This window comes from Argiope bruennichi, chromosome 9 (assembly GCF_947563725.1).
Source record: "Argiope bruennichi chromosome 9, qqArgBrue1.1, whole genome shotgun sequence".
NCBI classification, from domain to species: domain Eukaryota; kingdom Metazoa; phylum Arthropoda; class Arachnida; order Araneae; family Araneidae; genus Argiope; species Argiope bruennichi.
This window is the reverse complement of record NC_079159.1, coordinates 14,118,398-14,391,839: the sequence shown is the minus strand read 5'-3', so window position 1 is coordinate 14,391,839 and position 273,442 is coordinate 14,118,398. Positions and strand designations below refer to the sequence as shown.

The 273,442-nt window shown below is 29.5% G+C and overlaps 4 protein-coding genes across 8 annotated transcripts; 2 read left to right on the top strand and 2 right to left on the bottom strand.

The window, feature by feature from the left end:
• Positions 1-8,991: 8,991 nt before the first annotated feature.
• Positions 8,992-14,748, top strand: LOC129984747 (beta-2-syntrophin-like). The gene is made up of 4 exons (XM_056094696.1): positions 8,992-9,005; positions 11,812-12,023; positions 12,476-12,654; positions 13,666-14,748. The coding sequence occupies exons 2-4, from the start codon at positions 11,828-11,830 to the stop codon at positions 13,756-13,758; spliced, it is 468 nt and encodes a 155-aa protein (XP_055950671.1). The 5' UTR covers positions 8,992-9,005; positions 11,812-11,827; the 3' UTR covers positions 13,759-14,748.
• Positions 14,749-37,623: 22,875 nt separating this feature from the next.
• Positions 37,624-46,443, bottom strand: LOC129984183 (probable malonyl-CoA-acyl carrier protein transacylase, mitochondrial). Its single transcript, XM_056093995.1, has 5 exons — positions 45,880-46,443; positions 45,049-45,261; positions 41,853-41,940; positions 40,306-40,523; positions 37,624-38,085 (listed from the first exon to the last, which is right to left on the bottom strand). The coding sequence occupies exons 1-5, from the start codon at positions 46,156-46,158 to the stop codon at positions 37,690-37,692; spliced, it is 1,194 nt and encodes a 397-aa protein (XP_055949970.1). The 5' UTR covers positions 46,159-46,443; the 3' UTR covers positions 37,624-37,689.
• Positions 46,444-46,685: 242 nt separating this feature from the next.
• Positions 46,686-74,022, top strand: LOC129983867 (serine/threonine-protein kinase PRP4 homolog). 2 transcript variants are annotated; one of them, XR_008785460.1, is made up of 18 exons: positions 46,686-46,752; positions 50,183-50,752; positions 51,580-52,200; positions 55,929-56,042; positions 56,834-56,924; positions 57,397-57,498; positions 57,616-57,733; positions 59,658-59,719; positions 59,802-59,889; positions 60,073-60,220; positions 61,933-62,070; positions 62,158-62,311; positions 64,333-64,447; positions 65,137-65,375; positions 66,793-66,997; positions 69,154-69,284; positions 70,875-70,946; positions 72,078-74,022. XR_008785460.1 is itself a non-coding variant. In XM_056093535.1 (16 exons), the coding sequence occupies exons 1-15, from the start codon at positions 46,715-46,717 to the stop codon at positions 66,994-66,996; spliced, it is 2,802 nt and encodes a 933-aa protein (XP_055949510.1). In that variant the 5' UTR covers positions 46,686-46,714; the 3' UTR covers position 66,997; positions 69,154-69,481. The 2 variants fall into 2 exon arrangements, 1 of the variants encoding a protein (XP_055949510.1); XM_056093535.1 differs by lacking the exons at positions 70,875-70,946; positions 72,078-74,022 and having other exon boundaries at positions 69,154-69,481.
• Positions 74,023-87,815: 13,793 nt separating this feature from the next.
• LOC129984275 (rho GTPase-activating protein 39-like) lies at positions 87,816-259,339 on the bottom strand. Of its 4 annotated transcripts, XM_056094119.1 has the most exons (19): positions 259,233-259,339; positions 233,160-233,244; positions 210,011-210,075; positions 140,858-140,968; positions 109,964-110,102; positions 104,485-104,577; positions 104,224-104,316; positions 101,591-101,790; positions 99,190-100,109; positions 98,103-98,342; positions 96,938-97,014; positions 96,358-96,465; positions 95,230-95,379; positions 94,182-94,408; positions 93,133-93,262; positions 90,584-90,697; positions 90,281-90,438; positions 89,466-89,724; positions 87,816-88,497 (listed from the first exon to the last, which is right to left on the bottom strand). In XM_056094119.1, exons 3-19 carry the CDS (start codon positions 210,025-210,027, stop codon positions 88,303-88,305), a joined length of 3,231 nt encoding a protein of 1,076 aa, XP_055950094.1. In that variant the 5' UTR covers positions 210,028-210,075; positions 233,160-233,244; positions 259,233-259,339; the 3' UTR covers positions 87,816-88,302. The 4 variants fall into 4 exon arrangements, with proteins under 4 accessions (XP_055950094.1, XP_055950093.1, XP_055950095.1 ...); XM_056094118.1 differs by lacking the exons at positions 233,160-233,244; positions 259,233-259,339 and having other exon boundaries at positions 210,011-210,531; XM_056094120.1 differs by lacking the exons at positions 233,160-233,244; positions 259,233-259,339 and having other exon boundaries at positions 96,358-96,456; positions 210,011-210,531.
• Positions 259,340-273,442: the final 14,103 nt, after the last annotated feature.

Here is a 273,442-nt window from a genome sequence, read left to right as displayed (position 1 = left end):
ACTATTTCAATCTTAATTGTCAGCTTTTTTCATTGTTTTTATCTTGGAGTGTCAATTGCTTTTGGCAGGAGCAATATAAATATTGCTGTTTCTTTCACACTTTTTTTTTTCCATCTCTTTTACTCCCTATTCTTTTTTACTTTTTATGACTTAATATTGAGTTGCAATTGCTTTATTAAAGTTTTTCATTCCACTCTATCAGTTTGATCTCGCCATTAGGCTTAATAAATGTTATATGTATTTATATGCAAGAAATTTTGATGTATATTTTCAAGTAATGTAATGCTTAAAAGCATCATTCTGCATTTAATGCATACTCATTTACCAAACAAAAAATTCTCTTGTAATAGTGCATTATGGAAACAACATTAGCAGTATTTTAGTTTATTATTCTGGTTATTATGTTTGAAATTGCCTAAAATGACACTTAAAAATTTTTTTTCATTGATTGTAAAGACTTGTATTGTTGCAAATGGTTATGAAAAGTAGATGGGAGAATCCCTCTCTCTAACGTATATTTTTCAAAAAAAAGTTAATCTGCATATTCATGCATCTATGTATACATTAATAAATTTTTGAGTTGGAATTGTTACCATGTGTGAAGTTTAGTAGTAAACTGTAAAAAGTATTTGAAGATTACATGTGTTGCAAATATGAGCTTAAGTAGTTAAATTAAATGTTACATATAATTTGTTTAAATGCACAAACTAATTTTTTAAATTAGAAATAAAACCGATAACTGTGTTGTTTTCATGGATCTCAAATGGTAATCATAGATGTCTGACGCCAAAAGTGGTGAAAATTTGTGTCTTCGTTAAAGCTTTCATTGACAAGAAGTTCAGATACAGTATCTCACTTGCCAAAGTTCGAGTCTGTAAACTACTCAAAAAAGACTGCAAAGGAAACTACAAAAGGATATTGTTATTAAGAATGATAATCTTTATAAATTGTTATAAATGTAGATATTGTTCATGTTATCTTGTATAGACATGTTGTACCTGTTTCCATGAGTATTGCACTCTTAGGGACTTCAAGACTCACAACTCAAACTTTGTAGAGCGATAGGTGTGTAAAATTGATTATATCTGAAATTTGAAGTAGAAAATGAACAGATGTTTTATTTCATGGTTAAATGTGAAGAAATATTTTAAATTGATTATTTTGTGTAGTGAATGTGAAATATACCAAACAGGCTCATAATACAATTTTCTTTCTATAAAGAAATTTAATCATTTTAAATGTGTGAAAATTTTTCTGTATAAATTAAGTGCAAAACTGTTATAAAGCTTTTTGTATGGATTGAACAACCAAATTTTCCTGTTAAGAATGGTTGTTAATGTATTTGTTCATAAACTTGGAAAATTAGGATAAACTTTTCTAAATTTTATTTGTAAATATTTTTTGATGATTTTGTATCAAAATATATGCTGTTTTACTTTATAATCACTTATGCTAGTCCTTGAAATGTTCTGAGTTTTAATGAGTACATTTATATCAAAATACATAATAGATTTTTATATTATGGTCTGTTGTTTGTTGTTTTCTTTTCCAGTAACATGTGGTCACTTTTGTCTGAAATATCTCTACATTAACCAGTAAACTGCAGAATTTATTATTTTTAGATCCCTCAAGTCCTCTTTTTTAAAGTTAAGTAATGACACATATACAAATCAAACACAATACAAATGATTGCATAGTAACTTTTGCAAAAAATTATAATGAAATGGATAAGATTTCATTTTTTTATTAGGATTACACATCAAACGAACTTAACTAGTTAACTAAGACGACTAAGACTAATCAATTAAAAGGTTTCCTATCACTGCTGTCAGTATGATGCAATGTCTTGATCTAGACTGATCAAATAACGAAGCAGAATTTCCAGACAATACTTTATTTTACAGCCCTATATATACAAAAGAACAACTTGTTCTAATCTTGGTTAAATAAATAGTTATTTACACCTGTAGTAGGAGACACAACAGTCGAAGTCGAGTGTTTATCTTGAAACTCAGTTCTCCATCAATACGGAGAAACAACACCACAGGAAACTAACAGGTTGTTAGTCAACATGACCACTCCAGGGAAATGCTCTCGGACTCTGAACTCGTGGGCGTAGTCCAACAGTCTGCCTGCAATTCGTTTCTTCTCCTCTCCCTAAAAAAAAAAAATTCCGCACTTTATTTTGTCGGCAATCTCCGCCTCTTGATTTAAATTGGTCGTTTGAGCTCTCTTTTGGCTAATCGGGGTTCAGCAATATGCTCTCTCAGCGGCGCCAGTCTGTCGTGGGAAGGTCCTTTTAGTGAGGCACCTTTCATAACTGACTATTCTGGAACACGGGGTTATAGTCCTTTCACAATGAGAAACATTTAGCATCCAGATGTTTGGACACCCCTTTCTGTTTGAAGGTACTTTCCCTATCTCTTGGACGAGGGATTCCTACATGTGGTCTTTCACTGTAGTCGCTAATGAACAGATGAGAAACCACCCAGGTGAACAGATCCACCATTTGGCTATCTCGAGGAGTTTAGTAATTAACAGCGACGACACAGCTGGTTGTAAATGTCTCATCAGTACTGAGAAACGGGGAATGGTACAACTCCCCCACCCTTGCAGAAAGGATTTTTTCTTGGTTTTAACGAAAAATGATTATCTCCAATAAACTTGTTCATACTACTGTCAGAGGTTTAGTTACAACATTTAAAATTTAATTTTTCTGAATACAATATATAACCTAAAATAATAACATAGTTATACACTTTTTACGGTTATGGCAGCTCTCTGCCTTACCTGATAAATCAAATATCATTTCTTAAGATTTTTTTTTTCCTTTTTTTTTTTTTTACAAAAACAAATCAAAAAAATTCTTATTAATTTGAAATTTCTGTTCGAATTTGGTTGTAATTCCAAAGACCATTGCATTAACCGCGCATTCGATCGGGAATTTGAATTCAACCAGACTAAAGAATTATGGTCCGTTTCAATTACAAATTTCTGTCCATCTAAATAGTATTTTAGTTTTTTTATCGCGTAAATAATGGCTGCACACTCTCTTTCCGTTCTACTGTATTTGCTCTCAGCATTCGAAAATTTTTTACTTAAATACAGAATGGGATGTTTTTCTCCCTTTGAGTCACGTTCCCTATTCCGATCACTATCCCTATTCCGATATCCGATGCATCCGTCTGGAGGATAAATTCCTGTTTATAGTCAGGAGCGTACAATATTGGTTTTTTTGGTCAGTCTGCGCTTTAACTCTTCAGCTTCTCTGGTCCTATCTTCCGCAGTCTCGCGTTCCTGAACTATAACTTCCAACTGATTTTTAACAAACTCTTCTTCAAAATCTGGGGTACTCTTAATGTTTCCGCATATGTTTACTACTCTATCAGCAGGGTAATTTTGATCCCTAATTCCTAACTAACGTGAGCTAACGTGGTCAAACCTACCTTCCTAAATTTCGCTAAGAAAACCATTTCCTTGATTTTTTTTATTTATTTTTGTTTGTTTGTTTTTGAAATAAGGAATTTAACAATTGTCTATGAAACTAGATATGCACTCACAATTTCAAGACAAAACAAAACAAAATTTTTACATTAACTGCATACTTAAATTTACTTTCTATTCAACTAGATAAAAATACACAGCACAATTCAAAACTACAAATCAGTGTCAATTTTTCTAATTTGCATGATAACATTCTACTATTAATTTCGATTCAGTTAAATACAATACTAATTTCTGAATAAAGTTTTACTTAACTTGACAATACTATCACTGACAAAATTACTCTTAGCTTCGTGAAGTTTGAACTTAGTACTTAAATACACAGTACAATCTACCAATTTTTCAAAGCACAGCAATGAGAAAACAATTCAAAATTAATCTAAAAATTTAAATTTAGCTGTTAAATTTAATAACAATAGACTGCAAAACAAAAGTAATAAAAGGAATCTATATATATATATTTAGAAATAAATTTTCACTATATTTTTCAAAACTATTCACCTCTGACAGTAGAAAATAAACAAGCTTACCGTTTGGTCGACTGCTCGTTGTTTTACTGTTTTCCAGGCTGGTTCCTTAGAAAGAGCTGTACGATCTATTCTGGTCGTTTCCACACAGTCCACTGCTCGGCGTCTCACTGGTCTCTGGAGTCGATTCTTTAGAAGAGCGGTAGGGTCTGGTCTTCCACGGAGGCACTTTATAGATTTTTAGGATTAGAAAAGTTCGGGTAAAACTTAGACGTTGCAGCAAATTTTCTCAGGCTAGAAATAAATCTTCTGAGCCCAAAACGCAAGTCCAGTTATCTAATGATAGATTACTGCGCAAAATTCATTCTTTACCGCTGCCACTAATTTTATATAAAGCTATAATGTCTTGATCTAGACTGATCAAATAACGAAGCAGAATTTCCAGACAATACTTTATTTTACAGCCCTATATATACAAAAGAACAACTTGTTCTAATCTTGGTTAAATAAATAGTTATTTACACCTGTAGTAGGAGACACAACAGTCGAAGTCGAGGGTTTATCTTGAAACTCAGCTCTCCATAAATACGGAGAAACAACACCACAGGTAACTAATCGGTTGTTACTCAACACGTTCACTCCAGGGATAGTTCTCGGACTCCGAACTCGTAGGCGTAGTCCAACAGTCTGCCTGTAATTCATTTCTTCTCCTCTCCCTAAAAAAATCCCCGCACTTTAATCCGATCTTAATTTACATTGACATTAAGACAATCTCCGACTCTTAATTTACATTGGTCATTTGAGCTCTCTTTCGGCCAATCGGGGTTCAGAAATATGTTCTCTCAGCGGCGCCAGTCGGTCGTGGGAAAGTCCTTTTAGTGAGGCACCTTTCATAACTGCCTATTCTGGAACACGGAATTATCATAGTCCTTTCACAATGAGAAATATTTAGCATCCAGATGTTTGGACACCTGTAGTCTCTTTGAAGGTACTCTCAATATCTCTTGGAGGAGGAATTACCACATGTGGTCTTTCACTGTAGTCGCTAATGAACAGATGCGTGACCACCCAGGTGAAAAGATCCACCATCTGGCTATCTCGAGGAGTTTAGTCATTAATAGCGACGACACAGCTGGCTGTAAATGTCTTATCAGTACTGGGAAACGAGGAATGTTACAATGGAATTAAGTATCATGGATGTAATAATTTGCTTCAGATGTTGGGCTAATTTATTTGGAATTATTTTCATAAGATGACAAAAAAAATAGCTGCTGTGTTAGATACAGTTTGTGATATAATAGATTCTTCAGTGAGTCACTATCTTAATAATGTTTATTGATCTCAATTTTTCCAAATATTTCTCAATTTTGAATAAATATTAAATTTTTCAAATTTAAATGGCCTAAAATACATGTTTTAAGAAAAAAGTAACGAAATTTAGAGTTCTGCATATTATGCAAAAAAATTTTTCTTGATATAGTTCTAAATGCAAAAATGATTTTTATTTCATCTTCATTTATTGAAATAATGCAAATAACAGTGCACTTTTTCGAAATTTAAAGAAATATTTGTGAATTTTTATTAATTTAGAACTTTGCTTTAGAGGCAGGAACAAAAATTCTGAAGTTTATCTATTCAGAATCAACTGATAATGTAATGTAAAAAATTTTAATCTCCATCAATCGGATAATTGAAAAATACATGGCATTATTTTAAAAACTTTCCCCGTTTTCTATTCCTTTAGATTTTCTCCCCAGTTTGAGAGAATTTTTCCGAAAAAAAATTGATTAAAATGAAACAAATGTTTGGGGGTTGAATAGTTGAGTTAATGAGAATTAATGGTACGAATTTGATTTCAGATTTGATATATATTTGGATTTCTTTAAATTAATAAAAAAGTATTTAAACATTTTTTTCCCAGAATTACTTCTATGGAAAATGAAATAAAGTAAACAATTGATGCAGGTAATATTTAGATTGAAGTTAATTCATTTTTGTTAAAAGTATATTAAGAAAAATGAAGACCCTTTGCAGTTAATTTATCAAATTAAAAATCAAAATGGCTGCTTTTAATTTATGGATGAGTCTAAAATAAATTTTTAAAAATCAAATAATTGATTGTATACAAAACGAAAGTAAAAATAAATAAAACCAAGTAATTGTCTATCACAAAAATGTCTCCTAAATTTTGAACAATAACATGAAATTTGTATCTGTCATTTTAAGGACCATTTCTACGTTAAATGGATTTTCAATTTCCAAAATTATTTCTGAAGATATCCACTTAAATAAAAATTAAAGCAAGCTTCGTCATTTTTGGTCAGTTATCTGCCAATAATTTGTCACAATTACTCTCTGTACTAAAATGATTTATAGTACCATTTTTTTAAGCAATTGTCTGTATAATGGTATCAAGTTTAGAGATGCCTAATCCACAATTTTTTGAATAACAAATAATATTGCTATTTTTATTTTTAAATATGCGTTCCAAATATCTGTTATTTCAATCATATTATTAATTAAAAATTATTACTTAATATAAAATTTAAAATTTATTAATTGTAATTAATACTTAATTTACTAATTTAATTAACGTGTGATTGAATTAATTTATCTGTTTCAGCTTACTTCTTAAATTTTATTTTTTTTCTCAAAACTATTTATTTAATTTATTTATTAGAGTGAACCATTTTCTGGAAAAGATGAGTTAAAAATATATGTCATTTCTTTAAAATGTTTACTTTAGTCCTATATTCTACCAATAGATGGCGCCAGCAGTAAATAGAGTACAGGTAATCAAAGTCAATCATGTCACGAGCAATTAAAAATGATCTGTATGGAATAGTGCATCATCAAATACGAATATCGGTCACTCCCGTAAAGTGGAGCGGTGACATTGCACTTTCCAGTGAAGCCTCGCACTTTCCGGTGAAATCACCGCTCCGATAAATTTCAGCGATATGCAATTCAATGATACGATACGATAATTCCAATTACCGGTCCGTTCACTTTTCAATCCAATCACAGATTTCTTTCGAGATCTTCCATTGGACAGATCGTATCGTCACCTCTCCGGCAAATTTCAGTGATATCGTATCGATTGTTAGTTTCTATCGTGATCCAAAACCTGTAATCGAAATATCATCAGTAAGATCGTATGAAGGATTTGAATCACACCCCTCTTTGAAAAGTATTGCTCACTTGTATTTGTGACTTTTTGATATTGGTTACGTAATAACCGCTCTGAAAATATTCGTCATCCCTAATCAAGTTAATTGTCGAACAACTTTTAATTTTATGAATGTCTCAAATTTTTAAACAATTCGTAAAAAGGCTTTATATTCTATAATTAAATCCAAACCATCCGATTCTTTATTCTCGTATTTTTGTTCTTGTTAAAGTTTTGATGAAATAGTATACTTGTTCTACATTAAAACATTTTTTTTTTCTTTTTAAAATTAGAATTAAAGAAAAACTTTAATTTTGCAGGAAAAGCTCTAGATTCGTCATTTTAATATAACTGATGTGACAAATGCGGACATTCAAATGGAACATTTATTCAACGTATTTCAGTAATAAGGAAACTTCTATAATCAGAGCAATGTATATTGTTTCAATCGAGTCATATGCTATGATATTTGTAAATAATGTTTCTATTCTAGATAAAATGTTTTTATATAGTCCACCTCAGTATTGTTGGCGCTCGACGGTTGAGTCGAAAACATCGAATTAGCAGGAAATGGGGAGGGCCATAAAAGCAAGCCGCAAATCAAGGTTTCCATAGTTGGCGCATTAGCGGGGGGGATTTGTCTTAAGCATTCAGTTAATTTTTTTTTTCAGCTTCTATGATACGATATTTGTGAAAATAAAAAGTCGTGGCGAATGAAATAATACTACAGTTATATGGCTGAATCAATCATTTATCTTATGATTTAATTAATTAATTATCATATGATTTAGTTAATTCAGCATTACTATAATCAATCAAGATAGCTGGTATTTGCATATGCAGTTTCAGACTTTATATAGATTCCAGGAACTTAGTGAGAGGAGGGGATGAAGGGTGACACCGCTCCCCCTAGATTTGGCTTCAAATCGGTAATATTTGAAAGGAACTCTAACGTGATATTTTATTCTGCAGTATCGATGACATCTAGATAAATACGATTACATTGTTAAAGAGAAAACAGTAAAATACTCGAGTATTCCGTGAAATACTCAACTACTTCCTCCCGAAAAGTAATTCAAGGTTTAAAAAAAATGTGTTGCAACTTTATTGAAATAATTTAATCGAAAGAAAAAGCTGTTGCTTCTCTGATTTTTAGAAAAATCTTTATTGCCTTATATAATAAAATTCAATATTATTTAATCAAGTTTTACATTAGCCAGATGAAATTTCATGTTATTACGCATTAGCTTTCAAACCAAATCATTTTTTCAGAGATATTTTTGTCTTACTTCTATCAAAAACAAAGAATTTCTAATTTGAATATTAACAATCTATAATATTTAAGCATCAAAAATATTTAAGCATCATAAGAACCGTCAATAGAGAAAGTTATATATACTAAAAAACCAGGATGCAAATCATGCAAAAAAAAAAAAAAAAGAGAAAAAAAAAAGAAGAAGAAGCCACAAAGCTGATGAATGTTCAATTTTACGGTGTTCTAGTCGAAACACCGGTCGCTTCTGCAGCTCTTTTGATCCGTTGACAAAGTGGGATACTTAATTCATTTTAAGAACATTCATTTTCAAAATACCTCAAAACATTCATAATTATTTTTCTTTCTTTGGAAACAATGCGATTCCCAGGCATTATGGCACTGATATATAGATGGATTTAGATTAGAAATATAAGAAGTCGGAAAAGCACCAATAAACGCAAGGCACTCGCAAAGCCAATCATAAACAAATAATGACGCTTCACGAAGGAAACTTCTTTCGCCAACGAATGATTATAGCAACCTTGGCTCGTCTTGTTTCCAACCCGTTTTGAAGTGGACTCGTCTGAAGTCGAACGCCAACAATCGTGAGGTGGACTATAACTTTTCCACTGTTTATCTCGAAATTTTTGTTTGCCTTTTCTTGTGAAGTTCTCTGAATTTTATAACGCAACTCACGCGAAAGAAAAGCTCAGATATTTTTCTTTCTTATCTACCAATAATGAAGGAGAATGTGTGTTTGTGCATGCTTGCCCTCGATGTGACAAGAGTTTTGTCCTGGAACTACTAAATTTGGCACAGATATACTTTAGAGCTGAAAATGTGCAATTTGAGCTGTTTTTCAATTAGTTAAAAATTAAGAATGATTTTAATTTTCTTCCCCGTAGCAACTCCTGGAAATATCAGTGTATAAAAAATAATTTTGCATCATTTTTAAGCTTAAAAAATAGGTTTTTTTAATGACATTATTTTAATTGCTATACAATTTTTTCTTCAATTTTGAATCTTTTTTATAGTATTTCTTTTATAATTTTTTAATAATAGATTTCATTGTTGCATCAAATATTTAATCACTTGCTTTTCTCCCATTGCTAAAAGCTATTTTGCCATTGTGTTTTAAAGCATTACTTAAATATCGAAATCTTAATCTTTTGCGGTAATTATTTATATCCTGCATGCCTAAATATTTAATCTCAGTATTTGATAAATCAAACAAAAATATTGCTGGTGTAATTAGAGTAAGTTCAATGTCATAAATTCAAAGAGATATGTTAACGATCTTTCCGCATTTACATAAGATTGTCACCAGTTTCTCACGTAAATATGGTTTTGCCTAATGTTTTTCTCAGGAGCACTTTCACAGTTCTCACAAGCCTCTCCTACCCGACAGAAATGGGAGGTATAAATTACATCACTAAATGTTGTATCTCTGCATAGTGTGAAACTTCATTCCAGTCGTTTGAGGACAGTTCATTATAGCCCCTTTGAAATTAATACAGTTGCCAGAATAGATTAATCGAGATCTTCCTCACCTAGTCACAAAACGACGAAAAGATAACAAAATGGCATTTGTAAAGAGCGAAGAAAATAATTCCAGATGTAATGCTCTGTAAAAGGCACAAGAGTAAAGAGCAGATCAAGTCTTGTCATCCTATTTAATGTAAGGGAGGACAGCTAAATCTATACCTACCACTTCAAACACGGCAACGTTTTCAACTGGATCGGCCGGGGGAAATTTAGTCTTACATCTACGACACTTAGCACAGGCAATCCATATTTTTCGGATAGTTGTAGTACGACCTAACATCCAGTACTTTTCACTTATTATGCTGAGAAGCAATTGTGTTCCAGCATGATAATTCTCAGTATGGAAATGCTCTATGAGCATCACTGAAATGACAAGGCAATAAGAATGGAGACAGAAAATGAGGAATATCTACACTTTCAGTAATTCGAGTTTCCACACGAATGGCATTATTTTCATTTCTAAATATACACAAGTTAGGTGTAGATTTCTCATCTGGAAGCTCTTGAGCTTGTACAGATTGAACTGGAAATTGAGTTAAGTATGGAAAATTTCCTAGTACACCACGATACTTTTTCTTCTGGCAAATTTAAATTACGTAGTCTGACCTTTTTTATTTTCTGAAGAATTTTCAGAACTTTCGCATTCATTTAGTTTTGTCGTATGTATCTGGAGACTAATAACCATAAAGGGCCTTTCCATTAATGTAACTCAACCAAATAACTAGTTGGGCATTCTTGTGAGATTGCCGAAGTGTGTAGGTCTGCCGAATCAATTTTTCATGGTACATGTTGCCATTCACTATTAGGAAAAAGGGTCTTTAATTTTATTCGATATGAAAACTACCCCCCCACCCCCCTTTTTACCTTCAACCAATACAATGCAAGAATGGAATATATATATATATATATATATATATATATATATATATATATATATATATATATATATATATATATATATATATATATATATATATATATATATATATATATATATAATGAAACTATTTTTAAATTTAAATATCATTTTTCAATCATAAGAAAACATTTTAGTTAAAAATATTTGATATTTAGTACTAAAAAAAGTATGTTTACTGTAATTGAACAATCATCTACAATCAATATCTACAGATTATTGCAAACTCTTGCTAGAATATATCCCCATAGTATTCTGCCCCAAGTAAAAAGTGAAATTACGAAAAATCACATCAAAATGAGCAAGAATTTCTTTTTATGCCAACTAACATATGTTTCTATTTACACTCATGAAAATACAGTGATCAGCCCTGATCTGACCTTGGAGAGAAAAGTATTAATATATGAGGCCGATCTTTTGTAAGAAACATGAGCTACTAATACCATTTGGTTGTAAACACTTTTTTTTTTCCAAAAACCATGTTGCATCCATGCCTTTATTATCCAATTGAGAAAGATCTGCCATAACTTTGGATGTAGCATTTGGGATTCAGGGGAATCTAAAACAAATGCATTATTTGCTTTTAAATGATTGATAAATGTATTTAAATTCCAAAAGACAAGAATTTTGTTTAAAAGTTTTTATTTTTTCCAAAATTTTTTAAAAACTATTTTCGAATATCTTTATTGTCTTTTATTCTTTTTTTCTCAGGTCAAATTCAATCAATTCTGCTTGATATTTTCCTCTTAATATTGTTTGGGAAATTATTTACCTTATGAAGTAAAATATTATGAATTAAAACCATGTTCTTTATATTTGTTTTTTCATTTAATATTCATTCATATAATGCTCTCAATTGATATTTTATGCCTCTTAAAACTGTAGTAAAATCTTTATTGCTGTCAGTGTTTTTTATTGCATTAATATTTATTTCTTTATTTTTTTAAAAATTTAGATTAGTTCATTCAAATATGCCAAGAAGATCAAGTGGCGTTAATGTACCTGGAATTACAGATGTTACAACATTTACTTTGCGTTTAGGCACTAGGCAGGGAGTGGAGTCTCGTGTTATGAGAGTTGAAACACATCGTGACTTAGCATTTTGGGCACGGCATTTAGTTCAAGGGGCCCATAATGCAGCTTATGCAATGAAAGAAGCACATTTTTGTGAGTTCTAACATATTTTTTTTTTTTATGGTGCTTAAAGTAATTTTGTATAAAATTGTAGCTTGTATTCCTCCCCCCCCCCCATTCAGCTAATAATATTAAAAAATGAGTAAAAGTATCATATAGCTGTCTTGTGGATTTGAGATTTTTCTTTGTTTAAAAATTGAAATAAAATTTATTTCCTCTCCTTAAACTGATGTTCTAGGCTGATAAATAAACTATTTATATATATATATATATATATATATATATATATATATGAATATTGCATACAATTTCTATTCAGATTTTGCACCTGTCATTATGATAAATGCTTAATTTGGAATAAGAAAAATTTTGCTTATTTTCTCATTGATAATTTTTTTTATATTGTCATAGAAAAATATTCACTCTTGTGTATGAAGAAGGAAAAAAGAATAATTCTTAATTACTTTTCCCCCTCTCTTTTTCAGCTTGCCTTTATCAAGGTCAGGAATGTGTTATTACTATCCATTTTGAAAATGGATTTATGCTACAAGATGGCCGACATCATACCATTTTATGGCAGTACCCATTTGAAAAACTCCGAATGTCGGCAGATGATGGGATGCGGTTGGTTTGGCTTGATTTTGGGGGAGAAGATGGAGAAAAGGTAATTTAAGGATTAAGTGATTCAGTGATGCATTAATGCAGCTATTAAAATTCAAGAATTAATTAATCTACTATCCTTTTCTATGTTTCTTCCATTTGGGGAGCTTTGCCTTATAATTTAACAAAACTAATGAGTTCAGTTCATGTATGAATAAATCAAGCACATGCTCTGTTTTAAATTAAGGGGGCAATCAAGCACATGCTCTCTTTTAATTTAAATTATTTATTATTATTATTAAACAAATTAATAATAATAATAAAAATTCTTAGTTACCCTGTAATCAATACATCAAGCTGGACAGATGATAAAGATGAAAAATAGTTGACTGAAGGTACCAATACAGTTTAAATGATTCATTCAAGTAGCTACAATTAACTAATTACTATGCTTTTATTATTTCTCCTGTATATGGTGTAAGTTTATCTAAAAAAATTTAGCCTATAGGGGACAAAATATTTAGGTCCATCATCTCCATAGATCTAATTCTTCTCCCTATATTTACAATGATACTTGCAATTTCTGTTCCAGGGATTGGAGAGTAGAAAAAGAATTTTCTTTAAAATAGTTTGTCTATAGAATATATGAAATAGACAAGGGCTTGCTTTCTTCTATTTTTTGACAAAAAAAAACATAGATTTGCTCTGGTTTGAAATCGAAAGATTTCAAAAAGTTGTAAACCATTGTTATAAGTCAGATAACTATTTATATTATTTCCATTTTGCTATATATAACTTTTTTTTTTTAGAATATATTGAATTAAAAGTAAATATTCAGTATCTTAACTTGCAGTGAAACCTTTAAGAAGTTTATAATTTGCAACTCATGGTCTTCATTCAAAAATTTGCATATAGTTTATTTATAAAATTTATTCTATTGATAAGCAATATGTTTATGTGTGTGGAAATAATTTGTTGTAATATCTGTATTGATAAATGATATGAAAACATATCAATATATCTACAGGTCATTAATTTCTATTTGCTAATTATTTAATTTTTTTCCATCCTCTAGGAGCTAGACTTATTACAATCACCAAAGCCTTTCATTTTCACCCTGCATACTTTCTTGTCTGCGAAGGTCATACGATTAGGACTGGTTGCATGACAATTACAGCAATGGGAATGCGCAGATGACCCTTCTGATGACATCTTCGGTCCCTAAGTTAAAGTTGATTGTAAAACTTGCTTCCTAAGAAAAGGCTTCCCATCACTTGTTGTCCAAAAACAACTATTTGCAGTTTTAATGCAAGAAAACAGTTTGTTGCACAACATATTCTTAGCTTGCAAGCTCTTTATACATAAAGAACAAAACAAATGTTATGTTTTCCTTTTGTATTAACGTAAAGTGCCCTGTTGCTACTGCAGATTGTGAAAAGCATAAGCAGTTCTGATTTGGTGTTGGATGTGTTCTATAATTTGTATTAGCATTTCAGACTGATGGAAAGCATTTTCATGACTGTGTTTCACATTGTACAAAGTTGACTATATTTTTAAAGGACTAAACAAATTGACTGTATTAGATGACAGTGAGCATTTTCAAAGGAATAGAGAGATCTCATTAAAATAAAAAAAAAAGATATAGTTATTTTCTGGTAATTGCTAAAAATATAGCTTTAATATCATTCCTAATTTTGTAATTTCCAATCAGTTATTCAAATATTTTTGGGGAAAGTTATAAATTCTTGTGTTTTCAAATTAGGCTGCCTAAAGGAGCCTATTGTGCTTAATATGTATGCTTTATAGATCGTAGAGAATTGTTTTGTTTCTTGAGTATGAAAGAAACATTAATTAATCATTTTTCTTATCAACTTATATCTATTATTCTTTAAGCTTTTTTATGAATATTGTAAACCATTGTATCATTAAAGTAAGTTACTATATATATACTAACAAAAATTAAGTAAAAAGAAAAAGCCTATGAGCATTCAGTAACCAATTTTTGTTGTCAGAAATTTAATTTGCAATAATCAAACACAGTTTTTACTTATATTCTAATTCGATCCCATCTTCCTTGATTGATGTAACATTTTCACAATATTTTTCATTCCACTTTCATTTGTTTGATGTTTTATTTCAGGATTGTCTCATTTGACTAATATTTCTTTTGATGTTATATTTGTTATAACAAGTTATATATATTTATGTATTTTGTTATTCTTAAGTTGATAATTATACAAATTTATATTTTTGTTTTGATTTATTGATATAGAAGTTTTATTTAAGCATTATGAAGTATTCATTATTTCACTTCTTATAATTAACCAAAATTAATATTTAAATGTTGATTAGAATGAAAAATAATTTTGTATTTTTATTTAATAGTATTGATGTAAGTACAAATTTTATTCTTATGATTGGTTATATATAGAAATAATTCCCCAATGATATTTTAATATTTCAAACAGTTTTTAGTTCCTTCAAAAAAATGCTTTAACTTAGTATTATCCCTTTATACCATGTGTTCATCAGGAAAGTTATATTAATTCTGATGTTTTATCATTTATTTTTAATGTTTAGCATAAAGTATTATTCAGGAAATTGAACTTGATTTTATTCTGTAAAACAGTAAATCTTAGAATTTCCAGGAGAAATTCTTTTCTGTTGGGTGACTTCTGGTGTCCTGAAGTTGGAAAATTAACAATAAAGGAATATCTGTTGTCACAATCAGTTTGTTATATTTATCAAATTGTAATGGAATGTTTTTTTTTTCAATATGATTTTTTTTAACTATTTACTTAAAAATGTAATAGTTAATAGAATATGAAAAAAAAAAGGAGAAATAACCTTAGAATTTCGACAAATCTAGTATTCATCTGTTTCACCCACTGGTGACTGGGTTAGAGTTTAAGAAACACTATTGTGGAATAATTTCATTAGATTAGATTTCTCACGAAAGAGATATGTTTTAATTACAATAATTCTAATTGTAGTTTAGTATTCCTCTACTCTAAAACATGCAAACATTTTATTCTGCATTTTTTTAAAGCCATAGACAAATGCAGAAACTTAAGCTGAATGTAATTTTTATTATAATTGTTTTTTTTTTAAAACTCCTATTTTAAAGGTGGGCATTCAGTCAACCCACACCATGCCAATGGAGTGGTGACACTCTGAAATTGATCTTCTTTGTAAATAATAATAATAATAATAATTTGTGTGGAGTAGGATTTTGGATATCTAATTTGTTCTATTTTTGTTTAAATTGTATGCTCACTGACTATATCTGGGAAAAGAAAGACTTGGGAATGTGAGAGTAAGTATTGCAATGTACTATAGAAAGTTAAAACTATTGAGATTAAATTTCTTTTTTCAGAATGACTCTAATTAATTCCCTTTTACCTAAATGGATAGGCAAAAAAAGTCGAATTGTATAGGGGTGTCATCTATCCATTGGAGATGGTGAATTGTCAATGAACGGGCTTAAAAGAATATTAAATTACCCTGGTATTTAGAATTCTACTATTTACTTTGTATTATTGTAGGTTTGTTCTAATGCTTATTGTAATTACAATTTAAATGATAACAAATCTCTTTGCAAGTGTTTTTGTGGCAAAAATTAGTTTCTAAATTAATAATTTATTGAAGAAATAAACGAATCAGTGCCTTATAAGTGTATTTATCTTAAGATACTGTAATAATAATAATAAAATAATAATAACAGTCCCATGAATGCAGTAATTCTTCCATTGCAGTAAATTTAATATTCTGATTGAAAACATTTTTCTTTTGTCATCTTTCTCAATATTTTATTTTCTGTTCTAAAAAGTTCCTTCCTCTTCATCTCTTGATATATTCTCAAAAAGCTGTTGATTCTATTTCTACAAATTTTGACATCATAAAATTGTAGTAAGTACTTAAATCTCTATTCTAGATATGTATGCAAGAATATGATAGGTATTTATATATATATATAGATAAAGTGTCCTTAGCTAGGTTTGTGTATTTGTGGAAATCAAAGTCAAGTATAGTTCATGTCCATTTTTTTTATTTGGATTTTTTTTTTTTTTTTTTTGTAATCTTCAAGAAGAAATGTTTCATTGTAGAAGAAACATATACCTCAAAATAATGGAAATTTTTTCATTTATAAAAAGTTATAACGTTATTTACAGAACAAAATAGTTATTTGCTTAACTCGTATATAATGCTAATGAATTTTTGTGTCATAACAATTTTTAAAATTATTATAATTGTCTATATATTTTTGGTGTGCATGACATAAATAAGCAGAGTTAACTATTTCAATCTTAATTGTCAGCTTTTTTCATTGTTTTTATCTTGGAGTGTCAATTGCTTTTGGCAGGAGCAATATAAATATTGCTGTTTCTTTCACACTTTTTTTTTTCCATCTCTTTTACTCCCTATTCTTTTTTACTTTTTATGACTTAATATTGAGTTGCAATTGCTTTATTAAAGTTTTTCATTCCACTCTATCAGTTTGATCTCGCCATTAGGCTTAATAAATGTTATATGTATTTATATGCAAGAAATTTTGATGTATATTTTCAAGTAATGTAATGCTTAAAAGCATCATTCTGCATTTAATGCATACTCATTTACCAAACAAAAAATTCTCTTGTAATAGTGCATTATGGAAACAACATTAGCAGTATTTTAGTTTATTATTCTGGTTATTATGTTTGAAATTGCCTAAAATGACACTTAAAAATTTTTTTTCATTGATTGTAAAGACTTGTATTGTTGCAAATGGTTATGAAAAGTAGATGGGAGAATCCCTCTCTCTAACGTATATTTTTCAAAAAAAAGTTAATCTGCATATTCATGCATCTATGTATACATTAATAAATTTTTGAGTTGGAATTGTTACCATGTGTGAAGTTTAGTAGTAAACTGTAAAAAGTATTTGAAGATTACATGTGTTGCAAATATGAGCTTAAGTAGTTAAATTAAATGTTACATATAATTTGTTTAAATGCACAAACTAATTTTTTAAATTAGAAATAAAACCGATAACTGTGTTGTTTTCATGGATCTCAAATGGTAATCATAGATGTCTGACGCCAAAAGTGGTGAAAATTTGTGTCTTCGTTAAAGCTTTCATTGACAAGAAGTTCAGATACAGTATCTCACTTGCCAAAGTTCGAGTCTGTAAACTACTCAAAAAAGACTGCAAAGGAAACTACAAAAGGATATTGTTATTAAGAATGATAATCTTTATAAATTGTTATAAATGTAGATATTGTTCATGTTATCTTGTATAGACATGTTGTACCTGTTTCCATGAGTATTGCACTCTTAGGGACTTCAAGACTCACAACTCAAACTTTGTAGAGCGATAGGTGTGTAAAATTGATTATATCTGAAATTTGAAGTAGAAAATGAACAGATGTTTTATTTCATGGTTAAATGTGAAGAAATATTTTAAATTGATTATTTTGTGTAGTGAATGTGAAATATACCAAACAGGCTCATAATACAATTTTCTTTCTATAAAGAAATTTAATCATTTTAAATGTGTGAAAATTTTTCTGTATAAATTAAGTGCAAAACTGTTATAAAGCTTTTTGTATGGATTGAACAACCAAATTTTCCTGTTAAGAATGGTTGTTAATGTATTTGTTCATAAACTTGGAAAATTAGGATAAACTTTTCTAAATTTTATTTGTAAATATTTTTTGATGATTTTGTATCAAAATATATGCTGTTTTACTTTATAATCACTTATGCTAGTCCTTGAAATGTTCTGAGTTTTAATGAGTACATTTATATCAAAATACATAATAGATTTTTATATTATGGTCTGTTGTTTGTTGTTTTCTTTTCCAGTAACATGTGGTCACTTTTGTCTGAAATATCTCTACATTAACCAGTAAACTGCAGAATTTATTATTTTTAGATCCCTCAAGTCCTCTTTTTTAAAGTTAAGTAATGACACATATACAAATCAAACACAATACAAATGATTGCATAGTAACTTTTGCAAAAAATTATAATGAAATGGATAAGATTTCATTTTTTTATTAGGATTACACATCAAACGAACTTAACTAGTTAACTAAGACGACTAAGACTAATCAATTAAAAGGTTTCCTATCACTGCTGTCAGTATGATGCAATGTCTTGATCTAGACTGATCAAATAACGAAGCAGAATTTCCAGACAATACTTTATTTTACAGCCCTATATATACAAAAGAACAACTTGTTCTAATCTTGGTTAAATAAATAGTTATTTACACCTGTAGTAGGAGACACAACAGTCGAAGTCGAGTGTTTATCTTGAAACTCAGTTCTCCATCAATACGGAGAAACAACACCACAGGAAACTAACAGGTTGTTAGTCAACATGACCACTCCAGGGAAATGCTCTCGGACTCTGAACTCGTGGGCGTAGTCCAACAGTCTGCCTGCAATTCGTTTCTTCTCCTCTCCCTAAAAAAAAAAAATTCCGCACTTTATTTTGTCGGCAATCTCCGCCTCTTGATTTAAATTGGTCGTTTGAGCTCTCTTTTGGCTAATCGGGGTTCAGCAATATGCTCTCTCAGCGGCGCCAGTCTGTCGTGGGAAGGTCCTTTTAGTGAGGCACCTTTCATAACTGACTATTCTGGAACACGGGGTTATAGTCCTTTCACAATGAGAAACATTTAGCATCCAGATGTTTGGACACCCCTTTCTGTTTGAAGGTACTTTCCCTATCTCTTGGACGAGGGATTCCTACATGTGGTCTTTCACTGTAGTCGCTAATGAACAGATGAGAAACCACCCAGGTGAACAGATCCACCATTTGGCTATCTCGAGGAGTTTAGTAATTAACAGCGACGACACAGCTGGTTGTAAATGTCTCATCAGTACTGAGAAACGGGGAATGGTACAACTCCCCCACCCTTGCAGAAAGGATTTTTTCTTGGTTTTAACGAAAAATGATTATCTCCAATAAACTTGTTCATACTACTGTCAGAGGTTTAGTTACAACATTTAAAATTTAATTTTTCTGAATACAATATATAACCTAAAATAATAACATAGTTATACACTTTTTACGGTTATGGCAGCTCTCTGCCTTACCTGATAAATCAAATATCATTTCTTAAGATTTTTTTTTTCCTTTTTTTTTTTTTTACAAAAACAAATCAAAAAAATTCTTATTAATTTGAAATTTCTGTTCGAATTTGGTTGTAATTCCAAAGACCATTGCATTAACCGCGCATTCGATCGGGAATTTGAATTCAACCAGACTAAAGAATTATGGTCCGTTTCAATTACAAATTTCTGTCCATCTAAATAGTATTTTAGTTTTTTTATCGCGTAAATAATGGCTGCACACTCTCTTTCCGTTCTACTGTATTTGCTCTCAGCATTCGAAAATTTTTTACTTAAATACAGAATGGGATGTTTTTCTCCCTTTGAGTCACGTTCCCTATTCCGATCACTATCCCTATTCCGATATCCGATGCATCCGTCTGGAGGATAAATTCCTGTTTATAGTCAGGAGCGTACAATATTGGTTTTTTTGGTCAGTCTGCGCTTTAACTCTTCAGCTTCTCTGGTCCTATCTTCCGCAGTCTCGCGTTCCTGAACTATAACTTCCAACTGATTTTTAACAAACTCTTCTTCAAAATCTGGGGTACTCTTAATGTTTCCGCATATGTTTACTACTCTATCAGCAGGGTAATTTTGATCCCTAATTCCTAACTAACGTGAGCTAACGTGGTCAAACCTACCTTCCTAAATTTCGCTAAGAAAACCATTTCCTTGATTTTTTTTATTTATTTTTGTTTGTTTGTTTTTGAAATAAGGAATTTAACAATTGTCTATGAAACTAGATATGCACTCACAATTTCAAGACAAAACAAAACAAAATTTTTACATTAACTGCATACTTAAATTTACTTTCTATTCAACTAGATAAAAATACACAGCACAATTCAAAACTACAAATCAGTGTCAATTTTTCTAATTTGCATGATAACATTCTACTATTAATTTCGATTCAGTTAAATACAATACTAATTTCTGAATAAAGTTTTACTTAACTTGACAATACTATCACTGACAAAATTACTCTTAGCTTCGTGAAGTTTGAACTTAGTACTTAAATACACAGTACAATCTACCAATTTTTCAAAGCACAGCAATGAGAAAACAATTCAAAATTAATCTAAAAATTTAAATTTAGCTGTTAAATTTAATAACAATAGACTGCAAAACAAAAGTAATAAAAGGAATCTATATATATATATTTAGAAATAAATTTTCACTATATTTTTCAAAACTATTCACCTCTGACAGTAGAAAATAAACAAGCTTACCGTTTGGTCGACTGCTCGTTGTTTTACTGTTTTCCAGGCTGGTTCCTTAGAAAGAGCTGTACGATCTATTCTGGTCGTTTCCACACAGTCCACTGCTCGGCGTCTCACTGGTCTCTGGAGTCGATTCTTTAGAAGAGCGGTAGGGTCTGGTCTTCCACGGAGGCACTTTATAGATTTTTAGGATTAGAAAAGTTCGGGTAAAACTTAGACGTTGCAGCAAATTTTCTCAGGCTAGAAATAAATCTTCTGAGCCCAAAACGCAAGTCCAGTTATCTAATGATAGATTACTGCGCAAAATTCATTCTTTACCGCTGCCACTAATTTTATATAAAGCTATAATGTCTTGATCTAGACTGATCAAATAACGAAGCAGAATTTCCAGACAATACTTTATTTTACAGCCCTATATATACAAAAGAACAACTTGTTCTAATCTTGGTTAAATAAATAGTTATTTACACCTGTAGTAGGAGACACAACAGTCGAAGTCGAGGGTTTATCTTGAAACTCAGCTCTCCATAAATACGGAGAAACAACACCACAGGTAACTAATCGGTTGTTACTCAACACGTTCACTCCAGGGATAGTTCTCGGACTCCGAACTCGTAGGCGTAGTCCAACAGTCTGCCTGTAATTCATTTCTTCTCCTCTCCCTAAAAAAATCCCCGCACTTTAATCCGATCTTAATTTACATTGACATTAAGACAATCTCCGACTCTTAATTTACATTGGTCATTTGAGCTCTCTTTCGGCCAATCGGGGTTCAGAAATATGTTCTCTCAGCGGCGCCAGTCGGTCGTGGGAAAGTCCTTTTAGTGAGGCACCTTTCATAACTGCCTATTCTGGAACACGGAATTATCATAGTCCTTTCACAATGAGAAATATTTAGCATCCAGATGTTTGGACACCTGTAGTCTCTTTGAAGGTACTCTCAATATCTCTTGGAGGAGGAATTACCACATGTGGTCTTTCACTGTAGTCGCTAATGAACAGATGCGTGACCACCCAGGTGAAAAGATCCACCATCTGGCTATCTCGAGGAGTTTAGTCATTAATAGCGACGACACAGCTGGCTGTAAATGTCTTATCAGTACTGGGAAACGAGGAATGTTACAATGGAATTAAGTATCATGGATGTAATAATTTGCTTCAGATGTTGGGCTAATTTATTTGGAATTATTTTCATAAGATGACAAAAAAAATAGCTGCTGTGTTAGATACAGTTTGTGATATAATAGATTCTTCAGTGAGTCACTATCTTAATAATGTTTATTGATCTCAATTTTTCCAAATATTTCTCAATTTTGAATAAATATTAAATTTTTCAAATTTAAATGGCCTAAAATACATGTTTTAAGAAAAAAGTAACGAAATTTAGAGTTCTGCATATTATGCAAAAAAATTTTTCTTGATATAGTTCTAAATGCAAAAATGATTTTTATTTCATCTTCATTTATTGAAATAATGCAAATAACAGTGCACTTTTTCGAAATTTAAAGAAATATTTGTGAATTTTTATTAATTTAGAACTTTGCTTTAGAGGCAGGAACAAAAATTCTGAAGTTTATCTATTCAGAATCAACTGATAATGTAATGTAAAAAATTTTAATCTCCATCAATCGGATAATTGAAAAATACATGGCATTATTTTAAAAACTTTCCCCGTTTTCTATTCCTTTAGATTTTCTCCCCAGTTTGAGAGAATTTTTCCGAAAAAAAATTGATTAAAATGAAACAAATGTTTGGGGGTTGAATAGTTGAGTTAATGAGAATTAATGGTACGAATTTGATTTCAGATTTGATATATATTTGGATTTCTTTAAATTAATAAAAAAGTATTTAAACATTTTTTTCCCAGAATTACTTCTATGGAAAATGAAATAAAGTAAACAATTGATGCAGGTAATATTTAGATTGAAGTTAATTCATTTTTGTTAAAAGTATATTAAGAAAAATGAAGACCCTTTGCAGTTAATTTATCAAATTAAAAATCAAAATGGCTGCTTTTAATTTATGGATGAGTCTAAAATAAATTTTTAAAAATCAAATAATTGATTGTATACAAAACGAAAGTAAAAATAAATAAAACCAAGTAATTGTCTATCACAAAAATGTCTCCTAAATTTTGAACAATAACATGAAATTTGTATCTGTCATTTTAAGGACCATTTCTACGTTAAATGGATTTTCAATTTCCAAAATTATTTCTGAAGATATCCACTTAAATAAAAATTAAAGCAAGCTTCGTCATTTTTGGTCAGTTATCTGCCAATAATTTGTCACAATTACTCTCTGTACTAAAATGATTTATAGTACCATTTTTTTAAGCAATTGTCTGTATAATGGTATCAAGTTTAGAGATGCCTAATCCACAATTTTTTGAATAACAAATAATATTGCTATTTTTATTTTTAAATATGCGTTCCAAATATCTGTTATTTCAATCATATTATTAATTAAAAATTATTACTTAATATAAAATTTAAAATTTATTAATTGTAATTAATACTTAATTTACTAATTTAATTAACGTGTGATTGAATTAATTTATCTGTTTCAGCTTACTTCTTAAATTTTATTTTTTTTCTCAAAACTATTTATTTAATTTATTTATTAGAGTGAACCATTTTCTGGAAAAGATGAGTTAAAAATATATGTCATTTCTTTAAAATGTTTACTTTAGTCCTATATTCTACCAATAGATGGCGCCAGCAGTAAATAGAGTACAGGTAATCAAAGTCAATCATGTCACGAGCAATTAAAAATGATCTGTATGGAATAGTGCATCATCAAATACGAATATCGGTCACTCCCGTAAAGTGGAGCGGTGACATTGCACTTTCCAGTGAAGCCTCGCACTTTCCGGTGAAATCACCGCTCCGATAAATTTCAGCGATATGCAATTCAATGATACGATACGATAATTCCAATTACCGGTCCGTTCACTTTTCAATCCAATCACAGATTTCTTTCGAGATCTTCCATTGGACAGATCGTATCGTCACCTCTCCGGCAAATTTCAGTGATATCGTATCGATTGTTAGTTTCTATCGTGATCCAAAACCTGTAATCGAAATATCATCAGTAAGATCGTATGAAGGATTTGAATCACACCCCTCTTTGAAAAGTATTGCTCACTTGTATTTGTGACTTTTTGATATTGGTTACGTAATAACCGCTCTGAAAATATTCGTCATCCCTAATCAAGTTAATTGTCGAACAACTTTTAATTTTATGAATGTCTCAAATTTTTAAACAATTCGTAAAAAGGCTTTATATTCTATAATTAAATCCAAACCATCCGATTCTTTATTCTCGTATTTTTGTTCTTGTTAAAGTTTTGATGAAATAGTATACTTGTTCTACATTAAAACATTTTTTTTTTCTTTTTAAAATTAGAATTAAAGAAAAACTTTAATTTTGCAGGAAAAGCTCTAGATTCGTCATTTTAATATAACTGATGTGACAAATGCGGACATTCAAATGGAACATTTATTCAACGTATTTCAGTAATAAGGAAACTTCTATAATCAGAGCAATGTATATTGTTTCAATCGAGTCATATGCTATGATATTTGTAAATAATGTTTCTATTCTAGATAAAATGTTTTTATATAGTCCACCTCAGTATTGTTGGCGCTCGACGGTTGAGTCGAAAACATCGAATTAGCAGGAAATGGGGAGGGCCATAAAAGCAAGCCGCAAATCAAGGTTTCCATAGTTGGCGCATTAGCGGGGGGGATTTGTCTTAAGCATTCAGTTAATTTTTTTTTTCAGCTTCTATGATACGATATTTGTGAAAATAAAAAGTCGTGGCGAATGAAATAATACTACAGTTATATGGCTGAATCAATCATTTATCTTATGATTTAATTAATTAATTATCATATGATTTAGTTAATTCAGCATTACTATAATCAATCAAGATAGCTGGTATTTGCATATGCAGTTTCAGACTTTATATAGATTCCAGGAACTTAGTGAGAGGAGGGGATGAAGGGTGACACCGCTCCCCCTAGATTTGGCTTCAAATCGGTAATATTTGAAAGGAACTCTAACGTGATATTTTATTCTGCAGTATCGATGACATCTAGATAAATACGATTACATTGTTAAAGAGAAAACAGTAAAATACTCGAGTATTCCGTGAAATACTCAACTACTTCCTCCCGAAAAGTAATTCAAGGTTTAAAAAAAATGTGTTGCAACTTTATTGAAATAATTTAATCGAAAGAAAAAGCTGTTGCTTCTCTGATTTTTAGAAAAATCTTTATTGCCTTATATAATAAAATTCAATATTATTTAATCAAGTTTTACATTAGCCAGATGAAATTTCATGTTATTACGCATTAGCTTTCAAACCAAATCATTTTTTCAGAGATATTTTTGTCTTACTTCTATCAAAAACAAAGAATTTCTAATTTGAATATTAACAATCTATAATATTTAAGCATCAAAAATATTTAAGCATCATAAGAACCGTCAATAGAGAAAGTTATATATACTAAAAAACCAGGATGCAAATCATGCAAAAAAAAAAAAAAAAGAGAAAAAAAAAAGAAGAAGAAGCCACAAAGCTGATGAATGTTCAATTTTACGGTGTTCTAGTCGAAACACCGGTCGCTTCTGCAGCTCTTTTGATCCGTTGACAAAGTGGGATACTTAATTCATTTTAAGAACATTCATTTTCAAAATACCTCAAAACATTCATAATTATTTTTCTTTCTTTGGAAACAATGCGATTCCCAGGCATTATGGCACTGATATATAGATGGATTTAGATTAGAAATATAAGAAGTCGGAAAAGCACCAATAAACGCAAGGCACTCGCAAAGCCAATCATAAACAAATAATGACGCTTCACGAAGGAAACTTCTTTCGCCAACGAATGATTATAGCAACCTTGGCTCGTCTTGTTTCCAACCCGTTTTGAAGTGGACTCGTCTGAAGTCGAACGCCAACAATCGTGAGGTGGACTATAACTTTTCCACTGTTTATCTCGAAATTTTTGTTTGCCTTTTCTTGTGAAGTTCTCTGAATTTTATAACGCAACTCACGCGAAAGAAAAGCTCAGATATTTTTCTTTCTTATCTACCAATAATGAAGGAGAATGTGTGTTTGTGCATGCTTGCCCTCGATGTGACAAGAGTTTTGTCCTGGAACTACTAAATTTGGCACAGATATACTTTAGAGCTGAAAATGTGCAATTTGAGCTGTTTTTCAATTAGTTAAAAATTAAGAATGATTTTAATTTTCTTCCCCGTAGCAACTCCTGGAAATATCAGTGTATAAAAAATAATTTTGCATCATTTTTAAGCTTAAAAAATAGGTTTTTTTAATGACATTATTTTAATTGCTATACAATTTTTTCTTCAATTTTGAATCTTTTTTATAGTATTTCTTTTATAATTTTTTAATAATAGATTTCATTGTTGCATCAAATATTTAATCACTTGCTTTTCTCCCATTGCTAAAAGCTATTTTGCCATTGTGTTTTAAAGCATTACTTAAATATCGAAATCTTAATCTTTTGCGGTAATTATTTATATCCTGCATGCCTAAATATTTAATCTCAGTATTTGATAAATCAAACAAAAATATTGCTGGTGTAATTAGAGTAAGTTCAATGTCATAAATTCAAAGAGATATGTTAACGATCTTTCCGCATTTACATAAGATTGTCACCAGTTTCTCACGTAAATATGGTTTTGCCTAATGTTTTTCTCAGGAGCACTTTCACAGTTCTCACAAGCCTCTCCTACCCGACAGAAATGGGAGGTATAAATTACATCACTAAATGTTGTATCTCTGCATAGTGTGAAACTTCATTCCAGTCGTTTGAGGACAGTTCATTATAGCCCCTTTGAAATTAATACAGTTGCCAGAATAGATTAATCGAGATCTTCCTCACCTAGTCACAAAACGACGAAAAGATAACAAAATGGCATTTGTAAAGAGCGAAGAAAATAATTCCAGATGTAATGCTCTGTAAAAGGCACAAGAGTAAAGAGCAGATCAAGTCTTGTCATCCTATTTAATGTAAGGGAGGACAGCTAAATCTATACCTACCACTTCAAACACGGCAACGTTTTCAACTGGATCGGCCGGGGGAAATTTAGTCTTACATCTACGACACTTAGCACAGGCAATCCATATTTTTCGGATAGTTGTAGTACGACCTAACATCCAGTACTTTTCACTTATTATGCTGAGAAGCAATTGTGTTCCAGCATGATAATTCTCAGTATGGAAATGCTCTATGAGCATCACTGAAATGACAAGGCAATAAGAATGGAGACAGAAAATGAGGAATATCTACACTTTCAGTAATTCGAGTTTCCACACGAATGGCATTATTTTCATTTCTAAATATACACAAGTTAGGTGTAGATTTCTCATCTGGAAGCTCTTGAGCTTGTACAGATTGAACTGGAAATTGAGTTAAGTATGGAAAATTTCCTAGTACACCACGATACTTTTTCTTCTGGCAAATTTAAATTACGTAGTCTGACCTTTTTTATTTTCTGAAGAATTTTCAGAACTTTCGCATTCATTTAGTTTTGTCGTATGTATCTGGAGACTAATAACCATAAAGGGCCTTTCCATTAATGTAACTCAACCAAATAACTAGTTGGGCATTCTTGTGAGATTGCCGAAGTGTGTAGGTCTGCCGAATCAATTTTTCATGGTACATGTTGCCATTCACTATTAGGAAAAAGGGTCTTTAATTTTATTCGATATGAAAACTACCCCCCCACCCCCCTTTTTACCTTCAACCAATACAATGCAAGAATGGAATCGTTCCAGAAAATAGTTTCCATTTCAGTAATGTTAAGTGCTTATTGAACCGAATGTGTTAACCTGTTTTATATTATACATGATACAAGTATAGTTTTATATTATACATGAATAGGGCGATAGAGTCGTTTTCCCTAATCCAAAATTCAATAAATAGTAGTTCTAAAATTAATCGCAATTTTTTTCAACTAATTGTTACTTTCTCGGTAATGAATTAGGAAATTTATTTTATTAATTTCACTGTGAGAATTCTCCGATTAAAATCTAGTTAATGGTTAAACTAAATTTATTAAAAGATCCTTTTCTTCTCTTGTGCAATATGTATGCTAAGAAGAATTACTTTGCTGTAGCCTTCATTATTAATTACCGGAATAGGTAAACTGCATGACTGTGAATTACGTTTATTTAACATTAAAATATCCGTTTGTTTTCCAATCTAATTTACAGGCTGCAATTGTTATACTAAAGAAATATTACAGATTTCAACTTTCAATAAAAAATAAATGTATGTGATATGGCAGCTTTTAAGTTACACTGAAACAATTTATCCACGCATGCACTAAATTTATTAAATGAATTACTACCAAAATTCTTTAGATTCTGCATTCAGTATTTCAACTATGTTACCTAAAAAGGCATTTTAAAAAAATTTTCTTTTTCATTTTTTTCTTTCAATTACTCTTCGCGGCAAAATCTATATAATTTTAGGTGCTTCTAAATTTTTAATAGATTTTGAATAAAGATATCTTGAGAAAATGATAATAGTTATTCATAGAATATTCATATATAACACATTAACCCTTTCGAAATACGAATTTACTTAACTTCCTAATTAGATGGCACATCTTATTTGGGGCAATTATTATTATTTTAATTCCTAGAATAATATAAAGACATTTAAGGGATAAAAATAACATAACGACGTAAAGATAGAATAATATAAAGACGTTTTCAAGTGATTTTTTCATTTTAAATTATTTAATATTTTTACTTAAAAATTCAATGATTTTATGCGTTATTCGGACTCATTATTATATACGAAGGAATTAAGAAAATCCAATGCATGCAACTGAGAGGATAAAATTAATTTTTTGGGAAAAATATTAGCTAGTAATAGCCTCGAAGGAAAAGAGTATTTAATCATAAGACCACGTGCCTAAAAATGATGATAAGGGAGTTCCTATTCAAGATCTAATTGTTTTTTTTAATAAAATACATTGTTTTTTACTTTCTCGTATGCGTAGTATAGAGAAAGTATAATAATCATCAAAAAATTTCGAGAGGAAGGGACAGATGTTGAAATGAAGCGAGAGAACTACTCTTCTGCCAATTTGTAAAATATCTTCAATAATTACTATGGATGTGATATGAGAGAACACTTTATTTGCGATTATTTACATAGCAAAGTTTCGAAAGCATATTTACATCGAGAAAGACGAAATCTGAATTAATTACACTTTGGAGTGGAGTTGAGTTGCAACTGGTATGACGCTTACATAATCTCCCACCTTGCAATTTTATGGAGTACCTAAAATTGCAACAAAAGTTATAAATCGAGTCTATTGGGAATTTTAATACGTCGTCCAGCTTTAGTGACAACATCAGGAGTTACTTTGGTTATATAATCATCATCTTCACTGGAATCTTGATCTGAAACAGCTGGAGTTGCAGGAAGTTGAGTGTTTGTGTCTTTATCCTTTTGCTGAGCAAGGAATGGTAATTTTCAGAACTTCTGATTTCCAAGGAGTAAAGTCTCTGGAATGGTCTTAATTTTTCCCCTTGAGCTGTTCTTACTCTGGCGACTCTTGAATGTCCATCTGCTCCAGGGAGGACTTCAGTTACAATTCCTAAGGGCCAGTGAAGGCGTTTTCCATCAGTTTCAAGGAGAATTATGTCTCCAACATTCAAAGATTCATCTCGGGTGTGACGACCTTTATGCACTAACATTGCTAAGTATTCGTTGCGAAATCTCGTTCTTAAATCATGCCGTAGTTTTTGAATAAAACGTAATCTTCTATTTAGGCTTTTACTATCGATTTCGTCTAAATCAGTTGTATCACTACTAGGAATGCCTTGCAAGAAACAAGCAGGTGTCAATGGCCTTAGACCTTCTGAATTATCTTCAATATACGTGAGAGGCCTGGAATTTATTGTAGCTTCACAGTCACATATAAGAGTTTCCAATTCTTCATAATCAATACTCTTTCGGCCCAAAATTCTCCTTAGCATTTCTTTTAGCATGCGAATCATCCGCTCCCACCATCCACCCCACCATGCAGCAGTTGGAGGGTTGAAATTCCATTTAATTTTCTTGATAGCGGAAAACGACATGATCTTCTCCCAATCTAGATTTTTCAAGGCATTACTTGAACCAACGAAGTTGGTGCCGTTATCAGTGTAGATTATATTAACTCGACCTCTCCTAGCAAAAATTCTTCTTAAAGCCATTATAAAGGCTTCCGTGGACAAGGAATTGACTAACTCAAGATGAACAGCCCTATAAATAGCACAGGTAAAAAGGACAATCCATGTCTTTTCTCCAGAACGCAAAAACAATGGGCCTGCCAAATCAATCCCTGTGACTTCAAATGCTGCAGCAACTTTTATTCTATTTTTAGGAAGAGGTGCTAAAGGTGGCTCCGTAGGTTTGGCTTTAAATCTTTTGCAAGTAATACAATGAGAGCTTACTTGTTTTGCTATTTTATTGACAGAAATAATCCAGTAATTTTCCCTCAAATTGGAAATGAGAGTTCGAAGTCCGGCATGCTGCAACTCACAATGTTTCTGGTGTATCAATCGACGAATTATTTCATGGTTACCTGGCAACAATATAGGGCACTTAAAATTCTCTTCTTCATCTCCCAGTATGAGCTTAGTTCTAACTTTAAGAATGTCGGAATCGTCTTTGAAAGTTTGCATATTTTTCAATGCTTTCATCTTGCTTCCTGCAAAACTTTCCTTTTGAATTAGCTTTAGCAAACAGTTTTCAGCTGATTGGACTTCTTCATAGGTTAGTTCGGTTTCCTTACATTTTTCTTTAAGACGACAGTTTTTAATAAAACGTAGTATCCAAGTCAGCATTCTTAAAATCTTTGTATATTTCGAGAAATAAAGCAGATGGTCAGTAAAGTTAACTGATTCATGCTCCACATTACTGACTATTGTTTTCCTTTTCTCTGATTCAACTAAATTTTCATCAATAATTTGTTTTTCATTCAAAGGCCAGTATTCTTGTGACTTTGATAACCATTCTGGACCTTCCCACCACTTGCTCTTCAATAAAATCTTTGCATCACAACCTCTTGAAGGAAGATCTGCTGGATTCATATGACCTGGCACGAAATGCCAGTTATCAGAATTGGTATATTTTCTTATTTCAGTTATCCTATTTCTTACAAATGTATTCCAAGAACTATCCCGTTTAATCCAAGTTAAGACAACAGTCGAGTCAGTCCAAAAGTATACTTCATTAAAATTTACCTCAAGTCCATCTGTCACTTGGCAATATAATCGGGATAATATAAGAGCTCCCAACAGTTCTAATCGAGGAATTGTAATTTCCTTTGTTGGTGACACTCTTGACTTACTTGCCACTAATTGAACTGAAACTTTCCCGTTATATTCAGCACGTAAAAAAATACATGCAGCATAAGAGGCTTCACTGGCGTCACTGAAACAGTGAAGACTTATCTGACAATCTTTAAAGGGATTTGAAATGAGTCTTCTTGGAATTTTGCAATCTTTTAGCAGATTTACATGTTTGTACCAGGCTAAAAATTCATTACATATATCTGGTGGAAGCACATCATCCCAATTAATTTTTCTTTTCCATGTTTTTTGTAGAATGATCTTTGGAATTAGAGTAGTTGGACTTGTAAATCCTATTGGGTCGTAAATTCGTTGAGCAATAGATAATAATGTTCGTTTGGTTATATTTTCTTCTGAAATTTTTATAGCATTGTTACAAGAAAGTTCATCATTTTCAGTATCCCAGGAAAGTCCTAGTATTGGAATATATCTCTTTTGTGTTTCTTCTACAATTTCTTCAGAAGTAACCCAACCTCGTAAATCAAATTTGGCTGCAGACATTAGTTCTTTAGCTTCAGAAATAAATTTGGCTGCCTCTTCTCTAGTTTCTAAACTAGATATGCAGTTATCTACATAAAAGGATTTTTGAAGTTGACGAGCTGTTTCCTTCCTTCCATCTGAGACATTCTCTAGATGATGAGCTATCGTCGCCTCAAGTAAAAATGGACTAGGAGAAGCACCAAATACCACTCGACAATGTCTCAGGGTGATCAATTCCTCTCTTAATGAAAAATCTTTCCACCATAAAAACTTAAAATAATCTCTATCCTTTGGGTTCAAACTGATTTGTAAGAAGGCCTTTTTAATATCTGATGTTATTCCAATAGCATTTTTGCGAAATTGCATTATCAATTTTGGTACTAATTCTAATAAATTTGGACCCTTTTCTAAGCAATTATTCAAGCAATTTCCTTTAGAGTCTTTTGCTGAGGCATCGAAAACAGGGCGAATCTTTGTAGTTGTATCTCCAGTCTTTATTACAGGATGATGAGGTAAATAATGTCCTTTATTCTTATCTTCATTTACAATTTCGATAATTCCCTCTCGAATCCATTCATTAAACACATCATCATATTCGCTTAAATGTCCTGATCGAATAAGATTTTTTGTAGTTGACATCAAACGCTTAGTGGCTAATTCTTTGTTGCTTTCTAACTCTGGATATCCACTTTTCCATGGCAAACATACTTCATATCTCTTGTCTTCATTTCTCTTAATAGTTTTACGGAAAAATTCAACTGTTTCTTCATCGGCTACCTGCCTTGATTTAATTTCTACAGGATCTCGTATACCGATGGCATCTAGACTCCATAATTCCGTCAAATCTAAATTGGCAACATAAATAATATTCTCCAAAGATTTTGACTGTTTCGTTTGTTTACCTTGAAGTGTCCATCCGAGTTTTGTTTTTATGGCTTCTAAATTTTTATCAATGTGTTCAATTGATCCCGTCAGCAATACACCAAGGTAATCTGCTCCTATTAATAAATCTATTTCAGGAGTGTCTTCCCCTGTATCACTTAATTCTATATTTTTTCTCTTCAAAATGGGAAAAATTTCAGGATTACTTACACGAGGAATAGCACCACATATTTTCTTTTCATCTAAAACGGAAATGTTGTGCCTGAAATTTGAACACAAGCTTTGCAATGTAATGTTATACACATTATGGGACTTTTGTTTAGTTTCACTGCCCCCAAAAAGTCCATGACTTAACATTTCTTGATCTACTGGTTCCAATCCCAGTTTATCCACAATATCTTTTTTTATGAAAGATCTCTGAGCACCGGTATCGAATAATCCTCGGATAATTAAAGATCTGTCTTTATTGATGATTTTCACCAATACCGTTAACAATAATGTAGATGAATTTCTTGGTGACAAGAGAATCTTGGCATCTAATTCAGGTGATGGATTCTGTTTTGTTTGACTTATATTTGGACACATAATACTATGATGTTTTTTCTTGCATATAATGCACTTCAAATAGGCCCTACAAATCTTCGAATTATGACCTGGTTTCAAACAAATAAAGCACGCACCTTTCTTCTTTAATATTTCTTTTTTCTCTTCCAGTGACATATCAGGAGCTTTAAAGCATTATGTTATATTATGAAATGACTTATTACAAAATATGCATTGCTTGTCATTTTTTTCAGCTCTTTTCTTTTCACTAGATACAATACAAGCTGCCGTAGGAATTTTATCTTTCGGTTTAATTCTTTGAAACTCTTGATCCTTCGCAAAACCGGATCGAGCAAGTTGTAATCTCTCATCACTCTCGACTTCCGATCGAAGAAATTCTAACAAGTTTCCCAAAATATTCGGCTTGACTTTATTTTCAACTCTGCTACGTGTTCGTTCCCACTCTTTTATAAGATCTTCTGGAAGAGCTGACTCTACTAATGGATACAGCATTGCTTCGTACTTTTCAGATGTTACTCCTAATGTCTCTAATACTCTTAACTGGGTTTCTAATTTATCATAAAGAGCACGTAAAGTGAAATTTTCTCCATTCTTTGCTTGCGTTAAAACAAGATTCAAAAGTTCACGAACATAAATTTGGATCAACAACTCATCTTTAGCAAAACGCGATTTCAATTGTTCAATAGCTTTAGTATAATTCGCGCCCGACGGCGGAAAACTTTCTACTAAATCTCTTGCCGATGAACCAATTTCCGTCGCTTGCAAAAGATATTGAAATTTATCATCCGAATCAATAGTATCATCATCGTGAATTTTTTTGAATTGTCCCCAGAATCCGAGCCAGTTCTTTATATCGCCGTCAAAACGTTTTAATTCCAACTTGGGAAGGCGAAAAGTTCGTTTTGTTTCATTTAATACACAGGAAGTATCACTATTTTCTTCTTTCGTAGCCAAAACAAAATCGACTTTCGTTTTCAAAGCAATCCACTGATCGCGATAATTTTCCGCTATGTCAAGGTCATTAGAAAATTCTTCTTCGTCAATATTTTCCATTTCGGACCATTTTACTCTTATTTTTTCATCTAATACAAATAACCTTTCAGCTTTATCACTTAAAATATTAAATACCGGTATCAATTCAATTTTACTTACCGGTTCCGTTTTCACAGCATTTTCAACTTCTTTCAACGATTTGGTAAATAATCGCCTGAGTTGTGTTCTCTCCCGTTTTAGATAATCCATAGTCCTGTCGCGGACGCCAATTTGTAAAATATCTTCAATAATTACTATGGATGTGATATGAGAGAACACTTTATTTGCGATTATTTACATAGCAAAGTTTCGAAAGCATATTTACATCGAGAAAGACGAAGTCTGAATTAATTACACTTTGGAGTGGAGTTGAGTTGCAACTGGTATGACGCTTACACATATCTTGGTGCGAATGAATATTTACATGATTACAAGCAAGCTTTAGATCAATATTTACATGATTTCTGCAAGCTTTTAAAGTGTAGCTGTGTGCTTATGATTTTGAATTAAAAAATCTGAGGGATCCTCTTTAATTCGTCTTTCCTACATACAGGTGGTTATCAAAATAATGGAAACATCTGTGAATAAAAGTGACATTTTTGAATGCATCTCGTAAGCATTAAAGTATGATAATAGCCAGCAGTTTTTTTTTTTTTTTTTTTCTGTAAATTGCAATGTATATATTCTGGTAGTATGTGTTAGCTTTATTAAAGTTCTGGAATTCTTGAATTTTTTTCAAAACAGTAAAATGTCGGACCTCTCAGGTTTTCAAACAGGCCAAATTGTAGGAGCCCGTCTAGCTGGAGCAAGTGTGACCGAAACATTCCAACTTTTAGGCATTTCTAGACTGTGTCAAATTCACGACAGCATACACACAGCGCGGTAAGACAAGCTCGGCAAGGCAAAATAGTGGGCAGAAAAAAAGCTCAATGAAAGAGACCGACTGGTATTCAAATTGGATTGTAATGTCTAAAAAGCGAGCAACTGCATCAAAAGTGACCGCAAAGCTTAACAATCATATGGATTCTCCAGTGTCAGTGATTACAGTTAGAAGGCACCTTCATAAATAGAACATTTATGGCAGAGAAGCAATTCCCAAGCCAGTTGTCTCAGATGCTTATGGAAAACATCGTCTACAGTGGTGTCACATTCACAAAACCTGGTAAAATGATAAGTGGAAGAAAATCATTTGGTCTGACGAATCGTGCTCCACATTTTCCCCTGTAACAGGACGAGTGCACCTTTGGAGAATACCTGCGCAAGCGTATGATCCTGATTGTCTCCTTCCAAAAGTTAAGCATAGAGGTGGATCTGTCATAATATGGGCAGACATGTAGTGGTTTTCTGCTAAATCAATCGTAACCCTGAAAAAGGATCACTGATAAGTATAGAGAAATTTTAGATGACCAGGTCCATCCCATGATGCAAACTTTGTTTTCCTGCAAGAGATGGAATTTTCCAGGATGATAATGCATCTATCCATGCAGCGAGACTTGTCCAATCATGGTTTAATGAACACGAGAATGAAGTTAACCATCTGTCTTGGCCCGCACAGTCATCCGATCTTAATATAATTGTACCGTTATGGTATATTTTACAGCGTTCAATACGGAATCGATATCTTCCACCAGCATCTCTCCCAGAACTTTCACAATATACCCAGGAAGATTGTACAATATTCCTCTAAACACTATTCAACACTTGTATGAATCGATTTCTAGCCGAATCCAAGCTGTATTACATGGCAAAGGCGGTCCTACACCATATTAATAAAAGATTCTTTATAAATCTAAGATGTTTCCATTATTTTGATAACCAGTATATATGTGTTTGGGCATATGTAAAAATGCCAAACCAGGATTTTATTGAAAACAATAACACTCTATTGAACATTTTTTGTGGGAAAAACCTTGACTGAATTTTCCAGTCATTGCCATTAAATAATATATCTAATGCGCCGATTTTTATTTATACCGTTAAGCTTACGACTTCTAGAAACATTATTAAGAATTGTCTGGTCCTTCTTCCACCATTTTCAAAAGATATCACAATATAAAACCTAGACAGGCGCTTCAACATCAACATCTGGACCGATTTCTCCAATTTTCGTCGTCAGTTAATTTCGTCATTCTGAAAGCATAGCTAAGAAATAAAAATGCTTTATGACTACTATACAATTATTGCATGAAAGAGCGTTTGTTTTGAAAAGATGTATTTCATCAAAATTGATCATGTGACATGAATGATATTACCATAGTAATATCATTCATGTGGTCGTTGTAGGCGACTAAAATTAATTTAGTCATGCCAAACAATTTCGATGAAGGACAATTTGTCACAAAAAAGGCAAAATAAAGTTATGTTGTTGTTTCTTATGGCACTTGTCATGGACAAGCCCGCTGTTCGAAGACAGCCGATTTTAGCCTGAGGGGGAGCGCCTCTTGTTTCTCTAGTAGCGCCATATAGGGCCAAGAGAACGACTTAGCTACACACGTCACAACCCTTTTTACGGGGCGGACTTCATTCACACATATCATTTACACACAGATCGAAATTTAGACCTGAATCAGAGAACGATCACCCTTGATCCAGTACCCCCAGTGGTATTACTCTCGACATGGAGGACTTTGTGACCACGACAGATTTAACGCGCGTCAGCCACCAAATACGCGGGGAATCTTCGGCCGGCGGGGTTCGAACTCGCAACCTAACGGACGCAAATCCGACGCTCTACCAACCAGACTATACCGGCCTATAATAAAGTTATAATTATAATAAACTGCATAATAATAATAGAACATTCTGATTGTTTGGCTAGTGTTTATTGAACCAAAATTGTGAAATTAGCCCAAAAAGTTGGCGAAATTGGTAGAGTAGTATAGTGCGAGAGCTGTATCATTTTACGGTATCTTTCGAAATGGAGAGGAAGAGGGTAAACGATCACTGATGAAGCATCGAGGTATCATAAACATTAATATGAAACAAAAATCAATGGTTGTGAATGGGAACTTTGTCGTAAATATTCTTCCTATATATATATATATATATATATATATATATATATATATATATATATATATATATATATATATATATATATATATATATATATATATATATATATATGCGTGTGTGTGTGTGTGTGGGATAGTGTCTTTTTATTTCCTCTCAAAAATAGTAAACAAAGAAAGGCAAGCGAACATTGGTGACTTATCTAGGGGATATATTTCACATGAAACAAAAATTGGCGAAATCGACACACACACAAACACATATTTGAACTTTTTAGCAATAATTAGTCCTAGAGAACCAACTGGTGGCCATTGCGGACAATCAATGAATAAAAAATAACACACAGAATACTAATATATAAATTTATTATTTACAATTCAATTAATTTATGTACATTTAAAAAAAATTTTAAGGTCATGCCAATATACTCTTACAATTATCATAAGCTATTCTATTATTCATGCGTAATATGGTCTTCATCGATGTTCCTGGTCCACATTCAAAGACATTGGGGAATTTCATTCCTTGACTTCTTTCGAAGATGATGTGCATTATCTGTTCCCATCGAACTGGCTTGCAAAGTTGTTCTGCTAAATTCATGCGTATTTGATCGACGTTCCCATAAGGATTGCCATCGACATTCGAGTGCACCGGAATGAGGGGCACTTCGAATGGTGTTGCTTTCAAAGCTTTTTGTAAAATTTGCTTTGCTGGCTTCATCACTTTCGTATGAAATGCACCACTTACAGGTAAATACTTCAGCTTCTTTATTCCATATTTCGCGGCATTCGATTCCAAAAATTTGAGAGCCTGAAAAGAACAAATAGATATTTTGAGAAAGAAATGTAAACATTTATTTATAAACTATCTTTATGTAATTCGTATGCTCTTCTTTCTAACATGGGAATTTTAAATGGTAGGAATGTTTAATAAACATTTTTTTAATGTCTTTATTGAAAACTTCTAAATTTATTCTACAAAATAATTTCAAATATGTGAAATAGAATCCTAAAACTACAGGAACATGATGCAACGTTCTTTATAACGAGTAGATTAGAATGCAAATGCTGAATCAGTTTCCAAAATAGTTCCCAAAAGTGATGACAAATTTTTGCTGAAACTCTATAACTTGTGGTAGCATTACTTGTCAACGACTCGACTTAATATTAATGTTCGTTCGCCAAAATTAAATTTTTGTAGGGCTATTTTTCGTCAAATATAATCCTGTCAATTTTTTAATGCATCCTAAAAGCCGTTTGTTACTATATTAGTTAGCCATCCTGTGGCATTTTGAATTTTTAGGTTTGTACACTTTTGTCATGCCTAGGGAAAAAACGGACATTAATTTAACATTATCAGTTGCGACTGCATTCTTTTGTTCAAAATCATCTTTTACCAAATCATCATCTGCAATGCAACCTTTACCTTGTGACACACACAAAATGATGTTTCGTTTAATGGGCAGCAATAAATAAAGATAAATAAGAATTATATTTAATATAAACTTGTAAACGAATTATAGAAAAAAGTGTTGTAATCACCAAAACGTTCTAACTCGAGACTTTGAAGAATCTCTACGCTTTAGATCTCCCTGCGTTCGAAAAACGTATCTTTGGCATTATGCTTGTCTGCCCGTTTATCTGTCTGTGATAAAGATAACTTAAAAACGCTTTGAGACAGACGGATGAAATTTGGCATAAATCTTTACACCAAATTTGTAGATTTCTATTAAATTTTGAACAAAATACTGTTACGAATCTGTGATGCGGTTTCCCAGCGTGGTTGGTTCCATCATCAGAAAGACTGTTTTACAGTCATCGGTATTGGGCGGAGTCCGGGTGTCGCGTCGGAGGTCCCAGAGCTTGGCGACAAATTTGGCGACTTTGGCGCCAAAATAGATTATACCCGAAACATCAAGAATTTTCCCGATCCGTCCAGTAGGAACCGAGATACGCCTCGAACGTTCCTGATTGGTTGAGAAGCTTCTAGCCCTGCCTCCTGAGACCTATAAACGGAGGCAGTTTGCAGCTGCCGCAGAGCAGGATAGTCGGAATCGACGGTGAAGAACGGGTCTCCCAGAGATTAGCAGAGCAGCGACGGAGTCGAGCTAGTGCTGAACTAAGCTGTGCGCTACTGTCAGCAGTAGAGTCTTTTTGTGGGCACGTCTCGGCTGAAGATAATTGCCTTCTCTATGCTGTATATAGTTGAGGTCCTTGTGCTGTCCTGTGTGTCTTCCTGTAAATAAACGTCGTTGTTTTATTTTCTACCGCCGACTGCTGATTGAGCGTTCTCCACACCATATAACTTCCACTATACAAACGAACCCGGAAATTTCGGAACAATACGTTTAGAGAAAATCTGTCTGTCCGGCTGTCCAAATATAAATTTACACGATAGCTATAAAAGAAAAGGTAAAGATAGATAAAATTCGGTTCACAAATTTAAAATCTATAGTTTAGACACTTATCAAATTTTGAGCCAAATCAAACAAGGGTTTCAATGTCTATCGGTTTGTATTTTCAGAAACATGCGAACATAATACTTCAAAAACGCAACGATTTAAATATATCAAATATGATATAGAATTTTGCGACTACAAGTGTAGTTTTTCTTTTAAATTTTTGTTTGAATCGGTTGGGTTTGGTTGGTTTGGTTTGGTTATATTAACGTCCCCTTTTGAAGCAACAGTAGGGCTATTTTGGGACGGACCTCGTAATTTTGAACCGCAGTCAGATGACGAGGACGACACCTGAGCTGGCACCCCTCTCTCCACACCACACCAGTTGAATCGGTTGGGAAAAACGCATCTAAAACACGCATTCGATTCATACTATTAACGGCATGCCAGGGACTAAACGCCAAAAAAACTCATCAAGGACAGATTCAGTAAAAATATTAAATTCACGTCGAAAATTTGGAGACCACACCAGCTGGTTCGATAACTTCTTTGCATATAAATTTCATATACTCTTTTATCTTCCCATACACTCTATGACCGAAATCATAGTAATAAATCAGGAAAGAACTCACTTCTAAGTGGCCAGCAACAACTTTGCAGTCTGGAAACAAATATATGGCAACTTTGCACTCTGCATCGAATAATGTTTGTTGTTCACACCACTCTCTGGCTTCCTTACATGCCAGTTTGATTTTTGCCCCGGGCGACAAGAAAACAGTCATCATGCCACTAGGTTCTGCGTCTGATGCTGCTTGCATAGCTTCTCCACGGATTTTGAGAAGTCGAACAGCTGAAAGAGATAACATTTTTGGAAATAAAGAGTAATTATTATTATTATTAAAATTATGACAATGCTGGTACAATAAAAATTGTTTATTCGAAAGGATTAAATAAATAATGAAAGTAATTAAAAGAGTAATATTGCTAATACTGGAAACTACTTTTAAATAGTTCGAGATAATTTAAAGTAATTGTTAAATATTTAAGTTAAGTTTTGAGTCATTTTCTGCATCAATTAGAATAAGAGTTAATAATATTTTGTGAAGAATAGCATTCAGACTTTTAGCTAAACACTTTGTTCTTAAAGTAGCAGAAATGCCAAATGTATGTGTGTTGTCATGATATCTCATAATTTAATTTAAATCCTAAATAATTTCCTAATTTTTATCTTAAATTAGGCCATACTACCTTATTCTCTTATTTCCTAATTCAAATCCCGCTTTTTATTTAATTATTTCTAACAGAGATTCTAAAAAAATGCTGAATATATGTGTGTCCCGATATCACTTAATTTAATTTAAATCCTAATTAATTTTTTCGTAATTTTTATCTTAAATTAGCCTGTGTTACCTAATTCTCTTATTTCTTGATACAAATCCCAATTTTTTATTTAATCATTTTTAATACAGATTCTAAAAATTTGTTGAGTTTGTAATTTCTCAAGCTCCGAGAAAAGGGATAAAATCCCTAAACCAACATATTCCTTCCAAAGATACCCTTTTCTATGTCAACATGTAACAGAGAAATCCCTATCAGAATCTCTTATTGATATCACTGACAGGAAAAATTTTTCTTGTCTTCTGGTGTGAACAAATGCATTCCAACTTTCTTCACATGCACAATCCTAATCCTCACATGCAAAAATAAATAGAAATTTATTCCTAAAAAATATCATCTTTTTTGACCATGCATCTGTCCAAATGTGCTCCCCCTCACACACAAACAAACACACACACAGTAAAATATTATAAAAACTTTTTATTTATTGCACATTTTTATGTTAAAAAAATTTGTCATTTGTAAATTAAATTAATAAGAAAAAATATGATAGTTAAAATCCTGCAATCATATAAAAAAATATTTGGAACTTAAGTTAATCTATCCCTAAAATAAGTAAATATGTTAATAGACCCCATAAAATTAATTTCAATTTTTAAAAAACAAACAAACAACACATTTATTTTAACATACAATTATTTTGCATTATAATGGATTGTTCATTAAATTTTTTAACTGACTGTATAAAAGTGAAGTAATTTAGTACTATAAAAATATTAGACTTTTATTTGGCATGTGAAATTAATTACAAAAATAATAAAAGTATAAAAAAAAGACATACCATTTTCAAATTCAAGTGCTCCAGAAAAGACTAGGGCACTATATTCTCCAACACTAAAACCAGCAGTTGCCACACAGTTGTTTATCATCTGGAAACAAATAAATATTTCAGAGAAATTAATATTTTAAATTTATGAAAGCATCAACTATAAATAACAATAACAACAACAACAACAAAAAAACCCCAATTTATTTCGTTTTAAAATAATTAATATATTAACTAACATGTAATTACTCTCAAACAGCCCTAGCACATCAGAGAAATTATGAAGAGCAAACAAAGGTAAACTTCGGTTTTGCCCATCGAAAACCAGTTTATGATTACCAAAATGAATGGCAGTCACTTTCACGCAAGTCAGAAAGTGTCCATCAAAATATTTACTTTTCGAAAATGAGCTAATAATTTTTGACTAAAGTAAAATCATCAATGATGCGGAAATTTGGATATCATACTTCTTTTGAATTCATATTTACAATGGACGCCAAATGCTGTGTATGGTCATTGGAGAAAGAATCACAGATCTATTAAAACTTAATTACACAAAATAAAAATTTGTTAAATTTCATTCATTTTAATTTAGCATTCATTTATATTAATTTTTGATAGTTATTAATTTACTAAATTTCAGCTGCCCTTTCTTTTTTATATAATTTTAGTTTGAGATTTGAAAGAGTCTATTTAACTCTTTGAAATTTAGTTCATTTCCTGAAACTTTTATTACTAAACTAGCTGACCCGGCAAACGTTGTTCTGCCACATAAATTATTTCTAGTGAATATTTTGGTTGTTAATTAAAAAATAACGAATGTATTGTAAGTGTGTGGGGATGGGATCTATGACAGAAAGGGGAATGGAGCGCTGTAGATGATAATCGCCGAAAAAAAAAAAACATTTATTTTCTCAATACAATGTATTTATTAACGTAACGAACATATACATTGTTTGATCTCTTAAAAGTTAAACGTAAAGTGAAAAAGGTAATTTATTTTTTATCTTAAAGTATAAAAATGAAATAAAGAAAACCAATATTCATTTCAAAGAGCATATTAGAGTACGATATTTTTTGTCAGTCCGTATTTAGCCAACAGAAATAAGCTCGATGGTTTGCCAACTCTAGAACATGCCACGTATAATTGTCCGTGTGAAAAACATAGCGTGCCCAAATCTAAGCCGCAAACAGACATCGTATGGCCTTGCGACTTATTGATTGTCATTGCGAATGCCAATCTAATAGGAAATTGAACGCGTTTGAATTGAGCTGGCATGTCTGTGAGAATCATTGGAATTCGTGGCAGCAAAACATTTTCGGCTTGTAATTTGCCTTTCAAAATGGTGGTTTCGATAACGTTTTTCATCAATTTTTTAATGACCAATCGTGCGCCATTGCACAGCCGTGGTGGGTTCAAATTCCGAAGTAAAATAACCGGGGATACAACTTTTAGTCGTAGAAGGTGTGGTGACATGCCTGACAAATCCAGTGAGCTCAAAAACTCTATTGGATAATTTACAGCTTCGTTAGCATCGCAAACTGTGTCGATCATTTGTATGATACCAAGTCGCCTGGCAACGATTGCTGTATCTTGAAGTTTAAATCATGGACGTCCACATTTTTTGCTGCCAAGATGGCTCGTTCTGTCAGACACGCATGTATTTTGTGCGTACATCGGGAAATATATGAGAGCATTTTGCGAATCAATGATAGTGCCGAAATTAGTGGGCAATTTTAAGCTCCCAGTATTTTCATAGATAGCAACTTTTCAATCGCCGATATCTAACAGTTGGTCCAAGAATGTGACAGCAGATGGATCTTGTAGCATTTGGACGCACGTGTTTATTTTTAGCTGGACTTTTTCAACATTACATCACAGTGCCGAAGATTTCAAGCAAGCATTGATCTTATCAGCGTACGGTGAACGTGGATAGGAACACCCTACTTACCTAGCGTTATGAAATATACTTTACGACCTATTCTCATACCTACCAAATACTCATAAAAAATTTCATGAAAATCGGTCGAGCCGTTTCGGAGGAGTACGAACACAAACACCGTGACATGAGATTTTTATATATTAGATATTTAAGCCATTTAATGAAGAAAGAACATTTTCAAAGTATCATCATTCATTCTGTGAAACACATTTATAAAATCATTTTGTATATTTCAGATATTTACAAAAAGAACCATTTTTGACACATAAACCAGAAAGATTTGTTAGAAGAAAATATGATCATTGTCACACATACACAAAAACAATGCAAAACATACCAAGTGGATCTGTTTAATTTGCCAAGTATTTTTATATTTAGCACAAAAAGAAAACTCCAAAATACTTTGTACTAAAGAATGATATTTCAATACATTTAAAAAATAATTCTTAGTTAAAAAAAATTAAATTAGCCACAGTTATAACTCATTATTCCAATTATTTTCTGTTTATTTAAATTCTGCTAGATTTATAGTTCGTCAACAGATTCTGAGATGACCGCATTTCGATGATTCCATATCAATCAATGTGAAACGCGGAATGATGAGTGCATTTCCGATGTTCCCTTTGACCTTGGATTTCCTCAATTAGATACTAGGAAATGTAAACATTTCCTCCTTTTACTCCTATTTTGATGAATTAAACCCATCCTAATGCATGCGCAAAAGCGCAGTGGGTTTTACAATCCGTTGCTGAATTATACCTTATACCTTTTTTTTAAAAATGATATTAAGTGGTGGTGAAATTGATTAATTTGATATGATTAAAAACATTTTATATAACATATTAGAAAACTAAAAAAAAATTGCGGTACTGAATGCCTTTTAAAAATTATAACATTTTTCTTTTTTGTCTAAACTTTAAATATTATTTTAAAGATTTCTTTTGAGTGTCAAAATAATGTTTTCATTGAAGATAAAAACACTTTTAAGTATGTCCAACAAGATATGTTATGTATGAAAGAGATAATTATGAGAGAAATATTTGAGCAAAATTTCTAGCTGTGTAAATTTTTAAAAATTATTCATACAAATAGAAAACAATTTAAACCACAAAACATATAGGTTATTCAAATAACAATCAGAAACATAATCCAGTAATTTTATATATTTTTTTCAAACTACAAGGTAAACATTTAATCAAAAATGACAAAGATGAAAATCAGCTTATTCCAAAGTAAAATCATACAGAGATTTCAAAAATTAATTGTACCTCTTCTGATTCAACTCTCAATTTTTCAATAGCAGCCAATGAAGCAACCATAACTGCCACTTGTGAATGCACAGTCATATTCAACATATCTTCAGGTCCATTCATGCAGAGATCAAGTAAATTATACTTTAATATTTCACTAGCACAATCAAACATTTCTTTTACTTGAGGATATTCCAAAAGTGATTTCCCCATTCCGACATACTGAGAACCCTAAATGGAAACAGTAAATTTATGTGGTTCATTTTCCTTATTTTTTTTTTTTTCAAAACATAAAATAATAGGTAAAATTTGCTTTCATATTCCATAAAGTTTCAAATAACACTGAATAATGATATTCTATATTTCCTATTAATGCAATCCAAAAGTTAATAAACAAGAAACAAATAAATATTAAGTACAATTTTCAATGCATTTATGCATCATAAAAATATTTTAAATAACTTAGTAATACATTTAAACCAAAGGAGATCATCTTACAACTTCATCTAATAATGCAATTTAATTTGAGCAAATCAGATTCATAAATATAAACCATTTAGATCTTTATAAAGAGCAGAGAAGACTAGAAACAGGTGAAATAAACAAACAAAAAATCATAAATCTATAAAAAGCCGACAAATTTCCAAGCATTTTAAAACTAAAGTGAGAGATTTGCTACTCTAATTGTTAGAAATGTATGAGTTTATCTGTCTATGCTTAAAAGCCTTCCACTCTATAATTAAACCATCAATCTATGAATTACCAACCACAAACGGCAAAGAAATAAAAATTTAACTATATTACATTAAATATATTTTTGGTGAATTAACAGGAAGTAAAATAACACACCTGGCCGGGAAATAAAATAACAGACGTAGTGGTAGGATCAACATTAGGGCGAAATGACTTTGTTGACTGAAGTCTTTTCTTAGGATAAACTGGTGTGTGCCATTGATCGGTTTCAGGATCCCTTTCTGTGAAAGAAGCTGAGCCTTCAACTAAATGTTTTAGATTGACTTTTGGTGGATCACCTTTGGAACAATTTAAATGAGCAGAAAAACTGAGAGATCGAAAACGACAAAATGCACAAGCAGTTTTAAAGAATCGGGAATACTGAAAATACGACATGATTTGAAGACTAATGTATCGATTTTTTTTCTTTTTATTTCGCCTCTTTTCCTAAGTGTGATATGTTTTGCCAAAAAAAGTTTCAATTTTGTGCACTTTTATTAAAATTATTTGCAAAGTCAGCTTTTATTTCAAATTTTCACTAAGCAACTTCTTTATACGATATAAAAATAAGCATGTATTCAATCAAGTTAATAGTAAATATTATACAAAATATTGTAGAGAAACTGGTAAAAGTTAAAGCATAAAAGCCGATCACATTGAGTAGCACATGATTGTTTACAAATAAAGCATGGGGAAATTTTCAAATTTTTCTTTTATATCACTTCAGTTTATGTTTTGGATAGAAAATTTTACATACTATGTTTAAATAATAAATGTTAAATCTTTATTAGGAATCATTGATTTTCAGGATAATTACTGAATTTACTTTTTATAATATTTAAAACAGAAAACTATACTCCATATTTAAATTATAAAAGTATATTTGAAAGTGAAATGGACTTTATTACACAACTCAACTCAATTCCATGTTTCAAAGATTTGTTGTAATGTGATGGACGCCATTCTAGCAAACGGGAAAGATATTTTAAAGTTAGTAAATACGATTTTGACTATTAATATGTATTTGACTCTTTAAAAAATGATTCATTTAACCTCATAAATATGGTATATGATTTTAAACTCCTATTAAGCATGTATTATTGTTTTCCCATGATTGAAGTTATGCCTATGTTTTTATTGTGATAAAGGTTCGTGTGTTGACATTAGTAAAGTTGGAAAAAATGAGAATTATTTATTGAAATAAATTAATCTCTATCTATTATTTATGATTTATTATTAATTCATTGTAAATAATATATGGCTTCTACATAACTATGCGCAGAATGAAACTGAGGAATGATTGTAAATTTCAACTACCAGTTAATGATTGATATTTTTAATTTGAACTAAAATAATTTTGAAAATGATTCGATTTAGACATCGATGAATACATTTAGATTATTAATTCTTGGAATTATTAATGTGATAACATACGCAATTTGACTTTCAGTAATAACTTTTATTCCATTAATTTTTTTAATTATTTTTTTTACTTTGTATTATTTATTAGTGTAGTATTTAAGTTAATAATGACATTTATAAGGTATTTAACAAATGTTTACATTTCCTATTCATTATTTTTGTTCAAAGTGCACGTTTTTAACAGTATGTCCTGAGATATGAATTGAAACTCGATATAGCAGTGTGAAATAACTATTTGTTTTAAACTTTTTGCAACTTTCTAACAGTTTATTATAATAAATGCACTGTTTTCTTATGAGTAGAAATTGACATTTATTTAATGATTTTCTCCCCCCCCCCCAAAGTAAGATAAAATATTGTTTTTGTTTCTCCTGAATCTTGAAAGCTCAAAAATGATTTCTGTTAGATTGTCAATGAATTTAAGTATAAATTACAATATTAAATAAATGAGGGGTTATTTAATACACTGAAATAAAATTTGGGTACTTATTGCAATTTGGCATTGTCTCTGTGCGAGCTGTCTTTGGTTAAAAATTTTGTCTGACAGTTGCATTATTTAATAAGAATGTTTACATTCTTTAGTTAGCTGTATAGTTTTTTCTTAGTATTGGCAACCATTTTTCCCTTACTTTTTTATTATTACTATATAACTATTAATGTATTACTTTTTGCATTATTAATATTTTTTTTTATTGTTAATGGATATTATATAATCCAGTCCTGAATGGCATTGGTCTATACAACTCTCATAATTTCTGAATTTTCTTTCATGTTAGAAATTATCAATCCTATCGGAATTTCTTTATAGGTGTAAGGACTAGGCTTGAATTGGTTAAGGTTCTAGAATTTTTCAGATTATATCTCTTTTGACATAGATTGACTCATAGATTAAAAGTCAAAATATTGCAGTAATATTTCTTTCATTTTTTTTTTTTTTTTTTTTTTAGTCATGTTAAAAACTTATTGGGACTTTTCTCTTGCAATAATGTAACATTAAAAAATGTTCGATTCATAAAGTGGCACTTGTGTAGTAACAAAGTGCTATTGGCAAAATTTAGGCATATTAGTAATTTTACGAATATGGTCTATAACTGTGTAAGATATGTTAAATTGTGATTAGTATATCTTAGGTAAATTTTTTGACAGTTAATTGCTGGTTGCAATAAACATGACATTTTGGCAATTAATTAGTAGCCTGTGGTTAATTCAATAATACTGAATTATTAAACGAATTTGTTTAATTTTAGTATACATGATTGTATGTGTTGAAATGAATGTATTATTATTTGTAAAGACAAAAGATTAGTTTGTTATTGAAGAAAGGAAAAAAATTATTGTAATTTAAATTACTTTTTTATATTAGACTTGTCTACATTATAGAAGTGCTAGTTAAATCTGGCCTATAAAACAATCTGAAATTTGAGATGTATTTAATGAATATTCTTCATTCATCCTTGAACAGACATGTGTTACTTGTAATCTTCAATAAACCTTTTAAATATCTGTCATTACATAGAACTTATTATTGGTAGAGTAAGATAGAAAATTTATGTGATCAGTCACCACTTCATCATGTATTTAAATTTTATTAATTATATGGTTTTTTTTTACCATTACTTTTTTATTTGTACAAATCTTTCTTTCATTAAATCATTTCATTGATAGTAGATATTTATTAAATTATCTTACTGAAAGGGTCTTTAGTTGGTTCTGAAAGTAAACTTTATTCTATATTTTCAAGCTGGAAATAAAACTAAAAAAAAAAAAAAAAAAAAAATGTATGTTTGTAAAGCAATTTAATCACTTCATCAAAAATTAAATTGTCAGTGACAATCTAAAACAATGCATGAAAGCATTGAGGTATTATAACATTTACTCCATCTAAAACAATGCATGAAAGCATTGAGGTATTATAACATTTACTCCATTAAATAGTCCTCAGCGTTGCTGAAATGCATTTGAAAGAATTTGATTTGGTTTCAAATCAAGTACAAAAATTTATATTTAAATAAAGAATTAAGCTTAATTTTAAATAGCTTTATCCACTGTTTAAGCAAGAAGTGCGGTGAAATTATATTTAGCATTCTCATGAACATGCTTTTTTTTTACACAACTATTTAGTATATAACTAGGTATAATGATTAAAGAAATGTAATATTAATGACTAGCCATTATATAAAAAATGTTTCTAATTTTTTTTTTTTTTTTTTTTTTTTCTCCCCTCCTGTGAGAACATGTAATTTTTTTAGAGACAGGGAAATAAAGTTTAGAAAACAGTAAAATGTCAAATTCACTTAATTTGATTTCAATAGTGTCTTTTTAGTTATCCATAGTTGCAATATAAAGCCTGGAAATATTTAATTTTTTCAATTTTCTTTTGTTATAAGTCGCATTTAATAAAGTGAAATCCGTCTTCATAAATAATTTTATAAGTAAAAATACATTGTATGAAAGGATTCATAAAATTGTTCCAAATTGTATATTTCATATCATTTTTTGCTGGTCTTATATTGGAAATTTTGCTTGTAGAAAAATATTGTAGCTTTAAAATATCTGACCTCAATATTTCGATGAATATAGAAAGAGTATATGCACCACAAAATTACGAGGTCCGTCCTGAAATAGCCCTAGTGTTGCTTTAAAACGGGACTTGGAAACTGGAACCAAACTGGAAAGAGTATAGATATGTACAAAAATTGTCTGTATAATAATAAAAATATTTAATTTCTTCCTAATTGTATTTGCCTGAATACATATAAATCCTTTTATACATGCAATTAATTTTTTTTGTTATTTTATTAGTTAGGCTCATCATTATTAGTTAGGAAAGCATATGAAAAAACTAAAGGAAGAATATTCCTAGATTTTGTTTAACTTTTTTGTATTCTTATTTTTTTACTATTCTTTTCTTTTAAAGAGGATATATTTTAAATAAGCTTTTACTAATTTTGAGAATCTATATTTTTTATTACTAAGATGTTGATATTTTTTCTTTTAGTGATTCAGATTCTGAGGAAGAAGAAAAGCCCTCTGAAAAGGTGAAGATGTCAGATTCTGGTGGGAGCAAGAAGAAAAAAAAGAAGCACCACAAACATAAGCGCAAGCACAAACACTCTTCCCATAAAAGCAAAAAGAGTAATGAAGCACATGGCAAGCACAAACATCGAGGCCATATTGATAAAAAAGAAGTGAATAGTATGGAGCTGGAAGAGCTTGAAAAACAGAAAGCATTGCTTGAAGCACAACTTGCTAAAGTTGATTCAGCTGCTAATCAATCATTAGTGTCTGCTGATTACGGTAGTTCCGATGAAGCTAGTCCTGCCAGAATAGCAATTACAATTCCAAATGATGCTGAATCTACTGTTAGAACTATATCGTTGGAATCAAAATCATCTGCCCATCATAAAGCTGATAAGGAAAATGATAAAATAGATCCTAAAAGAAAATCTAGCCATAAGGATCATCGAAGTACAAAAGAAAATCATGATTTGGATAAACATGTAAATAGTTCATCTAAGCGTAAAGTCGGCTCATATGATATCAATTCTGAAAAAAGCTCTCATAGAAGGTTTGCTTTTTTTTTAATATTCTAGATTATATTCCCTTCCATTAATGCATGAAATATTTTTATTTTAGCATTCATGAATACTTAAAAATTTGAATTTGAATGGCTTGTAGTATTAATGCAATATTTATATGAAGGTTCTCTTTTGAGAAAGTTGTGAATAATAATTTTTTATCTTCATTAAAATAAATATTTGCTTATTAATCAAGCATATTTGTGTTTTGCAAAATTATTTATTTAAATTCAATATTTTTTATTTGAATATTTTTTTAAAAAATGGCCTCGCAATCTATCCTCTTTCTCCAAAAATTGTATCATTATTTTCTAGAAATTTTCGTCATTATTTTAAATAATAATATTTGATATAATAAATAATTTAATTTCTTAATTTTCCCCATGAAATAAACATTTAAAATTTTTAAAGCTTAGATAAAACATCTTTAATTGGATATTGTGTTGATTTTTTATCTGTTTCTATTCAACTTTGAAAATATGAAAAAATTTATTTATTGTATCATATTTCTATATTAAATCAAAATTCATTTATTTACATTAGCTTGTCATATTATGAAGGTATATAATTGTCTTTAATTATTTAATATGCCTTTAGTAATTAACAGTAATTCCTAAGACAAAAAAAACATAACATTTTAGACTAACACTTTCACTAACTTGTCAGATGACCATTGCTTTTGAGGTCATAGAAGATTCTGTGCTTTGATCTATCACTTGTCTCTTGATGTCATCATTGCTTGTACAATAATTTGATTTTTTGCCATTATCTGTTGTCTTTCATGTAAATGTTATTAATTTTTCCACCTTTCTTTTAGGAGAGATGTCTCAGATGATCAAAACTATGATAGGTCACCAAGGTACAAAAAATCATTCTCACCAAATAGAAATGAATATGAACCCCCTCGGCATTCTTCTAGGAGAAGTCTTTCACCAAATCATCGGCATGATTCCAGAAGGTTGTCATCTCCTCACCGAAGGCCTCCTTCACCATATCGAAGGCCTCCATCATCTCACCGAAGACATCCATCGCCACCTCACCGAAGACCATCATCACCATACAGAAGGTCGCCTCCTAGACATAGAAGAAGTCCATCACCAAGAGCTTCATTTCATAGAAATTCTGAACGAGTCAGAGATGGGTCCAGACACAGAAGTCTCCGAAGATCTCGTAGTCCTGTTATACGTAGGACTCCAGATCGTTTTAATTCTGTTGATCGAGCCTCTCATCGCAGGTCTGATGGACGTGCCTTATCTCCAAGAAGGCATGATGCTAGACATTTGTCTCCTATGAGACGTAGTAGGGATCGTTTAAGAAGTCCTGAAAGAAATGGAAGGAGATCTTTTAGCCCAAGAAACCACCGAGACCGAAGGCGATCTATTGACCGCTCTTCTAGACTACGCAATTCTAGAGGTAGTCCTCATAGAAGATCTAAAAGGTGAGTGATCCTTTTTATTTGGGTATTAAAATTATTGGTTATAAGGTTATTTTGGATTATAATAACTTTCGTGGAGCTTAATACAGATTTCATTAAACATGAAGCAGAAATGTATAATTTTCTTATTTCTTTGTATTTAAATAAATATTCTTAAATATTCTAGATTCTGCATGTACATAACATAGCGAGTAGTAATTGACAACTTTAAACCTTCCAGCTGAGTTAAGAAAACAAATAATCATATAAGTGAAGGTATTTCAAAATAGATTTAATGGCTATGAAAGTTTTTTATATGTTGTACGACATGAATTATCACTTGAATATTGGCCAAAAGTAAATCAGTTTAGTAATTATTATTTAGAGATATAAATATAAGCTTTTTGCTGTATTGTATTCAAGGAAGATTTTATTGTATTATTTGCAATGAAATTAACCCTTTTGTAATTGGGTTAATCATGTTCGATTTCCCTATACGTTCTGTATCTGTATTATTTGATTTTTAGTTCTTAAATAAGAATTTGATTCTGTAATTCTAAATAGTGTATTAAAAAAAATTCTTGAAAAAAACACCTCTGAAAACATTTTCTTTGTATTAACTACCTGGATTTCAATAAATTTCAATTTATGCATTCATAGTTTTCATTGTTATGGATTACAGATCATTCATGATTTAGTTCATTATTTATTTTGGTACTTTTCTGTTAGCTAGGCGCAAATGTCGCCAATTGTGAACCAAATGCGGATTTGCTGTAAGAAATTTGGCGGAATTCTACATTATTTGGCAATTTCAGTTTGTGAGGTATTAGAAAAACTGAAGGTTTATACAATTCTTAGTTTGACATAAAGTGCCGTTATATTGAAATTAAAGTAGAATTAAAATTTCTTTTTTAAATCAGCATTTTTGAAAATCTTAAATCCATTGTATTTACTGCATATTGATGTTTCTCTTAGGAATTTTTATTCGGGCTCTTTATGAATTGATATTAACATTCACTTGAAGGATACTATCTCTAAAATATTAGCTTTAAATTTAATTGTTAAGATATGCACAATTATTTTTAATGTTGTAACTAACTGTATAGATATGATTTTCAAAAATAAAAGAGAATAATTAAAAAAATATATATTATGCATAGGAAGTGATTCTTTGGTTTTGAATTGGAAAGGGGAGGGGGGTTCTTTAAAACTCAAGACTATGTTTGATGACATGTTTTTGCCTTTGTTATTTCCTTCAACTAAATTTAAAAAAAAAATTATCTAGATTAAATAGAATGATTGATATTTCAATCATACAACATTTGAATAGTTGGAATTTTGAGAGGAAATTGAAGACAACTATTAGGGTGTAGCGTTCTGCTTGGTTTTAAGAACGTTGCACTGTATCAGCATAATTGTATTGAATTAATTTTAACAGATAATTTTAAATAAATAAAGACAAAACTGAATTCTTGTCAAGAAGGGTATTTATTTTTAAAGAGAGTGATGCTATTAAAAAGTGGAATTTAATAGCTTCAATTGACTACTTTTAAGATATTGATTAAATAAATGTGGAAAGTTAAAATTGAATTAGAATTTTTTAGTAATGAATTTTTTTGATTGCCATTTGTATTTCACCCAGTTGACTAGTGAAATGTTTTTCTGCATCCTAATAATAAAAATTCCAAGTTGTCATTTACAAAATCTTTGGGTTCTACCGCTCGCATTCTTTCTTTCCTTCTGCATCCTATTATGCTGCCTTAATGTTAATAAAAGCCATTATGGCTATATATATATATATCTTACTAGAAATGTTTTAATAAATGTGTTTCAGTTCAAAATTGTGTTTTTTCAATTATAATAATTTCATTTTTGTGCATTATTTCTTTCAGTTATTAATTTAAAAACATTAAATACATGAAAATTAATGTCATACTTTATCACTTGAACTACTTTATCATTATTTTTTATATTTTAGTATCTATATTTTTACTACATTTGTTTCAAAGCAATGTTTTAATAAAACTTAGGAATAGACCAATCACTCAAATGGAAGTGAAAAAAAAACTAAAGCTCTTGCTAAAAAAATGAAACAGATGACAGCAATGTCATCTGAAAAGTCAGAATTTTTTTTCTTCAGCTTTATTGATTTTATTTTTCTTCTATGCATCAATTTTCGTTAAAAAAAAAAAAAAGTGATTTTGAAAAACAGAAATGTATAGGTATTCTTTTAGTAAGCAAAGTTAAATCTTTAAACACCGTACCACTATTTTTATTTTAGTATTATTTTTTTTACTTCACTTTATGCTAATACATACCTGTTGACAATAGAACCTTTGTGTGTTTTAAAGTAATGATTTAACGATGATCGAAAGAAAACATTTGCACCATTTACATTCAGATAAAAGTCGTCATGAAAAATAAATCATGAGTGGGTAGATTTTTTTTTTTTTTAATTGCTGAGGTATAAGAAAGCATATAAACGTATGAAAAACAGTTGCTTGAGCGCATGAGCAAAATTCTATGAAAATACTTAAGAATCGGAGACATTTAACAATTTGTATCAGGAAAACTATTGATTTAATTTTGATGTTTTTTTTATTAATGAAAAATTAACTGTTTAATTCATTGTTTACCTGTTTCACTAATATTGTTGATATTTTAATTTTCATTGAAATTTTAACTAAAAATATTTCAGATAATAAAAATTATTTTGTTTTATTAAAACTGCAAAAATGCAGGACTGCAGATGATAAAAAGATTATGCTATTTAATATAAAAGCAATTTCTATGTTAAAAGAATTGCACATGAAGTTTTAATCCCAAGTGGCACAGGTATATCTAGTTGAAAAATAAATATATTAATTTAATTAAATTGGTATTGTATGATTGTATTTATTTTTCTTCTGTATACACTAATAGATATTTTATTCATGTTTTTAAGTATCAAAAATCTAACATACTCCTTTACTGTGCTGTGAAGATGTGAAATATTACAAAACTTAAAATTTGATTTGAAGAAGCAAGTGAAAATCTTCTTTGAAAAATTACATTGAAGGTTTATTAGAAGTTAGGAATATTTTTATATATTGAAAATGTTGCATTTATATTTTAAAATAATTTATTTTCTTTAAAGTTGTATAATTCCTTTTTATTTACTAAATAAAGATGTCAATATATAAAATTCAATTATTTTTAAAAGTACATCATGAAAATAAACGTATGTTATAATTGGTTTCACCATTTGGACAATAATTAGAATAAATATTTCACACATATAAAAAGGGAGCATCCATATTTATATTTAGTTTTCTTTTAATATTAAGTATTTGTATCAAGAACACTTTACTAATTTTTAAAAACATTGTTATCTTTTCAAGTATATAATATTTTTTTTACCACCTTCCAAAATAAAATAAAAAAATAAATTTAAAAAAATGTAAATTTTATAATGAAAATAAGGGAAAGGGAAATTAAGGTTAAGGGAAATTTTGTTATAGTAAAGTGAATTAAATATCATTGTTTTAAACATTATCTGTTGACAAATTGTATGGGTAGACATGTCTATTTATAATTTTTATTGCTAGGATGTGTTTTTCTTTTACCTTTCTGTATTGTTTATTCAAGGTCAAGCTAAGAGATTTATTTTCTATTGTATAAGTACTTTCATTCTCTTTTGATACAACAATGGGATTCATCTAGTGTCATCCTGTGCATGTGTGCTTTTATTCAATAATTTTTTTTCATTTTAGGGATTCTGGTGAACGAGATCAAGACCAAAAGCATAGAAAAGGAGAAAAAGACAAATTTAAGGACAGTTTGTCTGAGGGGCAGAAAATTGTGCATGAAGATTCCTCAGATGATCAGTATGTATCATGATAAAATTATATATATTTTTTCAATACATTATTTTATCTAAGATGTGTGCCCTTTTTATTTTAACTGAAGAAGAAGGATTTCTTAAGTTTACTGTGTGGAACATTTCTTGCAGCAGATATTTTTCATTGATGTGTTTGATTTTGAGCATTTTTTAAACATATGTAAATGTTTCTTCTTTTTTTGAACATACATATTTCCGGATGTTTAAAAATTATGAATTAGCTTTTGAATTCTCCAATTTGGATAATAATGTATTCTTAGTTAACAATGTCAGTTATAAGAATGCAGATTTAAAGTACTTTCTTTTCAATAACTTTTGATTTAACAGTGAGTAATAATTATTTCTATTGTGTGAAAATAATAACAAGATAAAATTTAATGTAGAGATTAATGAAGTAGCTACCAAAATACTTTTAAAATGACTATTTTCCTAATTAAAGTCAACCCAGAATATTTGATTATTAATTATTTGGTTTTAATTGTGTTGTTTCATTTTTAAGTATATAGTTTCTTAATACTGATAGGGGAATACTTCATAGTTATTTGATATTAAATATTTCAGTGTTATAAAATTTTAAAATGCTTATTTTTCCATATTTTTGGTTACAAATTAGTTGTCTGTTAAAATATTTATGTATGCATTTTATTGATTCCTTTTTTTAAAAAAAATTCAATAACATTTATTATTATTGTTTAAATGCATGTCTGATATTTCATTATTAAATGTTGAAAAATTATAATGAATTGCATCACTAATATGTCACTCTTTCTGTTTAAGAAATGTTGATTTAGAAGTAGAAGATGAGGAGGAAGAAGACGAAGAAGCAGTCATTCAAAGGAGAAGACAGCAACGTCAAGAACTGTTGAAAGTATGTTCTGTTTATGGAATCATTCTCCTTGTGTTGATTGCATGTTTTGTATTAGTTTTGAAAAATGTTCATTTTATTGATTAATAATAAATTAGTGGCAGAAAATTTTAAGTAATCATTCTAATGTTTTGTTTTGAAGATTATTACTGATGTAAATTTTTGAAAGTGAAAATTTGTTTCAACTTTGATTATTGTTTTAAAGTGGTAGAATTTATTCAAAACTGATCAGAAGATTAATTAGAGACTATCAGAAGATTGGCTTGATATCATGAAAAGAATAACACCTGTAATCACTTTCATAATTTTCAAGTGAAATTTTATAGTCAAATTTGAATTGTGCATTAGTATTGTATTGCTGGTTGAATATATATATATTTTAATTGAACTTTTATTTGCTCTTTTTAAAAATTATCAGTGTTTTAATTTCAATGATATATATTTTTGTAGTTCAAATGTTGTTTTAATTTTCTAGAAATTAGGTGTTGAACAACCAACGCCAGGTAGTGGTTTATCATCTCCTGTCCGTTCAAGTAGTGGAACAGATTCTCCTGACTCTGCTATTATTGGAGATGAGGTAATAATGTGATTTAAATTATTACTGTTTATTTCTTCATTATTTACGATGTACTTTTCATTATCAGTATTTTAAAAAAGTAATAATTTTTTTTCTTCTTTTCTTCTACTTGAAAAGGCTGCTGCTAATTTTTTGGCAGAACAGGATGATCAGTCCAATGATTTTGAAGCATCCATTCTGGACAAAAGAAAGATTATGGGATTGCAGGATGCATTAAATGAAAAGGAAGCTGATGGTATGCATTCTTTAAAATATAATTGATGAAAAATTGCTACTGAAATATTAATTAATTCAGTATTTGTTATTGTCTTGTGATATTTTTAGCATGAATTTTGGCAAATTCAGTGAAAAAGAAATGAATATCTATATTAAATGAAGATTGACACAATTATATTATAATAGAGATGTACTGTATGTTCACCATGAAAACACTTCCAGACAAATATCTGTTTATGGCGGTTGCTAAAAAAATAGGTTACTGTTGGAGGAGTTCATTTCACATAAGTTGAAATTCATTCAAGTTTCTTACATTGTCATGTTTAGCTCCAAATTGATATTTGCTATTATTGCATTTAATTTTTAAAAACAAATTTAAAAAAATATTTTATTAAGCTGAAAATCATTTGAATACTCAGAATATTGAAAATATCCGATATTCCTGTCATATGTATACAAAGAACAATGCAAATCAAATAGAAAAACTGAATAATTATTTGTATGTCTAGCGACTGCACAAAAATAAAAATAATTAAAATTGAATCATGCATGAAAAAAAAAATTAACTATCTTCTTTTCATTTGTTTTAAATTTATGAAAGTATTTAATATCATTCTCCGGAGCAAACACGAAGTATAGTCTGTCTAACATAAAAACAATAGTGTAATTAATCGTAGTTGTTTCAGAATTTTTATAATAGATTGTTTATATTCTGATATAAAGTAAATCATTCAATGTTAAATATGCTTGAAACTTTTCAAAATTTATATTTATTTATTTTATCTGAAGTATACTCAATTTTCAAAATATAAAAATAGCAATTATTATACTATCAATTTTTAGATCTTCTTGAAATCTAACTTTGATTTGTAACTTATTTTCAATATGCTCAAGTTTCTTGCAACATAATTAATTTCACAAAGTTCATATGTAAAAGAATTTGAAAATAATTCAAGTGTTCATTCAGGGATGTGCCAGAGGTCCTGGACTTGAAGGAAAATCCAAATAAATAAACCCAACATCTCTTTACATTATTTGTTGAAAAAAGCTGTAAAAGTTTGTTTTACGATAGTATTGCAGGTAACCATTTATTAATTTCCCCCGGCTTGAAAATAAAATCTAATTATTTCAAAGAAAACTTTTTCTCACAAACTGTGATTTTAAATAATAGGGTGATAAATGAGCTTTTCTTTTCAATGAATAGCAATAGTCATGAGCAGCGTAAAAGATCCATAAATTCTTGCAATCATTTTATCATTTGGAGTTGAAAATTCTTCATGCCCAATGTCGCTTCAAATTGACACCAAGAAAAGAAATAACCCCAGACTTCAGTCCGATTCCTCCTGTTTGAATTAGATCTTCCCTACAGAAACCTGTTTCTGTAATGCCCGTCGTAAACATAGACATTCCTCTGGAAGTATTCTCATGGTGGACATGCAGTAGCCTTTCCTTTCTTTCTCTCCCCCATCTTTTTTTTTAAGATGATGAATATTATGTATCAGATAGTAAAGATTCATTAAAAGAAATGTTTTAAAATTTCTGTTTTTTTTTTTTTTTTTTTTTTTTTTTTTTTTTTTGTAAAAAAGGAGAAATAAATAAATTTTTTAAAACTTAAAGTATGGTATTTGGATGGAAGCAGCATGTTCCAATTTCCTTCAGTAATTACTTCTATCCTTACAGTATTTGGATTTACATGAATTTTTTTTTTTCCCAGACTTTTTTTTTTTCTCCTCTTCCAGTGTTTATCAAAAATTTAAAATTATACTACATAGTCATATTCATTTCCGAGTTGTTTAAAAATTATAAAAGTAAAATAATAAGTTTTTAAAATTGTATAGATAAATAAAATACCTTTTTTTACATTAGCAATGTTTGAATTTCAAGATGTGTTTCCTTTGGGTATTCTTATGCTTTCATAATAATAAATTTTTCTTATAATTTAGCTGCTGAGAAAAAGAAGAAACTGGATATGTTTTCAGAAGCTGATAATTTCAGTACAGATTTAGTGAGTAATTCAGTTTTCGTTTTTTTATTTTATGACTTTGGGAAGTAATTTCTTTTATTTAATATTTAAATTTCTGTTACAGAGTCCAGCGTCATCACGTCTAATTTCTGCAACTGGTCAAGAAAACCCTAATCTAACTGACAATTGGGATGATGCAGAAGGCTACTATCGTAAGTTTTATTTGAAATTGTTTGTGATTTTTTTTCAACAATTATGTGTTTAAAAGCCATTGGCTTATGATGTGTTGCTGTCTATTCTGTGTGCTGTTTTTGTGAAATGTTTAAATTCTTTCAAAAAGTTTATTAAAAAAATAAATGATTAATTTCTGTTTAAAAAATAATTTTTATTAATAGGTGTCCGCATTGGAGAAGTTCTGGATACGAGGTATACAGTTTATGGATATACAGGACAAGGAGTATTTAGCAATGTTATAAGAGCTCGAGATATGGCTAGAGGAAATCAGGATGTAGCTATTAAAATTATTCGAAATAATGAAATTATGTAAGTAATGTTTCAAAATTAATATTCTTTAAAAATAAATTATTCGTTAATTTTAATAGATTTTGTAACTTGTTAGAAAAAAAGGTCTTTTTAGCCTATTATTCAAAATAAATATTTCTTTTTAAATAACATGATCTTTGCATCAATATGCATACTAAAGTGCTTCCTAAAACAATTATGCTCTTTTATGATTATAACTTAAATAGAGTTTTATGCTTGACTGTTGATAATTATTTTAGTATATATCTGCTGTTTTCATTTAATTCATTTATTATCATTTCTTTTGAGAATAGAACTACTCATTTAAAATCTGTTCAAAATCTTGACATAACTGTGAGGTTATCTAATTTTTTAATCAACTGACCTTGTAACTGACTTTAACAACTGTTTTCATAATGCTATTTTCAAAGTACAATTCATCATGTACATCTTTTTAATTGTTACCTTCATACTTTTTATCTATTTATTTTGTCTTTAATTGTTGAAGGATTTTGTCATTAGCTGTGATTAATACTTTGTCTTTAAAAAAATGTCTTAAAAGCTATTTATGTATATAATTATATTTCAGAAAATTTGTCCTTTTTTAAACTGAAAATACTTTCTATTTTTTAGAAATATTTAATTTAACCTGTATTATTTTAATTAAATGTCATTAGTATTTTAGCAAGCAAGACTACTATTTAAAGCAATATGCTTTATTGAAAATAATGTGGCATTTTTTATTTAAGCATTATCCAAAATATTTGCTTCAGTTTTGTAGATAACAAATCTAGCTATTCATGATTGATAAAAATTTATTACATATTTTTAGTTTCTCATATATAAAGTGTAGAGGAAGTAATGCAATCGTCAAACAATTCAAACTCAAGATTTTTATAAATCTTTATTTTTCAGATATTCCTCAATTTGAAAAACACTTTTTTTGCAGAATGTCTGTCTGTGAATACCATAATTCAAAAATGCTTTAAAATTTAATGTGTAGACTATCAATACAAATTGTAGATTTTTCTTAATTTGAATGGAATCCATTTACAAGCAGTCTGGCTAGTTGCTTATTTGATTAAAAATAATTTTGATAGTTTCAGAAATTAATGTGGCAGGTTGATAAAATTTGGTATATATGTTTAGTATTTAAAATATAGATTCTTATCAAAATTTTGAACCAAATCTGCCAGAGTTGACTGTCTGTTGTAACTCACAAATGGAATGATTTAAATCTATGAAATTTAATGTACTTTGTGACTACAACTGTAGTTCCATATCAACTTTTGATTTTATTTGGCTAGGAAAAAAGTGTTTAATATACTCGTTCACACAGTAGATTTAGTAATTACTTTAGATTCACATTCTGTATAAAATATTTTTATTTGTTGATTTGATTTCATTTTTCAAAGATGTAATTATGTGTTAATCATGAGGTACACAAGTTTATTCAATTTTGAAAAACTATATTTAGAAAATAAAGTTAAAAGCCTTGCTTCACCAATAACTTAAAAAAAAGCATTGTAAAGTCATAAATGCCATGCATGTTCAATGTAACCACCATGAAAAACATACTTTTCACTATATCATTAAATCAGTAAATGTTCACGATGTTCCCTGCACATAAATTTGCAGAGTAATGCATCATATTTGTTGAAGCATATTTCAGAATTTTCATATATGTTTGCAATGGTTAAGTATTGAAAATAAATAATTCATTTGTTTTACAGGCATAAAACTGGCTTGAAAGAATTAGAAATGTTGCGGCGATTAAATGATGCTGATCCAGATGATAAATTCCATTGTCTGCGTTTATATAGGCATTTTTTCCACAAGCAACATTTATGCTTAGTATTTGAACCTTTATGGTAAGATATTCTTTGTACTTATAAAAATTAGAAAAATTTCAAAATATATGCATTTATATAAAATTCATGAAACATTTCTATTTACAGCATGAATCTCCGAGAAGTATTAAAGAAGTATGGCAAAGATGTTGGATTACATATCAAAGCTGTGCGTTCTTACAGTCAACAATTGTTTTTAGCCTTAAAGCTATTGAAAAGATGCAATATTTTGCATGCAGATATCAAGCCTGATAATATTTTGGTAAGCCTTTGTTCTTAAATGAATCATTTTGTAAATTGTGATATAAATGTTGCTGATCTTTAATTGGTTTGTGTGAATACATTTATGTCTTGCAGGATGTATGTATTAACTGCTGTAGATGAACCCCGTATATAAAAAAAAAAATATCAAACAATTTTCAGGAATCCTGATTTTGTATAATGAATTATATTTTGAAGCTTATCAAATATAAAATTGTTCTATTTGTTGAAGTTTATTCTGTATATTGAAGAATTCTTGTATAAAATATTATAGATACCTGTTGGACTCTAAAATTAATCTGATTTCCTTCATAAGAAAGAAAGTAAATGAATAAACTTTAATTTATTTTAATGATTGTAGAGATTCTTGGAAGACCCAACATTTATAAAAAGAGTAATTAACACTTAACAATAATTAATACTTCTTAGCTTCTGTTTTACTTTTCCTTTCTTAATTTGAAAGACATTTTTACTTAAAATTTAATTTAGCCAAATTAAATTTGTTTAGCTATATATATTTTTGTTGTGAATATGTACCTAAATGGTAATCTTTAATTGTGAAAGTGAAATTGTTTTAATAAAAGTTGTGAAAGGCCAAGAAAAAAAAAATGCAGTGAGAAAAAAAGTATAAAATTTCAAAAGATATGATATAAACAGTTTTTGAAAATATTATTTGTGCTTTATTAGAAATAATTTCTTTGATATGTTTTAAATATGTAAAAATATTGATATGTTTTTGTTTTTTTTTTGTTAAGGAAATGATGTAAAATTTTGTTAATTGAAAGGCTATGTATTGAATTTTTTTTCTCCAGGAATCTTAAAACTCGATTTATACAAGTCCAACTATATATTTTACCAAATATTTTTATTTATCATATAATTACTCCCAAAATAAATGAACCTAAATCAGGGTTGACGTGGAACTGCTTACAACTTAGAATAGGAATTGTCATACAAATTCTAATAAATGTCACTTTTTATAGTCACTACCTGTAGGTGTTGCAGTGGTCTCGTCTTTAGGGTCTGAAGGCTTTAGGTTTCAAATTTAATTCTTGTCAAAATCTATTGTGTATGTATGTAGTATGTATTAAATCTAATGTTGTGGACCAGACATCTTCTTATTGGTATGATGCAGAAGTTTGAAAAGGAATGCTTATTCAGGTGTTGCCCTCATCATTTGACTGGGATTCAAAATAGTCTTAACATTGCTTTCAATTGAGATATTAATAAACTAAATAAAGCTTGTAGATTTAGATAGTACAAGGTAATGAATCATTTAAGATTTAATCTGCTGTTAAAGGGTTAGTAAAGTTTTGAAAATTTCTACTTTTCTATACTAATAAAATTGTTAACTTCTGATTTGTAATTGGTTCTGATTCTAAATATGATTAGAGTAATCAAAAATTTTAAAAATATTCCTTAAATAAAAATTCTTTTAATACCTTTATACTTTAAAAATGTATAAATAATGTAAAACTGTTAATGAAAATATTAATTGGTTAATATCATTTATAACAACTCTGGAGGAGATAAAATAGACCATTCAGCTTAATAGTTTGATTTTTATGCTATATTCATTGGAGGTAATTAAGGTAGAAATTTATTTAGTATTCATCTAAGGTTCTGCAGTTAATTTATGTCATTGATAATATTTACTGCTTAAGTGCAGTATTGCAATTTGTGTATATTCTTCTTAAAAGGGTTTCACTTGATGTATTATTATTTATTTTATGCAAATATAATAAATATTGAAATTAGTGCATTAGAATGAATATTACAAGTACAAGTTGTAAAACATAAAATAAAGTTTATTCTAATTTATTTTTTCAATAAAAAGTTAAAAATATTCCTGAAAATATATTCCATAGCTTCTGTGTTCTTAAAAAATGTTGCATAAAGTAATTTTTACTAGATTTATTTTTCATGGATTTTTGACCAGTTTGCATATGAATATTACTGCCATTTTATAGTAGTTTTTTAATGTTTCTTGGTACTTTTTATTTATTTGCATGTTTGTTTCAGGTCAATGATCGCAAACTTGTATTGAAATTATGCGATTTTGGTTCTGCTTCTCATGTTGCTGACAATGATATCACGCCATACCTTGTGAGCAGATTTTACAGAGCTCCTGAAATTAGTAAGATTATTTGCAATACTTTTAGAGTGATACATATTATTAAATTTGGAATTATCTATTTGCTGATACTTTTCTTTTCACTCAATTTGTGGGTGTTAATGTTTTGTAATTATGTAAAGATTTTTCAGTGATCTTGTTATCAGAATTCTGATATGATTTTTTTGGGGGGGGGTGAGTCAGAGAATGTTTTTTAGCAGCATTATGCTTATAGTGAAACCTTATATAAGTGCTTTATCCATTATTTTCTCTCTGTTAAAGCCTTATTTATTTACGTGTGAATGTCTTGAATTGTTATTCATAATTGTGTAGTAAGTAACCATAAGTAATTTTTACATGACTCACCTAAGCAAATTGGAATAAACAAAAAGGGGAGAAAAATAAATCTCTTATTAACTAATACTAGAATTTTTCAAAAATTCTTGCATTAAAAGTTTTTTTTTTTTTTTTTCCTGTACAAATCATAAGCTACTTCAGTTAATTAATTGTAGAAATGAACAAAGCCAATTTTACTGTTCTCATTCTGCCATTTTTACTATTATTTGTTCATCTCACAATAAATGTAAAAGTTGGGTAATGATATATTTATTTCTTGATCTAATTAAAGCTATTGTTGAAATTTAACCTTATTAGTTATATTTATAATCTCAGCAGGGAAAATTATTAATTAAAATGTATTTTTCTTATTTCAGTCTTAGGCCTGCAGTATGATTTTGGAATTGATACATGGAGTGTTGGATGTACTCTTTATGAGCTGTACACTGGGAAAATAATGTTTCCAGGAAAATCCAACAATCAAATGTTGAAAAATTTCATGGACTTGAAAGGCAAATTTCCTAATAAATTGATAAAAAAGGGAGCTTTCAGAGAACAGCATTTTAATAGCAGCTGCAATTTCCTCTCCCATGAAGTTGACAAAGTAACTGAAAGAGTAAGCAGTTCTTTATTTTTTTTTATTTTAATTATCTTAAGTAATTATGTGATTAGTGGTGCAGTGCATTCTGCGACAACTCATTTGTATGTACAAATCTTTTAATCATTAGTATGGCATAGTACTTGCTTCTATGCATTTTAGGATTATAGAACAAAATTCATGAAATTAAACTTATTTTAAATAGTCTCACAGAACACCTAATTCTGCTGTATAAAATGGAATTCTACTTAAAAGCAATAATGTGCTTTAAAATAAATGAGGATTGATGATTTTCCAAATGATTTCTCTGTTGTAAATTCTTCATTTATGACATCTAAGCAGAAATGACTGGACTGAGTTTTGTTTGTTTGTTTCACTTTAATTGTTTTGGGGTGGAAAAAAACTGATATTCTCTCCATTTTAACTCTCTCTCTCTCTGATGTATGCACTATATGTACATTATAGTCGAACAGCTAATTTGAAACAAAGATAAGCATAAATTTCCTGATGGAATAATAATTTAATTGGTACAAAGAATTATATATTTTTTTTTCCTTGCTTGAGTTGTTAAATATACTATTAAAAAATATCTGTTTTTATACATTTTACAAGCCCTATTAGTCATATAACAAAGTTTCATGACTTATTAATATGTTAAATTTTTTTTTTAAATACTGCATTTCTCAAATAAAATTGGTTGGATTTTCTAATTTTAAGTTTTATTATTTTATATCAAGCATGCATCACCTTTTGATTGGCAGATTTTCCTTTAGACAGTCATTAGAATGACCTAATATGTTTTCCTAAATTTGTCAGTTTTTGAGTGCATGTTTAGTTGACATTTGGTGGAAAGCTGAAAATGTGGTTTTATTTTTATATTTGCTAGTATTCATGTTAATGCATAATAACTTGGTAATTGTTCCAAATAATTTCATTTTTTTTAACTATTGCTCATTAATTAAGCACTTCAAATTTAACAGTTTCATGCAACAAATTATACTTCTATTTCTCAGGTATTCTAGTGAAGAAGATTTGCCTTGAGTATTATGTAACATTCCTAACAAGAAATTTTGATTGTGCTTTTAAGATACTTTCTCTAATTTATTCTATCAGTATCATGTGAGAAGATGAAATTATGTACATATCATTAAAAAATGTAGTATTTGGTTGTCAAAAAGGCTTTTTTTTTTTTTTTTTTTTTTTTTTTTTTTTTACCAAGTGCATTTTAAGGAATTTAGATACTGCTGCCATTGTCTGGAAACTTAAATTGCATTAACATGGAATGGGTATTATCTGAGGAAAATACAAATTGCTGGCTTGTTCACACAGAAAATTACTTAACTATTTAAAAAAAAAAATACTGAACTGATACTGATTGTGTTTTTTCTAATCTCACCAGAAATTTTCTTTAGTAAAAAATTGGCATTAATTCTAGGAAAAAGTGGTAGTACTTACCAATATCAATCCTAGTCGAGACCTGCAGGCAGAGTTGGTAGGTTCTCAACGTTTACCTGATGATCAGTATCGCAAAGTTTGTCAACTGAAAGATCTACTAGAGAAAATTTTAATGCTTGATCCGGCCAAGAGGATATCCATTAATCAGGCTCTCACTCATCCCTTTATCCAGGAAAAGATATAAGGTATGTTTCATTTATATCTAGTTATCATTAAGAAGTTTTATCTGCAAAAAAATTGCCTGATTTCTGAAAGAATGAATCTGGATCTTAAAGCACTTTTCAATTTTTATTTTTTTGAACTAGATCATGATCTTATTATGTAACCTAACCCATTTTATGTTGTCAATGTTTTTTTGTGTTGTAATGAAGAGAGTGTAATATGTATACTGGGTTATATTGTGTTAATATTTATAATACTAGTTTGTTTGACATTTTATATTAATTATTTTTCCCTCTTGCAAGTAATTTCTTTTTTTGTTAAATTATTTTCACTATGTCTGATTTTCTATTGTGTAACAAAACTTTTTGTTGTTGCAAATTTTATGTTTGCATACCATAATATTTAATTTTCAGCCTGTTTCAGTTTTGAATTTGTGGTCAGATTAAGTGTGAATGTACCTTTTTTTTTTTTTTTTTTTTTCAATTGCCCCCCTTCTCTATGAAATATCTTTACATTCTATTGTTAAGAATTATAATTTAAGTTCATTTTTAACTCTTTCTTTCAAAGATAAAGTCATCTATTAGCTGAATTGGATCCTGTAAGTCCTTTAAGAATTCTGATTACAAGGACTTCCAAGTTATATTTTCTACCCAATTAAAAAAATTCAAAATTTATTCTATTTGTGTGTGGAAATTTAGTTAAAAAATTCTATATAATTTATCTTTAAATTTAAAACAAAAGGTATACAAGTCAATAAAACTTTTTCCCATAATGGAAAAACTTGTGCACTTGAATCTCTCATGTCTTGCAGTTGTGAAACTTTCTGATTTTGAATAAAAGATTTTTCTGAATTATTAAATATATATATTTCATATTTTGTGGTAGCATTTTCAGAAACTGCTGCATTTGAAGTCTGTTGATTACATTTTATTTGCAGATAAAGTTATTAGCTAAACTGAAATGCATTATATTGCAAATCATTCAAGTGATTTAAAAGTAAAACTCATTAGTACATTTTTTTTTGCTTTTAAACATCGATGAGCTTTTAAAAATTATTATCACTTTAATGTGTAATGCCATCATACAAATTTCTTAGTATGATGGCATGCACATTCAAACCACAGCTTGCCATATATGATTGTCCCTGGATTTTTATAATGTGTTCTGACATATATATTGTTCAACAAATCTTAGGAAAGTCTTCAGCCCTTCATCATTTTTTTAGCAAGTAACTTGCTTGCTTTGAGAGTCATCTTCAGTACAACATTCTTTTTCCTCTTCATTTTCTTTTTCCTTCTTTGCCAATACATGTGTATTTTACGGTTAACAAGAGCTAGTGCAAAGACTAGAATAGTCTACATACATTCATGCTTAGCCATCTTCTTGGATATTGTTGGATAAAATCTCGTGTTTTTAAATTTAAGTAGATTCATAATTTTATTAGAATAAGCTATGAACAATCGGCTTTCTTTTTTTGTCAAGAATATGAAATTGAAGTAATAAAAATCAGGATAAAATCAAATACCAAGCTATTTTATTGTTTATGACACATATGGTAGACAATGAAAAAAAGTTTATAATGCTGTATTGTAGAAATTTATTTTAAAATATTCATGTTTCCTTTAAATTTTAATTTTTTTTCTACGAATTAAAACTTAATTTTTCTTGAAACAATAATTCCATTTGTACTGTATCAAATGCTATTAGCATTTCTCTTTGTGAAGTTTTTACTAATAACTTTATTATCATCATTGCTCACTATTATTTTACATCATTACTCTCTATAGAGTCTTTGTCACATTTTGTACCATTTTGCAGTATGTGATTCTGAAATTATTATATTTTTTATAATTTGGAGAAAATGAGACAACACTATATCTTCTTTGAATTTCCAATTAGGTTGATTTCATTGAAATTTCTGCTAATGAGAAGAAGTTATAGAATATTGCAAAAAAATATTTTTTTATGTTGAAATGATTTTTCATTGAAGTAGTAAATAAATAATATGTAACTAATTGTTCAAGTCATGTTCTGTACAAAACTTCTTTAAAATGAAATTCATTTAAGTTTAGTTTGTATAGTATTGTTTCTTAGTAATTTCAAATTAATATTAAAAATTAATTTTATTATCAACTTTATTGATTGTGCAATTTTTAATTGATTTTTTTTCTCTTTGTAGTGACTATACTGAAGCAGAACATTTCATCGTGCAGCAATATTCAGTCAGTTTTACCAACTAGTTTCAGTCGAACTTTGTTGCATTTTCATATACACTGACTCATTAAAATTATCAGTTTGTAAGAATGAAACGTATGTTCATCACTTCTTAAGTTTAATTGTTATTCCAAAGTTTTCATGAATGAATGCATATCTGAAAAGATATTACCTGATATTCTTTTATTTTTCAATTAAAAATAAGCACTTCAGTATTGTATAAACCAATAAATTAGGATCATCAATGTAAGCCTCTTTTTTTGTGTAATAAATATCCAGTTACTTTTTTTGGATATATTTTGCTCATATTTGTTTTATATTTCCAATAATGTTATTTGTATATTTATAGTATTTTCTGCTATCAGAAGTGAAATGGGTTAGTAAAAAATATGAATAATCAAAATGCTTCTTTTTTTATAGTGAAATGAAATAAATTGAAAATCAAAATATTTGTTTAAATTAAATTTTGCTAAGGATGGAAAGTAATTTTTAAATAATGAATGTTTAGTAGAACTTGTCTTAGAATAATATTTTGAAATCTTGTTTTTTATGTAATGTCAAAGCAATAAACTGATTTGTAAGTTATATAGCAAAAAATTTAGTTTTATTTTAATAAACTTTGAATAAGCATTATTAAATTATATGCCATTGTTATTATTATACCATGCAAGTATACAGAACTCAAGATAGAAAAATTGTACTTGTTTAATTAAGTACTGGAATTGCTATTAGAAATATTCATTGTTGCTTTAAATTTTTATGCTAAATTAATATTATTATAAATTATAGCATAAATAAATAAGTATCAATAAATTATTAGCCATATTTGTAGAGTTTTTCATTAATTAAAAATGCTCAGTAAATAATTTTCAGCAAAGTGAAAATATTTTTTTCCAACAAATATCTTAATATTCTTTACATTATTATGTATTTGTAGATCAAAACATATTGTAAATTAATCTTAAATTATAAAAACTTTTTTGTCCATAATTCTAATATTGTTTTAGACTCAATTGAAAATTGTTATTTAATGAATATACCATTTGAAAATGACTTTTCATTTAATACTTATTATTGCCAATGGCCTTAATTAGATAGTGAGAAAAATATCAAATATTAGTATTTTTGTATAATTTATTTTAGCTTAGAAATTTATAATTACATATGATATTTAATATTAAAAATGGGCCTTATCAGTATATGCTTATTTAAATCAGTTCAGATATTTGATATGTAAAAAAAAAGTTTTTTGAAGATACTATTATTTTGCTGCAGTAATTTTCATCTGTTTTATAAATTTTTTTTAATGCTCTTACTTTTAATATCAAGTTGAACTCAAGAAATGTGATTGATTTTCAGGTGACTTATGTGAAGCAACGAAATATTATTTGTTATATTTTCAGGAAATTCCTTTAAGATGTGTATTTTCATTGTTAAATATATTTGCTGTTCTTGCCTTAAAAAATTAATTTCATACTTGTTGAAATGATTATTTTTTAAATTTAAATTAATAATGTTTGTTAGATATCATCTGTTAGTGGGATTGATGTTATACCACCAAATATGTTGTTTTATTATGAAGTGAAGTCAACCTCAACTGTATGACATGACTATTAAATCTGAGATTCCTGTTTCAATATATGTCTTCATATCTTTGTCATATTTATTGTTTTTGCTATTTATTAGGTTATTTCTCATGCCATGGCTTGCTGTTGAAATTCGCAGCGAATGATGACACAAAGCTGTAAAATAATTGTGGTAATTGGTTTTATGTCATTTCAGTTTTCATAGAGGTGCACATTTTCAGATATAACATTTTTTTTTAAATAAAATCCTTTTTATTCACAGAAATATGTTAAGAATTGGAATGAGGGCATTCTTTTTTTCATAGAAATGCAACAAATTTTGAATTTTTTTAAAAAAGTTATATTTTAAATTTAACATTTCTTACAGACTAAAGGCTTTTAATTTTTTACTGTTTGTACACCAGACTGTACTAATGTACAACCGATGTTTTAAATTAAAATTTAAGGAAGATTTTTATTTCTCTATGTTCTTCCATAAACATATTTAGGCAAAGATGTAATAAACTAGATTTCTGTTAAATACATTGATAGTGTTCTGATAATTATGGATTAAAAATGCATATGTTATTTTGTAGAAGTATATATATAATAATGCAATTTAATATGTTTCAATTGAAACTGATAAAGCACTGTGCACTTCTTGTAGAGACCTACATGGTCTAAAGTGCACCTGAAAAGCCCAAATTTGAACTTGGGTTCACACCTAACTAAAATGAGTTTAAATCCAGTTGGTTCTTCACCTTTTTATCCTTTCAACCATGATTTTTGCAGGAATTCCTATTTCTTTACCCCCTCCATCCATTTCTATTTGATTAATTAAAAATACATTATATTAAGAAAAGTCAAAATGTGAAGTATTTTGTTTATAATTTTTTTAAAGAGTTAAATATTTCAGATTTTAAATATTACTAACTTTTATTTTAAATTTCTATTTAATTGCTTTATTTGTGACAGAACTAATATTTGAAGTGAGCCTGTACCAAAATATTCCAATTTCGGATCAGATTAAAAAGTGAGGTGGTATATGGATAAAAAAAAATGCTTACTCTCTTAATTCTTTACTGCAACAATAAACAAATGAAGTAAGAAAGGCATACTAAGTACTGTGTTATATTTTCCAGCCACACATTGACTCTTGACACACAAATTACCTAACCATGTGTAAAACTGTACATAAAAAAAAAAAAAAAGACATCTTAACTATTAATAAATTAATATGAAATTCATCCAAATAAACAGTGCAGTAAATTATGTTATTATTTTTAAATCAACCATTTCTTATTTTCTACTTGATTGTTCTCAGGCTTGAAGATGTGATTATAAAGAAAACAAGATCAGCTTTCCTGTTCGATTCTGTACAACCTGTTGCCTTGCGATGGCAGTCGTTGAAAACAAGGAGGGCATTTTTATTACAGCTAAAAAAATTACGTGGGATTTTCTCTCTCTCATTATATATGTTGAAATATTTTCTGTGATTTTATGATGCTTTCTCTTTTAAATCATCCATTTTAGCAAGTTGTGTGGATGAAAACTGCCTGTGTTGATACAATTCCAAGGCAGATAACTTATTTATTTATTAACTTTATTAATTCTGTATTCGTCTTTCTTATATTAGTTATCTTAATTCTAAAATAATTTTTCTCATGATTGAATAGTAGTGAACTTAGTTTTTTAATAAATAGAATTACAGAAATTGATTTCTATATATCTACAGTTGAATCATAACTGTGTTTTAATTAAATTCAAATTTCGAGAGATAAATTTCTACGATATATGTTTTATTTTATTATGTTTCAAAGCTGAAGGTATATTTTGAGAAAAAATTAAATTTGTATGTACATAACTTCTTTCTTTAATTGTCTGAATTTTTCATTTTGACTTTTAGAACGCCATTTTAATATTTTAATTTTAATTCTAGAAAATGATGGTCTGTCTCGTACCTTCATGTTATGCCATAGTAATTATAATATTTTTATATATATATAAATATTTCAGATGAAATACATTTCAAAATTTTTATAATTAGTTGATTCAATTTAATGTTCTAGCATGATAATTTCAGTTTATATTAACATTCTAGTTATGATTCTGCTGTAATATATACATAATTTTTTTATCTCAAAAAAATTCAAATATCAAATCATCTGAAAATTTATACTTTTACATTATTCTCAGGAACCCCAATGGGATATCCAAAGGCAGGCAAAGAGATGCAGAAATTAGAAGAACTCCTGAAGGCCATCCAGTTTCTCCGTAAAAGGTAGATACTGGTTAGGGAAATTATGAATGGGATTAAAAATAGTCTTTTAAAAATTTCTTACTCTCTTTTTTCTCATTTAAACCTCTTTTTATCTAACATCTTCCTAATAAATTGATAGAAAAAGTAATGGGACCAATATCATTTTCTGTATGTGTTACTCTAATTAATTTAATATGTTTTGTTCTCCATTTGATGAATGTTTATTTAAATTCTTGGAGGGAAGGTGTAGTTGAACATTATTTTTTAAAATAAAATTTAAATTCAGTTGAGTTGAGGAGTCGTATTAAAGTGATAAAGTTCTTTCTGTGAATAAAATCTATGACCTTTGACTTCTCATATTGACTCACTGTATTCTGGCATATAGTAAGAAAAATCGATGAAAAAAAGTCTGAATATGACTATAATGTATTTAGAACTAACCAATATATTGGAACAGAATTTAATCTTAAGCTGTCCTGCTAAATAGAAGCTGGTTAATTTCAAAAAAATTTTTTGAAGCCTACAATTGCATATTGCATCATTCACTGAGGTTACTTGTAAGTTGCCAATATGCTATTAGTATGAGTTGTCATTGGTTGTAATTATTATATATGCACTTGCATATGTTTTTACTTTGTTTTTTTCTTTTGGAAGCACCGGTTTTCTAGCATTAAAATTTATTTAGGTGCTGGTTGAGTTATTTTATGAAGTTGCTTAAATGCATTGCACACAATATGACACATGATGCCTGACTTTTCAGAAAAAAATTATCCTATTTACCTCTTAGAATTTTAAGTACAAATGTAATACAATGAAATCTATAGAAGATAAGCTGTGCCTATATATTTTGTCTGTTTGTTAACATGAAATAAGATTGTAAAAATCTCATTTTTTCCCGTCTAACGTATTGGATGTAAAACAAATATGAAAAAACTTGTTGATTGGTTGTTCTGTTATAATAATGTAAAATTAAATACCCATATTATGTAAATAAAAAACACATATTTTATTCTCTATTGTTTCTTTTATTTAAATCAAAACATTTTTTATCGTACATAATTTTAATGGCCTTTTTATCCAGTTTTCATTATTCTGTTTATTTTTTTATGGATATTTTTATTACTTTAGTGAAATTTATATAAATGATCTTATATGAAAAAAAAAATCATTTTTTGAAATGCTATTGCTTATTGAAACAAAGTAAAATATAAACTTTACCAATATGTTGCCTAGAAATAATTTTAATTGTTCATATTTATTAAAAATATTATCTTCATTAATCATAAATATTCCATTCTTATATTATAATCTAAACTTTTGTTTCAATTTATTACAGATTTGTTTAGTTTAAATTTTTTGTTTAGATTATTAGTGCATTATATTTTAAATGCTTAAAGTATTGTTTTATAAATTTGTGTGTAAGTTGAAGCAAGGCATCAAAAATCTTAATTAATCAAACTGGAGGAACAACATTGTTTACTTTACCATAACTAGCTTTAAAACATTGCTACATATCTTTGGCTATCAGCTGTTCGCTCACTATATTAGTATTAATTTTATCTAATCAACCAATTTTGATGAAATACGTCTTATTACAACAAAAGAAATACATCTTATCAAAATAAAATTAATTCTATTTTAAACTGTGTTTACATAATAAACACTGAGCATTCTGATTGCTAGTTATTAACATTGAAAACTCTATCAAAGTTTTATCTTGTGATATCTCTTGAAATAGAGAGTGAAGGGTCAGTAAGTAACCATTTATGACATGTCTAAGGGTAATAAGATTACGTTATGGAATAAAAATTACAAGAAGTTGTGTCTGGATTAGACTGTCAATGTTTTTCCCCATAGACAATGAACAGTGAGGATTTTTAAGCTATTATAAAAAAAAAAGTAGGAAGGGAAGGGGTAGTCAACCTTCAACGACTTATCTAGAGGTTGTGAGTTTAGCTTTGTATGTCTGTGTGTATAATTATCAGTTAATTAGAAATTAATTTAAATTTTGCCATTTTTCTGAAATTTCAGCGTAAATTATCCTATAAAAATTATTTTAATATCCTCTAATTCTGTCACTTCAGTGATATCAATTTGGCTTTTGTATAATATTTTTTCAATTTTTGATTTTAAAATAATTTGACTGCATTAAAATTAACTGTCTTACAACACCTGCTTGATCTACTTACTAAACCCCAAGAATCATACGATTCTTTTGGAATTGTTATGCGATTCCAACTGGCTTTGCCCCTTTACCAAACAGTTATGCCTTAATGCTGGTAATAAGAAATTAAATTTACTTTTGTATTAAATATATTTATAAAGTTTTTCAAATTGCCTGAGCTCCTAACATTAAATTTACACCAATTTTAAAACTAAATCATCAAATTTTAATTAAAATTTTCTGTTAAGACGGATATATGTAAATGTTAGGAAGTAAAAGTATATAATTCTAAACAAAGTTACAATCAAAAATGAATTTACTACTTTTTCCCTGTTTTATATGATGCAGTTTATAAAAATTGGTCAGCATAATGCTATTAACATTGAAATAATCGACAAAGATGGCGAAGTTAATTTGTGTCAATTTTCATGAATATATTTTATCACAAAAAGATACCATATTATTTTTATAATTATACTTGAGCAATAATAATAGAGCATTCTGAATAATTAGCTATACTTCAAAGTGACAAAATTAATTGGTGATGCTCCTGTAATTCAAAAACTTCGTTTGTGTGAAATAAAGCATCTACACATTTTATTTTGTTCATTCCAACTGAATTTTTTTATGATTAATTCTTCAATACTTCATTTACCCTAAATTCTCATTTTCGATTTTTTAAAAATTTTACTACTTGATTTACACTGATTTTTTTGTATTATCTGACTTCAAAAATAAAATCTTTTTTTTCCCCCCCTCCAATGTTTTTTTTTGCTTAGACAAGCTTGTAAACAATCCGAATAAGCAAGATCTGAATGGTGATTAATAAGTTCAGCTTGATTTGGCATCCATATAAGCATTATATAATTTCTTTTACTTTAATACATATATTTTGGTATCACATTGAAATAATGATCTACATATCCCTAAAAGCAGAGGCGGCGTTAGTAGGGGAGCAATTGCTTGCCCCCCCCCCCCCGTCGGTGAGAGATTGACAGTTTCGTCGGCAAAAATCTTCAGTATGGGTGCGAAGAGCTACACATTCTCGAATGTAATGATTTAAAAACTAACTTAAAGTTAATATGTTGTAAGAGTCGAAAAGTCCAAGTAACAGTTCAAGCAGTTTGAATATATTTGGCAAAATGATTGATAGGGTGGCAGGTCAATAAAATACCGCATTGACTATGAACGCAATGCGATGTCTAAGAAGTTAAATCGGCAGAATTTTAAGATTTTAATTGAAATATCGTGCAACAAGTTTATAATTTGCATTACTTTTGGCAATATTTCCGACAAGATGAATAAGACATCGGATTCTGCCGACAAAATCTGGACGGCCGACTATGAACTAAATGTGATGGAAGTCCGCAGGTTTTTAGACATCTGATTCAAGTATCGTGCATTCAGTTCATAATTTGTACTATGTTTTTTAATATAATGGATAAGGTAACAGGTGAATGAGATATCGCATTTTGCCAAAAATTTTTGATCGGTCGATTAAGCACTCAATGCGGAGGGTGCAAACGATGTTACGTCCGCAGATTTTTAGACATGATTTAGATGTTATTCAGCTTATAATTTGCGCTATATTAAACAGAATAATCAATAAGCTGACAAGTGAATAAGACGCCCCATTTTTTGCCAACTGTCTTTCGGCTAAGAAGTTATCATAGGTTAGGAGAAAAAATTGTTTACATCGAGTATTTCAATTACCTGCGAGTAGTTAGGGAAATATACTTTTATATTATACATGAATAGGGCGATAGAGTGGTTTTCCCTAATTCAGAATTCAATAATAGTTCTAAAATCGTAATTTTTTTTTTTTTCAACTAATTGTTACTTCCTCGGTAACGAATTGGTAAATTTATTTCATTGTGAGAATTCTCTGACTAAAAACTATTTAATGGTTAGATTACATTTAATAAAACACTTTTCTCTGGACACTTGCACAATATGCATGCTAAGAAGAGTTATTTTGGTATAGCCAGATAATGTTAATTCATTATAAATCACTGGAATAAGTAAATTCTATAACTATGAATTAAGTTTATTTAACATTAAAATATCTGTTTTTTGCAAATTAATTTACAGGTTACAATTATTACACTAAAGAAATATTAACTTCAATTGACAACAAAAAATAAATATATATAGTATAGTAGCTTCTCAGCTATACTAAAAGAGCTTATCCACGTACGCGCTAAATTTATTAAATAAATCACTACCTAAATTCTTCAGATTTTGCATTCAGTATTGCAACTATGCTATCGAGAAATGCATTACATTTAAAAAAAAATTCTTTCAATGACTCTTTGCCTCAAAATCTGTATAATTTCATGTGCTTCTAAATTTTAATAGACTTTGGATAAAAATGTCTTGATAGAATGATGATTATAAAACAGTTATTCATAGAATATCCGTATATAACTTATTAACCCCTTCACATACGAATCTACTTAACTTGCTAATTAGATGGCACATCTTATTTGGAACAATTATTTTTATCCCTACAATAATATAAGGGCATTTACGGTAATAATACGTTTTCAAGTGATTTTTGATTTTAAATTATGTGATATTTTCCTTTAATTACAGATTAAAAATTTAGTAATTCTATGCGCCATTAGACTCGTCCTTATATACAAAAGCCTTAAAAAAAAAAAAAAAAAAAAAAAAAAAAAACCGAATGCATGCACCTGAGAGTATAAAATTTATTTTTTGAGAAGAATAGTAGCTTGCAATATTCTTGCGAAGGAAAAAAGTATTTTACCATGCCTAAAAATGAAGATGGGGAGTTCATATCTAAGATCTAATTGTTTTTTAATAAACTGAATTACTTTGTCACATACATTGTCGTGGCTGGTTCGTGAGTGCTTTGAATAAATAGGCAAATAGAAAATTGAACAACAAATTTATTGCAGATTCGTTCGAGTTACTCTGCTCAGTAACTCCTCCTCCAAGAGCCAACATTCGAATGACATCACTCTTTTAATTACACTCGCGCTAGTTGTCTAGCGCCATCTATGAACGTTTATTTCCTAACGCTTCAAAATCCAATCACTACATACATAATGCAGAGGAAGTGCAATAGTCGTCAAAAAATTTGAACTCGAGATTTTGACGAGTCTCCACGTTTTAGACCTGGAGTTCGAAAAACACATTTTCAGGAAATATCCGTCTGTCTGTGATAAAGAAAACTGAAAAACATTTCGAATTAGATAGTTGAAATATGTTATACTGTCTTTACATCAAATTTTCGGATTTCTGTCAAATTTGGAGTAAAACCTGCTCAGAGGAAGTCCGGCTGTTCGAATGTAAGTTAACGTGATAATTACAAAACAAAGGGAGCTAAATGGGTAAAATTTGCTGCACAAATTCAACATCTATAGTATAAATTCTTTTCAAATTTTGAGCTATGATTGTCTATGTACTTTCATAAACATTGAAACTCGATAATTCAAAAACACAATGACTTAAATGTTATAATAAATTAATATATGAAATTTGCTTTGCGCTTTTGTGACTACAAGTGCAGTTTTGTTTCAATCAATTCAGAAAAACGTGTCTAAAACACAAATTCGATTTTTGGATACTATTAACGCATGCCAGAGATAACTCGCCAAGGATGACACGATAAATTCAGTAAAAATGCTAAATTCAAGCCAAAGGTTAATATTTCGTAACTACTGTACATGGATGCCATGTAAGGCGTTCTCTGGCAGGACACGTTTATTAGAAATATACATTGAAAAATAAGTACATTGGAAACCTAATATTTAAGTAGTCCATTTTTCCTAAGTACATTTTCAATATCTTACATAAAATAGTAAGTTTTATATATTTACAAAATATTTTCACAGACCTTCCTAAGAAACACCTTTGTATCTTTTCAGCATTCTATATTGTTCGTGTCCGAACTATGGTAAATATTTTCTATACGCGCTCGCTTATTCGCCTTCAGGTTCGAAATACATTCAAATTCCTGCTCGTGGTTGCAATTAGTATAAAAATTATTTTATGAAGGGAACTGCGCGAAAAAAAAAAAAAATCGAATTTTAGAGAGAACATCGGTTATTTTTTAATTTATGATTTTAGAATTCTAAAAATTTTCTTTTATAAAACTTTTTGAATTTAGTTTCTACATTCATTTTATATAGCTTCCACGCTTACAATATACATTTGTTCATTTAACATGATACGGCATTCTGGCGCAATCTGTGTTTCTATCTGTATACTACAATCTAGAATGAAATATAATAACCATATTTTTTTCCAAAATTAGATCTCAGTGCGAGTAAATATCAACAGTCTTGTAAAAAAAAAGACTCGAATATTATTAATGATAGATAGATTATTAATGATATATTAATAATGATAGAACGGGTTAGTATCCGAATAAAAAATAGCTAAATAATACTTAATTTCCTTTAATTAAATTTAAAAATTAGTTTTTGAGTTATTCTGAAGCCAAATTAGAGAAATTGTACTTGCCCGCCTATCGGATTTGTCTTGCTTCCCCGTCGGCAAACCTATGCAGCTTCTCCTGCCTAAAATCAAAATAATGGCAGATTCTCAGAAAGAGATAGAAAAAATAAAGCTTTAGTGGGTAAATGAAGCAGATTTCAAAAACACAAGTTTCAGTTTAGGAGAAATAACAAAATATTGCCTGTTTTTATATTAATGTGTATATTAACTACAGAGGGAAATATATTTTTACACTATCTTAAAACTCAAAATTTTATCTTTTCAATGATATTAATTTCAATTATGTGCAATTGGATCAATATTATAGGCTTATTTAGTATAGCCTATATTTAAAATTAGTATAGGCTTTATTAACAGTATGAAATAAAGAAATTGTATGTTTACTTTTGCTAAACAAATTTCAGGCTTTGAATATTCTACCATTATGGTTTAAAACCTCTCTTTCATCTAAAACGTCTTTTTTGTGTTGTATATCTGTAATTTCACATTATCTATTGTTTATGTTAATGCATTCTGTTTGTGTTAAAGTAATAGCTTTACGATAATGGAAAGAAAACATAAGTACACCTTTCAAACTCAAATGAAGGCTGGTAAAGTAAATCTTTTGTAGATAATAAATATTTTTTTATCATTAACAAACAGATATACAAAGGAAAAACTGTTGTCAGAGCACATGAGCAAAATTCTAAGAGAACTTCACAAACAGAGTTGATTAACAATTTGTATTGAGAAAACTATAAATTTAGCTTATTAATGAAAAATTACCGATTTTATTAATTCTCTCAAAGTGTTCTTTAAACTGTTAAATGTTCTTTATATATTACTTCATTTATTGATAAAATTTGTAGTACTATTATAAACTTAGGGAGAAAATTAGTTTATGGTAGGTTTTAAAATCATCTGCTTCAATTATATTGTTGATATTTTGATTAAAATTTATTCCTCTTGTTCCCTCTTGTATGGTGCAAGAGTTGAATCATGTGATTATGATTCAAATTTACAAGATCTGTCCTACATGTTCAAAATAGAACATCAGTTCAACAATTTAATCTAAAGCATCTTTCTGTTTATGTGGTATGGAAGTTTGGAGAATATATATTTACTTGGTCGTATTCTAATCTTTTGATTGTGATTCTTTCATATGATGTCTTTCCCTAAATTGCTCTTCAGTAGCTTCATATCTAGTCATTAGCCTACCAAATTCACGATATTATATTTTTTGTGGAAGAAAGCAGGGGTTAAAATAGTTAAAAATAATCAACGTTGAAAGTTTAAATCGCTTCCGAACCCTGGATTTCTAAGCAATTGAAGTTATTAAATAACTTTCAGTAAAAAATTTATTCCTAATGGCGAGACTCAAATTTGATTTATCTTGTTTCATTTGTTTGGAAATTCTTGCAACCAACCTTCCACCATTTCATTCCTTTGACTTGGAGGGTCTATCTACGAACTCAGCCTAGGTATACATCTTCTTAATAAAATCTCACATTATCTCAAAACCATTCGAAATTACACTAATTTTCATGCTTATAAGATAATATGAACAATTGATTATTATATATATATATATATATCCTCTAAGTATCATGATCTATAAAATTCTACATAAAATTTTTCTGACTTTGGAATGTTGTCCGAAAAAATTTTCAGAATGGCTTTATATTTTATTTCAATTTGATTGAAGCAATGGAATTTGTTTGATGAAGGGACCCAAAAAAAATAATGAATATTAGCAGTCTTAGGGTAATTACAAAGAAAGCTTAGAAATGGAAAGTTAGTGATAAACATCTCATACAGACTTGCAAAACACGGGAATATTTTTAGATAAAGAGAAATAAGTCTTCTGGAAAAAAATATCAATAATACATCTGAGGAGTAAGCACTTTTTTTTTGGTAACATTGCAAATGAAATTCCTGAAACATACACTACGGCTTGCACGACTTTCTGTGTTTTTGAAAAAATTCTCTCTCTCTCTTCACTCCACAAAATTCCACTTTTTCGAGTGTATTCAGCTCTTTTCACAAGTTTTTAATTTGCACCATTTTGATGTTGTAAATTTAATTCTAAGTACCTTGTATTAACTATCAAATAAGTAGAGCGAAATCTGAGTGATCTCATGGATAACAAAACTGTAATGCCTATCATTTCTTCTTCAAATTACTATATTCATGCAAAACCGACGAGGTTGTTTAGGTCTACAGCAACTTTTACTAAACCAACCTGCTGATGATCCAGCTATATAAAGCAATGAATTTCTAATACTATCTACAGATGATCTAGCTATATAAAGCAATTAATTTCTAATCTTATCTACTGGTGATCTAGCTATACAAGGCAATAGGAGATTTATCCTAACATATATTTAGGAGCATATAATTTTACGATAATAAATTTTAGGTCTAGACGATTTCAATTGTTAACATTTCAATGTAAATGTTATAAAGGATTCTTGTCGGAATAATTTTACCAGGTGTTTTCTTGGGGATACCTAAAACTAGACCCCTGCCTGGACGATCTGGTCTGTGTGAATAGAAAGATTTTAAATATATAAGAATGATTAAACAAAGAAATGTCTCTTGAAAGATTCAGAATTCTGATGTAGAAATAGAGGGAACTTCAAGCCAAATTATGACAACAATGCTTTAGAATCGAAGGAATTTCACAAATATGGCGCTGATCCTCCTACATAGCCGAAATTTCAGTCGCTCGGAAATTTAAATGTAAATGTCTCGAAGTCAAGATCAAGCAGTCTTTTTAGATTATGGTGTTTTTGTTAGCTACTAATGCTTTATCCTGCTTATGAAAAATATATGCAAATTGACATGCCTGATATGAATTAGCAAAATAAAAAATAAAAAATCTAATTTTAGAATAAATTCCTCAAATCTTTAGTGCCCATTTCAAGTCGGCTGTTTAGCTTGTCGATATGACATTTAGCATCGTACGCAAATATAATGGAATGCAGACAAAAAACAGTTAAACGTCATAAACCAAAGGTTTGTGCTGAATATAAATACAGAGAAGTAAAATAAATATGTATAATTGAATGCTAAAATTAATAAACTTGTACAAAACGTGCTTGAGATATTAAAAACAGTGTGCCGAAAAGAAAATTTATTGATTCCAGGAGTCTCAAAATTTGATTCCATTATCCGCGTTAATATGTCACGTGTGCGAAAGGCAAGGACAAATATAAAATACTGTTTCCTATTTTTCCTAGAAAGGCCAATTCTACAGAATTGTTGAATTTCTGTCCTTGCCTGTAGCATAGATACAAATACAAACTAAAAATAACGGTCACTATTTATTAACTTTTTATATTCAATGTTAGATTATAAGCATTTCTCATTTTTTCTAAATGAAATTAACATTTCAATGTGACATTAATTAAAAGAAAATTATCCTTAGCATTGTTCAGCGTTATTTTGCCTAATTAAACTCCAAATTCTTCTTACCTACTTTCATAATTAACATTCGAGTGTCTTAAAAGATTTTATAACTTAGTTAATGTAACCACACATTAAAATGCTGTATGCAAAAAAATATTTTATTAATGCAGTACACTTGTATAAATTAATTGTAATTGTAATTACATTACATTACTAATGCTAAAAAATCCAATTTGGATGTTACGTTCAAATTTATTATATTTCTTTAAAATTAATAATTTAGCTTTTTCATATTGATTCATAGCAAACGAAACGAAATCAAAATCGAATGTGTTTCCATTAAAATGAAAGGCTTAAAACTATTGTTCAAATGCCATTTTGCGACTCATTGAGATTATTTGGTGCGCACTTCTAGTAATGTAGATAAATACTGCCTTTAATTTTTATTTAGATCAATTGTTATGAGCAATAAGTAATATTGTATACAATTAAGAATTTTTTTTCTAGTTTTCAGAAGTAATATTGTTTTCTTCGTTTCCCCCCCCCCCCTAATTTTCCTTACTTTCCACGGCTTTATTTTCATAATAAATTGCCATTTCAATAAATATATAAGAAGTTATTTTCTGCATTTGATTCGTTTTATCAACTCGCTTTCTGCTCTGCCTGTTCGAAGCACATTTTGGAATCGATTTTAAACTAACTCCCCGATGAGCTAGAGAATTGAAATCAGGTCAGAATTGAAGGACGATGCAATATTAATTCCCTTTCTTACCTATTCGGAAATAATTCTACAATCGAATAAAACTTTCATTATTGACATCTGTGGACATGTCAAATCTATAGCTCATCAGGAAGTTAGTTTAAAATCGATTGTAATTTCACACAGAAAAGATTGAAAAAGCAGAAAATAAATATTTAAATAAAAATTAATATGCCACATTTTTAAAACGGACTAAAAAATATAAATAAAAAATTCACTATCACATATTTTCAAGATAATCCGTATGGGACTATCAGAAACTATTTTACACCTTTAATCTATTTTAAAAAACATGGTAAAAAATTTAAATAAATTATTATAAAAATTTGTGTAGTCCTTTTTTATTTTTTAACTTCAGATGGATATTAAGTGATATCTAAATCATATATCTAACTAATAGTTCATCTACAGCAACTTCAATTCAACTTCCAGCCGTAGCCAGTATCAAAATAACAACACTAAAGGTACAAATTCCAATCCGAATTTAAGTTTATGAGATAAAAAAGAAAGTGCTATAGGTTAATGAAGAGAAGGTGTATGTTTGAGTGGTTAAGTTTGTTTCCATCACAATCTCTCCTAATGACCATGAGGGATTGATGAATCCATTTTACATATCCCAAAAATTAACATGATGTAAAACTCTGGCATAATATCAGTGAAATACACAAACATACATGTGTATTTTATTCTAATTTCATTAGAAAAGCAAGTAAGAACAATTTTGGAAAAAATAGTGAAAAATTAACTAATGATGGTGTAACTTATAATATTTTGTAAAGATTTCACTTAGAAAAAGTTTAAAGCACAATTTTAAAAGGGCAGGGGGGGGGCAATAATTCCACATGGAACTCCTCAGTTTTAAAAAATTATTACTAAGTTAACATAACAGTTCCTGACTTCTTGGTTGAATCAAAACTTTTCATTATATAAAAAAAAAAAAAAACATTTAGCAAAGTATTAGAAAATTTTATAAAAGCAATGAAAATGATTGTTTCATCAATTAGAACTGGGTTCAAACCACTAAATTCGATGAAAACGATTCTTTAGAGGTAAACTTTTTTAAATATACAAACAACTTATTCTCAGCATTAGGGGATCACATTCTTTGCTACTTAAAATCCCAATTTATCCATTTTAATAATAATAATAAAAACAAATTATTCTGAAGTGCTACCTTGAAAGTGAATTCTTTTATTACAGAATCGACCTTTTCAAAATTTCTAATTATTTTAGATGGCACTGCACCAATTAAAATTAAATTATCTGGAAGCTATTTCTCTTAATACTGAGCTTCAATTATAAAAAGCACGGCAAGATCTTGTCACCAAGCTCATGAAAATTTTCCACTCTATTAAAAGCTTTAGTCAAATAGGTGCCATCCCTTGAAAAAAATAAAGAAAGAAAAAAAGATATTGAACCGAAACTTTAAATCTAATTAATGTTTTAACACTAGAACAAAAATCTGGAACATAATCATCCTTGATGATGACGACATAATTTAACATATATTGGGTACACAGAAGAGTAACAGAAGATGAAATTGACATGGATAAGCATAAGATAAGTTTAACTGTATACAGATTGAATTTTTTAAATTCTGACAATCTTATAAATAGACGCACATTCAAAGTTATATGATTGCAGAAAGAAATATGTAACTTTTATGTGATAATATGTGTAGCGAATTTTTAAAAAGGGTTCCTTTCTAAAATCTATAATCACATGCATGTATTTTAATCTCAAATAATCTGTATTACTTTGGATGTTATTTCAAGAGATTGAAAACATTCACTTGATGCAGCAATTTCTACTGATGGAATTACAAATGTCAGAACCCCCTCCCCCCAAATTTTATATAGGAACATATGGTATGACTTAAGAAATATTTGGTTTCCCATCAAAATAGTAACAATCATCCAAAAATACACCAGATGTCTGTCTTCTTGTATGACTATAAGAAATTGTATAAAATGATTTCAGGGATAAGATAAAAATTATTAGAATTGTCGCATTTAACAAGAAATCATTTTAAAAATTCAGATTTAGTGATGGGACACTATTTTTTAGTTGGGAAGAAATACACATTCAATTATATACACACAAAAAGAGAGAGAGAGAGTGAAAGAAAATCCATACACCAACATGATCTTGTTGGTGTCTGGATTTACTGATTAAGAAAGATAGTACATAAATTACTGCAATAGATCCAATGCAGACATTTAAGAAAAAATCACAATCTATGACTTGAAAAGTTTATTTTGTCACATTATAATATGCTAATATTACAAGAGCTGGAATACATCTTTTGTCACTCTACATCATATACAACTATGTACAATAGGGCACTTGCTTCATTTCAAAATAAACTAACTTATCAACGTACACATACAACATCCTCCGGTAAAAGCAGGTGCTAACCAATTAAGTAGGTGAATTAAGGCTTTAATACTACTAGTTATGAATCTATTAAGCATAACAAGGTCAAAAATTGCAACAATACTAATCATTTAAAAAACTATTACGGTATACAACACTAAAATGACGCTTCTTACAATAAATTTCATACCATTAAGTCAACCTTAAATATGATTGTCTGAGATTTTGATAAATCTCAGGAGATAAGCTAATGAAAAATATTGCAAGAATATGAGATAAATTTCATATAAATACAAGAATGTACTGATGTATACATGCATGTTAATCTTATGTAAAATAATGGAATAAAAAAAGATATTATTGGAAAAAAATATATAAAGAATTTTACATCTCATGTAATATGATTTTTAAAAATAAAGACAAACAAGTTGAAGTTATGACTATCTCATACATTCAGTACTTTATAATTTTTGTAATAATGAAATATTTTTTAAATAATAAGTTATTAAAAATACATCAAAATTATTAGTTAAATTCAGATTCATTTTAAATTGCAGATTCTTAATATACATAGATATGGAAGCACTTAATTACAACAGAGATTCAAAATATATTCTTTCTTTTAGAATATGAATAAATTATTTGGTCTGTACAATAAGAAATTTACAAATGGTTTTCAATATATACAGTTAAAGAAGAAAATAACCGGGCCTCATTATACAAAAGATATGAGCAATGCATGATTTAAAAAAAAAAAAAAAACCCTATTTATGGAAATATTTGGCCAATTTTGAATATAAATATTAATTTAATCACATTATATGAATATAAACATTATTTTGGTATATATATATATGAATACATATATACAAATAAAAGCAAATTTTCATGAAAGCTTAAAAATATCATAGAAAAATGGTTAAAAAAAACATTTAAAAATGAAAAGAAAAAACGCCTTTCATAAAAAAAATATACATTATATGTAATATGTTCAAACAATGTTTATTGACAATTAACAAACTAAAATAGTTAAATCATGAAAATACTAATTTTTCTTAAATTTGAAAGCTTTTTATTTTTAAGTATTTATTACAACAAATTATAACAAAAAATTAAAAATCTCTCTATATATTTTTTATTTTGTAACATTATTATGTGAGTCAAATATATTATGCTTTGTCACATATTTATTTAAAGCTAGTTTTTTTTAAAAACATTTTATTATGGCACTTGCCTTTTATTTTTTTGTAAAAATTCAGATCTCGGATTTAAAAAAAAATTTGAAATATTCTGACGAACATGTGGAGTTCAACATTTTCAAATCTATTTTAAGCAAAGTTATATTTTTAGATAATATTGATTATCACAATTAAAACTACCTAAATGTATATGGGGTTTAAATTAACAAGATGATTTCTAATTTCACTAGAATGCAAAGAAATAAAATTGCATCCTTTTCCTACACATAATACAACTTAAATATAACATAAATAACAATAGCAAAATCATACTTTATATATATATATATATATATATATATATATATATATATATATATATATATATATATATATATATATATATATATATATTAATTAAATAAAATTATATATATATAGGAATAAAAAAAAGTCTTGGCCTCAGAGTTTAACTTCAGCAAAATTTTCTTTGTATCAAAAATGAACAAATTGTCAAGATTTTGTTTCAATTTAACAAATCCTCTGCACAAAACAACTTTATAGATACGTAAATGTATGAATTTCATAAGTCAAAAAAATTTTCAAGTAGTTAAATAATAATAATAATAAATTTTAATATGATTTTCCATTCTTATAGGTGATTTCCAGATAAAGCAAAGTAAAGAAATATATTTAAAACCTTGTCATTTCAAACCGATAATACACCTAAGAACAAAGGTAAGTAAAAGTTGAATAAATAGAAAAATCTTTAACTCCACCATATTTCTAATTATTAAAAATCGATCAGACTGTTCTGTAAAAATATTTGGGGGGTAGTACGACTGAAAAAAATTAACATTGCAATCTCTTTATCTTAATACAAGTTTACCTAATTTAAGATAATTTTGATTAGCTTTATAACAGTCAGAATTTTTTTCACAAGACTCCTTTCATGCAAGTAGTATCTAAATTTTCGATGAGCATTTTAACATAGGCCATTTCTTTCCTTGTATTTTCGAAGATAACCCTAGGGTCATCGGACATGCATCGCAGACAATTTGGCGCCATCACCATTGCAAGGTTGCTCGCATCCATCTTGGTTACTGTAGCATTTTGCTCGGCAGCAAAGACCTGTATAAAAGATGTTCGTTATTTTCATTCAATTGTTTTACAAAAATAATTTTGTGCTAAATAAATAAATAAATCAGCTTATTTAGTAGTACAACGAATTCAACAGAACACTTTGGAAACAATATGAAATTTTTAGTTTCAATGATATTTAACCATTTCTGAATTTTAATAATAATGCCCCATTTTAAAGCAACACTAGGGACCTATTTTGAACCGCGGTCAGATGATGAGGACGACACCTGAGTTGGCACCCCCCTCCCCTCTCCCGAATTTCAGCTGCAGGACGTTTGCTTTCAACGAATTTAACATGCACCAGGCCCGCTTACAAGGCAGTCCTTCGGTGGAATCGGGTATTTATGGTTCCGAAGGCGAGACCTTAACACTAGGATCCCTAACCCTTTCTGAATAGTAATAATACAATAATTATAAACAGCAAGAGAAGATTTCTTTCTTATATACTCTCTAATATTGGTATCACCAACTTCCTATATAAAAATTTTACACCTAGGGTAAGGCCAAAACCCTTCAGAGCCTTATTCCTTTGCAGAAACTTTTTTGGTGTAACATGTTAATGTATCAAGAACATTATAGAACATACAGCTACTAGGTGAAGGTAACTATATAAACTTTAGATTTCAAATTCTTTTCCAGGTGCACATTTTTTTTAAAGTATAAAACAGCACAAAATATAATTCTTTCTGTCCTTACTCTAAAGTAATGTTCTAGCTAGTAATATATGTTTATATCTTATGATTTATGAAAAGTTTATTGGAATATAATTAAAATGGATATTACACACATTCAATGAAAAAAAAAAAAAAGAAGATAAAATTAAAGAATCGTAGACAGAAATAATAAAAACAGAGGTTTGTATAAATATATGTATTTGTCCTATATATATATATATATATATAATTCCAGATATGGAAAGTATGGTAAATCTATATATATCATTTATCACAGCTCACCTGTAAAAATCGAATCAGATAGCATAGCACCAGTCTGTTGATTTCAGGAAGTTTGTCTACAATAGCAACAGCACCTTCAGGGTCCAAGCAATTCTGTATGCATTCCTCATAGAATTCACTGGGAATTAAAGGTTCATACAGCTCCCTGTACCACAATTTCAGCAGAGAAGCAGGTACATGGGGGTCATTGCATTCAGGGACTTCCCACTGGTCAATCTGGAGCTTCATGGCATTCACTTCATCAATATCTCCAGGAACTCTGTAGAGTGTAAAAATTTTTTTAAATAAATTATTTCTATTTCAGCATTATTTTCATTTAGATTTCTTGTAAAAAAAATAGAAACTAAAATATAATAATAATTTATGAATTCAAGACGATTTGCTATTGCTATTTTGGGGGATTGTTATTTTTTAATCTTTTATTTTTTGGCCTATTTCACAATGAACAACCCCAATCACAAATGAACATACATTTACTTTTCACAGAAATTATTTCTTTCAAATACCGCTTTATACCATTTCCAAGTAACAGTATTGTATAATCCATTTGATAATCTGAACTCTCTGAGTTATGAATCAAATTTTTGCATAAAAATTTAACAATTTATTTTAAATATTAAAAATATAGAATAAAAATTAGTTATTAATATTTCATTTAAATCCCAACACATCATTAATAAATGTATTAATGTGTAAATAAATGTATAGTGCAAATTATACTTTTTAAAGTTCATATGCCATTCAACAGTAGAAAATAATGAATTTCCACTAATCTGTTTTAATCATTAAAGGTTGGAGAATTATCATTTAATTACCTAAAAATTCCTTCTGTTTGAGTTCCATTCAACTGAAGCACAGCTTCAGATAAGGTTGTTTGTATCCAGGGCAGTTGGCGGTTAGGATATTTATGAGCTTGCAAAGCCATAACTTCTTCCAGTAGATTACCAAACATACTAGGTCTAAATATCTGTATCTAAAATAAATAAGAAACAATTAAGTAAAAAGTTCAAAATATATATCCAAATACTTTTATTTTAAATTACAAATCGTGATTTTTTAAAACTAAAATGCACTTTCTTTATTATTTGTTTCATGTAGATATGTAAGAAATATCTTACTCTAGATTGCTCAATCTCTTCAAGAGTAGGTTTTCTGAGACCTCGTTTTGCTCCACTTTTTGATATCCTCTCCAAGCGTTTGCTACATACAGCCGCATAATGACTTAATTTAAACTGAAAAACACAAATTAAGAATTTACAAAATATTTATAAAAGCTACATGATATTCAAAAAAGTTATTTTGTGTGTAACCACAAATGAACTAAAGTTTAAAATATGCCATTATCCCCTCCCATATATATATATATATATATATATATATATATATATATATATATTTCATACATAAATTCATTACATAAAAATAAAAAACACATAAAACGTTTAGCAATTTCAGGAATATGAAAGAATTAATTTGAATAATTTGTTTCACTTCAGCAATGTTTTAATATGATAAATAAATATTCAATTTCTTTAACTATTTCTTACCAAGAGGACCTTCATGTATTTACTTTCCTTTCCAACAAAAGTAAAAAATTTTGTAAAAAATACATTCTAGTTAATTCAAATCCCCCCCCCCAGCTATTTTAGAAATATATCGATATAGAAGAAGTTCTTTATTTAAAAATACAGATAGTTGTTATGAAGTTATTAATCAATATAAATATGCTCTAGTGTTAAATATCAAATGCTCATCTATATTTCAACTAAGTATTATAATAAATAGAAATTTTGAAGATAGAAAAATATTGCACTGAATTGTCAGACTACTAAAACTTAAGTTTTCATATCTGTGGATAAATTCTCTATCAAAAACCAATGTTCAATACTTAAATTTCTCTGAAATTTCCACAAATGAAATAATGTTTTTGGTAAACAGTATAATAAAGAGTATTTTTTTTTTAACATAGTGAACCTATGAGATTAGATTATTTTAAGTTATTAATATTATTCACATCAAATAATATTGATTAAAAAATAAGACTATTACAATAAAACATGAAAGTGATCAAATGGGAGGAAAATGAATTAATATACTCTTATGGCTTAGAAAAAAAATCTTTATAATAATAAAAAATTATTATTATATGCAGTATATTTTGCATACTAATGATACACTGACATATAGGATTCTTTTTCTGCCATCAGGAGGACATTTTAAAACAAAAACTCTCATTTTAAATTAAGTCATAACTATATATATATATATATATATATATATATATATATATATATATATATATATATATATATATATATATATATATATATATATATATATATACGATCTGTATATACATATATATACGATCTGTATATATATATATATATATATACATATATATCGTTTGTATATATATATCAAGGAGAACTGTCTAAAATTTTATGGAATCTTAAATTTTTTTAAAATTTATTATATATATATATATATATTATTAATTATTATTATCATAAATTTTATTAATTTTTTTATATTTTAAATTTATTATTATTAATTATTAAAAAAATTAAAATTTTTAAAAAAATATTATTATTATATCTGGGCTTCAAGTATTGTTTTTCAATTGAAAATTAATAATAATAACAAATATTCAATTAGTATTCAACTTGGCGAGATTTCAAATAAGTCGCCATCTAGGATTTTACCAAAATACTTTGTTTCAGTAAAAAATACTATTATATTAATTGAAGATTAATTCTTTCCACTTTAATTTAAAGTATAAATTCTACAGGAGCTAACAAAAAATTAGAGAGATACATATTACATTATGACTGAAGGCGTTTATAATATTATGAGTGAATTATATGACTATCAAAATTTGAAGTTTTAAAACATTTTGATGAAGAAGCTATTAAAGTAGGAATTACATAAAATATTTAATTATTAAAATTTTAACGAACATTAAGATTGGCGAACCAGCTGGTCGCCAAAGGCGGCTATTATATATATATATATATCTGTCTGTGTGTGTAAACATATTTTAGCAGATGTGTGGCCAAATAGAAGAAACTTAGGAAAATTTTAAAATTGCGATTTATCTCATCTCGGGAGGCACATTATGTACAAGGAAGAAGGGATGAGATATGTCAGTCTATATCGTGGCATAAGAGCAAAAGAAACAGAAAATTTTCCCTTCAGTGATTTTATAATCAGTTATTTTTATAATTTTTTGAATTTCTTTGTCATATGTAGTACTAGGAAAGGTAAATTTAGGTATCTTTAAAAGAATGTTATAAACATTTTTATCTCTTCACTTGAAGTGTGAGGAAATAATGAAATGCTGATACCAGCAATTTTATAGAGCATATGCAGCATTAAATAAAATTTTAAAAAAAATGGAATTCGATCAGGAAATAAGAGCACATTTTAAAATGAAGTTAATATGAGCTAAATTAAGAAAAAAAGTGCAAAATTAATTAGGATTTAAATTAAATGAAGAAATATATATATACATATATATATATATATGGAATAATTCTTTAGACTTTCATATTCTGTGGCCCACTTAAATTTCAGGTATATATTGTATTTAAATTAATTCAAAAAGACTGAAAAATTATATTTTGTGTATGTATATACAATATATACAAGTAGACTTAATACTTACATCTGGCTCATCGAAAGATGTATCTTTGTGTCTGTTAATGAAGCCTTCAAGGTAAGGTTGAAATTTGACAGATGGTGGAAAGAAGGTCAAGCATATGGCCATTAACTCCCAGCCAAGTACTAGACTTTCTCTGATAAAAAAAAAATAATAAAAATATAATAAATATGAAAAACTGCATAATTTGCAAACTGATTTATGACCATACTAAAAACATTTAATATATCTACAAAAAGTCTTTACAAAACTATCCTGAATCATTTAAAAATTAGCAAGGTTTGTTCCATTAAAGGCTGTATATATTTATAAAAGTGTAAATACAATTCATATTATTTTACAACATTGATAGATGAAAATCTAAAATGAGTTTGAAGTGCAAGCTGTTTTATCTAAATTTATAATTAAATCAATGAATTAAATAATATTTCAGTGTTTTTCAACATAATATGTGATGTCAGACATAAAACAATCGCCATCTTGAAAACATAGGCTTTTTAAGAAATATTTAAATATTCCAGATCAGGATATGTTTAACTATGTTTGTAACTCTTCCATAAATTTCTAATACATTCTTTGATAAGTAAACAAAAATTGTACAGAAAATCCTCTAGACTTAAAAAGTTTTCATTGAAATTTTCTAAATAATCAGTTTAAATTCAATTTTAGTTATCATTAATTAATGTAATACTTTCTAATTTCATCACAACATTAAAGATACGGAGAAATGCTTTTTTTGATAGAAATGGGGGCATAAAAAAGTTTTACTTTTCAGAAAAGATCATGAGCAAAAGAAATTTACATTCAGTATTTGATTATGCCTTTAGACAAATATTTAATCAAAGCAATTAGACATATTTAATAAAGAGAAAATATCTAAAAAAAAAATTTGAATCTCTACAATTATCTTTTTATACATAAATAGAATAAGATTTTTAATGTTTTTATACAGTTGTGAGTAATATATGATTATCATATTCAATAATATATTATATTAATAACAATGCAATAGAAAGAAGGACTTCAAGCAAAGAAAAAGAAAGTAAAAATCTTACTTCCTAGGATTTTCAGTTGTCTGTCGACAGATTTGCACGAAAAGCTCGTCTCTCACTGACTGTCTACTCCAACCTTTTGTACAAATTTCCAAAACTACAGATTCCAGCGACTGACCGCTTTTGGTTTTCCTGTCCCTCATATAAGTTTGTATCAATTTGAATAGTTCGCAAGCATCCCGTTTAAGAGACTTATCTGTAGTCATGATCATTGGCTTGCGAATGGGATCCTATTAAAATAAGAAACATACATTAATATCTATTTTCAGGCAAAGTATAAGCAGAAAAAAAATAGATATGCCCTCACATGCATGTTTTAAATTCTGTCTAAAAATATATCAAAATATGCAGGGTTAAGAAAGACTAAATAGATGACAAATCGCTCAGTATATTTCTATACTGGATAAATGATAAAAAAAAAATTAATAAAAAGCCAAAATGGGTCTTACTATGTTGGCAGAATATAAATTATTGCATATTTTAGAATTTAAAAAAATGCTTGTATAAAATAAAATAATCAGAATGCTGAAGATATTTTTATTTTAGATTTAGTAGATTTAACTGGATATTATATAATAAATTGAGATGATAAAGGGTTATTTAATGAAATCAGAATTTAAAACAGAAGAAACATGTGTAACATGCTTTCTATTATACTATAAATTAATTTTGACATCAATTCAGCAGTTTACATTCTGATTTCGTATTACTGAAATCAGAACAATTTCCCATAGACATTTTTTTAAATTCAGTATCCTTTTTAAGAATTAAAATTGATTAATGCATTTGAAGTTAATGATAAAAACTATATTTAAAAACAGAAGACCATTTTCATTTTAGCAATGATGATAACATTAAACATCTAGAATCTAATATTTATCTATTCATTACAGAAAATCATTAAAAACATATTAAAATATTTTAATAAAATATATTAATAATTAAAATTATATATAAATAATATTAAAAATATATTTAATAATTAAAAATTTTTTTGAATAATGATATTAGAACTACTTTATGAGTTTTAAACACAGGAAAAGCATTTTACCTTAGACCATGACAGCATATCTTGTATTGTGAATTTCTTCCTGAAAATTCCTTTTTTATGCCTATTCAAATTGTCTTGAGCATACTTCTCAATATCACTTTCTGAAGGCTGTTTCTTGTCTTTTCCACCATTATTACTTGCCAGTGCAGCCTGAAAAAGGTATGATAACATCTCAAATTTACTGATGATTTATGAAATTTACTGATTTGAATATTAAAAAACAACTAAAGACATAATATAAGTTATAAATAGTACTATTCATTATAATCTTCATAGTTTTCCATAACTAAAGAGTGCAAATTATGCCTAAATATTTAAATATCTTTCAATATGATGACCATATATGAAATAAATACGAAAAAATTAAGCTAAAGGTATAAATATGTAGTAACAATAAAGAAGCAGAAGAAACAATTCACATTAAGTTTTACACAGGCATTTTAATTCAAATAAAAAATAGCATAAAATAAATAAATAAGAATAAGTTACTGAAACTTTTTAAGTTTTGCATTTAGCATACTAAAAACAAAGTATGGAACATAATATAGCTAAGTTTTCTATATTCATATAGCAAGACAACACAAAAATATGAAAAATATTATAAATAGATATTACCTAAGTAAATCCTCCATGATATTTTTCATTTAGAGACTATTTTATTGCACAGGTGAAAAGTTAATTACAACTTTTCACAGGGAAAAATGTCACCGAAATTTCTTCATTATATATTTCATACACAATTTGAAACAGAAGGAAAGAATGTGTTATTTAAATAGAATTCTAAAGCTTATAAAGGAGAAAAATATTAGTCCATTACAAACTGATTACTATTTGAAGTCCTTTTTTAAAATCCAATATGGAAGGATATGTTGTTTAAAAGGTAATATAATGTCAAACCATTATTTGACAAAAATATCAGGCATATTAAGTGTGAATTAATGCAAATTAGGCATGATTAGTGCAATGATTATTCATTTATGTTTAAGAAGCAATCATATACATGCAATACATGGCAGTCCAGGTATTGAAAATTTTGCTACATATTAAAGCTAGCTTTGCAACATATAAAGCAAAGGCAGTGCAAAAGCATAAAATCCCAAAGGCAAAAAATCCCTAATGTCATTTTACCTGTCTCTGCATAGCTGCCATGGCATCTAAGCCTCCAGAACCATCTGTTGTTGCCAACATAGAGAGGGGTCGAGGAATCTGACCATGGATGATATCAGTCTGAAAAGACTAAAATAATCAAAATGCTTGCACCTTTTGAGAATATTGTTTATGAAGTAAACTTAGGAATCTTCCAAAGGATGTAGTTTTTCAATAATTTTGTATCATAATTTTATTAATATGTTAAATAAATTCTGCGAATTTCTAATGAGTTCATAGGGAGAAATTACTAATTATATCACAATGCTATGCAGAGAAAAAAAATCTTTAAGTATGTTTATTCATTAAATTTGAGAGCCTGTGTATGTTCAACACGAATTCCTGAAAATAAGGTAATGTTACTCTTTTCTAATAAAAATTAAATATATTTCAAACAAAAAAGAAGTCAATACAGTTATAGAATATAAATATGAATTTCAAAAAAATTTACAAATAGTTAAATAATAAAAATCATATTTTATAATCAACAGAGTAATTTTAAAACTACTCATTAAAACTCAAATAAAATAAATTTACAGTCCAAATGCAGGAGGGAACATACCTGTGATTTTTCTATTGAGGGAGAATGACTAGGAATTAGGTTGGTATTTTTACGTCTCAATGAAGAATGACGAGTGCCTAGATATAAAAGATGATTTCTATTAAAAATTTAAGTACAATATTATCATCAAATGAATAAAAACAATTTTTAATATTTAATTCAATTAAAATCAACATTTACAATTTTCCAATTATAATACCATGAACTGTAATAAATGTGGAAACATATTTTTTAACTTACTAATATTAATTTTTGCAGAAAATTCTTCCAGATATGTATTAAAAAATTAATTTTAATATTTTTTTGACTAAATGAAGTATCAAAATTTTTTTTTCTCTATAAGGTACATGACAGAACTGTAACCAGAACAGTAATATGACATTTTTAAGGCTTTAGAATTAGTTTTAACTAAGACAACATAATGAAATAATGATATTGGAAAGAAAGCTTTAGCATGCTTAGTTGAATTAGTCCCTTGACATTTCTTAGACAACAAAATGTGTTTACATGCTAATAAATTAGTCATTAGTTATTTTCATCTCTTATGTTAGCTCTTTAAATTTATATAATTATTGTGCCACAAAAATCCCATGTACTATTCAATCTAATAAATTTTTTAATGCTCTATATATGTTGATGCTAACTATGGATGCTATGCAATGCATCCATCATATATTAATGACATTCGATGGATTTTCTCAAAATATTTATGGTTCTTGCATGAATCACAGGAGTTCAAAAATCTAAAAATAAATAAAGTCACTAATGGATGTAGCATTAGCATATACTATCATTCCTTCAAAATTTACGCACTTTCCATTTAACTATTTATGTTGCCTTATCTTGTGTTTCTTGGTGATGGTTTCAAATTTTTTGACTATTTGAATTTTTGATAGATTTAGAATATTTTATAGATAGTTTTTTTTCATTTATATTTGAATTATATCAAATAAGTTAGCTTTCTTTAGAAAATCAACAAAAACATGCCTAAAAAATTTAAATTGGGAAGCAAAAATAAAAATACTTTAAACATTTAAAGATGGTAGGGGAGTTGGCACTAATAACACATCTCTTTCATCTCTTCAACCCACTCAATTCTAGTTAGGAATAAGAGCAGATATATTTCATTGTACATTAATTACAGAAATAAAATAGTAAAACTTACTAGACATATGACTAGGATCAGCTTCTTGGAAATTAGGAGGAGGTTCACAATATACTTCATCTTCATCATCATCGTCTAAGTACCGGGTATCATCTAAGTACTCCTGAGAGGAAGAATCTTGATGACTCATTGCTTCATCATCAGCAAAGTCATCATCTTCCTCCCTGTGCCCATCAGAATCATCATCACTTTGAGAAAGAGAATCTAAATCATCACCAATAAAATCTCCAAACTGATAACCTACAAAGAAAACATAAAAGTTACATATTTTTAAAAATTATATTAGATTTTTTAAACAAAATAATTTAAAAAAAAATTTTTTAACACAAAAATTTTGTTGTATTAATATTTTATACAAATAAGAAAAATTTTCTTCTGTTTTTAGTAATAAAATTTGTTTGCCCACACTACTAAATATCTCAGATAATTATTGATTTTTGCTATACTCTAAAAGTGAATGCAAATAAAAAACTTACTTGTATGAATGGTAGGATTTTATTACATATAAAACATCTACTTTATTAAATGCTAAATAAAGAAAACTTATATAACTTTAATGCTTTATGTGCAATTTAGTAATAGGTTAGCCATATTGTATAATCACTCAGATATGATTTTTGAAGGGTAAATGATAGTTACTGATACAAATTTTTTTTAAATGATTTTTGCAAGTGCTACTCAATTTAATGATTCTTGAGATGCATACTCTACTTTTAAAAAAAAGATCTTGTAACATTTCTTATAACATATTAGATAGAATAGATACTTTTAAATGAAACAGAAATTTCTGAAGATTGAGGCAAATTTCATGTTTTATCCACAACTATTTTGTACTGCCTACTATTTTCATAAACGAGTTATTGACTTGAAACTATTTTAAGTTATAACTAAACAAGAAAAATTATTTTCGAAATCATGTTGGATTTCAAAAATGTGCAAAATAGGCAATGTAAGAATTTCTCATTGGAATTACTTTATCAATAAAGCCAATTTTAGAGGGAATAAAAATATTCTCATTTTTATTGAAACACTCAAATGTAATAAATAAAAAAGAGTGATAATTAATATTGCAACCGAAAGAGCCTACCTGACAACTTGGCCTGCTCCAGCAGATAATGCTGCAAAGGTAGAAGATAAGTCTGACTATCTGCTTGGGAATCCCAAAGGGATGGATAATTACTATACAAGGGGGTTGGCTGTTCATTTTGCCTAAAGGAATTATTTACAACATTACTCTTCGGTTCATGAGCTGCAGCACCACTCTGATAAAACGAACTGGTCATTTCTCGGCTATCTTGGCCATGATGCAACTTAGTCCTTACAGATTCCTTTTCATATGAGGGAACCTTCGAACCCATTTGTATCTGCCTCAGATTGGGCGATGTTGCGGATTCTGACACACTCTTTTGTTGGCTACTGTCCAGTGACATCAGACTACTCTGAGAAATGAAGCTGCTATCAAGTCCCTTGGCTGAATCCAGTGACTGTGGAGAGCTGTCACTTGAACCATGTGGTACATCACTAAATGCAAAAAGACTTCCATCCTCCCCTCGAATAACCTGTACTTCCCGATTTGGCACAATTGGGGGGCTTTGAGGACTAGAGGTGCTAGAGTCAGAGGTGCTTCTTGACCATTGGCGACGTATATTAGCAGGCGTGCTGGAAAGACAGCTTTCCATCTGCGGGTATGGAGTGAAGAAACTTGTCTTTGGCGATAAATCTTCACTGCGATGTTTCCGGTGAGGCGGTGGTTTGGGAGGTTCGTTGCTTCTTGATGTCAGGTTTCGCGACGCGATATTCCCTTGGTCATCAACACTGTGGTGCTTCCAAGAGGTGCTTGTTGTGCCGTGCTCATGGTCCAAAGACCGGTGCCTCCGGCTAGAATCAATAGGTTTTGGTGCTGAGCGCTGGTCAAATGGTATTCCATTCTGTTCTGGGCTATGGTCTTGTGCTTTCTGAGAGAAGCTTGAGCTCATGCTGTCGGACGAGCAACATGAATCATGTTTCCTACAAGAAGAAAGCAATGTTTAGAATTTTCATAACAGGGAAATCAAAATAATCTTAACAACATAAAGTAACTGAAGATGCGTTAGAAAATACAGATAAAAAAAAACGAATTTTGGAAATTATTTTTGATTTCCCAATTACATAGAATCAAATATTTTAAATTATGTTTTTACTTAGACCAAAAATACAGTAAATCAACAATTATCCAAACTCCAATTATCTGGATCACTTTGTTGGAAGGGGCGGAGACAATTATCCAAATGAAATTAACCAAATAAAAACAAGGGGGGATGAAACTTTAATATTTGTTCGTGATATTTCAATATAATATATTTGCATACAAACAACGATGAATTAATACATTAAAAGCGAATTTCGCTTTTATATATATATATATATATATATATATTTCCCGATTATTTGGATTGAGCCTGGTCCCTAATAATCCAGATAACTGAAGTTCTAAATTTTCGGAATTACGAAAATTATTGCGGTCAACAAGCGGGAAATTCAATTATATCCGAAAATTTTTCAGTTATAATTGTGAAAACTTTTCAAAATTTCTCAAAAGATAGCTAAATCTAATATCAGAGTTTAAATCTTTAATATAAATTTATTTCATTCTTTTCAAATCGATTTAAATGAGAAAAAAATCACTATGTCAAATTAAAAAAAAAGTTTAAAGGAAGACAATAAAATCTTTCTACAAATTGATAATATCCCCCCTTTAATTGCGATAGGAAAGATTCAAGAAAGATGTGGCCTACATTTTGCTAAAGTTCTGCAGTACGATAATGTTTTAAGATTCGATTTTGTATCTTTATTTCATTTTAAAAATCGGCTCTTACTTTAATAGAACGATAGTTATTTAATATCGACAATATTCACATAAATAATGTATTTAGTATCAATGAAATATAAGTTAATATACATTCAATAACTGAAAAAAAAAAGGCATTGTTGTTTGAAAATATTTTTAAGAATTAACTAAAATTGGAGATTAATCATCATCAAATGAAAATGGTTTCACTAAAAGGCTTTGTTTTTGTATATAAAATAATGTAATTTGTTCTAAAGATATTGAAGAAAAATGATAAAATTTCTATGCATTTTTCTTGATTAATTAATGTGATTGCAAATCTAATAAATCATCTGTAACACTCTTTTTTTTTATTACCCAAGAAATAACTACGTGCTAAATTAAGAAGCTCAAGGTCCAATGATCAGTTAAACGATTTTTGCATCGCGATTGTCACAGTTTACAGAGAGTATGCCAGACTATAAAGATTATCATGAAATTTTTTTATAAACATAATTTAATGATGTCAATTCAATTATAATAACTTTTGGAATTACTTCACTGAAATAGTGACAGGAGGAACACATTTTCCGTTCCTCCTCTTCCATAAGAATAAAAAAAAAAATTAGGCGAAGACACATTTGTGAATTCATATACATAAACAAAGAAAAGAAATCTATACCTATGCCCAGTATGAGAAGGATTCATTGGTGAGGGCTGCAACCTCCCATATTCATTGGAACGACTCGAATATGAATTTGCGTACTGCCCGTCCCGCCTCACGTCAGCCAGGATGATGTCTTCACTGTAGGATGGACTGCGTGAAGAGTACACAGCACCTGAAGGACTGGATGCATGCCTGTGGTGGTGATGCCTGTGGTGCTGCAATGAAAAATATGGATTGATATCATCAGTTTGAAAAACAAAATTAATTTGGTAAAAAAACGATGAAATTAAGAAAATAAGTATATTTGCAAATATGATTAAATGAGGGAACTCAGGATCTAATCACATAGATTTGGTAGATGCCTGCAATGGCAAATGCTGATCTACCTTACTTATTTGCCTTCTTACTTATTTGCTTACTATGCTGCAAATAGGCAGATCATAGTAAGCTTGGACATCCGTCAATATAACGATAGCACCATATCATTGAATTTGTGTTTGCATAATAAACTTACTCTCGATCGAAGATGTCAGTTTTCAAACCAAATTCTCATCATTTTCAAGACGTTTTGATTTTCTGCTTCTATTTGAAAAAAAAAACTACGGCCAGGGCATATCGAATGCTTTCAAATACTTACGGCGAGTCTGTTTTTAGTGTCGAACATATAATGAATGGTTTCAACGCTTCAGACTGAAGGTTTACGGTGTCACGGTCATTCTTTTCATTTTGTGGGACCAACTCGGTTTGATATATTATGACCTGTTGAAACCGAGTAAAACCACCACAAAGGATTGGTATCGAATACAACTAACGTTTGTGAATTGAGAATTGGAAGGGAGATGGGGACAATACTTAGAAACACACGAATAAGTCATATGCCAGCATGACATTTCTCGGCTACATAACACTTGGAAGACACTAAAATGGGAGATCTTATCTATTCTCCGCACAACGGATCAATTTGTAAATTGGTTCAAAAGAGGCATCGTTTTTTTCGAGATAATATCCGATAACTGTCAAAAAGCTGGGGAAATGTAGTAGCTAGCGATGGATAGTACTTTGAATCAACAATAGGTGATCACGTTTTAAGAATAATGCCTCAAATTCCGTAGAAGCAAAGTTATACACCTAATATATCGAGCAGTTTCGACGTTGGACAACTCTTGGTTTGAAATTTTGATTTAACATAAGAGCTTCAAAGTTGTGGAAACAGAATGTCGACTTTGGGATCACAACTTAAGTTGATTAACGTTTAAAACAGAGAAATGCAAAATTGTATATAGAAATATATGAAACGATCTTATCAAAAGTTACTGTCACTTAATTCATCATTAGCTGCAATGATTTTTATCATTTTGCAGATGCCAGAGTACTGAAATAAAAGGGACGGGAGAGGAAGATATGCCCCAATCGCCAGCTTTAATGTATACACTTAATATATGAAATGCTTTTGTTCTTAATTCTATTTCAGTTGACTACTGTAACCGGGGCGCCATCTAACCTCGATCTATCACTACATGAGCAAGTTGATTGTTTAAATTTATCATCACAGTCATTATAATTATAGAAAGAAATTTCACAAATATATGACCAACAAAACAAATATTCACCAACAAAACATATGAAACAAATCGATTTCTAAAGGATTTTAGTTATATTAACATCCCATTTTAATACTAGGGCTATTTTGGAATGGACCCCGTCATTTTGAACCGCAATTAGATAATGAAGACGACACCCGAGCTGGCGAACCCTCTCCAAACTTTCTCACCACATCAGAAGAAAGACATTTGGCCTGAGGGATTTTTACATGTACCAGACCTGCATACATGGTGGTTCTTGGAACCAGAAACGCTTTGGGCCCAAAGCTGAAACCTTATCACCAGGTCACCGAGACCTCTTGACTCCCTGTAGTAAGAGAAACATTTAATTAAAGATCAGTCAAAATATATCGGCTAATAGTTCTCATTACAAAGATTCTTGGCTAAATGATGCAGGGAATATAATTTTTTTTTCTCTCACTTTATTAAGCTTTAAAATGCTTTAATATTTCACCTTCGAAGCACCTCTCCCATCGTCGGGTCAACGACTTTAAAGAACTGTACATTTGAAGTACTCCCGATTATCCGCGGAATTGGGTGGCGCGGCTGCCGCGGATAACAAAAATCGCGGAAAAGCTAAAAAAGGGTATAGCAAAAAAGAAAACAGTCATTCCAACTTTGAAAAATCGTTTTATGTACAATAAAACGTAAAATAAACAGCAGGAAATGTTTTAACTAACGCTTAATATTTTAGTATATCACTCAAAACTAACCTAAAATGCATTTTGTTAATGAAAATAGAAAAGTGCTTTGTAACGACAGGCGTCAAGGATACACAGAAAAATGAATACATATGTACTGTTTTAATACTATAATGTATTATGTAATTACAAAAGCATAACTGTAAAACTACACCTTTTTGAAGAAATCAGTCATTTGTGTTTGCTTCTTGCTTTGGAAACATTTTCTCTTTGCTTGGAAGCGCAAAAAAAAAAAAAAAAAAACAAACAAAAAAAAAACACTTAGTGCGGCAGGCGCGGATAATCCGTCCGCGGATAATCGGGAGTCTACTGTATTTGATATTTTTTACTGCAAACTAATACTTACTCGACAGCCATCTCTAGGCGAAGCCAGTGGACTAGTCTGCGTAGACACTGTACAAGTGGGAGGCTTAGACAGGCGAATGTATCCATCCGCACCCTAAAAATACAAAATAAAATATTTCTCTAGAAGGATACCCAACGCTAAGGACAGACATTTGCAAGTTTGCTTCAATTTTATAAGGCTGATGTACTATTATAAGAATGCTGAAAATTATTTGTTTATTTTGATCAATTGTTTTAAATAATAAACAAGGAATACACTTACGATTCCCCTGGTTGTTGTTTGAGTCGATACCGATTCTTTCTTAACATGACGAGAGTCATCATTATCACGCACTTCTGTATTCTGCTTCAAAGTCTGGAAAGAAAAAAAATTATTTATAATTATTATTCAAAAAAGTAAATAAATACTCGGTAATACATTAAAGAATATCGTAAAAGAATTATTTTGCTAAAATGATATGCTTTTCATAACATTATTTTCATCTCATTTTATTTACTGTTACATTTACTTTCTTGTTTAAAAACAATTAGAAAGTGTAAAATTGTTTTAAAAAATTCAATATCGAGTATTTGGAATTTTTTTAGATTTTATTATACTACACCATTTTTGGAACTATGTTTTGTAGTGAATAGCTTATAAGCCAGTTAACAACTACTCTGCACGAGCAATTGCTTTTGTATCATGGTCATGTTACTGGACTGCGAACCACAAGATCCCATGTTCTATCCTCGCTCATTCCAATCTAGTTACAGTTTGTACTTTTTTTTTTCACCTGCGAACAAAATTAATCACACACACACACAACAAATCGGATGGGTGAAATTTGGCAGGCGGTCTATATATCAAAACTGCCTATTTTAATCAAATTTTGGGCGATATCTGTTCACAAGAAATCTGACTGCCTAGATATACATATATATGAAAATACGATAACTTATTAAAGGATAAAGATGTTTCCCCAACCTCTACCTCCTGTATACACATTAGAAACCTTGAACAAGGCAGTGAACGTTACAAGGTAGTAAGATTTTTATTTGCAGAAATATCCACATGGGTGTTTGGCGCTTCGTAATATAACAAAGAAAATCAAGTATACATTTTGGATAGCTATTCTCCGATCCATTGAAACCAAAATCTGACACAAAAGTACAATTTAGTAACAAGATCTCATATACTAAATTTCATTTATCGAAATCAGCGCACTTTTGAGTTATTGCGTTTACATGTATGCGAATGTACAGAGAGACAGATGGCCGCTTGAACACCCGATCTGGTTCAAAATTTGATACCGAATGTCACTGAATGCTAAAAAGTTTGCATCAAACTTCATCGATCCATTTCTTTGCGTTCGTAATTATCTTGTTCATTTGCATTTGGACAGACAGACAGACATTCAAGTTTCTTGTGAATGGATTTCGCTCAATGATAAAAATTTACAAATTTGATGCAAAGACCACATATTAATTTTCATCCATCCAACTCAAGGAATTTTCAATCATCCTGTTTAGAGACAGACACAGGGCCGGGATAACCTGGTTGGTAGAGCGTTGGAATCGCGTCCCTTAGGTTGCGAGTTCGAACCCCGCCGGCCGAAGATTCCCCGCGTGCTTGGTGGCTGACACGAGTATAAATCTGTCGTGGCCACCAAGTCCGCCATGTTGAGAGTAACACCACTGGGGGTACTGGATCAGGGGTGATCGTTCTCTGATTCAGGTCTAAATGACAATCTGTAGAAGAGTGAATGTAATGCATGAATGAAGTTCGCCCCGTATGAAGGGTTGTGACGTGTGTGTAGCTAAGTCGTTCTCTTGGCCCTAGATGGCGCTACTATAAAAACAAGAGACGCTCCCCCCCCAACGGCTTAAAATCGTTGTCTTCGTAATAGCGGGCTTGTTCATGACAAGTGCCATAAGAAACAACAAAGACAGTCATAATTACAAAGCTGTGCTCAAAATTGGTAAAGTCTGATTTGTCAAAATCTCGAAATTCATTTTTTTAATGAATACAATGCTTTTTCTTTGTTTACTTGGTAAATAAGAAAACAAAAATGCAGCGAACTAGACGAACTAAATTTAGCAAATCATTATCAAAATTGTAGTTCTGTATCATATTCCTCAAAATGATGGTTATCTGACAATATGTATGTAAATGATTTAGTTAAAAAAAGGCTAAATAAATGAAATTTCATATGTTATATCTCTGCACATTTTGTCTTTTACCACACTATTTCGATGTTAAACAACACCTCACTGTGCAAGAAAAGAAGTAGGTAAGAAAGTGGTGAAGAAATCATTCCCAAGATTGAAATCCCGAATGGCTAATATCGAAAGGAAGATCTTTGATATTTTTAGTAATCGTCCAACATATCTGGGTTTTGAAAGCCGTTCCAAAACGAATAAATCACGAAAAGAAATAAAGATCGAGTAAGCCAAAAAATCCCCGAGGCATACTGAAAGTGTTGTGAAAGACAGTAGCTGCACACGATCTTCGAGGCGCCCTCGGCAAAGAAACATCATCTCTTCTTATCGTCAAACAGTTCCGCTTTAATGCTGTCACGAATGGTTTGCCGAAACCGTTAACAAGATTATTAGAAAGATTTCGTTTTTCTTACCTCTTACCAATGTCGCGTGCCCACAAATAATAAATAAATAACAGGATGAAACAAGGTTAAATTTGTGTAAGTGGTATTCGAAGACAGCAAATGGTATGAAAGTGTTCAGATAAATAAAATCAATGAATGTGAGCAACATGATTTAACATTTACACTACATTCAGGAAAAATTTCTAAGTGTTTTACAATTACTAAAATCTTTTTATTTCCCTCCTCATAATCATCCTTTGGTATTGTTCTAGATATTTTTAAAAAATTGACATCCCGTGATTTTACTATTTTCTTTTGTTGGATACCTTCTCATGTGGGAATTTCGGGCAATGAGTATGGGACATAACTACCAAATTGGCGAGGATTCCAACAACTATATTTATCCCTGTAAGCGACATAAAGAAGCACACTAAAATGCTTATTTATTCCAAATGGCAGACTCAATGGGACCTTGAAATGAACAATAAACTGCATGCTACTAAACCTGTCTGCAATACCGAACCGTAAAACATATACAGTGTTAAGATACCACATGCTCAAATTTTTACATTTTCAAAGTCTATAAAATTTTATCCATTCATTTAAGTCTTGTTTGTATCTTTAAGTACTCTTGTACACTATGCGTTTTTGACTATATTACATTGATATGATTTTAATTTTGGTTTGGCGTAGCATAGTCAAAACCATGGATTTTAAGCCAGAAAAATCCAAACAAAATCAAAGCATACTTGAGACTGGCGAACAACTGTTATTTTCGACTTGAAAAATAAAGGCGCATGTCTTAATTTTGATAACTATTTGGACACTTGATTCTGATGGATGGCTAGTAGTATTACTTGAAAGTGGTGGCAGCTTCTCAACTAACAGCTGAGCAGTGGTGAAAAAATATTTATCGGGAAAAAAAAGTTACTTTACTCATAAAAAGCCTAATTATTTTTATTTCGTATCTACAAATGAATTTTGTTGTATTTCAAATATATTAAGTAACCAATGTATGATTTTGAATTTCTTGCTGTTTTTTCAATCAATAAGTATGTGAACATTGAAATGACGATTAAAGTGTCAGAGCCTCCCCTTCCCTTTACAGGCACTTGTCCCAGCCAACTCGATAACGCTCATCTAAAAACGAATATTAAGAAAGATATTGCAATAAATGATCTGCAACATCAATCGTCTTTTAGTTGTAATCTCTATTAATAACCAAGATGAATGTGTGTGTTGACTTTGAGTAAGCCAGAAAGTTTAAGCCACTAAATTTGGTACATAAATGTCCTGGAGGGTAGGAATGTGCAGCTGAGCATGGTCTTGTGGAAATTTTAATTAGAATTAAATTAATTAAAAATTAAGCTGAATTTTGGAGTTTTCATTTTCGAAAATTCTAATACAAAAAATGAGCTTCATATCGTTTCAAAATTAAGAACTTGTCTTTTTAATGATGCTAATTTAATAATCGTGAGAATCTCTCCAAAATTGTGGCAATTATATATATATATTATTCCTTTATTTTTTTATTATTTGATTGTTGCACTGAAATTCAAACCGTTTTCACTGTTTCATATAAATCTAATCGTCCCTATTTTTAAAAGGATTCCGGAAAAGGATTCTGTTTTCATACCTGTGCAGTTTACAAGACAAATAAAAAAGTGAAGTTACAATATCTCGAAATTTAGAAAAAAGATTAACCGAGTATTTACATTTCTAATGGATCTCTATCAGATAGGAACATGCATGTACACAATGATCAGAACATATATAAGACAATTAAAATAACATGGCTTTAATGTCAGATATTTTGGCGGAAGCATGGTAAAATCATGAAGTAATATCTAAACGATTTATTTGAAATCAAATAATAACTAATATTCTCAGTAAACCAGTAAGTGATCTCTCATCAAAATTTTCACGTGAATAGGACCCCCCCCCCCCGAAGAGTAACCTCTATCAAAAGAAAAATAATATTATAGAAAACAAATGTGCTTTTGTCAAGGCAACCAAAATTCATAAATATCGAATGAGAGAGTTGAGATATATTTCCGCTGATTTGATAATGAGTTTCGATTATAAAGATAAAAGTGGTCTTTGTATAATCCGGCAGATTGTCGATCCGGACCTCCAGAAGTAAGGTGCTTTCAGAAAGCCGATTGTGGGACGTGAAAAGGAAAACAAGACACTGCATGCCGATGTCAGTGACCTTTGTACTACGCAAACAATAAGCTTAATGCTTGGATTTGGAATATTTTGTAATAAAATGTTCAACATATTTATGTATATTTTATGAAGTAAATATATATTTTCCTATTAAAATGCGTTTTTTAAATGAACTTCGGCTAATCCGCTCTGATATCTGCTGGATTACAACATTTACAATGAAAGAGATGGGTCTATTGACGAATGCTCTAACTAGTGCAGAATTTTCTTCTATCTGATCTAATCTATGAGCATATTTCTTACTGTGAGCACCCTAAAGCAAAATTATATGATCTACAAATATTACAAAATATAACATTTACTCTGTTACCAGCTTGTTCCCCAGAATATTGGCTTTTCGTGCAGTTAAACTACGAATAAGGAATGCTTTTATTTAAAATTTCACATTTGATAAAACTGAAAAATATGAATACGCTACAAGTTTTTGCGCATGCAAATTTAAAAATATATATATTATAGAATAAAACGAATGTGACAATCCAATTTCCGTATTAAGGTCTAATAGAAGCAATTTTTTTTTAAATTTTAATTTTAATATAGATATTCGATTGAATAGTTTGATAAAACAATAAAATTCGTTTGAATTTTAACATCATTATAAAAACATTGGTACAAACTGTATTGTAATTTAACTTAAAAAATATTTAAATGAGAAAAATATTTTAAAGATATCATTAAAAATGTACATTTTTTAAATTTTAAAAAAGAGTAAAAAATAATTTCTGTGAGAATAATATTTTTTGTCAGATATAGCTGATAAGTAACAAAAACTTGTCAAATATTTGCTTAACAACATATAATTAATTTTCGACCAATGAAAAGTTAAAGAATTCATACACCAATTTTCATAAAAATGGGGTAAAAACTATAGATCAGTATGTCAGGCATTCATTTTTACATGTATAAATTACAAACAGAAAAGTAACTCACCCAAAGCTTAGCGAGAGGAATGATGTCACAATTCTGCGGCTTGTGCCACTCCGTTCTTTGGCTGGTCGCATTGTAGTAATAGAATCTCGAATTCTCGCGATCAAAAAGCTCCCACCATTGATTCTCGTCCATCTTTTTCCTACAAAGAAGATAATCTAAAATTATAAATTATCACTTCAATAAAATTCTATTACAAAAGAGGCAAGAAATGATTTTTCGATTGCCTTTCTTTGCAACATATCTTTCGTAATCGTCTTTCTCAACGATACTCGCTCGTTTTAATTAAAGGTTATTGAATGTTTTTTGCTTTTATGTTCATTTGTTCATTAAATAAATCGTTGTACAAAATAAAAAAATAATCTGCGTATTCTTAGAACGACTGACAATGACTATATAATCCATCAAGTCACTGGTCATGCGTTCGAATCTTATCTTAAGTCATTTCATATTTTGGATCTCAATTATTGGATTAGATTTTAAGATACAATAATTTTTTTAATTAAAAGAATAATCAAAAGAATTTTCAATCAGGAAAGTATTTACACTATGAAGTAAAGACAAAATTACAATAAAAGAGAGAGAGAGATTTTCAAATGATGTAATGTTTATTCATTCGATTTTCAAGAGCTATATATTCAAACATATTCAAATAATTAAACATTGTTAATATTTTGGGATATTATTCTAAAGTTTTTTTTAAAAAACATTTCTTTAAATGTGCAACTCCTACTTTTTTCCCCCCACATTTGATTTGATTTAGAAGCTAACAACCCCAGTAAACTTAGTATATAAATACTTAGAATGTACTAAAACATTTTGTAACTCTAATTAAAAAAAATTTTTTTTAATTACTTGAAACAAATATACGTGAATTCCGCTGGGGAGCACCACAGATATGAAAATGAGAAGCTTCCAACATGGTGGTTGGTTCTAGCCACCCGGGTGTGTACAGAAATGATGTGGAGTCGATTACTCCCACCGATGACGAGAGATATTGCCCACGGGAAGGGTTGTACGGTGGCCGATAATGGCCCTCAACATTAGTTCCTGCCAATACTGTCGCAGCGGTCCAGTCAATTTACGATTATACGTGAAATCCTATAACTAATTCTTTTGTAAGTACCCTTCAATTAAATGTTTTGTTATTTTAGTCTACGGAATATTTGTCACTTAAAGATCATTTATTTATATATTAAATAAAAATAAATAAAAAAATACTGGTTTCAGAAGAAGGAAGAAAACCTTGAATTTTTAATCCTTAAAGAATTTAAACAGGTAGTGACTAAAAGGATAACTTCAAATAATTCTCGATGTTTTATTATCTTTTCCTACCCTTTATTTTTACAAAGCAGAAACATAGATTATCGCACAATATTTGGTAATAATATTTTACTTATCATTCTCCCCCCCCCAAAAAAAAAATTAAATATCGAAATTATCAACCTGCATTAGAAAAAAACAAAAACATATACAGTTATCCCTTTTTTCCAAATAATTAAGCAAATAATGATGCTTACAAGTGTCCTTAATATTGATAAGCAATTATAGTAATCAATAAACTAACACAATTTCAAATAAGACAAAAACATACTTTCATTTTTCTAATAAAACTTGGAAAATGAATCCTAAGGAATGAATGACTGCTAATACGAAAAAAGCGACTGACATGTTAAAACCAATATTTATTTGCTCTACTCTACTAAGGATATACATTTGATTTCAAGTGTCACTACAAAAACAACTTCACATTACAGGAAATTTTATTATTTCAGTTAACGGATCGATTAAATTGTATTTATTAAACATAATGCAAAATGAAATACTTGGTCGATGTTGAAAAATGAAGCCTGCAAAATTTATTTATTTATCGAGTCAAAAAATCACATCGATCCATTTGCTCTCATAAATACACTAAAGGAAAAAATGAAGTAAAAAAATATTATAAAAACTTTGGAAGATTTCAAAAGACTCGCCTTATTTTGCTACGATATTTCAAAAATGTTTAAAAAATATAAAAAATTATATACATACATAAAAAGAAAAAAAAGTTTGATTTTTTTTAAAGTACTAAATAAAGAATATTTGAAGCCGAACGTGCCGATCAAACCTAAACAGTCGAAAATATTAATAGTTCCCTTTTGTGTATATTTTTCTTATTCCTCTTCGAAACGTGCTCTAAAATCTCCGTCTTCCACTAAACTTATTTTTCCAAACTTATCTGAGGAAGATTTTCGCAGCCTCCGGAAAAGAGGCGTGCGGGTGAAGTGAAGATGAGAAGATGGAACGAAGACTCCAGAAAAATAACCACTTCACATCCGGTGCGGAAGAGGCCTAACATTTTCGTTCACCGTCAAGAAGAGGAAGGGGAAGGGAAACAAAAAAAAACAGAGCACTTAATAATGCATTTCGATAACAAGCAGCTTTCTCCATTTAAGGAGAAAAAAATTATTCCTATTTCACATGAAAATTCGATTTAAATTAGCTAAAATGAGCATTATTATTTATTATGTCGCAAAAATGTATAGAAAAATAGATAAATCAGATGTCTTTATCTCAAGAACTATTTCAGTAGCAGATAAACCGTTTAGTTCAGTTTTATTACCGTCTCGTCTTTTAAGCCAACACTAAGGATTTTTTTGGGGGCATAACTTGTAGTTTTGAATCACAGTCACATGGCGAGAACAATACCTGAACTGCTACCCCCCTCTCCAAACATCCACACCACACCAGTGGTAGGACGTTTGCTCCCGACGGATTTAACGTGCATCAGACCCGCTTACACGACGGTTCTTCGGTGGAATCGGGTCTCGAACCTGAAACCATCCGGTTCCGAAGCCGATACCTTAGCACCAGGCCACAGTGGCCAACGGATCACCCATATTTTGATTATATGCATGCTTAACAAGCAAGGGTAGTCGCCCCAAAAACTTTGCACATACTCTCTAATAAAGATAAATTTATATTTCAGGTGCCTCCCCACCACCCACACAATCAATTGAAACGAAATTTTGACACAGAATTACAGTTGTAGTTACAAAATCTCAAGCCAAATCTGATATATTTACGTCATTGTGTTTTTGAATTATCGTGTGTACATGCTTCTGCAGTACAAATTGACAGACCTTCAATTCCTTGCCGGATTTCGTTTGAACTTTGATATGTGTCTACGCTATAGATGTTAAATTTGTGAACCCAATTTTATTTAACTAACTCTCTTTATTTTGTAGTTATAATGCTACATTATATTAGAACAGTCGGACAGACAAACTTCTTTTGAAGAGATTCAGCTAAAAATTTGACAGAAATCTACAAATTTAGTACAAAGATAGCATACCAAATTTTATCAGTGTAACTCAAAGCAGTTAGTTTTTCAGAGACAGATAGATATTTTCCAAACATGTGTTTTTCAAACTGAGGAAAGTCTGAAAAGGAAGATTCGTCAAAATATCGAACTCAAATTTTTTGACGATTACAACATTTTCTCTATATTTCGTATAAGAGAAAGTAAAACGGACATTTAAAGTTTAGGAATTATAAAGTTTTCAGCAATCCAGAAACACAAATATCATGCAACAAATTTCTTTGCTTTTTATTAAAACTTAATTCAGTTATATTAGCTTTTTGTTATATGAAAACTATATTGAGTAGCAACAATTAATTTTAACACTGGTTGGCAACAGATTTCATTAAGAATATTTTGAATCGCTTTAGCTATTAATATAACAGACAATTCTAATTTTCTGGCGGTAGTATTCAAATATTGTATATACTTAAAAACAATTGCAATGTGAAATGGAAAATTTTCAGATGTTCTTATATAATCAAATTTGACTATCCGCGTTGATCAAGCTTTTACAAATGCAATCAAATATTTCCTTTTTATATATCTATAAACTGACACAATTTCAAATAAGGCCAAAATATACTTTCATTTTTCCAATAAAAATTGGAAAATAAATCTAACGGAATAACTGCAAACACGAAACGAATGACATATGTTACTAAAACAAATATTTATCTGCTCTACTCTACTAAGGATTTACATTTGATTTCAAGTGTCATTATAAGAACAGCATTACAGGAAATTTTATTATTTCAGTTTATGGATCAATAAAATTGTATTTATTGAACATAATACAAAATGAAATATCCTACAATACTTCGATATTTTGTCAAAAAATGAAGCCTGTAAATTTTTTTTTACTGGGTCAAATAATCACACCGGTCTGAAATTTCATTGACCATTTATTGGTATTTTTTTAATATGTGTACCAAGTTGCAATTTTGAAAAGATAATAATGACGTTTATCGAAAAAGTCCGCTTTTTTGTAATAGCTCTCAAAAGTCAGAACCGGTCATTTCACTTCAATCATCACTGTATCACTCGAATGGCAACTTGACTTTTGGTAAATGCTACACGGTATGTATCATTACACTAAATTAAATAGTTCTCCTAATATCCTTATGTATATATAAGTAACAGATAGTTTGCAACAAAAAAATAGTTTAAAATACTAATCATTAATTTCCCGAGTAATAGAACTTAGTATTAAAAATGAATGTTGTTAAATTTAAAATCAAATCTCCCTTAACATTTTGAATATGCGGAGACATCAGTTTTACATTTACTTTCCTCTTTTTTTTTTTTTTTTTTTTAAATCAATTGTGGCTCTTGGATATTTCTAACTTGAGTGATTATTCCTAAAAATTCCCCACGAAGTTAAATGAATTAAAAAATCGTGGGGTAAATTTAAAAAATTACACAAACATTAAAAATAATTCTTTAGAGAGCTTGAATGATCCAAACTGAAATGTCAAGTAACCCCAATTAATACGAAATGGGATTTAAAATCGGGGATGTAAAATTTATTCCTAGCAGAATGGTTTTCAAATGTCCGATTTTTCAAAAATTGAGGCATATTTAAGTAGCGGGCAAACATTATTCGTATTTTAGAATAAAGAATAATTACTTTTAGTTTAATACAATAATTAAATGAAAGTTTAAACCAAATATTTGATTTACATTCAACAGTCACTCGACAAATTAGAAGGAGGGAAATAAAATGAAAAATAAACAGCAGAATATTCTTCAATGTTTGAATTATCGAAAATTAATCATATTAAAATTAGAAACACCCATTCTTCATATTCTAAAATCATAGATAATATATTTTTTAGTTTAAAACAATAATTACACGAAAATTTAAATCAAATACTTGCTTTACATAAACTTTAATTTCAGAACGTTTCAGTGCTTCACGTTCAGTCTTTCGATTATTCCAAAATTATTCCATTGGTTAGGAATTGAATTTTGGATTTCCTTGCAATCTAAGATTAAAGTTGAATTTTTTTTGTTAGTATAATAATTATATGAATATTCAAAATTCTTATCTATTACTGATCTCAAAGCATTACTATTATAAGCAAAAATTGGACAATTATTTCATTTACACTAAACAATAATTAACTTGGTTTTCAACAAGTTTAATAATAATAAACAACATAATAATAATAAAACAGTACAAATGAATATGAGTTCATTTGTATGAATTCAGTTCATTTGTTCTGCATTTAGTTCAAAAGGTGTCAAGTGAAGGGGGTTTAGTTTAGCTATATTAACGTCTCGTTGTAAAGCAACACTAGGGATATTTTGGGACGGACCTCGTCATTTTGAACCACGGTCAGATGACGAGGACGACACCTGAGCGGGCACTCCCCTCTCCACACCACACCAGCAGGAGGACGTTTGGCATGACGGATTTAACGTGCAACAGACCCCCTTACACGACGGTTCTGCGGTGGAATCGGCTCTCGAACCTGAAACCCTACGGCTCACAAGCCGAGACCTTACCACCATGCCACCGCGGCCTCAAGGGAAGGGGGGAAAAAACCACTTGGCATGTCCCAGCAGTTTTGCTCCGTTATTTATTATTGCATCAAAAATCAATATAATATTTCAAACCAATATAAATTTAAATCAAATACTTGCTCTACATTAACTTTCATTTCAGAACCTTTCAGTGCTTTCTAAAAAATTTCTAAGATTAAAGATGACAATTACACTTTCAATCTAATTTATTATTTAAAATTCTTATCTATTACTAATCGCAAAACATTACGATTATAAGTAAAATTTGTCCAATTATTTCCTTTACACTAAACAATAATGAACGTGGCTGCAGCAAGTTTCGGAAAATTATATAAATAAATAAATAAGTAAAAACGAATATGAGTCAAGATGCAATTTTTCTTCATTTAGCTCAAAAGGTGTCAAGGAAAAAAAGAAAGAAAGAAAAAACACTTGGCATGTTCCAACTGTTGTGCTTCGTTATTTATTACTGCACCAAAAACCAACCAGTTCTTCAATAAAAAAAAAGATATATAAATATATATATAAAAAAAAAGGACAGGAAATGTTTGACCTCCAAAAAGAGAAGAGGGCACAAGCGAAAAAAACACAAACAAACAAACAAAACACAACAGGAAAAGCACTCTCGTACGTCACGTGTTGAAAAACGAGCCCTCAGTCCTGCTACATACATAAAAAAAAAAAAAGTCACAGAATGGAAGTGACCCACGGAACGTCTAGAATTACTTTTCTTCTTTTCTTTACTGCCACAATTTATGTTACTGCAGAGAACAGGGAGGATAAGGAATGCTAACAATCTCAGGCCCAGATATCACGGAAAGCGAACTCCAGCGCACACAATGTGCTGGTGTGTGCACTGCTGACATGCAGATTGATCTGTTTATGCTGCGAAAGATGAGAAACCATCGTAAAAACGGATGATACAGTTCGAATCGCCGAGTAGGAGAATGCGTGCGTCCAACATATGTGATAGTTCTAACAGTCAAAACTGACAGACCCGCAACCTTTCAGATATAAACAAGCTACAGGAGAGATGTAAGATCCTCGTTGAAGGACCCCCCCCCACCCCTCCTTATTCTTTAGTCTTTTAAACTCACGCACTATGTCGATAAAAAAAAGAAGAAAAAGTTGTAAAAAAAATCCTCTGAAACCTTTCTAGTAAATCAAGCCAAGAGGGTCATAAAATTTAGTGGGCTGAATCATTGTTTGGGATTCTCTTTAAAAATAAAAAACAACCGCTTCAGAATAGCGGTGTTCAATAAAACTTTATGACTAATTTAGGAAATAGTTAAATGAAATGGAAAAAAAAAAAAAAAAAAAGCGATTGGAAAATAAAAGTTTAGAAATATAATACTATTTCTGAATTAAAATTATTGCTCGCACGAATGTATAATCTAAATATGCACAAAGAATTTTATGCCGTGGTTCTGTTAATTTACACAATTTAGACTTGCCCATAGAAGGAGGAGGGCACGATAATAAGTTATCTCAGAAACAGAAAAAGTTTACCCATTGGAGTTTGTAAGTGTTTTTACCTTCTCATATACATTTAATAGAGAAATCATAGTTGTAATTCTCTACAAATAATTACTCATTTCTTTCTGGTGAACACCATTTTATTTTCGGACACGTTTTTTGCGCCACTTCATGTAGACTATTACAGATTAGGACACCTCTCACAATCGGGTGCCACGTCTAGGTGCTAGCATCGTTCTTACACACTCTACCTTCTCATACAAAAAAAAAGAATTAACAGGAACTTTGTACTCGACAGATACGCCATCTATCGGTGTGAAGCTGTAACAATAGTAATCCTCAAAAAACTGGAGATTTTGACGAATTTCCAAGTTTTAGATTTCCATGAGTTCGAAAAACACATTTTTTTGAAAATGTCCGTCTGTCTGTGACAAAGACAACTCAAAAACACTTTGAGCTGCACCGATGAAATCTGGTATACGGTCTTTATATCAAATTTTGAGCAAATTTCATTTAGAGAAAGTCTGTTCTGTCCGTCTGTTCGAATGTTAGCACGATAACGACAAAACGAAAAGAGCTAGATAAATGAAATTCGATACACTGATTTAGCATCTATAGAGTAAAAACGTATCAAAGTTTGTGCTCAATCAGACAAAGGGTTGACCACCTGTCCGTCTATATTTTCATAAAAATGTAAATGCGATAACTCAAAAACGGAATGACAAATATATTAAATTTGGTACGGCATTTTATGACTGCAAGTGTAGTTTTGTGTCAAATTTCTGTTTCAATCGTTTGGAAAAACATGTCTAAAACACAAATTCTCCATTTTTGGATACTATTAACCACATGACAGAGAATAACCATCAAAAAACTCGCCAAGGATGTCGCAATAGAATCAGTATAAATGCTGAATACGCTTCAGAGGTTAATATTTCGTGACCCTTGAACCTTGTACGACATTGACCATATCATTACAGGACATTCTCTGGGATAACACCTTTATTAGAAAGCATGCGAGAACGTTTTGGGGAGACTCTCCTGCTGGTTTGACACTGTAATTTTAGATCAATAACACATTTTCTATTTAATTGGCAAATGGGTGAAGATCTACATATCGATTCCCCTGAATATACAACGAAGATTTAACATAAAAAGCGAAATATGCAGTATCCGAGAACGATATTTCCTCTGGTTTAAACCAAATACTGCCTTAAAAAAAAAAAAAAAAATTCCACGTAGTTTACTGAATACAAAAGTTATTTAAATGACCTTAAATCTTCATAAAAATTATTTCCTTGTAACTTTTTATCTTTACAGCTACATTTTATAGTAAACAACGGATTTTATATTTTTAATATTGTATAAATTTTAAGACTCACTAGACAGAGTGCCCTAAATATGAGGAACAAGCATTTACTCTCTTAATTATTGCAATTAAATCTACATTTCCAAATGCAAAGTTTCATCAAACAAAGCGCACAAATGTATGAAAGATTGTAAAGGATAAAAAGTTTTGAAAAATTAAATTTTTATACAGTCTCTATGGCGGAAAAGTATCAGTGAGTAATATGTTTTTCTAATACTTATCTGTGGACGCACAAAGTTTCATGCTTTATCTGTAAAATTTATTGACATATTAAAAAACTAATTTATTGACTTAGATCATAAATTTTCCATATCTCTGACCGGTGTTTGAGACTTTCGTTATAATTTTTGGAGATAATATTCATATCACGAAACATCATTAAAGACCAGAATCAGAAAATAATAACACTTTTATTAACTTGGACTAAATTCTTTTTTTTTTATAAATGTCAGATAAAACTTTAATTGAAGTATTCAAAAACTTGTCTAAAATGAACGCTTTCGACACCCATACAAAGTTGGATTCTTTTACCAATACCGCATGCGATCAAGTTCATCATTTATTACAAAAAGACAAACTTAATGAATTCACCGGCAAAGATCTACAGAGCATATATTGTTAAAAGCAATTTATTTCTTAGTTCAGGCATAACGCAATCAAAATTAAATGAACATATCTATAGCCAATTAGAATATTGTTGTACAAAATAGAACTAACCAAAGAATTCCTAAAAATGCCACACCAGGCATTTATAGAAAATTGCCACTGCCAATGAACCTTTTGTACGAAAACTGGCTTTGAATCATTCCAAAATCGCTTGTTTTGAAGATTAATATTTGTATCTCGATTAAAGCAGCATTCATCGATTCAAATTGAATTGATTTTTACCTTAGTAGTGTTTAGTTGTAAAATTCTAGACGTTGATGGTGCAATTGTTCAAGAACTCCGAGACTGCATGGATGCTACTTATTATGCTGAAATATTCTCTACATTATTGATTTGTTAATGTTGAGTAGTAGTGAACTGAACTGGTAGTTCGTCCATTAACAATAACTTGAAAAGTATGAGTAAGTGTTAATTTCTGCATCATGTACAATAACTCATCTTCCACGTTCCTCTTCCGGAAATTAAAGATTTAAAAGGTTCAAAAATGCTACGGCATTTTAACAAGAACAAGGGTAGGTTTATTTTACACAAAAAAGAATAAAATAAGAAAAACTAACAAAAAAAAAAAAAAAAAAAGATTAGAAGTAGCTCTTTCGGTTGGGATATAAGTATTAAATTCTTGTTTGTCATATTACAAAGTGGTTAGTGCTACAGCAGTCCTCACAGGAGAACGTAGTTTGTAATCTCTGAGTCGTTCTATAAAACACAGTTTCTGGATGGATGCTGGGCATTCGGAAAACATTTGTATTCTTCTACAATTAGAAAAGGCAGTACAATTGCATACAGTATAAATCGTCAACATATCCAAATGTTCCCCGATGCTGAAATATGTAATTTTTGAGAAAACACTCAAATTTAAGCAAAGCATTTCATTCTTGCTCAGCATTCCAAAACTTCTCCCATATATCTTAAATGTTCAGTTTCTCTCTTTTTCTTTATAAAGTTGAAGTACAATTGTCAATCGATCAAAATGGACAAGATTATGCGTAATTAGCAAATTTCTTTGAAGTCATGATGATAGGATGATGTATTAATGGACAAATATTTACACATGATAGCTCTTTTGTATTGATTTTTTTTTTAATTTCTGAAATAAAAGTTTTTATCTAAATTTGTGATTAACCCCAGTAAATTTAAAAATAAGCATATCTCTGCAAATATTGTAGATAGAAATGAGGAACTTTGTGGGCGCTTAATTGAATGAGATAAAGTGAAACATTTTTGCTAATTGAAATTTTTGCACTATGGGGGCCATATAAAAATTTAATTTCTTAAATCTTTTTGCTATCAAACTCCAAACAAGATACAGAAGTCAAAATGCAACAGCCAACCTTATTTAATTGGAAGCATATATGTAAATTGTTGCAATATTCGGGGAAATAAAAGCTTATTGCTCTTTTTGGGAATACCTTGTTTATCTCCTGCGGCAGAAGAACCAGCGGGAGTGGTCTCCACAAAACTTTTTTGCACACTCTTTTATTTCGGAGACCACCTTGCATGGAATTGGTGTGTAATAGTTGCGAAATATTAGCCTTCGGCGCAAATTTAGAGTTTTTACTGAATCTATCGTGTCATCTTTGGCGAGTTATTTGGCGATTAAGCCTATTTTAGATGCGTTTTTCCCAATCGACTGAAACAAAAAAATTGTTAATACGGTACGCTTTTAAGCATAAAATTCCATACCCGATTTAATATATTTAATCTCACTGCATTTTTGAGTAATCACGTTTATATGTTTCTGAAAGTACAACAGAGTCAACCCCTCACTAGATTTGGCTTAAAATTTGATAGATGTCTACGCTACAGATATTAGATGCGCGCGCATAATTTTATCCATCTAGCTCTCTTCATTTTATAGTTATCATTGTAACTTAAATTCGAACAGCCACACACACACACACACACAGAGACTTCCTCTGATCCAAATTCTACAAATTTGATGTTAAAACCGTATATCAAATTTCCTCCATCCAGCTCAAAGCATTTTTCAGTAATCTTTGTCACAGACAGATAGACAGGCTGACATTTTCAAAAATGTGTTTTTCGAATTCAGAGAAGTCTAAAACATACAGAATACATGGGAAAGGTCATATATCAAATTATGATCCATTTTTAATTAGAAAATAATTATAAATGTATTTTCCATTACACAACAGCATAATTCCAGCGTAAAAGTAATTAAGTCTCTAGCATTTTCGGGAAACTAAAATAATATAAAGAATATTAAATTTAAGAAAATCTTTTATCATGTCTTCACTGCAAAAACAAAGCAACAATTCCAAAAAACACGGGAAGTTTTCTCCCTATAATACGATAATAGCAATATTACGAAAGAAGTTCATATAACCTATAAAACCTAGCACAAAAAAGGACATGGTACCTGCATCGGAAAGAGCGATAAGCTGCACTATAACGCACTGGGGAGATATTATTATCTTCGGAAACCATTCAATAAAAAATTCAGTATTTCCAGAAGGAAAACAGGGCCTCGATAGTTTATTTTAATATGTTTCTTAAACTTTTCCTTCCATCCTAGTCGCTTGAAGGGCGGCACACCCACTAGAATTTCGCGAACGTCATTTCTCAACTTCAAAAACGACGTAAGGAAACACCCTTTTGACATAATAAACAACATTAAGTCGGTTCTTTGCTGCTCATCAGGATCCCACGAATAAAGGATTGTAGTACTTATATGCTCGATTTATTCAAGGATATTAATTATCCACGCATCAAGCGAGAAAACATATTTTGTAACATTTTCCTTCTTAGCAACCGTAATTATTTAGACAGTTATGGATTAATTTCTAATAATTCTGCTCAAATTGTATTTACAACCTATAAAAACACTCTGAAATTGCAAAAATCAATGCTACCACGGACTGTTTGCAAGCTCTATCATTATAACCAGTTATGAGTATTAAATATATCAATTAATTTTATAAACATTTTTTAAAACACCTTTTAGCAATGTGTATGTTCAAACTAATTAAAATGTAATCAAAAATTTGTTTTAATTCAATTCAGTTTTTTAAGTTTTTAATTTATAATTTATTAATAAAAATGCATTAGAATCTTGAAAAGATTTTTTTTAAATTCATTCAAAAGTCACTCATTTGGAGTCAACATTTAATTGCATTAATTTATTAATTCGTAATTAAATTCTGAAAATATTAAAGCAATGTGCTGCTATTAAGGACACAAAAAAAAATTAAACAAAATTTGAGAACTCTAGTGCATTAAGAAATGAGGACAAAAATTGATTACAAAATTTCATATTTATAAGCAAGAAAGTTTGCAATTATATGACATCTAAAAACCAAGTCAGGTTCTATAAACGAAACTGATTAACACACTAATCCATTTCAAATGTCATGTCAGCCTATGACTTCTGCTATCACATTGCCTTAAAATATCTTAATTCATTTTCAAAGCAATTATATTGAACATTTTCACGGCTTCCTTAGAGTAAAAAATGACTGAAATGATTGAATGAATGTAACAATGATTGTAGATTGTTGCAAAGACATTAACAGAAACGGTGAAATACGTATGAAAGTTCTAAAAATTTTTGTCTTACGAGTTGCGCACCGATGCCACAATTTACGTCCTAGGACCATGCAGGTCTTTTTTCTTTCAAGAGAATTATCAATATTTGAAAGGAATAAACGGAAATTGTACTAATCCAGCTTTTAAATGAGGACGGCTGGTCGTTTTAAGTTAACCGGCCGTAATTGCAGGAACGGATCTTTCAAAAACTGTAATTGAAATTATGTTTTGTACTGCAGATTTTAGAGAAAGATCCGTCAAACTCAAAGATGATAAATTTGAACTACCTATTTAATCATAGATGAAGAAAGCTACAAAAAATGTTATTTTGCATTTCAAATTAAATTAAAGTTAAGCAAAAAAAAAAAAAAAAAAAAAGCTACGCGTCATTCAAGGTCAAAAACTCTTTTAAAAAAACGCCACCGAAAGTAACATCGTGGTTATCAAAATCGCATTTAAATTATATTAGGCTTAATTCTAAGAATATTTTTTTTAATTTAAAAACAGCGAAAACGAAACAATAAAATTGCAGTAATAAATTTAATTAATACTCACAGCATTCTTAAATATATAGTATATATTCATTATCACGGCTAGCATTCAAATGTTGCAATAATTCTGTTTTCCTAAAAAGATTTTAACATTAATGACAAAAAAAAAGCGATTGTTAATAAATTTAGAGGAAAAAGAAAACATTTTTTTCATTGCTTTTGAGCAAACGATTTTCTGATGATTTGCAATCTTTTTTTAATATTTCCTTTTCTGGTAAGCTTTTTCAAACTTCAGATTAATTATTAATAAGTTGCATTTCACAGACTGCGATTAACAGTAGTGAAATAATGATATAATAGATCAGCCAATCTATAAAAACTAGAGAATTACATTTGTCATTTACTTATATAAATACAAATCAATTTGAAGGATGGAAATAATGGAGATACTGTGTTGCGACTTTTTCCAAAGTATAAATAAAACTTTTCAATAAAATAAAATACAGATGTAGTCAAGACTTCCGCTTTCGCTCCATTGAATTTCGCAAAATTTGATGGATGGCTGTAGTTTAATTAAATCGAGAGTTTATTCGAATTTTCGGGGTGTAATCACTCATTTAATGATTACTTGTCGAAAATTTGAAGGATGGAAACGATCGACTTCTGAGAAATCCTTTTCATTTTTCTTCGCGATCTAATTTACTCTAACGACGCATAGAATGGAAATTCGTTAGGTGATAAAATTCAAACGGTAAAATAATTTTAAAAACGCTTATAACGAAAAAGTTATTTATTTATTGAAAACATAATTAATTTTTTTATCGATTCTCCCTCTTTCTCTACTAAAAGACAAATGGACTTTTTTTTTCAAATAAAGAAATGCATTATACAAAGCTTGTTTTGTAATCCTATATATAATGTTCTTCAGAAATTAATCCAATTTCAATTTAACAGCATTGGAATTCTAGAATTTCAAGCATTGTTAAATTATTAACTAAAATTTGCAAATTATAGTATTTTTTATTCATAGATAGTAACTGAGTTAAGCTGTAAATGTGTTATTTATTTTTGATTATTTTTACACGAATAATTCCTTCCAGTTTTTATAAAGTGAACTTTTTCGATTAATGGAGTTCGGATAAGCAAACCACTTGTGTAATTTAAATAAATAATTTTTTCATCATCAGCTTTATTATTAGCAACGGATATATTATGCCATGAAATATGCAAGACATGAAAATGAAGTATAATTCAATGTTTCGTTTGAAATTCTTCTTCATAAACTCAAAAAACATTCCATTTATTTAGGTCCTTAAAACATGAGCATAATTACATTGCACAAAACCGGCATTCTTAAATGTCTTCATAGACATAATCTACATCATGAATGTCCCAGACAGATAGTCATGCATTCAGAATAAAAATTCCGGCAGTGTAGATAGAAGCTTTATTTTGAATTGCAACCGATTCTCACATAAATTTGTCCGAGAATTCGAAGAAGCAAATTTTATCGTGATTTATGATTTTTTTTTTTTTTTTGCCACTTGAGGCCTCTGAAATACTGCCTTCCAAATGATGGTGTAACTCATTAGCATGCAAGTCACACTCAGAAAAGACTCACCGACTTACACCGCGAGATAAGTTGCCATTCGTTCGAGTACCAATCAGGGATGCTTCCGGACCGTTAACAAAAGCAATTCCACTGGTAAAAAAAAGTGGCCGGTCAAGTCCTCAGGTGAATGATGATGAAATGAGGACAAAAAAAAAAAAAAAAAAAAAAAGTTTATTGCCATGAAACGTACAAAGCAGACTTGTCTCGCTTAGAATGAAATACAGTGAAACCTAGATATAATGATAAACATACCTATAACAACATTTTCTTCAGTCCTGACAGAATTCCTATTTACTTAATAAATTTCCAGCCTAATTTAATGCCCTAGTGAATTTTCAACGGTAACCACTTTTTAGAAACACTTGTCTATAACAATTTTAACACTTTAGAGAACTGGTTGTATCCCCCTCCCCCCGTCCTTCCCTGAAAAATAAGACATCACTCTAACATGGTCCACTCATCAAGGCAGTTGGAATCTTATTGTAGCACAGAAAGGTGGGAACAAGCGACTGAAATCGACGCAGAAAGTGTACAGAAGTGTAGTCGGTGCATTAGTATATGCGCACAACGTAACACTGGATGCGCCAAGTGCTCAAACAGTGTCATAATGATATCATGTCTGTAACAATATTCTTTAAAACTCCCTACAAAATGGTTATAAATAGGTTTTACTGTTTGCTGCCAAACACATAATTCACAGAAAATTGATAATTAAATAAAGTACTCCTTTCTATTAAAAAAATGAAGATTGTCTGAATATATATCTGAATATATAATAAGATCTGAATATATAGAACATTCAATGCAAAAATTTAGTCAATTGCATAAACGTGCTTGTAATGCAGCAGGCCTCTACGCGGTGCTCTCTGGTTAACATTAAATCTGATACGGCTTTGCCTCCTTCCTTGTGTCTCTGCTTTTAGAGACATAATGGCGGCATAGAATCTTCTGTGCATTTGTAATAAATAAGTAGTAACAACAAATTTGTAATAAAATATGACGCACATACATGTATTAAAAGAATGTTGATAGTTTAGCACAAACGAATAAGAAACAAGTGGTAAAGGAAAAAGAAATCGCGCTCTTATTTCAGTAATTCTCTACACGGATTTCAATTTTCTGTACGATTTTATAATTTATTTAATTTAAAATGTAGATGAATATTAAAAAAGCAGAATTTTATTTACGAAATAGCTTTAAAAAACTGTCCAGTAATAAATTCCATGCAAGTAATCAAGATATTAAGTTTCATATTGATTACTAGAAAAATATGAAAAGTCTCCGTACTTTTAAAACGATAATTTTATTTTTTGAAGAAAAATGTTCATAAAAATAAATTTTAAACTTATGTTCACTAATTTTTCAAGAGCATAATTTTATGTTACATCATATCTAGATTTTCTATTAATTTAAAACAATTGGTTATTCATTTCTAATTAAATGAAATCATTTGATATGAGAAACACGTACTTTTTAACTACACACACACATAATTCCAATATTTTTTGCGCATGTTACATATTGCATATCAATATATGAGCAATGCATATTGCATTGCGACACATTTATTTACCCGATTTTTCTGTACAGAAATGACATTTTAAAAAAAGAACACATTTTCCTTTTTTGCTTTTAGCAGTATATCGAAGATATTCCTGAAGTAAATTGCATTTTATATTAAACAATAGCCAAGCGTAATCACTAGGCACGACTATAAACCTAATTTTACAAACAATAAAGCTTCTTCTCATAAAATTTAAGGTACTTAATATTTTAAAAATAAAATCGCTTAATTGTTTCTAGTGATTACCAGAATTAGAAGTTATTTATCAAAACAATCGATGAATGTTACAATCCACATAATTATAAATAATATATGTCACCATGGACCTATATGCAACAGACTAAATTTAGTGGGCTATTTTTAAGGCACGGTATAAACAACACTGATCACCCTTTTCATGTTCAAATCCCTGAAGATTATATAGCCAGGATTAAAAAGACACTGAAAATAACCCTCATTGTGCGACGCCAAAGAAGCACAGAATCCAAATGGGATTTATTCGATTCAAAGACAGCATCGTATCCATGTTCAGCTAGCGAGACAATGTAACAGTCACAACCTATGCAATTATTGACGGTCTGCTGGAAAACAATTGATGGTTCTTGTGAGAAATAACACAGGATGTTTGGCCCTTTTTACTGAATTGATGGGTCTAGCAACGTTGAAGCCTGTTGTTTCGCTTTTCGGCACTATACTGAAAGATTTATCAGTCCTTTACACGAGGGATTTATGTTAGGGATAAAGGATACATTATTTCATGCGCTAATAAAAAAACGTAATAAACCAAGAGAAAAAGTTTCATATTTGTTCTAAAAAAATTTTCTCTTTCTAATAATAATTCTAAGAAAATTTATTAACAAAACTTATATTTTATTTTTTATTATAATAAATAAAATGATTTCAAATCAATTTTTTACATATATATTTTTTTTTCTAGCTATCAAGTTTGGAAAATTAGCCTTCAAAGCGACAGAACTGAATTTTTTCGGATTCATTCATATCTTAAAAATATTAAGAATATGTTATCCATAGATTTAAAAAAAATACATACACATAAAATAACGAAACACCAGTTTTGGAAAAGAGCAAGAAAAATGGGAAAAGATGTTCAAATGCCCAAGCCTTAAGCATTATAAATGCGTAATGACAATTTAACTACTTACCCTTTTTGTTTCATCTACTATCTAATTAGATGAGACTTTCCGTTTCAGAAATGTGCCACTTTTTTAACTCAACAGAGAATTAATGGGATAAATTGAAATGCTTGTGGATTAAACTTATTGTTTCAGAAATACTTTCTTCCTGTACTTGTAAATATACGCATTTCAGACTATCAAAGTAAGAAACATCATCTTACTTATTTCTAAAACTCTTCAATTTACTACTGATTTAAGGCTGCATTAATTATTCAAATAATAATAAAAGAATGATTTAATTTTCCTTGGGCATATTCATACGTGTCTCATATTCTTCATCAGATTTTTTGACTATGGACGCCTACAACTAGATATGAAGTAAATTCATCCTCATATGACGCATATGCTTAAGCGCGGATTTCCGTTTTTCATCCAATATTTAATTTTGAAACACATTGTGCAATTTACATTTGCTACTTCTGTCTGTTATCAGGTACGGAAACCTTCTGCAATTTTGCCGTATGCTTTGATTTTCCAAAATTGGAATGAGAAGGAAGATGGCGAAAAAATGTTCATGTTTTCTAGTGTGTGAATATATATACATATTCGTTTGATGGGTGTAAGAGGAAAAGTCTAACAGGCGCAATAGCGGCGCTTTATTCTACACGAAAGCAAAAATCATACATAACAAACACACAAGATATCATTTGCAGGAAAAAAAAAAAAAAAAAAAAAAAAAACATAAACACAGCAGACTATTAAAAAAAACGCAACAGCACAAAGCGTTCGGAAAGAATACAATAGAAATCAACACTCCTATAAGAGAATTCATTCGACTACTCTCGTAAGTGAATTTATTCTCTCGATTCGAGAATTCTACCACGAGATTTTTATTCTCCGTGATAATGCAAAGAAGCACCTGAAAGGATATTGTATCTGTATCTCCGTTCCTAATCTATATATAACCAAAATTCCTATAGTTTCGGGAACTTCCGTCATTGCTAAATTTCTAACAATAGTCAACAAGGCTGAGGGAAGGTTATGACATGGAATTTATTAAAATATCTCTGAAACTCTTTTCTATATCACAAAAATACCTAAATATTATAGATTTGTAACCACACACACACAATATCAACTTCGAATTCAAATAAAAGATTAAAAAAAATTGAAAATTAACATCTGAAAACAGCAGTTAAAAGAAAAACGCGTCTAATAAAGAATTAAAAAAAATTGCTTTTCTTGATTGTTTCTTAACTTTCTTCAAAATAAAATCGCTTAAATGCGATTTTTTTTTCTTTCGTAAACACACAATTTCTTACATAATAATAGTAACATAGTGTATATAGTCTAAAAGTAGTAACATTATATTAAAATACAGTGTAAGATTGGTAGCAGTTAATTAATACGTTTTCGGAGTGACAGTATTGTTACTTGAATTGAAGCTATTCTTAACCCTGATAAAATATTAAGTCGAAAAACATACGCGAATGCATTACAATACAGAAAGTAAGAAATAATAAGAAAATGAGAACCCATTTCTTTAAATTTTGGACTTAAAATATATACTAATAAACAAAAAAAATATAGACAAAATATAATTACATCGAATTTTGAATATTTGATCAAAACCTTAAACGACATAGAAACGAATGATAATAAAAAGAGATTAAAATTTATGGCTAGTAAAATACAATACATATATCGAATCTAAAGAGTGAATATTAAAAATGACATAAAAAATTGTCGGAATTTTTCATGTATAATCAGCGGTCACACTACAATGCTGTAATAATATTCGGGCACTGACCTATAAGCGGTCTCTTCCGATGAGGAAAAGACACACCCTCTACACAAGAAGAGCATATGCAACAACTTCCTGTGCGATAAGATTCTTCAAAATAAATGTTCATATTTTGCTATTCTGCTACATGCAGATTCGTAAGGAACAATTAAAGGGAGAAAAAGAAAAAAAGAAAAAAAAAAAAAAAAAAATTTGTTTTGTAAGTCAAACCTCCCGTTTCCCACGACTGTCAAACCAAAGATGGCAGGGTGACAAAATAAAATCATTTAGTAATGAGAAAAAATGGTAAACAGCACTACCAATCTTCTTTTCATGAATCGACATTGACATAATTAGCATCGTTTATATTCTGGTAAGACTATGCCAGAATATTAATAACTTCGATCTAAGTAATAAGAGTCACCCATGAGAAAAGTGCCTCGCACTTTTTGTCAATACATTTTAACGATGAAGCAGAATAGAATTCTGAAATGCATTTGGTTTAAAATATATTTAGAAGCCATTTATCATTTGCCAAAATATTTACAACATTATTCTTTAATTTGCATTTACTTTTTACCTTAAATTAAATACCAATTATTAAAAAATTAAAGTAAATAAGAGCACATCAACAGGAATAATATCTAGCCCGCTCTTGCTAAGATATAATACTAAATAAACAACAAAGTTGAAGGAGGACAGATAACAGATTTTTCAACAGTTAAAAAGTCATATATAAAAAAGAAACGATCCAAATTTCTACAGCAATTGTTTTAAGAATGACCATTTTCATTTATTATTGGAATTTTAAAAGAAAATTATTTTAATTTATTAAATTATTTTAATGTTAGCTTAATTTTCCTTTCTATTGATTTTTCATTTTAAAACAATCGGTTCCAATTGTTTATTCAACTAACAGAATTTCAATCTTTTTCTTTAATTCTTAGAACTAATTTATTTAATTCTTCTTCCTAATGAAATCTTTTTTTTTTATCCCGAAACTAAATTGAGTTTCGCAGATCTTTTCTGATTTTTCCAGATAATTTATATTCCTATATTTTCTCTTAATTCGCTATGAATATGGTTTTATATCTTTTATACATTTTTATTTTTCTAAAATTTACAATAATAAAACAGGCTGCGAGTTACCAGTCTATTTAATTAATCCTTAAAAATATATAAACCAAAAAAAAAATTATCGCTACATATATTAGTTTCAATTTCCACTTTTCTTTCTTCTATTTATTATAAAGAAAAATTAAAACCCTATTAATTGATGCAACGGAATTTTATATATCAAAAATGACTTAGAAATCACCTACAAGAATTCAATCTACAAAAATTAAACTATATTCTTTTTTTAGAAATTAAATATCTTTAGAGAAAATATTGCACGTTAGGTATAGTAGGCTATCGTTTAATAAATAAAATTCATGTAATTATTACTTTTTGCATATAAATTTTTAAACATTAATTTCTTATCGTTTAAAATTTTATCAGGTTTTTAGCAATAACATTAAAGTAATCTGATAATCCTTTAATTGTCCAGAATTCATAAGAAAATCTGAAAATTAATAGATTTAAAAAAAAAAAATGCCTTGAAATGGATATCCTTTTCTTTTTCAAGTTTAAAATACAAGACTCCGCAACAACAAATGCTATTGCCAAACGGCAAACATTTCTTATCTATATTAGAATATCTATTTCAAGTATTACTCAATGACTTTTGTTAAGAAAAATAAAAAGTACAGTTTACAAATCGAGCGTTACCATCTTTCAAGGCAAAACATTTGTTATTGCCAAGGAGATGCAATATTTTTTGTTTCTGCCAATATAATTTGCTGCATAATCCATCAAAGTAACTGTTTACAAGCAGAAGACAGGAACCGATGCGATGCATTCGTGTTAGGAAGCGTCATTTCCAAGCACGAAAGTAATCTACTATGGTATTTTTCGAACACGAAAACGTCTAATCCAAAAACACGCAAGAATTTCATGTATTTATTGTCTTTTTTTAGTCTGCAACAGTTTTGAAATATTTGAAGTTCCAAGGAAAATGACTGGAATTTTCTAAAGCAGCCAAAAGCAACAGACGATATGTAATCTAAGCTTAAAGTATTTAATCGATTCTTAACAAATTAAATAAAGAATATTAGGCTTAATACAAAGGAACATTTTAAAATGTGGTCAATTTATCATATATAATGAGACAACAGTTTTAATATATACTTGAGATAGCATGAAAAATATTAAATGCAAGATGAAATTTCAACCTGAAGAATATATAAAGTAACTAATAGTTGTATTTAAGAACAATGCCAATTCAATAGAAAAAAAAGCGTTTGTGCGAAGGAAAAGGATAAAATTAATAGACTTACATATTCTCAGTAAATTACAATATGAATAATTTGAAATTGTTTAAAATGTTTTACAAGGCAGATCGCTGAACTTAGAAAAATAAATATTTGTTCAATAGTCATTGCTTTCAAAAAAATGATGTTAATTAAATGTTTTGCAACGTTTTAATAAATTTTTTATTAAAAATAATCGAAATTTCAACCTTTTTTTCAGAGCATATAATTAAGCCACTTAAAAATGAAATAAAAAAAAAGTTTTTTAAAGACATCAGTCATGTTTAGACGGACGGATAGCAACGCCTTGCATGGCAACGACGAATAATAATTTAAAAAATATTGTTATTTAACGTGAATCTAGAATTTTTATTGAATCTATCATGCGAATGACGTCTCTCTGCAGGACCAACTGAAACCAAATTTAGAAAAGAAACTACAGAATAGTCACAAGAACATATACCATGATTGATTTCAGTCAATAGCATGAATGATTTAATTCATTGTGTTTACATGTACGCGAAAAAAAAAGACCGACAAACGGTCAATCCTTTGACAGATTTGGAACACAATTTGACATTTTGGTTGCAAAATCTGTGTATGAAATTTGATCTATGTAGTTTTTTACAATTTGTAAATATCGAGTAGTCAGACTATTTCCTCAGAATGGATTTCCTTTAAAATTTGATATAAATCTACAAATTTAGGCATAAGTCCAAATACAAAATTTTTTTGACCCAGCTCAACGCATTGTTTATTTAATGCTTTAAAAAATAGGCAGATATAATGCCAAAAATGTGTTCATAGAATTAAGGGAGATCTGAAACTGGGAGATCCGTTAAAAATCTTGAATTCGAATTTTTTTTAATGACTACAATATTTTAGATAAGTAAAAAGTTTTAAGCGCGGAATGTAATGACGCGAATAGAATAAATAACCAAAAACAAGAAATTATTTATCAAATCAAATATACATAATTCAAAATTAAATTGTAAATGTGAAAATTCGCTTCATGAACTGTATTCCAAGAAACCGGTTAATTGACAAGATTTAAAATGCAAAGCAGACATTTTGCACCGTCTTAAACCAGGACAAAGAATACAAAACTTAAGCAAAATATTTATTTTAACATACAGATAAGAACTTGAAGTGAGCGTGCAGTTAAAAAAGTTATCTTGAATCGAATAAAATAAAAAATCACAGAAAAGAACAGAAAGCGATTTTCTAATCATATCATATAACCGAGAAGATGCCCATCAAATCACGTTTTACACGTACCGGAAATAACCGGCGCGGTCGCGAATAACTATAATTCGATACGATAATGGTCCTCTTACTTTCCGGTCGGCTTGCTCCCAAATTACATAATGGCGGAGAAAAATATCGTCTGCGTTTTTATTCAGTCATCGTTTAAGCATTCCATTACAATAAATAAGCAACAAAAACGGCTTCTAACTTTTTATCGTAGGAGTTGAATATTGGCAATATTAAGAAATTTGAATGCCTCTTACTCCCAAACAACTTAAATATTACTTACTTTAGCCGTGAAACATTATAAAATAGGAAAGAAAAGAAATTTATTGCATAATGAGCGGGTAATCTGGCATGGAAATATGGCTGATGCAAAAGAAGTGTTAAGCTACAAAGTATAAAATTTCAATTAAGAAGCAGAGGGTCGTAAAAGTATATTTTCTTGGCTGAATTTATTTAGCTTTCTAATGTATCTAATAAAAAATAGCAGACAAATTTAACACTGATACGTAAATACTAAAAAATGTATTTTTGATGATCATTTTTTTAATATAAATTCAATTAAAAATTTGTTTATGAAAAGCTCTGAAAATCCATTTATTTCTTTTACAGCATTTTTTTAATTCGTTTTTCTTCAAATAAACAAAAATGAAACGTTTTAAATGGGACTCCAGCAGCTCTTGCAATATATTTTTAGTCGCATTGTTATTTTTCAGGTAACGATTATAACAGCACAACTTTAAATTCATCAGCAAAGATATTATGGGAATGAAATAAAGATAAATTTCTTCTGAACTATTAAATGAAAGACTTTTAGATGATTTAGTACAAATGAAAATCATACAAAAGGAATTACTGAATTTCACCGATTTGGATAAAATAGTAAAAATGGATCTATAATCATCACTACTATTACTACTAATCAGCTTTTGTTGGTGTTCTACAGGGTATTTCTCTAAATCTAGAGTAACAAAATTTAGCAAGAAATATATTTGGAAATGTGAGAATGTGCACTTTAAAGGGATTTTTGTCGTCACTTAAATTAAAAAAATGGTGAACTTTTTTTTTTTTGGCGACAAATTTCTAAAATATTATCTTATCAAAATCATTTCTACAGCACTATAAGAAATGCAAAAATCGTAGTGACTGATGTTAATTTAGCTGCCATTCAACTCTTCCCTAATTTAAGAAAATTTTTTAAAATGTTTTTATTTATAATCAACAAAAATATTATCCTTTATTGTAAAGAAACTGAAAGCGTTTTCATTATTAATGCAAATATTTAATTACGAGTTTCTTTACTATTGTTCAACATTAAGGAATAACGATAATGCTCATTTTCTTTCAATCATTGTTATGAATTCTCATTCTTTTTTAAAAATTTCTTCTTTGTTTAATGCTAAGGAATGCTGATTTTGCTTATTTTCTTTCATCTTTTTATATTCATCTTTTAATTATTAGTAGAGATAAAGAGAGTAATAAGTATCAATCAATTAAATAAAAAACGATAATTTAATATTTTTAATTAATAAAGCAAAAGTCAATTAAAAATTGGTAAAAAAAATTCAAAATTCATATTATCCTTTTTTTAAATTATCATAACTAGTCTCTGTCAGTCCTTTAAGAATCGCTTCGAGGTGCATATTTCCACTTTCCAAAGTACATTTAGGCCAAATCTGTTAGCTCTAGGATCTGTTAGCTGTTTTATAAGAAGTCAACACGAGTACATTCATCTTTTAATTATTAGTAGAAATTGTGACAATTGACAGTAATAGGTTTTAATCTAACGAATCAGAAAAAGGATAATTTAATTTTTTAATTAATAACTATCAACATTTACATTAGGTGTCCATTAAAAATTAATAACAAAAAAAATGAGTCAAAATTCACATTCAGATTTCCTTTCTTAAAAATTAACATAACTAGTCGCAGTCAGTCCTTTAAGAATTAAACAATCAACCAATTCTTTCAAGACAACCAGCTGCAAGCGCACTTGCATAGCAATTCCGATTCAATAGAGTAAACAAAATAAAACACTCGGAAAGCTCAGACAAACAAAAGATAACCCCAAGAAGAGGAGGAAGCTGCGTTAATCACGAATCCGCCATAAGGAAGCCCATCCGATAAGTGGAAAAGCGACACAGAAAAGCCATTAACGCAGAAGTAAAACATAACGCATACGGCTGGATGGATGAAATGCAAGAGAATTTCAGCATCACGAAATGCGCACGGAAAGCAAAATACGTGGTTTAGAAAACCAGTCTACGTTTGTTTATGGTATTTGGAATAGATAAAGAAAGTAGGCAATAATAAATAAATGCAGAAAACATAAAAGTAAAATGTTCACAGAAGTATTTGGCATATCTGAAAGTTTTGAAATGTTTTTGCCCAGAAGCAATATTTCGACAGGATTTATTTCCAGACTAAATACATCATTTTTACTTATTTAAATTCAAGCAAGATACTAGCCGGCAGTTTTTTGCAGATATTAAATGCAGTTTAATTAGAGAAGTTTTTCCTTGAGTTGCAAAATGTTCAGCATTTGCTTCATCTAAAAATAAATCTTATTTAATTTCTAAATAAGAATATTTATTCTATTTCCCAACTATTTCTTTAATTTAAAATAGTTGTAAAATTTTATAAAATGTAAATTTGAAACTAAATTAATATACTTTTAATAAATTAAATAAAAAATAATTGCTTCAATAATGTAATGTTACAAATATATTTCTATCACTTTATAAATTTATAATTAATGTGATTGTAGTTTGAAGCAAGATAAATTTTAATATAATATAGATAATCAAGCCTTCATTTAACAATTTATATTTATTTCTGAAATATTTATACAAGAATTGATTGAAATAAATGCATTATTCATATCCTTAAAAATTTTTAATAAAAGTAACCGAAACGTGAAAAAATTTAACCATGTTTCTTATTCTGCCATTTTACTCACAGTATTTATTTTGATGATTACATACTTATTTGATAAAATCAGATAGTAAAAAAGTGAAATATTTTTAGGGATAATTTCTTTCTTTATTTTTATTCCTTGACACTACAAATCACTTTGTGAAACTAGTTGATTAACAAAAACGCTAAACATATTAATATTTAATCGAAAATAACGATTGAAATAATATGAACAGCTAATCTTTCACGTGCTAATTTTACACATGTAATCCAATACACATCCTGAAATAAGACATATAATACTAATTAAAAAGAATGTTCTAATAGGAAATTTTCTACTTGATTCGTTCGTACAAGGCCTTTCTAAGTTCTTTTTTCCCCTCTGTTCTCAAGGATAACTAGAAGTATATTTGGAAATAAAATAAATAACTAAAATAAAAATTTACACAGGAGACCGCTTTTTTTTAATTCAAATGTTTTATCTGTTGCTGTTCTACACTAGTGGAATTTTTCTTAATCTTAAACAACACGGACAGTTATTTCTTTTTTATATTAAATTAAAATAAATTTTAATATCGTCTAGCATTTTTAAATAACAAATAATAAGATAAAATATATAAAAATTATTGAAAATTAAAGTTACTCTTCGTTTATACTTTCCAAAAATGAAGAAAAATGTAGTTATTTTAGTAAAGCCAATGCATAATGACTACTTGTTTTAAGAAAAAGTCGGAGCATAAAACATCACTAAATGTTTTAAAAAATATCTCCAATCTAGAAAATTTCAGAATAAATAATAACAAAAAGAAGAAATGAAATTATTCTCCCTAAAATTTGTAATTTAGATATATGAGGAGAACAGTAAGATTATTCCTAATAGCTCAATAATGTTCTTGACGAATTCTGAAAGAAAATAGTTCAAAAAGCGATTCTAAATTCTATTTTCTAAAATTTATAAAAACAAAACTGAAAATGTTACCGACTAATATAATCACTATAATCCTGACGTTGCACTGCAATGCTATATATCATATCCATATAACAAATAATTGCAGAATGCTTATTGAGAAAGATAAATCATCCATCAAACATTTATGAAATAACATTTGTTAAATTACCTTTCATTATTTTGTCTTTCACGTTTAAAAATAAGGGCCATAAAAAAATTAATTTTATGAGCGTTGTGTCGATTGAAGACAAAAAATATTTGAACCAAATCTGGAGATGGGTTTCATACATTGCAAGCAGATAGGCAAGCGTTACATAACAGTCTAATTGTGGACTTGATTGCTCAAAATGTATATTTAATTGAAGCGGGAAATTATGATGCTATCCCGCATGACATGCAAAGCAGGATATCCCATATGATTGCATACAACGAATGACGGAAATGCCTGAGGTGATTAATATTGGTCATGCGGCCAAGGTCACACACCATGACACTAAGGTCAAAACAAAACGCGTTATACTAACCTACCATCTTGAACATAAAAAATACAAGAAGCTTAAAACATAATCATGCTACAATATTTCAGAGTTAAAGTTCGAATCTTCATCAATTTTATTTTATTTTTCTAGAATATTTCAATTTGAAATCTCTATTGGGCAAAACCGCACTGCTTTACTTACATCTTTTCAAAAATAATAAATCATAAATAATCATTTATATAAATAAATAATAAAATAATAAATCCGAAACAAATTTAAACGTTTAGTTATTGCCAAACGATTTTTTTAAGCAATCACCATAGTAACAGGAACGAAACATAACAAATGGCAAAATATTTTCGATGGAACGCAAACTTAACTTGTTTTATTTATTCTCGCGGGAAATAAATTAGGTCACTTTTGGCTTTTTATGTAAAAATGTTGTCAGATTTCTATCGTGCTAACTCGGTGACGCAAAAGTTATTTAAGAAGAAGACGAATGTCAATTAATTTTGTCTTTCAAGAAAAACCTGAATTCGAGGATAGAAGTCGCTAAACAAGAGAAGACAGTGGAAAGATAGTGTTCGCACAAAAATCTTTTAATATTATGAGGTCAAATTACATAGCGGTTAAAGAATGAAATGAATACGGAAATTATTCAAAGGTAAGCACGAAAATAAGACGAGTGCATCAAAAATAGTAAAAACCGGACTACCACGATGCCATAATTTGATATGAACTCAGCCATATTGCGGTTCTTGTTGCCGCATTCAGTTACGATTTCGTTTGCTCTGCATTAATTTTCAAAACGTTGCTTTCAATTATAATATTTGAAATAACATTTCAAGTCAATATGTCTCATCCCTATACAGAAATTAAATTTTGAAATAAAACTTAAAGAAAACCAAAATTTGGAAATTAAGGATAAATTTTAGAAGAATAAAGAATAGTTTCACAAAGGGAATTTAGAAGAATAGGGTTTTGAGTGCATGCTATGACTAGTAGACAATTGTATACAGGTCATAATATTTAAACAAACAGGAATGTTGCAAATCATACGCACATTAGTTAATTAATTACTACAAAGAGGCAATGTAAATAAGTCGACTTAAGGATATTAAATTCTTATGTAAACGGATTTAGTGAGATTAAAATTACTAATATCTCATTTAGTCAATGAATTGAATTTTTAAAAAATCGTTCAAATCATTTTCACATTTTTTGAAATATTTTTTTATTTTGATAATTATGAATATGCTTCACAAATAAATTTAATGAAAACTGTTCTTAAAAATTTATTTTTAATAACGTACTAAACAGTGTATATATGCATCTTTTTAATTATTTTCTATTTTTTTAGATATTATAATTATTTTCTATTTTTTTTATTAATATAAATATCTTGAACTTGGAAATAAATTATTTCTAAAAATTATTACTAGATGGCATCCCTTGTTTAGAATCAAGGTTTAATTAAATTAATAGAATAATGGATAATTAGCATCTGAAAATTTAAACTGCTGTTCCAACGTCCAAGATTACAAATAAGTGCACACATTTATATTACAAAACGGAAAAGGGTGAAAAATTCAAATGAAAGTAACCAAGAGTGATAAATAATGCGTTTTGACCGGTAATTGATATCTTCACGAAGAATAAAATAAAACATTCAATTTCTTAGCCTGATTTACATAGTTTATACAATGATTATTATATACAAGCCATTTAAATAAAATTGAAATATCATTCTACTAACAGCAAGGTCAAAAATTCAAATCCTAATTATTTACTGTAAAGATTAAAATTTATATTTCATGCGTCAAAGTATTCTTGTCATTAGCAAAGATTTAATCAAACTATATAAAAAAAGAATAAGTATACATGTAAAACATATATTTTTGTGCAGTTTCGTGACTTAAGAGAAAGAAGATACTTTGAATTTTTAAATTTCGCTTTTATTCCATCCGGGAGGCTTAATTTATGTAGACGCAAGAAGCAACGAGGTACATCAATCTACAGCATGACATAAGAGCGAAAATAGACAGAAATATTCTTCCCGATGATTAATACTATGAGGTTCTGATAGGGGGTTTCTTTACAAGTGTCGCTTTAGGTAAGGGAAATATAGGTATCTTTTAAAAGAATTTGTTAGCTTGAGAGATTTTTATCCCTTTACTCGAAGCGTGAGAAATGCTGATTTAAGCAATTTTACAGAGCTTTTGTAGCATTAATTAAATAAAAAAAAAAGGTGGAATGGGATCAGGAAATAAGAGAACATTTTAGAATTAAATTAATGTGGGTTAAATTAAGATAAAAATTAGGAAATTAATTAGAATTTAATTTAGATTTAGATTATTTTATAAATAATTTCATTTAGATTTAGAGATATCATTACATATATATGTAATGATATTTTAAAATCTAATTTAAACTTAATTAATTTCTTAATTTTTAGCTTAATTTAGCCTATATTAACTTACTTCATTCTAAAATGTTCTCTTATTTCCTAATCTCATTCCAACTTTTAAAAAAAATTTATTTAATTAATTCGACACGAGTTCTAAAATTGCTGAAGTCGACAAGTTCCCACACTCCGAGTGAAGGGATAAAAAAATTGTCACCCTAAGCGAATTCTTTTTTAAAAGACCCCTGTAATCCTCTTACCTAAATCGACGCGTGTAAAGAAATCCCGATCAGAATCTCACAGTATATTGTTACGAAAAATTTTTCTACTACAAATACCGTCAATTAATCTTAATGACGCAGCGCATTTAATCTCTAATAGTTCATTAGTTCAGCAGCTTTCTTGCTGTCTCACCCTCTAATTTCTCTTATTTGTCGGCGACTCCGACTCCTCTCACACACACACAACTTTTGACGATCCACACAACTTCTTCCGATACACACGACTTCCTCTTCAGATTCAGATTGCCTGTCTTTTATAGTTCCGGGAGGCGGGGCTGGAATCTTCAGACCAATCAGGGCGTACCTGGCTGTATCTCGGGTCTTAGTGGATGGATCGTGAAAGTTCTCGAACTTTCCAGTAGTATCCATTTAGTCGCCAAACTCGCCAAATTCGTCGCCAAATGGTCGCCAAGCTCACAGGTCATTGACGCACAGGACAGATCTTACAAAGGGTCTTTCTTACGGTGATACTAGCCGTGATGGGAAGCAAATTACAAGTTTGTAACAATATAATCAGGGGCATAAATATTTCATTAGTTTTTCATTTCGCTCTTGTGTCGTTCTGTGTTGATATGCTCGTCGCTTCTGCTTGCACATAAATCATGCCACCGAGATGGAATAAAACGAAGTTAAAAATTCGAAAGTGTTTTTTCAGTCTTCGGCCATGATTCTGCTTAAAAAAATTATGTTTTTCCAGAGCAAAATGAATTTACAATGAATATAATGAATCAATGCAAACAGATGTACTTACACTTTCCCAGGAGGCACTTCTCGGACGCACTCCCCCGTGGTGAGATTGGCGTACATCGTCACTTTTGTGATGGGTTCGACAATCTCTACCCATTCTGGCGCCGACATCCTGCTGTAAGGAAAACAGAAACACAATTAATAACTCGAACATTTCATCATTCTCACAAATATTATTATTAGGCAATTACATGTTTTTTAATCAGCGACATCTACTGGTAAATACGCGAAGTATCTAGTATATAAAGGACAACGGTTTTAGGTTTTACCAATTTGCTATTACTTTACTGTTATCATTTTGAAGTTTTCCATTTAGTATTACTTTATTACTCAACTAGCGACCAGCCGGTTCGCTAATCTTAATGTTCGTTTAAATTTTAATAATTAAATAGGTTGAACCGGAGTTTAACCCCCTTCTTCGCCAAGTTGCGATAACGCGCCAAAGCTGGCAATCTTTATTATGCACTATAATTGAACATCTGCTCCTTTGCTTTTGAACATTTCGCTAGGCCGTTGTTGGCGATTTTTAAAAATTTCGCCAAGCAGGGGGTTAAACTCCGGTCGTACCATTAAATATTTTACGCAATTCCAACTTTAATAGATTCTTCAGCAAAATATTTTAAAACTTCAAATTTTGATAGTCGTAAAATTCACTCATAATATTATAAAGGCCTTCAGGACATGGATTAATTAACAATGTTTCATTTTAAATGCATCAAACATTAAGAAAATAAACAGAATCGTTTGAAATAATCCGCCGAAAAATATTAACCCTAGCCTCATGACTGTTGGGAGAAAAAAACAACTGAGCCTTACTCATTTGGCGGTGGGGAAAATGGAAGATTATTTTGGCGAAAAAGTTGGCGGTGGGGAAAATGGAAGATTTTTTTGGCGGGAAAGTTAGTTTTTAATTAATAATTAAAATTCTAATTAAAATTTCAAAAAAAGGGACCCCAGGTGCACATTCCCGACCTCTAAGGTATACATGTACCAAATTTGATAGCTGTAGGTCAAATGATCTGGCCTGTAGAGCGCCAACACACACACACACACATTGAGCTTTATTATAAGTATAGATGTACAAAGAGCCCAATCATGGAACGCTTCAAACTGCATTTTCGACATTCATTGCCTTTTTTATTTGACTTGAAGAAATCTGCTGCTGAAGCGCATCAGACACTTTTAGAAACTTATGGTAATGTTGCTCCGTCATATCCCAATTGTGGGTTTTGTTGGTTTAAACTATTTAAGAGTGGTGATTTCGATATCAATGACAAAGAACGGCCTGAAGGACCAAATAAATAAATCTACACTTATAATAAAGCTCAATGTGTGTGTGTGTGTGTGTGTGTGTGTGTGTGTGTGTGTGTGTGTGTGTGTGTGTGTGTTGGCGCTCTACAAGCAAGGTCATTTGACATACAGCTATCAAATTTGGTACATGTATACCTTAGAGGTCGGGAATGTGCACCTGGGGTCCCTTTTTTTGAAATTTTAATTACAATTTTAATTATTAATTAAAAACTAACTTTCCCGCCAAAAAAATCTTCCATTTTCCCCACCGCCAAATGAGTAAGGTTTCAGCATTTTTTTTCTCCCAACAGTAATGAGGCCAGGGTTAAATGTTTTTCGGCGGATTATTTCAAACGATTCTGTTTATTTTCTTAATGTTTTATGCATTTAAAATTAAACATTGTTAATTAATCCATGTTTCAGATTCATTCTGAAATACTTTTGAATTAAAATAACACAGAATAAAGGAAATTAAAAATGTATAATCTGCATAGCGTTACCCTAACTGGCGTAGAAAAATTCACGCATTTGCGTTACCGTAATTGGCGAAGAAAATTCACGCCTGCGCATTGTGTTCCGATTGTTGCCATGACAACCATTATCAACGGACGATTTAAATTATTTTTAGGTTAGTTGCATGCTTTTGTAAGTAAATTGTATTTATGTTAGTTATATATTTTTTGTATATGCTTATAGTTTTAAGTACATCGTTTTTTAAGTAGTTTTTTAAAACCTGTTTTCGACCGATTATTTTAAACGATTCATTTTATTTTTTGAGTGTTTGATGCATTTAAAATTAAACATTGTTAATGAATCGATCTGTTCCTGATGAATCTGAGAAAATTTTGTTGACAAATTCTTGAGATATTACATAAATTAAGAAAGATATTCTTATTATAGTGCCCAGAAAGTTTAAACGCTCAGTGACTCTGTTATCAGTAATCATATTATAAAAAAATGCTTTGTTTCAGTAAAAATATATTATTATATTAATTGTAGATTAATTCTTTCCACTTTAATTTAAAGCATAAATTCTACGGGAGCTAACAGAAAATGAAAGAGATACATATTACGTTATGATTGAAGGCCTTTATAATATTATGAGTGAATTATATGACTATCAAAATTTGAAGTTTTAAAATATTTTGATGAAAAATCTATTAAAGTAGGAATTGCTTAAAATATTTAATTATTAAAATTTAAACGCACATTAAGATTGGCAAACCAGCTGGTCGCCAAAGGCGGCTAGTAAATAAATAAATAAAAAAAAACAATTAATTGCAAGACTTATTGGACGAAAATGGGAAAAAGTTGTAGAAAATGATGGAAAATATTTTGATTTATATATTGTGTCAATTTTTCTCAATAAATGCCTTTTTAAAGTGGAAAAATGATGAAAATACATGAAGCATCTAATATTAAACACATAAGAATTACAGGAAACTGTTTAATACATGAACTCTAAATTAATATAATAATATTTTTGCAGGAGAATGTTTACAAGGTAATATATTATTTATAAATTGCATTCATGATGAAAAAAAAATCATTCAAAATGCTTTATAAGCAGATGACTGGATATAGAGACAATAAATTTGGTGTGTAGTTAATTACTTCTTAAATATTTGATGCTAAGAAAAGTGCTATAAAATTTTAATTTATTTTTTAACAACAACAACAACAAAAACCAATCTAATTTTTTTTTAAATTAATAATTTAGAAGTATTTTATTACATAAAAATTTCCTTTTACACAAGTCTAAAATTTAAAAGAAAAAAAAATTCTTCTCTAAAGGAATTACAGGGAACTGTTTAATAACAATTTTTTTTAGCCTTAAATTAATATAATATTTTAGCAGAATAAGGACGGTATATTATTTGCAAATTGCATTCAAGATGAAAAAAATCATTCAAAATGCTCTAAAAGCAGGCAATTGGATATTAAGATAATAAATTTGGAGCGTAGTTATTTCCTAAGTATTACATACTAAAAAAAGGTTTTATAAAATTTCAATTTGTTTTTTAACAACACAAAAAACCAATCAAAATTTTAAAAAATTCAATAATTTGGAAGCATATTATTGCATAAGACCCTCTTTTTTTATACCACTTACATTTTTTAAAAGGATTATTCAGAATTCTAATTTTACTCATGTATGACTTTTTTTTAATGAAATTAAAAAAAAAAACATTTTAAAGAAGATTTTAGAATTTTTATCCCGTGAGAACATGATGTTGTTTTCGTTACGGGGTTTTGAATAATTAAAAGCAACGAATAACTGAAGCTCGAAAGGAAATTCTTCTTTACATTTTTTTTCAACAGAAACACAAAAATTAAATCAATGATTGAATGATTTTCTTTAATAGGCTGAAAGTGACATATAATGAAGGACTAATATTTCACTGATTGTTATTCCTCACTTGCGTCGCATTTTGAAAGAGCCGCTACAGCATCAGCATAGCAGACAGGTGCTACTGCCTTAAAATTTATCACCCATTATCAATCACCCTTTTCTATATTTCATTAACTTAATACTTTAATCACGATAAACATGATGCATGCTAATTTCTCTAACACGACAGATCTCATGGGAAAAAAATCAACGCATAAATTTGTAGTCGTACGACTATGAAACCAATTTCATACTTATTTCTTCGAGAAATCAATAATTAAGAGAGCATCATCACGCAAAAGTTGGTCAAAATATGGGTTTTTATTTTATTATTTTATTTCAAAGGTCTTACATTTCTACTCATGTGTTAAAAATTCGAAACATGACGCATGCTAATTTCTCTTACACGACAGATCTCACGGGAAAAAAAAAAAATCAATGCATAAATTTGCAGTCGCACGACTATGAAACCAATTTCATACTTATTTCTTCGAGAAATCAATAATTAAGACAGCATCATCACGCAAAAGTTGGTCAAAATATGGATTTTTATTTTATTATTTTATTTCAAAGGTCTTATATTTCTACCCATGTGTTAAAAATTCGAAGTAATAATATTTCAATGGTAACTAGTTTATATTTAAGATGATAAATATACATGAAAATGAGAATATCATATGAACTTTTTTTCATGTTATGTTTTTCACCACCATCCTGTTTTAAATATACTGTTCGTTTCAGTATCCCGAGACTAAAGTTTTTCGACGATTCTAGTTCGCTAAGAGGTGAAACGTGGATTTTTTTAAATATTATTTATTCTTTGACCTTCATTTCCACCCATTAGATAATTTTTCATTCAGTGTTTTTTTCCGCACGTGTACGTGAGTGTCGTGTGGTTTCTGCTTGTACTATTTTATTTTGATTCAAAATTGCATACTGATAGCTTATATGATTAGTTCAAGTGGTAAAAAAGCTCTCATGAGTGGCACAAAGAATATTCCATATAATATTATTAAATGTGACCGAGATTATCTGCCGTTGTTAATTTCAAAATGTTATAAAAATCAATAAAAAAATTTAAAAAAGAATGTTTTAATATAAAAAAATTATTATTATTTTGTACAACAGTAAATTATCAAAGCGCAAAAATCTTCCATTAATTCATCTGAATTTAATGTTTGGGTCTCTGAAAGTTAAAAAAAAAATGTTCTAAAGCATTTTATTGTGATTTAGAATCTTTTTTCCACAATATTACGCGTTATCCCAAATTTTTTCGCTTTCAAAGTCCGCGAATAATCCGCCACTTTATAATTAAAATGTAATCCTCTCCTCTTTTAATATTTCTCCTCATTTCTATTTTAACTAAATAAATGCATCCTGACGCATGGGCAAAAGCTCGAAGGGATTTTGAAACCATGAATGAACAATACAATGATTTTTTTTTCCCCATCTGAAGACAGAACGCTCCATTTATTTGTATTTGCTTATCATTCTTTAAGTGAGTATGCAATAAGCATTAAGCGGTTTAGTTCTTCTTATATAAGAGGTAAGAAAGAAAAAAAGTGCTGCGTTTGTTCATATTTTCCTATACATAACAGTAAAAAAAAATTATATTAGCTTCAATAATATGATGCATTTTTAAATCCACGCACATTTATGTAATATGTTTTACAGAGTTAAACAAATACAATTTAAAGTACAGATATTCAAATTAAACAAAGTAGTAAGAAATTTAAAATGTGATTTTTAAATTTTTTTTAAATTTAGATCAAAATGATTTATTTTCCAATTAAGATGATTTCAATTGAATATTACAACACTGTCAAAATATTTCTAATAGAACAATAAAAAATATGTTGAGAATGTATTATGTCCCTTGAAGAATGCACTTTTGTGCGATTTCTACTAAGGTATTCGAAGTGTATGGTATACTAATCCATAAAAATAAGTCTATAAAAATAAGAGTCAAATCGTGATAAAAAATTAGATTCAGTTGGGTTTCAGTTTTCTAATTTCAATAGAACTCCATATTGTATATAACCAAAATTGAGTTTGAGAATGTAAATTAACAAAATATAATATCTATTAAGTAAAATGACACATTTATGTTATAAAAACATAAAAAAACAACCATATGATTATTTAGTTTCGCATCAAATTAAATATCTTTCAGAAAAAATTTAAGATACTACATTTAATTTTAATTTAAGATACTATTTCGGGAAGGTAATTTATATCATTTTTCACATATCATAAATTTTCACGCACCATATAATATTCCGTTTAAAAAATTAAAATAAACGTTAAAAGAAAAAGAAAAGAAAAATCTGGCGAAATATTATAAATAAATTTTTCCTCAAGCATTTTTCTGACAGATAAAAGAATTTTTTTTTTTTCTTTCTCACTTTACATAATAGTTGTTCCGCGTTAGTGATTTAGCAAATTTTTTTTTTAGATAATTTGGTTTAATAAGGTCATTATTCTGACATATTGCAAAGGTTAAAAAAAGTTATAACTTCATCACTTGCATGAATACTTTTAAAATAAAAGACACAAGATAAAAGTTTACATATCTTTTTTTTAAACTATTATTTTATATTATGATGGCGATATACTTTGAAGTTCCATTATAATCAGTAACGCTGAATTAAACCTTAATATATTACATTTTCAGATAATGAATATATAAATATTTTTACAGATAAATATCGCTACTAATAGTTTACAAAGCAAATGAAAAAATTAAAATACTCATAAAATTTTTTTATTTTATAGTTTTTTTTTAAAGGAAAATATTCAAAGCTTTATTAAATGTTGATGTTCTCTTTTCTAGGTTGCTAAAAAAGCACTATTACATCTCCAACATCGTTTAGAATTGTTAAAAATTCGAATACGTTTTTTAAGTAAAAATTCTTAGCGTAGCAACTAAAAAAATTAATTAGCATTAAATTTTTTATCATTTTCACCTTAACTTAATTCTTTGGAACTGCTATCTATTATATAAATAATTCGCAGTAAAAAATAGTTAACAAAGAGAATCCTAATTACTTTTTAAATTTTATATCCATTTACACAAATAAAATTTAACTCGTAAATTTTATAGGTAATGAATTAAAACAATTACGTAAGAGCGATATTGAACACACACAAGCACATACACACACACACACACAAAATAAGAAACATTGCCAGATTTACATAAAATTACACAACCTATAGCTTCCCCTCCCTCTCCCACCCCAAATAAATTATTCGAATGAGCAAGTGTCACATTAGCTGATGCTAAATTCGTTATTTAAATGGACTTAAAAGGAGCTCCATATTTCAAATAGGTTAGGGTCTCATCAAATCTAAATATGGCGTTGATTGAGGGGGGAAAAAACAACATTACGAGATGAAATGGTCTCCCCAAAACTTTCTGACATCTCTATAATAATCTTGTAATACCAGAGAACGCCTTGCCTGGCACTGGCGTATAATGATTAAGAAATGCTTTTGACGTGAATTTAACATTTTTACTGAATCTGTCGAGTAATCCTTGGCGAATTATTTGGCGATTACTCCCGGGCATGCATTAATAGTAACCAAAAGTGGAATGTATGCTTTAAACACATTTTTTCCAGCCAGTTTAAACCAAAATTTAACATAAGTTGCACATATAGTCGCAAAATCCCATACCAAATTCGACATATTTAAGTCTATGCATTCCTAAGTTATTGCATTTACATGTTTCTGGAACTACAGACAGAGAGATGGTCAATCTCTTATTGGATTTGGTTCAAAATTCGACAGATGACTACTCTACATAAGTTAAATCTGTATATCTATTTAATCCATCTAGCTCTCTTCGTTCTGAAGTTATCGTGTTAACTTATATTCGAATAACCAGACACTTCCTCTTAACAGATTTTACTCAAAATTGGATAGAAATCTGCAAATTTGGTGTAATGATGGTATACCAAATTTCAACTGTCTAGTTCAAAGTGTTTTTGAGTTACCTTTGTCACAGACAGATAGACAGACGAATGGACATTTTCCAAAAATGTGTTGTTCGAAAGGGAAGTTCTAAAACGTGGAAATTCGTCAAAATCTCGAGGTCGTTTATTTATTTATTTTTTTGATGATCACGATATTTTCTCTATACTTCATAAAGTAATAAGAAGGGAGAAAAAAGAAACTGGTGTAATTTGGAAGTTTCCTAACACGTCTAGTCACTTTATTGAAAAGGCATATCATCAGCTAATCACCACATTCAAACCCTCTAACGAATTCCACAACAACAAAAAAATCATTAAGTATTCCGAGCACAATCGAAATATATTAAAAAAAGAAAAACTTTCCTTCTCTCACCCCAACAGAATTATTATTAACAATAATATATATGTAAAAAAAAGCATGTAGAATTCCAGGATCATTTGTCCCGATTCAAGTAGTGAAAAAAAAAAAGACTAGCGAGGGTTTATTATCATTCTTTTTTCTCTCACACAAGTTGTTCCACAGCAGTCAGAAATGAGATAATGGAAGCAAAACGAACGTGCTCAAAAAGAAAAAGTGACAAACGCTCTCTCTGACGAGCTGCAAGATAATCCAGTCAAGGCACCTGCGACAGCTGAAGAGCATATCCAGATGTTACTGACATTAGCATTCACTATGAACAACAGAACAGTGATAACATTCGCTTGGCAGTTTATTATAGATTGCAGCTAATTATGAAATATTGCATGCATCGTATTTTATATATATCTGCATATATTATTCAGTAAAAAATTATTAGACTGCAATTTGAGAGGCAATTAAATCTGTAATAAAATATTATATTGACTCAATAAAAGAATGGCTATTAATTGTTTTTGTTATACGTTAAGTATGATAATATACTTGTCAAATAGCCAAGGACTTGTAATAAATTTCTTTGGCTAACCTATTCCATTAAAAAAAAAAGTCCATTTAGGAAAAAAATATTTTACGTAATGATAAGAAAAACAGAACATGAAAATGAAATACTAATGATGTCAGCATTTTAATGAAATGTTTCTATGCTTCCATTTCAGTTACATTATAGGAATGAAAAATCTGACGGGAAAAAAAAAGCCTGTTGCTTTTTTTTAAAGCAAATCTTAAATTGATATTTGTTATTAAGAAGCTTTGATATATTTAATAACCATGGCATAAAGGTAGTTTTTTTTTAAAAAGTATTATTGGATGAAATTTAGTGTCGATAAACTTCTATTGTTTCTCTATTGAATATTTTCAATTACCAGAAACAATTGCCACATAAGAACAATTTAGGATTCTTGATTGTTCTTACGTGGCAATTGTTTCTGGTAATTGAAAAAGTATTTAGGATTTTTAATTCATGATGATTTTCCTCATCAAATTATGAGAATTTAATCGATTGTGGATGGCGTCTCCGGTATTCGTCGTTTATGAAATTTTTGATATGCAGTAGATTTTGGATTACAATACTAGTTGAATATTATGATTTTTCAACTTATTATATCATTAGTAAATCTCATAGTACATGCTTGTGGAGCTGCCACAGAAGAAAGTTGGTTCTCACTTCTCAAGTGGATATCGAAATGGTATGGCGATTAGTTACTTCCACTCAAATGACGAAACGTATTTCATTATGAAGAGTTTGGGTCATGATGAATATTTAAACTCCACCCTGAGGTTTTGCCTGTACTGTCGCGATGACATCCAGATTTGCTAGAATGCCCAGCAGGTGGCGGTAAGTTTTTTTAAAAAAAATCATAAATACCATTATTAAATATGAAACGAAATATCAAATAAAAAACGTTTCATAACTATAGTTTTATAACTTTATTTCATTTAAAATTATTTTACGGTTTTAAATAAATTATTCTTATTAATATTTTCATTCAACACTAATAAAAAGCATATAAAATTAAGGAAAATCCATGAAAATAACATTCTTATTTAAAAGTATCGATTTTTGATCTAGTGAGTCATGAAGTTAAACTATGATGTCTTTTAAAACTGTTAACAATTCTGGTGAAAATATATATATCAAAGTAAGTTTTTATTGTTTAACCACAGAAAAAAATCTGTTCCAGAAATAGAAACTAACCTTCAAAAACACATGTTCCTCCGAATTTCCTTTTCTCTAGAACTTGACCTGAATGATATTGTGCAAACTTGTTTATTAAGACCTTAATTTTAAAAGGTACAGCAATTTTTTTTTCTAAATTGTTTTTTTTCCCTGTTTAAATCTTGCAATTAACAATAAAATCACTAAAAAGAAAATTTTTAAAGCTATTTTATTAAATTGTATATTACTGATCATCTTCAAGATAATCGAATTAATTTATTAAACTTTTAATTAAATTCTCAACTTAATATTCTAAAGCGAAGTGATTAGCCAAGCAGACTCAAATTTGGATTGTTTATTCAGAAAAAAAAAATGAATTTCACACATAAGTAAATAGATCATATTTAAAAAATTAATTCGATTTATTTTTTAAAAAATTAAACAAAAAAGTTAATTTTAAAAAAATTAATTAAATTACTTTTTCTAGATTTTACTGTATGTTTAAAGTGATCGGATGGCCCTGATTAAACGGTTAAATCATTTCCGATTTGAAAAAAATGTATCTAACTTGAATCATACGTTCCTAATTGACGCGTTTATTAATCTCATTAATTATAATTATCTTATTAATAAAACAGATAAGTTAGATTATGATGAATTTCAATATTTTATTAATCATACAGGGTCACCCTAATATGACCTATGTAATCAATAAATGACTACTTTTAACGCCCTGAGGCACATGGAAAAATCTGAATGACCGGACGTCGTAAGCAACGCTGGCGTGAACTAAGGTTGGGCACTAAGGGCTATCACCGCCTACGATACAATCCCTGCTTTAGGAGGAACGTCCCGTCCTCGTTAGGGGATTGCCAATGCCTCACCATTTCTGCACCTATAATAGCGGCGAGAACCAACCACTAATTCAGAAGCTTCACTTCTAAGAGAATTAATATGACTTATGTAAGATGAATAAGACAATTCAAAATTAAAATTAATAACAAAACATATTATTAACTTTCTTTGTCCTTTTTTTTTTCAATAACATTTCAATAATAAAATACAGCATATTTGGATTCAACTCCCAGATTAAAGATCAGAAAACATAGTCACTTTAGCGAACTTTTCAGTGGTAGAATATCAGTGGTTAAATAATAACATTAATTTAATAAATAGATTTACTATCACAACATCTTTGCTAAAAAGAAAACAAAGAATCAAATTCAGAAAATTTACATGCAATCAACAAAAAATTATCTCCTAACTATAACAATTAATCCAACAATTAACAGCCACAGTAGTATATCAAATCTTTGACATTATTTTTATGACCACAACTAGAGCTCCAAATAAATTCTGACAGTTAAAAAAAAAAAAAAAAAAACGAAACCGCTTATCTGTAACCAGAAAAACCACAAAACTGCAACCGCAATCCATTCCAACCAGGAGCAAGTTCAAGTGTTACAAACTATCTCCTGGGAACATCTCGGTAGACTCAACAAAAATACCGAAGTTTATTCCACATTTGCGGCGCGCAGGTTTCCGGAGCGGAAGCTCCAAAAAACAAAAGCTGCCGTGGAAAAGCGAGAACGACTTTCCTCAAGATACTCTACCGAGCCTGCCATTTAAGAAATACGGCCGTCCTGCTTCGCTAATCCCCACCCATGCATCGCAGGACAACCCACTAGGCCATAACAGTAAAACCCTTTTATGAGCATAATCCTCGAAAACAGCACGTAGGAATGGTAGAATCACAAGTAGGAGAAAACGGTCGTTGCTCTCTGTGTGGAACGAACTTAGTCTGTATTGATTGACAAGCGCGGTGCTGACTTTTTCCAAAGGGGAGATAGAGAGAAAGATGCTACCCATATTCTTGGTCCATTGCCAGAGGGTGTTTACTTCCGTTACTCGCTCTGGGTCGAAATTGGACAGAAGAAACAAAGGACGCTACTTGTGGGGGTGTTCCAGTTTGGTATTACAGCGAGAAGGCCTCATGAGGCAGTTCATCAGCCGTGCTTATGTGATAGAATTTCGTGGTATTTGTTTGGAAACTCTCCAAATACGAGGTGCGGGGAAATAAAGTGAGTTCAAATCTGAAGGGACTCTGAAGAATTTTAGTCAGAGATATGTGAAAGATGTAAGTGACAGATGTGGCAATACTTCTTGTTTTGTAGACCCTCGCTTAATTTATTTTCTCATGCATAAAAAGAAAGTATTGCTATCAGCGAAAAATTCGAACTGATAAAAATCGAGAGGTTTGAAAAGTGAAGATTCATTTAATTCACAATGAGTATTCACGTTATAGGCCTACGCAAGTCTGAAAAACACAGTTTTGGATTTATGATTCACTGCCTGCGAACAAGAAAATTATTTAAAAAAAAAACTATTTTGAACTAAATGGATGACATTTGGCATGCGGTCTTGACACCAAATTTGTAAAGTTCTATCAGATTTTGAATGAAACCATTCACAGGAAATCTATCTAACTAACTGTTCGAGTACAATGAGAGCGATAGATACAAAACGTAAAGAAGTACATGGATAGAATTTGGTGCACCATTTTATCAATTAAAGTGCAAATCTGCATTGAAATTTTAAAGCAAATCCATCAATGCATTGGCTGCTTGTTGGTCTCTATATTAGCATATATGTAACACAAAAATGAAACAATATAGGTAAATGATACCTGCGACCTAAAATCGTAGTTCCAAGTCAAAATTGATTTCAAATCGGTCGAAATAATTGCTCTTAAAATCCAAAGTAAAAGTTTTCTTCACTATATTATGAAACACAAAATTCTCTTTTGCAGGATTCTGAAAATAAAAATCTGAGCACTCGTGGTGTTCACGACTTTGCTCAAGTTCCATAATTTTATGCTGGGAAAAGGGCAGTAACAGTTTTACTAAAGGGTACGGAAGAAATTATAATTTGAGTGAAAATCAGGCAACTGATCGTCAAAGGTAGCTAGTTATAGTAATAAATAAATAAAAATAAGCATAATTCTGTTACATGGAACAATTTTGCGTTAATCTTTTGATACTTTCTTTGACCAGTTCTTTTTAAAGAAATAAATTGGTACAACAAAATTTTGCAGATGTAGCTTTGTTTTACAGGAATTACATCATTTTAAAACACTCTTGCATTACATTATTTCAACGCAGTAAGTAAAACTATATCTGAAATAAATCGACATTTATTTTGACTCCTTAGCAGTAACTGCGTGTATAATTCGAGACCGAATTATAAGATTGAGTCAAAGTAGCTATTAATATAAAATATAAAAATAACAAACTTTAGTCACTCAAGAGTTCTTAATATTTTTATATGAAATGAAATAATAATTAATGCATGAAATAAAATGCACCAGGAGAAAATGAAATTTACCATTTAATTTTTCGTGTAATTCTACTCCAACAAAAATAGCGTATCCACATTTATTAGGTAAGACTATTTGCAATGCAATTTTTTCTCTAGCCATTCAAGCGTCCGTATATTAAGCACCTTTAAATTAAAGAACTCCGCCAACTTAAAGCACATTGACAACTAATTCAACGATTAATTTTCTCAATTCTTTTATTCCATCTTACTTAATATAAACGTTTTTTGTTTTAAGTTTAGATACATTAACGTTCCGTTTCAAAGCAACACTAGGGCTATTTTGGGACGGAACTCGTAATTTTGAACTGCGGTCAGGTGACGAGAACGACGCATGAGCTGGCATCCTCCTCTCCCAACTTCCGCACCACACCAACAGGAGAACGTTTGCCCTCGACGGATTTAGCGCGCACCAGACCCGTATAAACGACGGTTCTTCGGTGGAATCGGGTCCCGAACCTGAAGCCCTTCGATTCCGAAGCTGAGACCTCACAACCAGGCCACAGCGCCCCCCATTTGACATAAGCTAAAGATGTTCTAATGTTTGATATCCCGGTCAGAGATTTAATTTTACTTATTATTTATACTTTACTTTTAAATTAGGGACAATTATAAAAAAAAATATTTCGAAGATTTTTTTTTTTTTTTTAAAAAAAACCCGAAGGGGAGGGGGAAAAAAAAAAAACTAAAGATCAGAAGAGCGAAAAAAAGGGAAGGTATCTTAAATCAAACTAATGTAATTCTTCTTAAAAGAAAGCCCACTAAAATAAAATTCTGTGAAGTCATTTCTTTCAATTTACAATGAATTAATTTCTGCTTACAAAACGAGATTACTTTCAGGTTTAAGAACATTACAACATCATCCAGATTTTACTTGCGCACTGAACGTCACGGGGACGGTAATTAAGTGTTGCCCACCTACTAAGATAAAAAAAAAAAAAAAAAAAAAAAAAAGACATCAAGCTGAGGTGTAATTTTTTCGAAATGAGTCATTATTCTCAAGACGTGATGTAGTGCATGTGGTTGTTGAGATCATAAAAGTGGAACTGAGTACATCTTATTTTCAGCGCACGGCGTGACTTCAAAGTAATAAACATTTGGAAATGGAAGAATTTATAAAAATAATAAAAACAGTACCTCCTACGTAACTTAATAAAAAAGTAATTTACTTCAGAATTGCCCGTTATTTGTTTGTTTAAAACGGCATATATAATCTTATCCCCCTTTTAAATTTTCTGCAAACTCTGCTGTTATTTTAACAGCAATATGATAAATCGCTTTCAAATTTATTTAGGTGTTTTAAGTAAATATCTTGATTAACGAGTAACTAAAAATAATCATAAACTTCGGTTAAAGCATGTGAAATAACACAGATTCTCTGCAAGTATACCAATATTATGACAGACGATAGATAACTTACTACCGTCCACGCAGATTAATTCACTCAAAATTCAAATATCTTTTTTTTCTTCTTTCTTTTTCCCCCCAAGAATAAAGAACCAAGAATTCATTCGCAATAGATAGTTCGTAATTCATAATAGACAACAACAGATTTTTAATTTTCTACACACGAAATATTATCTACACTTTAAATCGATGCTAATAAAATCTAACGAGCATTAACCCTTTCCAGGGCTGTGGGAAGTATGCTTCCCACCAAATTTATCAATCTTTGCATGAATTTATGTAGGTTGGCATCAGTTCTGACAAATATTTTTAGAAAGACAGAAACTTAGAGGCTTCAGTTCTTTATCTTACACAAAATGATGTGTCTTCATTTGTTACTTAATTATTAATTAACCAAATTAATTAATTAATCAAACAAAATTTATCTAATAAGCTAAACGAATCCCTTTTCTTATTCTAATTTTAAACCTAGAAATATTTTAACGTAATATGACTAGAAAAAAAATGGCCCTTTAAAAGTAAACTACGCCAAATGCAAAAATAAATAAATATAAATAAAAACAAAAAATAAGAATGAATATAACTGCAATATAAGCGAATATTTTGAAAAGAATAATAATTTGATTATACAAAGAAATATTGATCAACTAGTTTACCTGATGACCAATTTAGATATTTTGACTTTTTTTTAAATCTCCTGATTCATTTTAGTGCTTAAAAAACTTTGCAGGATTACAATTTTTCAACAATACCACGCTAAAGCTATAGGATGAAAGAAATTAATTAAAAATGAATGATTCAATCAAATTCAAAATCAAATGTTACGACAAACAAAATTTTTTCGAAATAAAATGAAATTCGGACATTTCTAGGCAAATTTTATTAAAAAAAGAAACAAGGACTGCAGAAATAAAAATAATCACTATAATTTTTATTTACTGTAATAAAATTATCTAAAATATAATAATAAATTCAATAACGAGAATTATATTATTGTTATTATCTTATTATTTGTTATGCGTTGTATAGTAAGAATTTAAGAAAGAAGAAATATATCTATAAGCGATTATTCAAAAACAGTTATTGCAACAGGTTGTTTCCTCAAATATTAAAAAAAAATTAATAAAATATTATAAATTTTATTACTGCTATCTGAAATTACAAATTTGATTCATTTCGCAAAATGATAATGAAATCTTATTAAAACGTAGACTTATCCTTTCAAATGCCCAGTTAAATAAGTAAATAGTTTTGGGATTGTGAAATGGATAAAAGATTCAATAAATAATACACTGTTTTCGCTAGCAAGTCGTACGCGTTATTTTAATTAAAGCTTCCTGTAAGACGATACTTAATATATATATTAAGTATATATATTAAGGATATTTAATTTATCCTGTAAGACGATACATCTTCGAACGACCACATTCTCTGCAATAAAAAGTATTATTACAGGGAATGGCTCTACTATACATGCTAAACTTGCAAAATCAAGAGCTTTTTAGTTAAATAATGACATCTTAATATGCCAATAAATATATTATATTTCGGTACTATATACAATAAGGATTAAGAAAAAACAAAATTCGAAAAATAGAAATAAGATAATTTGGCAATTATAAAATAACGTAACTCCATTATTTCCGAATAAATTATATTTATTCTCATTATTCGATTTCCATAACATTTTTTAGAATCCACCTACGCTTGTGTAATTTTACACCTAAAAGAAATCGATATACATTATAACAACAAAGAAATTCCAGTTCGCGCGTGCACGAAGCCATCAGCCGCAAGAATTCGGATATCCCAAAGAATGTTTAAAAAGAACAAAAACAAATTCTGGTGGAAACGTGCAAGTGAGGACAAAACAGGAACCGGAAGTGTACCGGAGGAAAAAGGAAGCCCCACCGATTAGGAGAAAAGGAAGATAGAGGATGCTGGAGTTCAGAAAACTATTTCGAGAGCGCTGGGGCGGCACGTACAAAGAACTTTCTCTCTCTCTCTCTGCCTCTTCATTGATTCTTTTTCTTATTACCCCGGAGATACGACACAAGAACGTTCCTTGTCTGTCCGTCAAATAGTTCCATCACTAATCTAACAGCAGAGCAAACGATAAGTCCTTCAAGTACACCTGCGCAGAACGATTAGAGCGAAATAATTACAGAAGATCACGCTTTTTATTTACGATGGAGGATTCTGTAGCAAAAACAGACATTTATTGACGCAAAGGCATTTACAGCTGCAGGTTACAATAGATAATGAAATTAAACGCGTGGATATTTGGATACCATTTTACTGAAATCCAAAATAAAATGGCAGATATTGCTAGTATTTATGGAATAATAACTTAGAAAATAAATATTATAACGCTTATTAGGAAAATAATCAGCATTAAAGGGAAAGAAAATGATTCGTTTTGTCATTTGCAAATCTCATAAGTTAAAGTACAATATTATCTATAGTTAAGCATTTTCCCAAAAGATTAGAAGGTAATTATGCAAAACAAGGAAATGGGTCATATTAATTCCCACTTTATCTGAGGGGGTAAATAAAGCCTTATAAACAACTGGAAGACGTTAAAAACGGGAAGATATAAAATATGAAACTCTAGTTTGGTCCAAAAGATTTTTGCTTAGAAATTTATGTAGTTACTACTAGAGATATGTGAGAACGTTTGGAACGAATTTTAAAAATATGTAAGAAAGTACTCATATTTTTAAATAAAAGAGATTGAAAAAACAACTTTGAAATATGTATAAATTAAAAGCCAAGAGTACTTTAAAAATTGAAATATACATATATTTTTGGTAAAATAGTGTACAAAGCAAAAAAAAAAAAAAAAGCCTTGCTAAATTCTAAGTTTATTAAATTATTTATTCTGAATTTTACAAATTGTTAAAGAAACATATTACACAGCTTCTGAACTAAGAAATAAAGTACATTTTTTATCCAATCTTTCAATATTGAGGGGTTCGACTGTTAAATAAGATAAAAATTTCCATTTTTCCCCCTCTTATGAAGCATTAAAATAATTTTAAAATATTTTGAAATGAAAAGATTGCTTGTCTATAATTAAAGAATTGTGAAATACATTGAGAAATTACTATACCAAAGCTGCACAAATAAATCGATTAAATTAATTAGGGAAGAATATAACTCCTGTTACGTAACAGCATTAAATAGTACTCGGTTTCCAAGCAATTCAAGTCTATTTTCTGATACATTCCGTATTTTATGAGCTTGTATTTTCATCTCTTACTATTTCTTATGTGTTGAAATACATTATATTATAAAATCGCATCTTTCCATTTCGCCTCGTCTTAAAAGTAATTGGATCTTTCTGCAAACATAGCCTTTAAATTAAATTTGCATTGCAGAAAAATCAATATCAAAAGCTACCTTCTTTGAAAAGTGCAATGAAAAGAGAATTCCTAAGTGTCGCAACAGAAACTGCCGGCTCTACAATCTGATGACTGCTGCAATGAGACGATGGAAAATTCCCCAGTAATATTGATATGAAAAACAAGCCAATGGAGTTCAGAAGGTCAAATTCGCATAGCAACTTCAGTAATAACTGTTATCTGAATGTTCCAATTGGCAAGGATTTCACGGAAAGCGAAAAGGAAGTTATACTGCCAACAGCTCATCGCCCAAAAAGAGGAAAATCGAGGGAAGGAAAGGCGAAAAGGGCACTAGATATCACTGGCAGAAAGATGAAGGACCAAGGGAATAAGTAAATTCCATTTGAATGAATTCATTGCCAACAATAAAAAGTAGGGTAAACTGGAATGCCGATCATAAATTTTTGGAAGAAAATACACGTTAAGAAGGCAATATAATATAGGATTGTTATTAGGTATAAATCAGATTTTTTTTGCTAAGCAAACCAAATCGGTTTTAAATTAAGAAGTGTATTTATAGTTGAAGTCAGATTAAACCTCATGGAGAGGGGGCTACAGACAATAAAAGTTTTGAGAACCATTTCCGTTTCCTTAAATTCCAAATCAGATATATTTTTATTAATTTTAATTTAATATTTATAGACGCTTTTTATATAACAGATATCGATAGCCATTATAAGTTTTAAATAACAGATATTGATAACCGTTATAAGTTTTAAATAAAAGATATTCATAACCGTTGTAAATTTAAGTTATAAGTTAGTAACTGTTATAAGTTTTTAAATAAGAGATACTGTTTTTAATAACATATATTTTAAATAACAGGTTGGCTGAAATAAAAAACGTTTTATTGCGGGTCATATTCAAGACATGCTTCAATATATCGTGAGAAAAATAAGTAAATAAAACAAGATGGCAAAAGAATTATAAAACTTCTTTTAACAGAATCTAAATACAAACTATATTAGGCTCCTAATAATGCAAAGTATACTAGGATTGTTAACTTGCTAATTAGTAGCCAACAGCAGAAAAAAAAAAGGAAAAAAATTGGATCACACTAATCTCTTAAGCAAGTATAAAAACATTTTTAAAAAATGAAGAATAATTTTTCGAATTTACACGATACTTGTTTTTAATTTGTGTAAAGTTTAACATGGCTGACATAAATTGAACAAAAAAAAATCACCCTAAAAATAATACATAAAAAGTAAAAAAAAAAAAAAAAAAAAAATCCTCAACGCGAAGACCAGGTCTGTTTAGAAAGCTTCTGGTTATAATCTGAATATAGTTGTTTCGAAATAAACTAATTTATGTCTCATACTCGAATAAATAAATATTTATTTCAGTTATGAATTTGTGTCCTCGTATCATTAGAAGAGAAATTATATACACTACAGTGAACTTACTTATTGTAATATTACACTAATTCTCAAAAAACATGAATTTTCTCTGAAATATCAAAAGCAAGGGAGAATTTCCTATTCAGAAGAGCTTTGACTATCATATTATTCATTCAAATTCTCCCAATTACTCTTATTCACAAAAAAAAAAAAGTAAAATTGTAAAATTAAAATAATTTATTCAAAAATAAATAAAAGACGTAATGTTGACATTGTTGCACAATACGAAATAAATATTTTTTCTGACAAAATTATAATTTGTGATTTTCCATTTAAAATTTATTTTAAATACGGCTCTATTTTATCTACAGTATTAGTTCACTCATTTTCAAATGTTTTGCATACAGCAGATTTTTTATTCATTTTTTTTTTTTATTTAAAGTTTGGGAAAGTAAATTTCTCACCCAACATAAATCACGACAATAAAAAAAAATTATATAATCAGAGAATAATTTTCAAAATTTGATTTATGAAGAATATCTCTAAATACTCGCACCATACGATCGCAGTAATACCAATTAAAATATAGGCGTTTTCGGTGTGCTAATATGTTTATAGCTATTCGGTGTCTTTTAACGAGTAGATTTTGAAATAACCTAGAATTTTTCTTAACTATCAATTTATTGGTCCCTAAAATATATATATTTTCTTCAGGCGCATATAATTTCGCATTATATTCAGCAAATCATGGATATAGAACAGAGCTGGAATTGAAATATTTATTTTCATTTATATTTTTTGAAGTAGCTGCTACAGCTAAAAGTTAACACATTCCATATGAATTTTTAAAAATAAGTGTGGAAAAGAGATAAGAGGAACAACGCTTCTTTAGTTTGTACAGTTCAAAATTGAATGCAAATTATTCGAGAGATCATTTGAGATTGCTTTTTGTTTTAAAACAAATGCTTTTGGTAACTGTTATAAAAACATCGCGAATCTATTGATATTTCATTTTCTGAAAATCCCTTCTTGTGATTACCATACCGAATGAATTTTGCATAAATTACAAACGAATACAAAGCTCAAATCACAATTTGGTCAGGACTAAACTAAGGTATAGAAAGCAATTCCATGATTAGTCCGACGGCTAAACCTGATGGAAGACAAGTTTGTGAACATTAAACATAAAAGATAGTTACACAAAAGAGAAAAGGGGAAAAACCGAATGTCAGCACATTATGCAAGTTTCGAAGAAAAAAAGAAAAAGGAGAGAAAAAAAATCTTAAGAATGCCGAATTCCATCTCACCCATGCTTCCGCCTTTTGCAGATGACGTCACCATCTTGAGGCTAACCCTCAAACTTCTGCACCCAGTCGAAGAGTACTTTATGCTCATCCTTTTAAATAGAAAATAAAAGACGGGGGGGGGGACGTCGGCATTTCACAAGAGAGAGGGAGGGGACCGGGACCATTTCGATGGCAGTTTGGAGTGAAACGTGTCAAGAATACTTTTTTGATGAGAGGCAGAAAATAGTGCAGTGGATCGGATGGTTGTTTAAAATTTGCTTTCTCCTCGCTGAAGGAGTGGATTCTGGGTGTTTTTGTATGTCAAAAGAAAGAAAATATAAGCCTGTCTTTTCTCAAAAGAATCAGGATTTCTGTTTGACGGGTACACGGAGAAATTTCATCCACAGATCTCAAGATATTTTCATACAAGATGAAACAATAATACATACTATTAGGAACAGAATCTGGTTAATCCGGAGAAATATAGAGGAGCATTGTTTAGAAAATATTCACAGATAAAAATGTGTAAAAATAACACTACATCTGACTGAAAATATTCTATCACACTGGATTTGAAGGAATCCAATACCTCCGTTAACAACTATTTCCTGGAGATATTTTACTAAAATTTAAATGTCTCTATTTTTCAATATCAGAACGAAATAAAATAGAAGAAAAGTTAAGCAATAAGAAAGCGATAATAATAATAATAAACGGAAATGTGAAATGTGACAAATATATTAGGGACAGGAATGTGACAAATAAACATATTAGGGACAGGAATGTGATAGGAATAAAAGGAAATGTGACAAATATATTAGGGATTAATACCATTGCTCGCAGTACTAAATGTTGTTATTCTTTATTCAGATACAGCGGCCATTATTAAAAGAGTGTAAGAGTGTAAGACCTTCAATCATGTTAGTAGGGGGGGGGCGGCGGCAGAATGAAATGTAACCACACACACACACACACGGAATTGGAATTCTGAATTAAACTAATTTTAGTTTTTTAAAAAATTCTTAACCATAGTTTTTATTATCTTTCCTTTTAGCGTACGAGTATTTTACTAAATGGAAAAAGTGCGCAATCAAAATATCATAAGACAATTTTGACTTAGCACCAAAAGTGGGGGAGTGACATACGAAAAAGAGGAAATAATTTATTTAAATAAAAGGAAATTAAAATAGTTTTGCAGTACATTTTATACGAATATTTAAGTTTAGGATGATTATTTTCCCATCCCTAATGTTGTTCAACAGATCCAAAACCAAAACCCAGGACCATGACCCCAAAATTAAGCTGATTCGTTTACAGGAACGCTGAACTATGAAAATGCTCTAATATATGAATTCTGCCTTTAGACGCTAACACCTCTATATCAGATGCTATACTATGAAAAAAACATTCCTTTACTTTCTAAAAAGTAACAATTACTTTACTTCTCAAAGTTACATGCAGAGTACATCTACTCTAAATGGAATGAAACAATTATTTTATAGAAAAGCAATTTCGAAGAATGACTGACAAAACCAGCAGACGTAAAAGTTTCTGATTTCGAGCTCGAAAGATGAGGAGTGTGATACTTGATTCCACCGAAGTTCCGTCATACATATGGATTTAGTTCCCGCTAAATACATTGCCGAGAGTAAAATATCCTCCCGATGATACGATATAAATGTCTGGCGAGTGGGATACTGGCTGAGATTCCATCTCCATCATCTGTCCACGTTTCAAAACAGCTGTTGAAAGGCTTCTGAATGAGACGTTATCCAACTTAAACTTGAAATAATACGAAAAGGACTAAAACTGATTATCTAGGCTTTTGTATTGACTCTATGTAATTAAAAATTTGTTTCTCATCGACATCTTCATTCTAATAACCAGTAAAGGAAACAAGTTCCGTCCTATCTCCTTCAAAAACCAATCAGCTTATCACGACTTCCCTCGAAGGTACACAAACCGTGCTTGTCTCAACCCAGAAAACTACGTTGCGTGGCTCTCACACTCTTGAGAGGGTGCGTGCGCGAGAGCTGACAAGGGGACCATACCCCCTTTTCCATCATTTTAATCCGTCTGTAACGGAATGTGACAGCACAGGCTGTGCCGACGGGATTTCCTCACCCCAGTGGGAAATAGAACTTCCTCCCCCTCTTTCCGCCCACGAATGAGTCATCGCTTCAGCCCGCTCTATTGAATTGCGTAACAATCCGTGGACTGCATAGCTCTGCTTGCCGACTATTGATTGCTCACTTTGCATCGGTGTTCGAATTTAAAGCTGCACTAAGCGTCTCATTATGGTACCTGTTTTGACTAATGGGAAAACAACATGGGTGCAGATCTACTTATGGCATAGCCAGTTCTCTTTTCATCTGAATAAGTATTGTACAATTTATTTGGCAAATTAATGTGTATAAATAAGGAATTATAACTGTACAAATTTGTTACAGTTTTGTTATTGTCACATATATCATACCAGGCTGGGAAATACAATATACTCAGGAGTATCTGGTTCGCGACTAGTTTTCTTTTATCGTAATTAAATCAGGAAGGCAAGGCGTTGCATTGGCAAACATTGGAAGCGGGCTAAAAAGCAGTCACCTAAGATGTACTTTTTCAAAATTTAAAAACTGCAAGTTTTGATTCATATCTTAGAGTTACTTTTTATCTTTATTCTTATCTTTATTTCTTATTTCTTATTATATCTTATCTTTATTTCATATCTTTAGTTACTTTTTTAAAGAGTAATCATTTATCAGCGAAAAATGAAATCAGTTTGAGTCAATTTTCTTAAGAATTAGGCGTACATTTTACGTTAATGTTTTGTTTATGTTGTTACGTAAGCATGTTGCCCCGCCTCTCACTTGTAACGCCCTCTAGCGGTATATGTAAAAAACCATCAGTCTTTGTAACATCATCGACGAAGCAGCACGCCGAAAGGCAAAGCTCAAACCAACTCCCGAAAGCGGAGAAACAATAAAATCTTTAAAAAACTAAAAAAGGTCCGTCATCATTATTGAACCTCTCCATATGTTTCTTGAATTTAAGTGAGGCATACAGAATTTATGTTAAAATGTGAACAGTTTATATCCTGTAACTTATTTTTTCTCTATTAAATTCTTGAAATGTGTAATGCAGCATATAAGTATATATAAACTACTAGTACAGAGCTTTCTATTTTAATTCGACACGTTACCGGCAACTGCTTCTGAATTTCAATGGATCGCGGCTTCGTTCACTTTGAGATAAATGGAGAGCTTAGTGCTCAATATGAAGTAGGAAAATAGGTATTATAACAGCGAGTTTTGGTATAAAAAAATTTTTTTTTTTGTCTCACTTGTAGGTGGACAAAAAAGTGAGTTTATAAAACTCCGGCCTATCCAGCTTTTTTGTTATCCGGACTAGCCATCCGTCACATTAGGCCGTGTGTACTGTATACAACAATTCCTCGAAGTTTCAATATGGTCAACGGAGTCCCGTAGCTTGACAAAGTGGCCACAAGCAAATTCCACATCATAATTTGGAATAGCAATTATAATTTATAGTTTTTATTAAAAGATTAAGTTTGATTGAATAGTTTAAGTGAGCACTGACGTTGGGTTTCATTAAAATATTTTGGTTGAATTTAATAATAAAATAATATTTATATTATTTGTGGGGGATAGAAGGATTTAATGGAATTACGTTGCCCGAAGCCGATAGAGTTCTTTAATTTTTCATTATTTAAAGTTAAATTTCACGCGTGTAAAAAAGTGCAGCTATCTAGATTCGAAGCAAAAATAATTTTGATAAAAGATTGGTAAATGGATTGAGTTTAGTTTAGTTTAGTTACATTAACGTCCCGTTTTAATATTTTCTTGTTTTGGGATGGATCTCGTAATTTTGAACCGCGATCAGATGTTAACGACACCTGAGCTGGCACCACCATCTCCAAACTTCCACTCTACGCCAGCGGTAGGACGTTTAGCCCTGACGGATTTAACGTGCACCAGACTCGCTCACACTTCGGTGGAATCGCGTCTCAAACCTTATACCCACCAATTCCGAAGCCGAGACCCTACCACCAGGCCGCCGCGGCCCAGTAAATGGATTACATTTGTTACATTCCCAACGGTGTAGTTGATATTCGGTCTTTTTACAGACAGAAAATTTATATAGACATTGTCAATTGGAACTCTAGCTCTCTTCCTCGAGTTGCAATAAGCTAGGTCATAAGCTGCTCTTTGTAGCAACTCGTGAATTTGGGGTAATTTCTCGAAGAATTTAATTGCTCAACAGATGGAGAAAACGATAAGCGTATTACTGAAAACGCTACATTATAAGAATTTTAAGATTAATGGAGTTAGAATAAGAATCAAAGCTACTATGAAAATATATGTAAATACAAATTGGCTTAAAAAATTGTACCAGGTAAATCTGCTCCTAGAAACTGCTATAACGTGAAAAAAGTCTTTGATATATTTTAAAATTGAAAAATATTTGAACTTTTACAAAAAACACTGCGATACATTTGATATTCTTTTAAATTCAATTGTAACTTTTGAAAACTAACGTTACGCAGTGCCGTAAAAATAAGTTCAATACAATACAAATAAAAATTCATATTGGGACACTTAGGAAGAAGTAAGTTCATATTTTCATTGAATTATTGAAAGGAAATACTATAGAAATTTCAAGGATATTTTCATGGTCAATTAGAAGCAGAGCTAGTTCGGACGCCCCCTAAAGTTACGCAACTTCTGAAAGATCTTTCATCCTTGATGATTCAGCGGATGGTTAATCGAAAATTTATCAGGCCGGTTGTTGCGAAAGTAAAGAGAAATTATACTAGTTTTTTGAAAAGTAAACAAAGCGGAAGAGGAACGATTTATGGCTTCGATAAGTTGGAAACACTTAAAAACGCGTTTTAAAAATGATACTAACGCAATCTTATTAAGAGCACTATCAACAACATTTCTCCCCCCCCCTTAAGATTTTAATTTACAAATATATAGGCCACCAATTCAGAAAACACGCTCATAATACTTCAAAGTTCCTTAATTTTTTTTTTTTTGAAATAAATCGAAACGATAAATATAATCAGTTAATAACTAAATAGAAAACATTTGCAAACATACACAGAAATATGAAAAATTTTGTGAATAAATTATTTTTTACTATAACAACAACAAAAAAAAAAAACAGTAATACTGTTCGTTTCAGTATTCTGAGACGACCACTTTCCGACAGTTCTATTTTGCTAAGGGGTGACACACGGAAGGATATGCGCCATTTCCGGAATTTATTTTATTGTTAAATGTAAACATCTCCTCCTTTCCTCTCACCCCTATTTTGCGAATCAAACCCATCCTAACGCATGCGCAACAGCCCGGAGGGTTTTAGAATTCATTGGCAAACAATACATGCGTAGAAATGAAATGATCTGCAAATATTCTAAAATCAAAATAGCTTATAATTTATCAGACAAGACATCAGGCTTGGAACGAAGAAAGCCGAACTTCATAAAATAACGTATTGTTCCAAACATAGACGGTCAGAAGTAAAACAAATATGATTAAATAAATAACTTTATTAAAAAAAATACTTGAAATATTAAAAATATGTAAAAAAAAAAAATCGATCTCAAGAATAATAAAATTCGATTCAGGAAATATGTCGTGAATATATCATGTCTGATTTATACTTTCCAACTTAATAAATAGTACTAAAGCAAACGATGGTATGATGAATATTAAATATAAATCTATATACTTATAATAAAGCTCAATGTGTGTGTGTGTGTGTGTGTTGGCGCTCTACAGGCCAGACCGTTTCACCTACAGCAACCAAATTTGGTACATGTATACCTTGGAGGTCGGGAATGTGCACCGGGGGTTCCTTTTTTCGAATTTTTAATTAGAATTTTATTTATTAATTAAAAACTAACTTTCCCGCCAAAAAAATCTTCCATTTTCCCCACCGCCAACTTTTCCGCCAAAAATATCTTCCATTCTTCCCACCGCCAAATGACAAAGGCTTCAGTTTTTTTTTTTTTTTTTTTTTTTTTTTTTCTCCCAACAGTCATGAGGCTAGGGTTAAAATTTTTCAGCCGATTATTTCAATCGATTCTGTTTATTTTCTTAATGTTTGATTCATTTAAAATTAAACATTGTTAATGAATCGATCTTTCAGATTCATTCTGAAGTACTTTTGAATTAAAATAAAACAGAATAAAGGAAATTAAAAATTTCTAATCCGCATAGCGTTACCCAGGGGTGTTTGTGGGACCCCAAAAAATCCCCGGAAACTTTTACGGACTTACTACCGACATTTTGGAGTTTCGAGAAGGGGGGGGGGAGAAATGAAAAATTACGATTATGAAGTATTGAATGACCTAATTATAAAAGTTCAATGAATTACTTTTTTTGCAAAATTAAGACCTTTGAACCCAGGTCACGTGATCGCACATCTGGTCGAACGAAGTCTCTCCCTTTTTTTTCTGCCGCGCCTACTTGCCGAAAAGAATCCAGAAGAGAATGTCCGAGAACCGGGGGAATGAGTCATAACTCGCAATAAGGAAAGAACAAAAAAGAAGTTTTTTCCCCCTTTTCACGCATTATCACTGCCTTTGGAGAAAGAAAGGAAAAGTTTTCACCACACACACTGACCTTGCATTTTCTGCTTTCAAAGCAAACAAAATTACCCAGATCAAAATAAATAATTCATTATTATTCCTACTTCCTTTTGAACGACGATCCCCGGAATTTCCGGGTATCGAAGTTCAAAATCCCCGGAATTCCGGGGTTTCCCCGGAGCACAAACACCCCTGGTTACCCAACTGGCGTAGAAAAAATAACGTATTTGCGTTACGTAACTGGCAAAGAAAATTCACGCATGCGCATTCTGTTCTGATTGTTGCCATGACAACCGTTATCAACGGATGATTTAAATTATTTTTGGGTTAGTTGCATGCTTTTGTAAGTAAATTGTACTTATGTTAGTTATATACTTTTTGTATATGCTTATAGTTTTAAGTACATCGTTTTTTAAGTAGTTTTTTTAAAACCTGTTTTCAACCGTTTATTTTAAACGATTCGTTTTATTTTCTTAGTGTTTGATGCATTTAAATTTAAACATTGTTAATGAATCGATCTGCTCATAATGAATCTAAGAAAATTTTGTTGACAAACTCTTGAGATATTACATAAATTTAAAAAGATATTCTTTAGTGCCCATAAAGTTTAAACGCTGTGTGACTCTATTTTCAGTAATCAGATTATAAAAAAAATGCTTTGTTTCAGTAAAAAATATTATTATATTAATTGCAGATTAATTCTTTCCACTTTAATTCGAGGCATAAATTCTACGGGAGCTAACAGAAAATTAGAGAGATACATATTACGTTATGACTGAAGGCCTTTATTATATTATGAGTGAATTATATGACTATCAAAATTTGAAGCTTTAATATATTTTGATGAAGAAGCAATTAAAGTAGGAATTGCATAAAATATTTAATTATTAAAATTTTAACGAACATTAAGATTGGCGAACCGGCTGGTCGCCAAAGGTGGCTAGTAACAAATAAAAATAAACCATCATTGCGATCTATGAAACTTAACATTGGTTAGGAATTTGTTGCATTTAAAACAATCGCAGGGCATAAAATCTTTTTCTTATAGATCTTAACAAAAACTTGTTCGATATTGCGCATAAAAATATCCTCAAAATGAATTTATTGATTTGTTTTCTTGTTCACGATGATATAGAATTCTTCATTCATCATAACTAGCAAAAGAATAAAAAAAAAAAACACATATATTTACTTTAAATATTTCTCAATTAGTTTAACGTAAACATTCTAAAATTAACAACAACAAAAAAAATTTAAAAGCTCGAAGAACTCAAAAATGAGTCTGGTTTTTGTAGATTAAAATTTAATTTGCCCCATTTCAAATAATCTGGATGAAATCATCGTCAATCATCAAAGCCCGACGGCTAATTATAGAATCTGGCTTTCATCAGAGCGTTACACTGAATCAGAAGTGACCTCAAGAAACTTTTGATCGGTTACAGAGGAGAAAAATATCGTTCATGAACAAAGTTCGCGGAAATTCTTCTTAGAATATTTTTACAGCATTATTAATAGTTAAAAAATGTTATGAATCAAAATGAAAGAAAAAATGCAATATGATCTATTAATGCGATTAAGACATATACGAAAAGAATGGCTACTTTTGTTAATTTTTACCAATAATTAAAATCGGAATGAAAATATGAAACAAAATTAACTAACAAAATTATTTTTTTTAAAAAAATTGCAGTTAAGTATAACAGAGAAAAAAGACTGTTCTTGGAAATATGATTAAATGATCTGTTAAATCAGCTGCAGATAAATTTTCAGTTAATTTTAATTCATTACTTTCTTTTATATAAAGTTACACATGGAGAAATTATTGTAATTGTCAAAAAATTCGAACACGAGAATTTGGCAAATCTTCACGTTTCAAACCTATTTGATTTTTGGAATTACGTTTGTTTGAATACGATAACTCAAGAATATTTTGAACTAGGCGGATGAAATTTGGTAACATCAAATTTGTAGATTTCTAGTAAATTTTGAACGAAATCCATTCAGAGAAAGTCTATCAGTCTGAATATAAGTTAACAAAACACTTACTAAACGTTACTAGAACGAGGTAGATAGAATTCGGCAGAATTAACATCTAAAATATAGACATTTATAAAACTTGGAACCAGATGCATTAAGGGGTTAACCATCTGTCGATATATACTTTCGCAAGCACGTAAAAGCGATAAATCATAAACACAATGACTTAAATGCAATTTGGTGTGTGATCTTACGACTACAATTGCAATTCAGTGTTCAATTCTGACTTGCATCAGTCGTAAGAAAAGGCGCCCAAAATACACTTTTGTTTTCCTGGGAGTTTTGCATTCACCGCATCCTAGCGATTAATCGCCAAATATTGCACTCTAACACGCTCTTCCGTAATTATTGTTCGCCAGTGGTATAGGTAAATAATACAGAAGTAAATTTATTAGAGAGTATGCAAAAAAGTTTCGGGGAAACCCATTCCGGTGGTTTCATATATGACGAAATACACCGATCTTATATTACAGTTTAAAAAGTATTATTTCATATATTTTCATTTATTTTTTGACATTGAAGACCCTGATATTTAATATTAATACGCAGTACATATTATGCAAATTTATGTTGCTCCGAGAACGCATTCATCTTTAAAAGGTAGTATTTCATATATTTCCTTTTTACTTTTTTATAATGAAGACCTTGGTCTCCCGATACAATTACCCAGCAGGCAATATACATATTTATGTTGTTTCATGTTCTTAAACTTTAGTTCCACTACAAGAATTGAGTTACTAGTAAAAATTGGCTTTAAATTTTACCAAATAAGCATATTCCAAACTTGAAATCATAATACGTACCTTCTGGTTCAAAGAATGTACCGCCATCTCTAACAATATTTGTAGATATAATAATAATCTCTCACGAATATGTGAGTTGTATTCGCATTTTGACTTTAAAACTAAATCTCGGATGTGTGAGTAAAACTAAATGACAGAGTGATTATAAACGAATATCTCAACTTCGCAGGTCTGTTAAAAGAAAAACTAAGTACAGCCTTGTTGCTCATCGGAAATCAAAAATTCAACATTATTATAAGTGCTCAAGATGAACCCCTTCAGAAAATACGAAGGATATTGAAACAAAACGGTAAATCAGTCCGCAATTTTTTCAGCATACTTGGTATGAAACTTTGAAAGGATGCAGATATGCATGTATGGCAATATCAGTTTTTTTTTTTTTTTTTTAATTGGGCTACATTAAACAGGGGGGCAGGCACATCTGCAGGCTTTCAAACCATCACATCAGAGTGCTGAAAGATAGGGTTTGACGGTTTTCAAACCCGGTTTTAAAAAACCGGTTTTTTAAAGTAAATTTATCACATTCGAAAACCGGTTTTTAAATTAAGAAAACCTGTTTTAAGAACTCATATTATTATGTAAAAATTAATTTTGAACTTATTTGATTTGCTATTCATTCTATGCAACGGGCAGCAAACACATTTTTTCAACGTTGCAAGTTGCGGTGGCCAGTGCTTGTGCACTGCACAGTTGCGCTCGAATTCGTCCATTTATGTTTTTCATGAACAACCCTTTTCACTTTTTTTTTTTTTCTAGGTGAAACAAAAGTTTGATAAAGTTTATCTCTTGCTTCTCGTCGGATGTTTTGTTTATCGGTATGAAGTCGGAGCTAATAGAAACGTCAGCAATTTGACTGACTCGTTTCGAAGAACGTGTGAAAGGAATAAATAATTCCCCGTTTTCTGCTTCCTGATCACAGTATTTAATGATATCATAAAATTTTCCTCGTACCACTCCTGAAAGCTTTTTTACTACACCACTTGAACTAGCCATATCAATACGAAATATTCAATTAAAATAAAATTGGAATTTTAAATAAAACACAGGGTGTTAAAATGTTCCATATTTTCTTTCGCAATGTTTTAACATAAATTATGTCTTTAGCAAACATCGGAATTAGATTAAAAAGTGTTTATTTTTTTCAAAATTCCTAGAAAATGTATAAATTAGATTATTTTAAATTGCATTAATATTAAAAGTTAAAATAATAAAATTGTAAAATAAACGTCGAAAATATTTATTCATTAACTTTAATTTCATTTTTAGATAAAGTTTGGGAAGTTAGTCGGAAGTTTGGGATAATTTCAAAAAGTTCAGGATAGACAAGGCAATCTGAAATCATTGTAATAAAATATTGAGCTGCAAAGGATCAACTACGAGCAATCTACATAATCATTTGAAAGCAGTTCATAAAATAATTGTCGGATATAATATAATTGTTTAATTTCTTGAAGACCCTGAAGAAAAATTTACAAATCCAAAGACACTGAAAGCTGAATTTTCATTATTTGAACAAACGAATAAAAGAACAAAAAAACTAAGATTTGTAATTTGATGCCAAACTTAGTAACTAGTGAGCGAGTATTTTCAATTTTAGGCAATATTGTGTCCAAAATAAGAATGAGACTTAGCCACCTTTCAGCGGATATTTTATGTTTTTTAAATAAAATTTTTCTTAGGAGAAATTAAAATGAGTGAAAATAATATAAATATTATTTGAAATTTTTGTTTGAGTTTTCGTTATTTTGTGTAAGTAATATGTATATGTAATCTTTAATTTTGTTTTTTATATTTTGACTTTGATATTAATTTCGTTTTTTGTTATTTTGTATAAAATAAAATAAAATAAATAGAATAGGGAACAATATCTTATTTTTCCCTATTCAATTTTTTTTTTGACAAAAATTCGAAAACCGGCTAAAACCGGTTTTTTTTAGAAATATCGAATTCGAAAACCGGTTTTTCCAAAAGTCGGTTTTTGTATAAACCCTACTGAAAGAATATGGACTGAGTTATCGTATCGCTTTAATATTCGTTCGTATTTTTACAGGTGTTTATAATGAATACTTATAACTGTTTAGAACTGAAATTTTCGACTGTTATAATTAATTTCCGACGAACAACATCTCGTTTTCTTTTGATAGCCTGCAAAGTTGGGATATCCATTTACTATCATCCTTTATCACACTTTCCTAACTATACCTTTGAAATGAGTTTTAAGATTCAATGTTACGAGAACCAATATCTCATTTAATATGAGGAAGGTAGAAATTCAAGACAAACCCTTAAGGGGTTGACGTCACATATGAAGAAGAGAATGAATTTACGAATTCTACAAAAGTAAGCTTTAAAAAAAAAAGTTGGGAAAGTTTTCCAAACTAGACGACGAAAGGGTAGGAAAATTAGAAAAATGAGAATGAACTCTTTCCCCCAAAGTTCAAAGAAAAGAATACGGCGGAAAAGGCAATCAAGTTGTAGGTAATTTCCACCCCAAAATCCTCTAGAGGGTTTGAAAATAAAAAAAAAAGGGGAGGGGAAGCAACTTCAGGAAGAGAGATTAGTTTTCTCTTCTGCTTCTTTATGCAGGAAACCTTTCATCCCCTTCAGAACCGTCCCCTCTTCGACATCTTCCTCAAAAAAAGAAAGAAAAGAATACAACGCCGTTCTGGTTCAGAAAAATAACAAAAGAAACAAGTTTGTAGCAAACGTTTATAAATTAAATCGTAGTTGAAAATCCTTCCTAAATCTTTCCGAGAGGGATGAAGAAAGGGGGAGCACTGGGAAAAAATTTGATGGATGTCCTCCGAACTGCTTCATCATGATAGAATTAAAAATCAATTTACAACTAGCAAGTGCATCATCTATTTACAGGATAAATAGCATGATGATGGTGAAACCTTGTTGACAATCTATGTTGAATGATAGCGAAATACACCAAAATCTAAAGCAACACATTTACATGACAGGCCAACAAAATTTTATCAAAGACTTACAAAATTTCAACAATCAATACAAGAAATGGATTAAGAATTCGCAAGCACATCAGGTCTTTCCTGAAAAAGTAAAGGCATCCAAATAATAGTGAAAGTGCAGCAGTACCTTGATTATTCGGACCTCTATTTACTGGAAAATCGAATTGTGTTTTTATTTATTTACTAAGCGAACACATTTTTCAGAAAACGATGTCCATATCGGCACTACAGAACAATTTTTAGGATGGAAAGATTTGTGAAAAGTCGTTATTGGGTGCTTATCCTTTTTAATTTAAGGTTTATTTAGATGGGGTAAAAGAGAGAGAGGGGGGGGGGAGAGAAATTTAGTCCCATTTTGAATCATTTCAATGGTGATGTGAGTAAATTCTATACATTTTGATGAAAGAATGGTACAATAAATGTGCTAAGCAGAGGAGGTGGGGGGGGACTGTTCTTTTACGAGCATTTATAAACAAATAATAAAATCTTGGCATGAAGAACGCATGATTCAAAATTTAATCTTTATTATTCAAGGTGATTACAATCCCAGTCAGCTTGGGTAGTTTAATATATTGTCCGAGTACAATTTCGAATAAGTCTGAAATCGGATGGCTCAACAAAATGGAATGAGGCCCCAACAATGGCAAAATCATTCATCGAATGTATTATTTTTAAACTAAGAAATGTAGGAATGAATATCAACATTTTATTATGAGAACTACGGCAGATTACCTCCTCTTCGTCCGCAATACGTCTAGCGCGTTCAAGTGAAATTTCTGCAGGGCAGCCGTAACGCGCTTCAAGCGTTCTTTTTACATTTTAAAACTTTCAAACGTTTAAAATGCTTTGTAAGTGTTTACTTGTTTGAGTTTTTATTTTTATTTGTTCTAATGCGGCGAAAAACAGAGGAAAAACAGAAATTTTCGCGGACAGGAAAGGTCGGCGAAAGGGTTAAACAAATCTAATTTTTTTTCGTGACAAATTTCTTTAAAGTAAAAAAAAATTAGGCATCAATTTTATTTTGTTCGATCAGATTTTGTTTGTTTAATATTGCCAGTAATTTAGTATATCACACACATTTCTGAATTCTAGTGTTAAAGATTTGATTCTTTTCAAGATTTTAAGAAAAATTAATCTTGCAAGTTCGTGCAATCGTTCTGCATGTTCATCAACCTCATACAGATAGAAATATGATTTTATAAAAACCTGCCCAGCGGAGCTCGGTCTTTCTGATATCTATACTTATAATAAAGCTCAATGTGTGTGTGTGTGTGTGTGTGTGTGTGTGTGTGTGTTGGCGCTCTAAAGGCCAGACCATTCAACCTACAGCTACCAAATTTGGTACATGTATACCTTGGAGGTTGGGAATGTGCACCTGGGGTTCCTTTTTTCGAATTTTTAATTAGAATTTTAATTATTAATTAAAAACTAACTTTCCCGCCAAAAAAATCTTCCATTTTCTCCACCGCCAAATGAGTAAGGCTTCAGTTTCTTTTTCTCCCAACAGTAATGAGGCTAGGGTTAATATTTTTCGATCGATTATTTCAAACGATTCTGTTTATTTTCTAAATGTTTGATGCATTTAAAATGAAACATTGTTAATGAATCGATCTTTCAGATTCATTCTGAAGTACTTTTGAATTAAAATAAAACAGAATAAAGGAAATTAAAAATTTCTAATCCGCATAGCGTTACCCCATGTGGCGTAGAAAAAATCACGTATTTGCGTTACGTAACCGGCGAAGAAAATTCACGCATGCGCATTCTGTTCTGAATTCCGCATTGTGTTGACAATTATTATCAACAGATGCGGACTGGATTTAAATTATTTTTAGGTTCGTTGTATGCTTTTGTAATTAAAATGTATTTATGTTAGTTATATATTTTTTGTATATGCTTATAGTTTTAAGTACATCGTTTTTTAAGTAGTTTTTTTAAAACCTGTTTTCAACCGTTTATTTTAAACGATTCGTTTTATTTTCTTAGTGTTTGATGCATTTAAATTTAAACATTGTTAATGAATCGATCTGCTCATAATGAATCTAAGAAAATTTTGTTGACAAATTCTTGAGATATTACATAAATTAAAAAAAGATATTCTTTAGTGCCCATAAAGTTTAAACGCTGAGTGACTCTATTTTCAGTAATCAGATTATAAAAAAAATGCTTTGTTTCAGTAAAAAATATTATTATATTAATTGAAGATTAATTCTTTCCACTTTAATTTAAAGCATAAATTCTACGGGTGCTAACAGAAAATTAGAGAGATACATATTACGTTATAACTGAAGGCCTTTATAATATTATGAATGAATTATATGACAATCAAAATTTGAAGTTTTAAAATATTTTGATGAAGAAGCTATTAAAGTAGGAATTGCATAAAATATTTAATTATTAAAATTTTAACGAACATTAAGATTGGCGAACCGGCTGGTCGCCAAAGGCGGCTAGTTATGTAATAAAGTGCACAAATTATTTTAATAACTAACTTTCCAAAAATACCACACTAAACCACATACCTAGAAAATCATTATCGTCAAGAGCAATCAAACAAAACTAAATTTAATCCCCCCTTTCGCAGGCAACAAATTGCTTTCCCTTCAACACATCCATATCGAGTATCAGAGCCTCTCTGTTGCGCTGACATGAGTTAATTAATTTACGACGTCCATAAATAGCTCCGAAAAAGCGACTTGTCAAAAGCAGAAGTAGTAATTGGGGAATAAAAGATCGAGACTCCTTTGTCATAGTGGAGGCACGGGTAATTGGGAGATGACATCAGCCCGAAACAGGCTCGGAAATGAGGTCAAGAGTTGGAAGAACGAGTTAGACAATCGTGATCACGGCTCAGCTGGTTCTCTTCATTACATAAAAGCTACCAATTATTGTCTACGGATGATATGTATCTTAATTGCCGGCAAGTGTAACAAATGAAGCAGGAATTGGATCTTAGGGCTCCTATTATTCTGGTTGCAGAGTGAAAGAAATTGTTTCAGTTCTGTAGATAGAAAATAAATAAATAAATAAATTTCTTAGAAGAAATGCAATTTAAGGAATAATAGAGAGAAAAAAGCGACTGCCAAAAAATGTATACCTTGTTGCCACATAAAATAATGCCTGTTGAATTATGTAAATAACAATAAGGTCAAAGAGTAAGGTCAAATAATTATAGATTATTGAATTTCATATTCATTTATTGAGGAGCAAAATGAAGTGTAATAATTTCTTCTTCTTTCCTTTTATTAAATATCTTTTAAACTTAATAACCAAATTCTTTTTTTCTTTTTACTTTGCTTAAAAAATTAAATAAAAAAAAAGCAAGTAAAATACATTTTTAACTCCTGACCATGTCATTTTAATAATTTAAGCTGTGACTTAGAACAAAGAAAAAAAATTATTAAATCTTCGGATTTTTAAATTTTACAGCATATATTCGTTTCGGAACAAACTTTAAAAACCAAAAGAAATCTTAAGAAATAGGGTGGATATGCAAATTTAAAAACTGATTCTGTACTCATCAAATAAACCAGACTTCATTTACTATAATCAAAATTTTCATACTCAATTTCTAAGTTAACATCACTGTTTCAAAATCTCACCGTAGTTTTAAATATGCGTTACACAAGATATAAATAGTAAATGATTTCTTCAAAAGTGGTAACTTTTAAGGTCAGGAAGTAAATAAAACCGAAACAAAAATAAAAAAGGCGATAAAAATTTTTTTAAAAAAAATTCTTTTCTAGGATTTTCTAATAAACTAATGTTGCTTGGTAAAAAACAATATTATTATGATTAAATATATATATATATATATATATATATATATATATATATATATATATATAATTTTAGATGCTGTTTGTTCAGGATCCGCACTTTTCGACGATTGTATTTCGTTAAGGGGTGGTAAGTAGAAAGATAAGTGGTTATTATGCTTCCTACTTTCGCGAATAATCTGAATTCACCCTATTGCTAAACGTAAACATATCTTTTCATCTTTCTTCTCACCCCCTTTTTATTAACGAAACGAATGCCTCCATATACTACATCCGCAAAAGCGCGGAGGGTTTTCGAATCCGAGAATGAACAGTAGATATGATTTTATTTTGAGATAAAGAAACGGACTTCATAATATTGAACTACGTCGAGGAATGACATCTACTTTCCCAAAACATCCATATTACATAACAGATAATATCTGAAGTCGATCGGCTTCATCTGGATCTGGACCGCAAACACGGAGATCAAGTTTCGAATCCGCGATCTTCCTTGAGAAAAAACAAGAGAGAAAAAACAAAAGAGAGAAAGTGTTCGTATTTATAACATTAGCCTAAAATACGACGCATATTCTAGACTGTCAAGATACATATGACATTATATACAGTTAAAAAAAACACGTCTTGCAACTTAGAAAAGATCTCATCATACCGAAATTAACAATATTTCCAGCTATCCTCTCTATCTTAATCGTCTTTCCTCACCAACTGACATAAAACCAGTTAAATAGAAATAACAAATTGCAGGACCTTTCCACTAGACTGGCGCTCTTTAATCATCTCAGCCAGCAAATCAATACCAGTAGAACATTGCAGGCTTTAGTTAATCAAGCAGAGATTGTTATGAAAGTTTCATTTTTACGCCGAGCAGCAATCGACAACAAACTAATCGGATTGAGAGAAGAAAAAAAGTTAATTAGGAAAGGGATATCCTAACTTTTACTAATCCTTCATTGCCTGCGGCGATTTAGAGATGTAATCCTGTGCATATTAGGCGAACCATTTACCAGTTGGTAGGGATGTTTCTCAGGGAGATATTTAAATGGAAATTTAAATGAATGGCGTGAAACCCACAGGAGGTAGAAAAAGTAATAATAGTAAATGATTATAGTGTTATTATAGAATGATAATGGAGGGGTGGAGGAGAAAATTGGTTCTCAAAAATTACTTTTAGCTACCATAGGCGACATCTGCTAACTCATGTTAACCAGGGAATTACTTTTTAATAAACTGTTCTATATCTCAAAGAAAAATACTAATATTATCTTGTCTACTAATAATATTATTAACCCTTTGACTGCTATGGGCACATATATGCGTCCAGAAAAGCTTTTTATGTCGATTATGAATGTAGCTAAGCGCGTGCTCTACGATAGCTTTGGTTATTTACTTTGTTCAATGTGTATGTCTGGCAATTGTTTCTGTTATTTAGGTCTAGCATTTACAATAGCTCTAGCTTTGCAACAGTCAATGCGCTAATACTTACCAATACCAATACCAACAGATCTAGCACTTACAAAAAAAAACTCGTTGCTTAGCAACGAGAAGAAACGAAATCTTGTTTATTTCGTCATTTATGTTTCTTAAACTCCTTCCATCTGTAGCCAGACAGTTGTGATCGTTGTATTAACATACTGTAACACTATCTTGGTGGTGCATGCGATTTTTATATTATTATTTGCTGCTATTAATATGTGTAGCAGTCAAACGGTGAATACTAGTGTGTTACATAATATTAACGACAGGTTTTGAAGTAACAAGGAGACCATTATAAAACGCATCTCATAATTCCGTATTGTGATCCGATAGCGAAGATGATCTAAGGTAGCAGCACCCTTCCCCAGATTTCAATACTAATATGAGAATGTGTGCGCTTCAAGGGTAAATTTAAATATGCATCAAGCCATATAAATTACAGATCTTCACTGGAATCAAGTTTAAAAGCTACGATCCAAGGCCAAGAAAGATCAAGGAAAAGTTTTGACATCATAATAAATGTCTTTAAAAAAAAAATTGAAACACTTAAAAAAAATAACTTAACGATGCTATTGGAGTGTAGAACCGATGCAAAACTGCCAGTTAAAGAAACATTTGCACTTAATTGAAATAAAAATATAAAAAATAATTATTTAAATTTAAATAAAAAAACAGTTGTATTAAATAGAGTTTAATGAAATATATTTAATTTAATGATTATGTAATTGTTTTTTAAAGTAATCTGAAAAAGCTTGCTTCTCTAAGATTTTAAAATAATATTAATTTCGTATTAAACACCATTTTATGCATGATATATAGACATGTTGAAAAAAATTAAAAACAAAATTCAACTGACTTGAAGAGCAAACACTAGTTTTGTGTATATTCAACTTGAACTCACTAAGAAAAACTGCAGATTTTTCAATATTATACAAAACTTTACAAAAAAATGGCTAACTTGACAGAAAAAAAATCAACTAAACTCTAAAAATTATATACAGAAAGAGAGAGCATAAAATATTCCCTCTTCAATCACTGTAGTAAAAATTCTGGCAACATAATTAAATTTGGAATGCATTTTATTTTTATCCCATTCTTTTCAGACGGAATATCAACACTGCTGCCACCCACGAGATAACAAATACACTCGAAAAGGAACATAAAGAAAAACGCAGAAGAAAAATGGGTCGAAATTTAATTTCAGAAATAGAATATGGAAGACGGTAATTGAATTTTGTCGGGAAGATAACATTGAGTAATGGCAGCATCGAAAAACTACAATACCGTCTGAACAAAACCAAACGATAAATAAATAAAAAAGAGGGGAAAAAATCAGACGATAAAAAAAAAATCAATGGAAAATGCAACTGTATTTTGAGGAGCAAAGAGAGTAATGGAACGAAGACAGGAGAGCGGAAAAAATGCAAACTCAGGATTAAAGGGGAGATGACCCCTCGCTCCCTTCTCTAACTTTCAAGCAGAAATGCGCGCGAATGAAGAATTCAATTTAGAAAGAAAACCCGCAGCTATCGAATTGCAAATGCAGAGCATTAAAATCTCCATTTTCTAAAATATAAAGTTAATAGCTATCGAAGAAATGCATAGATATTTTTTTGTTCATGAAATTGCTCAAAGAGGAAATTATAATTCTCCTACTGTAAGTTAGTAAGCCGATTGAATCATCTCAGTGATATTTTATGGAATTCAGTAGTGAGTTTGGAATAATGATGCTCTTTTTTCCTTCTTCCAACAACAGAAACGTGGCGACCTCGGTAAGTTTTATAGGATATCAAATGTAATTTATTGACGGATTAGCATACTATTTTCAGCTAAAAAGACAAAGGAAAATATGGAAGTGAAAAAAATTTATGTATGGGCGCTATTAGTACACAAAAAGTAACATATCAATAATACAGACCAAATGTATAAGCCAGTAGAAATAACTTCTAAATAAATGAATATGTTATAATTTTAGATATATATAAAGTAAAAAAGAAAGCACACAATCAATTTTCTGAAGTCTTACAGAATATTTTTAAAGGTCTCTCATTTTGATTATATCTTTAAATTAAAATATCAGAATTCTGTAAAAGAGTGAGAAAGAGAGAAAGAGAAATAATAATATAAAATCTAAAACATTATCAACTTTCATTAAATCATTATTTTGGAAATTATATTAAATATTTAAATCTCAGGAATTTCAAATTAAAGGAATTCTCTTGCTTAGTGAAAAAAAAAATATGTATTTCACTAGTTTCTATAAAATGATAATAATAATTTCTATAACAAAATGGCTTTATTGAATTCATTGTCAAACCAATTCAAGTGATATTTGACAATCATATTGATTCTATTCATTGTTAAAGAAATCTAAAGCCTAGTACAGATTTTACTTGTTCATTAAACAAAACAAAACAATAAATAAATAAAATTATTATATCGTTCGTTTCGAATTCTATATTTATCTTTTTTTTTTTTTTTTTTTTTTGCATGTCAGCGCGCAAACTACATAAAATATTCTTCAAAACAGCTGGAAAGACAAGAATAACTTACATAAAAATTTATTCTGAATTCCGAAATCTCAAAATCGTCAAACTATTAGATAATAAAAGAGCCAAATATTAATTGCGAATCTTAAAATAACTATGCCAATCAAATGTATACTATAAATTTCCAGTTGATATAAAAAGAAAATATAGTGGATGTAAACGAATTAAATGATACACGATAATAGAGTAATTTTGTTTACAGATTATTTTTTCAAAGAAAACACATTTTGCCATTTTAAGCCTAAAAAAAGATTCATGCGCATTAATAATATCCTTTCATCCTCTTAAAATTCAAAGCTACTTTAAAGGATCAGTTCTGAATGGAAAAAAAAAGGGGAAAATAGGAAGGGAAAAAAAAAAAAAAAACCTTGATAAATTGATAAATGTTCGGTATTTTACTCCGATAAAAGAATACTGTAAATGCATTTTCTCCCTTTTCCCAGAAGTTTCGCCAGGAAACCAACTACCCAGAATTTCTATTCCAAGATAAGAAGCTAACAACAGATAAAACTGTTTAGCTAGCGGCTTCCTTACAAAGTAAAAGTGAAATTTCTTTTATAGATGAAATCCAATTATGAAAAATTTCTTCTCAACTGTTCGATCAGTTTTATAACAGTCAAGTCTTTAATCACCGTAATTTTTATGATATATTTAAAATCTTAAAAATCCTTCCTTCTTTTAAACTGATAGCCGGTATGCTCAAAAGAAAAACGTTTTTTTTTTCTACCAACTGAAGCCGCATACAATATCTGGTCAATGTGAATTAATATTTTTAATCATTTCGCTAAATCAATCGGCAGCAAAATAATTATTTTTACTTCATTAGCTGATTTTTAAAAAAATGCACATTAATTTATTTTTTATTTAATGATATTTCGTGCTTTCTTTGAAAATAGTAAAAAGCGAAAATGACATGGGTAAGATTCCAAAAAGAAATAATAAATCATATTTTTGTGAATCATATTTGTTTGCTAAAATATGGCGTTAATAATTGCTTAAATGGCGGGTATAAATTAGAAATTTGGAGCGTAAAAACATATGAACTATGATTATTATTTCTGAAGCCAACGGGGAAAAGAAACAATATTAAAAACTTTAAAGCAATTTTTACACACCACTTTAAATATAATTTGAAGGAAAAGTTATAACAATGATAAAAAAATTAAATTATTTATTTATGTAGTGGTTACACAATTCTACTATTTTCTCTTTTGATACAACAGATGGCGTTACCTTATTAACATCAAGGTATATTTTCCATGATCCTTCTTGGAGTCATTATTAGATTGTATTCTAAATAAGTGTAGTGTATTTTCGAGTTCGTGTTTGTTTTGTCTTGTGAAATGTGGAGCTTAGAAAATAATTAAATAACTGTTCCCGAAACTCATCTATTATTTTCATCTATATCATAACGAAGTTACAAAAAATCTCGTTCCTCTACATTTATTTAATTGTTGCATTCACTGTTTATCTTTCCAGAATGTTTTTCAAAACTTTATATAATTGTTTCTAGCTTTAAACAGCTGGATGTAATCAATTAGCACTCTGTCTTCCTTTTAAATATTGTTAAGTTATATATACGAATTTTTTTTCAAAGCGGCATTCCTAAAAATTTCTTAATAATATCGGAAAAGAATTTAATGGTACTTTTCAAGAATGTTTCTGCAATAATTTCCACTTTCACGAATACCACAGGAAACCAAATCTGAATAGTAACTATTTTGTTCCAGCTAGCAATACTTGGAATTTCGCCTATTCTACCGTCTCCATTTTCTTCCGAGTTCTACCACTGAAAAGAGTTCCAAGATCTGCTATCTCAGACCAACCCTATTCAATGTTCCTATTTCTCTTCAAAATGCCACAACAATCTGATTCTACCATCAAGATTCTTAAAAACGGCGCATGAAGAGATTCCGGATAATGGATAATTAGGCTAATGACTCATTCTTTTGAAACATATGGTTCAAAGCGATTTTTAGGTCATATTGCCTACAACAGATTTAAATGATTTTGTAGACAAACTGCCAAGAAAGTTTTAACGTAATTAATCTAGACTACAAGTTACATAGTATCAAATATGAATTCAGCTGTTCTAGATCAGCTTAACTTTTTCATTTGCCACGGCCAATGAAAAAGATTTTTAACAAGTATTTATAAATCGGGTAATATTGTAAATTGCGACAAGAAAATTGATATGCATAGTGCAAAAATTATTCAAAACGTTCTATAAAGTACCTAGAGTTATCGAATTTGACAAATAATTAGTTTTTTATTAGTAAATATTTACTTAGAAAAAAAAATTTAGAACATTAATGCCTTTCCTTAATAACTTACGAGCATATTTAAATTTTTTTTTAAAAAATAAAAATATTTTAACAAACATTTAAAAATACTTTTCATACTTTTATACTCATGAAATTTCAAAGACATTCAATGCCTTCTTTTGCATTTTGTACGTTATCACTGCTATAGTATTAAAGACTAAATCTTTAACATAATATAAAAATAGATTAATCAAGTTTAAAATATTATTATATTTCGGACTAGCGGTTTAAAACCTGCGATTCCAAAATAAAACATAAAACATTAGGTAATTAAAAATAGATTTAAATCTAAAGTAACTATTCAAAACATTTTGATTAAATGCTTTAAATCTAAGATAATCTTTTTAACAATATCGCCTACCTCAATCTTATGCCATGTAACTTCACTTGAAGACCTGAACCACAATCTAAGGAGTACCACTTTGAAAGAAATGTTATTAATGCATAAATTAATGACGGAAGGTTAGGACAGTATTTATATCTCTCTATAAATGTTAGTTTTAGAAAGAAAAATCTTTGACTCCCCCTCCCTCCCCCGCCTTCCGTTGTACCGCACTGACTTTTTTCTAAATAGAGCAACATTTTTCTTTACTTTCTTTTGGCAGTCAGAACATATTCCCATTTTTAGTACGAGTTCCATGAAAAGTCCACTAAAAGCACTAAAAACTTTCCGAGCAAAAGAATAAAAATAAATAAAAATAATGGCCAAATAATGTTGGCAGTTCCAGATTTTCAGAAGGGGAAAAGAAAACTTAAAATTTCACTATTACTAAAAATCAACGGCTCTTCCCAACAAAAATAATATTTCAACTTTTAAAAGGAAAAAAAATTATGCCTTGGGCACAAATGACCGTTTACCCAAAAAGTAAACCTATAATATAACCCACTCAATAAAAATTCTACTATCCCCCCCCCCCTCTTCGTCACACTACTACAAACTGAAACATCATTCCACAGAGAAGAAAAAAAGAGATACACCCTCCCATCTTCAGCAGAAATTTTCTGTTTACAAAACTTTAAAAACGAAAATAAACATCCACAGAAGAGCAATTTTGTCAGGTCGTGGAAAAGCCATTTGGATGGGGTCCAAACGACACTTAAGAGAGGTTGCTAGCACCAGCGGAGGGACATGACTTTTCAGTGACAATTTAGTTGAAAAGAAATCCTAATTGACGTGGGTTTATCCCCCTCTCTTCCAATTCCCATCCCCGAAATGTCGTCGCCGAGGTTCTTCATTACGCCAGAGAGGTGTCACTTAAAAGCAAAAAAAGTAAGTGAATGGAAGAATTAATCAATGGTAAAAGACGTAAACGTCTTTTTTTTCCCACTTAGTAAATATCAAGAGACATAGTTCTTGTAACTTTATTTGCTATATTATTGGTGATTGGTTTGGTTTGGTTATATTGACGTCCCGTTTGAAGCAACACTAGGGCTATTTTGGGAAGGACCTCGTAATTTGGAACCGCGGTCAGATGACGAGGACGACACCTGAACTGGCACCCCCCTCTCCACACCACACCACTCCAGCGGGAGGACATTTGGTCATAACGAATTTAACGTGCAACAGACCCCCTTACACGACGGTTCTTCGGTGGAATCGGGTCACGAACCTGGAACCCACCAGTTCCGAAGCCGAGACCTTACCACCAGGTCACCGCGGCCCCATATTATTGGTGAAAGTACGGTCACTATGAAGCACGGTGGCTGACAGAAAACGTAAAAGGTGCTTAGCATTTTTCTCAGCACAATTTCTCAAACACTGTGGTGTAAATATTATTTAAGAGACGCAGTTAACATTCCAGCAGGGAAATATGAGTATGCACTAGCTTTATTTGTTATTAATTAAAATTCTAATAAAAAAAATTTGCACATTGCACAAATTTGCAAAAGGGTGCACATTCCTGATCTCCAAGTTATACATGCGCCGAGTTTGATAGCTGTAGATCAAACGGTCTGTCCTGTAGAGGGCCAATACACACACATGCACATTTAGCTTTATTATAAGTATAGATTAGTCGCTTTTGGTGACCAGCTGGTTTGGTTATATTTAATTTCGGTTAAATCGTTTAGATATATCATTTAGTCAAACTGCCAGACAATAAGCCATGCTATTTTAAATGTTTTACAAAAGTTATATTATTGTGTACAGGATCTCTTCTTATGCAGTCAAGTCCCATGACATCATGGCGCTGTCAGAAACATAAATGTCATTTATCTGTCTTGTAAATTTTCTAATTGTAACTAATTTTCTATTCGTTTTGTAAACTACTAGGATACAAAACAGAATCCTTCTTTTTTTTTAGCTATCAACAATAAAAAAAAATCGCGCAGTAAAGTACTTGATGAAATAGTAAAAAATGGCTTGTATTCTGTTCAATAATGTAATCTATTGTTGGAAATTAAACAAAAAAAATATTTTTAAAAAAATTGCCAAAATGCAAGGTAAATTTGCAAGCCTATTAAATAGGAAGCATTAAAAAGATAATTTTTTACATTTTGAAACAGCGTAAATTTTTTTTTGTGTAATAGTATTTTTGCAAATTATTCCGGAAAAACGTCCAAATTTGGCTCAATTTTTAATTAAAATTCTAGTCAAAATTTCAAAAAAAAAAAAAAAAATCGCTCCAAGGCGTAAATTTTGTCCCACTAATATATATATATATTCGCCAAATTTGGTAGCTGCAGATAAAACGGTCTGGCTTGTACAGCGCCAACACACACATACGCGCACATTTACATTCATGTTTATTAATAGCAGAAATTTTATTTCTGAAAATACTGTTATCGTGACTGACAAAGAGCAGTTTAGCATTTTTCTGAGTACATCTTTCGTTCTTATTATGGTGGAAATATTCTTTAAAAATTGTAGATAAACCTTCCTTTAGAACAATATGAAAAAATACATTTATATTGGTTTTACTATTTTTACTATTATTGTTGTAGATATAGTTATTATAATACAAAAAGGACAGCATAAAAATTTTAGTGGACAACTTCCCACATATTGTGCTGAAAATATTGTTTATAAAATTTACAGCTGAATCTGTTGATCTCCAATCTTGCCGAGAGAAAATGTTGTGATAACGATATCAAGTTATTAATTAGCAGCACGATATAAAGAAATTTCATTCAAGATATATTCACAATATTAAATTTTTTATTAATAAAATCAGTATTATCATAGAGGCTCAAAAAGTGTTATGAATTTAACATTATGCAAACTGAAGTTATAAATTAAATCGTGCATCTCTTATACAACATTCGAAAATAAGACAAATGACTAAATCCTAATATTCCACAATTCACAAATGAAATCAGAAAGCGGATACTGGTTTGAGTGCTAATAACGAGTTAATGGAATGAAACTCCCAGTGACCTTGAATAACAGGGGTGAACATACAATAAAAAAAAAATTAATAACTGTTCAGAAAGTTATATAAATGGTGATCCACCAAAGCTCATTAGGAAATAACATTTACAATCACGTATCTCTGACAAACTAACCCTAAAGAGCATTTATCATGAATAATTACACACCCATCTATAATTATTAATAACTTACCCCATTGAGGTATTGTTTCCTTAAAGTCCAGTGCTATGTATTCTTTTGAACAGATAAACCTTCAAAGAATCACGCATTTTCCTTTCATCTTCAAACAAAAAGAGATGCGCCATTTTTCATTTTTGATCAAAGCGTATCCTGATTTTAAGAAGCCCAAAGGGTAACGTAACTTTGTTAAGAAGGCAACCGTGGATGCTATTAGCGCCCAAATGGGCCTTTCGCGAGCCTTATTACTTCATGTATCGTTAACAGAGGGTAAATGACCTGCGTAGCAGCCATGGATCATAATCGCTGCGCCTGAACTGGGCCGTTATGGTAATGCTGATATAATCACCTTTTCTTTCTTGTTTTTCTTATTTACTTGATATCAAGATGACAACTGCAAGGGTGACAAGGTTAGTTATGGCCCAGAGAGGAAGGGAATGATTAGTCTTGTCGAAACTGTCATTTAATAAGTCTCTGAGAAAAGATAATCACAGAAAAAAGACGCAATTCAGATAAAATTTGAGATTGTTATTAATTCTGTAATACACATAGGAAAAAACTAATGACTGAGAAGCATAGTTAAAAGATAAAAAATTGCTTAAAGCAAGAAAGGATTTTTTTAAAGGTTTATAAATGGAGAAAGAAAGATATAAAAATGGAAAAAGGCTGACAAGCTTTTTTTTTCTTTTAAATTTTTTTCAAAACATACATTTTATGGTGTAATTATATCATCTTTTAACAGCATTTTTTTTTCTAATAATCTCAAACTCACAGTGAGAGAGTAAACTTTATAAGATATAAATTATTTAACTATAAATACATAAAATTAATTTAATAATACTGTTTTAAAAACATATCAAAAGTCAGAAATAACTCAAACCACATTAACATAACAATCGAACAAATATTTTCAATATGCGTAAGATGAAAAAAAAAAAAAAAAAAAAGGAAAGAAAAAAAGGGGAAAACAAAAGGAAAGAAATTTGCAGAGATACATAGTAGAATATTACCGCAACTGAATATGAGCTGAAATATTACAATAATAATAACATTTATTATTTGGCAACAGTTTAGAAAATTCTAAGAGAAGAAAATATATTTATTTTAAGCGTGAGGCGATACTTCATTCTGAAAATCTACAAAACAGGTGAAATGATTTGTCTAACGCTCACACGAAATAGCAGCATTCAAAACTGCATAAAAAGTCCCCATCCCATTCAGATATATACAACACAACAAAATCTTGATGATGGAAAAATTTTCTAATTTCTGAACTCTGCCAGCAACATTGACAATGATATCAATTTATGTGATATGAGAGTAAAACAAAAATTGCTACTGCGCATGACATTTAACGTTATATTATGTTTTTCTTTCAGGAAAGTACTCATAATTCAAAATTAAATTTTTTGTAGAGAGTAAAAATTTAGTGCCCTTAAATTTACCAGTATACTTTCTAATAAAAGTGCATGTGTATTATTAATCCTATGCCATTAGTGATTAGTTATGAAGGCGCTTATTAAGAGTACCACACAAATACCAGAAAATCGAGTATTTATTTTGGATGCTTCTTGAAACTTCAATATATCTCTGACTGCTTTTTGAATATACATTACTCGATATGCAATTTGGAATTTAATAAAACCATAATTTTGATCCAAAACAACAATTGTAATTACAAAATCACATACCAAATTTCATAATTTAAGTCAGTGCGTTTTTGAATTACCACATTTGGAAGAAAAGACCGACAGACGGTCGACCCCTTGATCGATGTTGTTCCAAATTTGATCAATATCTTAAATCTGTGAGCAAAATCTTATCCATCTACCTCTCTTCGTTTTGTAGTTATCATGTTAAATTATATTCGGAAAACAGGACTTTCTCTGAATGGGTTTAATTCAATACTTGATAGATAAATAGAATTTTGAAGTCTACAAATTTAGAAAAGAGATCAAATATCAAATTTTATCCATTCACAACAAAGCCTTTCCTGAGTCACCATGTTCACAGACAGATATACACATTCTATAAAACGTGTTTTTCTAATTCAGGGTGGTCTAAAACATGGGGATTCGTTAAAATCTCGAATTCGAATAATTTGACGATAAAAATACTCAACATTTGTACTCTTCTATATAGGAAAGAAAAATAAATAGGAAAACAAAATATCAACTAATATTTAATTCACGCAAGAAACAATTCAATCGATAAAACTGCCAAATCTAAAACTGAAAGTAATAATTTTAAAATTCAACACTTTTTAAAAGTTTAGAATTTAGCACAGAGAATACTGCAGTTAGAATTAGCAATTAGAATACTGCAATTTGAATTAGCAATTAATTAGAATTTATTGCAATTAGAATTAACAATCTACATAGCTACTACACTACAGTCTCTCCAAACGCCCGCAATTCTTCACTGTCTGTATCGAAATGCCGGCTCACAACTACGCGACTGGCTACTCAACACACGAGACGATGCTATTCTACAGTGTGGTGGTATGTCGATTATTATGATCCATGCAGGAAGCAACAGGACGAATGTTTTTAGGGACATTTCTTCTTTTAATAATCACATTCACACACTAAACAAGCACAAACGCAAAGACAAGACATTCACGAGCGCGGCTTCACAGTTCAGCGTCACATCTCATTCTAATTACAATCGCAATGCACTATGGGATGACATATGGGATGGTCTAATCAGGCATCGCCATCTAGTATCCAAAGGAGAAGATAAGAGGAATGCAACTGCTACAACAGTAAATTCTCGGCGCTAAATTCTAAATTTATAAAAATTGCTGTATTATCTGTGCTAAATTCTAATTAATTGCAGTATTGTAGTAAATTTTAATTAATTGCAGTATTGTAGTAAATTCTAATTAATTGCAGTATTGTAGTAAATTTTAATTAATTGCAGTATTGTAGTAAATTCTAATTAATTGCAGTATTGTAGTAAATTTTAATTAATTGCAGTATTGTAGTAAATTCTAATTAATTGCAGTATTGTAGTAAATTTTAATTAATTGCAGTATTGTAGTAAATTTTAATTAATTGCAGTATTCTAATAAAAATTATGCATTATAAAAATTATGCTACGTTACTCAATGCACCGATGCATGCTTTTTATCTAAACAAGCGAGTCAATGAATTTAAAAGCAATCGAAATAACTAATGCAAATTGTTAAGAGCTACGACCGCACATATTTGCCCATTAAGCAGATTTCCCTTTTAGTTACATACCAGCTGCAAGTTGCTATGGTTACAGACATGATAATATCTCTATCAGTCACAACAATATTCCTTAGGGAGTAATAAAAACGCTTCGTGTAGAGTGAGGGAGAGTCTAAAGCAAGGCTAGACGGTTTGTACGATTTTACCAGATTCTATAAATAAATCGTAGCTCGGATGAATCAAGTATGACAATTTATTTTTTCTTTTCTTTCAGATGATACTAACATCACACGATAAAACGACCCAAAAAGCATGCAATTAATCCAATGCCATTTCATATTACTTTTCTTGTTTTTAATCAGTCATTTATTTTTCTAATTTGATGTAATCAAAGAGATTAGTTTAAGCACATAATATAGAAAAAAAATTGGGGGAGGGGGAATATGTAAGAGCAAATTAATCAAATTTGGAAATGAGTAATTTATTGATAAGAGAAATTTGGCAGCTTTCCAGAAGTTTATAAATTAGGTATTAATTTATTAGCTGCGTTAGATTTCTTGTTTTTCAATTCACCGTCATAATTTTTTAACTAATGTGTGATTACAAAATTAAATATGATTCAACCCATGCTTTTCCTTGCACAATGTAACTTTTTTGTCTATAGAATGCAGAGAATGAGTTATACAAAAATTTAAAAGTATATGGCGGAAAAAATACGTGGCAATATCTATTTATCTCTACTAATAATATAGGAGAAAGTGTACGTTGGTGCTCTACAGGCCAGATTTTTCTATCCTTTCCTGTCAAGTTTAGCACATGTAAATTTTTTAGTGGAAATGTACTGCTCAGAGCGATTTTCTTTTTGAAATTTTAGTTAACTAAAAATGGCTGCAAAGGCACTTTTCTGCAGTGACATCCTAAAGTATTATTTATTGCCTTGCAATTTTGATTTCTTTATTTTTCTTAAATATCAGAAAAGTTTTGAAAAGTTTATTTTTCCATCATTTTAAACAATATATTTCAATGCTGCAATGAGATTCAAATCGTTTTTACTGTTTACTCAAAGAATCGCGTGATTTTCTTCAAACGTTGAAAGAGAAAAAAGAAACATTCTGTTAATTATCTACCCAGTTTACATGAGGAATCAGAAGATGAATGTACATTATCGTCAAAGACAACAAGCAATTTGAAACAGATTACCCAGACATTTAATGATAGATCATACTAATCTCCTTGGACTATGATGACCATTAGGTAAATTCATGTATACAATAAACAGAAAAATAGTAAGGCTAATAAAGTAGCATGGCTTTAATGCCTGTTATACTTTTATGTTTAAAAATTCCTTATTGAAGGAATTATGAACATCAAGTTAAGCATAAGAAATTTAGTCGAAATTAAACACAACTAAGATACCCCGCGATCCAGTAACCAACAAAGCATTTTAATGTGAATTTACGTGAAATTAGCTGCTGCCACAAATCTGAAATATCGATACAAATAATTTTCTTAAAAAATTGAAAATATGCTGAACAGTTACGAATAAATTCTTAATTTCAAACATTTTTTTTTTCTATCTGACATAAAATTATTTATATTTGGGAGTAGTGGGGTACAGTTTAATCAAAATTAAAAATGTCCTGTCCCTGAGAACAATTAATGAATGTTAAGAAGTGTATTTTTAATTAATTAATGAATGGCAAAAAAAAAGTACACAAATTTATTCAGTCTACACATTAAGAACAAAGCATTAGGCCTTCTTACAAATTTTTGGAGAGTTTAATTTATTATTTTACTTATATCTATAAATGGAAGAGTATACAACCTGGTTTGTTTTAAGATATCTAACTGACCACACGACTTGTAATTTTCAATGAACGCAAATGCTTTCAAATCATTCATTAGAATCTTGCCTAAGTGACCACTTCCCACTGTCCATTCAGCTAATTTGAAAGCAAAGCGGAATTATTCGTTTGTGTTGCGCTTTCAGATGTCACCGAAAAAAAGGACGAAAACAGGCGTCTGGCGCTAGGGAGTCGAGACAATTTATCGGAGCATCGAACGTAGTTGGTTGTAATTAATCATATTCGCGATCATGACAGCATCGAAACAGGTTTTTGTTTATTTTCTAGTTTTCGCAAAAGGCCTTTTGCTCGATAGCCTGGCAAATATGTAGTTATTTGGAAATCGAAAAATTGTTTGATGGTAAATATTAATTGTATTTTTTTTTTCCGCCTCTGTGAAAAGTGCATATAATCCTGTACAGTAGCAACTTGGTTAACTGCAGTAAAATAGGAAGAATGCAATTTCAAATAGTATCTTTTTTAAAAAAATATGTGCATCGATCATTATTTTATATCTAATAACAAGATGTAATTCTGAAATGCTATTACGGGTGAAAAAAAGAATTCAAAACTCTTTTGATGGGCTACGATTATGTTTCTATACTAAAGTTAAATTTACATTGTTAGGATCAGAGTTGATGGATTATAATACTTTTAATAACATTTTATAGCATATGAATGACTCAATCTAAAAACTCATTCTTCCCCTTTTACCGTTTTTCACATTTCCAAGCAGCAATCCCCTGCCACCTTTTTAAGGGGAAACATTATAAGCGCTGATTCACTGCATATACAACAAAATTTGATGTAATCTAATATCACGGTTATTCCCATGCAGTAATCCCACTATGCGATTTAAGATTTCAGAGACAAGTCGGTTAATTTGTCAGATTATGCCGGTTTAATGCAGGTATTCAATATATTATTTTCTAACAAGAATAATTCACGAATTCTAAAATTTTCAATTCATTGACATTAAACAACTTCATTTTGTATTATGTCCTTACAATTTAATTACGCTTACATTAATAGGAAAAAAATCTTTTCTTTTTTCTTTTAAATTTTACAAAAGTAAATAAATTAACAATTATTGAATGGCGATAAACGCCTGAAGTTCCAAAAATTATCCAATGAAATATTAAACAAACATTTCCAATAAAATCATTTATCTTCCTCCCAGATGAACACATGTAAAAGAATTTGGCGGTGTATTGAATTTAATTGAACTTGTAGGTTAAGTTATGTTATTATTCCCTTTATTTTATGATTGTTATCAATAGAATGTGAGCATATTTTATTTAATGAGAATGCTTACCATGAAACGTATTATATTCTAACATAAGATGTATATATTCTATAATTTTTCAATAAAATCTGATGAAGACATATTATTTATATGAGAAAGTTACTTCCATTTTGATTAGTGTTTTGAAAATTCATAAACTTATTTAAGGAATTCAGAAGAATGTAATTATTTTATAGTTATTTCATCATGCAGAACAGTTGATAAATTATAGAAGAGCATATTCTGATTCAAAGTATGACAATTTTTATGAAATTGACACGGCAATACTATTTAAAATTTATTTATTCAATTAAAAAATGATTGTAATAATTTTTACATAAATCAGCAAATGTAATTTATAATCCATTACAACTAAAGAATGGCAATCCAATATTTTTAACACATTATCCAAATCAAATTGTTATATAAAATTAAAATTATAATAAACACTATAAAATTATTCTTTAATCAAAGTATTATATAAAATTTCCACTCTACACCATTATTTTGCAGCAAGGAATAAAAGAGGAAATGGAGCGGGGGAGTCTTGAAATCTAGGGTTGGTATAGCGTAAAAATGCTATACCAACCAATATACCAATGGGATGCACACTGTGATATACACATACATTTAAAAATTCAAAATTAAAAAAAAAAATGCCTCCTACAGTTTTAGAAGAAAATATTTATTTAATTAACGCAGAGGTTCCCACTTTTTTTTCTCGTGGACCACTTTTAAAGTTTTACTATTTTCGGTAGACCCCCTGCTGCTACATTTCTACTGTATTCCCAAAATTCCTAAAAAATATCACCCTAAATTGGGGGTGTTAAGAAGAAGAAGAAAAGTAGCACATTTTCTTGTGTCCTATTTATTAAGATACTTGTGGTTATACAAAATTATAAACATTTATTATTACAAACACTTACAACTTGTGAACCCCTGTTTTCTTTTCACATCTACGTGGACCCCCGTGTGGTCTCCTATGGACCCCAGGGGGTCCACCTGGACCACTTTGGGAACCTATGAATTAACGCATACTAGCTACAAAACACGTCACGCATCCAAAAAAAAACTCAAATTTTTCTGACGGTAATTTTTTTTTATGTCCCTTCAATGACAGGAAGGAGCCGATTCGATTCAGAAAAAAATAAATAAATAAACTGACACATAAATAATCACACCATAATAACCCAGAACATAAAAAAGAAAGAAAGAAAAATACCATCATTAATACCTTGCAGTAACCGAACCGGGCATTCTGGCATCATCCTACTAGTTTATAGAGAGGAACCATATCACACGGACATAGAAGAAGTCAACAGCTGCCGCAACCGAGTATCATTCGCTACACATCACAGCCATTCCATTCGCAGAAATTCGAGATACATACACACCCTGGACATAAATATTTCATTTATTCAGCGTTCCTCTGGTAAAAAGTGTGGCAACGGGGAGGGATCAGAAGAAGTGTATTATTTAACGCTTTTTCTCGACGGGGAGTGTGTGATTTACGGGTTTCCATGTTTCTTCGAGAAGTGGATGATTAATCAAAGGATTGGAAAAGGACGTTAGAGGATTTGGGATTGGTGAAAGCAGACACTTTGGGAATGGGAGACAAGTTTGACGTGCGGAAGAATTAATGAAAAATGGATGAGGGCTCTTTTATAGGTCATGATACTGGACACTTGTCAGCTCCTCTAGATTACAGTAGTGTGTTTTTCTGCGAGAGATATGTGGATTTATTACTAGTATGGAATATGAAAAGAAATGCTCAGTAAAGCATAGAATGGTAGGTCTTTACGAGGAACCTGAAAATTTTGTTCCGTGTTACGTAGAAGCTGACAGTAAACGATAATTACTTATTTAAACTGTAAATAAAAGGTGTTGGAGAATTTTTGTACACGTTACTAGATTATTCAACTAGAAATCGATAACAAATAGAAATAATTGTATTTTTTTCATATTACATACTACTAACATGGTTGATCAAGTTTTATTTCAGAATATTATTCCGATAGATGACGCTAAGTACGACCCGATGACGATTTAATAAGAAAAAATCATTAAATAATTTTATCGTATGCTTTTCAAAATTAAGTTCCTTAGATTTTCATTTCATGTAATGTTACGGAAAGATTGAGTGCATCAAATGCCTGTAATTTGCAGAGTACCATAGCTGCTTTACAATCTAGAACTATCGAAATGTTAGAAAAGCCATAGTGTGAAAATGAGAGCTGCTTGAACAAACTAAACTCCATCAAAGGATTTTATATTGAGATTTACTATAGCAATTCTAGTGTAAGCAATTAAAGACATTTTTTCTTTTCTTTATATCTCATAGTTTTCATCAGACATAACTTTGAAATCTGCGCAAAATTTCTTCTACAAACTATATTTCAAAAACAATTTACGTGGTAGTGGAACGAAAAAATTAATGGCCACCTCAAACTGGACAAAATAAAGATTCAGCAAAAAAATGAAATGAGTTAAATACTATGACAACAAAGTAATCAATATATCTCATTCACGGAAAACAAATTGAAACCAGTGACGTTGAAGAGCAAGTTTTAAATGTGAGATATCAATTATCTACGAAAGCGGGCTCCAGAATTTGGACAATTTCTTAAGGTCAAGATAAATTACTAGTAACTTTACTTACATTTGAAAACAGCCGAAGTCAACAGCACAACCATGCCATATTTCTTCAATTAAAGTCAATTTCAAAAAAAAAAAAAAAAATGAAGTTACCGTGGCTTTAATTTAACAGCGCAGTTACACAAAGTTTCTAAAATGAAATGATATTCTTTTCCGATAAATTATTCCAATTCAGCGAATCCATTAATTTACCTTTGACAGAAAGGATTAAAAATTACAAGATATGAGTGAATTAAAAAAAAAAATACTACGTGGAATTCAAAAATAAAAAATTGTGTTTAGTTAAAAATAATTCATCACACATGTGATAGCGATTCCAATAAAAAGAGTTCAAGGCTTTAAACTGAATGTGAAACATGAATAGAATGTTAATTGGAAAAAAATGCAAGAATATTTGCAGGAATTAATTTCTTTTCAAGCTTTTAGTAGTTAAAAATGGATTGAAATACCATACAGTACTTTTAAAACATAAACATGAAATCTGAACAAAAATCACAATTTAATCATTCCCTACAATAATGTATCTTATTTAATTTTTTTCATTACATGCTGTATGTACAAAATCAACTTTCAAACCCTTTTTTATAAGACCTTTGTATTAAAAATCGGATTTTTTTTTAAAAAAAATAATTCTTTTTTACGAACTATTTATGGCTTACAAAAATAAATCTGAAAAATCTGTTATGTTCTGAAGTTTTGGTAAAAAAAAATGTCCAATTTTTCCGTCATCATTTATATACAAAACAAGCCAATTTTGGCGGCCAACTTATTCGCCCAGATAACTGACTTTTTAAATGATTATATTCATAGTGATTATCTATCTGATGACGGCAAAGCTCTATTTTACTTCTTATTAAACATTCTGTTTGACACCTATTTCTTTTACATTTTGTTTTCTTTGATTGAATGGAATGCTTGTTCTCTCCAAAGCATTTAATAACATTTTGCAGCTCCGTTCATTTGCGGAACATTGAATCAAGCACAGCAGTAAAAACATTCAATGAAGCAGTCTCAAATGTTCGTATAGATATTTGTTCACATTTCACAGTTGAAATTCAACAAAAAGTAATAAGAGCGATTTCTGTGCAAGGTGCGTTAGCGTTTTATGTACATAGATTGCATAAATTAATTATTCATTTCATAACAGCATTACACTCACTGAGCAGCTGATATTGAACCTCATCCAAATAATCTAATTTAAGGCATCAAATACCAATTTCACAATCCAGCATTTACCTGTAAGCACGAAATTACTCCACCACTTAAACAAAATGGATTTCACGATTTTCATGGTTCAAGGGCAGTTGCCAAGTGCCTTCAGTGAATGGCTAGCCTCCATTTTAAACCAACAATGGTGAACCAACGAATATGACCACACCATTAGCAATTCAAATAGCGGGTCACGCACGCCATCGGAAACTGGCTCAGCTTAAATTGATTCTTTTATGCGCCTTGGACGGAACAATGGCCGGCTTGCATTCACTTTTCTCGACGGAAGAGAAAAGGAAATAAAATAATCAAAATGATAGCGAAAAAAAAAAAAATGCGTAAATCTTTTAAGTCATGGGAGTCAGAAGCATATGAATACTTTTTATCCGGTGGTGATTGTGTAGCTTACTCATTTTAAATAAGGATACGAATCTCCTTCTAGGAACGTGTAAAGCAAAAACTTTTTGATAAGTGAGTAATCAGGTAACTTGGTTTGCATGCATATTCTTAGAAGTGAGATTAATGGGGGTCTTAATGCTCAGTTTCGTAAGAATACAGATGTAATCTCATCGCGGGTAACTTCAAAACCTAGTAGCTTATTCAGAAAATGATTCCATATCTAAAAAAAAATGCTGGTAAGTCAATGGGTTGATATTCAGATTGTTAAAAAAAAAAAAAGAAAAGAAAAGAAAAGAAAGAAAAGGCAACGACGAAAGGTTATTCTGTCCCACTCTAAGGCATTCGGAGAACTGAATGAAAAGAATAACGCGGCAGCATTGGTGGGAGCTATGGTTGAGTTTTAATACATTCGCTGCCACGAAATACGCCTGATATTCGGGCCAACTATTTAATTAGATGGCCCCTTCTTTGCTACCTCTTAACTATGTAGTACAGAAGGGGTTATCTAATAAGATAGATGGTTTGGTACAATTACATCTTATCTGTAACGCACAGGTGAAAAATGCGGTAGTTAATGTGTTAAGACCGGTGCCATCACCGGCCAAGGTACAAGCCCCCCTATAGAAGAAATATATCGTTGTCGGTAGGATGCAGCGAACCGCACACCATTTCTGTACCTATCTGGGCGGTGAGAACCAGCCAAAATTTTGGAAATTTCTCATTCTCATTTTTGATTGGTTCCCAGGGCAGAGAAAAAAAAAAGATAAGCAAATCGTTCAGTAGTGGATTCCACTTTTTTTTTTTCTAAATTAAATTGAATAGAAGTAATTTTTCTTTCACAATTGACTTTCATTATGGTATGATAATGAAGCAAATGATTAGAAATTTTCTAAATATTTCACTATGGAAATTTCCCCATATTTAAAATCATGACATGTTTAACTTGAAACATGTCATGATGTCATGAAACATGTCACCAATCTTTTAAAATCAGTTTGAATAGTGTATAATAAAAGTAGTATTTTGGAAGTTTATGTGATCATCATGTTCCAGCTTCTGGCTTAAATATCATTTGTAGAGAAAAGAAAATCGAACAAATTTGAAATGAACGTATTATTTTCATTAATTTAGGAAATTAAGAGAAAAAGGTTTAAAAAAATTGTAATCAAAGAGTTAAATTAAACTAAATTACATTATTTTGAATAAATATCGAACAATCATTTTGACAAAGAAAAAAAAATTATTGAGAATTAACAATGTTTAACTTGGAAGGAGCCATAATAAAATAATTTTAACATTTAAATCGTAAAAAAATTATTCGAGTTTCAAAATTATAGAAAAAAATCTCCCTTTCAATAAGGCGCGAAAATATGTATATATGCAAATATGCTAGTAATATCCATCACGGTTAATCAATACAATATTGAAACTTATTATCCGCCCTAACTAAATTAAACTGTACTTTTTTACTTAATTATTAAATGATTTTTCAGTGAAAAAAAATAAAATAAATGGGAATTAGTATTTTTATTTCGAGGAAAGCATTTTTAAAAGTTTTGTTTTGGTTGTTTGTTTTAAAATATTAGATGCAATACATGAGAACATTATTTTCATTAACTAGCGATAAATTTTGAAATCGCATTTAATGGTCTGATCGTTTTGATAAGCAACGACAATTCCGATGATGATTCGTGAACTGTTGAAAAGATAATAAAGCTCCACGGGTTTAAATAAGTCTGTTTCATAAGAATGTGCACTCTTCCATTGTTGGGCTTAAATTCCAATATATCATTCTAATTCTGAACTCGCTTATTTTACGAATTTCCACACAATATAGAAATGGAGAAAAACAGCTCAGCAACTAAAGTGATTTATTTAATGATACAAAAAAGAACGACAGAAAAATATTCATTTGTTACAAAATTCATTTACTATTAAAAAAATAATTTCACATCTGAATGAAAATTCACTGTCGACAAACGACATGAATGGAGCTGCCACACAGCAAGGTGAATTCATCATTTCCGGTACGACAAGTTGTAAACTCGTAAGAAAGTCGTAAGCATTCTTTATTACTTAGCAAAAAAAGTGGCGCACACTCCGGAAATGATCCCCCACTTTTCCACTTTCGCGCGAAAAAGACACCTGTCGCAACCTTCATAGTGGACCTCCATTCCCCCTCCCCTTTCAGGAAATAACAATAAAAAAAATAGTTAAAATGAATCCTTCCTGTGAGAAAACGAACACGCCCCTTTAATAGCACTAGCTTTTCCTGAAGCAAACACAATGAGACAAGTAACCTTTTCTTTATTTTTTTATGAGAAATTGAAAAGGCAACTTGACACTGGTACGACGACTTCCGTTAGCTAAAGGTAAACAACCATCAAAAGGGCGCGAAAAAGGTTTTGAACCGAGAGGGGAGAGATCAGTATCCTGCCCGAGTCACTTCGGCACAGTTCAAGGTTCTTACATAAGAAAGAAAAAGAGTGTTGGCTCTTTGTTAACTAATCCTCAAATTGATGACAAAATAAAAAGAAAAGAAAGAAGCTTAGGTATTATATGAATGACAGTCGAATCTCTATACATCTAACTTGGAGATTCCAGGAAAAAAAATTCGATATATATAAATTTCGAAACACAGAAATATAAATGGCAAATTTTTATCATTTTTTTAAATTAAAAAAAATATGCATAGTTAATTATTGAAGACTTAAATTAAAAAAAGAACTTTTTGAATTAAAAGAACTATTGAACTGAAAGAACTTTAACTTTTGAAAAGAAAGAACTATTGAAATTAAAAAAGAACTTTTTTCAGAAGATTTAATGAAAGACTTAAATGTTCAAATAAACTTATTCTTTAAACTGTGTAAAAATGTTACAATATTCATTCTTAAATAAATAAATAAAAATAAACAAAGCAGTATTCGCTAAAAAAAAAAAAAAAAAAATGCCGTTTTGAAAATAATATTTTACCGGAGTCATTTCAAAATAACTTCAATTGTAATGATATAATTAATTTTCTTAATGAACAAAATACATGGGTGGTTTTTTTCAACAATATGCATACATAAGTTTTATGTGAAAATTTTTATTCATTATATAGAAATCTAATTTAATATACATTTTTTTTTCTAACGAGTATTCAAGTTTACACAATAGACAGAGATTTTCAATATAGGGGGCACAAAAAATGAATTCTTTTTATGCTTATCTACAAATAATTATAAACGATATTTTGAAATAGTTAATAAGATTTGTTTCACAGCATTCTATTAGAACCTAAGTCTGAACAGCCAAAATTCATCGCGTTTTTGAATTACTACGTTAATATGTTTGTGAAAGTACCTAACGGCAGAAGGTAAACCATTGATGGATTTGATTCCGAATTTGATATCTGTATTTTAGATGTTAAATCTGTGAATCTGTTTCATCTATTCAACTTTCTTTGTTTTGTAGCTGTCTTATTGGTTTATATTCGGACAGCCGGACTGACAGACTTCCACCGAATGCTTTGTTCCATTCAGAATTTGATATAAATCTATAAATTTAGTATTATCAAATTTCATCCTTCAGTTCAAATGAGTTCGTAAGTAAATAGATAAAAATAAGTTCAAAAATGTGTTTGTCAATCTAAGAGTGGCAGGACACGTCAAAAACAGATTTTGAATTTTTTGACAATTACAATACTTTTTCTTCGCATATTCCTATACCAGAAAGCAAAAATTTGAAAGATATGGCTTTATTCCAAAGAAATACATCATATTCCTTTTCACTAACTTTGAAAAAATAATTTTTAAAAATTACAAAATCAGATTATAATAATCATATCGCTGGAAAGAATAAATAGACGCACATACAAAAAAATACTGATTTTTTTTTTCTTTTATAACAACTTTAAAAAGAAATAAAATCAGCAGCTGTATAAAGCAGATTCAGAGAGAAAAAGAAAACCGGCCCACGGCACAGAAGCACGAACGCGATTTCACATTAGACAGCTAATCTCAGAAAATGCAAATTTGGGGGAAAAAAGAATCACAACAAATGAAGTCAATCATCCTCTATGTAAACAAAAGAAAACCGTGAGTTGTTTAGTGCCCACTCGTTACTTCAAGCCATCGTGTGGGTGGCAGGAGATGAATCACTCAACTCGACTGACTAGACAAAAGAACTTGATGGCGACTTGAAGTTTCGATTTGTTGTATTGGAGCTCGCGGAGCCAATGCATGAGCTCTTTGTCCTTGCTTTTCCGTCACTGCAGTTTGCTAGTTCTGTCAGTGATGAATACGGAAACAAACACCAAGTAAGGCATTCACAAAAAGGAAACTAAATGTTACGATGAAAGGTGACAGCATGGAAGAATCAAGAGAACTACTTTCTTAGTGTATTGCAGGAGACCATGATAAAGAGAGCCAATCCTTTAAGTAATAAATGTTTCTGCACAATTACGAATATAATCGGTTTTTGAAAAAGATCAAAAGTATTTATTCATGTGAACTTCAGAACAAAGAACAGTATAATAAGAATTTAAAAACAAGGCAATCCCAAACTATTTTAAAACTTAACATTATTAACATATTTTAAAGTATAAGAGAAAATCGTTCTAAATCGCATTACGGAGCTTTACGAATGCTGATTAGATGAGGGGGAGGGGTAGCATTGGCTATGAAAGGCCCTAAAAATAAGATTGATCACTAACAAAATAAAACATTATATTCAACGATAACTAAACAGTGAAATAGTCAACTAAATTGGATAGCAAAGAAATTAAACCGATTTTCTTGTAGAACTTTGTGGGAAGAGTGTAAAAGTAGAGCCCATGGCACCTAAAGCATAACAACGTCAGACAATTTATATGGTGCTTATAAACTACAAATGTCTTTTTTTGACTAGTTGAACTGCAAAGAAAAATAACAAAATGAGGAGAGAATACATAACAGAAATTTTATTGGCTTATGTTGTTAAGCTGGCTATCCAAAAGAGGCCTCTTAATCCGTATATGTTCCAGGATATTGGGAGAGGGAGGGGGCGTTTAAACACTGGTTTTTCGTGTTTAAATAAAAAGGTGTAGGTATTAAAAATACCTAATAATGAACATTAAAAGTATAATGATGGATTAACTAAAATAGTTAACAAATTTTTAAAAAATTATCAATTTGGAAAAATATTTTAAATTTCTTTTCAATTTGAGGTAAATTTCTGGTATTCTTTAAGTGCGTGCTATTATATATATAAAGGAATAACTAGTAAAAATTTCAAACCAATATCTGCACATTTTTTTTTCCTTGCAAAATTTAACGTTGAAAATCAAAGTGATCGTCGAAAAAAAAATTTCAGCGTTTTTATCGTTCAGAATTTAAACATTGAAAAAATCCACTTCTAAAAATATTACTCTAGGATTTCAAATGATAATAATAACGAATTTTCAAAAAAAAAAAAAAAAAAATGGTGATAATTACATTCGGAGAGGGACAAAAAAGGTTTATACTGTGTCGATTGATTCACTAAAACCATTAAAAGTAAGATTCTTGAGTATTACATATTCGGAAAAAGAATTCTAGCTTGATAATTGAGATGAAATATTAACTTCAAATTTAATTTTCACCCTTTTTTTTTAAAAAAAAATTGATCATTATAATACTAATTGATATTGTACAACGGCATTTTAGAATAGAATTTTTTTTTTCGGTCCTCGAATTTTGACTGATGAAAGAATAATTTAGGTACGTTTCGACGATATCTAAGTATTGCAATGATAATATTTTTTTTACCATTATTTCTCTTCAATCACTACAGATTTAAAAGGAATTCCAGAAATTCCGCTCAGATTAAAAAAAATACAGTATTTTTCCAAACTAGATTTTTTAAACTAAATCTTTGGATCTAGTTTAAAAAATCTATCTTTTAGATCTTAAACTAGATCCAAACTAGATCATTTTATTTTAAACATCTCTTCTGAGATTGATAACTTTCTATTTAAACAGGACAAACCTATATTAACCCCCATCCTCCCCTTATTCGGAATTGGAAGCAAACTTAAAGCCTTGTTTTGGATATCCAACTCCGCAAATTGAGTCAATAAAAATGCTACTAAATATTTTTTTTTCCTGGAAAAAAATACAATTCTACTAAATTTTAAACATTTGCGACTAGTAGTTATTGCAAAAACTCTCAAATATTTGGATCTTAACACGGAAATTTTTCTAAACTCTTGTGGAATTACGTAATAGTAATTATTTTAAAATTAATTTTTAAATGTGTATTGTTCTTAATAAACATTAATCTGCAATGAACAAAAGCGACACAAAAAGGATGATGAAACGGATTTGTTAATTTTGGATTTCATTCATCAAATCGGTTATCTTGCCGAAACGCTATTGAGTTGGGAGCACGGTTTCAAGTTTTATATCCGTACTTCGACATCATCTATAAGAACGCTTTGTTCAAGAATTCTCGAGTGCTCGACTGTGTCCTTTGTTGTCTTACAACAAAACGGCCTTTCAGCTTGTTCGATAATGATCGGTTTTATTTCCTATTTATTATCTAATACAATCTTTCTTCTTACAATGTTATATAGTGTCAGACCACTTAAAAACACACACACACACAAAAACAAAAAACAACCCTAAATTATCTGAATTATAGTAAAACAACAAGCATTAAAAATAGCTCCAAATATTAATTATCCAATTATTAATATAATTTTTTTTCATATTGGTTATTAATTTCAGTTAAGCAGGGATATAAGTTAAATAAAATAAATTCAGAATGTTATTTCTAAATTCTCATTAAAAGATTGTAATATAAACTGATATCCATTTGAAATTTCAGCAATAATAGTATGCTGTTACACAAAAGAAAAAAAAATCACCGAATGTCATGATATTTCTAATTTAATATTAATGAAACATACTTCTTCATATTAGTAAATAATCGCAATAAACTAGAGATTAATATTTATAACAAAATTTAAAAAAATGAATATTATGTTATTTCTAAATTTGTATAAAAATAATTGTAATATGAACTGATATTCTACGAAATTTGAGCAATATAGTATAGTTATGAAAAAGCAAAAAAATTATATAATTTCATTACATTTCTAATTTAACAATAGCAGTGTAGTAAGTTCAGTACTATATAACAGAATGTGTCAGACTCAATGACATTAGAGGAAGATTCATTATGGATACTGATAATTTTAACACACTATTGCAATACGCCGAAAATGTTAAAGTATAAAGTATTAAAAATTGATGGATAAAATATCTAGCCTTTCACCAACAATCTGAAATTTCTTTGAACTTTTGTTGGCCGTTGTTTTCTTATGCAAAAGTTGGATAGTTAATTCAATTTTTTCATACAGCTTTAGTACGTAAAGTATAAAACGTATTTTATTTTTGCAACAGCCAGTCAATAATCCCTGTTTATACGGCTTAGTTCTGTAGTAACGGGGTGACTGGCTGTAATAATAATAATATGTAGTACGTAATGTAACAACTTTTTTTTTAACAATTTGGACAACTTTCATATAATAAAATGTAGTCTGAATCAGACGATTCAAAATAAATGAAACTGCAATTGTTTTCCAATTAAATCCACTTTTAAACAAACCAAAAATGAGTATGCATCTTGCCTTTTCGTTATTATGATAATTCGAGTATAATAATATAAAATTTTAAACGTTTACTACGTTTAAAAATGCCTTCCATCATAAATAGAAAGCCATTTCCACGCTTTAAAATATTTTGATAAGATGTGAATTATTTCTTATGATGAGTTTTTCATTATACATTAATTTCTGTACCATATGCAATGAAATAATTTTTTAAAAATAAACATTCAAAATGTTGGCTGCTATCTATCTACTTTATTTATTTGTTCAATTTTCCACAGCATTCTTATTTTTATTGTTTATTCATCAATTCTAGAATTCTGGAAGTTATTCAAAGTGAAAGCATAGCATAGCTTTTCATCTTCAATACATGAATAATAATAATAATAATTTTTTTTAAAAAGTTACTTTACTTTTAAATTGAAACTGAATATTCTTTTTTCGATAATTTCGGAGAAATAAAACGCCAGGCAAATAAAATCTGCAAGAATCAGGCATGTATTTCCGCTGTTAGCAGTCGCAACTCTAGCCAGGAAATTGGACACAATATCTCATTTCTCGCTCTAAAAATGTCTATTATTGGGAAAGTGAGATTCATTTAATCTTTTTTGTGGTGGCTTCGTGCCCTAGGAGCGTACGAGACACGAGACTCATAAACGTCCATCGAAACAGAAGATATTGGTCAATAAATCACATAACTCGAAGACACACGGAAAAAAGGAAGGAAAAAAATGGTTCCGCTAGTACGCTTTTCCGTAGTTTTCTTATCTGACAAAGATTTCCGTTCAGCAGAATTATGAAAATATTTCACGTTGCAATATCATCTGATAACATGAGGAAGGCTATAAATTAACTGGAGGTCTGAACTCAAAGGCATGTGTTTTTTAATAAAACTAGAATAAATCATTCGTAGATTTTCATCTAAAGTTATTAAAAATGGAAATAGTATAAACTGTTATTAAACGAAATATAGTTGAAACAAATGCTTATATTTTAATTAAGAAATTCTGTTACTGAATACGAGTGTAAAAACATTAATCCGCATATATTTTTCCGCATATATCCGGAAATATTTTTTTAAGAAACTGATCATTGATATTGCATTATGACTTCACGTAATACAAATAATGAATATAGTCCGATTCCTAATTAAATATAACTACCCAGTTCATTTTATTTTAGATTTTAAGAAATATGAAAAAGAAGCAAATTTTAATATTTTGATGAAATAGCAAACAGAAAACATTGCCGAATACATTATCATTAATTTTGCAAGCCGGACAAATATCAGAACCCAGCATTCTCTTTGACGCAAATAATAATAGATTGTATAAATTTAATATTTGATAGTACTTTTTTAAAAAAATATAACAACTTAAGTACTAATGTGTGTTTTCTTTTTCATATTATGATAAATGCTTAGAAATTGGTTTCATAAATCAACACATATTTCATCAGTCAGTATTGGTTAGTAAAAATGGACACGATTTTTGAATGACAGAATTTCATAGGTATCAGTTCTATTTATCACCGTTGCATCATTGACAAAACTGTTACAAATAAAACTATTAGTTTATAAATCATTTGTGCTTCGTTGTTTAAGATTATCGTCTGCATCTGTTATTGTTTTTAGAATCTAAAAGTCAGTGTATATTTTTTCCCTTCATATTGTGCTGACCTTGTTCTTTGTCAAATTGTATTGTGTGATTCTTTTCCTGAATTACTGCCACCTTAATTTCGTCTGCCATACCTAATTCGGAAATATGTGATAAAAATTTTCAAAATGAAACAAACTTAGTTGATTTCTTTTTCGTAAATTGAATTAAAAATTTTTCCTTCAGTATACAGTAACATAATCATAAATGATCCGGAATAAGCTGGCTTCATTAAGTAAGCTGACTCAAGCCATTTCGTTTAAAGCTAGCATGGAAAAACTTTTTGTAAGACTAAATAATAAGCACGATAAAAATAACATTACTTCACCATTTCTGACTGAAGGCCAAAGCAAATGTAATTTTCTCTCCTTCGACTAATCACGTTTACACTTGCTGACCACATACATTTCCGGATATGTAATAAAATCGTTAATTTTTTTTATTCCTTTTTTTCTTAGCAACAGGAAAACCGTGAACCATAATTTATTTTCAACGTCATGTTTTTAATTGAAAGGCTGAAAATAAATTTTACTGCACATTTTAATAACTACTAATGTAGGACGAAATGCATGAATTTTCTACTTAAATTATCAGTATACTGCTTAATCATGTTTAACCCTTTAAAGGGACATTTTTTTTCTAGTCATATTATGTTAAAATATTTTTAGACTTGAAACTAGAATAAGAAAAGGTATTCATTCAGCTTATTAGATAAATTTAATTTGATTAATTAATGATTAAATAACAAACCAAGACACATCATTTTGTGTAAGATAAAGAACTGAAGCATCTACGTTTCTATCTTTCTAAAAATATGTGTCAGAACTTATGCCAACCTACATAATTTCATACAAAGATTGATAAATTTGGTGGGAAGCATACTTTCCACGGCCCTAGAAAGGGTTAAAGAAAAAACATCTATACATTTTATTAAGGACGTTACATTTGAAAGGACATTTTTTAAATAAAATTCTATATTTAAATAATCAAAAGCAAATTCATTTATCGAAATTAAATTATACAAAATATATTTTCGGAATTATTTTTAATAACGGTTCATTATAGAGCGCCATTCTCTAAATAAAATGATATAAATGACGTAAAAATAATTAATAAGCACAATTTATTAACTTTAATAAATTAAAACTTTATAAATAAAATATGGCAGTATTTATCACGAAAAATATTTATCTTCCAAAAAAATTGAAAGCAATTATTTAAGATTTAATATAGAAAATGATTTAATTATCTATTTGGGATGTCATACAATCTAATTAAAAAAATTATAGCAGATCTGACTTCAACGATCAGAAAATTTTACGTTTTCTTCTGAAGGACTTATGTAGAACCTACCAGCACTTCACATAATTTACAGTGGCTAAGAATTCGATCATTATATGTTAATATTTGAAAGCACTGTCCAATGAAAATGACGTTATTTGAATTTTAACAGACTGTAAAGATTAATAAGATTAAAATTAAGCTCACAAAATTATTTTTCAAACGTTACACTAAATCTCAGCCAAATTGCAAATTTTTCAATTTGACTTAAATTCAATTTAGAATGAATATCTTCGTATACATTGGTATAGAATTCTCATAAATGCATAAGAAATTCTTAGAAACGCTTTGATAATATAAATTAATTTACTGATTATAAATTTTCAATTTTAAGATATGTTTTTATTTATGTTCGGACATTATTCTGAAATACAAGTATAAACATTCAAAAACCCCAGCGAATATGCTTTCTACCATGCTTTCATTATATCTTACACCGGCTAATGCAGAAATGAAAACAAAAGTAATACTAAATAAAAAAAAATTTATGTAACCTAAAAAAAATCAAAATTACAATATATGCTAGTAATTCTTAAAAATGAAACATTCAGATCCCTTCCAAACTCCTGTTTAATTAAGAGTTAAAATTACTTCATAAACAATCAATTTAATCATCATCGATTTAGTTACCTAAACGCCGCATTTGCCTTTAACGAAAATTATGCTCTGGTGCCAGGTTCTCCGTGAATATTTAATCAAAATGTTCGATAAGCCTGAGTTTTGATAACAATTTTTGATGAGCATTTGTGAAAAATGACGTTCTAAAACACAAATAAGAGACAAGAGTTTTCAACGTTAGAAAGAAATGCAGTACAAGTCCGAAATTTTCAATTTGATATTGTAAATGTTTTCAGTTTGGGAAAATATTGTTCAATAATGATTCAAATGTTAAATATGTCTAGAGTAGCCAATGAAAGGAGATAGGTATATTAAGGCTCTTATACTCCGTGTTGAGATATACATTAAAAGAACAAATTTATTTACAAAAAAAAGGGGGGGGGGTATTTGGATTGATCATTCTTTTTTCTTAGCGATTCAACAAAATCCAAAAGGTCTCTTAAAACTCACTCGTTACTGTTTAGTTACTGTTAGCAAAATTTGTCTTCCGAAGAAACATAAATAATAGCTGTCTATGTACTACAGTTCCTATCTTTTCTGAATACTACTCTACTACTACTATAAATTTTATAAATAAAATGAAAAAAAATTCCCACTTAAATTCGTAAAAAAATAAATAAATTATAGCATAAATACTGCGAAAATATGGTCCAAAACCAAATCAGTAATGAAATTTAAAAAAAAATAATTAATAAATAAATTCAGCTGTGTACTCACCACTCCTTCTTTGTCATGGCCCTTTTGGAATCCAGCAGGACAGTTCGAGATCACCCTTCCAAAAGCTTCAAAAACAAAAAAATCAAAAGTCTCATTCAATGAAAATCCACAAGTTCACAGAATACAAGCAGGTTCAAATCATTCACCATCACAGGTACAACATCCTTTATTACTCTACTGGTACACAACACACATATCCATGTGAATTTCCTAAAAACAGTAGTAGGAAGAGGGAATCCCGCACGCCCATGTGAATTCTAACGAAAGAACAAACCGTTTTTTACAGTATTTCCCTTCGGAAATATCGTCATCTCTCGTTTTGATATAAACACACATACCCAAGTGAGGAAAGAAATTTTTTGGCGGAAGAAACAGCGGCAAAAATCTCTTATCGCAGTAGAGTAAGAGCGCTCTGTGTTCGGAAGTACGAAAAAAAATGATAAATATGAAAAAAGTTTATCACTTCCTTTTCTAATTTTTTCGGGCTCGCGAAGCACAGGCAGTGCGGCCCCAACCGTCAAGACACATCAATGATGTGACTGCACGGGGATAGCAGCGCATTTTCGTCGGCTGGATTGGAGGTTGCCAAAAGATCCGATTGCGCCAAAACGGTTAGATAAAGTCGCCAAATTTCCATAAAGCTATTTTATTGTTATTATTTCTGGAGGGAAAGGCGATGAATGAGGGATAGATGCAGACGAAACACGTGCGGGCATGTTCTATGCATAGAATATAAATAAAAGGCGAGAACATTCTAACAATATTCGCTTTAAGATAAAATACATTTTAAAATATATATATATCCATAGTGCCATTTTGATATTCAGCAAATTGCTGTAAATATTTGAATCAAATTAACTTTTGCACAAACAATTTGATTGATTTTATTAGAGTGGCAGCCAAGTCCAAGTTAATTTATAGTATGATAAAAGAAAATTTGAATACATTTGAAAAATGAAAATAATAAATAAAACATCAGTTTTAGGTAAACTAAAATAGAAATTTTATGCTTAGTGGCAGTGAATAGTGGACCTGTTCAACCAAAATATGATGTCCAGTAATTCTGATAAGTGGACCGCAAAGGGTTAAAACTGACAGAAAATTTTAAATGCGCAAAAGCAAATTAAAACCAAGGAAACAATTTAAAGGATGTTGTAACTTCATAATATAAATTTTAAAAAACACATAAGCATAAAAAAATACAGTATTTTTGTAAAGAACATTTAAAATAGAATCGTCTACTTTCAGTTATTAATGAGAAAGATATTACAGTAATTGAAAAACGAATTTATGAATACATATTCATTCATCTTTATAAATACATTAAAAGAGAAATAAAAAATGTATTTACAAAAATCCCAATAGATTCTGAAATGCAATCTAATTATGATTATATTACCAACAATGCCAAATCAGCGATCACATTATATGTATTATACAAGCATTTCAGTTCCGAACGAAATGAGGAGCTATCCAATAGAATAATGTTTGCGAAAACATAATCTGATCCAGCAGCGTTATCACGGGGTTATATATGGAATTTGTATTCGTATAGCTAAATAAAAATCAAAAATATTTAAAGCAACTTAATTACTCTGAGCCAAGATTGTTCTAAAAACACAATTGATTAATGAATTTCAAGAGTTTACTTTGCTTTTCAAAAATGCAAATTTTAAACAAGAAACAAAAGAATTCAAATTCAGTCGAACAGACAACATATTTTATGAATCATACCAAATTTCCACGAAATTTTTAAGATAAAAAACAAGCATTTTCGTACTTAGAGAATTTACATGTATTTATTTCATAATAATAAATAACATTTTATAAGAATATCTGCACCTCTAGTTTGAAATATCATAGCATCATAATGCTTTAGGCTTAGTTTATCTACCTTATTTTATTTTTAAAATTTGCGCACACAAAAAAGCATTTAATATTGTGGCAACATGCGTGATGACATACCTAGTAACTGAAACTATGAAAAACATCGTTTGAAAACGTGTTTAAATACATCAAAAATTTATTCAAATCAGAAAAAAATGTATAGAAAAAAAATTGGTAAAATAAGAAATGTATAAAAATAAAATCGAAAAACTATGCACAATTTTTCATGCTAAAAAGTAGAAGAATATAATTTGCAATGTTTGTATGAATTGATTTAATGACGGTCTTAATTGCTCTAACTGATCCTTCTAAAGGATTTAAATTATTTACCCATTTCAAAACCAAGCGTCTACTTCATTTTGGTTTTATCGAAAGGTTTCATATTATCTCGCTTTTTGCCTGGAGACACAGGAAGAACCTCGAAACAATTTCGTGCATGTTACCTCATACTGTCAAAATCCATCACTGGTTAATTTCAAAATCATTGTCAGTAACAATTCAGTGTTGTATCCAGAAAACCAATATTCACAACTGAACAGCCTTATATTACGACCTGCTGTATTTAAAGGTAATTTATAATTGAAAAGATTCTAGGCATCAACAATCAAAACCACTTGTATGACTGATTTGAAGACGATTTTTTTTTATTTCTTTTTAATCATTTTACAGCTTTAAGATGCGTAAAAATACGTATTATACTTCATGCCTTATTTATACGACAGCTCGTTACTTTCTATCCATTGTCAACTTCAGTTACTACGAACACTTCAGTACATCCCCTCCCCCTCCCTGCTAGATAAAAACGTACTAAATTTATCTTTTAAAATCTTAGGTAACGTCAGAAATCCAAGAAATGCTACAAGAGAAAAAAAATGATAAAAAGCAGCTGCAAATAATCAGTCCAATTAGATTAATGTGAAATACGGTTTTCAAAGAACACCAGAATATTAACTAGAATTCACTTCAAAAAATAAATAAAACGAAAAAAAAAAAACGGGGAAAGGAAGAAAGCTCTTATTTTTATCTTGCTTGAGATAAACATATCGACAACTTCAATGAACAGTGTATTTTAAAAACTTCGGCACGTTTATTCAACTTTTTTTATATATATTTACATTAGAAAATTTCTTTTTTGCTGCGTAATAAAAAGAATTAGATTAAAATATTGAGAAGGATATTCTATTTTCTAGAGCAAAAAACTGAAAGAGAAAACAGGCACTTTAATGTAATAAAATTACTTTAAAGATTCTAATTAAAGTGTTTTTCAATAAAATATCAATATAAAATTAGTTAAGCGAGTGTTTAAAAATTTACTAAAGCCTAATTGTTTGTTTGAAAGAAAACCAGACATGAAATTAAAAAAAAGTAACGTTATAATAAGAACTTTCTTAAACAGCATTATTGTTAATTAAGAATACACTGCTAAGTAACAGAAAAATGGTTTACTACTTAAACTAATTTCAAATTTAAATTGCTGGATAAATGTCTATTTAACGAATATACAAGAAGTACGCTTGTGAATTATTACCGTAATCATGCAACCAACCCAGCTTGGAACAAATTATTAAAGGAATAATTAAATAAGAATATTTTCAGACGAAGTCGTTATATTCGTAAAAACTAAGCCTTATTTATTCACAACAATAGGAGGAGATTAAATTTAAGAGTTTTTATAAAACAGGAACACTTTAAACTAAGTTTCCTACGGAATAATTTAAACCACAACACAAATTATTCACTTATTTTACATTGTCCTAAAATTACTTTTATTGCCTTATTTGGTCTTACTACTAAGATCAAGTCTTGAATTTATTCACCAATTTAAGAATATTGGTAAATAAGAAGAATATTATTATTATTATTTCCTCCCCGCATTCAGCGATTTTTTTTTTATTTTCTTGAATGCAAAGAGAAAGTATTGTGTAGTTCAAAAAATTCGAATTCGAAGTTTTGTTGAATTTCCGAAAACATATTTTTGGAATTACAATCTGTCTGTCTGCGAACACGATAAATCAAAATTGACTAAAGCTAGACAGACGAAATTTAATGTGATTTTCATAATACCAAATTTGTCGATTTCTATCAAATTTTGAAGGAAACTCATTCAGAGAAAGTTTATCTGTCAAATAAATACGAAGTTTGAGAGTCTGTCAAAATATAAATGGACACGATATTTCAAAAACTTAAAAGACCTAAATAGATGATTTTCAATTTCAAATTTTGTTCTTTGATTTAGCATTTCAAATGCAGATTTTTATCAAATTTTGAACCAAATTTATCATAAGTTAATTGTTTGTCTCTGTACTTTCGACAACTCAAAAACGCAATGATTTAAACAAATGTAATGTATACATTTGTTACTAAGATTGCAATTGAAAGTCAAATTTCTATTTCAGTCGGTTCGAAAAAAACATCCAAAATGCTATAAGGCGAAGTGCGTCATGTTCGAGACTTTGAAAATAAAAATTTGAAATCTGGTGGCGTTCACGACTTTACTCAAGATCCGTAACTTTTAAACACAGGGCAGACCAATCCCGCTGATTTACTTCGACTGTTTGCTACAAAAAATTATTTTGATTGAGGCAATTTATACTCACATGAAACTCGCCTACTGCATTTTGGAATCTACTGTGTATTATAGAGGAGGAAACAGGGTGTGATATCATCGATAGTGTAAAACGAATAATAATTAGATGCGGATGTAATAATTAGTCATAATAACGACAATTGAGTGCGATTTTTACGTAATGTGAATGCAGTTTTATTCCATTCAGATGTCTCAGTTTATTCCTGAATATATTTTAATTGTCGAATAATATTAATCATCTAATTGTTAATGTTAGCCTGATGAAGTAATTAAGATTAATACTGTAAAAATTTTAAAGTATGCTTTCCTGCCCACACAACATCATTTTTTTGTTGTATTTAGTGCTCTTAAATATATATTTTGCTATACTACAAAGACTGAAAGAATAAAAATAACAATTACAATATAATTTGTCTGTTCGTCAGAAACAATGAAGGCCCACAAGTGAGAATCCTTCACTTTTCAAAACCTGTGACAAACTAATTTTATATTTTGTAATCTTTTTATAGTTCATAGCTATACAGTCAAAATTAAAACATAACATTCAAGTTACAAATAGATCAAAGTTCATTGTGTCTCAGCATATGAACATATTGGAATTTATAAAAATATATAATTTGACTTACAAATCAGTTAATTCATGTAACCATATCAATTATATGGGAACAATTAGCTGTTTTGGAAGACATATCAAAATGTGGTAAAAAAATATTAACGCTGTAATGTAATTTATTATTCACAATATAGGGAAATTTTCGTACCAAACTATTTAGTACAAGTATGAATTCGTATCAGAAAAGAATGAAAATAAATAAACATATGTGCATAGATTTTAAAAACAAATACTTTTCATTAGCCTTGAATAAATCTTGTTAGTATAAAGATAATAATTATAGCAAGAAACAAGATTAAGATTAAAATAATAACTTAAATGTTATAATATATAAAGCTAAACGGTACATTTTATTATTATTATTACTCAATCTCAACTGAATAAATCCATATGAAAATAAAGAAAAGAAAAAAGAATTTAATTACTTTGAATATCAATTTTAAAGATAAAAATTTAATTGCCCATTAAAATTACTTAATATAAAAATTGTAATTACTTCACCAAAATTTATATATCTAACGGAATTAAAACTGCAAAAAGCAAAATCGTTAATAAACTTAAAAATAGTAAATAATACTTAATAAACTATAAAAAATTATTATTTAACAAAAGACAAATCTACACGATTGCGCTGAGTAGGATAACAAAGTAAATTCCGTTTCATGGTATCTACAAATGAAATTCGAATGAAAATCAAACTACGAAACACGCCAAGAAAGGAGAGATCTCGCCAATTCAAATCAACTCTACGTCCATGTGGGCCAAGAACCTCGCAGACAGAGGCGATGCGGTAACAACACAGGCGCTGGTAAGTGCGAAAGGAGACGGGGGCACCACAACAGGCCAGCTGCCCAGTCAGCCAGCTGTAGTGATCACATGATCTGGGGTAACCAGTCAGGGGGCGGAGGCGGTTGTCAAATTTAGCCTCCAAAAAATTGCATTGCCTTTCTTTCCAAATTCAAAACACGGCCATATCATCAGCTGCTGGAATTAACGAGTGCAATAGAGAAATTAATATTGCATTCTGAAAATGAATAATTATTTATAAATTTATACTTAACTTCCGCTATTAGTTTAGCAAAAAATTATGTAATTAAGTACATAATTTTACAGTTTAATTTAGTGAAATTAAAAAAGAAATTTATTGACTTCTTTTTTAAATTCACTACGTGTTTTTGATTACTGTAACACTTTATAATTATTTTAAATAAGGAATAAATGTTCTTATATTTAGGCTGATGGTTGAGTAAGAAATAATGATAAAACGTTTTTAATTTGAAAATAATAATTAAAAAAAATAGAGCGCCACCTGAAATAAGATTTCTTATAAAAAGAAAAATAATCAGTTGGTTACATTATTTAATTTACTCAAAGTATAAAAAAAAAAATCTGCGGAAAATAAATTATCATTCAGAAGTTAATAATTTATTCTATAAGCGATGGCTGTTTATGAGTTTGTATTTCTATTATTTTGCACAGAACGGGGTGAACTCACAGACATCGTTCAATTAATTTACTCATATTTACTTTGAGAACAAAAGGAAGGAAGATAAACTATGCACGAAATCTAAATAATATAGATTCCTAAACATTTCAGCATGTAAATATAAAGCCTGTAAAAAAACAACACATTTCACTGTTTCTGTCATTTTCAATTATTAAATGAATCGCAATTAATTAGTAAATATTTCAATCTTCTCTGAAATATGTATAAAAGAAAGAAAAGTCATTTATTGATAACACTTTTGACATATTTAAATATATTATTTTATTTATATATAGAAATATATTTTGAAAAGATCGATTATTACTCAAATCAAATGACGTAATGCTATATAAAACCATTAAAAGAAACGTGCTAATGGTCTTATTTTCTCTTGTTATGAGCACATAGAGTGAAACTAAAGCATAAAACCGCTTTAGCTAAGTCATTTTAATTAAGCTGGCATATAAAGGTTATCTTATTGACATAATAATGTTTACAGACTGGCATATTGTCTGTTAGTTTGTATGATGCGATATGCACGATGAAAAACTCGTTCAAAAATTTTACAAGACAGACAGATTTCTGGACAAAGAGCTACCTAATTTGCTACTATTTCTACAATAATAAGTACTGACAAAGAAAATTTCTCAAAATTTTAATTGGATGTTTAAATAAAAATTTTAACGTTTTTCTTCAATAACTTCAGAGAATAATACTGCATGAAAATAATTTTAATACTACTTTGAAATTTTTTTTCATTGATGCCAGTTTTATTTTTAACTTTTAAGTGATGCCAGTTTTAAGTTTAACTTTTTGGGGGGTTTTAATAAAATTTAAAAAATATTTTCAAAAAGATTTTTTTTAAACTTTAAAAAACGTTTCATAATTTTAGTCACTGGATTTATAATCATATGCATTATGACGATATTAAATACATTAGTGTGTGTTTCCATATTATCGTTGTTATTAATAAGGGCAAATTTTAAAAATAAAATGAAGATAGATGAATCAGGTCAAACATTAAGTTGGTGCAATATTTTGCATTAAAAGTTTGAATCACCTTTAAATTTTATGCTTATAAAGAGAATATTTTGTTAACTTAGTAGAGATAAATCTTTTATTTTATTTATTTTATTAATTAATTTATTATTATTATTTTAATGACTGTTTATTACTTCAAACAGTTGACCTGCTGCTATGAAATATTTTAAAGAAATTGCTGATATCAATCCTATTTCCCTTGACTATAAACAGATGCTTCTTCAAGGTCAAAACTGAAGCTTAAAATGTCTTCATCTTTAGTCATTTGGTATTTTAGACGATATCACATCAGTGAGTCCACGCGAGGAATTTGATCGAAGGAAGCATCAACAAGCTTGTCATTCCATCTCGCCTGCCAGCTGTTCCATCGCACCACTGTTTTACAAAGAGCTTAAACAAATTCCAAGTTCCTTGTCAGCCTAAAAGTAAACAAGTAAAATACGTTCCGATATTTGATAAGCTGGTGCGCGCAGATGCTATTATTTCAGATCTGAAACGAATAAAATTTAACTGTGTCACCAAACAGAGAAGGCAACAGCAAGTGTGTAGTGTAATGGTTCTATTTTCAGAAATTTAAAAAAATGTGATATATTTAATTAAATTTTATAAAAGGTGATTAGAAAGTATTTGATTAATTTATATAAAAGAAAATAAAACGCCGAAAATTATCAGCACCAAAACGAAAACTGGATCAAGCGACAAACTTCATGAAATCCTAAATTTGCAATTTATTATATTTAATAAATTTGCAACTTATTAAATATTAACCCACTGCAGCCACAATCCCCATTTGGGGATTGTGGAATTTTACGTACACCACTCGGCGCCAAGAGTATATTTGGTACATCTGACTGACAGTTCTATATATATATGTTCGTGTTGTGTGTGTGTGTGTGTGTGTGTGTGTGTGTGTGTGTGTGTGTGTGTGTGCGTGCGTGTGTGTGTGTGTGTGCGTGTGTGTGTCAATATTGTATATTGCATAAAGTGTGTATTCTGTACTTCGATTCTTTACAAGTGAACAAGTTTGAAATTCCCTTGTAAGTAGAAAGGAATAAAACACTTTAAGCAACTCTGCATAATTTAATGATTTTTAAAGCTAAAAAAAAAAAAAAAGAAGAAGTATAGGGTATCCAAAAATGATCTTTAATACTCTAAGCTTTAAAAATATGGAAAGCAAAATATGGATAATAGCAAAAATATGTAAAAGTGAAATGAAATACTATTTACATTAAAAAAGAAAAATGAAAAATTTTTATAAATCAATGCAATTGTACTTCAAACTCCTATAGTAACACGAATGTTTAATCTCAGCTCAGTTATCCGCTAAGAGTTTGGTAACACTGTAGTAAGGATTCCTATTTATATCCGTTTCTTTAAAATGAAAATATAAAAAGCAGTTATTTGGTAAACAGTGTCTTTCACATAATCCTACAGAAAAAGAAAGTCAATGAAGTTACACCCGGCAATCATGGAGGTCAAAGCACTAGTCCTCCTCGACCAATTTAGCATACACAATCACTTAACGTGGTAAAACACGTTCGTGCTAAAACGGTTTTACGATTCCAATTATGAATGTTCGGCTTTAGTGTTCGAATTGTGGAAGAACATACAACTCAAGAAGATTTCAGTAAATACCACAGAAGATCATCTTTTCTACAAAAATGAATAAACCGATTACAGCGTCGTTTAAAAGAACATATCAATAAAATTTGGTGCTGTCTCGTTCATGCTCAACTGAACGGTAGAACTTTATTCAGTGGTGGAACACCATCTTATTAAAATGATATGGTGGTACCAATTTTGAGGCTCAGCTGCAAATATTCTAATTTTTGAGTAATACACAATTCAGGAAGATCCCAGTAAACATCACCTTTAATTATCATTTCTACAAAAATGAATGAACGGATAACAGCGTTCGTTGTTTAAAAGATCACATTAATCGAACATTTTGGACTGTCCAGTTCATGTTCAGTTGAATGATAGCAACGTTTTCAATGATGGAATAACTTTTTGTTGAATTGGCACGACTGTATCTATTGTGAATGTTCGGCTGCAAATATTCTTACTTTGGAATCATGTACATGTCAGAGAGATCCTTGTAAACAAAACCGTTAATTGGCTTCTCAACAAGGATGAATCTACCGTTAATACTGTCATGTAAAAGATTAAATGAAATTTAAAGCTATCTCATTGATGTTCCACTGAAATGTATTGGTCTTCATATCCTTAATTTATAGCAATGAATTATTATAGAAAAAAATTGCTATTCTTTGTCGAATTATTTTATTTTTATATTTGTTATCAATGTTATGAATAATAAAGATCTTTTTCGGAAACAAACACTTACCCACTCAAAGATTGTACTTCATTTTCGATACAGGATGTTAATGCAAACATCTTTTATGCAGAGAGATATAAAACATTGCTAAATTAAAGCTTTCACGATTCCCAGTAAAAACGTAGACAAGCCAATTAATTGCAAACATATACTAGAAACTATAAAATGATCATGATGAAAATAAGACTATAAAATCTCGGTCCAGCAATTTGTAGATACATCTGAAGTCAGTTCAAAGAAATATAAAAACGGCGTTAAAAAATGTATCCACTTGCACAACTGCTAACCTTTAACCTTATTGACATACACAAGACGTACGCTGTGTGATGAATCCATCATCAGCCGATACGGCAAGCAAAAGAAATTCATTTGCCAACAAGACATAAGAGGCCTTTGTGTAGTTTAAGACAACGGTCCAAATTAAAAAGGGCCGTTGTCGATCATCGCAGTAGGGTGTCTATGAGTTATGGATTGCTGATGTATGAATCAAAGGCAGGCCGAGATAGCAGCTTTTCACCACTTACCGCACCCTTCCTTTCATGTTGTGATATCCAACATGACTCTTTCTTCGGAAAAATCATCTTGAATTTCATCCCTTGCTACAAAGGTGACGAGACAGATTATTTTTGGTGTGAAAAATGCCAAGTTATTAATTTCTGTCCGAAAGGCAAGAAAGCTTCCTGATTTCATAACCGTTAGCGAATTTGTATTTAATTATAGAAAATATACTTTCGATATCACCACCATTATATAAATTAAAGAAATTTACATTCAAAACCTCTCTTAACTACTTTTTTTCGCTTCTTTTGGGATTTTAAAATTTCAATGCCATAAATTTTTTTAAAATATTATTAGTAATAATGGTAATTGATAAAATTCAAAATAATGTTATCTCCTTCTAATAGATACTTTGTCATTCAAAAATTAAACATGGTGGGAAAAAATATTAAATTCTTCTTAAGATAAGCTGATGATGGTCCATTGAAAACCAATGAGCTGCATCTATATCCATCAACAATGGATTCTAATGTGATATTATTTTTATCACAGTAATCCACACATGATTTGTAAAAGAATATAATCCGAACAAAGCAGAGGTTCGTTTTTCGAAATGTTAGTAAACCGGTCATCGATTTATCATGAACTTTCTTCAGAAATCGATTAATTCGTTTTGAAATAAAATGCTATATAATTTCATACTGGATTGATTTATATGTAATTAACTGGTTTCTGTTAACAGCTTGTTCGCCCAGATTATTGTCTTTTTCGGGTGTTAAATGATTTATATAGAATGTGTATCCTTTTTTTTTTAATCATTTTCTTATTTTATATGGCTTAAAATATGAATTTAATTAAATGAGTTCACTACCAAATTAAAAAGAAGCATAAACGCATAAAATAAAAATGGCAATGAAAATCCTATTACGGAGTTAATAAAGAGGAAAATCATGCGATTAACTATAATAGCATTTGAATTCCATCAAACACTGCATCAAATCAGTTGTTATCAAATGGAATTAAAATTATCATTAAAATTAAGGAGAAAACTGTATGAAAATAAAACTGACAAAAAGATAAATCATTAAAAATTAAAAAAAAAAAAGAAATTACTAAAAAGAAAAGTTTTTGAGCCTTAAAATAAAACAAAAACCATTTTTGTAAGATAATTATTTTGGAAGACATGAGCATCAATTTTCATAATTATGTCATAGCGTTATCCAGTTGTTGATGGTTAAGCAACTTTTGCGCTTGATTAAGTTTTCTGTTTGAAGTCTATTTTTTCATTGCTTTCATATCTTCATTCTTCTGAATGAATGGACTTTTAGGTGACAGAACGAACACTTCCCAGAGCATTTCTAGTAATATTTTGCATTTTCATTAAATACTTAAGCGAAGCGTCAAATTGAATGCAGCTGCAAAAACATTCGATGAAGCAGTCTGAAATTCAAACGATGGGTTGGTTAATATTTGACTACTACCATTCGACAAGAAGTAATACGAGCCATTTCTGTGCCAAGTACGTCAGCGTTTTATATATAGACATAACAATAACACACATACACATTGCTTGATTTGTTTGGCACAGTGTATGACATAAAATTCTTTTTTTAGACCCTACGATGCTACGGTTTTTTTTTTTTTTTTTCTTCTTTTAATAAAAAGTCCAATAAAATACCTATGTAAATGACGATTAAAGGTAGATAGGAACCCGCATAAAAACGAATAATTTTTTCCATAGTGTATGGAATTTCAAACGACGAAAGGACGTTAAAGAGGGGCTTTTTGTCAATATATTAAGTAAATGAAAAGAATACTTTAGATAAAATGTACAGTACAGGTTTAAGAAGTACAAATTTACAATAAAAAGACATCCCAACCGAACGAATAACTATGTTATAAATCGTAGATATGTTGCCTAGGAGCATGATAGATATAATTATGTTAATATTGGAGTAATGTTCAAAGGATTTATCATTCAAAGAGATAAACGGGCTATTTAAATGTATTCCATTACCTATGTTCTACATTTTATCATAAATATCCCCTTGTTTTATCACTTCGTAAATAAAAAATTCCCGTGTAGCAGCTTTTCGTTCTGTTAGTCTTTGTAAACTTTATTTATATTTAAAGTTCGTTTCAAAATTTTAAAAAGATCTTGTAAAAGCGATTTGCGTAAATTTCGTTTCAGAAACCGTTGAAAAGATGTGTGAAGCTTCACACTTTTTCTCTTTTTTCATTCGTTCGCCTGACTGATTCGCTGTACTCCTAACGATTTTTTGCTATTCCATTTTCGTCCGTCATCTTTCTTGTTAGAACATCTACAGATTATAGCAAGATTTAGTTCTACAGATTTGATACATAAAAACCTTTCCATTCGCATTTGTTCTGAGCGGTATTCCTTATTCGAATATTTATCAGTTGTCCAAATAAAATCTTTCCAAAGTTTTTTTTTTTCCAACCCTTTTTTTTTTTTTTTTTTTTTTCACATTCCGGACTTTCCGTAAATTGATTATTTATTGAACATGAAAATAATTCACTGCAGAAAGCCAAAAAATAAGCAAATGATATTTTTTTTTCTTCTTTTAAGTATATATATGAATACGTAAGTGGAAAATATACTAACAAAATCAAAATAATAATTCTGCATAAAAATTATCAATTTTAATAGGTTTAACGCACCAATAATACGAAAACTCACAATTTTTAAGTTACGCAAGTAAAAAATGAAATGTCAGTAAATATTTTTTTAAAGTCTTGGATACTATGAAATACTAAAAACTTTGAAGAAACTTAAAATAAGTGCTAATAATTTTGTTTAAACGGATTAATGATCAGCTTCACAAAAGATAAGTAATCTAATATAGTTATTAAACTTAACCGTGAAATGAAACTAAAAAATATTTTGGCAGTTTATTTAGTATGTCACCGGAGAAACATGGAGAATATGAAAAATGGTGGCGATATTCAATATACGATTTTGGCAATAATTTTCAAATAATTAAACAAAGTTAAATTCGCAATTAATGAACCGGAAGTCTTATGCGAATAAAGCATAGCCGTCTAGAAATATCCCTCGAAGGCCCTGAATAAACCCGCATATATGAACCAAAATTTCGTTGATCATTAAATTTGGAATGTATGCGTTGACAACTGGTGCGCATAAAAGACATTAAAGATACGAAGGTGAAGTTAATTCGCAATAAAGTTAAAGTTATGAATATTAAACTTGCCATTTTTAGAAATGACTATTAAATTACGGTTCTTTGGTTAGAAATTATCAGAAAAATACATAAGTCTACAAATTTATCAGTATAAAATGAATTAATATTTTATTGTCGCAACTTTTTAAACTAAACTCTATACAAAAAAAAATGTATAACGAATGTACTATGAATTAAGAATTAAAAAAATAACTTCTAATAAGTCATGACTCGGAAATCTACTTTCGTTTTGGAATCAATTTAATTTTGCACAACACAAGACAGAGGGTTTCATAAGGCTATTCAGATAGGGATAACAAAAACTGATCAGATAGAAATTTATTAAATCAAAAAAAAAAAAAAAACGAATAACGTAACGTAAAAATTCTTTTCTTAAATCGAATACAACATATTATACTTAAATCAAAAACTGGATTGCCAGATTCCACGTTAAAATAAGATGCAAGGTAAACTCCAAAATAAATAGGAAGTATAAAACTTATTAGGAGTGGCAATATAATATTTCTGACTGTAAAAAATTTTCTTGGTTATTTAGATATTGCTCAAGTTTTAAATATTTTAAAAGTCAATGTTAATAATTCCCAGATTGCGTTCTGTTTAATACTTTAACTATTAACAAATAAATAAATAATAATTGACTAACATATTTTCATTTAAATAACGCAATAAGGAATAAAACATTTAAAGCAAATAAGAGTCCATTCAATAAGTTTCAAAAATAGCAAAATTGATTCGTAGGAAACATTTTTCTTCACTGTGCTACTTTTCAGAGAAAATAGCTGCAGCACCTACTTCTAAGAATCCAGACGTTTATAAACATATGTCCTGAGTACCTGGGTCTTTTTCCAGGATACTACAAAACCGTCTAAAAATACCGCCCTCTTTGCCCTTTTTTCCTTAAAACGACCCATACGAAGAGCTTTACGATAGCCATACTTCAAGTGAACCCCTGTTCTCAGTTGACATTTTGTAGTACTTTTTATCACTTAACCCGCCTTCGGTTACTGGTTTGCGCTACGACACTCTGCCATTTTCAACAAGTTAAGGATACTGTCAAAATAATGTTATTGGAACTGTGATGATATTCTTTCATATTTATGACATCAAGGGAAAAAATATTTTGTAGTATATGAATTGCCAAAAGGGGGAAGAAAAAAAAAAAAGCTGTTTTTGATTATAGACTGAAAGTTATACGGAAATCTATTTTAAGAATTCTTACCGATCGTATAAAAAAATAAATAAATATTTGGCGATGACTAAGAATTCTGAGTGATATTATTTGAGATAGAACACAGGTGAAAGCCACTTAAAGTTAATGTCGCAATAAATATAAAATATTTCGTAAAGAAATAAATACTAAGTGAAAGAATGTTTGCACAGTTGCAAATAGTCTAAAATTGCCGTCGCTCTGTAAACAAGCGGAATCTAATAATTCAAAAAAGCAGACGATATTTTTCGATAATGATATAAGAATTTAGAACTCACCAAATCAAAAAATAATCAGGAAAGTGAAGTACTTTTACTTTTATATTTAAAATAGGAATAACACTTTAAAAATATTAACTAACAATAAAAATTTAGTAAATTAAAAGCAGATGATATTACTTTTTTTGTTTGAGTATGTACATTGGTATTCAAACAAACAAACAAAAACCTTGATGAAAAAAGTAATAAAAAAAACTGGAAAAACAATCTTCAAAGGCTAATTTTTACAAGAAATCTCATTAATCTATTTTTCAAATACATTGTTTACTAAGTAGGAAAGACTACTATCCGGAACATTTAATTCAAAATAAATGCGACAGAAAAAAATTCGAAAATAGAAATATACGACTCTTTCAGGAAATATCCGTTCTTTAACTTTACACATCTGATATATTCAAGAGAATATCTGTATTGAAAACTTAATTTTCTAAAGTATTTTTACACAGAAAATTAAATAAAACTATACGCTTCACATAATTTAATTATGACAATTTAGGACAAACATATGAAAAAATAGCTATTTAATGACTATAAATATATTTTAATATAAATGTTGATACAAATTATTGAGATGAAATGAGATTTTCCATTAGAAACTTGCGCATGCTACATTGTCTTTTGCAAACAACTAACGGAATTTCTAGTTATTTTATATGTCGTTAATACTCTATTATATTCTTCTCAATTGAATTTATATAACCGTTATGAAATATGCAAAGAATATAAAAAAATAATCACATTCGCCAAAAGAATGAATAGACTGCTGATAAGAACAGATCCAATTAAGTCTATTTATTGTACGCATTGAGCAACAAGGAGAGGGCGGAACAAAAGATAGGAATAAAAGAACAGGGAGGGAAAGAAAAAACTTGACATAGCACGCAAGACCTGCAAGTATGAGAGAAACCGTATGTAGGGCAAGGTCTCCGTATTGAGCCCAAGACTGGATGGATCAATGGGCGTCCGTTTCCATAGAAACCAACCCCTTGATGCAGGGATTGCAGGATGAAACCTAAAAATAGAATCGGATCAAGTATAATTTTTCAGGCGTTAATGTTGTAAATGATTGAAACGATGTTGCGAATGAGGTGACATTTTTAGAATCGTTTGCAGAATTGTGATAAATGGCAAACGATTTTCAATTTATAAATTGAGTTGTATCCTTTCAACTGAGAAGTTCCTCGGTTTGCATGCGAATTACGATACATTGTAACTCATAATACAAGTAAAATTTTTGTAAATCAATGCGTTTGTAAAAATAATTTGTTTTATTAAAAATAAAAATGACTGAATCTATTTAATAATAGTGTTTTCGGTTTACATTTTTATAAGCTTAAAATAAATTCGAATTGAATTTGAATTTAAAATATTTAAAGGAAAATTCCTAAACATTACTAATTAAAAAAATGTAAATAAATTAATTCAGATTTCTAGCAGGTTCGTGACGCTAAATTTAATACGCAGTAATTTAGCTCAAGGCATTTTAACAAAGGAAATAATGAAAAATAATAATAATAATAATAATAATTTTGAAAACGAGAATATACTAAATTAAAATTTTAATCTGGTACATTTTTACTTGATAAACATTGTTACTAAAACAAAAATTTGCTGCAATAACACAATTTTTATTCCAATATTAAAAATATATATATAATTCACATAGACAATTTGAAACCAAAATAAAAAAAAAGCAAATTTTGAAAGCAGAAAAATATAATAAATTTTATGTCAAGATTTTACTTTGATGTATTTAAAAATTAGTTTTAATATTATAGATAATTTAAATTAAATGCAATGTTTTAGAAAAATTTTACATCAGCACGTAACATAACAAAACAACACGTATTACGCATAAAAGATGTTTATTCATTTTACTAAACATTTATTTTTATTTCAGCTATTGAGTTACGAATTTCTTGAAACCATTTCAATTGTTCTATGATTCAATAAATAGCTAATTAGCCATTCATGAACTTTTTTTTTTTATTCTCTAAGATTTTATTTACCAAGTTCTTTTTATTTTTTACTTAATTATTATTTTATTTTTTATTAGTTTAGCATTATATATTTCGAATATTATTACGATGAAAAAGAAAACAAATAAAAAATGTACATTTTGATGAAGTCGGCCCAGTTGTTGAGACTGGAGGATTGTGTTGAAGTTTTATTTGTCTTTAGTTATTTCAATTATTGTAAAAATATAGATATCATAATTTATGTAAATTCATAGATTTTTCATTCGGTAGTGAGAAATGGCCATGTGCATAAATCCTACACGATACATACTCAGGTGCTAGAAATTTGAAAATAATAATAATAATAACAACAAAGCAGTTAAATTTATCTATTTTCTAAATGCTTTTCTGTTTCAAAAGTATAATTTAAATTAAATATTATGACGTAGTAATTAGTTAAAAGTGTCTAAATACAAATTTAAAGAAAAAGGAAAATCACTTTCTGTATAAAAAAAATCAAAATTTTACATTTTTTAAAAAGAAACTAAAAATATATGACATTATAATGAAAAGTCTAAAATGTTTATCATAGTTAATGAGACAATAGGATATTATTGAAGACAAAAAAGGTATCGGTATTACACTGAGTTATAAAAATTTAATACTTATAATAATGAAGAAAACGATTAAGATAAAACATGCTTTTTAAATGCAAACCTTAATTCAAATAATTTATTTTGTATCCTTTCAAACTTGGAATAGTGCATAATATTTTTAGGATATTTCTCAATATTCTAAAGATATGAGTAATATGGTAGTAATCTATATGCATAAAACGTTAACGTAAGTGGCATAGAAATCACACTTATTACTTATTGTCGAATGGCAACAGTCAAATGCAAACAAATCAGCTTTTACAGTAGCATTTATTCCATGTTTCGCTAGTTAATGAAGCTGTAATATATTATCAGAAAAGCTCCGGAATATGCAAGCTGTTTTTTCAGAAACTCCACTAGGAAAGATGTAAAAGTTATCAAGAAACAGTCATAAAAAAGAAAGTTCATTCTCATTCGAAAATAGGCTTAACCGTCGCAAGACATAATAGTTATGACATATGCAAGCTAATGGCCATATCTTCCATAAACTATTATTTACAAAAATGGCTTTTAATTTATCTTAAAACTCCAAAACAATTATCTTTTTAATGATATCAATTTCATCTCTGTATATATTTTTTTAATTTTTAGTAAAACATTTTAAATGCAATACACAATCTGTATATGATAAATTGTTGTTGAAGTTGCTTTGGAAATAAGGCTTTGCCAGTGATTCTTAAAATAAAGTTGAAAATCCAGTTTCTGGTTTATTCACTCATAATTACAATGTTTGAACAAAATACCACTGTAATTATATTTTTAATGTTATGATAAAATTCCACTTATCCATCATAACATTCAACCGCGGGCTTTTGCCAATATTTAAATCAAAATTTAAAAAATTGCTTTCTTCATCTTAATTTTTTTAATTAATTCCGAAATAGAATTTTTATTTTAACTTTTATTTCGTCGTATATACACTTTTTTTTTATTTGCCACCACAGTAATTAGTAGCCCACTGATTCATTTAAATTCTCTTTTTTCCCTAATATCGAACAAAAAGGTGAATTTTTACAAAAATAATTCCAACAGCTTAAAAAGCCAATAATCTGTTCTAATAAGCTGATCATTTACGGTGGCTAGTATTGTAGAATAGCTTAAGCTAACAGGAAAAAGGAATAATATTTATTGCTAAAAAATAATTTATTTCAGACAGATACATTCACATAGAAACATAGTTCATAACAAGAAAAACATACATACAAGAAGGGGTAAAAAGCATCCTATAGCAGGCAAAAACTTGAGCATATAGAGTTTTGGAACAATACAAGATGATCTCAAAAAGTTTTGTGCGTAAGTTTAAAAATTTCTTTCAAAAAAAGTGACCTACAATAACATATGATGCTTTAGACGAAGCTGTTGTTTATTTGTTATTATTCCAATCTAGTTCGCCATCAATGGTATTTATAACATCACGATTACTTCTGACAAAAAATAAATTTTTGTAGATTACGAACACGAATTATATTTACTGCCTTTTGTTTCAATCGAATGGACAAACAATATAGTTCTGCGAATACATTCTTAGAATGACAGGAAGTACGAAGGCGAATGAAATATCAAAACCAACAACAAATTCATAAGAAATATGGTGTACAACACGGAAGCAAAAACTGCATACAGTTAATCGGTTTCTGAAAATATTTTACCCAGGAAGACACATGTGAATAACTGTCATGTATTAAGAGAAAATGAGAACAAGTATCCTGCCAATGTGGCAATTAGACCGTGCCACCAAGGACGCTGGTTTCGTCACAATACAGTAAAACAAAGTTGATCGTTTTCATACGTAATTCACATGAGTTTCACTACAATCATTACATGCTTTAAACACTCCTGACAAAAGAATGCCAAAAAAAAAAAGAAAGAAAAAAGTGAAAGGTTGACATCAGACAGCTAAAATGAAAAGTAAACGTCATTGCTTTCGATTCAGTAAGGAGTCGCCGTATGTGATGTCATTGTCATATGAAGAAAGGAACTGAAGTAGTCACCTAAAGAGCAATATTTATTTATGTATGTTACGTCTTGCATCTTATTCAAACACAATGAGGTCAATTCTTATGGCATGACAGTGAAATAAATGTAACAAAAAGACATATAAGCTGTAACCATTGGATTGAGAATGAATTTTAACTGAGCTAGTTAAAATGACAGGTGTTGGTAATATTTGCTAAGTTTTCCAGAAATTCAGGTATCCTAAAAGGATATATATATATATATATATATATATATATATATATAATTCGGGAAGGGGAGAATGGCGTAATAAGTTTTTAGTGATTTCTTAGAGTTGGGATGCGTTGAATTTGAGTACTGGTCACAATTTTAAACTCAGGGTTTTTTTTTTTTTTTTTTTTTACGCATACATATTCTACTCTAATAGAACTTTTCTCTTTCCAATTCATGAACATTTCTTTTTTTATTGTCATTATTATTTTTCTTTATCCCCCCCCCCCTCTTCAAATTTAAAATGCAGAAATAAAACACATTAAAAACATATTTTATAATACTTGAAAGGGAATTTAAAGCTGTCCAACGTTTCTAAAAAATATTTATCCATTTTTGAATATTTTCAGATTATTAAAATGGAACTTCAAATAGAATAAAATTGAGGAATTTCGAATTCATTTACCTTTTGCATTTAATAAAGGTGTAAAACCTCTGAGGAGTGACAAGCATAGATCCTCACAAGGTTTAAGATTTCTGATACATACATACCTCTTCATACATAAATTTAATCTCTTACAAGTGAGATTTATGCTATGTATGCAAAAGTCGCAAGGCCTCAAAATACCACTGTCCAGTGTTAGTTTTCATGCATAAAAAAAGCAATGGTACTTTTTTTTAACCACCGTGGAATTACAACTCACGGTAGTTCCAGCTTTTACAGCTGAGCTTGATTTAATGTTTTGCTAATTAATGAATCTGCGAAATGTTTATTAGAAATATATAAAGAACTAGGCATCAACCAGAAAATTTAACGAACGCAAAAATAGGCTCATCCCTCGTCAGATGGATAATCGTTATAACATGACTATTACACATAAATCGTTTAAAAAATCAATAATCTGGGAGAATAAGCTGGTTGTTAAAAGCGGCTGGTTTAAAATAAATTTGAAAAACACATTATTTCTGAACCCGATAGATGTTGCACACAATGTATGAAACATTGCGCATGCACTTGTCATCTAAGATCTCGTGACCTTTTATGATATTAAGTTTAGATTTCATGCAAATGTTTTGGATAAAAAAAAAGTATACTTTTTGTTCGTCTTTTGGCTGTTACAAAGCAAAAGAGAAAGACAAAGATGATTTTAGTAGGAAAATTTCAAATTTCCACTGAACAACGAGTTCATTAAAAGAATGGAACTGCAAAAATTATTTTTGTGTACTGTTTTCATTTAGGCAAGAGATTTTCTCCAAGACAATGGTGTACTATTTATAAATTAATTTCTAAACCAGAAATGATTAAGAGACTTTTTTTTTTTTCAATTGTAGGGTATTTTGAATCCACCCTATTTCAACCGAATTTCGTTGAACAATTGATGGAAAAATATAATAACAATTTAATGTTTATTTTTAAATATTTAGAATCAAATTGGTCTCAATATTATTTCTAGATTATTTTTACCCCGATATATAATAATTAGCCTACAGCCTATTTCCTGGAATCGAAAAATTTGTGAATATCTTAAGAAATTGCTATAAAAAATGAGCGCACAACAACAAAAATAATATTTAAAATGAAGCAGTAAAATAGTTGAAAAAGTAAAAGAAGTTGATTTTCCAAAACATAGATCAGAAAAAATTTATTAAAATAACACCGGCCACTGGAACTTGAAGTATGATTTAAGCATAAGTTTCCTGCTCTGCTAAGTTATATTTTCATATCAAAACAATAGTTTTTTTGTTTTTGTTTGTTTGTTTAGATTAAGTCCCGTTTTGGTGCTTAAAACGAGCTTATGAGTAAGATTCCATTTTCGTGGTCAAATGATGACGGTAGTCTGTGCAATCATCCTAAGTACACTAAACAAACATCACACAACGCTATTCTAACACATCTCAAAAGGGTAAGTACTATTCCATGAGGAATCTCATCCCAGTTGTGTCCACTATTCTATACCACTAGAATCGAACTTTCAGAACAGAAATTTTAAAATATGATTAACTACTAGTTTAAAGCAAAGGCAGTGGTCACCCCGAAACTTTCTCGAATATTTTCTAATAAGGATGTTAACTCCCTCTCCCCGAATAAAATTGTGAAATTTGGACAAGACCACGAACGTGAAAAGTGCTCCGATTTTTATTTCCACGCATGTGAGTTGTGTCTTTCGTTGTATAGAAAAGTAATAGTATTTCGTAGTATAGTAATAATAATAAAGATCGATTTTTGTTGTGTGTCTAGCTTTTTTTAATTGAATCTAACACGCGATCTTCAACGATTTCACTTATATATTTATTTATTTTTATTATTACTTGCTGACATAGGTACAAAAAAAATCGAAAACTACGTCTTTCTTGCGACCAATTAAAGCCAAAAATCTGACATAGAACAACAATTATATTCATAATATCACACAACAAACTTCACTTATTTCAGTCACTACCTTTTCCAATTATCGCGTTTGTATGCACGATGAAATACAGGCCGACAAACGGTCAAACGGTCAATTTGATAGATTTGATTCAAAATCTGATAAAAATCTATGATTTAAATGCTAAAATTGTGCATCGAATTTCATTTATTTAAGTTTTTATTTTAAGAATCATCGCATCCACAATGCACCAAAAGTACAGGCCAACAGAGAATCAATCTTTTTCACTCTTTTTGTTCCACATTTTATACAGATTTACATTATAAATGATAAACCTGAATGCTAAATTTTTTGAGCAATTGTAGCTATTGTATTCAATTCTCCTTCTTAAAACCTATAAATTTGATGTATTGAAAATATACCAAATTTCATCGATCTAGCTCAAAAGCGTTTTTAATTTATCGTTTTCACAAACAGACAGACATTATGCTAAAAATGCGTTTTTTAAACTCGAAAAAGTCTGAAACGTGAAATTTGAATTTTTTGAGAATTACAATACTTTTATTTTGGATTGGAGGATTCAATACTTTCAATTTTTCATACATAAAAAATAAAAATTGTTATCACTTAAAACTAATAACTTCTTTTGATGGAATGAATTAAATTTCATTTACAGAAACCACAAGCTTAGAAACAAAATTATATAAGCTAAATTACTATGGTTACTGTAAACGGAAAAAAAAAACAATTATTGTTTTTATCATAAATTAAATGTTTAAATTCTAAATAGCAAAATAATATAAAAATAGCTTATATATAATAATAAAAATAGTGGATTTACCTTCTCATCATCACATTTCGCAGCTTATTTCAGCTGCATTTCTATCCATGTCTTTTTCTTAAAATCTTTATGGTGGTAAATATAACTGAGAAAAAAAAAGAAAGAAAATTTAATTAATATGTTAATAATTTTGTTAAGTTTGACAGAGTAAATAAAAGGAAACAAGATTTCATTTCATTCAAATCGCTTAAAAAAAAAAAAAGATAATATTATTACGTATTCGAATTAAAATAACTAAAATTTTATACGATTAAATTTTTATAATAATTAAAAAATTTAACCGCAATAAAAAACTTAATTTACTCTAAAAAATTGTTAGGAATAATATTCCAGAAAAAACTAAATCGATAAAAAATAAATAAAAAATAAAATAAAAAAAAAAGATGGCAATTTTTTTTAATGGATAACTCATTTCATACAGACAATTTTTTAAACGAATAATTCGAAGAAGTATTTTATAAGTTTAAAATATCACAAGCATAAAATAAAATCATTGTAATTATGAATTATTATATAATATAATATACTTTAGAATAAATTACATCAAGATAAATCCCTTAAGAATTTATCCTTAATATTTAGCTTAAAATCTAGTACTGTTGACGGCAAACTAAAAAAATAAATAATAATAAATAAAAACATCCAAAAGATTTCTTTTACATTAATATTTGTATATGTTAAACTTTATATGTATACCTTCAGAAATTTTATTCAGATGCCATTCATAAATAAGGTTTCTCAATTTTAATTCGAAAACATAATTATTAAAAAAAAATCTATGTGATCGAACAAAAATTTTTTCTTTGGCATTAAAATAAAATAAATTTAAATAATATTTCTAAAATTATTTTGATTTCGGTTTATCTATTTTAAATCATTTAAATTTTGTAACGTGAATATAATGTGAACATAAAAAAAAAATCGTTTGCTTGAATATGTATGCTATTTGTTCGCTTATCTGTAACCACCGATCTTTATCTCTCTTAGATATTTTCCGTTAATTATTGAGAAAAAACTGGTATATAATGAATAAATTGGTTTACGATAAAGAATGGCATGCTGGCTGAATTCTTTCTTTTATAATTTAGCCTATAATTGGATAGAGGATTTTAAACTATTCTAAAATGACATGTTCCAAAGAGTTTACGAAATATTTTAACATAATCCATTGTCGATGAGTACAAGAATATTTGATATTTTTTATCTTGTTCATCTTATTATTGAATACAATATAACTATTATTATGCGATATAAATATTATTATGCGCAGTTTGATTTTATATTCCAATCCATTTTATTTTGATACAAATTACTTTTTGATTCAATGCGTTGATTCAATTTAATTTTAAAATTCATTTAAAGAGCTGGGAATATTGTAATGTGCTTTCGTAGAAAAATAACTTTGGCTATTGTTCAAATTAGCATAATTATTTAAGCTATTTAAAGCATTTTCCGTTTGGCAATATATGCCAATCTTCAATGATTTAAAACCAGCTGTTGGGTTTCATGGTTAGAATGTGTGTGTGTGTGTGTGTGTGTGTGTCTGATGATAATTTTTAATTTAATTTAAATCCTAATTAATTTCCTCGGAGCGTGAGAACCGCTTATTTAAGCAATTTTACAGAGCTTTTGTAGCATTAATTAAATAAAAAAAAGCTGGAATGGGATCAGGAAATAAGAGAACATTTTAGAATTAAGTTAATGTGGGTAAAATTAAGATAAAAATTAGGAAATTAATTAGGATTTAATTTAGATTTAAGGATATCATTACATATATATGTAATGAATTTTAAAATCTAATTTAAACTTAATTTGCGTCATCTGCACTGAAGCTGTAAACATTTGTATTTTAATTTATGATTAACTCTTCACCAACTTTGTTTTAACATATCTTTGAGAGTTTTCATGATAAAATTCTAAAATTTTATACATGACCTTATTAAAGTATGAGGCACATTTTGTTCAATGGGATTTTTTTTTGTACGAGGTCCGTATAAAAATTTAAATTTTATATATTTTTTTAAGATTAATCCCCTGAAAATTTTAATCGATTTCATAACATTTTGCATCTTTTTTTTACACAACTTTGTAATTTACGGTATATGTCTGTGATCAATATTTAAGGAATAAAAGCCACGGTCAAGGTTTTTGAGACACCATGTATATACACTATTGTGAAAGAAATTCATATAAAAATTTGACGAATAAAAAAGAACAAGTGATAATATACATATATATATGTTGCAACAGATCCTCACCCCCCCCCTTATACACTTTGGAAGGTAAATTTACAAATTATTCATACTAAAAAGAGAAATGACATCACTTTCCAAAGTGATGTTAAACTAATAAACTACATTCAGCGAGCAAATCATGCAGACACCTGATAATACCCAAATTATGCCCAATCATGACTAGCAACGAGCTCTCCCTGCAGTCATCGAAATATCATTTCCACCTTCCCCCTCCTCTACCATTTGCAACAAAGTCAACAATGACCATTCGCGCGCAACAATGAAACGAAACGAACTCAGCGTGCCCGTGTCTACTCGAGCATGAAACTGAAAAGAAAAAGTTTGGTATCAATAGAGGCCAAAGTAAGTAACTGTTGCCATCGCCAGCTCGATTCCAGTCAGGGTTGCCATATTCGCCTTTTATGAGCAGAGTTTACGGAATTTGGTGCTTTTTATATTATATACGAGAAAACTACTGTAATCGTAAAAAAAGAAGTGAGTTTCGATGAATCTTTACATTTTGTAGCTTCGATTGCATGGCCGCATTAGCCTTGTAGAGGTTATTAGGTACATACAATTGTCGTATTTTCTTTATTTTAATTGCACTTATATATACACTGTTACATTTAAATCCCGTTTCAAAGCAACGTTGGGGGTATTAAGAGGTGGAATACATAATTATGAGTATCAATTAGATAGCGAGGGCGGTCCCTAAACCGGCTTAACTTCTCCAAACTTCCGCATCATAGTGACACGATGGGTATTACCACAATCTAAGGATACTATATTAGGAGCATTTGGCCGAAGATCCTGATTTCACCCTGCAGTTTTGACATACATGAGGCGAGAAAACTAAGCAATTTTAAAATGAAAACACGTTTCGAAACTGAAACTCTTGGTCCAAAAACACCAAGATTTTACGACTAGGCCACCACAGCCCTCTATAAAAGGAAAAATAATCTACTGTGATCCGCCCGCGGGTGCACGGAAAAAATCTGAATGACAGGACCGCTGCGACAATTGGTGGAATTAAGATTGAGTTCTAATGGCCGGTACAATCCCTTCCACTGGAGGCAAGTCTCGTCATCGATAAGGGGATAGCCATGCTACAGCATTTCTGTACCCTTCAGGGCAGTGAGAACCAACCACTATTCCAGTCGCTTCTCATCCTCATGTCTGAGGTACCTCCTGAGGTGGAGGTATAAAGAGAAGTAACAAATATTACGATAAACTGAAACAATAATGCGTTTAACTTATGGATCACAGTGAAGAGAGTAATTGCATTAAAAGAATTTGAACATAAATTCAAACGGATTTTAAACAAATAGATTTTTTAATACAATTTTTTAGGCCCTAACATCAAATTTGCTAGAGCTAATGACTTACGAGTGAGTCGACCTACTGAAAAATTAATTGGAAACCTTATTAATGCAAGTGTATCTAACCCCTTGATTTACAAATTTATGTTTCTAATTAGATAGCACATCCTATTTGGGACACTTATTATTACTTTAATTCCTTTAAATATATAAGGGCATTTAAGACATTAAAACATTTTTAAATGACACTTGTATTTTAATTTATTTAATACTTCTACTTAATTGCAGATTAAAAATTCAGTAATTCGAGCTAAGTGATACAGACCGATACCTGTCGAATTTTGAAGTATATACAACAAAAGGTTGAACGTCTGTCGGTTCGTATTCAGAAATATGTAAAAATGATAACTCAAAAACGCAATGACTCACATATATCAAATTTTGAAGGTAATTTTGTGATTATTACACATTAGTAATTATGCGACAAATTTTGGATTCAATCGGTTAAAAAAATGCGTCTGAAACAGAAATTCGACTCTCGGATAACAATAACCGCATATCAGGTTTTAATAATTCGGTATAGAGATTAATCAAATTCGGTACACAGATTAAACATCTATAGTGTAGACACCAAACAAATTTCGAGTTAAATCCAACAAGAGGTTGACCATCTGTCGGTCTGTACAATCAGAAGCATGTAAGATAACTCAAAGACACAATGGCTTAAATAGAACAAATAAGGTATGGGATTTTGTGACTACAACTGGGACTCTGCTGGCTTCAGTCGGTTAATAAAAACGCGTTTAAAACACAAATTCGATTTCGGATATAATTAACCGTATGCCAGGGAAGAATCGCCAAATAACTCGCCAAGGATCACACGATAGATTTAAAAAAAAAAAGCTAAATTCACATTAAAAGTTAATATTTAGTATCTACTGTATGTCACTACCAAACAAGGCGTTTTTCACCTTATCGATTTTCCATAATTTTTTGAGGGAGATGGGGGATAATATATTATTAGAGTGTATGCGAGAAAATTGTGGAAAGACCACACCTGCTATTTTTTAATTTTTTTAAACCACTTTTTGCCCCCCCCCATTTGTAATTCGTTTGCTTTTAGAGTTAATTTTTCTTAGTCCATTTATTATTACTGTTGCTGCTGTTGTTGTTATGATGTAGTGAGCTTCGAATGAGTCAAATTCTACGGCATAAATATACAAGAAAGTCGAAGGTAATAAACGTAAAAGATTACGTAAAATTAACGTTAATAAACGTAAATTAAGGTAATAAACGTTTAGGTAAAGGTTACGTAAAATTTACCCCACCTGGGGTAAATTTTACGTCAATGACAAAGTGGCATTCTTCTGCTTATTTAAACGATTAAGGTTACGAAAAAAAATTCTGATCGTTGATGGAATTACTTAATAATTCCATACCTCAAATGAGATCATAAGTGGGAAAAGTTTAAAGAACCTTGCATCAATTGAAAGTTTTGGCATTATTTCGGCATTCTTATGTGGCAGCCCTGTCTCCAGCGCACTGGAGCAAGGAAGGAGAACTCTTGGGTGAACTGCCCGTTGGTGTTAGGTAAAAGTTGTCTGGGGTGGGTGAAAAAGAACTGTGGGAAGGGATGCGTATGAGTCATGTTCCAGTAGGAAAGGTGAAGGTTATCACCTGTGAAGATGCAGTTCCTTCCAGTACATCCTGTCACGGAATCAACGATCCACGGATTAAAATTGTCTGTTGGGTGCATGATACAGGCAAAAAAGAAAGGACGTACCGTGAAGCATGGCTTCTTGAAAGGGTTGGCGCTATTTTCGGTTGAGATTTGGCTGATTTTTCCGATAATGCCATGAAATTAACGTGTGTAAAATTCCTATGGCAGATTTTGTCACTTTTTAAATATCGGATTTGTCAATTATGTAGAGCTCGCTGTAGTTTCAAAATCAGATCTCAGATCATCAATATGGTTCAAAGAGCACACTAACAGGTTGCAAACAACAATATAAACGGAAAAATGATTTAGTACGATACTTTATGATCTAGCATTTAACTCAGACGTTATCAGATTATTTTTGTCAAATTTGTCAAGGAACTTATTTAAAATAGCAACATAAGCTAAAGAGGAATTCCCCCCCCCCTATAAAATCACGAAATTAACATTTGGAAAATTTCCATGGCAAAGTTGTTACTTTACAATACAGTTTCAGATGTTGTATCAAAATCAAATGTTGGATCTATCAGTGCTGTTCAAAGAATATACTAACAGAAAGTAATCAACAAACTATAAACGGGAAAATACCGTAGCGCGATCATTTATCATCCAGCATTTAACTTACAGATGTTATCATTTTTTTTTTTTTTTGTCACGTTTGTCATGAAACTTATTTAAAATTGCAAGATAAGCTAAAAAGGAATCCCCTCCCATAATATCACGAAATTAACATTTGGAAATTTTCCATGGCAAACTTGCCACTTTACAAATATAATTTCAAATGTTGTATCAAAATCAGATCTTGGATCTAATAGCGCGGTTCAACGCGCATTCGAACAGGAAGCAAAAAACAAACTACAAATGAAAAACATTATTTAGCGTGATCATTTATGATCCAGCATTTAACGTACAGACGCAATCAGGTTTTTTTTTTTTAATTTGTCGAGAAAATTATTTAAAATTGTACTATAAGATAGAAAGGAAAATTTTACCAATATCATCATGAAATTAAGAAGTGGAAAAGTTCCACGACAAAGTCGTCATTATTTTAAATATCAGACTTTTCATTTAAATTATCATTGTTCTAGTCCAAAAATCAGATCTTGAATCAACAGTCAACGAGCACACAGTCAGGAGACAAACAACTAACTGCAAACGGAATTATAATTTTGTTCGATAATTTATAATCAAGTATTTAACTTATAGATGCAATCTCTTTTTTTAATTTATCACGATGGATTTATGATTTAACTTATGAGAGTAAGGAAAATTTTAAATCTATTACAATATATTATTTTGACAATGGATGTCATTAAAAACACAGACATAATGCCATACTCCTTTAATGAACAGAAATTTCTCTGAAGAATTAATTCATTGATTTTTTTTATATGATAAAGCTTAAAGAACTGCATGCCATCTATAAATTGCGTCATCCATGATCAGGCATGATTAAAAGCTGCAAAACACTCTATAGTTCAATCTTTTAGACCCTTTTTGGAATATAGGTGCTCACAAAGAAATATTTTTTAAAAACTTTTAATGAGACTTTTAGCTAAAATTAATTCAAATTTTAATGTATTTTGTTATTGACATCAGAGCATGATATTGCACAATACACATTTAAATTCCTTTTTGAAATCCAAAAAATAAACTTTGCTGTCCTATTGATTTTATTTCAGTTCAACTTTTTTTCTCTCATTTTGTTGCGATGATATTAAAAATATTTTGTATGCGTTCAATCACTATTTATTAAAATTATTTATAAAATAAAGGAAAGGAATCAAGCTACAAATTAGTGCAGTGTTCCGACGTTCCAAATTGAAAGCTCGAACCTATAAAAAACCTATATAACCTCGAACCTATATAAAAAACACTCACCTTATTCTTTCATTATCATTCCTTTAGGTAAATAAAAAACAAATCTGTTGTGAGTTAACGAAATTGGTGGGTTGTACTGTTGAGCCACAGATTTATTCAGAACTAGCCGCCTTTGGCGACCAGCCGGTTCGCTAATCTTAATGTTCGTTAAAATTTTAATAATTAAATATTTTATGCAATTCCTACTTTAATAGCTTCTTCATCAAAATATTTTAAAACTTCAAATTTTGATAGTTATACAATTCACTCATAATATTATAAAGGTCTTCAGTCATAACGTAATATGTATCTCTCTAATTTTCTATTAGCTCCCGTAGAATTTATGTCTTAAATTAAAGTGGAAGGGATGAATCTGCAATTAATATAATAATATTTTTTACTGAAACAAACTATTTTTTTATAATATGATTACTGAAACAAAGTATTTTTTTATAATATGATTACTGAAAACTAAGTCACTGAGCGTTTAAACTTTATGAGCACTAAAGAATATATTTCTTAATTTATGTAATATCTCAAGAATTTGACAACAAAATTTTCTCATATTCATCATGAGCAGATCGATTCATTAACAATGTTTCATTTTAAATGCATCAAACACTAAGAAAATATAACGAATCGTTTAAAATAATCGGTCTAAAGCAGGTTTTAAAAAACTACTTAAAAAACGATGTACTTAAAACTATAAGCATATACAAAAAATATATAACTAACATAAATACAATTACAAAAGCATGCAAAATAACCTAAATCTAATTAAACCTAAAAATAATTTAAATCAAGTCCACGTCCGTTGATAACAGTTGTCAATAATCAGAACACAATGCGCATGCGTGAATTTTCATCGCCAGTTACGGTAACGCAAATGCGTGAATTTTTCTACGCCAGTTGGGGTAACTCTGTGCAGATTAGAAATTTTCAATTTCCTTTATTCTGTTTTATTTTAATTCAAAAGTACTTCAGAATGAATCTGAAAGATCGATTCATTAGCAATGTTTAATTTAAAATGCAACAAACATTAAGAAATAAACAGAATCGTTTGAAATAATCGGCCGAAAATTTCTTAAGCCTAGCCTCATTAGCGTGGGGAAAAAAAAATAAAGCCTTACTCATTTGGCGGCGGGGAAAATGAAAAGAATTTTTTTTTTTGGCGGGAAAGTTAGTTTTTAATTAATAATTAAAATTTTAAAAAAAGGGACCCCAGGTGCACATTCCCGACTTCCAAGGTATACATGTACCAAATTTGGTAGCTGTAGGTCAAACGGTCTGGCCTGTAGAGCGACAACACACACACACATTGAGCTTTATATAAGTATAGATAGAAGATAGATTAACAGTAATCAGACGGATAGCTTGATTGAGGCTTGATGCCTCGGATTTTTATGTGCTTGTTACCATTTCAGTGTTGCGTTTATGTGAGTAAAATAAATTATATGCATGTGGAAACTTTCAAGCCTGATTAAAAAAAACACAACACCATCATGGCACCACCTTCTGCTACAGTTTGACTACTCATATTCAATCAATAAACCAGCTGAAATCGTCTCCCCAAAACTTTCCCGCATACTATCAAATAAAAATGTTATCCCAGAGAACGCCTTGTATGGCATTGGAGTAAAATAGTTACGGAATATTAACTCTCGATGTGAATTCAGCACTTTTATTGAATCTATCGGGTAATACTTGGCGAGTTTTTTGGCGATTAACAGTATTCGAAAATCGAATTTGTGATTTAAGACACGTTTTTCTCAGTCGATTGAAATAAACATTTGACACAGAATTGCACTTGTAGTCACAAAATCTCTTACCAAATTTGATATATTTAAATCACTACGTTTTTGAATTATAGTGTTTAGATGCTTCTGAAAGAATAGACAGACAGACGTTTAATCCCTTGCAGGATTTAGCTCAAAATTTGGTAAGTGTCTACACTATTGAAATCTGTGCACCAAATTTTATCCATTTAGCCCTTTTTGCTTTATAGTTAAAGAGTTAACTTATAACCGAACTGCGGGACAGAAAGACTTCCACTGAATGGATTTTGCTCAATATTTGGTAGAAATCTGCAAATTTGCTGTATACCAAATTTTATCCATCTAGCTCAAAACGTTTTTGAGTTATCTTTTCACAGACAAACAGATATAATGCCAAAACTGGTTTGTTTGTTTCTTGGAACTGAGGAAGGCCTAAAACACCGAAATTCCTCAAAATCTCGAGTTGGAAATTTTTCTTCCTCTATAATACTTTACGAATAATACATTCTCTATAGTTCGTATGAATAAAAGTAAAAAAAAAAAAAAAAAAAGCAGTGGAAAAAAAATGGATCAACGGCGACCAGCTCATTCGCGCACCAAAACTTACCCATCTAGCTCTCTTCGTTTTGTAATTATCGTGTTAACTAATATTAGAACAACCAGAAAAACAGCCTTCCCCTGAATAGATTTGATTTAAAATTTGATAGAAATCTGCCAATTCGGTGTATACCAAATTTCATCCGTCTAGCTCAAAACATTTTTGAATTATCTTTATCAGATGGAAAACTTCCCAAAATTTGTTTTTCGGACTCGGAGAGCTAGCTCTAAAACATGGAGAATCGTTTAAAATCTTTTTTGACGATTTTATACTTTTTCTATACTACATATGCGAGAAAGTAAAATGTGCATGCTTTCATTTATTCACTTTTCATGATTCATGAGCATAAAGAACTGCGCAATATTCGTCCAATATTTTTATATACTTAAAACAAAATAAATTTAATGTAACGAAAAGGTCCTGTCAAATTGTATTTGAGAAAATGCTCATTTTATCCTAAAAATTTCGAATACTTGACAAAATGTAGATTTTATCTTACTATTTAATACTTTATAAAAAGTAAATACTTTATAAATTTATTAGAAGCTAGGTTAATAATGTTTTTTAATTGTCCAGATTGCAGCCCTCCTCACTCCAGGCGGTTCTTGCAAGTTTTATGTTTTGGAATCCATTCTGAGTCAGACAGAAAAAAAGAAAGAAAGAAAGAAAGACTTTAGCTAAATAAAATCTGTATTGTTAAGTTTCATTCATAATTCTATTCATAAATATACAACCAGTCCTGCAATTTATAACAAACAAGTTTTTTTTTTTTTTCCACCTCCATATTTTAATCTGTATTAATGTTCTTCCCAACTACCCTGCCAACTTTTTCATTGACTGCGAGACAAGTTGCATATCTTTCAAGGCCAATTCTTCAGTTCTAATTTCATTTTGAAATGACATTCAATTCAATTTTTTCTTTAAACTTCGTTTAAATCTTCAATTTATTTCTCGATGCTCTTCAAAGTATGAGTCACCCAAATACCTGTTATAACACTCAGCGAATAAACTAAATCTTCATATAAAGAGAAAAACAGATAATTCGAAAACTGAAGTCAAATATTTTTTTTTTAATTATATATGAAACGGAAAATTTATTTTTTCAAGTGTTTGAAAACTTTTTGGTTTTAATTATTCAAACCAAATTATTATTAAATTTTGGTTTTAATTATCCAATGATTTATTCCGTGAAGCTCTACGCGGCTACTATTTTAATCTCTTACTTGTTTTTATATTGTCTCTGTTTGTTGCATTGCCTTATTAGTTACCTTTGGTGGCCAGCTAGTTCTCCGGAGATTGTGGCTATATTTCATTTCAGTTAAATCATTTAGATAAAATGTTACGCCCATGATTCCTTCAAATTGCCAGACATTACAGCTGTGTTGTCTTCCTTTTGCCAGTTCCATGATATGTTAGTACTATTATGTCCGATTCATCTCTAAATTTTTTTATTTAACGGTATCATAACTTCATTTTTTTATTCATCCTATAAATTACATAGATATTAAACAGGATCCTTCTTTAGTTTTCAAAAACGGGGGAGGGGGCATTCACGGGATCTACTAATATTTGATGAAACAATGAAAATGATTTTGATTTCATTTACAACAATGGATATTGTGAAATATCCTTAAAAATATGTTTAAAAATTAATCAAATCTTGATTAACCCTTTCTAAGGCCGTGGGAAGTATGCTTCCCACCAAATTTATCAATCTTTGTATGAAATTATGTAGGTTGGCATAAGTTCTGACAATTTTTTTTAGAAAGACAGAAACTAAGATGCTTCAGCTCTTTATCTCACACAAAATGACGTGTCTTGGTTTGTCACTTAATTATTAATGAACCAAATTAATTAATGAATCAAATTAAATTTATCTAATAAACTAAATGAATCCCTTTTCTTATTCTAATTTCAAGCCTAAAAATATTTTGACTAGATATGACTAGAAAAAAATGGCCCTTTAAAGGGTTAAAGAATTTTACAATAACTAAATTGACATCATCGAAAAGATAATTTTTTGGACTTTCAAACGACATAAAAATCATTTTTATACGGGGATATTTTTGGAAATTATAGTGAAAAATCATTAAAATTAAACTTATTTTTAATTAATTAGAATTTTAATAAAAAAAGTTTTAAAAAGTGCTTCAAAGTGCACATTTCCACCCTCCAAAACATATCTGAGTAAAATTTTGAATTTTCTGAGTCAAACGGTCTTTCCTGTATTAGTAAAGATAGAGATTTTAAGCTTTATATATTCAAGATCCATTTCTATTTTTTCTTAATAGCAAAAAAGAAAAATTGATAACTGCAGAATGTATACAGATGAAAATAAAATACCCGAATCAAGAATTAATTAATCAATAACGAAAATAAGCTGAATATATGAAATTTAGCTGAACATATTTATTCGGAAAATTAAAGAAATCATACAAATTTGAAGGAGTTAAAAATTATAACAAAAAAAAATATTATACTGAAAATTATAAAATTCCACGGATATTACTGAACTCTATATCCTTTAAACTATAAAAATTGTAATATTCTGGTTATGTCCCCCCTTCCTTTAACGATACGAATTTTGGTTCACTACAAAGCAAAACAGGACCGCTGCGCAGGACTTCGAACCGGAACACTTAATACTAACCATCCTGTTATAAAGATCTTATATTTCAAAATTCGAAATACAATTTTACAAAATAAAGAAACAGTCAAAATCGTCTTACTTTCGAATTCACAAACATTGCTACTGTGTTTGCCGCTAAGTCGATAGAAACAAAGACATCTCTTGTTCGAAGAGAAAAAAAAAGTTATTTAAGTAATTCCGTTATCGCCTTTGTCGGTCCGAGCCTTATTTTGAGCTTCCCTTTTTCGACTGAGCCCTACAATTCTTATCCGTGAGAACCGAAACTCCCCTGACCTCGCACGCCCTTTGTGCAACACTCCTTTAAATAGCTTTTATGAGGCGAACGTCTTCGTTAATTAGACGAGATGACCCAAGTGATTGGATGCGATCGTTAGGGTTACAGAGCGTGCTCGATTAAGTTCTGGATTCGATTCATCATATACACCATAACCGTAATATCGATTCGATTATGTAATCGATTTTTAATTTGAAATGCTTATCGATTGTTCATTCAAGAGCACAGCCAACGATACGAATGGAAAATAAGAGTTTAGTGAAAAACAGCAGGAATGGTCTCCCGAAACTTTCTCGCATACTCGCTAATAAAGGTGATTTTATGTATTAGATGCCGACTGATGCCAAAAATCTGACACAGAGTTACAGTTGCAGTCACAAAATCACAGACCAAATTTAATAAATGTAATTCATTGCGCTTTTGAGTTATCGCGTACAAACCGACAGATTATCAATCTCTTGATGAATTTGGCTCAAAAATTGATAAATTTAGCATCTATAGTGTAGGCATACAGGTACTGAATTTTATCTACTTACCTCTCTTCATTTCGTCATTATCGTGTTCATTTATATTCGAACTGCCGGAAAAACTTGTTTTCACTGAATTGGTTTTGCTCGAAATTTCATAGAAATCTACACATTTGGCATAAAGACCACATGCCATATTTCAACCGTCTAGCTGAAAGTGTTGTTGAGTTATTATTTGTCAAAGACAGACAGATGGACGGACCATTTTTTAAGATGTGTTTTTCGAATTCAGGAAGGTCTGAATGTTGAGATTCGTCCAAATATCCAGTTCGAATTTTTCGACGATGAACAATACTTTTTCTATATTTCTTATACGAGAAAGTAAAAAAAAGAGCAGAAGAAAAATGGTTTGTAAATTGGACCAATGGCGATCCGCTTATTCGCCTGAAATATCGACTTTCATGACTGTAAAATTCATCTGCTGATTTCCAATTAAACAACTGCCTGGGATAGCTAGGATGATAAAGGGCGGCGAGCAGGTCTATTAAAAAATTTTTTTTATTTATTTACCAAATAAAAAATTCTATTTAAAAAAGTAAATTCTTCAGTGATAAAAATAGTGGGATAATATTAATTCATTATCAAGTATCATTGGTCAGGCTCCTTATCTGCTTCATTACATTCACTTAGGTATTAGAATATTTATAAAATCAAATATCTACTTCAATAATACTGTAATATCTGCCGAATATACAGAAAAGAAAACTGCCGAGCAAAGTTCAGTCTTCCAGATATTACAGTATTATTGAAGTAGATGTTTGATTTTATAAATATTCTAATACCTAAGTGAATTTTTTTTTAAATTGTGTTTTTTCGGAAAAAAATATTTAGATACGAATCACATACTGATTACATATGAATATTTTTCAATGTCACCTACATATGAACAGGTCATTTAAATTTTTCTTAAAATCATGGATGCATTCAGTTTAATATGTTATTCGAAATAATCCGTTACATTACAGTATTCATCTTACAGTTTATCTATCATTGCGTATAATTTTGAAGCATGAGAGCAGGAGAAAAAGGCCCTAATAGTTAGTTATAAAAAATGTGTGTGTGTAAAATAACGTTTTTTCAGGAAAGGCACCTATATAAATAAACTTAAAAAGCAAAACCTTATCTAAATATAAAATTTGATTCAAATCGTAAGAGCTGATTCCGAGATACACGAAATAAATATATATATGTATGTACAAGAATTGCTCGTTTAAAGCTATAAAATATAGAGGCAAATGCCGGACAGTCTAGGGTCACAATAGATTAATAAAAACGAACGTGCAAACACAATGTAAATAAAATAATGAGATCAAGTAAAAATAAATCATTATTATGTTAAAAATGACAACAATTTAATTTTCGTAAATTTTCCTCTAATTTGAATAATTTTTTTCCAATTTATTATGATACGAAATCTTTAACAATGCTTTCATGTTATGATGAAATTCAAATTAATTTCATTGTTTTATCAAACCATTCAATCGAGTGCTTCTTCAATCTCATTCATTTTAAAATGGAATCTTCATTATATATATATATATATATATATTTTTCTATTCATTTTCTACTTTATTTCGTAACATTGCCGCGATAACCATAACAATTAGCAATCGCCGTGGCTAAGTCGGCAGAGCATCCCGTTTAAGATTGGCTGGTTCGTGGTTCGAATCCCAGCCACTGTGTTTTATCAAAAGACTGGAATTATTTTATTGTTTAAGATCTGGAAGGTTCTAGATCTTTCTTAAATATTCAAACTGGATTGAACTCGACCATTTTATATCTGTATAAATTTTGAGTTCCATCAGCGATGGGCAAGTCCTCAGTCTCGTGCTGCTGTGAGTTGCTTCGTTCGAATAAATCTAGTTTGTTTAAACTAACGGTGTAATTCTTTACATCTTCTTGACAATATATGCGATTTTTAAGCTGCACGCGTTGTAATTTATAGTAGATTGATTTCACTAAATTTATATACGTCAGTCTTATCGAATTGAAAATTTTTTTTAATTAATGCATTCTTAATTAATGCTCAGGAAAAACGATATCCAGAAGAAGCATGTGGGTTTCCAAATTCAGTTAGTCGTAAATAATTCAACAGAGCAAAAACAAAAATATCTTATCAAAACATGTTTCCATGTTTAGTATATTTAAGATCACACAAACAAAATATAGCCTCACACATTTAACAAAAACTCTTTCAACAGAATCGCAAATATTTCTTCAAAGATGGATACACCCTTGCATGTCAATAACAAGCATAGGGACCAGAACGAAAAGTGTGACATAAAAAAAAAGTAATATTTTTGTTACATCTGTAATATGAAGGAGAGAAGACCTCGAAATATATCTCCGGGGCCGAAACACGGGAAGGCAAGCCGCAGTAATGAATGGCTGTGAAACCAGATGTGGTTCTTCTGCAAGAAATCTTCACTCGGCAGCTCTTACTTCATATCAAAGAACAACGCCGTCCTGGAACAAAAATAGAACTTCCAAAATCGTTTGGTTGTACGGGAAGGAGAGGTGAATAAATGTGCCCGGATTCGAGGGTAAGCGTTATTGAGACTAAAATTTTTTATGAAAAATTAGCTGATACCTGGCGCGTTATTACCACAGAAGAAATAATTTTGGAATTATCGTTTGAAATTTGAAATAGCTATCTTGTTTAATTAGAATTGATAGAAAAAATAATATTTATTTTCTTGTCGGCAATGAATACATACACTCCCGATTATCCGCGGAATTGGGTGGCGCGGCCGCCGCGGATAACAAAAATCGCGGATAATCCGAAAAAAGCTAAAAACGGGTATAGCAAAAGAGAAAACAGTCATTCCAACTTTGATAAATCGTTTTATGTGCAATAAAACGTAAAATAAACAGCAGGAAATGTTTCACTAACGCTTAATATTTTAGTATATCACTCAAAACTAACCTAAAATGCATTTTGTTAATGAAAACAGAAAAGTGCTTTGTACTTAAGAGAGGCGTCAAGGATACACAGAAAAATGAATACATATATACTGTTTTAATACTGTAAATTATTATGTAATTACAAAAGCATAACTGTAAAACTGCACCTTTTTGAAGAAATGAGTCAAAAAGAAAAAAAAAAAAAACTTTGTGCGGCAGGCGCGGATAATCGGGAGTCTACTGTACATTCATTGAAATTTTATGATATATAAAGGAGAAGTACAATATTTATTCTATTTTTTAACTATGGTAGACAATATTTTTTTGTTTTTACATCTTCAGCAAAAACAAATAAATTTCTTGGCTTGACTCGTGAGCATCCAACATACAACTGGCCATGTGAAAAACATGGATTTTCTAGATTCAATCCGCACACTTGAAATGATTGATTTTGCGCCTTGTCACCAAGAATGCAAGTCGAATGGGAAACTGCAGTTTTTTGAAATCAAAAGAACAAAAATTGAAAGAACAAAAATCCATTTTTATATATTAGATATAATAATTGTAATATCATATAACCTTCGCAGAAGTGCAAGCAATAAGATGGCAAAGTTTTATCAATCGGACTAACTACACGGCAGCACGTAAAATACGAACAAACAAAAAATCGTTTTCATATATTAGATATTTTTTCAGAATCATTGATTGCTTTCGTTATGGGAGAATAGTGCTCAGAACTGTATAATAATAAATGAAGAGATTTCTCATTATATATATATATATATATATATATATATATATATATATATATATATATATATATATATATATATATATATATATATATATATATATATATATATATATATAATTCGTTCTATGAGCAAGAACAACAAATAATTTTGGGGGCTTACAATTTACAATTATAAATTCAAAAGATGTGTTTAAAGAAAACAAATACAAAATTTGCATTTTGACAGTTTTATTCAAAGTTACACTGTTATAGTTTTGCAGTTTCTTATATAACGTAATCGAATAATTTTTACATTTAACAAATTCAGCAATACGAAAATATTGAATTCTTTGTTTTTTTCCCCTAAAATATCATACAATTTTATTTTGATTTTTTTTTCTTATGAATTTTTTCCTTAGAAATAGAAAAAATAACAATGTAGTAGTTGCATTACTCTATCTTCTCTTTTGGATACTAGATGGCGATGCATGATTAGGTACACATCCCATAGTGCATTGCGATTGTAAAGAGAATGAGATGATACGCTGTTCTGTTAAGCTGCGCACGTCAATGTCTTGTCTTATCTTTGTATTTGTGTTTGTTTAATGTGAATATGATTATTAAAGAAATGTTCCCAAAAACATACATCCTGTTGCTTCCACTGCACGGATCTTAATAATCTACATTCCACCATAACAATAATTACAGGGTGTTTATAAAGTCCCGGACCTATTTTGATGTTTAATAACTCATAAAATAATAAAGATAGATTAAAATTAATAACATAAATGGTTAAATAGACTCAAAAAGTTTCATGACCCTTGTCAATGAGCTTCCACGTGTGCCCACTTCGTCGCACGGAGAATATCAAGTCGATAGTCAATTTCACGCCAGGTAGCGACAAGCATGTCGGCATCCACAGAGCCATTTGCGCACATTATGGCGATTAACAATGTCAGAAACATGAAAGGATGCTTCATCGGAGAACATTATGCTCTTCAGAAAATCAGCAGCATCTTTTATCCTCCTTAGCATATCTGTTGCAAAGGCCATCCTCCTAGGCCTATCGTTCGGTTCCAAAACTTGAACAATTTGAACTTCGTATGCATGCAGTCTTAATTTTTTCTTAATAACCTTGTACACCGTCGAAATTGGCATATCCAATTCTGTTGCCGCTGACCTCACAGATATTCTAGGATTGTGTAAAAATGTCTCTCTGACACGCTCAACATCAAAATCACTTGTGCAAGGACGTCTGGAACGTTTCTTATCTTCGATACTTCCAATTTCTAGAAAATTCTTTTTCCATCGCAAGATGCTGTTTTTGGATGGAGGATCTTTTTGGTAAATTCTTCTGAAATTTCTCTGTGCTTGCACTATCGATTTCATTTCTATGAACCACCATAAAATCTGTGCTTTCTCTTGTGGTGTATGCATTCTCATTAATATCCGCTCGAATAAAACATCACATACAAAAGTACTACATAGAACAAACACATCAAAAGTAAACATAACAATGCAATAGTTGCCAAAAACAAAAGAGAGAAAAATGCAATTTATAAGCAGACAATATTTAGAAAAGTACAGATATTTAGACTGGAAAATGAAATTATCTGAAAATAACCACACGTGCAGACGATATTTACAAAAGTAAAAATATTCAAACCTGAAAAGGAAAATATATGAGTTATTCCATCAATAAATGCCATAAGTTTGTTTATATCTTTATTATTTTACGAGTTATTAAACATCAAAATGGGTCCGGGACTTTATAAACACCCTGTATACTGGAAATATCCTATCGCCAAGAAAAAAATATATAAATTTTTGAAGATAATGAAAACCATTACTCATACAAATCAATTTCAAATAACAACCAAGACAGAAATCCGAAATTTGTCAACATATAACTCTGATACTGATAATAGCAGCATATAGCAATTATCAGTAGATTACGTAGCGTTCCGTGGCTACTATAATAAATGTATTCATTGCACTAACCGAGTTAAGGTTTTAATTTACGTAATTAAAATAAAATTTCATTCATTTTAAAACTAAAAATGGATTTATTACTTTCTTGTATAGGTCGTTTAGAGAAAGTATAGTAATTGTCAAAAAATTCAGACATGAAATTTTAACGATTCTCTATAGTTTAAGCCATCCTGAGTTCGAAAACCACATTTTTGGAAAATATCCGTCTGTCTGAGACAAAAATAATTCAAAAACGCTTTGAGCTAGACAATTGAAATTTGATATACGGTCTTTATTACAATTTTGTAGATTTCTATCAAGTTTTGTGTAAAATCTGTTCACAAGTCCGTCTATACAGCTGCTCGAATATAAGCTAATACGATAATTACAAAACGAAGAGAGTATGAAGATCAAATTCCGTACGCAGATTTAACATTTATAGTGTAGATACCTGTCAAATTTTGAGCCAAATCTAACAAGTGGTTGACCGTCTGTCGGTCTGTACTTTGAGAAATATATAAACGCGGTAATTTGAATAACTTAATGACTTAAATATATCAAATTTGATAAGGGATTTTGTGACTATAAGTGCAATTTTGTGTGAAATATTTCTCTTAATCGGTTGAGAAAAATGTGTCTGAAATAGAAATTGGATTTTTGGATACTATTAACGCATGCCAGAGATTAATCGCCAAATAACTCGCCAAGGATGACACGATAGATTCAGTAAACATGCTAAATTCACGTGAAAAGTTAATATTTCGTAATTATTGTATTCCAATGCCATGCAAGGTGTTCTCTTGCATGACAAATTTAGAGAGAGTGCGAGAAAGTTTTGGGGAGACCACTTACACTGGTTATTAAATAGGACATTTTCACTTTCTGTTGTAAATATATTGCCTCACACAAGACTGAGGTGTGTACTCGATATACCTCAGAAGAATTAAAGAATGCCTTATTGAAGAATTCTTGAAGAATGCCTAACGCAAAATTTCTTAAAATATCATAGTTAAATGCTAAGCATGAAAAAAAATTATAAAATCAATAAATTATATTCATTTTATTTATATTCATTATATTTTTTATATTATTAAATGGGCTTCGGATTTTATTCCTATTTACAACATGTCAATTTGGAAAAAATATTTTAGCTGGACATTATTACAAATATTTTTTAATGATAAAATACAAGAACAATTTGATGCTCCCTTTAAGATACATTATTTTGATAAAGCCATCTTTTAAAGTTTTTGAGAAAGATGACAGTTTAATTTTAGATCTCATTTAATAAAAATTATTCAAACAATTATTTCATAACATATTATTTTTATATACTCATATACATCTTTATTTCGAATTCTATCAAACAATGTACATTAAACATCCTAATCTAAAACAATTACTCTGTCTCATGTAATTCGTTTTATACAAAGCATCTTTTAAGAAATAAGCTTTTAAAACCCGTCCAATCTTTTCTACAACCGCCAATGATTTAAAACTGATTTTAATCCAAAGTTTCAGAGCTTTTGTGTAGGTGGATATCTATTGTGGAATAAATTCTGAGCTTGTCAGCAGTCCTTGAACAGATTCAAACCTGAATTGGATGCTATCGCTAAAAATCTGCATAATTTCACAAAACCAGACTCGCCCAACTCGTAAAACAAGTAACCACGATGTCTATTAAACAATCCTTTACATTTCATCCGACCCATTCTACGTATTTTTGTTTTTCATTTCATTGATCTAAGTTTTTAGGTGAATGAAAAGAGATGCAGACACATTATGTATTCAACGCACGCTTTTGGGGTATTCACATTTAAAGGAGCCATTTTCAACACATTGCTATGGGAGTTATGCGAAAATGCCTTCAAACCACTAAAATTCCTGGTTTCATTTTCTTTTCGGTTGCTGTTCTAGAATAAATAATACAAGATGCATTGTCACTAGGGAAAAACACTATACTGGTCACAAGGTGTCACAATTTTTATAAAAAATCTATGAATGTGATATGGCAATGTATAGCAAAGAAATAGAAACACAATATTATAAAATGTTGCAGCTTTAGAAATTCAAAAGAATGTGTAAATTCAGTCATATTTCTTATATAGTTTCTTTAATATGTTCGTAATAAATTGACAAGAGAAAATATGCATTATTTCATAAATTTTAACATTTCTTAATTTCTTGTAAAATTGCAGACAATAATAATAATTAAAAAAAAAACCAACAAATTCTGTTGAAATTCTTGCTTTCCGGTAAAAGTGTAGACAATAATAATAATTTAAAAAAATTCTGTAGAAATCCTCGATTTTTTTGTAAAATTGCAACGATAATAATAATTTTTTTTAAAAAAACCCAACAATTCTGTTGAAATTCTTGATTTCTTGTAAAACTGCAGACGATAATAATAATTTTTTTAAAAACACAACAAATTCTGTTGAAATCCTTGATTTCTTGTAAAATTGAAGACGTCAATAATAGTTTTTTAAAAACCCAACAATTCTGTTGAAATGCTTGATTTCTTGTAAAATTGTAGATGATAATAATAATTTAAAAAAACAAAACAATTCTGTTGAAATTCTTGATTTTTTGTAAAACTGCAGACAATAATAATAGTTTAAAAAAAAAAACCAACAAATTCTGTTGAAATTCTTGATTTCTTGTAAAATTGCAGACGATAATAATATTTTTTTTAAAAAAAACCCAACAATTCAGCTGAAATCTTTGATTTCTTGCAAAATTGCAGACGAGAATAAAAATTAAAAAAAAAAAAAAATTCTGTTCAAATTCTTGATTTCTTTTAAAATTGCAGAAGATAATAATAATTAAAAAAAGATTCTGTTGAAATAAAGAATTAAAACCTACTTTTCTAGCATTAATTTCTTTAAGTTATTAAAATATCAAATCACGATATTTTATTGACAAATTAAAAAAATTATTCCTTTGAATCACATTTTCAAATTCCTCCCAGTGCCCCTCATTATCTGCTTTTAAGTTTCGCTTCTATAAATAGAAAAATCGATACACACTCTAGTTTTTTATTGTCATATACTTGAAATAATTAATCACAATAAACAGTAAGTATTATTTGATAAAAAAATAATAAATGTTCTTTATACAGCACAATTAATACCATCTAAACGGCTAATAACCTTTCTAGTATAAACGAATTTTGGACAAACTTATAATTCGCTGTTGTTCTTTTTTTTTTTGAATCTAATATCCAAAATGTAATCTAAATTAAAATCCGGACTAATTTTAATTAATAATTCTTAACATGCAGAGCATAATTTTTGAAAACAAAATAATTCCAGTAATATTAAATTAATTTATTGCTCTTAAACATGCATTTATGAATTATTGCTATCACTTTATAGCAATCGTTTGGTATTTCAGCATTTCAATTTCCTTTTACTACAAGCTTTGTAATTCTAAAAGAACATGGGTCTTCCTATTTAACTCTCGATAAGGAAGTGCAAGTGTAGAGGATTCATAACACCGGGCTTTAAAAATGTAAATGGTGAAGGCGTCGAAGGTACGTGAAACAATTCAGTTTAAAACGTTCGCTAATAGAAAAAATTTTTATAAGTGAAGAAAAAAATAGAGAGGATTTTTTTTTTTTATTTATTTAAATGAACCATATAAATTTGAATGTTTCAGCGTTCGTGGTTTTTTTTTTTTTTTTTTTTTTGTTTGTTTGTTTTGCGTCGATAAATTTATGACACAGAGTAGGAAGTGGCAGTTTTTAGTCGAAAAGAAAGAAAGTAAAACGGAGAGAAACAAAGCTAGGTGGTAATGAAAATTTTCTCTTTGCCATATTGGTTAGTAAAAGTAAAATAAAGTTTTTAAAAATTTTACATAAAATTGGTGTTAGAAAAGTCAGACTGTATGATTTGAATGTGTATATTATCTTTCGCGTGTTTCAGGGTTGAAACGATTTTTTCATTTCTAATCCATTCAAAGTGGATATCTCCAAGTCTAAATTTTGTTGAAAATCGTTATAAATTATATTTCAAAGCATCCGAAAGATTTCTTATAATTTTCAATTAATTCTGAATAATTTTCAATTTTGCTGTAATGCCATCCGAATCAAGAGATGTATTATAGATTTTGAGAAATGACCTGAGAAAAATTTGACAGCGAACTTGTGTGGCATTCAAAATTTTAGAAAAAAGATGACATTCATTTAAGTGATGGCATCCAAAATTTTAGAAATAAAAAGACAAAGATATTAATAAGACCTCTAACGATCAATCAGTTCAACACAAATATTGCCACTATTAATTAAATATCTTAAGTATATTGGTAAATTAAATCTTTATATATTTATGCACAATTTGATGTCTATGATTCCCTCAACAAAAGATTTTTTAATATCAAATTGGAAGAGACATTAAAGCCGAGCAATTTTAATAACCTTACATTTATTCTATTTATTGTGTACATGAACTTCCCTAATCGAGATGAATCCCATGACAGAGAAGTGACTTTAAAAACTTGAGAGCCAGAGTGATCTATTTTCAAATTGCATATTGTTTTCACAGTACTGTAACTTATTTTTATTCTTCAAGTAAATTTTCTTAATTCTTACTAAATGTCTTTGGCGAGTAACCGGCATGCAGGGAGCAATGGTTGTATTTAATTTTAACTTAATCTCTTAACTATAACTTTCATTTTGTTCATGATTTTTTATAAAAAAAGTATTTTTAAGCATAAAATTGTGACAGACGTTAAAAACTCTTATTTTAATAGTCTTATACATGTTCGGTTTATTGAATACATGAACTTTTTCAATGCAATTAAATCACATAATATCCTTGATTTGTGTAGGCAATCAATTAATCAGCAGTTTACTTCACTTCGTCACCTGTAACCTCACTTTCTTATTCTTCATGTAACCTTAAACTCTATATCTACTAATAATAAAGAAGAACATGTGTTTGTATGTTGGCGCCCTACAGAACAAACCATCAAACAAACCTAAAGCAACTAAATTTGGCCCAAATATATTTTGGAAAATAAGAATGTGCACCTCAATTTTTTTTTGAAATTTGAATTTTAATTAATTAAAAATTAAGTTAAATGTTGGATGTGTTTCCATCGTAATTTTCGAAATTATTAATTACAATTTTTTTTAAAAAAATAATCTTTTCAATGATGCCAATTTAACTTCAGTAAAATTTTTACTATCCGTTTCATTAATTAAAAAAAAAACATTTTAGACCTTTTTTTTTTTTTTTTTACAATATATGTTATTGTTAAAAAGAAACTCAAATCAATTCTCATTGTTATTATAAATATTTCAATCCGGTTATTTTTCCATTTTTAATAATGAAGAAATGAAAGGACGGCCTATTATTTCATAATGAGTATGTTTCTATTATATATTTTTAAATTTGTTGCACTTAAATAAAGGTTTAACTTTAAAAGTAAACAATGACGATTTTTTTTTTTTTTTGTTAAATAAATGCATCCAGTATTAAACGTGGTTACTCTTTCATACAATATAATTCAATGTATTAAAAACATTATTGTTGTGCACTTATTGAATGAAGTGAAATTTTAATTAAATAAATCTCTGAATCATTATACAAATTATGAAAAATATTCCGTGGTATATATAATATTTCAATACTAAAAGATTCTACATTTTTTTTTCTTAGATTTTAATTTAAATTGTTTAGTTCTAGCAAGTATATTTTTGTATCATTTGAAGTTTAACCAGTTTCTCCTTTTAAATTCAGTACATAAAAATTTAAAAAATTAGGAAAATGCATTGCATTATAAGCATAATAGTAAAGGATTCTTAAAGTAATACGTAATATATGTCTATTAATATATCAAATTTAAAAGTACTTTGCTAACAATGCCATCAAAACAAATTTGCATAAAATATTGAATTCAAAATTTTACTAACCGTATATCCCGAGGAATCAGCTGGTCGCCAAAGGTAGCTAGTACATAATAATAAACGAAATCTAGCTTTCAACAACAGAAAAAAATTACGCGATTGAATATTTGATGGAAAAGTGAAAAAAATAAATACAATTCCACAGCACTAGAGAAATACGATATTAAAATAATGGAGGAAAAACTGTTTTTTAAAAAGTTTCGAAAGTTTAGAAAAAATTACATGGCAATTAAACTGGCATTATTTAAAATATAATTCTTTGAATTCTAAAACGGCGTACAGATTATTTTTGCGGTAATGTTTACATAAAGCGGAAAAAACAAAAATTTCTCTTTTCAAATAAATTTATAATGTAAAGATAAAAAGTACTTTAATAAAACATTAATATAGTGATAAAATCTTCTTAGAGTGATTTTTAAAAAAATTCCTAGAATGTAGTAGGGGAAAAAACGTGCAAATACGGTAAATATATATATATTTCATTTTAGATACTTTATTTATGATTTTAACAATTTACTTGAATAATTTTTGTTAGTGTTCATACAGGTTTAAAAAAAATTAAGTACTGGAATTATTACAATATTATTTTTTCAAATAAAATATATGAAAAATCATATATTTTTTTTAATAATAAAAATGGAAAACATACACAATATATAATTTTGATATATTTAAAATTATCAAAATCATAATATAATATACTATATTTTGAATATAATACAAATACTGATATTTATTTATATATTAGTATTTATATACCAATATTCATATGTATATTATTATATATTTATATATTAGTATATAATTATAATACATGTATTAATAGATAATTCAGTATATTTTACTGGGTGTACAAATTCATACAGACAATAAATAACCTATCAGTTTATTAAATATATATATATTATTGAATTAATACAAAATATAATGAAAAAAAATCCAAAAAAATATTTAATAAGATTATATGCAAGATTGTTAAATAATGCAACCTTCTTAAAATATCTATTTTATTCTTTCTCTTTAAAAAAATACCAAAATCTCATTTTTTAAAAAAATATTTAGTTTGTGTTTTGTCCTTATAATAAAATTCTGAGAAAATAAAGCTCTCATGTGCATCATGATATGCTTAGCTTATTTTAGTTATTAAAATTCTAGAAGTTTTAAATCAAAATATCATGAATTTATTTTAATGTAGTGGATTACAATCCTTTCGACTGTAATGCGTATTTCCATCGTAACAAGTACTCTAGATCGTATCTATACAAACCGTTACTTAAAGAAGATTTATTATATTTTAATTACTTCCATGGTGAATGAAAAATGAAAGAAAATATTGAATAATCTTTCAAAAGGTAAAGAATTTGTAGATTTATTTCACCCAGTAAATATTTAAAATTGAAAACCGGTCAACGTCAGATTTAAAATGTGAATATACGATATAAATATTCATTTGAGTTTTTTTTAAAGAATAATTCTTTAAAGCTCTTGATGTAAATATAGCTCAAATGAATGTTTACATGTCAGTACTTCGTATTCAGCTGTATGCAGGTGAAAGTACATAAAATTTTTACAGGCTTAAGAAAAACATATTTTTACTTACCATGCGAAAAAGCATATCTACAAGCAGGCAATTCTTCAGCTTCTATTTGTAAATATAATTATAAAATATAATTGCTAAATCTTAATCAAAACAAACAACCCATCACTTCTGACATGCAGGATGTAAACAATAAAAAGAGTTAGCGGGAAAATATCTGCAAAAGCAGAGATCGTAGTGCCATCTGTGGTAATAAAGTGAAAACAATAATTCACTCTGGCTTCCTTTGCGGGGCTCGTTTATGAATTTTTCCTAAATCAGATATAGTATTTTATTAAAAAAAATATTGAGGGTGTGTGTGTTTCCACTTGTTGGTGGGCCAGATAGTTTGATCTAGAGCTCCTAGATCTGAAGCGGATATATTTTAATAGGAAGTAATATACACTTTGAGAAACGTTTAAAAATTTTTTAATGAATTAAAAATTTTAAATTTTAGAAAATGAAATTTTGGCTATTTTTTTTCTGAAACTTCGGAAATAATTATTGCATAAAACTGATTTTCCCAACATTTTAACATTCAAAAAATTATATTTTTAATTATATTAATTTAGATGTTTACAGTTGTTTCCTGTATTTTAACAATTTTTTAGAAATAAATTCTTTGTGTAATTTATTTAGAAACTTTCGTTACTCCAATAAAATTCTAATAGTATTCTCTGCCTCATCAATTATTTAATAACGATTTTCTTCCATTGTTGAAATCTAAGAAAGAAAAATTCTATTATATGGGTTCAGAAATACAGTTTATACAACTAATAAGAAAGTGAAATTACATTACCACTAAAAATGAGCAATTCAAAATAGATTATATAAATACATAAATTTTTATGCTATTGTAATGTCATCGGACTCAATTTCATTAGGAAGATTCATGTGTACATTCAAGAGAACAGGCGCAAGGCTATTACAATTACGTGGCTTTAAAGCTTATATTAATTTCATGCACACAATTATTTTGCTGAGTTAATCAGAAATATCAAATTATACATAAAACATTTAATAGAAATTAAACAAAATCAATATTCTCGGTGAACCAATTGGTCAACAAATTCGGTTAGTAAATAAAAAAAATTCTTAGAGAAAAAAAAATTAGCGATGAAATATGAGGTAAGAAGAAAATTATGAAAGAAAAAGGCAGCCAGTGGAAACTGGCTTAGTTCCAATTTCTGATCTTCCTATCGATTTTTTTTTTTTTTTTTTTTTTTTTAGTTTTAAAATCGTGGCCCATTTTTTTTAAACGTTTCATCTCCTTCTGACATTTTCCTAAAGTGAGCAGAGCACGTTTATTCCGAAAGAGATTGTATGGACCAAAAAGAAATTTATGGGAAGAATTAAAGGTAATAATTATAAATTTTACAGAAATATATATTTCTAATTTATAAGATTTTAATTTCACGTCACATTTTCCCAAATTGTCGAAAGATGCATAAACATTCGAAATATTATAATCATACTCTAAAAACTAATTCCATTTATTTATTTTCTTTTCGTTATCATCGATAATTTTTTGGAAGCTTTACCGAAATATTTAATTATTTTCAGTACTGAGAATCTATCGACATTGCATGAATGTACAATAAAAAATGATATTTAATGCGAATAATCAAATTTCCATAGAGCATACCAACACAGTCTAAACGAGCGATTATTCGTACGCAGTAGCTTTTATATAACTTCTTGAAAAATGTTCTGGTTTCAATACATTTGTATTTGTATTCATATTTTACGTTTCAACCAAAGTCATTTAACCTCATCGAGTTTGGTTCTGACTCGGCGCATCAATATATAGATCATAGAAATATCATTTGAAATGACCGCATTCTACATGCAATCGACTAAAAACAAATTCCAGCTCTAGACGAAATCCGGAGCTGGAAATAAGAATCCAGGTTGAAGCAGGCAGAATTAAAAATGTTTTTAAAAATCCTCTGAATTCGTAAACATTTTTTAAAAAAAAATGAAATATTATATCAGTAAGTGTCTTTTAACGATTTTAAGAAGTTTTTTTTATAGTTAAGTTGCATAAAATTTTTAATACCAAATTTTTTTAATTATTCATTCCTCCCGAAAAAATGAAAATAATGATGAGATTTCTTCTGAATTTTAGCTAATGCTAAAATATTTCATTTTACTTTTTCGGTAAAAAAAAAAAAGGCAAAAATTTAATTGGCAAAAAAAAAAAAAAAAAAAAAAAATCGAACTCCAGATTTTTGGCGAATTTTCACGTTTTAGAACTCCTCGATCCGAGTTCGAAAAACACATTTTATGGAAAATGTCTATCTGTCTATATGTTTTTCGTAAAAATAACTCAAAAAGACTTTGAGCTAGACAGTTGAAATTCGGTATACGGACTTTAAACTAAATTTGCAGATTTCTGTCAAAATTTGAGTAAAATCTAATCAGAACAAGTCCGGCTGTTCGAATATTAGTTAACACGACAATTGCAAAATGTAGAGAGCTAGATATAAAATTCAATACAAAGATTAAACATTTATAATTTAGATACCTATCATACATTGAGCCAAATCCAGCAAATTGTTGACTGTCTGTCGGTCTGTACTTTCAGAAACATGTAAAGGCAACAATTCAAAAACGCGATGACTTAAATATATCAAATTTGGTACGGGATTTTGTGACTATAAGAGCAGTTTTGTGTCAAATCTTTGTTTCAATCGGTGACTAAAACATAAATTCGTATTTCGGATATTATTCATCGCATGTCAGGGTTTATACAAATAAGGTTTGGGGTTTTGCGACTACAACTGCGACTCTGTTGGCTTCAGTCGGTTGATAAAAGCACGTTTAAAACACAAATTTGATTTTGTGTATACAATTTACCGTATGAATCGCCTAATAACTAACAAGCCAAGGATGACACCAAAGATTCAGGGAAAATGCTAAATTCACACCAAGCTAATATTTTGTAACTACTGTACGCCAATGCCATGCAAGGCGTTCTCAGATATGATACCTTTAAGAGAGATTATGCTTGAAAGTTTTAAGGAGACCACTCCCTCTGGCTTTATTTGGAATTGAGATTTTTTTTCCATGACATTTTTAAAACACTTTGTTTAAATTCACTTTTCTTTTCTGGTGGAAATCCTTCAAATAACACCATTAATGTAAGGACATGCCTGATTCGAGGAAAACATTGGAGGTTTCTTGCAAAAACGGGCAAGAGGCAAAGCCCCCTAATGTTATAATAAAAATATTATACGTATAATTTTTACATAGAATGAAACAATATCTCAATTATTTCCTGCTCTAAACAAATGTTAAATATTTAAATATTGATCTATTAATACTGTAAAAGTGAAATTTTAAATTACGAAAATATTACGGAAGTGAAAATTAATTTACGGATGAAATTTTAAATCTGATAATAGAACTGATTGAGGTTAATATCTATAGTGATAAAACAATATTTGGAATAAACATTTTTTACTTGCCCGTTTAAGAATTATACTGATCGTATGATTCTTACGATCTTCAAATGATTTTACCACTAGATTTCAGCGAATATTCACATTTCAAAAACTCTGAGTTCGTGAAAAAAAGAAAAAAGAAGCATATTTGAATTACATCCATCTATCTACGAGCATGTTTACTCAAAAATGGAATATGTTAGAAGGGTGAAATTTCTTATACGTTTTTTATATCAAAATCATTAATTTGAATGAAGTTTTAAATGAAATTGTCTAAAGAAATTTGTCTATTTTATCACTTAAATGTGGACTGGGATAGCCTGGTTGGTAAGATGTTGGATTCGCATCCCTTGGGTTGTGATTTCGAACCTCGCCGGCCGAAGACATCCCGTGGATGTGGTGGCTGGCGCACGTATAAATCTGTCGTGGCCACAAAATCCTTCATGTCAAGACAATACTACTGGGAGTACTGGTTCAAAGGTGATCGTTCTCTGATTCAGGTCTAAATTACGATCTGTGGATGAATGAATGAAATGCATGAATGAAGTCCACCACGTAGAAAGGGCTGTGACCCATGATGGCGCTACTGATGCCCGTGAACTGAGATAAGAGAAGCTCTCTCGGCTTAAAATCGCTGACTTCATCAGCGGGCTTATCTATGACAAGTGCCATAAGAAACAACAACAATCACTAAATGTAAACGAACATAACACACACACAAAAAGACTTGATGAATAAAATTTTCAGACTTGTATATTTGGGTGAAATTTTTAAAATTCCAGCACTATTAAAGGCAGTCTAGTTAAAATAGCTAAAATGATATTTATCGAACTTTTGATTCGATCAGGCGAAAAGATGACATTTAAAATAGATACTGGATTGAATACTATAAAAGTAGAAATTTAACAGAAGAATATTTTATAGCAAACAGAAAAATTTGTGGAGTTTAAAATCGTGAGTTCACTGGAAATTCTTGATGGACTTTTAAGTTTTTTATTTAACTTGTTAATATTTATAGATTGGCGTGTTGTCTGTAAACTGTGAGATGAGGCTTGCGAAAACCACTCACTGAAACAAAAGAAAAAAAATAGCATTATGCACTGAAGTGACAAAAGTCACGGGATAGCAATATGCAAATATACAGATAGCAGTACAACATGTATAAATGTGCAGTGCATTGGCAGGGCTTTCATTTGTATTGAGTTGATTTATGTGAAAAGGTTTCTGATGTGATTATGGCCGCATGATTAAAGTTAACAGAGTTTCAACTCGGAATGGTAGTCATAGGCCATTCCATTTCGGAAATCTTCAGCGAATTCATCATTAGGAGATCTACAGTGTCAAGTGTGCGCCAATTTTAGGAAAAACCTCCCACCGTGGGCATCGCACTGGTCGACCGCCTGCACTTAACACTTCTTCAGTCGCTGGTCAAGCTGTATCTGTCATATAAACCAGTATTGTTGTCATTAGTAAATTATATAACTTAGTAACTGCATAATACATATATATAAACACATTTTTATGTAGGGGCAAGCAGAAAGCAGAATAAATTTTTCCAAAAACAAACTGGGAAGATAGCAAAAAAGATTTTCCTCTCAGATAAAGTGTCATCTAATTACTGAAAAAAGAAGTAATCGTTTACCCATCAGATAAAAGTCGATTAACGGAATGTTAATTACTGAAACCAGTAACGTGTGCTTAGAATTGTCACACAAGCAATTTTGTGTGAAGGAATCAATGTGGGGCTTACGTCGGACGAATCAGTTAGGACAGTGAGGCAAAATTTGGCTTTAATGGGCTTTGGCAGCAGAAAACCGACTCGAGTAACTTTACTAACAACATGTGACCATATCGGTTATACCCTAGGCGACTGGAAAATCGTGACTTAATAATATGAGTCTTGTTTTCAGTTGGTAAGAACTGATGGCAAGGTTCCATTGTGGGCAGGAAACGATGCATGGAATCAAGTTGTCAACAAGGTATATTGTGCAAACTGGTGGTGGCTCCGTAATGACATGGGCTGTTTTTACATGGAATGGACTGGGTCCTTTGGTCCATTTGAAATGAAAATGAGGACATTCAGCTACTTGAAGACCAGTTGCAGCCATTCATGGACTTCGTACCCAAACAGCATTGGAATTTTTATGGATTGCAATGCATATGGTAAGAATGATCGAGTGGTGGACATTCTTTCTGTTATGTAACAGTTGATGTAACCAAGACAAATAATTTCAAACGAATTGAACCAAATGCATTATCATGCTGCAATTTCTCGAAATAGAGGCTCGAAACTATGTCTTTTTCACAAGTAATATGGCAAAGAAGATAATATTTCATAACTCAGGAAGAATCATTTTACGGATATTTTGAAAACTCCTCCACCTAATTAAAGAAATTAAGTGCTCAATTAAGTGCAAAAATTAAGCTATATTTTTATGTTTTTCCCACGATAATTTTTGATATATTCCAGCGTAAAAATTATTTTTACACAGTTTTGAAAGTTAATATATATATATATATATATATATATATATATATATATATTTGTCCAATAATGTCAGTTTAGTAGCTGTATAATTCTTTTGCCCAAATTTAATTAACTTTAAAGTCTAAATTTAATTGCATTTTTTATTTCACCATACTTTCATTGTTATGAATGAAACAGAAATCGTTTTCATTGTTTCGTCAACTATTTGATTGCGTAATTTTCTGCTATGGTGAAAAGTTAAAGAAGATTTCTGTTTAATACCTGTATAGTTTACAGGAAGAATAAAAAAAATGAAGTTACAAAACCGATAAATTTAGAAAATATATGAACTGAACATCATAACGCTATACTGTCATGGATTAGTTTAGTTTAGTTATATTAACGTCCCGTTTTAAAGCAACACTAGGGTTATTTTGGGACGGACTTCGTAATTTTGAATCACAGTCTGATCTGGAGGACGCCACTTGAGCTGGCACCCCACACCAGTGGGAGGGCAATACTGTCATGGAATTGATTTCCATTAGAAAAAAGTTCATACACATAATGAAAAAAGACATTTAAGACTATTAAAATTATACAGTTTTAATGTCTAATAATTTGACGGAATCATAAAGTTTTATAAAAAAATTTTTAATGAAATTAAATATAACCAATATCTCCGGCAACCTAGATGATCGTCGAAAACGACTAATGCTTAACCCTTTAAAGGGCCATTTTTTTTTCTAGTCATATTGTATTAAAATATTTTTAGGCTTGAAATTAGAATAAGAAAAAGGATTCATTTAGCTTATTAGATAAATTTAATTTGAGTAATTAATTTATTTGGTTAATTGATAATTAAGTAACAAATCAAGACGCATCATTTTGTTTGAGATAAAGAACTGAAGTATCTAAGTTACTGACTTACTAAAAAAATTTGTCAGTACTTATGCCAACCTACATAATTTCATACAAAGATTGATAAATTTGGTGGGAAGCATACTTCCCACGGCCCAAGAAAGGGTTAACATGGACACGCCTTCAGATTTGAGAACCACTGCACGCCACAAAAATTTTGTAAGTGTTTCTGTCCTATGATCGAATTCTTAACATGGAAAAGTCAATAAATGCGCGAGAAAAACAATATATATATATATATATATATATATATATATATATATATATTGCAGAGGATTCATTGTAAAAGATGTAACTCATTGATCCCTCTCTCTCAATTGACAATCCACAAATTTTGTACTTCGGTTTTGTAGTTAGATTTCAGGATGAAGAAAATCAAAGGAATAGTAGATAACAATTGAAAGTGTGGTTATCTAATTGAACACTAGAATCATGATAAGTCAAGTATACCAGGCCGCGGTGGCCTGGTGGTAAGGTTTCGGCTTGTGAGCCGTAGAGTTTCAGGTTCGTGACCCGATTCCACCGAAAAACCGTCGTGTATGGGAGTCTGTTGCACGTTAAATCCATCAGACCAAACGTCCTCCCGCTGGTGTGGAAAGGGGGGTGCCAGCTCAGGTGTCGTCCTCGTCATCTGACCGCGGTTCAAAATGACGAGGTCCGTCCTAAAATAGGCCTAGTGTTGCTTCACAACGGGATGTTAATATAACTAAACTAAGCCAAACTAAACGTCAAGTGTACCACAAAGGGGTAAAACTACGTCGTGTGTTATAATATGCAGTTAAACCTACAGTGCATCGTACAGTCACTTGGCTACACGTTTTTATTCCCATTAAGTTTCACATGACTATTCCTAAAGGCAACAATGAATGGAAATTCTTTTTTTAAATGCTCTTCGGCACTGGACTTAGATTTAAACTGGAAACTTGGAAAAATACAAGAATGTTTGTTATGAATACTTCAACCGTTAAAAATACAATCAAAATACCCTTTGTTTTTCTTCTTCGCAAAAAATATATCGGTAAAAAGAGACCTCTACTGCAGAATTGTTATAATGTGATTTGGTCACTGGGATACTGTTTAATTTATAATATAACCATTTGGCACATTAAAATATTTTAAATTTCATGAAAAAATACTTTTTAATTTTTAAAATAATTTACTTGAATTATACGCAACTATTCAAAATACATACATTTGTTTTGTAAAAAACAACAACAACAAAACGTCATGCACTGTAGGGTTAAATAATCCTTAATATGATCGTAATGTATTTTTCAGTTAAATAATCCTGAAACACATATAGGCCTTATTATGTGGAAGAAAACTGTACTTCAAACTTACTTAATACTACAAATTTACTTAATTTCATGAAGTGCTTGTTTAAAGCATTAAAAAGAATAGAAATTATCATTACATAATATCACTTTTTATCTATTGTCATTTTTCCAGTATTTTTCAAAGGAACAAAAGATGCATTTATTTAATTTTTCAATCATTAGAAATATTAATTAATTAATGCATCAGTCAGTAGCTTTTTAAAGTTGTAAAGAAAATGTGTTGCCTAGTTATATCCTCAAATTCCTATACAGTATAAATGATAATGTTGGATATTTGCTTGCAAATATCAATAGAATTGATGTGGTTTCAATTTTGTATGATAAAATACAAATCTTCAAATAACTTTTTTCCAAAGAAAGAAAATTTTTGGATAATTTATTTTAAATAAATAAATAAAAATATAGGGTAACTCATGGTTACATAATAAAACATCGGTGCAAAGTCAAATTTAAAATTGTTGTTAAGAATTGTTATTAACGCTGAGAGCAATTATTTTGTCAATTAAAATAATTATTTACTTTCTTCTTCCTATTATACTTTGAGAAAATCTAGTTCGTAAAATGGCATTTTTTTAATTAATTTTATTTCTGAAACTTTGCCTGATTTATTTAAAACTGTTTTCGTTTTACATTAATTACACGTCGTTCGAATTTGTTAGTTTTATTAGAGGAATATAATCTAAATTGTTTCAAATTCATAATATATTTCGAAAATTTTATTTAAATCCATTTAAACTAATTATAATTTTTCATGTTACTTTATAAAATATGAGCCAATCAGTGCGTTAGAAAAATTGTTACTCGTAAAGGAACATAGAACTCAATATGATGTAGGCTTAAGAATTTCGAATTTTCATAGTTCACATTTATTAAAATAGGAAGTTGAGAAAGGTTTTCAAATGTCAATCATCATCTTCATAATAAACTTCAACATGTATCATGTTCGTAAAATTTGAGATTGCATGAAAAATTTTGCACAAGTATTTGTATGTTACAAGAAATAAAGAAAAGGCAGCAAAATTGTTATAATTTCATATTTAATAACATTATCATAATAATTTTTAAATTCTGAACACTTTGAACTAGTGGAACACAATGTCAGTTCAAAAAGTTATTAGCATGACAAGTGACATAATTTTTATTCATATATCATGTCAAGCTTATTTGTACATAAATTATAAAAAAACACATTTTGCAAGTACAAACAACTAAATTTAGAACTATTTCTTTCAGGCAAGTAAAAAATAAGGCCACTCATGAGCCTACATCTAATTGTTATTGAGCCCTTCTGTGTAAGTATTTTTAAAAATGCATGAATAATTGTTATTTGGCACATTAACTGATTTTCAACTAGCATTTTAAGTGATATGTTACCAAATCTAAGCAAACAAGACATTCTTTATTTAAACTAAAAAAAGGAAGTAAAAAATGTTAAATAAAAGCAGATATTAACACTTTAAAAAATATTTCAAAAGTATTATTTAATGTATATAAAACAAATTAAACACTGATGATAATTAAGACCTTGACCATGTTCCCAAAGTTATTGCAGAATAATTCTGAAATAACTAGCAACTTGGAAATATTGACTCTTGGTTTTACTCATGTATTTTTCAAAGTAATGAATTATGTAATACACCGAATTGTCAATATAAAGAATATAAGAACTGCACAAATTCAAAAGATTCGAAGCTCTGGTTTGAAACATCGTAGTGATAAAATTTTAAATTTAAAGCACCTATCGTTATTTTATTTTTAAAATTTACACTTAATCATATAACAGTGATAATGAACAGATGCACAAAAAATATTTAATATTGTCACACTGCATGTCAATACAAAAGCAATAATTAAAACCTTTTTAGTAACATTGGTGTTAAATAAAGTTACAATTTTTTTTAAATATATAAGAATTAGAAAAAAAAATGGTCAAAAATAAAATTGGCACCATTAAAAAGTTTATTTTTTGAATTTTAAAAAGATTTAATTTTTTTTGTGCAATAATATGCTTTAAAGTTATTGTGAGAAATCATTAAAAATTTTATTAATTTTTTGATTAAAAATTTAAAAAGCCCTTTTTTAGTGAACATCTATTATCTAAAAAGTAACTATATATAAAATTTGAAAGCCCTAGATCAATGATTTACAATAAAGAAGGCTTTGAACGATTTTTACGCCATGTAGATTACATTAACACGTTGCAATTTACATACATTATTTTGGCACTTCAACATTATCAAGTTAACATCAAATGTATATTCCATGGATGTAGAATGAACAATTTTTTAAATCAGGCATTATACAATTTACATAGTATGCCAACCTATAACAATGTTAAAATTCTTTATATAATTTGTATTTTTCTACTAGCAAAAAAAGTACATGTATCAAATAATGAAGGAGATAGTTATGGAACTATAAAATATGGAAATTGGCTATGGTACTGATGCCAGCTGTTTTTTAAATCATATATTGCACCAAAAATTTGAAATTTACATATTTTTTTTCAAGAGATCAAAAATTATTAAGATTGAATAATGATGAATAAGGAAGTTTTTGAGTGTTCTTTAATAAAAATTTAAATAATCATCTTAAAATATTGAAAGTTAAAACATTATATAATAAAAATATTCCTGCAGCAATAGTTGATGAAATTTCTACTGCTCCCTCAGGTATTAACTTCTATAAATTTAACAATTTTTGACAGGTTTCTCTTTATTATTATTATTAACCGATTCAATTCTGAAGCAATATAAAGGCAAACAGATACAGAAATGATATAGTAATCTTGAATAATAATCTAATCTGCCATTTCAATCTTTCCAACGAAATTAAAAAATTACATAGCGATCATGTTTGAATCTTTATGAAATAGCCCCATACAAAAGACAGATCTTCCAATAATTTCTTCAGTTGTTCATTTGTCAGAAAGTTGGATTTTAAATTATAAGGATGAGACTTTATTTACAATTTAGGTACAATAGTTTCTGCCAGTTCTGATAAGGTTAAATACTGGAATTTCATATATTATATATATATATATATATATATACTAGGATCTTTGAAAAACTAGTTTATTTGGCACATTGCTCCTTTTACACATTTCTAAGAAGACAAATGAAACAAATGGCATTTATAGACTGTAACAGTACTTAGTGAAGAGGCACATGTCAACAAGTGAAATTATTATTTCTATTCGGTGAATTGAATGATTTTAGTTGACAGAGAGAATCAAAATCAACTTATAACTGGATTAGGAATATAAATTCTGCAATTACACTAACTTTAAAAATAATTTGTCTTATACACACACAAAATATATATGCATATTTGAAATTTTTGAATTATTTTTTTTTTAAATAACCTCTTTACTTTGAAAAATCTTGAGTCATATCAAATAAGAGTCAAATTTCTAAGATAAATACTATACGTTCTTTATTCTACAAAATATAACAATATCTATAATATATAAGGGATTAGTATTAAATAATCATAACCCATAAATGGATTTTTAATTGAACACTGTACTGAATGCAAATTTTATTATCTAATTTAGAAAAACAAGTCTACAGAATTTTTTTTTGAATGTTCAAAAGAATAATAAGATTTTTTTTATTATGAAGATATAATTACTTCATTATATCTTCATAATCAAAAAACAATAAATAATTCACAGCTGCATAGAACAGCATCAAGATTTTTTTTTTTTTTTACTTTAAGACAATTTTAAATATTCCTATAAATACAGAGGTTCTCCAAAATGCATATATACTTAAAGAATAAAAGTTTCATAACTCTAATTAATACAAATGTGAATTAATGCTAATTATTGGAAGTCATTATAATATTAAACATTTCTGACTAGGCACTTATGATAATGGCTAGAATTATACACATCTGTTAGGTATATAAATGGATTTTTTTCCCCGATTTTTTTCAAATGTGTGAATGATATACCAACATATGTATTTGAAATGAATTAAAATTCTAGATATGACATACTGCTATCTGCTACTATATAAAAGTCTGTTAACTACATGAAACGCAGGTTTCATCAATTGTAGCAGTTATTGAAATACAAACAGTCTGTTTTAGATTCAAGAAATGCATCATGAAAGAGGTTTAGAAAATTTTGGTTAAATTCAACATTATTATTATTATTTTTACCTTAGTAAAATTTCTCTCTTTATTTCATCAAAATACACCTTTAACTAATTCATAACCGAAATTAATTGATAAATTAATACTAAAAGTAATCAATGTATTGTATTAATTTGAGTTTTGAAACTAATTTTATTGCTTTTATAACAGGTATTCAATATGTTTATAATTTTAGGCTCATATCCTGTAAATCAAGATACATAAACAATTTTAACATATGAAATGTCTTGTATCTAAGTGAAAGGCTAAGCAAAAGAATAGTTAATGCCAAGTGTAAAGTTTCTAAGAAAACCAAGTCAATGTACTATAGCAGAATCAAAATAAATAAATCGTTACAAATAACAAACATTTTAAAAAGATATTTCCTCAATTTAGTTAGTATAAAAATACAAATTAGGGTCAGATATATTGTTAAATAAAATTAAGTATTGAATCAAAAACATGTTTAATTAAATTCCTAAATACGAAGTAAAAATGCCTTTTCAAGCTATTTTTTTTATGAATTTCAAAATTTAAAATGTGCAACACATTAAATTTTTAAACTTAAATATATCCATATGATACAAAGAGTAGTGTAGAAATATTACAAGTTAATCAGAATTTATAATAAAGAGCTGCCAGAAAAAATTCTTTTTATCAAAGCTGCAATTCTAACATGAAACAAAAGAGCTGCCAAATTTTCTTTTGAATCTACATATTTTGATTTTTTTTTTTGTCAGTCTTTAACAACAATATTTTTTTAGCAATATACTACTTGTTATGATAACAAGACATAATATATGCTAGTAAAAGGTCTAATAGAAAGTTTAAATGATTGTTTTAAATAAATATTTTATGATAAATGCACCTTATTTAAAAAAAAAAAAAATGTGAGTAGAGGTTATTGGCTTGGTCAAATAAAAATAATTCAGTAACATAATTATATATTAACAATTTATATATTAATTGAAATGAATAAATTAAAGACATGATTTTATGGACTAAAAAATTTACACAAGAGGTTTTAAAAGCCACAATATGTCTGATTGTAGAATGAAAATTTGTATGATCTACATAACACTAATTTCCTCCCACTTAACTAAATATTTTTAATTCCAACAATATATAAAAATTGATATTTTAACATAACATATAAAATGCAAATATAAAAATAAGAAAATATATACTATTTAAAGGAAATATACAAAGTAAAAAAATCACTTGAAAAAATGCAAATAATAATACGCAATGATTATTCTACCAAAATAACAATTTGATAAATGTCTTGATATATTACCATATGCAACAAATGCCTAAATAATGAAGGTCCAATAATTAAAAATATTAGGCTAAATAATTTATATTCTCAAATAAAATGTAAGTAATTAAAAATTGAAATAGTTTTTTCCTTCGTTAAAATCTATTTTAAATTATACGCATCTTTTCTAAATAAATGATTATCTCAAAATATTCACAATTGCAATGAGCCACAATGGAATGGATGAAGTAAAGAAATATTGGAATGCCATAATAAAAGTAACAGAACAAGCTTCTTAAAAATATAGTATTTTGAGTTTTTCTTTTGCTATTCAGATAAATAACTCAAATTCATATTATATAAAAGAAGACTACAATATAATCAATTTGGAAATGAAATACTTTTAAGAACTGCACAAAATATGCAATACTAATTAGATGCAATTATGCAATCCAGAATACTACTGAAAATTTAACATCAGAAAGCATTAAAAGACCACACAAACAAATTCTTTAAAATGACTTATTAATTTTGGAAAAATGCAGAAGTAGAATTTTTCTAATACCGCATTTAACCAAATTTGAGCTTCTAATTATAAATCATATTTTATGAAGAATTCACTTGACTTAAATAATAAAAAATGATTATATAATTACATAAACATTCAT

Excerpts from the sequence above, each read along its gene's own strand:
- LOC129984747 (XM_056094696.1), top strand. The coding sequence starts at position 11,828 with ATGCCAAGAAGATCAAGTGGCGTTAATGTACCTGGAATTACAGATGTT. Across the intron at positions 12,024-12,475 it reads AATGAAAGAAGCACATTTTT|CTTGCCTTTATCAAGGTCAG; the intron begins GTGAGTTCTAAC and ends TCTCTTTTTCAG. Across the intron at positions 12,655-13,665 it reads GGGGAGAAGATGGAGAAAAG|GAGCTAGACTTATTACAATC; the intron begins GTAATTTAAGGA and ends TCCATCCTCTAG.
- LOC129984183 (XM_056093995.1), bottom strand. The coding sequence starts at position 46,158 with ATGTCGTATTTTCAGTATTCCCGATTCTTTAAAACTGCTTGTGCATTT. Across the intron at positions 45,262-45,879 it reads TTATTTTATTTCCCGGCCAG|GGTTCTCAGTATGTCGGAAT; the intron begins GTGTGTTATTTT and ends GTTTCCATTTAG. Across the intron at positions 41,941-45,048 it reads TGAGAGTTGAATCAGAAGAG|ATGATAAACAACTGTGTGGC; the intron begins GTACAATTAATT and ends ATTTGTTTCCAG.
- LOC129983867 (XM_056093535.1), top strand. The coding sequence starts at position 46,715 with ATGGACGCCATTCTAGCAAACGGGAAAGATATTTTAAA. Across the intron at positions 59,890-60,072 it reads TGATGCAGAAGGCTACTATC|GTGTCCGCATTGGAGAAGTT; the intron begins GTAAGTTTTATT and ends TTTTATTAATAG. Across the intron at positions 62,312-64,332 it reads TCAAGCCTGATAATATTTTG|GTCAATGATCGCAAACTTGT; the intron begins GTAAGCCTTTGT and ends TGTTTGTTTCAG.
- LOC129984275 (XM_056094119.1), bottom strand. Across the intron at positions 90,698-93,132 it reads CATCTTTCGATGAGCCAGAT|TTTAAATTAAGTCATTATGC; the intron begins GTAAGTATTAAG and ends TGTGTTTTTCAG. Across the intron at positions 88,498-89,465 it reads ATCTGATTCGATTTTTACAG|GTCTTTGCTGCCGAGCAAAA; the intron begins GTGAGCTGTGAT and ends TCTTTTATACAG.